General features: G+C 39.8%; 3 protein-coding genes and 1 long non-coding RNA gene across 8 annotated transcripts; all 4 read left to right on the top strand.

Moving 5' to 3' along the window:
* The first annotated feature begins 16,840 nt into the window (after positions 1-16,840).
* Positions 16,841-141,995, top strand: LOC139690865 (uncharacterized). 5 transcript variants are annotated; one of them, XM_071588481.1, is made up of 13 exons: positions 16,841-17,226; positions 34,768-34,907; positions 121,754-121,909; positions 122,778-122,979; positions 123,912-124,164; positions 126,110-126,205; positions 128,208-128,439; positions 129,358-131,394; positions 133,620-133,829; positions 134,582-134,723; positions 135,234-135,465; positions 138,160-139,001; positions 140,686-141,995. In XM_071588481.1, exons 3-13 carry the CDS (start codon positions 121,840-121,842, stop codon positions 140,864-140,866), a joined length of 4,497 nt encoding a protein of 1,498 aa, XP_071444582.1. In that variant the 5' UTR covers positions 16,841-17,226; positions 34,768-34,907; positions 121,754-121,839; the 3' UTR covers positions 140,867-141,995. The 5 variants fall into 5 exon arrangements, with proteins under 5 accessions (XP_071444582.1, XP_071444581.1, XP_071444579.1 ...); XM_071588480.1 differs by lacking the exon at positions 34,768-34,907; XM_071588478.1 differs by lacking the exons at positions 16,841-17,226; positions 34,768-34,907 and adding an exon at positions 72,083-72,484 and having other exon boundaries at positions 134,618-134,723.
* Positions 141,996-145,234: 3,239 nt separating this feature from the next.
* Pmm2 (phosphomannomutase) lies at positions 145,235-154,027 on the top strand. The gene is made up of 6 exons (XM_071588163.1): positions 145,235-145,322; positions 145,420-145,630; positions 145,833-145,950; positions 146,031-146,107; positions 147,436-147,703; positions 150,493-154,027. The coding sequence occupies exons 1-6, from the start codon at positions 145,312-145,314 to the stop codon at positions 150,711-150,713; spliced, it is 906 nt and encodes a 301-aa protein (XP_071444264.1). The 5' UTR covers positions 145,235-145,311; the 3' UTR covers positions 150,714-154,027.
* Positions 154,028-166,252: 12,225 nt separating this feature from the next.
* On the top strand, positions 166,253-208,177 carry LOC139690674 (sodium-independent sulfate anion transporter-like). The gene is made up of 12 exons (XM_071588171.1): positions 166,253-166,406; positions 192,614-192,897; positions 195,992-196,187; positions 198,988-199,208; positions 199,539-199,743; positions 201,207-201,371; positions 201,971-202,132; positions 204,402-204,542; positions 205,483-205,628; positions 206,476-206,649; positions 207,345-207,498; positions 207,972-208,177. Coding segments are annotated over exons 1-12 (1,989 nt in total). The 5' UTR covers positions 166,253-166,405; the 3' UTR covers positions 208,112-208,177.
* Positions 208,178-210,817: 2,640 nt separating this feature from the next.
* Positions 210,818-213,250, top strand: LOC139690926 (uncharacterized). Its single transcript, XR_011701536.1, has 3 exons — positions 210,818-210,888; positions 211,364-211,728; positions 212,939-213,250. It is a non-coding gene; the product is annotated as an uncharacterized lncRNA (long non-coding RNA).
* The last annotated feature ends 11,252 nt before the right edge of the window (positions 213,251-224,502 follow it).

Genomic DNA, 224,502 nt, shown 5'->3' with positions numbered 1-224,502 from the left:
AAACTACCCAAGTCTTAAAGCATTTTTCAACAAGAAATTACTACCGTTATTTTACCTCCACATTTGAAAGAAGTTGACTTACTCACGCTGGTCCGAGATAAACGAAACACCTTGGGAACGGGACAATATTTGGTTGGGGGCAAAGCAGATTGGTTTTATCAGGAACCAGTTGTATTGTGTTGTCAGCGGTCCAATCATGTTTCCGTTTCGCACGTAAATATTTTTTTTATGTCCTTGTACAGATGTAATTCCGCAGTGGCGGTATTTTTGGACTATTGAATAGTGGAAGCGAAGGTTATAGGGGGATAAGAGTGGACGGGGAACGGGAGAGGACGAAACCAAAACACACACACATCCCCATTCCCTCCCCCTCCCTCTCTCTCTTTCTCTATTCACAAAGATTTATCGAGCTTCTAAAATTCGCCAGTTCGCCTCTTATTGCAGAAACTTTTGGGCCGAAGTCTGGGAGTCTCCTGCGTCAAAAGTCAACTTGTATTCGTCGAAGGAGTAGACGATCGTTAATGCGGATCTTGTACTTAATATTTCTTCTTCCGAATTCCAGTCGCTCGATTACTGCTGCGGATATGAAAAATCTAGCAAAGGCGTCGGTCATTTTATGTCACGCAGAGAGTAAACAGTTTTTTTTAATTAAAGAATTTCACCGTTGATCCATTAATAATAATTCGCAATGTCCATATAAATCGATACAACCAACACAGCCCGATTTTTGTCATAGTGATGTCATATTTTGACGCATTTATTTACAAATTGGGCTATTTTAATTTTTTTTCGACCAAAGTTGACAGTTACGCCAGGATGCACATAGATATGCTCTTGTGTTTAATGTTATTTGATCCCCGCAAGTGGGTATTCATAAAACCTGCGGATTTTCATTTTCTTGATCGGTTATTTAAATCGAATCTCCGTTCGTGCCTGCCGATAAATTGGTGTCTTCTTTAACGGTTTTTCTTCTACTGAGTGAACATAAATGGGTGAGAGGAAAAGAACGTAACAATCTCTACTACGACGTCAGGACGTGTACCTACCGCATTCATGTCAATAACTGCAGTGAATAAATACGGTGTCGTGTTTTCCCAGACGGTCTCCGAGGGTGACATTACCATAATCATTAACATGCTTGGGTTTCTTGCCCTTCCCCCCCTTTCGCCGTCACGTCCTGTCCCCCCAAGTCACGTTCGACATGCCAAAAGACCCTCCCCGGAAGTCCTTGGCAAAAGAACTCGTGGGTAGGCTTACCCACTCATAAGCGTAACCTTTCTTTATTTTCTCAATAGAGATCATATTAAAATTCACGTGCTCATGTTGGATATATCCGGCATTGTATTAATATTGGTTGCCTACCGATTAAGGTAGGTTTTGGATGGGCACACGGACTATCCACCGCTACATTTCTCAGCCTCACCGCACGCTACACTTCGTGACACCCTACACTGCAATCAACTCTTTAATTCTGCATATTTCCTAGTAGTAGTATTTGGGGGAGGCGACCGACAGCTGAGGTCATTTGCGCCATAGTGGATAGACAGGAAAGGATGAAGGGTGGAGAGAAACTCGGCGTCGGCATTAGCCTACTCTCAACGAAAGGCGCCAAGGGGTCCGCAGCTTTAAGCCCCATCCGACGGACGGCGTACTCACTCAAAGTGCCCTCCACAAAATACCTCAAGTAGGGATCGAGATGCCTCTAAAAAATATTCAATACCGCCGGGATTTGAACCCGAACCCTCAGTGGGACGCCAGTACGATAGCCACCGCACCAATCCCAATCCCCCTTACTTCCTTCCCTTCTTAATTCCGTCAAATACGCGCATGTCCTATTCTTTCCTCTAACTCGCTTACCTAACGTTCTCCCCCCTATCATAGGCATCAACATTCCATCGCCGGTCAAAATGTCCCGGATTTACTTTTCCTGCCTCTTTTATATCCGCTGATATTGCATTTAAATAAAGTCAAAATTATGTTTTTAAATTTAAATGCCTTTGGGAGTTTGACTATTAATCCCCTGAAAGTATTCTCCTCTCTCGTCTGCAAAAAATTAATTTAAAAAATCTCGACTCTGTCAGTACGGAAGTGAGCCAAGTTGACTCACTGTTCCAGTGGAAGAAGTTGCGCGTAATACATTTTTTGTCGGCCGGATATTGACAATGGGCGATAGTTACCTTTTAAGTCTACCTATTAGGTTTCTCAAAGAGTCGAGCCATCAAAAATCAAAGCAATCCGCGCCCCCCGTCCAGAATTCGGATTCCCTCAACGTTTGCGTTTGTTGGACGTGGTGCGAAGCAACTTCTTGGTGTACCTCCTGGGGTCCCATCCTGCCTATACGAGTATAATATTTTTGGAAGGCGGCCAGAGAGATCAGATCAGCTGCGTATCCGCATTTCCGTTTGGGAGTGAATCTTATGAGATAATATGGCACCGTGTCTTCTGCTACCACCATTTCCCGTGATTTGCGTGACTTCTGGTAATTCCTTTCAGGCAGTTACAGACTTTCAATTACCTAGGATCCGTGCTTCTTTTTTTTATTGCTCTCAAGACCCCTCTCGTCCCTTGTTGGCCCTTGGGATCCCGGCAACCCCCTCTCGGCTCGCCATGAAACGCCCAAGACGTCGAAACCATCAAGAGTTGTGACGGCACCCATTCACTAGGCAGGACCTGAATCCGCGACCTTTGGGTGAGCAAGGGAGAGCACCCTTACCAACCTAACTAATCCGGGTGGCGTTGAGAGCCGATGAATCGTGGTAAATAATGCTAGCTACGTAATGATTACATGAATAATCATCACTTACCTACGCTGCATACGTTGGAAATCCCATTACCTCTATTTGAAAAGTCGCTGTTATGTTTTCGTTCACCGTATCTTGTATCGTATTGACCGGAATAATTTCTCAGATGAGTTCCCCACCGACGAGGCGGTCATAAAGAAAAACTCTTGAAAGAAATCATTCACAGTCGCGCTGTTCCCCCGCAACTTGGGACAGTCAATGACATGGTCATAATTCTCCGCAGTGTTTAAGTCTCTTCCGCTTAAAATAATGACACGATGAATGAGCGCCTGGAGACTCGAAGACAATTGAAGCTCTCTCGACTGTTTAGTCATGGATGTCACATCCGCAAATGGAAGATTTTGATGGGGTTATAGCTTGCAGCATGCCAATGGTACGTTCGGGTTGTTAAATTTGTATTTTTTTTATGGTTTATTATGTTACACCGTGGAACAGATTTTTGCGTTAGTCACAGCACGCATTGGGCCATTACGAATCCATTTCAAACAGAATTTACCAACTGAGGGCAGATTAAAACATTTGTCGTAAATATAGAATATTCTTATGATTCATGTATGCCAGTGGTCGGTAATTTATGAGCCTCCAATTATTTAGTAGACAATACCGTATAAAAAAAAAGAAATTTAGCGCTGTTATCTTGTAGCGCTTATATATATAAGTACATATTAGTATACATATATAACCATATGTTTATATATCCGGTATATACATGTATATATATGCATATATACATATATGTATATTTATTATACATATATAACCATATGTTTAGAAATATGGTTTATATATATGTAAAATCATAAACACGGTAATCAACCAACCAACCACCCAATTGGTAGGTGATGATAGAGATGACCCAGTACTAAGCCCTAAATCACATACTACTGCTAATACAGTACTAACCCGAAAAATCACATAGCTTGGGTGGAGCTGCAGGTGCCCAGAGTACCTTGCCCGGGAATCGAACCCGGGACCCTCCGGTCAGTAGTCCAACGCTCTACCCACTGGACTATCCACCCACATATATATATTTATATATATGTATTTATATTTTTAAATAATATATATATAAATGGGTCGCGGTAGTCCATCACCTACTAAACCGACCTTCGGGTTGATTACTGTGTTTATGGTTTATATATATATATATATATATATATATATATATATATATATACGCTGGTATATATATATATATGTACACTCCCTCTACTTAACTTGCCCAACATTGTCCCCACTATCACAGTCTTCAGCATTCCCATTGTCACCCAGACACCTCTCCTGAAATCACTCTTCCTGTCCATTATCGAATTTTCGCAAACGACCTTCCCTCTTCCCCCACCATGCCTAACACATCTTCGTTTGTTTTCTTCTCCTTCAATTTTGTTTCCTCTATTCTTCTCCACGCCGAAACCATCTCAAAAGCTTTCGATTTACGCCTTTTACTCTTTCCCAAAGAGCAATACGGCGTGGCGATGAGAAAACTCCTGATTTAAAATTGGCTTTAAGCACTTGCATTGAAATTGGTCGAAACTCGCCAACCAAACAGCCGGCCGCAGTAATCAACCCCGCTTGATGGTTTGATAGGTAAGGGTAGAGCTCACCCAACACCAAGCCCAACGGCATGTAAAATTCACACATTATTAGGGTAATAATATCAGGCCAGTTCCTCTCTTTTTTGCCGCCTGTGGTCTCAGGAAGATCTGGTCCCCAAAAAATCACACATCTTTGGTGGGTGCTGGGTGTGTTCAAAGGCGTCACCCGGAATCAAACCTAGGCCCTCTGATTAGTAGCCCAGTGCACCATCCACTGGACTACATCTATATGACTCCGCATGCCGCCGCAAGGGCGTGTGATGAGGAGAGTTACGTCACCACCCGTAAAAGGGAACAAATTTCCGTGCAAAATCAACATATTTATGCAAACCTATACCCATATTAGCGTATACATTCATGCAAAGATCTTTTTAACTGACTTGCACTTAAGTGCATATACTTTCAACTAGCACACACATGCACCTTAGAATGTAGCAAAACTTTATCCAATACGTAACGTAACAAGAAAAGTTTAAAAGTAAGACTAGGAGTACTGAGTTCTCCCCCCCCTGTAGAAACTCGCATCCAGTTTAAAATCAAGGATAACCGAATTTTGCCTTCAGTTAACACAAATAATTTCCTGATTTAAAATATTCGAATTTGAGCCAGCCTGGGCGATAGAGTTAACCAACAAAGTCCACATTTTCACGCGCTCCTAAGGGTCTGGATGTCGTCACGCGAAACTTCCAAGAGAAAAAAGAGTAGAAAGTACTATAATGCGGCATCATTCGAACCGTCAGAAAGCTCGTTGATTTCAAATTATCTTTCGAATAACCCATTAGATTTCGAGTTCAAATCCTCAACTTATGGTCCATGGTGTCGGCCTCCTTCGGTGAAGATATAGTTCACCTCTCCTCGTTACTGTGGGAAGACGATATTAATGAAAGGAAAAAATATATAGGCTCCGATGGGAATTCTTACGGCATGGGAATCATCATGGATGAAAAGCTTGGGTCGGTGTACCGACATCGATCGACCTGATATGCCCATTTCTTCTTCCCTATGCTTGGCGCGAGAGATAGTAGTCCTTCTCTTCATTGTGATACATGGGAATACTCAACCCATAGCCAAGCACGGTGTTTAACTTCCGCCGTCGCTTGGATCTTTCTTTCTTATTTTTTCTGCTCTGTCGATGGACGCGGACGAACAAAAGGATAGGTGGGATGTGCGTCTCGTCGACAGCGGCGGTCTTCTGAAGCACCGAACGTGGGATATGACAATGAGAGTCCTTCGGGCGGCCGGTTGGCATCGTAACCGAAAAGCCATGCGCGCGCGCGAGTCCGAAGGTCGGTGGTGGTACGTAGTGGATTGCGCTCTAATTACCCCGCTAATAGGCCGCCTCTAGCGGGCTCACTCCCACGCCCTTTCACTTAGTCCACGGCCCTTCATTTCCCCCAACTCCTCGCCGCACATTTTTGCCGTTGAGCGCATTAAAATCGTCCCATGACCTCGTCTCGAATTCTCTCTCCTACGCAGACGGATCCTCTGTGAGAACAATCGTGCAATGCATGCTCGGTGTCGTTAAAAATATAATCTAGACTTAAGTACGTTTCCAATATGTATTCTGTCATTCCCGAATTAATCTTTCAGTCATGTACGAAGGTAAGCTGAAAAGGTAATGCACACATGCTTGTAGACCACAAACAAAAACAAATAGCAAGATCGGGAAAAAAGTACATTAAAGTACAATTCTTAAGTTTCAAAATCATATATTTATTTTTCACCAAAGTCACCGTAAAGGTTAAAACCTTTCTCCCAATGTTTAACAAGTTTTGTCATTCCGTAACTGGAGAACTCTTTCGACTTTTCTCGAATCCAGGACTTGATAGCTGCTGCCTTCACCTCATCGTCCGAGGTGTAATGATTGCCCTTGAGGTGTCTCTTGAGTTGTGGAAAAAAATCGGGGGAATAGGGAGGGTGTGGAATCGGTTCCGATTTCAGGTATCGCAGAGCCTTTCCAGGTGCACACGAGGTGTGTGGACGAGCGTTGTCACGTTGCAAGATTTTTTGCGCCAGGCTGCCCTTAACACGACAAACTTCTTCCTTGGATATTCCAATATGGTTTGCGATACGCTTTTGAGTGATTCGCCGGTCATTTTGAATCAAATATTCGACGATTTTGTGATGTTTATCGTCTGTGGCAGTGATCGGACGTCCACTGTGTGTTTCATCAACAATTATGGCTCTCCCAGGCTCGCAACCACGAAATTTTACTACCCATCGATTTACAGAAGTCCTATCAAAAGCATCGTCACCATAAACAGATTTTAAACGACGATGAATCTCAGTAGGAGTATCTTTTTCAGCAATTAAAAGTGCTATAACAGCACGCTGTTTGACTCGCGTTGACATAGCACTAGAACACGTCTCCAAACTTCCGCTTCTCGAAATACACTGGATGAATGAAACGACCTCAAACCTGCGGATGCATGTTAATGGAGAATGTTACTTCCACATGCCACCAGGAGTACTTCTGAAGGTCGTTTTGTGTGTTGTCTACAAGCATGCGTGCATTAGTTTTCAGCCTATCTTCGTCAATCCGCGATAAAATAATCCAAGAAAATAGCTGCTTCGCACACAGCAATTAATATTAGGGGAAATAAGAAATGGAACTTATATTTGTGATCTTTACTTTGGATTTATCAAGTAACGCTTTATTCTTTGTGACGTGGTAATCCTGGGTGGTAGAGCGTTTGACTATTGACCGGAAGGTTTCGGGTTCGATTCTTGGAAATTCTATGGGCACCCTCAGCTTTACCCAAGCAGTGTGGTTATTCGGGTCCTAGATCTTCCTGGGAAAACATATGCTGTAAAACCTAAGGAATTGGCGTCCCATTACCCTGTTCAATGTGTGAGGCTCTGACTTTAGGGGTTAGCCAGCTAATGCCGCATCGCCCAGCCTGATTCCAATGTGAATCTATTAAATTTAAAAAAATATCTGTGTTAGCTAAAGGTAAAATTCGGGTTGATTGCTGAGGTTTTGCTCAATCTTAATTGATTTCAAACGCTTCCCCTCATTCGCTTCTCAGCACGGAAACATTCTGCGTTAAGACAAACTATTTTTAAAAAACTAACTTATTTTCATAGCTTTCAGAAGTCAGAAGGAAAGTATTAGGTTAACGAACAAATGGGACCATTTAAAACAAAACTGCTGGAGATGCCGCGACAGTTACTTCAACAGAGTCACCCACTAATCTGAATTGAAATGCAGGAGTTCAGCCGCGTAAAAATCATTCGCCTTGACCGGGATTCGAACCCGGATCTCCTTGATTTCCATTCGATTAGTTAACCAATTGAACTACAGAGGCGTCCTTCCCGGTCAAGGCGAATGATATCTACGCTGCGAAATTCCTGCATGTTATACCCAATGGGCTATTGATTCAAGTGTTGCAATGAGGAAAAGCGTACGATGTTGTGTTTATTTCCATGGAACAGATGAATGAACTAAGATGAGGCGAGGCAGTAAATGCTCGAATGAATGAGAGGGTGAATCGATGATGGAGGGGGAAGGATGGAGGATAATTTAGGAGAGATGAAGTGTAACTGTTGTCGGTTCAAGACTGAAAACGCGGTGAAACCCCGAGAAGCATGAATCTAATCCACTCCGCGAAAACCTCCGGGAGAACATGAAGATCAGGGTAATGAAATTAGGTATTAGATGGTGATCATAGGGGTCGAAAGAAGGTAAAAGAGAACTTGATAGGGCAGTTAAGCGCTAACGGTTAATTGTAAATGGAAATATGTAATTGAAGGGTGGGTGGCGTAAAGAAGAAAGGGGGCGGAAGGAATATTCGCGTAGTTTTGAGGATTGAAGTCGACATAGTTAGAAACTTGGAGTCGAGTCGATTAAGTGCACCGGTACGTAGAATGATCAAACTTGTACACGAAATCAGTGTTACACCGACATCTTACCCTGCAAGCTGCCACGAGGGCGTGTGGCAGGGGTTGCCAAGTCACCGGAAATTAGCATACATAATGTTCGATGTGTCGTATATTAATGTATAATGTCTATTATTGTGGTCTCGAAATATGCGAATGAAAAAATTGTTACTTAGCAGTGATCGGTTATGCGGTGCATTTCCCTTAAATATTCTGCAGCCCCTCTGATCTCGCCTGCCAATCTAATACGGTGCTAGGATTATTCCTTCCATTCATTTTGTGTCAGCGATAAACACATCAACAGTAAAATGAAAGTGACATTGCGCGAATTGAAATGGGTATTCATTAAACATTGCGAAAAGTCTAAGAATCTTACGAAAAATACTTTGTTAATTTTTTCTCCTGAGTCACAACTCTTAGAATTTCAACCTTCCTTTAAGTAACCCAAGTGGAAGAGGAACTTGATGGTCTCGGCTTTGTACATGTCAGTGCTGTTACCTGCATATCCATGTAATTGAAACACTTCCGGAATTTTCTCTTTGCAAAAACTCAGTAGAAACCCTTACTGTAATGTATTCGAATCGTTCCGAATGTTTAGGCGCAAACCAGTAGATGACTCCACTGAAGTAATTATTTTCCGTAATCCTTACTTTGGAATTACCTCCCTCGCAAAAAAGCCCGTTCACCTTTACCAAAAAAAATGACTCGCGAAATGAAGTACGCTTTGCATTCTTCAATTGAATGTTTTTCAAGTACAGCTAGTTGCAACGCATATTTTATCCCCCTGAGGTACATCACATCGCATGAGGTGCCTCTATCCACGAGATTACGACGCCCGTGCGTAAAAAACCAGTCGCTCCAAATTAAATTTTAGTGAACAACCTCATGGTATTCCTCAATTAGCGAACACGAACTGCCACGCAGTCAGCCTGCAATCATTGAAGAAGAAAAGGGCTCCTTTGGGATGGAAACTTGTTTGTTCAACAATCGATTTCAATCGCATATCTGTTCGTCTCTTAACTACGTACTGACGGATTCAAAACGACGGCATCGTGGAATTTTGAATGTGTGCTACTCCGATCACGTTTTTCCTTGAGGGAAATATTAGTATGCAGATTTTGAAAGATCCATGCTGATAAATGCATGGTGAAAATTCATTTGCGTAAATTTCAAGTGCATGGCTTTTAGCAAGAGAAAAGCATGAAGGAGAGATATAAAATAATGGCGAAATGTCAGTTTTCGGTGACCGTACGTGAAAAATTGTCGTTTCCACGCTGACGATAATTTCATTGTAAACAAAAGGAAGTTGTTAAAATACCGTCAGTGTTTGAATTATGAGTGAATAAAATATTTATTCAAGAGTTTACGGATGCATCCGTAAATCCGTATGAAAGCCCTCGGATTACCCAATTAATTTTGTCCCGAAATTTCACGTATTCGTTATAAAACATGTGAAAACACGGGAGTTGAAAATTAATGATAACATTCAAAATATCTTATTCCGGAGTTATTTTTGGATCTCCCGCATTATGTCAAAAGCGGCATACTTCCGGTAACGCTAGGAGGATAGGAGCATGCGATTAAGGAGAATGGAATGCTGATGAATGACTAGAGTCCTTAGAACTTTCATGCTATGACAAACAAGATCAAAGTAAAATGCTTTCAAAGCCTAAGGTTGTATAATATTGAATATGATAGTAGTAAATGATTGGTTAATTGCTCTTTGAATGAAATGAAAATACGGTTATTACTACTGATAAAATGTCCCCTCTGAACTCAAATAATTATGCAAAAATAGTTTGCCAATCTTAGGTCCGAAAGATATAAAATACGGATACTAAATCAAAACCAATATCTGTAAATTGATAATTTTCCTCAGAGGCCAGGTAGTTGATTAATTAATTTTTTCAATGTTATGGTTTTTTAACTTTAATTAATTGGCAATATATTTCAGACGTTAGTGGGGTTGGGCTGAAAAGATTTATGGAAAGTTGATGCTCTATGGGCAGGGTAATATACAGGACTGTAGACTGTACTGACTTCTAGTTTGAATGCTTCCACAGGAAGAAGATGGATGTGAACTAAATAAATTGAGCAAATATGTATGTTCTTTGTGGGAGAATAGCAAAGAGAGACAATTGTTGACTAAGTTCTTCTAATTTTATATTTTCAACCGCTGCAATTTATCCCAATGAGATGGAGGTTAAATGGAAGAAGGGACCTTATGGTCTCAATTTCGCCCTAATAAAGACGTTTATCCATCTATCTTTATCCATCCCTGTATATCTATCTATGTAAATCTATCTATCTATCTATATATATATATATATATATATATATATATATATATATATATATATATATATATATAGTATATAGATTATGCGGAAACACTCACACGAGCAGTATAATATTGGGACGGCACAATATAACACAAATAAAATAGTAACACTTAAAAGGACATTCACACGGTAAATTGTTTAAGCTATCGGCCGTCTCCGAGGCTTTCTTCAAGTAAGACTCCTAAGAGTGAGTGTCCTTATAAGTGTTACTATTTTATTTGTGTTCTATTGTGCCGTCCCAATATATATATATATATATATATATATATATATATATATATATATATATATATGTATGTCTATCTATCTATCTGTATCTATCTATCTATCGGGTCGGAGACCGTGGGGGGATCGAGATGGTGCGATGGCTATCGAACTGGCTTCCCACTCAGAGGGTGCGGGTTCAAATCCCGGCGGTGTTGAAATTTTTCAGTGGTGTCTCGATCTCTAATTGAGGTGCTTTGTGGAGAGCACTTTGAGTACGCCGTCCGTCGGATGGGACGTTAAGCTGCGGATCCCTTGGCGCCTTTCGTTAAGAGAAGGCTAATGCCGACGCTGGGTTTCTCTCCACCCCTTCATACTTTCTTGTCCATCCCCTATTGCGCAAATGACCTCAGCTGTCGGTCGCCTCCCATAAATACTACTACGGAGACCGTAAATAAAATTTCAATGGAGATCAGAAGTACTACGGTTACAGTAGGGTAGAGATTTTCTTTGTGTATTCCCATGTTCGTCTACGTCCTTCGTTTATTTTTAGCGTTGCCTAAGTCGTCTAAGCCTAAGTTCGTCGTGGTGTAAGATCTGGATTTTTCCCTCATTAAAAAAATGATATTTCTTTCGCTTCCTACCCTCTGTGAACCTTCAAGGAATCCATCGTCGTCAACGCTTCGTACTGAATGAGAATTATGGGGACGCATACCATTTTAAATCACGCCAATGAGAAAAGCGTAGAGAAAGTAACTCGCCTCATATATTTCAGTCTCTCACCTTAGCTTTCCCCGCCTCCTCTTGGTCTTCAAGAGAGAGAAAGAAAGGGGGAACTGGCGTTACTTTCGGAAAATTCTTGGCACAACGTTTTGCACGGCGTCCCATTCCGGCCGAGACGACAAAGGTTTATTTGTTGATCGCCCTCTCCCTTTTCCCACGCGGAGGGGCATCGTATCGCTCGAAATTTAATTCCAACTTTAAAATACGGCATAAATATGTTAGTGCCAATTTTTTTTGTTAAATTTGCCCCCCCCCCCTCCTTTCCCCCATTCCACGAGTGTTGAAACCAAAAGGCGGTCCCTCACGTTTGTAATCACGTAGTCGCGTCGTTTAGGCAACGAGCAAGTGAACGCTCTGCTTCAAGGTTACATGTAAATTTCGAAGGGACGCGGAGCAGCTTACTGAATTCGCTTTTGGTCCGAGGAGGCGAGCTCGTGGGCCAAACGAGTCTCGCTCAGTTGTGATGGAGGATCGAAAGCGTGATTGATTGGGACTAATTAGGTGTACGGATATCATCAGTACGTCATCGGTTGAATATCGTGGATTGAGTCCTTATTACGCGAGGGCTTGGGTAAATACGGTGTAGGCCCGTTGACAGTTGTGTATCATGTCTCATAATGGAGATAGCTCTAGAATATGTTCTCAGGTGACCTTCAAATAAATCCTTTTGATCAAAAATACTGTTCTTACGAGAGATGTGCTTTTGAAAAAAATAATAATATTTTTTACTCAAAAACTTGGAGCATTTGCATAGGCATTAGAGGCGTTATACATATTTCGTCAACATTTGCAAGGAAATTTTTAGCCTCTCCAAACAGGATCCGTTATTTACATAACGGTGTAAGGTATGCATATTTTCCATTTGATTGCAACTCACGCGAGAATGAAGTTATTATCTATAATCGAATGAACCCTAAAAATTCGATTTATGTGACGAGCTGCTAAGTGTTATGCTTTATTTTCAATAGCAATTTTCGCACGCGACTAATACCTATGATTATCGGGCCTACAAGCCAACAGAGCAATTGAAATCGCTTAGTCAACGTTAGCTAATGAAAAATGAAGGTTATGAATTAATCCATAGATTAACACCAATGCGAAATTCATCCAAAAAATTACATCATTTCCAAGATTCACTGTAAGATTCCGAGTGTAATGTTATCAGGAGAGAATATTTTTCTAGTAATTAATGTAATGTCATCGTTTTAAGTGTGTAGACAGTTTATTGTTTCACAAACTTGACGTAGAAGTCTGATGGAATGTTCATCGAGGTTTTAATGTATTATATTTGACGCGGTGAGGCCTACTTGTTTACAATTGATTATTCCCTGTTGGAATACGCGAAGCTTATGGGCTTTGTGAGCCGTTAAATTCATTCGGATGAGAGGCAAGGCGGAATTTCCATCCGTGGATCCTGGGGGATTACGTAAGGGTAAAATGGGTCACATAATCGTCAAACTGCTGGTAAAATATTAAATCACTAGCGGTTTTTCTTCCCGTTTCGCGTCATGGGACCGTTAATTTAATATATGGTGACACTTCCCTTTCATATAAACGTTCTACGCTTTAAGTGGGAAAATAATTCTATCGGAAGAGGTGTTGGAATAGGTTTTTAACATTTGAAGTTCATAGGCTGCTAACCTACGGCTAGTGGTCTTGCACTGACGCGGTGATTGCCTGTCGCCAACACAGGGAGCATCAACACGATTCATTTGGCTGTTTTCTGGTGTTTTTCTGTTAGAAGTAAAATAAAATAAAGTAAAAAAGTTATATTCCTCGAATCCCTTGCTCATCATTAATAGCTTCTTAGTCACCACGTAGTTGCGCGTAGTTTTTTTGTATTTTTTTGAGAGCTCTCTCTTCAAGATATATAGTATCTTCTCTCCCAAGTGTTTTGCTGCCACTAGTTCGAGCTCCGTTAATCTCAAAGGAAAACAGATGCTCACCCAACGACGATGACTTGTTTTCATTTTATTTTCGATTTCTTGAAAATTTAAGCAACCAATTTTCGCCTTAGACATATGCAGAACATTCATAATGCCGTCCCCTTATTCTTTGCGTGAAACACTTGCAAGGCGTTATTTAAACATTACGAGCTCTCTCGCGTAAAAGGTACGCGACTAAAATGCCAAAATTTAAATTGCATATTTGCACACAACATTACTTTGTCATACATTTACTCTTAGAGCATAAACTTATATACAGCGAGATACATTGAAGTCTCTAAATTAGATTCAATTTTGACGATATTTTCAGATTTATATTTATAGAGAAAATTATTTTTCTTTAACTATTGAACTGTTCGTTTTTTATTCATCCCCGTGATAGTGACTCGATTGTGATTCCTTCCTGCTCTTCCTTGAGAAAGGTGGCTTAACCACCGAAAATTCGAAAACGTATGAGTTTATTTTCTTTTTTGTGTTTTTGTTCTCTTGTGCTAACTTCATATATATATATATATATATATATATATATATATATATATATATATATATATATATATACATATATATATGTACATATATATATGTACATATATATATATACATATATATTTTATCATGTATATTATATATATATTATTATTAGGTAATCTACGTTAAGGTAGGTTTTTGGATGGACACAGCTTCTAAATAAATAATTTGTGACTCCTAGCAAAACACAAAATCCAGCATCCTACTCTATATCAGGTACCTCTTCATCTCTGATTACTTTCTTCCTCCCTTCATCCCGTCCAACATCCCTATCCTGTTCCTTCCCTTTCCTCGTTTGCCTAACATTCTCCCCTCTATTAGTCTTCAACATCCCACTGCCGGTCAATACCCCCTTCATCCACTTTTCCTGCCTCCATAGGATTGCTCCCAACAAACCCCTCTCTTCGTCCACCATACCAAGTACTTCCTCATTTGTTTTCTTCTCTGTCCATTTCACCTTCTCCATTCTTCTCCACACCCACATTTCAAAAGCCACCAGTCTACGTCTATCCTCCTGCTCCAATGATCACGTTTCCGCGCCGTACACAGCTACGGTTCCATATCAAAGTTTTTACGAGTCTTTTCTTAATATCCTTACTCAACGTCCCTGTCATCAACTCCCTCCTCCTTGTGAAGGCCTCTTTACCTAGCGCAATATATATATATATATATATATATATATATATATATATATATATATATATATATATATATATATATATATATATATATATATATATATGTATGTATCCTCGCCTTTGTGGATTTGTTTACTGTTTCTCCCTATTGTTCCCATGACGACAATAACAACTGTAAATTAAATTATAGATAAACAAGATGGTGTGTTTTCAGTAACGGCATATTCTATCCACACACGTACATTACAAGCTCATTTTTTGGTAGATTATAACTTAAGTAACAAAATAACGTTGAGACATTACGGAAAGAACCTATCGTGTTTACTTCAGGAAAATATCTCGGCTGCACTACGAATCTTATCTTCCCCCTTAATATATCCAGATTTTCAAATTCGAGCCGACTTGTTTTAATTGAAAATTCCCCGTAAAATCGTTGGATATGTTGTGAATAAACTCAAAAATGTCGCTCTGACAGCTAAGAGGGATGGGGGCTTGAGAATTCTCTTCCAGAGAGGGTGCAATTACCATCATGGTGTTCGACGCACAATTCCGGGGGAAAAAATAATTTCGTCGCACCGTCCGCATCCTTGTTACTGTTGTCAGGACTCGAGGTCGAAAACATTTATCAACAACCCCTCTTCCCCGCGGCTGCCATGAGGAAGGTCTTCCGGGCACCGAGGGCAGTGGGCGCGTTTATGAGCTCTCGCTTCGCACTCCACGTGCGTGCACGGTGCCAACCAACCGGTAAGCGATGATTTGCACTACTTTCTCCATTGTGCTCTATGCTTGTGGATGTGGTAGCCGAGACCCGGGACACACTCAGCTACATGTGCGCTGAAATTTTCATTTCGTCTATTCAATTTTTTTAAATATCAGAGAAAAAAAGACGACAGTTCACGTTCGAGTCCCCGCCAATTAGCAAAACCGTGTGTACGTGAAATTCACGCTCAGGAGAGGGGTTTTTAGGGGAAGGGGGTGGAAGATGGTAGTGGAGGAAGGGTCAACTCGGTGGGATCCGACGTGAAAACATTAATTTCAAACGCGACACTTAATTTTTTAATTACCGCATAAAGATTCGAAATTCCTCTTCATTACCGTTGTTCTCAAAAGCGGTCGCTTAGGATAAGGATGTTGAGGTCACTCGTTTCATTGTTTTTGCATCACGGAAAATAAAATACTTTGTTTATCCACGTATGTGTTATTATGCACGTCCAAGGTTTCGACTTACAAAGTCATCGTCAGGTAATTCGAAACATAGGTCGTGCATAGTAAAATATATGTGGAAGAACAAAGTATTTTCTTTTCCAATATGAATCGCTTCCACAAAGTGACGCCTCAAACCATTCTGTTTTTGCATCGATTATAAAAACTAGGTTTAAAAGAAAAAAACATATCGCAACCGTCTGCCTGACGGTTTGTTTGGGTCCCTACCGAATCCAAAGACCCCCCTCCTCCCCGGGTCATGAATCGGGTCCCCCCCCCCTTTTGTGCTGTGAAGTTATATTTTTTTCCCGATCGTAACTTAAAATACCACTACAGTCTTACTACAAGACCACATCGCCTACACAATTTCCTAAGCAGCTGCAAAAACCCACCAATCTAATAGGAACGAGGATGTATTCTCTCACATCCCACACCTCTCGCGTCTCAAATATTAAACAATTTAAATGCACGCCTCAGTTTTAATTAGACATCGAGGTGAGGCGAGTTGCAGAGAGGCACGAAATTTCCGAACGTCCATTTATGGCAATGGCCGAAATTTTTAATGGCACTCAATTACAAAGAGTTCGGCGCGTATAAATTTTTCGGGGGAACGAGGGGGCGGACTGCCGGGTACGAGGACACCCACGTAGACCTCCTCTCTCTCCCTCCTCCCCTTTTCAACCCTCCCGCCTCCGCATTTCACCCCACCCTCCGTCGCGTCCCTCCCTCCCTCCTCCTCCCTTCCTTTCCCCTCCTCTTTACCGTTTTGCATTGTGTGCCCGATTTAAGGCGCCTGCGCGCTCCCCTTCTCCTCCCTCCCCGCCCCTCGCACGCCCCCCTCCGCCACGCCCTCCCCGCTACGCCCCCCCCCTCCTCTCAGACACGCCGTCTTCCGTGCAGTCCCTTCCGACGACCCCCGCCGTTGCCCGTGCCTCTACCGCCGCGAAAGTATACAGTGTGCATCGCGCCGAAGCCGACGGACGTCCTCCTCTCGTGCACCAGAAGAGCAAGCACCCCTCCGCGCCGCCCCTCCCCCCTCGTCTCCGTCACTCCCCCGTTCGCCGCCGCGCGGAACCCGTGTGGTGACTCGTGCCTCGGTGCCATTTACGCTTAGCGTTTATCTTCTTCACTCCCCTTGTCCGTGTCCACCCTTGCCGTCTCCCCGCGAAGTCACACCAGACACCCACCTCTCCCCCCCCCCCCCGGGCTGCTCTTCTCTCCTTCCCTGCTCCCCTCTGGAGAGAGAGACATTCTCGGACACCCGAGACAGGACGAGTGATTTGGATTTGCGTCGGAAAGGAGAAGAGGTAAGTGTTTGTGTGTGTGTGTTTGAGAGGGAGTGAGTGCTAGTGAGACGGGTTGTCGATGATATCCGTGCAGGGAATTGGGTTCGCTTGTTGTCGTGGGTGGGCGGACGCTTTGGGGGACGGGGGGGGGGGGGTGAGGAGGAAGCCTTTTTGCTGCGTTGCGTCGACGGCCTCCCTCCGGGTTCATCATCCAGGTGATGTTACCATCCCCCTGGCCCTCCCGTCTATCCCCCACCCCCTCTCTATACACATCCAAAACGTGAAGCTTCGGAGTAATCCGTCCGCACCGCTTTCGGTTTTTCACCCAAGCCTAGTCCCAGGCATACACACCACCTCCCCGCCCTTTCGAAGGCGTAGCATATATTTTTTTTTCTCTCACGCGAAGTTTTATTTCTTTTTTAAGTGAATCCTCTTTCTCTCACGACTCACCCCTTTGGAGAGGAGGAATCACGTAACACGGCACGCAATGATAGCCTCGATTGTTTCTCTTTCCTTCCTCCCTCCCCGGAGGGAAAATCGATTACTTTCTCCCCTCGGCGGTCGTCGCCTCTCGTATCCTCCATATCCCACGAAAGTGTCGGAGGGTTGAGGGAGAGAGAGAGTGGGTAGGAGGGGGTTAAACCTCCCCCGCAGGGGTCCCCACAACCCCCTTCCGACTCGACGTGTCCTCACGATGCTCTTCTCCCCCAGTTCTCACCCCTCGCGCGCGCCACCCAGGGTGGAGGGGTCCCCCGCACTTTCAGCCTACCTGTCCGACCCCGCCCCCTCTCCATCCTGCCCCTCCCCCCCTTCTCTCGCTCTCTCTCTCTCGCCCCTCCTCTCCTTCCTCCGATTCACTCCAGTCGATACCCAGCGTCGATCCCCTCCCCTCTCTCACCCTCACTCCCTCCCTCTCCCCCCCCAACCTACCTCCCACTCCCCTCTCCCCCCTTTTCCCGCGGAGAAGGATCCCCTCTCTTCCTTCCTCCTCCTCGACCTCTCCTTCCCACAATCCACTGCCGTATGGGTCAAAAACGTGACGTCACTTTCTCACGCATGCTCACATTTCCTTGCAATTTTAACCCTGTCCGTTTTATTGATTGGGGATTTCTTTTTTCACTCTTTTGTTTCTTTTTTTCTGTTCTGTTTTGGTCCTCGGTTGTGTTTTAAAGGTCTTCTTCCCTCTCTCCGCCATTCCGTACCCCGTTGTTCTTTTTCATCATCTTTTCCTTCCCAGAAGCCGAGATGGTTCTCGCGAATCCCATTGTGCGTGAATACCATCTCCACATGATCTTCCTTCTGGTTGCCGTCGCCTCCTCAATCCCCCCTTCCCACCTCCTCCTCCTCCTCATCCCTATCCCTCCCCCTCCTCCCGTTCCCACTCATCCCTGCCCTCAGTGGATCGTTAGGATGCTCCCATCGCTCAGAGGGATGCCGTCCGCGAGACCATTTCCTGCACCCCTCTCTCAACTCCCAACCTTCCCCCTCTTTCGCGCGATCCACGCGACCCATTGCTGCCGTTTCCATATATTTCACCAACACCCCCCAGTTCATCAACCATCGTCCCCAGCGGGTGAGGATGATGCGGGTCGAATTTAAGTGGGGACCTGATGAACTCGATAAAGGTGCCTAATCGAGTGCCCGGGCCCCTCGCCTCCCCTTCACAGCGAACCCACCCTCTTTCCTCTCCTGCTTCTTCTCCATTCACAAGACCACCATACCCTCCCCTCTCTTGATGATCTCTTGGGTTATCGCACCACCACTCGTGCCCGCATGCATGCTTCCAATCCCACCCACCCCCTCCGCATCCCTCCCTCCCTCCTTCCCCACTTTGTCCCGGCGTCTCCGGAGTCGATCGCTCCCAACCGAGGCTCTATCCGGCGGAAAATTATTATCGAAGGTCTCCCACCACCCCCCGTTCGGATGTGTGACGCGAGACCGGTCGGCGACGATGCTCCCGTGACTGGACGCCGAGCGGCACGATCTCCCCCCTCTTCCCCTCACCCTCCCCCGGCACATTTTTCCTCCCCCCCCTCTTTTTTCTCGTTCGAAAGCGTGTCGCCGGTTTTTTAACGATTTTCTTAAAGTTGCTCTCCCCCACCCGTACATTTGGCATCGCGCGCTGCCCATCTCGGACGCGAAGGGGTTTTAGTGGTCGTGGGTCTGTCGAGACGTATTGATGCTCATCCTTATCCTTTTATACAAGCGTGGACTCTTTTAAAGGAAAGATGTCGAACGAAGATGCCGTCGAGGATAGTTTCGTATTATTTTCGTTGGTTCGCGAACCTAGGGCTCTTGGGAGTCACGGTCTCGACTTGACCACCACGAGGACACGGTTAAAATTTATCCCCTTGTGTGCTCCTACGTTTCCCAAAAAAAAGTCGTCCAGTACCTATCTACGTATCATGGGCGTCGGGTACCTATCCTGAGAGGATATATGATAGCGGTAGACAAGCATTCCGCAGGATGAGAAGTAGTGCCAGGTGTTGACGGTAGTTATTCGTTTAGCCGTTGCATTTCGTTCATTCAAGAGCCGACGCTTTTGACTTTTCCATCCACGGTGATGAAAATTTTGTGGTTGTTATAACGAGTTGGCATTTCACATCGGCGTCGGATATCACGCACGGATCGTTTGTTATGGGATCTGAACCAAGGGAGTCTCGATTTTTATGGACATAATTCGTCGACGTGAGGTCTACCGGTGTTCAGTCCTCCACCATATCAAAATCCCCCCCCTATCTCTCTCTCTCTCAATAAGGCTGGATTAAAGTGATGAATCGCCACCCTCTCGATTTTGCTAACACCCGACAGATTAATATCTCAGGGTCAGGCTATGTCCACAGTGCCAACAACGCCCCATGGTATCATGACGTGTCGTGGGGGACATGCTCCGTGTGCTAGGATTAATCATGACCCTGAGCAATCCTGTCAGATTATTGGGGGCAGTGGGGTCGTTGCTGGAATTCTGGACCTTGATTCAATCAGGCGCATTGGAGGAAGTGTAATGGAAACATCTAGTGGTTTCAACAGTGAAATTCGTACGGAATGTGTAGCGAATACGAGAAATATGATGTTTCCTGTTTTGATTCATTCGCACGATTATAAAGTTTCAACTCTTCAACATATGAATTGCCAATATTTTTCAAAATGTATGTTGGAGATCTGAAGATAAGTAAATTCAATCGTCTGATTTCAACTGAGGAAGCGAAAATAAGTGTACGAGATACATTCGGTCAGCCATCTTTTCGCCGAGATTGTAGCAGTGTGTGTTTAGGTTACATCATCGCCTAGTAACGCCGAAATGAGTCGGTTTTTGTGGCATGCTTGGGAGTTTCAAGTCTTTAAGATTTTTGATATTGGTCAATTAAGACTGAGGATGTTTGGCGCGGGTGAAAAACTGAACAGGTAATATTTACGTCACAGTGAAAAAAAAAGATGAGTGAGGTGTCAACAAACGACTCTAGTTGGGCCGATTACGTTTTTAACGCTGAAACACATTAATATTGCTAAAGGTGTGCACATTCTATAAAACTACATTATATTACTGGCTCGTTTGAATCATCCGTGTTTTATTGCGTTCGAAATTACGACGAACATGTTTTTAACTGCTTTTTTTTAATCGCAAGAAACTTAAATAAACGTCTTGGGCATCCTGATAAAATAACCCGAATATGATAATGCGTTAACGATATTGAAATAAGATTCAAGAGAGTCCATAAAATACATCGAGGGCCTTGCAAGTTTTATTTGCGAGTTTGATAATGTGATGGGCAATATTTTATGAGTCTTGACGCAGTCGAAAAATGATTTATATCCGGTTTCGCCGTGTTTGAGCGCTCTAAGGATAATGGGAACAGTTTAAAATATGTCATCCAAATGATATGATATGCTTCTCATTCTACTTAAGGGCTTCGACACCATGATCACTCAGCACTTATTCAAAGCATATGGCAGGAAATATTTCCGCGTAATTTGATTATCGTTGTTTGTCGTAGGTCCCTGCGTAAAACCAGAAAAACCAGTATTCATAAAAAAAGTTGATTCGCTCCCAATATGGATATCTCGATTTATGTAGTCTTACGACAAGATTAAGAAAATTGAGATTACTGAACTGTGAACATTTAAGAACTGGGGTTGTTTGTGTCTTCGGTGAATTTATGCTATGACATAGACCATTTCATTCGGTAAAATATGGAGATGGTGCGTGGAAAGTCTCTAGCAAAGAGGCTTAGATGTTGGATTTTTGTGGACAAGGGTTGGAAATATTTTTACCTACTTTTCTACCGTCATCAGTTGTTTTTTACGCTATTCTTTAATTTATTTACTCTCATTGGTGGATATTTCGACGAGCCGGTATGGACTAATCGATAGCTTGCCTACACGCAGGCTTAAAGGTCTCGGGGTTAAGCCGAGGGGCTTCATGAAAGGACATTCACCCATGCCGTACTTAAAAGCAAATTATTATTCTATTTTGTGGTACAACTTCGGCCGAAAAAACATTTGTAGAGCATGGAACTGCATGTGTAATTCTCATTACGTCCATCACGATGGTTTTCGTGAGTAATTTTGTCTCAAAATGGTAGTAATTTTATCGTGGTTGACTGCAATGACGAAGTTAGATCGCTTCATGAAGTCCAAAATGGAATTTGATGTATTTTTCGTATTTAGGGTAAATAATTAATTGGAATACTCGTATTTATGGTTCGGTTCTAATACCGGTAGATAAATACAACGCTATGGATGCATTAATTAATGGCATTTTTTTTAGGAAATGCCTTCACCATTTCTTAACATTGACTTAAGGGTATTGTATCACTCTTAAATTGTGTTTAAAGTAAGATTTATTACGCTTAAAAATGTAAACCTTGTAGTTCCCTGTGTATGTTTAAGTAATCGCTATTGTTTGAGTCGTATTTCTACAGCTAAATCAACACAATACACCGATCGCCACCTCAAAGGCTTTTGTGACACCAGCCATACATGCACTAATATTAGTTCATATTTGAATATATAATAGCTCATATACGAAAAAATTCGTGCATAGATACACATGCATGCCTATATACGTCGTGTAGTAATTAATCAATCATTTCATTTGCTCCTTTAGTAATCATACTTATTACGGTGCTATGGTTCGATTTTGTTTATGAATGTGTATATGTGCATCTTGCGAGGGAAGAACGAGCACTTAAATCTGTATTTGACGGTATATATATATATATACATATGCATATACTGTCTAACAATATGGCCCTAGCATAACAATATGGCGCCATGATTAATCCCTCTATGTCTCAAGAAGTATCAAGTGCTCCAAGTCTTGACTGCTCTGTTCAAGAACCAAAGAAGTTCCCAACCTAATTCCTCCAACAAACCCGCCATATAAAGCCATTTAACTTTCTTATTATACCTGTTGTAGTTACTTTGAGTGCAGTAAAGCATAAGAATTAAGCTTCATATTTTTCATTCCCGTGGACTGCACTATGCACTTCGAATTTCATCTGGGGTAAGCATTACTTTGGAGATATCCTGAGAGATAAAAGAGAAGGATCATGAATGCAGTCTTCTAAATCAGAGACGTTCTTCGGTTTCATAGTAATATGAGGATTGATGAAGCCTTGAGACATAACGGTGCTCTATTGGAGAGCGCATGTTGTCTCAAAGCCATTCCTTGGAATCGACGCCGCTACGCGGTGGCCACGCAACATTCGATTGCATCTAACGACCGCGGTCATCAGACAAGGCGATAGCGATTAGGGTCGAGAAAATACATATATTTTGAGCTATTTCGTGCGAAGGACTGGACAGTTAACTCACGCACCCAATATGGCCCCGCGCTAAAAGACACGCTCTCTCAAGGTCGAGATATCGATTTTACTCCACTCCCAATTGCGCGCGTATGTGTATGCATCTGTACTGTTGCAGATGAGCAAATATATATTCAAAATGCATGTTCGAACTAATATTTGTGCGCGTATGACTGGAGCGCTAACACTCCATTGTTATAGCATACCGGATAAACAAGATGGCGTCGTTCAGGAACGGAATTCTCTATGCACACACCGCATGTTTCAATCCTCTGAGGAATATATTTTGGCTCTAAACTTTCTGAGTAGTGTTAATGATAATGCTTAGCTTACTTTCCGTGATGGTATTAGAACTGTTTCTCCATTAATAAAACATCCAACGATTTGTTTACAGTTTCTCCCGGATGTATCCGTGGAAACAATAGCAATTGTTGTAGCACTCCAGATAAACAAGATAGTGTGTTTCAGAAACGGCATTTTCTCTACTCTCCTATTCATATCCAATCTTTTCATTTAAATTCCCATTTTCAGTCATTACTATCTCCATGCCATTTCACTCAAGAATAGTTTGACGCCCCGTATGCTCTGTGTTGTGTTGTTTATGCTCGGTAATCGTTTCTCTCGGGTAAAAGGACACAAAAGAATCTTCAAAGTGAGTACGTAACTGCTGAATTCGTTCTGAGATTATTTTCGTTGAAGTTTTAATACATAAGAAGAATCGTTTGCGTTGAATTACAATGCATTGCATTTTTTTAAATCTGCGTTCCATATCCAGTGATCCAGTGTTTCATTTTCGCTCTCCCGTCGACTTTCAGTTTCCTTTCTGTGCTTCCATTTTTCCCGGAGGCTTACTCATATCCTGCCGCACGCCTCTTGGAAGTGAGGACGCTGTTAATGAAATGTAATTGAGTTTTGTTTTTTTGTCAAGTCCTCCGATTTGATGAAATGATCGTGACGAGCCGGGCGAAAGAAACTCAACGGGAATGCTACCACGATTAAAAAATGCAATGCGAAACATACCATTCACGCCGTTTTATTTGGGTGTAGGCTCAGGCAAAAAAAGCCTCATTTTAATACATTTCATTATTTCAAAAGTATATATATACACTATATATATATATATATATATATATATATATATATATATATATATATATATATATATATATATATATATATATATATATATACACACACACACACACTCATTCACATGGAAATAGATGCAAGGAATAGGGATAGGAACATATATAAAGGACGAACTCAGTAGAGGTGGGGAAGGCGGAATCACAAGTGTAAAAATATTTCCTTGACCGGTATATATTATATATATATATATATATATATATATATATATATATTATAAATATAGAAAACTATAAACAGTTATGAACCCGAAGGTCGGTCTGATATGTAATGATAGAGTTCACCCTGTACTAAGCCCAACGGCGTGTGAAATTCGCACATCAGGGTGGCGGGGCTAGATCTTTTGCCTCCTTCGGTTTCCCATTAAGTACTGGTAACCAAAAATCTACAAGCTCAGGCAAAGCTGAGGATTCCCGGAGGTTGTCCGAGAATAGATCGCGGACCCTTTGTTCAATAAGTCTAACGGTCTACCCCTGGACTACCACTTCTGTGATATACTCGTGTGTATGTATATACATATATATATATATATATATATATATATATATATATATATATATATATATATATATATATTTATGTATATATTTATATGTATATATATACAAATATTTCTACCCCTCTGTGGCATAGATTGTTTAATATTGAAGTATTAATATAATTTGTGTAATATTAGTCGTGGCCACGGTAATCCCCACAATATATATTCGTTCGTACGATTTATCTGCGTGCATTGTCCATTATCAGAACGTATATCGTAAACTGTCTTCAATTTTTTCCTTCCATGGCTCTCTCGTAAGTCAGATCCGTGACGAAATTAGCACCGGAAAAGCGTGTGGTTGGCAGAAGCCTGTGAATACTTCCTGAAAAAAAGTATTTTTGGACAATGCATCGATCCCTCTGTTATGTGAGTGGAATGCGTGCGTAACATATTGATTGCTATGATAAGTCGAATTTCAAGTGAATAGATATGAAATCATAAATAACTACTCGAAACGGATGTAAGGTTGGTTATTATTAAATTTGATATGATTGTATAATTCTTTCGTCAGGTATCCAAGTATTTGGATTGTAAACAATATTTTTGTACTTTTTTATGATGTCATCACTTGTGCCGAGTGGGAGCAAGAATTATTGTATAGGGGAACCGGGACCTATTGCTATGAATTGCCCTTTTATTTATGTGGTGACAAGTGAATATGCGGTGTTGCATGTGAATGAACATGAACTGTTACGTGTGTATCTTATGCAAATCATGCAGTTACTATCCGTTACAAAAGTTATAATTCTAGAACTCGGGTGAAATGCCAATATTTTGGACAACTGTACTGTTTTTTCGTTATAAATTGTATTATTCCTGTGCTTCTTATTTTATTGGTGTCCACCTTATTACTGAGGCAAAAGTATTAATGTAATTCCAATTACATGTTAGGTTTAAAATGGATCTTTAACGTGAGCCGACCGTGGTTTCAATGTATTTTGATTGTCTTATGCCAAAACTGTTGTCAGTTTGCATAGAGACGGTGAAAAAACAATGATACGTTTCATTGAGTTACATTATGATCTTAATCAAACATTTTCAAAAAGTCACTCATGAGACATTTTCGTTTTAGAACCATACATTTATTCAACGATAAAGTTTTCGATACGAACGTTCTGAGCGATTTATTTTTATCTTTTTAGCGTTTCAATTGATGAATTTAGATGTAAAAGTTAACTCCGTCAAGTTGAATGTGATGCACTGTATACTTCCAGACTTAACTAAGTGTTGTGTTGAAAGCCGGGTGGTGTGAATTGAAAAAAAGCACGGTGTAAATCGCAAGTGTTAATTATCATTTCTCGCCAATATGAATCTAATGTATTTTTTATTGGGTAATTTAAAATACAAATCCGTATAAATTAATATAGTTTAGCCAAAAAAATTGTCCATTTCTCAAAGAAAAAATCAAATGTTATAGAAACTGAAGAAAGTAGCATTTTTCTGGATAAGTTTATGGAGTTTCGTTGAAATTTTCGTGTTCTCTCTCCTTTTTCACCGCTTTCGTTGTCAACCTGAAGTTAGTCTTATGAGGATCTCGTTCCCTTCGAATCGACGAATTAAGAAGCTTTCGACTTGTCAAGTTTTAGGTTGAGTTTCACGTAATAAAGTAAAGGCGTTGCGTCAAAACTTGAACAGGAAAATAAATTAACGAGTTAAATTAAGCGTAACTTGGAAAATTATATTTTCGACTTCGCGTATCAACGATTACTGCTCCATCACGCAAGTCTCTATAAAATCATATTAGGAATTTTATTCTTACGCCCGTCTCTCTCTCTCACTCTTGAGTTTCGGCGTTATATCATCCATAATGTCTTAATGTCGGAATTACGTTTGTTAATATTGTTTTGGGACATGATTGTTGCTAATGTTTACAGCATTTTGTTTAAAAACCCGTCTCCCCCTGAGGTATAGTGTTATTCTATCGAAAATGCCGGAATTATGTACGTTATATATTGTTATTGGACATGGTTGTTATTAATATTTGTAGAAGTCAGTTGCATTAATGAATTTTTCAAACAATTTCGGCCTTGATAAGTGCGGAAGACTCATTACGCCAACAATAATACCTTGATAAGTGCGGAAGACTCATTACGCCAACAATAATACGTTATTTGTGTCGCTCATTACCAGTAGCTCGCCATTTTGTCCACTCAACGAAAACCGTTCTCCGGTAGAACGATCTTTTTCTCGCCGAAATATCTCCGTGCACGTTACCACATCGTGAATGGTAGTTGCGGGGGGTGTCTTTGAACGACCCAGTCGCTGTCTCTCTCTCTCTCGACGCGAGGGAACCCCGCGCCGAGGGACAGACCACGGGGGTCCGTCCGCAGCTCTCACGCGGCCCCAATCAATGAAGCCCGGGGCCATGCACGGTCGGCGACGAGCATTGGCCGATAGATGGCGTGGGGTGAGGAAACAGGAGATTTCGGATATCGGAATGCTATAACGTCGAATCCCTTACGGTACCCAGTAACCCCACCCCCACCCCCCGCCTACCCAACCCTAAAGGAGGGTAATTCAGTTGGCCTGCTCATCGGGGATGTTGGCGCGAGGTGGCCTTACCCAACCCGCGATAAAATCTGAAGACTGAAGAGAAAACGATCAGGCTTTCGACGTCCTACGGCACTTTCCGGGGTATCCGGTTACCTTGTTTTGCTTTATTTTCGCCCGCTCAATTCCCACTCATTCCCGGGTGCGTCGCTTTTAGTGCATTCAAAATCCCGATGATGTTTTTTAGCCCCATACCAACACCGAATCGATGGAGAGAATACATGGGCCATCTCAGCTTCATCCAAAATCCTTTGTAATTTTAATGTATTACTCTTGTGCCTCGGGTTTATCTTGGTACGTCCACCAATTTCATGAGCGTGTTCTTGCGAGCGGTCCGGAGCCAATATCTTTGACGCAACTTGGTGAAATGTAACATTTAATCAGTTTTTGGATTATCTGATGTTCTACATTGATAACACGCGATGCAGTTGACTTGATAATAATACACAATGCAACGAGTCGAGTATTTGAAAACTGTTCAGAGACTGACTTAACCCATGAATATATAATTATCTTACCTTCGTTTGCTGTTTAGCTACAGAGCTCCCAATGGTGAATTTTCCTAGATTTAATCATTACTAACCTTTAAGGTCCAAATACATTAACTCGCGAAATTTAAATTGAAATAGATGTTATTTCTCGGCGTCGTATTGCAACCATATTACGGGATCACTGAATTGAGTTAATTTGAAAAAGCAGCACTTGACACGCATGGTTTTTAACCAATTTTCACCATTTTACGTCAGCAGTTTGGTGGCAGAGCCTTAGCAAGTATGTCTGGAGATGATAAATGTCCTTGGCACTGAGAGGGTCGTATTTCCGTCACTGTCCATGCGAAACTAATTCGAACCTTTACTTTTCTCCTTCCAAAAATTAACGATCAATTGATACAGGTAGTGATCCTTAAACGCCTACGTACCGCAGAGCTAATCGCTTTAATGCGTCGTAAATAACTGACCACAGTCACTGCAGGAGTTCGAGAAGGTAACATGCGTCCATGTGTGTACTATTAAGTTTGTTTACACGTATTGTTTGTTCCCACTTCCGTGGATACGGGTATTCCATTCTTGCACCTATATAAATACACAATATAAATTACAAGAGAAATACATTCGGCAGAGATAAAAAATGTCGTTTGCCATCATATTTCCTGTCTGTTGCTAGTTAAGTTTTAATGTTTATAATTATTTAATCAATGTTTAAATGTGCATATGCTGGTAGACAGTGCAAGGTGGACCACAAATCCGGAAAATCAAAGTAAAACTTGCTGCTATGAAAAAATAACATGAAACATCTCAACACCAGCCTTAATCACAAAAAGATAAACTTTTAGATTTATATTGAGAAAAAATTATCAATAATAAAATAATTTAAACTAAAGTGTTGCATAAAAAAACATTATCAAAGCAATTAAAAATAGGTAATACAGTTACAGGGAACATTGAAACATGAATCTCTATCACAAAAAAATCCGCTCACATTAACAACACATTCTCAATCACTGAATGAATTAAAACCAAGCTGCTTTTTACAAAGAAAATGAAAACAAATACGTGCAAAGTGTTATTAAACTAAGCCCAACATCGCACCATACAAAAGCACGTACCGTATAGCGTCACAAACTTATCCAACTTCGTAGGCCGACCACTTTGCTTGCTGTTCAGTTACACTTACCGTACGATCACTGTAAATTTTATCACGCAGTCCTTTGTCCATTGACTAACCTATTCTTTAAACTCCCAGCATACGAACGAAAAGGCTCAAACAACCCTCCAGTTAGCAGGTTCCATCAAAAATACTTCTATTTAAAAATAAAAACATTTTAATTTTTTTTTCTATATTTTCCCAGGTTTCGTCACTTTTATCTATTCTGTGCATCGCACCTAACCCACTCCTTTTTTTCTTCTATTTATCAAGCTCTCCAATATCAGAATAACCAACATATCCGGTACGCGATCAATTTTTTTATGCCCACCGAGTACATATCTGACGGTCTTTCTTTACACTGTTGCCAACCTTTCAATGTGTTCTGCCCCCTCATACGAGTATTCCAGGATAGGACAAACCAGGGCCTGATATAAGCTTTTTTTTGTCTTTCCTACACCACTTCCTTTTTTTAAATTTCTGCTATTACCCAATGAAGTAGTACTTTGAATGCCTTCCTCGTCACACTGTCCTCTTGAACTCCCCTCCCAAGTTGCCTCGGAAGGTAAACGCCTGGATATTTGCAATAGCCGCTGTTAATCTGAGACATTCGTATCTGATATTGAAATAGTTTTTCCTTCCCATTGAACATCCTCACACTCACAAAGGAAGGACAGGTCGGGCACGCTAATAAAAAGTTTTCACTTCACATAATTTTGATGTGGATCGTGAAACTTTTCCCTCTTGGTGTAGTTGCTGACTTTATAGCCCATGGATTTGATTCATGACATCACCCCATTACGGCACTCCCGTCGACGATACTCTCTCTTTTCCTGGAGGAGAAATAATTTCCCTATGAAAACCCTTGCACAACAAGGAAAGAAATTATCGAGAATGTTTGAATTCCACGCGTCGAAGGGCTTGGTTTACGCTCTGTCCCACACACTATCGAACCGACTTAGGGTTGATTGGTGTGATTTCGGTCGGTTGGCCTTTCGATGAGTTTCCACTTCGTCCTCCGTCCCACCGCTCTTCCCTGTCCCAGCAACCAACACACCCCAGACCTGGGGCGTGGATGGGGTTGCACATGGTCCCGGGAGCTCATCCCTGCATCCTTGAGAGCCAAAATCCTGTGCCGAAATTAGCATCCAAGGGAACTGAAGCACCAGATGCATATTTCTTGGAGAAATTTTTGCGTTAAGTTTAGCCTCTCTTCAATCATAAGATGTTTGAGAGCGTCTTAGACGGCGAGTCTCAAAAATTGAACGCAGATGTATGAAAATGTTTTGATTTTTCCATGAGGATTCACGTTTATACACTGCTCTGATATGTGGGGAAAATTTGTGTGGTTTTTAATTACGGTTTTTTTTATTGTGTTCAATCCCTCGAAAACCTCTGGCCTGGAATGAATATAAAACCCAAAGCCGTACTCTTAATTTAAGAGCACGGCTTTGGGTTTTATATTCATTCCATTCATTCGGCCGTAGTACGTTCTTTATCTATTTATTTTAACCTCTGGCCTGCCTACACTTGCATGCCTCACGCCGTCCGCTGCCAACAGTGGGTACCACATTGTCTAACGGCGACCTCAAGTGTGGTGGGCATGAGTTTGCATGTGCATCAATTGATGGAACTTCTCCAATCTTACTTTCATGTCCTCCATCACCTTCCTCGGTTTTGGGGAGGTCTTTCATAAAAATGGTTTTGGTTTATTTTTATTCCCTCCGTTTTCTTTTACCAAAGAACTATTTTATTGGATGAAATTACTCACTTGTTTTGAACTAAGTTTTCTGCCAGAATTCATATAAATTTGCACGTTTTTGAGGTATTTTTTTGGGAATGTCTTTACTTTTCCCTTCCTCTACCTTATTCTCCCTTGTCCCTAACCCATCCCCACCTGGTGCTCGCACCCCCTGCCACACACCTCTTTGGTGGTTCGCGGGATATTTGCGTAGAAGTGTAGAAAAGCTGTGGAAATAATAGTGAACACGCAAGCACACGTAAGTGAACGCGATCGTGTATTTCTGTGATAAGTTTAGGTTACCCGTGGATTGTGTCCTTAATACTACAATAATTTGCATTAATATTTTACTTCGGTTTCTAAAGAAATTACACCGAAATGCAACGATGAAATGTCATCGATCATCTTTATCTGCATCTTCGTAGTTACTCCGCCGATTGGAGGTCAAATCTCATGGTCTGGCCAACTATTACACATCCTTGTGAAATGCTTAAGCCATTCCTTTCAATGCAAATTCCTTTAACCCTGAATTATTTCTTTCTTCGGCTCTTCTCGCATTATATCTTCTTCCGAAATGTGTCCAATCTCCCAATTTCTTCTAGGCTCACCAAAAATTCTCACATCTTCTGTAACAGTACTTCTGCTTATCGGAAAACTTTAAATCGATATCTCCTGCATTCGTGTTTTTCCGTCTGGGTCGGAATTTCATTCAGCACTGCGTTTGCGATATGATTCTTAAGAGAGATTAAATCTCTCCAAATATAAAATTATCGAGGGATTTTTGAGTTGCAACAATTACAAATTTCTCTATATGCACCTTCCTTCTTTAAGTGGAGTAAATAATAATATGAATAAAATTCACAATGGTTTTGGCTTTTTCCCATAACCACATAAATATTCCTCGGCATGGGTTGACTTTGTTTAACGATTTCCAGATTTAAATGAATTCTGTCATGTTTCAGATAATGCTGTAGACTATTTCACTGCGTTCCCTCGCCGTTCATCCCGCGTTCTCGCTTCTACCACAGCCTTCGATATTCCGCTCCACGTCGATAGCCTCCTTTCAACTGTTATTTTTAGAATATCCGCAAAAGTTTCCTCCGTTCACCCACTCCACCCTAACACTTCCTCTTTAGTCTTCCTTTCTCCATTAGTCTGTTTTCTCCATTTTGTTCAATATCACATTTCAGAGGCCTCCAATGAATGTGAATCTTCTTTCATTGACGGCCAGGGTTCGGAAACATGAGAGACTGTAACAAAGTCTTACTAATCCTTCCTTTTAAATTTTTCACGTATAATCTCTGCCATAAAATTCCTCCTCCTTGTAAAAACTACTTTTAGCAAAACAATTCTTTTACTAATTTTCTTGGTGTCATGATCGTTTTCATCCTTAATATATCCCAAATGCAACGGATCCCATCTGTTCGTGCTAAATGCATGCCCCATCTCTCTTTTTTTGACCTCATTACTTTCGCTATGTGATTCATTTTCTTTCAGTATGCGATATCCTAGTGAGATTGGTCCGTGTGTCTATCCAAAATATATCCTCTTCCAATCTGACAATCTCTTCGTTCCCTCATAGCTCATTGCGCCTACATTTTCCTTTACTTGCCTCTCAGAGTTCATCCTTAGCCTTCATCTGTTACAATTACAATTACCTAAGTTTTAATCTTGCTTTCTAGAGTCTTTTATCTTCTAAACAAGTATGTACGTGTATCTTATCTTTTACGGATTAACTTGTTTCTTATATATATATATATATATATATATATATATATATATATATATATATATATATATATATATTCATTCACGTAAATATAGATATAAGGAAAACTGATGGGAACGCATAAAAAGACAAACACGGGTGAGGTGGGAAAGGCTGAATAGGGCAGATCACAAATATTGTGTCACTACTTGTGGGTTTGGGAAGAGTTTCAATCACCGAAACAGAGAAGCAGTCATCGAAAGATTAGTCGTGGGAAGCAGTGTGGGTAGGGATGGGATAATTAAGAAAGATACATTTTTAGATTAAGGAAAATGTTAGGTATCATAGAGGTGACAACACGCGAGATGGTTCATATCTGGGTGCTCTAGTCATTTAAACTTCCCGGACTGAACTCAGCCCACTGAATCCATCCAATACTACATATCCTCTCCCACCCCCTTGTCCGTTTGCTTTTCGTCCCTTACCCCTCATCTCATCCCCTCACATATATCCTCTCCGCTCATCCACCGAGAACGACATTCTGATGGTGACGGCCGTGCCGTCGAAACCTCTATACACACACATACACATACACACACACATATATATATGTATGTGTGTATAATATATATATATATATATATATATATATATATATATATATATATATGTATATATATATGCTTTCGTAGACGTAACACGGAAGTGCCGAATAGTACAATACACAGTAACACAATATAGAAACAAAAAAAGGAAGAACACTCACACGTTATTTCTTGATATTTCGACGGAAAAAATCCGTCTTCATCTTGAGATGAAACAGACAGAAACAATCCGTCTTCATCTTGAGATGAAGACGGATTGTTTCTGTCGAAATATCAAGAAATAACGTGTGAGTGTTCTTCCTTTTTTGTGTTTCTATATTGTGTTATATATATATATATATAAATATATATATATATAAATAATATATTATATATATATTATATATATTATATATATTATATATATTATATATATTATATATATTATATATATTATATATATTATATATATTATATATATACATATATATATATATATATATATATATATATATATATATATATATATATGTATGTATGATTTCGTCGAAGTAACACGGAAGTGTTGAATAACAAACTTTGACAGCAACAAACAATATAAGAACACATAAAAAGATCACTCGCATGTTATTTCCTGATCATTTCGACGGAATTCAACTCCGTTTTCATCGGAATAAATAGAAGTAATGATGATCAAGAAATAACGTGTGGGTGATCTTTTTATGTGTTCTTATATTGTTTGTTGCTGTCAAAGTTTGTTATATATATATATATATATATATATAAATTAGTTCAGACCAATTAAATTATTTCCATTCCCCTCGCCCGATTGACGACGGTCCAGACTCAAAAGCGAAACACAGACCTATTGAAACACGTTTAAGGACTTCTTCCACGAATATGTTTCCATGATCGTATCATAACCCCACATTGCCGCACGCCCTCATGGTGTAGAAGCAGGCATATAAATCGCTACTTAATGAGTCAATGTGAAAAAATGTTTGTCAAGGAATTAAGATGTACTAGCTGTATTAAAAACCATGTTTATAATTAGTACCATAGGCTTAGTAGAAGTTCTGGCCCTGTATAATCTTGAAATGTTGGCCTCAAGCGTTGGGATACGTATTAGAACCCTACACCTTCAATTCAGTTTCGGTCAAATGAACAGAATCAACGACATTAGTGTTCGAAATCATGCATTAAACGACATGTGTATTATTACCATCGTCGGGTCGATATCATAATTCAAGCAGCAATTAACTGTACCGGAATCGCTAATTTAGAATCGAAACGAAATCAATAGAATTAATTTAAAAAAAAAGAATAGGATTTATCAGTGTTTTCCTTTAGGCCACTTTCCATGAAGCGATTTCTTTTCCACTGAACAACATCAATGCCTGTTCCCATGACACCCCTCACTGCTCGTCTTAAATGGTACCGACTCTTTTCCTGAATGTAAGACGTCAAAATCAATGCGGTAATTTCACGAGGCTTGTTCTCGTGAACCAGTTGCTCCCCTCCTGCTGATATATTTTTCTTAAAAAAAAGAAAGAAGAGGGAGTCACCTTAATGAATGCAGGCAATTAAAGGCAAGAGGAGGTTTTTTAAAGCTGTATATTCAGCATCTGACCCCATATAATTCATTCTTTTGGTGAACATCACCTTTAACTGTATTGAGAGAGAAATATCTTCCATCGGTTGAGAGTCGCGTGCGTGATTATTTTTGCCTGCGCTATTTTACAATTCCCTTTTTTTTATTGATATCGTTCGCTTTACGTGTAAATTAATGATTGCTACGGGTGATTGAACCTTAGGAATTAAAATGAATTGTAACTATCTAGGTACATTTTAGCTGTCCCATAGATCTTCACCCGACAGCATAAGGCATGGAGAGTTGGAGTACATCTACATAGTACCTTGCAGGCTACCACTAGGATCTGTGGCAGCGGGTGATTCTACACAAGGCATGCAGCATCAAAATGTAAGTTTTGCTTAAATGTTAGCTACCAAAAAAAATGAAAAAATATTGCCAAATAAAATGAGGTGGCGCTAACCACATCTACATGCTATGCCTTATCTGATTGCAAAATACCTCTCAACGCATGCGAGTGAAAATAACATTATAAAATGGTTTGAAATTAATGAAAAAAATTATGATGAAGACTTCAGTAGGTAAACTTGTAGAATTGTCAGCAAAAACGAAAATTGTCATTTGCAAAGCCTTATTTACAATTTTGAAAGAAGAATTGCATGCGAACATTTAGAGGGTGACCCAAAATGATTTGGTCTCAATTCAGGGAAATAAAGGAAAAAAATCCAACTGCACTTTCTTCATTGGCAGAAAATGGCGGCATTGTTTCAGACAGCGTGAACAAGACCAATATCCGAAACAATTCATTTCCTAACTTATTCATCAAAATTATTAGTATAGTACAAAACAAAGTCCCCCACACCCACTTGTAGATCTCTTGAGCGAAATTACATCTACATAATAACCCATAAGCCACAGCAAAGGCGTGTGGCGGGGGGTGTTATGCCACCAGGCATACATGCACAGTCATTACGTCTACACAGATGTCGTTCGAAAATGTAATCGGACAAAGTGATTCACCACGTAAGAAGCTACTTTCATGCAAAAATATTCAATAACAGATAAATTAAAAAATTAAAGGAAAACTCCAATTGCCGTAATAAGTTAGCATCACTCGTCCCGCAATGAAAACTAAATTTGTTGTGATGATCAGAGAATGCATCCGAGATATAAAAACAGACAAAGCCCCAGGTACGGAAGAAATTCCCGTTTGAATACTTAGGAAAGTTCCTGAAGACATCTCACCTGATTTGAAAACAGTTTTTTACAAGTCGATAGAAGGAGGTTCAATATCTTTAGATTGGAAGTTGTATGCAATTGCGTAGCAGTTAGCATTTCAGGACTAGGACTAGTAAGCCTTTGGGCAATCACCGGACATAAATTTGCATTATTTGATATACTATGCAGCGCTTTGATAATTGAGGAGTTAATGTAAAATTATACTGGTTTCGTAGTACTTCCTAGTTCAACTTGGAGACCCCAAAAATGGGAAAATGTTTAATGATACAGGGTTATCGTAATTAGAATTTGGATTTTGTGTTTAGTATTGGGGCTGGAAGAGCTCTGATTGGGCTTTAGATTGATCATAGATAAAATTATAGGGCAACATTTTGAACCCACATTATCGAACTAAGCCAACAAAAACCATGATTCTCTAAGCGTTGAAAGTTTCAATTTTTATAAATTATTTCTCGATTTATAGCCTCAAAGTTGTATTTCAGTGCTCAAGTGAAATTTAAATGCTAGCGTACCCTCAAAAATGCAATGATGTCGAATTTTTAAATTATTCTTATCAATGCTAATGTTAATGCTAGTTTCATTTGAATATATGTCTAAGAAATTGACGTCTTAATCTTTATCATTAATTATATTGATTTCTCTCTTCACCTATCACAACTGGATGCACCTCTGACGATGATGATTGCAACGCCCATTTACCTAAATCGTTTAAAAAATTTGGCAAATAAATTTTGTTAAATTAAAATGTTCTTCTTTGCCTCAATAACGTGGCAGAGCGCTTTGTATTTTTCGAACAAATTTATTTGGGTTCCTCCGCGATTCCTTTCGCCACCCTCGGACATCTTCGACGATACGCGTCATATTTCGTCCAGACAAATGCCTGAAAAATCCAAAAATTCTTTTTTTAGATGGATAAAAAAAGCTTCCACGAAGTCTTGGACCTGATTGTGTTGCTCTTGAATAGATTTCCAATCTTTTGATATAAAAAATTTACCGAAATTCTCCATTATTATTATTATTTAGCTTGTTTTAAATGATTAAATATTATTTTGTAAACCCAGGACTAATTCGTAACGATGCAGTTTTATCTCGACTAAGGCTGAGCCCGATTACCAAATACTATAAATTTATGGGCATCTCCTACTTAAAATTTAAGGAATCACTTGGCTTGTCTCGGAGGAATCAAAACATCCTGGTGTAAACAGCTTCCTAGAACGTTCCTCTCATCAATTCGTGGTCGGATCTGCTTTGGATTAGATATTTCGTTTCGGAAAAAAATACACGCTCTAATTTCCCCTGGATTACTGTCCTCGCCCACTTAAAAACATGGGAATGGGATTGTGTACAGTGCCGCTGCCGGTCGTTAATGTGTCGTGAACCGAATATAATTCTAAGCTTACAGTTGCAGCATCGCAGGGATTTTAAAGCCCTGTTTTTTTGTTCGCGTTTTCGAGAGACGCGGTCGCATTCAGGGGCCTTCGCTTCCAGATGGGTTCCTTTGGATCACATGTCGTCTATATCCTTGGGTGTGCGCGCCGGGACGGCTTGGGAAATTGTGTCAGGCGTTTCGACCTGTTTTTGTTTGTCATTGGTACCTCCGGAGCGGTTTCCTTTTTGCTCCCCGCTGGCCTGCGTGCTAAGCCGCTCCTGCCATGCCATCAGGTGTCCCGAGAGAAGAGCCATCAAAGTTTACGCCGCGCACAAGACCGAACTGTCGGGCTGGAACCCCATGACCTTTGGGTTTATTTAGCGGGGGCATTACCAAACAAGAAAGAGCCGGACGGTATCGTCGATGGTTACTTATAGACAGCACACCTTCCCTTTAATATCGTTTGGCAAGACGTTTTTTCTTCATTTACTCATATCGATCCTGAAATCGGGATGTTCAATTTTTGATGCGAACTTGATTCGTGATAAATGAACTCCAACTCTCCTTTCTGCTGTTTTCGCATGCGCCACCGCTTTTGTTTTGTGTTTTCGTTCGACGCCAGTGTTGATTGAAAAATAATGTCAATTCGACGCAACAATCGTTATTCTAATGCTACTCCCCTGTTCTTGCGTGATTAGTAGTTGAATTCAAGAGTCAAATAGAAAGTATCACTCTCGTTTTTGCTTTCAGTGTCCAATAATCGAAATTAACATATTTATCGAATGCGATTACATTCTTTTTTTTAAATGCTGCAGTTTAAAAACATCGTGGGGTCAGTACTGAAATAAGAATGGTGTAAATCGGCCTTCACTTAAGACTGAATGTCGCGTTATCATCTACATTCTGGGATTAGTTTAACCTTGTGCGGCGTGACTGGAACGTCTCTGTTCAGGGAACGCGTCGCATCTGGAGATAGGGTGGGCCTTCAGTTCCTTTTGGTGTCAAGGGACTGGTGCGTAAAAAATCTATGTCAGACGATTGGAGATGTTTGGTAGGCTCTCTGTCTTTCTAATTGTGAAACGGGTGAAGTGCTGAACATTGAAAAAGTTTAAAAATAATGGTAGCAAATTTGATTCCATTTTTCATTTCAAAATAATTGAAAATGTCTTTGGATAGAGAGAGAGAGAGCTCGTGTTATAAATTGCGGAAGTCAGTCGAGGACAAATATTTTGCTTGTAATTCTCGAGACATCGAGGGTGAAGGTAGAAATATTAGTAGAAGCATAATAAACTCAACTCAAGCTATAGCTGTCTACTATACAACAAAATTTCTCTAAACGTTTTGGAAGTAGTTTCAGTGAGTCAAACTACTGCGTGTCATTTTAGGAGATTGCATGATGTTAATTATTTATACTTCTAGGCCCCAGTGATATTTTTGTATCGTTATATTGGGCTTTTATCATCATAATGATCATTTTTGTCATTAGAATGCCACTGAATTAATGCTTAAATTCATCATTAACTCTTATTTAAAACCATCCAAGAAATCATCAGAATAGTAGATCCAGCACAGTTGCAATATTGTTCTCAAATGAATCTGGGGTATAAATTACTGTATTTTTTATTTAAACCCATATTCTGATAATTATTATAGAATATTACATATCGCATTATATTTCCCCCCCGGATTATTTTTTGCTTTTACAAATTGATATACTTTAATGGTGTGATGGTTGCCAAGTGACCTTAGCCGTCGACGATCTCATAAAATCTAGCGCACAGGGGGTGATTACTAACTCCGAAAATGTAGAGTTAAGAGGCATATTCTCGAAGTTATCCTTTTTATGTAATTACGTAGGAATGGGGATCATCAATAATTGGGGAAGAACAGAGATGAATCTTCGGTCGTTGAGGATCCCTCCGGTCTCTTTTGACGTACCCGATAGCTCGAAAGAAATCGCCCTTTGGAATTGTATTTTGCTTTTTCCGAAATTGCCATAGTATTTGTACCTGTTTTCCTGCTTGAAACTACGCATATAATCTTTATCTTGACCACTTATCCGTTCGGACTCAGATCTCCAGTGGAGTTCCCCATAGATCTGTTCTTGGACTCCTGCAGTTCCTCTGTGCACAAATGACACCTTTAACTATAAATAAATGGTTTGTACAGATTGCACAGATTTGTAAAGATTTGCAAATTGACATGCACTCCCCAGATCGATAAAATCTCTGATTGCATCGCAGAACTGAACAAGGACGTAGGAGAAATAAACAGATGGACTGAAGATAACGCTCTTGCTCTTAACTCAACACGAAAACCATACTCATAGGAAACACAAGACTTTTCAACGAAATGGAAAGAGAGCATCCACTTCAAGTTAAATGGGTGATAACTACGTACTTGATTGTGGTTCATTTTGCAATTAATGCAAAACCATTACTAGAAATCTCTCTTGGAACCTTCATGTCAATAATAGCACGATAATCAAAATCAAGGCACGTGTACCTCGATCAGCAAAAACTGCAAAGCATGTCCCCCTTTCTTCATTCGAAAATTGTTGATCCCCTCACTGATATTTCCTGAATTTGATTATTTGAGTATTGCCTTCAACGATATTGATATCTCTTTTTAAAACTAGGCCTACAATTACAGATTGCAATGAGTGCTTAATTCTTGTGTGAGGTTTATTTGTGACTTCAGGAGGGATGCCCTTATATATCTGCATTGGTATAGATTAGACTGGATAAAATTTGAACTAGAAGAGAGTACCTATTAGGTTCTTTTGTTTTTCCTCTAATTCGCGAGCGTTTTCTGAACTGCCTCTTTGAAATTTTTAAGACTAGGTCAATTATCACAAGTAAGGCTTTTCACACGGACCCGCCGCCTTTACATTATCCAATGCTACGGATTAATATGTATGTATGTATGTATATATATATATATATATATATATATATATATAGATATATATATATATATATATATATCGATGATATAGAAACACTCACACGAGCAGTATAATATTTGGACGGCACAATAGAACAAATAAAATAGATAACACTTTAAAGGACACTCACATCGTAAATTGTTTGAGCTTTCGGCCTTCTCCGAGGCCTTCTTCAAGTAAGACTGAAAATTTCGGAGTGAAGTTAGCGGCCTGTGGGGGGGGGGAGGTGCAGGGATTGTTGAAAGGGCAATGAAAGATGGCGGTTAAAGGTGATAATTTAAAAGATCGGAAAGGTAGTATATATGCAGATTCTCGAGTGTTCACTTCTATATTGGTGGCTGAATCGAGTAGGGATTCTAGGATGTTCAAGGCAAAACACTGGTCGAATAAAAGGTCGTGGGAATTTGCGTGTGAAGGGATAGGAAGAGAAGAGAGTGAGGCAGAATTGCAGGAGTACCGGTGATTATTCATTCGAATGGATAAGGGGGTAATGCATTCGCCTATGTAAAATGAAGTGTCTATTAAGTGTCATCTATTTTGTGTTCTATTGTGCCGTCCAAATATATATGTGTGTGTATATATAAACATATTATATATATAACTTGGACTGCAATGCGTTGCAATATGTTGTAGTATCTGCTCAACATGAATCTTTGTTTGACTGATGAGCTGAAACACTTTACGTTTGTGATTGCTCCATTGGTGAAGGAACCAAGAGCTGAAATGCGTATCATTAAATTTTCTTCCGCCGGCAGTGGCGCCCTATGACAATTTGCCGCCGCGGCTGGGATCGCTGGGGCGACGGCCCGATCCCTCGACTCGACCCGACCACGACCCTCCCGGGCCTCTTTGTCTCTATTTTCGAGGGGAAGGAAGGAAAAAGGCGCACGTCCATCTGTCAACGAAGAGGGTGCGGGTTGAGTCACGCTGATGGGGTGGTTCCGCGGCGTCGCTACCCTCCCCACTCCGAACAGAATTTTAGATACTGCTGCACGGCCGCGTCCCACCGGTAGTTCCCGACATTCTTCCGCCGCGCTAATTTAGAACAGTGACGGCGGAGCTGCGGCACGCGTGCCGCGGAGAAAGATGTGTTTTGGCACTCCGCTCGACGTCAGAGGATAGGCAGTTTTAATCTCCCAAGTGTACGGGTGAACTTGACGGGGAAGGAACCCAAAACTTGATGAAAATTTGAGACTCGCCTTAGTTTTAAAATCGTTTGCTCGGAGGGTGAATGCGGTTTTTCAACGGTTTTGGAGCTTTATGTTTTCATTTCAGAAAGAAGGCCTGATATCTCTATCCTGATAGAGTTTGTGGTATTTTTGGCTAGCTAGGTTGTCCTGTGTAAATGTAGTAGGGCTAAGCAATTTGTCCATTATTCTGTCATTAGTCATTGAATCGGAATGCAGCCATTCATTGTTCCCGAACGTGTAATCCTTTACGTCTATGTAGCTCTTCTTTCGTATGTTATTCATTATATGGTCAACTTATTTGTCCCTAATTGTCTTCCTCGTATCTTAATTGGCATTCCTCGTGGGGACCTGGTACTCTTAATGCGACCTTAAATCCATTGTCTCAGGGTATGCCCAACCCATATCATTATTCTATTAAGTAGTAAGTTCTGCGTAAGGACTTGTCCATTTCCGTTCTCCTTTATTTTATTTGTTCATTGAAATGAAATTTGATAATCAGCCAGGTGGAAAGCTACAGTTAAACTGATCAATATTTGAAACTTGCAGCTGCAAAAAAAATTAAATTTACAATTACAAAAAATACGGTAAAATCAATCAATGATTGAAAGCGAGCCAGACTTTCTGCTTCCTCCTGTTTCGTTTTATCTATCCATTTAGTCCTCAGCATTAAGCACCATATTTCGAAATTCCTTTCTGTAATTTTTTCTCATAGCGCTTGAAACGTTTGAACAAAAATTTATTGACCAATCTACATCTACATGGTACCCCGCAAGCCACCGCAAGGGCGCGTGGCGGGGCGTGCTATGTCACCCCCCCCGTAATTAATAATTAAACCGCATGCAAAACCCATAAATTTATGCCAATTTACACACGCAGAATCGTATATATTCATGCAATAACCTTTACAACTCACACTCATGCAGATACATATACTCTCTACTAACACACACATATGCACCTTTGGTCTACACCACGTTTAATCTTGTCCTGACTGGTAAAGTTAATGTCTTTAATATTTCTATTGTGACAAATGAATGCAACAAAGCGTCAAAGTATGTTGAAAGTGCATCGGATGTGTTAAAAGAGTTCAAATGCGCTTCGGATCCAATCCCTTCTGCTCGCTGCAATGAAAACAAACATTAGTTCGATGCATAACAATTATTAATGCCAAATGTTATTGAAATCGATATAAATGCGACGCATCACAAATCCACCATTTGTGTGATCTAGGTATCGGAGGAAATTCTTCGTCTGGGCCATCCATGGCTACATTGATGACATCTCAAAGATTATAAAGTATAATGTGTGAGAGCATATTTCAGAGACATTGTGCTATTTGAGGAAGCAACAGAAAGCCGATGGTATTTTTCTGCATTTGGCACAAGCAGTTATTTTGGAGGTGGGCATCGTTTTAGAGAGCTTAGAAAAAGGAAATGGAAACCCGACGTATCGCTTTAGTCTACTCATAAAAGGAAGGAGTACAGGAGACCGTCTAATCCAGTACGAGGGAGCGAGTACATGTTTCTCCGCTGGTGATTAGAGTAACATCATCATAAACATCACCATCGAGTAAGTCTAAAATAAATCATAAACAAATCATAACAGATACCAAAGCAAAAATAATAAATTTACAAAACTAAATGTATCCAAAGACGTAAGAGGGGTAAGCATATACAGGAACCTTCAGTATGTTAAGTGGAAGTACTATAAATTCTCAATATCGCCCCAATAAAAGTCGAGAAATAAATAAATATGTGCACAATTTGCACTGTATTCTATCTTTGCAATAAACACGTCACATTCCTTAAATGAGCCATGAGATTGAAAAATTTTAAAATTAGAAATTGGTTACTGGAAGGCTGAATCATACCTTTGAATATGCAAAATTCTTCATTCCTCAATCATTTTTGCCGAGAAATGGCCGTCTCCAGCAAAGTTCCTTGGAACTTGGTCGTCGAACTTCGAACTGAGCTGGAAAATTGAAGTTCACCATCTTTGGTCAAAACTGATGTGAAAATATAGTGAAAAGTTCAATTGTTTATTTTGAGAAATTGTTTTCGTCCAGAATGTTCACGTTGTGTCTCCATGAGAACACCTCTAAAGTCATTGCAGAGTTTTTTTTTACCATTTTAGATTACCTCCATTTGAGATTTCATCTTTGGACTTGAACTAAAATGTGGTTAGATGTCTCAGTTTTCTTATTCTGTTCGCATTTTTGCGTATCTCTATCAACGAATAGAATATATTTCATTCAAAAGTGACTTTTTTTTAGATTTTGTCGATTTTTTTATTATACCTGGTAACCATGACCTCGCCCTTGTTTTATTTTGATTATATACGTACTACTGCACTCGTTCCTCTTTACAAATTTGATTCAGTGAACTGTGGAACAGGCTTAGTTGACCGTGAATGATTCACAGGTATGTTTATTATCTAAATATGTTGTTTTAAAAACATTAAATGCTTCGTGTTATTTTCTCGTCACGTTTGACGGACCACATATTAGTAGAAAAATAGGTGTACGTATTTGCTCTGAGTCAAATCATATATTTCAATTAAAAGATTACATTGTAATTGATGCGATGTGCCTAGTGTGTAAAAGCCGAAAAAATTACAAGAAAGAAACACCTTAAGTCTATGTGGATAACTTAAGAAAATTTTGAGGCACACATTTTCTGAATTCTTTAATAAAAAAACGTATTATTGTTAAATTTATGCCATTTCTTTCGAAAGAGTTGAATCTCACAAGATGTATAAAAATTTTAAGACTCCAGTCATAATGCTATCGACATTTTCTAGAAAAAAAGACAAGTTATGTCATGAATTCGTCAATAAAAACTTATAAATAAGCAAATAATGCCTAAATTAATTTTTATCAAGAGTATTTATACCCGTACTATCAAAAGAGTTGAATTACTCGAAGGGTTATGCATAAAATAGTGCGTGTTCACATTCATTAATGCCATCATCATTGAGGAGTAAAAACGAAAAATTAGGGTAATTTTCATGATGAAAGGTCTACATAACTTGTCCAAATAGTTATTAATATGAATACTCGTACTGATTCGTGTCAAACGAACGCAAGGGCGCAGTTTTTAAGCCCAATACGAGAATTGAATATCGCAGCCGCAATGCAGTGGCAACAAACGACGTCCTCTTATTCTAGGCCGAGAAAAATCCTTGTAACCAACCCAATTTATGGGAGTAGAGGGTAAAATAGTCATGTTTTCGTACATTAAAAATAAATCGAACAAAATGAGACGTGTGTACCGACTGGAAGAGCGTCTGGTGCCCAAGGTTAAGCACTTCGGATAAATCCATTTAAACAAGAGTGCAGTACACTTAAGAGTTTCAGGCGTGACTTTTTTTAGAAGTGATCCTTGTTCAAAGAATTGAAGGACACGGTACTTTATCACACTATTTATTAAAATGAATAGTGTGAAAAAGTACCGTCTCTGTCATTTCTTTGAAGACTCCAGCAGTCAACATTTGAAAAACTATCTAGATAGAAGAAGTTCTTCGGGTAACATATTTTTTTCACTGCTTTCATATAAAGTTATGTTTTTGTAACCATATATTGACTTGAATTTTAACATAATAATGTAATATTAACTGATAAACTATCGCTGCTATTACAAGAAGTGTAATGACCAAGTTACCAATGGTATTAGCATAAGGCACTCGGATATTTGGGACTAATTTTGGGGATGACACCGAGGTCAAGTTTTTTTGTCGGCCTACAGTTGATAATAGTGTGACCTTTACTTAATTTACTTAATGAAATTCAGTATAAAATGATTTAATTCTACTCTAATGATGAAATTTGAGCTGAATGGTCACCCGGCGTGGATTGTATATGCAGGTAACTTGCAGAAATTAAAAAAAAAATGGCCATGGTAAATGCAGACATTTAAAAAAAATTGGGAACATTTTTTAGAAAACAGATTAAATGTCGTTAACAGTTTATCGTTACGAAATATATAGAAATGCAATGAAATAATTGACTTTGTAATTCGATAATAAACGTTGAACGTCATCATCACCTGATGATGACGTTCAACGTCGAAACCTGGGTCGTGTTTTTAAAATAAAGTGTGTGGAATTACAAAGTCAATTATTTCATTGCATTTCAATATGTAATGCAAATTCCATAAAGTTACGCCTGAGACAACAAATTTTACGAATTATACATTTGTTTCTTTTTACCGTCTAATGAGTTTAGGGAGAATTTAATTCTTTAGTTATTTAGAATTTAGGAAATGTAATTCTGGGGAATTACATCCGTCCATGTGGAGTAATATTAAAACACTCGGATTATTGTGTTGAATAGCCCCTTCCAAAATATTCCGACGCGATTAAGCTTCGTTTCTTTCGAAATGTGAAAGAAAGCACCGACGGGGATATGGAGCGGCTGATTTATTGCAAAATGTCCACGTCGTTTTTACACCCATAACGGTAATGTTTCGGCCGCTCAATACCTCTAGAGCGCAGCATCTCTCGATCGATGCGTCGTTTACATCGAATGGCCAGACTCGGCTTCGGTGGTGGTACCGAAACTTAGAATTAACGAGAAAATTCCATTACGAGAGAACTCCACATCCATCCTATCCATCCTCGAGCGTGTGTGTTCATTGGGAGCGTGGAACGAGCGAGGCCGACTATCGAGGTCGACTTCCTTTCCCTCCCCCCCCTCTCTCTCTCCCGTTCTTCCTTCATCTTTCTTCCTCGTCCCGAGAGCGACTCTTTAACATCGCGTCCCGGAGAGAAATCCTTCCCATGCGCGGATCCCGCTGGCCATCATCCCGCAAAGCCCTCTCTCTCTCTCTCTCCCCGTCTGAAATTCTGGGTCCACTGTCTTCCCGATTCGCCTTGTCTTTTCCATTGTCCTCCGTGCCCTTTTATCGAACGAAATGCAGTACCATTCCCGTTCCCTCTCCCAGGCCGCGATCCCTCTCCCATTCATTTTTTTCTTTGTCTCCAGGCGTTTCTCATTAACTTCCCGTCATCTCCCCGGCTAGATCCATGCTTATTTTCCTCGCTTGGTATTCCCTTATGTCGGACTCATCGTTTTCATTCCTGCTCGGCAAACTTCTAACAATGTATTTGCATGCATATTATATATATATATATATATGTATATATATACATATGTATATACATATATATATATGTATATATATACATATATATATATATATTTATATATATATATATAAAACGGCACAATAGAACACAAAATAAAACAGGTAACACCCAACACATAAAAGAACACTCACATTGTTTGAGCTTTCGGCCTACTCCGAGGCCTTCTTCAAGTAAGTATATACGTATATGTATATACGAGGGTGGTCTAGACCACCCATGTACACACACATTATATATATATACATATATAAGTGTATATATATATATACATATATAAGTGTGTATATATATACATATATAAGTGTATAAATATATATATACATTATAAGTGTATATATATACATATATAAGTGTGTATATATATATATATATATATATATATATATTGATTTCGTCGAAGAAACACTAAAGTGTTGAATAACAAACTTTGACAGGAACAAACAACATAAGAACACATAAAAAGATCACTCGCACATTATTTCTAAATAACGTGTGAGTGATCTTTGTATGTGTTCTTATATTGTTTGTTGGAGTCAAAGTTTGTTATATATATAATAATATGAGAGATGAAGAGGGACCTGATGTAGAGTAGGATGTTGTGTTTTGCTAGGGGTCCCAAATTATTTAATTAGTAATTATGCCCATCCAAAAACCTACCTTGACCGGTAGACTACCTAATAATAATAATAATATATATATGTATATATATATGATATATTTATATAATATATATATATACATATGTAATATATGTATATATACATATATTATGTACATATATATATGTATATTATATATATATATATATATTGCGGGCACTTAACTTCCTTTTTCTAAACGCAAAGCGCATTAAAAAGAGGAAGTTATGTTATATACACATACATATATATGTACACACATATTCACTAATCTATATATGTGTCTCGTTTATGCATACCCACACACATTCAAATTACGAAGAGCGGCATCTGGGCGAATTACTTAAATTTTTCCTCTCTCAAAAATTAATTTGTGACAGCCTTATCCCTGGGGCTTCGAAAAAACACATTGGGAGCAAACAGCATACTTTAAATACATCACGCGAAAGGATGAAGGGCAAACAAACCCTGTTGATGGCTTCCTCACATTTTGCTGTCATGGCTTCCATGTATTACGTCAAAAGTTTCTCCTCGTGTTACATCACTTTGTGTACTGAGTAATAGTTAGTCGCAGAAGTTGCTTTTCACGCTTTAAATCCAGATGCACATCACTAATTTTATTTATTCATGTACCCTGCAAGCCACCGCTAGGGCGTGTGTCAGGGGTCGAATACACAACAGACTAATTTTGATACGATCATGACCCTACCGCGGTCGGACAGTGTTATTATGGTCCCCTCTCGTTCGTGGAAAAAATGGCATCCTAAATCTCTCTGTTCAACATTTAATCTCTCTAATTTTATTGACATGATCTCTCCTAGCATAGTACGATGGGGGTAATAATACTTTTTCAACATCACTGCTCAAGAGTCCTCCTTCCAATTTATGCAAGAGCTTAATTCTGTAATTTAACCTTCGCTCCGTGAGTTATTCCCAGCCTAGCTGCTCTAATATTTTGGATACGCTACTATGTTTATCATAACAGTGTTTTACAAATCTAGCTCCTCTACGCTGCCTGCGATCCAATTCGGCAATTAATCCAACTTCGTGAAGATCCCATATACTTGCAGCATATTCTGAATGAGGCCTAGCCAGCAAAAGATAAACGTATCTTACTAGTGACTACGGAGTCAATGCCGTTAACGTAAAGTAGGAATAAAAGAGGTCCGATGACACTTCCTTGGGGAAAACCTGAAGTAACTTCTACTGTCCATTCTTCTTACTATCCATTTAACTTAAGGATAAAGATGAGCATTTTATCGCTTTATATTCATTCACAAGATTATGTTATCAATTAATAGAAACCAAGTGCATTCATGTACATATACCGACTGCATTCAAATCTTTATGGATATATTTTCTACTCAATGGCGTAAATCGAAAATGGAATAGTCCAATTATAAATGCCTCAAATTCAGCATGCATGTTTCTGTTTTCCCTCAGTGAGACGTTTAAGGACCTCAAAATGCCTTTCATGCATAAATGATATCAATTCACGAACAAAAATCAGCAAGACTCTTCACCGATGATATTATTATCAACAGAGAAATATAAAGTCGTTACGATCGCGATAATTTGCTCAAGAATCGCGGTCTTGGATTAAATTCTAAAAAAATGAGGCAACACACTTTAAAAATAGAACAACCGACGATGAAGCTAGCACACGAAAAGTCGGAAGTGTTCAAATGAACTTCGCTGAACGTGTACTATTACTCCCCTCCATCACATCGGGCCCAACACTAAAAAATCGCATGATATATTTTGTACCTTATATGAGCTAAAATTTGAGAAATCCGTATTAGTATAATTGGTAATCTACGGGTAAAGTTGTATTTAGGGGAGGCGACCGACAGCTGAGGTAATTTGCGCCATTAGGGATGGACAGGAAAGGATGAAGGGTGGAGAGAAACCCGGCATCGGCATTAGCCTACTCTTTACGAAAGGCGCCAAGGGGTTCGCAGCTTAACGTCCCATCCGACGGACGGCGTACTTACTCAAAGTGCCCTCCACAAAGCACCTCACTTAGGGATCGAGATACCTCTGAAGAATATTCAACACCACCGAGATTTGAACCCGGGCCCCCTGGGTGGGAAGCCAGTACACGGGTTAAGGTGGATTTTAAACGGAAACAGGCTACACAACGGTACATTGGTAATTCCCTTGCCTACCCTAACAAAACATAACCTTACATCCAGTGCTACAAGAAGCCCCTTTTCAATTCTGATTACTTCTCACAAACTTAACCAGTTGGGAAATATAGCGATGAAAAATAGAGGAGGCATAGCGTTACTCTTTAGTCAGGCCTCACAATGAATATGCTGCGAGAATTAGGGAACTCTCCCGGGAAAGCTTTGATTCGAGAAATGGATAAAATACTAAAACACGGTAGTGAAAAACTTCTTCGAGAAGACATAATGGCGGCCGCCTCAGGATTATTTTTAAAATTCTAAAATTGGAGAGCTTGAGAGTCCAAGACGTAACGCTAGATTCAAACAATTAATTACTGAGGCATCTTCGTGTTATTTCACTCGAAGAAGGAAACGGTGGTATTGATCGAGGCAAGAGAACAAGTCGCACACTGCATCGACAAATCAGACAATAGCGACGAAGTTAGAACGATATGCTTGTCTGATCGATACATTCAAGGATTCGTCTCTCGCCCGCACAAATCTCCACAGCAACGCCCAGGCAAGTTGGAAACACGAGCCTGTGATGAAAACATTACCTTTTTTTTACGGATTTTATTTCTTGCTCCATTTTCATGCCTGGCTTCCGAACACCATGCGTCTCACGCCCTTGCAGAGGCTTAGAGCTGATTTCTTAGATGTTAGTGAAAAGAAATTCACCGATGGCTTCTCACCTGAAGGCTCAATAGACCGTCGAAGTATCAGCGTAGAAGTATTCTTTACGGTATTACACGCCACAGCCGCCGTAGACGAAGTTGGCTCTCGTAACTGCACTAATCAATGTGTCACCTTAGTTCATGTATTAATGACGAGTGGTGATAAATAATATAACATCCAATTCATTCGTAGTTCTGTAAAAGGATATATTATTTGAATATCCAGCTTTGACATTGGTTTTAATTTTTTAAATGTGCTCCAATACTCATTTTGGACTAGTTCTGAGGCGCATATTTTTTTGAACTATGCGACTTTCGGCTGTTTTTTCTAGCTAATCAATTAATAGCATTTTAAACAAAAGCGGGTAGTTTCTTTTACGTTAACACTTTTACCGCTATTACGTATCTAATTGTTTACTTCTGATCAGCTTTTCGTGAGAATGAAGAATTTCTTCACCATTCACCCGCAGATCTTCTGGTGGTGGTAGTCCTCCACTACCTTATAAGAACATGTGTAAAAACCTTCAATTAATGATGTCAATTTTGATTAAAACTTATATTGGAAGACCCTGTTTTCTCATCCCCATTTTATAGAAAGTACTTACGGCTGCAAGTACAGAAAATACATCGAAATGATTACTACATCACAATACAATTGCCTTAAGTTGGCCTTATTCCAGCTAGGAACGGTTGTAGATGAAATTTCAATTCGGAATTTAAAAGCTGTTTTGGGAAACTGCTTCCAGGAATATTAATTTTAAAATAATGTATCACCTGACTCTAGCCTCGCGCCCGAATGCGACTTTTTAGATTCATCATTCACCAACATTTACTCTTATTATATACTAGCATTTATCGAGGGCAGTCTTATTTTATTTCATGATTTTTCTCGACCCAAAAGAATTTTTAACACGTATGTGCGAAGGAAAGTATTTCCTGTGACGTATTGTGGAGTACGGACTTCCATTGCGTTGATGAATAATATATAATAATCAACTTTTTTTTATCTGACTAGATAAGCCATGAATAACAGTGGGAGAATATTTTACCGCGTATATCACATTCAAAGAACTGCGGGAGATGCCGCGACAGTAACTTTTAACGGAGTCATCCGCTAATACATATAGTATGCATTTAAATGCAGGCATTTCAAAGCATGAAAATCATTCGCCTTTACTGGAATTTGAACCCGGATCAAGCACTCGGCCGGACATCGAGGGATATGGGCTCGAATCCCAGTCAAGGCGAATGCTTTTTAAACTTTTAAATTTCTGTATTCTAATGCGTATATCACGTTGGCTATAAATTGAGAGTCACTTCTATTTCTTCATTTACTCCTTCAATGACTGATTGCACGTTGTTGGCCATTCGCAGTTTTTCCTTTAAGCCACGCTGAATTTTGTCGTGATGGACGAGTGAATAGAGTATTCCGTCGCTTAATAAATTAGCGTCCAGGAGTCCATAATCCTAGATGAATACCTATTGATGACCCTATCTGAAGTATAAAGCGCCATGATTTTCTGGTTGTCAGGACTTCTCGGTCCTGATATTAGGTCCACCAGTCAGAATCGATAAATGTATACACCATTAGGCTTAATTTAAGGCGATCCCTATTTCAAATGTGTCGAAAACATTCTTCGGGAGGATTAATTAATGTGTTTGGTTGGTCACCCTTTCCCCCTCTCCTGAGGTCCCGTCCAGTCATCGGATTTCCCGTGAGGGAGAGCCACCGGGTGGGTTTTGCTTCGCCCACTCCTGAGGCGAGTCTCGAACCCAACGCTCTAGCTGTTCTAGGCCCGGATGTACCAGATGAAAAGCTTATGGCGACCTCCATGCAAGTTTTACAGCCCTCTCTTATCTTTAGGAAGAGAATTTGAGGGGACGAGGGACTTTATTTCCTCCAAAATCATGATTTATTCAAAACATTTATTTACCTTCTGAATTTAATCACGCCCTTCGGATTCAGATGGATGAGTGGCTATTATTTTGGGTAACACAAGGCCATAAATGCAAAACGACAAGTTTAGTGATACTCTATGGGCATGTACAGGGTCAGTACAATAAATATCGTGACGGGTTCCCTGTAGCCTCAACGGAGCGGTCCGATCGGTCGGCTCGGTAGAGCGGTCCCCCACCACTCAGGCGCACTTTAGTTCAGTCGCCTCCGGGCATGCGTTGAGACAGAAGGCAGATTTTTGTGACGTGTGATTGTTTGTGGTGTCGTCGCGCCAGCATGGAGCGCACCCTCGAGCATCGCTACGCTGTTAAGTTTTGCGTTAAACTCGAGAAATCCGCGTCGGAGACGCTTGAACTCATTAAACAGGCTTATGGAGATGATGCCTTAAGCCGCCCAAGAGTGTTTGAGTGACACAAAATGTTTAAGGAAGGCCAGGAGCTCGTCGCAGAAGAGCACCGCGTCGGAGGCCCGACGACCGTTCGAACCGATGCTCAGGTGGCCAAAGTGAAAAAGGTTTTGGGCTCTTACAGGCGTTTAACCATCGCCCTTATCAGTGAGGAGACCGGTCTTTCAGTCGGAACCGTCCAAACCATTGTAACAGAGGATCTTGCGATGAGGAAAGTGTGCGCGAAGCTAGTGTCGAAGTTCTTCAGCGAGGAAGAAAAACTGTCGCGCGTGGAAATTTCGCAAGCAATTTTGGACTGCGCCCAGGATGATGAAGATTTTCTCGACAACGTTATTACCTCAAAGGATAGCTCAAAAGGAGCTCAAAGGATATCTGTTCGACTCCATCGAGGCGGTTCAAGTGGCGACGACAAAGGCTCTCAACAGTATTCCGGAAATGGACTTCCAGCGGGTTTTGACGAGTGGCAGACGCGGCGAACTAAGTGTATCGATGCAGGAGGAATGTATTTTGAAGATTATTAAGTAATTGTAATGATAACTGCGATAAATTTTTATTTTTAGAACCAGTCCCGATATTTATTGTACGGACCCTGTATTTGTAAGGATTTTGTTCAGATAGCACCACGTAATAAAAATAATTCAAAGTTGGAACTTCAAGTAGCTTTTTCATATGTAATCTCTATCGGTGTTCATAACAATGTGTGGACAGTTTCTGATGTCATGTGCGATATTTAGAATAGGATGGTAATTTCATAGAAAATGATAGATAGAGAGGACAACCCTAATTTGGCTGAGGAGTCGTATTTACGAGCATCATTTTTTAAGTTAGGTCCGTTTGACCATAAAAAATATAATCGTTAGGAAAAAAGTTTGTATTGACATTTTGTGTCCTACAAATCGACTTCACTTTTCTTCATAATCGCCGTTCACTTCTAAACACTTTTCGTAGTGCTACACTAGTTTCTTCAATCCCTTAGTAAAGAAGTTCACCGCGTGGGAATTGGACCAGTTTACAGCGGTGGTCTCGAGTTCCTCATCGTCTTCGCAATATTTCCCACCAAAATGCTGTTACTAGAGCAAGAAAATGAAATATATGCGAGATGCAAGGTCTGGACTGGGCATAGCGTGTGAGCAAAACGCTCGTTCACTCAACATACGTTGCTCTTTGTGTCGGTAGTTAAGCATTTTAAGGTACTCACAAAGGTTGCGAAATCAGATTTTATTCGTGACATTAAAATAGTGGTGTACAATAAAAACATTTTTGGTAAAGGTGCGTCCAACGAGAGAAAATTTATCAGCCAGGGCGTTAGTCATTTGACGATCAGATCGCAGTTCTTGGTCCACTTGTTGATCGATTTCATTGGTTTGGATACTGAGCCTGCCACTCCGCTCTTCATAATACACTGTGCAGCCATTTTTGAAGTGTTGAGTCCATTGTGTGACCTCTCCTTCACTAATTCCTGTGAGTCTATAAACTAGGCACAACTCCAGATGAATTTGGGTAGGTGATGATCCTTTTGCAAACAAAAAACGAATCACAGCACGCACTTGGCAAACTAGCGGGAGCAGCGATTTTTGTGGACATTGTTATCTCTGCATTCACCGACAGACAAACGACTCTTAAATCAAAGCAATAACTTCGGCGACTTCGGAAACACTCAATAGATGGCGCTGCATATGTACTTCGTTTTTCTGACCCGCTAATATTAGAATACAAGAAAACGGCCCATACTTTTCGAATATGCCTCGTAAAAGGAATCAAGGAACACAACTTCTACTTAGTATTAGTCTTCAGGAAAGACATCTATTTATCTTTCCGTCGGAGAAAGAGTCAGAAAGGACAAATGCTAACCCTGTTCTTTCAGTCACCCTTGAATTTACGGGATATTTAACTTTCTGTCGGTATTTTCCAGCCCTACTTAAGTATACTTCCAGCGTGCAATTGCGATACTGAGTGCGTATGCCCCGTCTGAACGAAGGGAAAATGTCGTTTACAGAGAATTGTGTCTTAAACAAGTTTAAAGTAGTTAAGATAGCGCATCAAAATATTCGTTGAAGAATGATGCTATTTATGGAGCGTAGGCTTTTATCGCACACACGTGAAAGTTGTCTATGGGATAGCGAGACTAAATATTTGGACAGCTCGGAGATGGGTATATGGAGAAGATTGGACATAATTAGATTGACTGGTAGGGTTTGGGAGTATATGTAGATAGTCTGGGGGAAGATTGAGAAAGCCTTGAGATTGGGAGCGGGCGTAAACCAAATTGGATTGGGCACAGAAGGAATTCTGTGATGGACGTGATCAAAGGGAATCCGTTTAAGAGGGAATTGAGGGCATATCGAGATGGAGGGAAGCGGTTTAGAGGAAGAAGATGAACCCGGATATAACTATAGATAAATTGAGTGCGGATAAAGAGCACAGTACACTGAGGGAATGGGATAGCGCCAGAAATGTAAATATACGTAACAATTCATCTAACCATAAGTCTCAGGACCTGTCATGGAACGTGAAACTAATATTAATAAAAATAATATAATGAATTAAAATTTCAAATATTAAACGTGTGCAGATGTCGGGTAGCCTTAGCGTTATAGATTAAGTTTCAAATGGTGTGAGAAAGGAAGAGAATTCATAGTTCACGGTTGAGTTGGAAAATTTTCGGGCATTTTATTTCACTCAAACGAAAAATTAATACTTAGCTTTACTTAGTGGAAAGTGAAATTAATTTTCCGTCTGAGATAAATGAAGAAGAATTAGATAGGATTAATTTCCTTTTGTCACAATCGATTTGAAAGATTTACGTAAATGCAATGTTTACTGACGGGGAGAATTAAACGAAGTCAGTCTTATGGGGATGACAGGAAATTTACAATGTTGTTTACCCCCTGCCACACACCGTAGCAGTGGCTTGCAGGGTACTAAAAATACTTAAAAATGTGACTCTTTTTCGACGTAATTAGAGGTAGCTTTGACGTTGCGCAGCGTTGACTTTTTCGTCCCTCTATATAACTACGATTGACAGGCAAATGCAAATAATTTGCTAAGGTTTCTAGAAAAGAGAGCAATACCGTTGAGACTGGTGCATAGGTGGACATTTAAATACAATTTTTCAATTAAAATATCAAGAGTTGACCGATATACGAGAGAGGTTGAGTTAAAAAAAAAGTAATATTTTCGAGTTGGGTTAAACTTCCTCAAGTTTTCATTCCGAAATTCCCTGCTATTACCGCCATTAAATAATAACACCACAATTTTGACTTTTCTTACTCCAAAAACCACTGCCGCTACTGCTTCCTGCTTGATTCAGTACTAAAACAAAAAGCAAACAATTTTAGCAGCAACATTTGGACAGTAATCGCGATACTGGCGGTGACTTTCGGAATCTCTCTGTCGATGAGAAAGGTCGTTACTGTCGATACATCTTGATAATCAAACTAAATAAATAGCGATTGATTACCACTTCATCACCACCGTAACAACTTTTGAATTATTTTTATGTTCGTCATTATTACCCGAGGATGCAAGTAACTAAATTTCACTTGTTACTACGGTATTAGCTTAGCATCACTTAAAAATAATGGAAAAAACAAGTGTAAACTTATTAACATCTACGCAATACCCCGCAAGTTGGCGGAAGGGCATGTAGCGAGGGGGGGGGTTAATTTCTAATCCCTATTCCTCGCGCCAATCCGATAATTCGTCTAAATTGCTAGAGAGTAGCACGTAATTTACAGGGATCCTTGTTTCCCTGTAGTTGTACCCGAGATATGTAAAATCAAACTGATACTTTATGTAGCGATTCGGGGGAGGACCTATATACGAGTATCTATGGTAATTGTGTACCAGGTATTCGCTAAAACATTAATCTAGATAAATATATACTCATAAATTTTAAAAATTAAGATTATTAGGAACGTAAATGTCATCAATTTTTCTAATATGAGATGAAATGTTGAAATTTGCTTCTGGTTAATTTTTCCACGTTAAATCAATGCGCGGTTAATGCATTTCTAGTCTTGAGACACATCTGACATTGATATTTGGTACGAAAATATAACCCAGGCCCTCCATATTTAAAGCCAGTGGGTGTAATCGACCCTAAATTTTGTCGAGGTCGTTTCCACACGACTATTTCAACTGTTAAGCTTTCAAATATACTCGTGCATTCCTACTTAGTCTCTACTAAGTCCGCCTCCGTTTTCAAGGCGAGGGTTGACTCACTCTTTGGGATCCTCGGTCGGTTGGCTTGTGTAAAGTCAATGTATTCTCTTCGTTCCTGATAAGGTTTTGAATTTATCAGTCAGGCTGCCAGGGCTCCGAGTCCAAAGGGCATCCCTCATTCTCGACCTCCCGTCCCTCGCCTTCCTTCGTCCCGCCATTCAACCGTCATTTCCGTTGACCAAGGCTCGTCCACCGAAAATGCCATGTCATCCATTACACTGACTCGCTTGGCGAGCGCAAAAATTTTGTCTATTCGGCTCCTCCTTCGATTTATGTTATTCTTTCATTCCTGCTCCAGCCAGTTTGCTATGCCGTCATATTGCAATGCTATCATATTTTTCCCCGGTCATCCTAATTTCAGCATTGTTTTACTGTAGGTTTGCTTACCTCTTTGGAAACATTCGGTTTATACGCTCGATGAGTTCCGATGCGGTCTTGAGGTTTCATTTCTGAGTGGGTCTGGGGTTTTCCGAGCTCTCCATAATCACGGGGCGAACTGCATGCGATACGTCCGCATTTCCGCGAATACTCTCCATAAAATGTTTCCGAATTTCGTGATTAAGTAATGGATTCTCGTGAAAGTTTCGCCGCGTGAGAGTGACGTGGAGGGTGAGGTGAAACGAGATGGGTCTTGCACGGAGAGGTGCGGGTCATTTGTTTTTTGGATCTAGAAGGGTCCTTCGACGTCCCACTTTTACCTTGTTTCTTCGTTTTGCAAGGGACCACTGTCCTTTGACCTTTGAGAATTAGAGTTCGCTCCCCGAATTGCTGGATCTCGAAAATTCTAGCTGTGAATTACAATCAAATACATTAAATTGCATCGAAAGAAATTATTGGCTTTGTAATTCCTCACACTTTATTTAAAAATACATTTTTTTTAAAAATTAAGTGCGTGGAATTACATAGTCAATAGTTTCATTTCAATATGTTATGCAAATTCAATAAATTTATGCCAGAGACAACAAATTTTATTAAATTGCAGCCTTGAGGATGAGGAATGCCATTATAACTAACGTCTCTCGATGGATACATTCTTTAATTACATTCAGTAACGTACCTGGAGCAACGAACTTGAATATATGTGTGGAATTTCTGTACTCTACAGGAAACAAAACATCATGTTTATTCGGAAGTTCTATGATTTACTGAATCAAACCCACGACACTCAATGAATGATAGCCGTCAAAAGTATTGAGTTTCTAAATTAACCAATAGGAAGTTAAGTAAACAAAAATGTTTACCAAAATGCTGTCAAAGAAACGATACGTCAGTTAACAATTGAGATGCCAAAATAAACAAGAAAACAACAAATGTTTACCAAAACACTGTCAAAGAAACAAATGGCGTCCGCTTTCTGAACGAGACCCAAATGGGGCAATGTGACGCAAGCAGTGCGCCGGAGAATAAAAAATAAAAGCCTGCGGTGAAAGAAAGTCCACGAGTACCCCACGAATGTCTTCGGTGAAATGTTGAGAGAAAGGCGATGGAATTCCCCTCGGCCCCGTTCCCTCAACAACTCAAGATTATCGAGTCAATGTTCGTCATTTTATTTATTTTTGAAAAATGTTTGTCCTTATCCCTGGGTTTGGGCGGTCGGTATGCTTTAATCGTGCTCGCGTGAATCGCTGTGCACGGGGCGTCGTGGCGCCAGGCGCCGCCCTCCTCCCCGGATGATTCATGCACTCATCGGACACGTCGCCGAATTTTTCATAAGCAGGGAGTCTGAAATAGCGTTTTACCGGTGGAAACTCCTTTTTGAGAACCATAAACGAAAAGCTCAGGAAAACATAACACAGCCAGCAGAATAACTATATGAATGGATTAAGAAAACTTTAGCACATCCCTTACATTATACTTTAAGGTTATCTTCTGAAAAGGCTTCGTCGTACTTCAAAAATTGCTGAGACTTGTTTCGTTTTCACTCGTCTCCTTGGTTACTTCGTCAATAAGTGTGATGCGTCCCGTGTTTCACGAAAGCGTCGACAGCTACCGCTGTTTTTATCCGTTATTTCGGCGTCAAAACAATTAGTTTGATACATTGCACCATTCTAGTGACATCGTCATTCTTTTTGTGCACGGTAATTTCAGTTTACCTCAATGAATAAATCATTGGAGTGTCTCACTGTTTCCGCCGTACTCGGCTCTCATGATTTAGATGGCTGCAAAGCTGAACCTTTCGGCTTATATAAATTATTAATTTCGCTCTATATTAATTTACTCCAGTTGCCAATTGCAGCAAACGGTCTCTAATATTTATCCCTTATTTTTAAGTAATGCATGGCGAAATATATTTTATATAATATAGAAATTCCGGCTACAATAGAGGATCAATGTAAACTCCAGTTACTTTGATTTCTGTAGCGTTCCACGAAGATAAATTATTGCTGTTGTCCATTAAGAAAATATTTGCAACGGTTTTACATGTTCTATCGGCCGAAAAAGAGACCTCCTGAATCCATAACGTTTTGCCACTCTTGTGGAATGTTTCGATGTGTATTCACAGAACCCCCTCTATTGATCGTCACACGAAACAGTGGTTACCTTTAAATGTAGTCTCGTTCGTTTTAATTTGTTACGATGCGTGCAGAGCTGAGCAGGATGGGTGGAGGACACCCAAAGTTCTGTTCTTCCTAAGTTAGGCACTTTCAGAAGTTTTAATTTTCGGTCTTTAATTCGTTTGAATGACTCAATCCACGTGCGCCGATCAGCCCACCATTTATTCGGGCGATGTCCTGTAGTTGTTGTTAATGTACCATGAGCAAAACATTGTTTTAAGCGACGGTAACACCCATTTGCTGTGACGCTGTTTTTATCGATTGTCATCCTAAAACAAAATGGTGTGACACGACCACGTCAGTGGTTCATCAAAATATTTTAGGTTTTATTCTTTCTGCGGAATATTTTCAATGCATCTTCACCGGGGAGGAACGTCAAAGTCAGCAAGACTGCTCATTTTACTCTTGAATTCAGTTTAAACTATGAAAAATAATAATTCTTTTCTCTCCTTATTGATTTTTTCAAATCAAACTCATTATTTTTCGGGTATATACAATTTTCTATATTGCTTCCTGAAAAAATATTGCCCAGTTTCTCGGTAAGCTGATGGTATATTGCGAATATCAATTAATGTTTAATACCAAATAACAAAAAAGCTGGGCAGAGAATGTCGCAGTTGTTTCATTTGTAATGATTGAACGGTGACTGAAATATCACCGATTTCTGCCTACCATGAAAATACCCATGTTCTCCATGCTCTGGCCTAACTCGTATTTATTAATCCTTCAATTCCTTTAATGCTTGCTGTTTCACGTTGGTTTTAGATGCGGAATAGGCCAGTCTCCAGGATCTTATTTATTTTTATTATCAAGCATAATTCCGTCAATATCACTTAAAAGGTTTCTGACCATGTTTTCATTTGAATTTATATCTCAAAGCGAATGATACACGTGACGACTAAAAGTCAAGGTAGAGGAACGCACATAGGTACGCTTTCATTCAAGAGGGCGACGCTACGGTCGTTCCACTAAATGGGAAGAAGGAATTCAATTGTTCTAACGAGCGCCGCGACCGCGCGAACCGGGTTGATAATGGTTTTTGACTTTCGCCGCGTCGCATTTGTCGGCGTGCATGAAAAGCCGGCCTATTGCATGATAAATGGCCATTAATTTCTCCGCGCGGCGGCTACTTCTTTTTCAACAGACCGCACGCATGGGTATCCAGATCGTTCCTATACGGAGAAACTTCTCGATAATTCAATATATTTTATTTGAATACGAGTAAATGATAGCATTGCGGTTATTTCAGCGAAGAGTTTCCACATAGTTCTTTGGGTCTCATCAAAATGGACGGTTCCTCCGTCTTTTTCTCGGGCATAATAATGTGCGTGTATCAATATTACACCTACATGGTACCTTGCAAGCCACCGCTTAGTTGTGTGGTAGGGGATGATTAAACACTTGGCATGCGGTATCAAAAAGTAGGTTTTTCTTGATTGACAGAATATATTACATGTGTAATATTTTATATATGTGTGTATATATATATATATATATATATATATATATAATATATTTGTTGAAATTTGTAATGTTTATGTATATATGTGTATTATATGTATGTATATATATATATATATATATGTTTTTATTTGTAATATTTATGTTTATATTTTTTTTATATACACATACATATATATTTGTTTATATATGTAATATTTATGTATATATATTGTATATCATGATTACTACAAGTACATGCACTGCGGTATCTAAGTGAGCTATACGAGAGGAACTATAGTAGGTAACAAGTAGGACAATAACTAAAGCTAGATGAGATAAAGACAACAACATACTAGGCCACTTAGAATGAAATAAGAAAAATATTTTCCTCCCTAGGTCGGTCGGATACAGTTATTCTGATCCCTTATTGTTCGTGGGAAAAATGACATCTTAAACATGTCAATTCAGCACTTAATCTCACCAATTCTATTGACATGTTCTCTCCTAACGTATATGCACCTACCTACCATCCTATCGATGCCAATGTGTTCTGTGATCATGGGCACACTTTACTGACTGTCTGAATTCAGTACTTCACGGACACGTCCGGAAAAAACTGTTACACATACTTTTTTATACAAACCTTGTTTTACGTTGGGGCTAATAGTACGTTTTCAACATAATCGCTCAAGAGACCTTCCATATTAATATCCTTGATCGAATCCCTGGGTGCAAATGCGATTACAACGTGTGAGAGATTTGAAGCATAAGTGGAATTCGACCAAATTATGTGTTGATGAAATAGACGGATATTGTTTTTGCTAAATTCCTATCCAACAAGCGCTCCTTGCTCAGGACAGTTTTATAGTGATGCATCGGAGGAATGCATGGCTTCTGTGCGAAAATTCATCATTCCGCTTGCCCTCACAAGCACAGCCTTAAGAACCTTGACGAGAGCATACGTTTCATTTCCATTTATGAAGAAAGATCGTTCCCAATGTAAATCTGAGTCTTGATGGCGTACTGAAGCACCGTAGAGTAATAAATAGACGCTTAAAAGTCTCTTTTTTTAAGATATTTTATTTTATGGAGGCTATGGAATTTCTCCTGCGCGTAAAACACGTAGGTGAAGTGTGTGTATTTGAGTTGGTTTGGGTGTAAATACATTGTTTAAATGTGACATAAATATAAAGGAGCATGATAAAATGGACGTACGACCTGTTTCGGAACCCATATAATTCCGCCAACGTCCTTCTTCCCTTTACGCTCACACTTTGGGGCTGCTTGATGGTAGTCTGCCTTCTGACATACGATTGAAATGTTCGCACCATCTTCTTTCGCATTATTTGATCTTGCAGTTTAAGGATTCGGTTTTTTTAAAGTCTTTCATGATATCTTCTGCAATTCCCTCTTCTATCCAAGGCGGAGCATGCTTGATCACATCTCAGTAATGCAATTTCTCCAGGTTGTAATTTTTTTTCCTCCATCATACCGAGGGACCATGGTTGCGCTTCCGTGTACTAGTGATCTTGTAAAAGTTCTCGTTTTTTATCAAATCTCAATGCGGGTGTCTCCTCTAGTTTCGTTTCTAATTGTTCTATAGATTTACCCATAAACGTTCCTGAACCTTGACAGTTTAATACTCCAGCCAGTATGTTTCATATTCGTATTCAACATACTTATTACCATCATCCCAGGCAATTTAAATTTTTAACTTATTCTTGGATAATGCTGTCAACTCTTTTTTTGTTCATGTAGGGTGTTTTACTTTAAATTCCACGGTTTCGTGTTTAGTGGCAGACATTTTCAAATCAATGTTTTTGTGTATTATTTGAAATGCAAACATCGCGTTTTGTAACTGGCCTTACGCTTTCTATATATGTACTTTATCATTTGTATTTTACTATGATAAGATGCATATTTCTCTGGAGTGATATTCCTGGACCAGGTTCTGCTTTCCGCCAACGAGGTATATCTTTTGCTTTTTTACAGCGGCGGATCTAAAGGGGGGATCATATTTCCCATCTCCCCTCTAATTAGGGAATGTTTTTGCCCTTAATAAAATTAAAACCGAGCATTGCTTAATCGTAGATGGAAAAGACTGCTTTTGAATGCCATGTGTTTCCTAGGCGTAAAATTATCTGCTGAAGTGTACCTTGCTGTCTCTAAATATGTGAGAGTAGTGTCAAAATGAACATGATTCTCAGCGTAATTTGCAAAAATCAAGGTAATTTTCGTTCATCGATGAAAGGGGCTCCCTCTTTGGTGTGTTTTTGATACGATACTACCTAAGCATGTGTTCAAAATGAAATTTTTTCAATAAATAAGCCATGTAGGGCATATAAAGAAAAGCTAAAAGGATGAATAAGGGAATAAATATATTATATGTATATATGAAGGGGGATCGAGCAGATCACAAGTGCAAAATTCTTTCCTTGACCGGGATTCGAACCACAGATCTTTCGACTTGCCTGGCCGATGCCCTCTTTTATAATGTTCCCATTCCTTTTCTTTATATCTATATCCATGTGAAAGGATATTTTTTTTCGCCATATGGGGGGTGTTTCGTGTTTGAATGCATATATATAAGGAAATAGATATAAGGAAAATGGATACATATATATAAAAATGAATGGAAAATGGATGGATATATATAAAGTACGAGCACAGGAGTGGTGGGGAAGGGGGAATCAGGCAAATCACTGGCGTAAAAATATTTCCTTGGCCAGGATATATTCCGTGACTGGCCGTATGGTGGGATTTCGTGTTTGAATATATATATATATATATATATATATATATATATATATATATATATATATATATATATATATATATATATATATATATATATAATGGGCTGACACAATGTAACACAAATAGAATAGAATAGCAACATTTAAAAGGACACTCACACGGTAAATTGTTCGAGCTTTCGGCCCTCTCAGAGGCCTTCTTCAAGAGAGACTCAAGAAGTCTCAAGGTGTCTCTCTTGAAGAAGGCCTCTGAGAGGGCCGAAAGCTCGAACAATTAACCGTGTGAGTGTCCTTTTAAATTTTGCTATTCTATTCTATTTGTGTTATATTGTGTCAGCCCATTATTGTGCCGCTCGTGTGAGTTTTTCCGTACAATCGTTATAAATAAATAAATAAATATATACATATATATATATATATATATATATATATATATATATATATATATATATATATATATATATATATATATATATACACATATATGTGTATATATATATATATACTACGGACCTGATGATGAAGTAATACAGCGAAACCCGGTCGTAAAAGGAATCGTAAAAGTCGTGTATATATGTATATATATATATATATATATATATATATATATATATATATATATATATATATATATATACTACGGACCTGGTGATGAAGTAATACAGCGAAACCCGGTCGTAAAAAAAAACTTTTATCAAATGGAAAAGTGCTACGATGTTATTCATTATATTATATCATGCTTAGCATGGAAAGGTTGTGATTTGACGCCGGAGAAAATGGCGCCTTTCAGGTGCTCCTCAGCAGAGCAAAAGGAAATTTTTTTAATGAGCGTAGGGTACGGAACACTTCGCCCCCAACCACATGGGGGCCGCTCCCTACAAGGGGTGCACATGTCCTCTAGGGATGCATGAAACCAAACGAAGGGGTGCGAGAGTGATTCGAAAAATGAATATTTGAAAGAAAAATGGAAGAATTCAAAAGATCTTTAATGGCATCCTTTAAAACCCCTTTCGCTCTTGTGTTTTCGTGTTTGCACATGCATGCTATAGAGTGAGTCTTCACCACCCGGGACAAATGGGAAGAGGGTGCGTGTTGTTGACTTGTAGACGGGAAGACGAAATGAAAAGTATTGGGGTGGTATCTCTGCTTTGCGGCGCAGGAGACCTTCTCATTTAGACCAATTATTCGTTAAACTGAAAGTTAACTTTTAACCTCTGATTAAGTTTAAAACTAATTTTTATAACTGCTAGTTTAGTTCAAAAGTTAAATTCAGTTTAAATTGAGTTGGAGCTTTTTAAAGTTTTCTTATTATTGGCTGGAGGAATTTACTTAGGTTCAAGTTTAAAGGAGATCGGGGTGGTACGGTGGCTAACGTACTGGCTTCCCACCCATAAGGTCCGGGTTCAAATCCCGGCGGTGTTGAATATTTTTTAGAGGTATCCCGATCCCTACTTGAGGTGCTTTTTGGAGAGCGCTTTGAGTGAGTACGACGTCCGTCGGATGGGACGTTAAACGGTGGAACCCTTGGTGCCCTTCGACGAGGGTAGGCTAATGCCGTTCCCGGGTTTCTCATCAACGTTCCTTTTCTATCCATCCCGAATGGCCCAAATGACCTTAGCTGTAGGTCACCTCCCCTAAAAACTAATACTTAAAGTTCAAAACCGACTGTTAACCAGTTTAATAGTTGACAGTCGGTGTTGCTACGATTACCATGTTTACATTCACTATCGAGGAATCTTATTTGTTTATCGGATTTATTGGTAAACTCCAAGCTAAGTTAATTTTCACGTTTACTAACGATTGGATTCAACGAGACATTTTAGCAACGGGCCGTAACCGTAGTGGACAGATGAAGCTGTGATCCAATCATTATTTCCTAGTTTATTCACTGACGGTATCACATGCGTGTTCATCTGACCCTTAACATTTTACCTTGTTCCTATTTTTTTCGGTCAGCCCTTTGGTTCGCAGATTACTAATTAAAAGAACGTTTTGGTCGCTTTCGTTTCAGCTGTTTGTTTGTTTTGCAAGTCACGCATTTCTATGTCATGTAATTATCTACGAATTATGTAAGTTTGATGCAATTGTAGACTAAAATTAACGCGGTTATATTTAAAACGAATCCGATTAATGAGTCACGACGCCCGTAGTGTGGTATCTTAGCCTCCTGCCCATAATAGTTTGCTAAGCTGCAGGTTAGCTGTTCGAATGATATTCATCTGAAAAATTCCTTCCCGTACCATCGGTCCACTTCATGCACTCATACACAATGCCCATCAAGCCGCCACAAGGGCATGTTGACGCGAGTGTCAGGACACCAGCCGTTACAAATATTGTGCAAGAGTTTTGTATAGGAAATATAAGTGATAATATGTTATTTGTGTCAATCACGGTTGTGAACAAGGAAAACAAATCCTTGTAACCAACTGCTCCTTGGGTTAGCTCTCATAGTTTTTAAGAAACTCACGGCCTCAGTCTTGACGTTCGTTACGAAGTGAAATTTCTTCTTCTAGGAATTAGGTAATCGGTATTAGCTCAATAAATCCCACTCAAAGATCTTAATTGTCACATTCTTAGTTTCACAATGCACACCTGTTGCCGTCTTCAGGTTATAAGCTCAGATTTTAATGTGAACATAAAGTTGCAGATAGACAATTGGGAAACGCTTCGCGTTCAATGAAGTTCATATATGTTTGACTCTTCGCGGTCTTTAGTGCTGGTTTTTCTTGAGTTGAGCGGTTTTTTCTGGATTTTATTTTTGTACTCGAATCAGGACTTTCGAATTATGCATCTCAAGCAACCTGGGCATAAACAATGTGAGATCTGACCAACTAGTTCTAGTAATTTCCTCACAGTGTTCAACATCCCACATTCAATCAAAATGCTCTGCATTCATCTTTCCTGATTCCTTTGGAAAATTGGACACAGGGTATTCCGATTGGCAATAGGATGTTGAAGATTGTTAGATAATTGTGTGTATATATATATGTATTAATATGTATATATATATGTATTAATATGTATATATATATGTATTAATATGTATATATATGTATGTATATATATATATATATATATATATATATATATATATATATATATAACATATATATACAGGGTTCGTCCGGAAAATAAGTGTACTGAGCTCAGGAAAAAAAATGTATTACACTTTTACATATCTTAAGCTAATATTCCTCAAAATAGGACCCTTGTGAGTCGATACACTTGTTCCAGCGGCGTTCCCATTCCTGGAACGCTCCCGCGAAGGCATCATCGGGAACCTCTCGAAGACTCGTCGTCGACCTCTTCTCTGCCCTCCACGAACATCTTGTGCCACCAAAAGATCATGTTTCTGGACATGGCTGACTCCCCGTAAGCCTGGTTAATCATACCGACAGTTTCGGTGGACGATTTCCCAAGCTTTACCGCAAATTTGATGGAATAACGCTGCTCCAAAAACTTCGGCATCGCGTTCCGTGACGTGGGTCGAAGCGTGGAGGTTCGCGTTAACAGAGCTCCTCACTACACCACAGCTCAGAGCCGACTGCCTTTTTCATCGTCGCTTGCCAACATACCCCCCTCCAATCGCAGCCCGTCAGAGCGGTGCTGGGCGCGCCTGGAGCGGCGCGCCCAGCCCAGGAGTCAGTACACTTATTTTCCGGACGAACCCTGTATCATGTATCAGGGGTATGCCCTGTTGAAGTTGGCTGGGACCACCGAAATATTGAAGTGAGTGGGTTTCATTTTGTTTAATCTTTTAGTTTTTTCTTTGCCTATAATGTAATGCGTCTGCATCAAGCAGCATTTCGATAGTCAAATTTCCCCCTCTTACTTTTCAATTCTCCATTACCCCTTTTTTAATGGTGGAGGTGTGTTGTATAAATGGTTGTGGTTCATTTTTATTCCCTTTTTCGTGTAGCAAGTAACTAATTTATTAGGTGAATTGTTTTGAATTGAGTCTTCCTCCAGCATAAATACTAATGTGCACGTTATTTGATAGATTAGATATTACACTAGATTAGATATTACACTAGGTTAGATATTACACTAGATTAGGTATTACACTAGATTAGATATTACACCAGATTAGATATTACACTAGATTAGATATTACACCAGATTAGATTTTACACTAGATTAGATATTACACCAGATTAGATATTTCACCATATTTGATATTACACCAGATTAGATTTTACACTAGATTAGATATTACACCAGATTAAATATTACACCTGATTAGATTTTACACTTGATTAGATATTACACTAAATTAGAGATTATGGCTCGTTATTAGGTAGAATGAATTTCGGAAAGCGTTGAGCGAATTCAAAAGGAAAGGGTTTGCGGAAATTTTGAAAGAGAATCCGGAAGCATTTTGGTCATACGTCAGTTAAGTTCAGGGAAATAAAATTACCATTAATTCACTCAAAAATGATAATGGCGAAAGAGTAACCAGGAGTTTGGAAAAGGCTAACTTATTAAATTCCTTCCTTCAAAGCGTCTTCACCAATATCTCACCGAATACCTCCGATAGCTTATGAAATCAACCGATGTCCTAAATTGCAATCCCATGTGATGGAAGAGAACGTGTGCGGGAAAGTACAAAGCCTAATAAATCCCCCGGGCCCGATCAAATACCCGCTCGTATATTTAAGGATATAGCTTCGGAAATTGTGCCGTATCTTGAAATAATATTTAAGAAGTCGCTGGTGGATCTCAAGGTTCCCAGAGAATGGAAAACGGCTAACGTAACATCAATATTTAACAACGAAAACATGGAGGAACCGAGCAATAACAGGCCTATTTCCCTCACCTCCATTTCGTGCAATGTTATGGAACATATAGTTGCTAGTTCGATCGTGAGACACCTCGATAATCAGGAATAATTAATGAATAATCAGCTTGGTTTTTCCGAAAAGGTAGATCCAACGAGACACAAAACTCGCGGTTTTTGTTCATGATATTCGTACTTCGGGAGTGAGCAATGTTCCAGTGGACGCGATTTTTCTAGATTTTAGGAAAGCCTTCGACAAACTACTTCATGCGATAGTAAACTACTCACAAAGCTAGAAGCATATCGCATCGATAAAAATATCCGGGGTTGGGTTAAAGACTTTTTGAATAGTCGGGTACAAAGAGTTGATTACTTGTGATAGTTACTTACTATTTATAGTTAGTTATAGTTACTTACTTGTGATAAATGGAGTTAGCTCAAATACAGTAGAAGTTACTTCAGGTTTTCCCCAAGGAAGTGTCATCGGACCTCTTTTATTCCTACTTTACGTTAACGACATTGACTACGTAGTCACTAGTAAGATACGTTTATCTTTTGCTGGTTAGGCCTCATTCAGAATATGCTGCAAGTATATGGGATCTTCACGAAGTTGGATTAATTGCCGAATTGGATCGCAGGCAGCGCAAAGGAGCTGGATTTTTAAAGCGTTGTGATGATAAACTTAGTAGCGTATTCAAAATAACAGAGCAGCTAGGCTGGGAATCACTCACGGAGCGAAGATTAAATTAGAGATTTGAAGCTTTTATATATATTGGAAGGTCTCTTTAGAAGTGATGTTGAAAAGGTATTATTGCGCCCCTCGCACTATGCTAGGAGAGATCATGTCGTGCCCAGTGCTTTGCATTTGTTTTCCTTTTCGTCCATTTTACCATTTCAATCCTTCCACACCCACACGTCTCCAGTCTTCGTCTATCATCTTGTACCAAGTTTCCGAGCCGTATAAAAACACGCTCCATACCAAGGTTTCGTCGTCAAGTATACTAAAGAGATCTCGTTTTGATGGTCTCTTTGCGAATCATATTGTGTCGCAAGGAATTACTCGTGAGTAGAAATCGATTGGTCCTGAACGTTTATTACCCCTGGGTAGTATCTGACTTGCAAGTTGATGTATTCTATTATGCTGCTTGATACTCTTAGTGTCATATATCTTTAGGAAATACAGTATGAGCACATTGAAATCACAAACTCATGGTCAGTGGAGTTTTGTTCGAGGTGCCCTCTACCGTCAACAAGTTGCTGTTGCAATGGAGTTGCTGAAGACTGTTGGCCGAGTACAATTTATCACGCTCTGATTTGGTCGCATAATAAGTGAAATCTAATCCAAATGGACGATTCAGAGGTTCCTGGATTAATTTATTATGTTCGTTGTTGACTTTACCATAAATATGTTTCTGAAACATAAAGGGATTCCACGGTACATTTTAATCAGTTTTTTTCTAGCCGCAAGCACTTCCCCTTAATTATGATTGATAGCAACACCCCACGGGCTTAGGTTAGGTATTTTCATGGACCCTAGCGCGATACACTGCTAAAATCCTAATCCCCAACCAATGTGACGCAAGAGACCGTAAACCCCGTATTGCGTACCATAATTCATTCTGTAGCCTTGCATTCATTCAACCTTGCTTAATTCCATCCGAGTGCCTATCCTCTTTCTCCCTCTACCTCATCTTCCTAGCATTCTCCCCTCTATTACCGTCTTCAGTCCTCCATTGCCTCTCAGTATTTCCTGCATCTATTTGTCCTGCGACCCTTTTTTCATTCTCTCCCAATAGCCGTCTCGCTTCTCCTGGCTTATATTGAGTGGCAATCGTTTGTTTTCCTTTCCGTCAATTTTATATTTCCATCCTTCGCCGTACTCACAGCTCAAAGGCCTCCAATATACGCTTATCCTCAACGACCGAATTACCGTGTAAGATAAAATCGTTTAAACACCATAATAAATTTTTCGCCAGTGTTTTCTCTCTCTCTCCCCCCTATATATATATATATATATATATATATATATATATATATATATATATATATATATATATGTATATACTAGTATAGTATATTCACTTAAGGTGCCTGTTATCAACTCCCACCTCGTTGTAAACGCTACCTTACGCAATTTTTCTTTTTAATGTCACCGCCACTATGCCGATCTTACTGAGGAAAGTAAAAGGAACCTCGCGTTTCGACAAAGGAGCTCTAGCAAGTCTGGTGGGATCATCGCATGAGAAGAGGGAGGAAGGGAATGTCATTATTTCATCGATATATATGATTTTGCGTCAGAGAAGAACTGGTTTTTAGGGGATGGCGAGTGTCCCCCACGCCCCGGCTCAGTGCACACGCTTGACGAAAGCAAGCTTAATAGTATGCATATGTTTTCACGCGTCCAATTTTGTTTTGCGTCTCGGTGGTGGCGTGCGTCTCCCTGTTTTCATGGCTGGCTGTGACAGCATCAGGTGCAGTGTTGGTCCAGTTGGGCGTGAAGGGAGCCATGTCCTTCCCCCTAGACGTCTTCCATGGTATTATGATATTACTCTTCTCCGGTCCCAACATATAATTTCAATTCTCCAAGCATCCAGAAAGCGTATAAACTTGATTTGGACAAAAATTATTATTTTTCGATTCTCACTGACTCGAAGGTAATTACTTTTTCCGCTCCCTCGCTCAGCATTGTGGTCAAGTCCTCTCCCCACTGTCGGCCCTCGCCACTTGATTCGTCCTTTACCTGAAACAAACAAAACCCTAGGTTTCCAGTACGTTACTACGTGTTTTGATGAGAGATTATTAAAATGGTGGGATTAGAGCGTCCATTCTCCCTCGTCGTCGAAGCCATTGCAAGGGTCCAGAAGATTTGGGCAACTCCTGCAGATTTGTGACCTTTATTCCGCGAACGATGCTGTTCGTTGACCCCGCATTAGGAGGAAACTAAAGAATAGAATGCCAATATTTATGACTAAGTAATTGAAAGTTGCTCCTAGTTAGAGAATTTATTTCCGACCAGGTCTCTTTGCAATATATCTTCTTCAGGACATACAAAGCATACGTGCACTGAAGATGTTTTAGTACGACCAAATGATTGAATTTTTCCATTAGTTAGATCATTTATTTCCGATCAGGTCCCTATGTCTTCCAACTTCTTCAGGGTCTACAAAAACGAAGCTGAAGATGATTTAGTCCATCAAAGCCTGATCCGGAATAAATTCTGTGATTCGATTTGTGGTCATGTTCCATTTCCCCCCCCAATACCCCTGAAACTACGCAAGAATCGGACGAATGAAAACTATTATTACTATGTACTATATTGTTGGTGGTGCTAAACAACCTTAGCAATTGACGAACCCCTTGAAACCCTACGCTACCATTACTACTAGGGTGCATGAGGACTACTCCAGATGTGCGGTCGATCATCGGCGTCCTCGCGATTCGCTCTCCGGGATCGCCAGCGGGATCTCCGGCGTCGAAGACATCAATTCCCCCCTTAAGTCTTCCCGTCGGGACTATGGTCTTCCGTGGTGTGTCAAGCACGTGTCCCTTGCGGGCGGGTCCCAATCCGTAGCGGCAACGTCGGATGGGGGAGCGCGGCTCCCAGTCGGGATTTTCGGGATTGACTGGGAGAGGGGACCATCTGCTTGCTCTTCCTTCGTCTTCCCGCCACCACCACTCCTGGGCGCGCTCTCCTCAGCTACTCCCCGTCCCCTCCCCCACTCAATCCGCGCCCTCGCCAGTCACACTGACTCAACGCACACGCCGCCACTTCCATCTCCCACCCCCCCATAACTCCACCCGTCCTCCCCACTGCCAACTCTAACACAATCCCCCCCCCTTTCCCCGCACTTCCCCGAAACCTCCACCACATCCCGTCCGTCGCCCGCCGCTTCCAACATCCATCCCCTTGCTTCTATTTACATCTCTGCCTCCTCTCTTCCCTCCTCCTCATCCTCGTTCCCCCTTCCCCCCCCCGCATCCTCTTTCCTCGGTTCCTCCCTCCTCCCCCATATCCCCCCGCCAGCCGAAGGGGTTCGTCGGGAGACCAACTCCCTCCTCCCGCAGTTTGGACCCTTCGTTCCGAGGGACGTCACGTGTCCTGCAATAGTCATCGCGGTCTACGCGACGCACGGATAGGAAGTGACTTTTTTTTATTTCCCGTCGCTAGCGGTGAACTCAGTTTCGTTCTGCGAGCCAGCCCATTAGGGGACTCGCGGGTATATTGGTGGATAATCAGCGTTCGCGCGGGATAACCCGCGCAAAAAAACTCTCGTTACTTTCTGGTGAACGTCTTCGGTAGAGTGAGTTGGGCGACCGTCACCGTGTCCAGCGAGGTCTTATTCCGGCGGGGCGCAGAGGCGGCATCGGTGCGCCCCGCCGCCATGTTGGTCTTCGCCCTTTGTCTCCTTATGAAGATCCTAGAGGTGTCAACGGCTTCGTCGGCTGAGGTCGATGCGGCGGATAATGGGAACGAAGAAGGTGAGGAGGGTGGATTTTGTCCGAAGGCGTCGGCTTAGGGGACATAAAAGAGGGATGATTCGGTTGTGGACGATGGCAGGGGGAGGGCAGAGTCAAGAGGGGGAAGATGGCCGGAAGCGCTATTGAATCATGGGATTGAAACGCCCCACCCTCGCCGCCCTCGAAAGAAAGACAACCCAAACTCAATGCAAACGTGTAATTTTTGGGAGGAAATGGTGGGCCGATTTGAGTTTAATGACTGCTTTGTTTTCGGTTTCATCGGCATGTTGGGAAAGGTGTGCCGATTGTTGAGGAGCGTCGCCTGTTGATTCTTCTGAGGGGAACCCGCGCGCCACACGACTAGTGGCGGACGCGCCGGGAGACGCGCTTATTGGGACTCTTTCGCTGGCAGCCATTATTGCCGCCATTAATTTCTTAGGTTTAATTGGAACAATATTGTCGTCCTTCGAATGAATTGGTTGCATGTTAAATCATATCGGAAGTGGTTATTTGTGCCAATACAAACAAATCGCCACTGGCTGCCTCGATTTCTTTGAACCCAAGATCATTGTTTGTGGACTAGTTTATTTTACCATGGATGCGAAGTGCAAGATGGCACCCCAAATAACATGGCTGCTGTTTGTGCTGAAGTATCAGTTTATTTTACTGAAGTTTATTTACCTTTTTCCGCACTTATCCATATTGGCCATGTATTGAGGAGTTGATGATGGAATCACAATAGCAGTCAGATTGAGGCGCATTGTCTGTTATGCATAGCATTACATTTATCGTTACAAATTTTAAAAGAAAAAAATATATTTTTTCAGGGATCGCTGTGATTCAAAATGGTTTTCCGTTGGGATTTGGCAATAAAACAGCAAAAGATAAAATGTTAGGGTTTCCTGATGAAAACTTAGCATCGATATGGTCCTTAATTGTCTTCTAGTTTACAAATGGGAAAAAAAATCAGCCAATATTTTTATTAAGAAATTTTAAGAGTTAAGTAGTAGTAAGAGTAGAATTAAGAATTTCTTGGTGTTTGAGGTAGACATTTTTCCTCCTTTCTATAGCACGCCAATCATCCGAAAACTTACCGTATACCGTTTGCTTAAGAGTACATTTCACGCTAAATTCTTCCTCCTGGAAAGAAAATGTGTTAAGCGCTCGATCTAAATGAAACTTTGGTAAGAAATAAGTTGTAAAGAAGTAAATTATCGTACAAAAGTTGGTTTTTAGTAATTTTTCTCCATGTTAAGTTTTGAGACTTTTTTAATTTCTCAAAATCAAAACTCTACCTCATTTCCATTGGCAATTTATGAATTACACGATGTTAAATAAAATACTTTTAACTTTTTAACTTAAACTACTTCATGATGAAAATAATTACATCTAGCCCTCAGGTGATGAGCTTAATTGTACAATCTTAGAATTCAAACACAAACCCATGGTAATTGATCGAATTGGTTGTATTTCATTATCAAATCTCTGAACATTTGCCTAAATTATTGATATAATTGTATTGAATAGGAAAGTATATGTCGTATAAAGCATAATATAAACATATGGATAGACATTTTAGCAAAAAAATATGTGACCCAGTGTATCAGAAATTATAACGAAAGCAATAACCTTATTGAAAAAAATCTAAATTGTTCGCCTTTTCATTTTAAATTTGGAATGAGTATTTCGTAACCATCATTTTCACCGTGAGAAATGAGACACGTCATTTTTACGGTCATGGTCAGGACAGATTTGTGTCAGTTATCAACTCACGCTGACCTCTTCCTGGATTGGGGATGTTTCTTGGGACAGTCCATGCGTCGCAGACTCACCAGAACAACTACCGTTCTGAAAGTTTATTTATTTATTTATGTGAAGTAACGATGAAATTTTCCTCCTTTCCTATCCAACTTCAAAGAGTAAATAAATAGATTACAATAGCCTTTAGGATGGCGTTGTACGAAATTCTTTTATGCTTTCCTTCGCGCCATACAATGGCCACCATTGAGCGCCATTTTCTTGACAACCGATACTTTTTTTTCGCACAGTCGATTTCATTTCTATGAATTTGACCTCAAAATACTCTTTCAAGAACCAAGGCATAGGTACGTTGCTCCTTAGAACAGTGGAAGGATTTTCAGGAATTTATTTTCCATTTCGTTTCGTCCATATGGTGCAGGTCATCATTGTCGCTGTTTACAGTAAGAGACCAAGCGGAAGTTTGGTTTTCAACTGGGAACCTATGCAAAAATCTTACCCTTCCGTCTACTCTCGTGAAATATAGTATTTCTCATTGGACAGGAGAGTTATCTACATGTTATATTGTGTGTTTTATTTCTCTGTTTTCTGGCATTTTATCGTTACCTACTTCCAGCTTTAATCTTGATTAAATTTTCTACGCGTTCTATGCTATTATTTGTTGGTCATCATGAACAGGCGACTGATTACAACTGTCGTAATTGTCCAGCGTGGTCTTTGCTTAAAGAAATTGTTTTTACTTAAGAATCACAATGTCGATCTCATCAAAGCGCGTTGTTTGAACAAATCTCCTTCGCATCTCCGCAATCTTCCCGTTCTCACCTTTGCTCAACTTAATTTTAGGCTTCTACTACTAACTATTACGTACTCTTCAATTGTTTACTTTATGTTTCTGCCATTTTATACTGTCTGATACTTGAATTCTTCTTCCTCTCAATATAAGATTCTTGAATTAGATAAAAGTTCAAAACTACACGAGAATCCGCCCTCCTACAAAGCACCGTGCATTATTATTGTCCGTTGCAACTCGTGACCAAATGGTCCAAGCTACGCCGACGCGATTCATCCTGCATTCGCCTTCTGGCAACGATTGTGGTGCACGAACATCATGCATCAAAACCTGGCAATCCCTTCCCTCATCTGTCCCAAAACCACTGCGGCGTTGCGAAAACTTCTGATTTAACGGAATAACTTCCAGTTATGACTTTTGTTAAATAGAAAGTCGTCGTATTTCTTTGAAACCAACGAACACGCAACGTCATGTTGTCACACATTCATTTCAAACGCTTTTCTTTAAGTGAGACTTAGTGTATAATAGGATTGGTTTTCCTTGCTTGGACAATGACGTCAGCCACCGTCTGGTGGTTCAATTCACCGCATAGCTCGCCCCCATTGGCGAAGGCAACGCGGGGCACCACTGCTTAATTCCGTCAATTGATACCAGCTATTAGCAGCCGGGTCAACTGTGTAATCAATTTAACGCGACGTGAATTCATTGTGACGGCGTCCACATTTCTCTTGTCTTCCACCAGTTCACAAAGGAGTTCAATTTCACGAACTGGTGAATTAATGGGCATTATTTCATTTTTGCGACCATATTTATTTATTCAAATGAAGGATGTCGTGGAATAATGTAAATATGCCTGCTCCTATCATCTGAGAATAAAATACAGTTTTTATGCAATGTCGATTAAGTCGCACTGTGTACATTACTTGGGAGAAATTAAAATTTAAAGAAGAAACGATGACATAATTGATCGAAGATCGTAAACATTCATTCTTACTCTGCGTCTCTCACGCCAATTATTAATTGGGTAATATTTAAGAAGGTTAGTTTTGAAAAAGGACAGAAATAATTTATCGATTTGATGGCAATGCCTATTCTTAACCCAGTTTCCAGGATTAGGTTTCTTGAGAGCTTGTTCTCTGCACGGACGAAAATTTGGAAAAACCCCAGTAGTCTAATTTTCTTTTGAATTTCTAATCGCGTCATAGGTATCGGGGACGACTCAAGAGCTCCTAAAAAGGGATATTAAAGATCCTGTTTTCACTTTTTTAGAAAAAGCTTAAGTCTTGCGTGGTAAAAAATTGATTCGTTATCACGAGCTTGCATTCCTAACTTGCCCCCCCCCACTCCCACACAGACACACACACACACACACATATATGAATATATATATATATATATATATATATATATATATATATATATATATATATATATACCCACATACAAACACGAAATCCCGCCAAACGGCGAATAAATACTCATTTATATAGAAACAGATATAAGGAAAAGGGGGTTTCTATATACGAGTACTCGTAAATGAGTATATATACACATATATGTGTATGTATATGTATATATTAATAAAATATAAACACAGTAATCAACCCGAAGGTCGGTTTGGTAGGTGTTGTTAGAGTTAACCCAGTACTAAGCCCGACGGCGTGTGACATTCACACTTTAACAGGGTAATGAGGGGAGCCATTGCCTTTCCCTGTGTCGGTTATGGTTTCCCAGGAAGATCTGGTACCCGAAAAATCAAAAAGCTTGGTTGAAGCTAAGAGTGCTCAGTGAGGTGTGCCCGGGAATCGAATCCGAGTCCTCTGGTCCGTAGTCCAACGCTCTACCACGTCTCCTAGCTAATTATTAAGGGGCATTAAAATGAATCCTTTATTTTTTTTAATATTTTTTCTTCAATCAACTAGAGTATGTGTTATTTCAGTAAGTCCAAGTTAAGAGGTTAAGTCAGGATCGGAGAAATTGTTGATCTACCCCCAAGACACCCCTGTTTCAAATCATTTCAGTTATTGTATAAGTTGTAAATGCAATATACATTTATTAAGCGGAGAGTTTTGTAGATGATTTACCCGTATGATTTTTATAAAAATGTGCTGATTTTAAAATTTAGTTATTGATTACAATAAATACCTTAATTTACGCTCTCTTCGTAGGATAATACATATCCTGTATAATATATTCATGACCGAAATTGCCTCATTAAATATAGTTTATAGTGTAATAACCTAATTGGTCGGATTTCAGACATCTTCCGAGTTAAAAATCATAGTTCAGTGTATGTATAACGCTTATGCATAAATTGTAATCGTTTAACAGGGCGCAGTTGAGGCTTTCATTAAGGTTTGAAGGTTTATTTTAGTTTAAATTGCTCAATTTCCATTATTATACAAAAAGTCAGCGTGTAAGTAGAGATTTTTGTATTTCTTCATGTTCTACTCATTGACTCGTTTGCTTGTCGATCTAATCCAAATGAAAAATTGTAAAAGAAGATTATCTTTCGATCAAATCTGTCAACTTTTATCGTATGGGAGAAATCAGTGCAAACGAGACATTTTCCTGCAATGACTCATGCAATAGGGTCGCACACTTTCGCACTAAACTTACCTACCATCGATGTCAATTGAGATAAGAGGACTTTGATGACTCAGCTGACCCGGTACCGGTATCCCATGTGGTCTGTAGTTATTTTTAAGCCAGAGCCTTCTATACAATTCTCTGTTATTTATACACTCATAATCTGACAAAAGCGATCTTGACGTATTCTATTGATTATTACTAGTCGCGTGGAGAGAGGAAACGACGGAAAAAGAGCAAGGAAAACTGGAAGCATTCCTATATTATTACTCCTTTCAATGAACGAAGGAAATCTAAAAATATACTAATGGATCCGAAATAAAATTATCAAGCCATGAAATGGCCGTCAAATTAAGGGATCACTGCATTAAAGAGAGAGTGAGAAGCTTGATTATGCCGTTTCTCAACCATAAGAATCATTTTCTATTAGGAAGAGTTTCAATGCTTTAATATATCCGTGAAGAATAAAACGCAAAGGGGAAGGTATCAAGTCATACCTTTTCCTTTTCTGGTATATATGTGTACCTATATGTGTATTATATGCATAAAATATATACCAGATTATACATAGTATTATATATATATATAAAATATATATGTATAAATCTGTATGTATATATTTTTATTTATATAAATATGCATATATACATGTATATAAAATCATATATATATATATATATATATATATATATATATATATATTTTTTTTTTTTTTTTTTAAGGTAATCTACCGGTTAAGGTAGGTTTTTGATTGGACTCAACTACCAAACAAACATTTTATTACTCCTAAAAAAAAACACAAAATCCATCGTCCTACTCTATATCAGGTCCCTCTTCATCTCTGAGTACTTTCTTCCTCCCTTCATCCCATCCAACATCCCTATCCTGTTCCTTCCCTTTATTCTTTTGCCCAACATTCTACCCTCTATCACAGTCTTCAACATCCCACTGCCGGTCAACACCCCCTTCATCCACTTTTCCTGCCTCCATAGGATTGCTCCCAGCAAACCCCTCTCTTCGCCCACCATACCAAGTACTTCCTCGTTTGTTTTCTTCTCTGTCCATGTCACCTTCTCCATTCTTCTCCACACCCACATTTCAAAAGCCTTCAATCTACGTCTATCCTCCTGCTTCAATGACCACGTTTCCGCACCGTACATAGCTACGCTCCATATCAAAGTTTTTACGAGTCTTTTCTTAACATCCTTACTCAAAGTCCCTGTCATCAACTCCCTCCTCCTTGTGAGAGCCTCTTTGCCTAGCGCAATTCTTCTCCTTACGTCCCTACTACTTTGACCGTGTTGGTCCAAAACACTACCGAGATACGTAAACTGTTCTACCTGCTCTATTTTTTGCCCACCTATTTTAATGTCAAGCTTGGCCTTTTTCTTTCTAGAAAATTGCATAACCTTTGTTTTATTAATATATATATATATATATATATATATATATATATATATATAGTTAATTTGAGTGTAAGTCTCATGGATGTGAATAATAATGTACACCAAGATATCACTAGCGAGCAAATCAACAGAAACACGCACAAAAGAAGCTCACACGCATTACGAATTTTCGGTGGCGATATCACCTTTCTCAAGGTAGAGTAGTAAGTATTCTTCTCTTTGTACTTGTTTCTGTTGATTTGCTCGCTATTGATATCCTTGTGTATATTATATATATATATATATATATATATATATATATATATATATATATATATATATATATATATATATATATATATATATATATATATATATATATATATGTATGCATATATATACTACCTTGATCAAAAAGTTCCCGGAATAACCACCGTGTGGCGCTCCCATCGTTCCGATTTGAGTTCTGTTTTTTTTTTGTTAAATTGGTACATCTGTTGTTGATATTCCCTTTAAATCTTAGTGTCATAACTTGACATTTGCAAAAGTTACGTAGCCAAGAGTACATCTATCTCTGTGTGTGTTGGCGATTTTTTACAATTTCAGAAATGGATTTAAATTTGCAACAACGAACTTGTATTAAATTTTGCGTAAAAAACGGATTTAGTGGCGCACGGACGTTGGAAATGTTGGAAAAGTGTTTCGGCAACGATTCTCTAAAAAAAACGGTCGTTTACCAGTGGCACGAGCGGTTCAGAAGTGGTCGTGAGTCAATCGAAGATGATGAACGCAGTGGCAGACCATCGACATCGAAAGTCGGTGAAAAAATTGATAAAGTAAAAGAAATGTTGGTCCATAACCGCAAATTAACCATCAGAGAAATAGCGGAGGACTTGAACATTGCCTATGGATCCGCCCAAGACATTGTGGTTAATGATTTGGGTTTCCGTCGTGTAGCAGCAACGTTGGTGCCAAAAGACCTCAATTTCATGCAAAAAAGAGACCGTGTTGACGTCGCAAAAGACATGATTTGCGAGGCTGAATCCGATCCCACATTCATCAAAAGGATCATTACTGGAGACGAGACGTGGGTTTATGAGTACGACACGCAATCCAGACATCAGGCAAGTGAATGGCGTTCACCAAATGAGCCGAGACCAAAAAAACCACGTCGTTTTCAGTCAAAAAAGAAGGCAATGCTGACGGTTTTCATGGATTACAACGGTGTAGTGCATCATGGCCAGAAGGCCAGACAGTAAACAAAGAGTATTATTTGGGCGTTATGAGACGTTTGCGTGAAGCAATTCGCCGAAAGAGACCAGAAATGTGGGCAGAAAACTCGTGGATTTTGCACCATGATAACGCACCGTCGCACAGTGCTATCATTATTCGTAATTTTTTGACGAAAAATGCAACAAATACCATCCAACAGCCACCGAATTCACCTGATTTGGCTCCCTGTGACTTCTTTCTGTTCAATCGAGTTAAAAAACCATTACGGGGAACGCGTTTTAGCAGCCGAGAGGAAGTAATGGAAAAATCGCAGGAAGCACTGATGGACATACCGAAAACCGACCGTAACTTTTGCAAATGTCAAGTTATGACACTAAGATTTAAAGGGAATATCAACAACAGATGTACCAATTTAACAAAAAAAAACAGAACTCAAATCGGAACGATGGGAGCGCCACACGGTGGTTATTCCGGGAACTTTTTGATCAAGGTAGTATGTGTATATATATATACGAGGGTCATCCGGAAAGTAGTACCCGTTCGTGCCGCATGAAGTGCTGACGACGCGAGTAGCCGCTGGACGAGGTCAGATAGCTTCAGTGGCTTGTCTGCCTTCTCTGAGCCAAGTTGCGTGACGCTAGCATTGCCTGTGTTGTTTCTGTGATTGTTTACAATGTTTAAAAAAATTGAGAACGCCGCCAGTTGTGAAGTGAGGGCAGTGATTAAATTCCTCAATGCAAGAAACGTTCGCCCATGTGATATTCATCGCCAATTAAAGGAGGTGTATGGAGACAATGTAATGGACGAGTCGTCTGTTCGGCGGTGGTGTCGCAACTTCAACATGGGGAGGGGGAACACACACGACGATGAGCGTTCGGGGAGACCGTCTGTCATTACAGACCAACTGGTGAGCTCAGTTGACGAATTCGTGAGGAACGATCGGCGCGTCACAATTGATGACATCTGTGAGCATTTTCCCAATGTTTCTCGAACAATTGTTCATGAAATTGTTAAACACCATCTGCATTATGCAAAAATTTGTGCAAGATGGGTCCCTCGCGTATCTCAATGAGCTGGCGGCGAAGGACTATGCAGCAGGAATACAGAAACTTGTCACACGTTATGACAAATGCCTTAATTTGCTTGGAGATTATGTTGAGAAGTAGTTTAAAGCAAGAAATAATGAGCTCTACGGCCTCTCAATAAAGAAGAAAGGGGAAGAAAACTCCAATGGCCGTAAGGATTAGTTGCCAATCTCTCGTCAGACCAATTGTTGTGTTGGTGTGACGGGAGTTTAGTAGTTTAAAGTATCCTCTTTCAAATAAAATTTTTTATGTTTGTTAATATTTACTTTTCTTTTTTTATTTCACGAACGGGTACTACTTTCCGGATGACCCTCGTATATGTATATATATGTATATATATGTATATATATATATATATATATATATATATATATATATATATATATATATATATATATATATATATATATATATATATATACAAACACGAAATCCCGCCAAACGGCGAACAAATACTCATTTATATAGAAACGCAATAAGGAAAAGGGATAGGAACACACATAAAAGACGAACACAGGAGAGGTGGGGAAGGTGGAATCCAGCAGATCACGAATGCAAAAATATTTCCTACACTGGGATTTGAACACCGGATCTTTCCACTTGCCGGGCGGAGGCTCTTTTATGTGTGTTCCTATCCCTTTTCCTTATATGTGTTTCTGTATAAATATATATATATATATATGTGTGTGTATATATATAAATATAATATATATATATATATATATATATATATATTATATTTATATATATATACACACACATACGTACTTAATTATGAACCTTAGAATTAGGGCGTTGAAATCTTCATACAATAATCACGGAAGCCTAACGTTTAAAGGAATCCCTCTTTACACGATAAGATTTTGTATCCGTGCTACGAGTATGGTATAGATAAACACTCCTTCGCCCCCTTTGTTTCTGTACTCTTTTTCTGTCGTCCCCATAGCCTTTTTATTTTTGCCCCGACTACGCGCTCCGTAGGTAGTGAGTCTTCTCGGAAGTGTTTGTACACAATCCGGGAATTTCTTCCTTTTAAAATCTCCCCCACTGGCAAGACCAGAAATAGGTTGCCAGTTAAAGCCGAAGCCTCGCGAGGTGTGTGGCGGAGAGAGAGAGAGAGAGGGGGGGGGGGGTGAAGGGTTCGAGTGGAACACCCCCCGGGAGTTACGCATTCCACGGCGCCGCGGGTCCTCACTCAACCGGAGGACCAGAATCCCGTCGAAGACGCCACAGATCGGATGGTGACTTAACGGAGCATTCCTTTCCCCTGAGTTCAAGCAGCCGCTCGTCCGTTTCAAAGACGGGAAACACCGAGTAAGGAAAGGGAGAGGGGGTTGGGGGTTAGGAAAAAAAGAGAAAATGAAAGCATTTCACATATCACTCCCGAGCAGACGAGGGCTTAAAGGTACTTCACCGGGTTGTGGATAATTTTAAGACCTTTTTTTTCTCGACGTGAGTTTGGAGCTGTAAAAAAAAGATTGAATATAACGGTAGAGCCATGGAGGGCGGAGAAAACAGCTTTAGGACGACGTCGGAGGATGCTTATCCCGTGATTTGTAGCCGGTCCTCGGACTTCGGACGGTAAATTGAAGTAAGTAAACAACTTGGATCATGTCAGACGTTTGTTTGTCTTTTTGAGGTGGGTGTGAAACTATCTGCCGGACACGTAAAAACATCTCTGTCACACTGGAACCTTGTCTCGCGTATGAGATGTCTCATAGACACACACGTATGAACATATTCGAGTGTGGGGATTGGATATTTTTGATATAATCGGCCGACGGAATCGACTCGCGCCCAATACGATCGCGGAATACAAGTTGTTCGGCGGGAATTTTTTTACCGTAAAACTTTGACCTTATTTATTCTTTTTCCATTCTTCCAAAACTGAGTCCAATTCACCAGGTATGTTGTTAGGTAAACGGAGTAATGAGGAGGAAGATGGCCTTTCTCTCCGGCACGCGGAGAGTTTGAATTTGTCAACAACTAAGAATTCCCCGTAGAATTTCTTCATGAGTAGAGAATTAAAATGACATTATAAAAAAATTTTTATATCATATTCATTATTTAGTTTACGAATTAAAGAAGTGGAGGAACAAAATGACGTGAGAACTAATCTCATCTACATCAGCATAACACCTCGCAAGCCGTCGCAAGGACGTGTGGCAGGGGGGTGGTAGGTCACGAGCCATTCTACATATATTCCCTCTATTTCCTCATGCACCTGGCACCCCGCGATCCACCAAAAACCGCTTGGAAGGGGGGTGATCGAACAACACCAATCATGCAACATGCCTACATATGTTACAATTTGCACGTGTTTTGATGTTTTAGTACATTTTCTTGCCCTTGTCCCCTCCTCTCCCCTTCCCCTCCTCCCATTCTCCAATATCCCTTACTCACCCCACCTGGTGCATGCACCCGCTATCACACATAGTTTTGGTGGATCGCGCGGTATTTGTGTAGATTTAGATGAAGTTTGCCTCAAAGCACCATTTATTTTATATTTTTATATCCAATAATTTACGTCATCCTACGATTCTGAGACTTCCTCGGGGTTGAAATCAATTTGAAGTCCATCGAAGGAAACATTTTTGTCATATACAACACGAGTTTCCATAGTGCGCATCGTCTTAAGACGGCGGTGATATTATATTAATACTCGCATGATAAGAAACTATGAAATTAGCACTCATTGAATGTTCTCTACGGAGTGTGATAAGGGCATACCTCAGCAATAGTTTTGATAATCGGAGACAAACTGCACCGTCTTTGAAGGCATTTAGTTGGTGTCCTTTTAATTAGCTCATTTTTTATTCTTACTTAAAACTCTTCACTGGTTGAGAAATACATTCGGCATTAGCGCCACCGATAACCATAAAATAAATGCTCGGGTACCTCCTTCAACCTTTTAGAAGGCGCGCAAGAACCGGTAGGTAACTTACCTACTGAGAAATGAGAGCAATGCATATCAAAAGGCTTCGAAATTCATATTGTCAAGGAAACACTCTTCTTATCAGCGAGAAGAAGTAAATACAGGGTACATTTCAAAAGTAATTCAATAGTTATTTTTAAGTAATTTATTGAACAGATTTGCACAAACTCTTAAAATTCTTCAAAGTACTGTCCTTGGGCCTCTACACATTTTTTCCAGCAACTCTGCCATGACCGGTACGCGCCCTGGAAGGCGTCTTCGGGGAGCTCTTGCAAGATCTTCGTCACGGCTAATTGGATATCTTGTATGGACGAAAAACTGGTTCCTTTCAGGGCTGCCTTAATCCAAGGGAAAAAAGAGGTCTGCTGGGACGACGTCAGGACTATAGAGAAGGGAGGTGGGGTAGCGTCGGCAACTGGTGTTTGGCCAGGAACTCGCGGACTTGGAGCGCGTTGTCGTGATGGAGTTGCCAGGTCGTGGAGATGTCTTCTCTCGTCCTGATGACCCTTTTTCTGAGTATATCCTGCACATCCACGTAGTAGGCAGCGTTAAATAGCTGTCCTTGAGGAACAAACTCCTTATGGACCACTCCTTTACTGTCAAAAAAGACAATGAGAATAGTTTTTTCTTTTGATTTGATCATTCTTGGCTTTTTGGGCATGGGGGACTGCTCGGTGAGCCACTCTTTGGAGCTTTGGGGTTTTGTTTTTGGGTCGTATTGAAAAAACCAGGTTTCATCAGCAGTAATTACGTTGTCCAAATATTCAGGTTCATTTTCTATAAGTTGCAAAAGTTTACTTGAAATTTCCGCTCGGTTGGTCTTTCGTGACACGGTCGGCGCGAAGAGGTTTACAATTACTGACGTCCTGCCGCTTCCACAGCTTGGAGAGCACTGAGACTATTTTTGCGGCAAAGCTTAGCACCCCCCTCCCACCTACTCCAAGTAGTTTGGTCTTTCGTGACACGGTCGGCGCGAAGAGGTTTACAATTACTGACGTCCTGCCGCTTCCACAGCTTGGAGAGCACTGAGACTATTTTTGCGGCAAAGCTTAGCACCCCCCTCCCACCTACTCTAAGTAGTTTGATCCTACTCCGACCAATAGGAGCGGCGCGGAAAATTTAATTGTATTACTATTGGAAAGTACTCTGTATGAGTAATATAACTGAAATCACCGGGGTATAATTTAGTGTTTAAAAACATGATCCGAAGAGAAGCATTCGCTCATTGCCAATCAACCCCATTTTTTTTATCGTCGAGAATCGGAATAACGCCTGATTCCATAATCAAATTTCCTTGTTCTTTTTCGATTCTTCGGCCGTCCTGAAGTAGTTGGGATAATGAAAATACTATGGCAGTAGAGATTATGGCAATGACATTAGAAAGATCAAGAGTAGAACCGACGGATTTAAGCTGCCATTTTTCCCACCAATGTTAAAAGATCGAAATAACTGTATGTGACCAAGCTATGGGGGGAAAATTATTTTTCTTTTTTCACTTAAAGTAGCCTATTATGTATTGACCAGAAGGCGGGTGGTGTCCTAAAACCACTCGTCACACGCCCTTTCCACGGCTTGTGGGGTATTGAGTAGATGTAAATACCGTAATGCATGTACCTGTAGCCATCATTATCTCCATTATTTGAATTATTTTACTTGAATTAAATCATTTTTATTTAATGTTACCAACGATTGAATGAGACTTAATATCTGATATCTGGTATGCCCAGTGTTTAATCACCCCCTGCCACAAACCCTGACGTTGACTTGCAGGGTACCATGAAGATGTAGAAGTTCGTCCCATTACCGGAAGGAGGAGATCTCTGGCTAGTTTTGCCATTCTTGTTCTATTTATTCTTCGTCTAATGCGGCTGTTCTTTTTTTATTTTGGCGGTTGGTGATCCTATCTACATTTACATCTGCATAATTTACATCTACATAATACCTCACAAGCCGCCACGGAAGCGTATGGCCGGGGGGAGGGGGGGGTGGTGTTGGATCACCACCCGTAAAACAGAATAAAATCACATGCAAAACCAAAGAATTCATGCCAATCTACACCCACAGAGGCGTATATATTCATGGAAAAAACCTTTTAAACTTACACGCATGCAAATATATTTATCAGCTAATATACTGAAATATGCTACTAAATATATCCTATATCTATGCAGTCTTATCTATGCTATATCTCTATATCCATCCTCAGTTCCTCATTTCCTACCTCGTCTTTTTTAATAATTTTTGTTGCAATGTTTCGTCGCAATGTATATTTTCATTTCCGTCGTACACAGAAGGTTACTAATTATCGCCGCGTTCGGTCTGGTCTAACTTTTGCGCACAGAGAAATGACGCAGTTTAAAATTTAATATGAAGAATTTGCCATTTCCAACATTTCGCTTTTTTCTAGTGCAATATTATTTTTATTTGCTAACCCAACGTTGTGTGGTATCCTCCTTAGGTTTCCCCGTGCAATCCCTTTGCGTTTCTGAAACCACACCGTCGCTGCTCCCACGGGGACTAGGGGAAATAGAACACCTCCCCAAGCCGTGATAGAGCCAAAATGCAGAACCCCACCTCAACGCAATGCTGCCTGCCAGATTAGCCCATTGGGCACCCATTCGTCTGTTGACGCGGACGATGCGCGTTCGAATTCCGCCCGGGACGGAGGGGTGTGTAACGCCCCAGATGGAATCGCGCCAATGGAGGAGGTACTCTAAGCGCCAAACACTCGGAAATCTACCAACCAGAAGGTTCCCGGGGGGAGGGAGCTCCGATAGGAAATCAAAATCCTTTGATTGTTTTCAAACGAATGGAACGTCATTTTCTTCAGAAAATTGGTCAAGTCAAGCGTCGTGAAAGAGTAGATATAACTTAGTTTTTAAAATCATCCGACGTTGAGTCGTACGTTTTTTATGATGCATATGTACGAGCTATAAGATTTTTACCTGGAATTTCAAACGTCCCTTAGAGTTTTGCAATCGCGACTCGGTGCGTGCGCTAGAGTTAAGCACGTGACTCACGAGGGGATGATTAGGTGGTTAAGAGTATTATTTTGCGGTGAGGTCACGTCGATGTGATTGCACTGTCTTGCCTTTCCTTCTCTCCTTAGCCCCCCGGGGGGGGGGGGGGCTGGTTTGCTTAGCGAACGGACTTTGCCTTGGGCATCGATTTGAAGTGTTTCCCGGAATCGTTCTGTTTTGAGCGCCGAAACGTTCCATCCACAGTACGTACGTAGGTAGTTATCTCACCATGAATGAGGTATTCTGAACTTCACTCATTATTTAGGGGGCCGATTTTCTTCCCGTAATAAGTTTGACCAGTATTCCCATGTCACCACAAAGCACTAAAAAAAGGGACTTTAAACAATTACCGCGGCGGCTGTAAATGAAATAACGGTTTCCGTTCTCAATAAGTTCAAAAAATATTTCACGATAAATTAGAAAAAATATCATTTGAATCCATATTCAGCCCTCCCTCCCCCACGACGGACCAAATGGAAAAGAATTCTAATTTTTGTGTAAACTTTCCAGTAAAATGACCAAAGTATTTCCTTGAGAACAGCATAAAACCAGCCTTCTTAAATAAAGGAACCTTGGGTAATCTCACATCCAGCAGCGGGGAGAAAATTCCAATCGTGGGAAAGAGTCGAGTGTAAATACTGCGCAATGATTGTCGTGCATCTACATCTACTAGATACCCCGCAAGGGCGTGTGGTGGGGGTGTCAGGGCACCACCCGTAATTTTGAAAAAAAAACGCTTGCAAAAGCCACAAATTTATACAATCAACAAACAAAACATGGTATGCATTCATGCAAAAACTCTTACACCCCACACACATGCAAACACTCAAACTACCAACTAACATACACATTCCCCTACAAATATACCTGATGTATTTGCAATGTTTAATTTTGTGATTTACGTTGGACAAACACTCACTAGATTACCACCACACAAAATTACTTTATTCCTGAAATCATACGTTTAAAAAAGAAGGGATTACAATTAGATACCTTGGAAAATTTGGGAATTTCCAGGAATGTTCGACGTTACGGGTGTATTAGTTAATGACTTGACGTATTATTCCCGCTCCGCCCTCTTACGCCACCCGCTTTCCACGGACCCTATCCTACCTGACGTCATGCCCTGAACCGCCTCCTCTCCTTCCCACTATCTGCATAGGATATAAAGCAACGCATGTCTTCTGCATTTCACCCTATGATGTCTTTGCAAGCGTTTGTCACGCACAGTGCTTGAGACACAACTACAGAAAACGATTCCTGTCATGGGAATGCACTGGTAACCTCTTATCGGACTGTAGGGGAATGCACTTGGTACTATCGCCATTTACAGTAAAATCATTAAACAAAAGTGATGTATTTTTGGTTAGATATAGTCTCGAATACTGTATAGCATTATTTATTTCTAAATTTGTCTGAAAAACATTTATGCGAAATAGAATCTCAATTTATCTCCTTTCGGAGCAGTTTTATTGCTCATTCAGAATGTTCTGCATCCACATTTCCTGCCTCTTTTGGATTTCTCCCAATATTTCTTCCCCTTCCCTCCTCCAATATGCCTAGAACTATCTGCGATGTTTTTCTCTCTGTAAATTTCCCAACTGTTCCATCATTCCATACCCACGTCTCAATTTTATTGTCACTTCAGATGAACTTTTTGTAAGGTTGATAAATTTCATGTACGCGTATGTCTGTGATCACTCTTAAACTGTAAGATTGTTGACAGGGTCTTCTGAACGTGCTTTGTGGGCTACAAACTCCGAGCACTCCCGACGCGATTGTGCTGCACCATTTCGAGCACCTAAGAGATTCAGGATTATCCAGATTGCGCCGGAAGCCCACGATGAATATCCGGCTCTTTCACGCCTTCCCTAGGGGATAAAGTGGCAGAGCCATCGCAGGTTCACATTTTCACGCAGAAGCTGTAAATTAATGAGATGCTCCACTTTTCTACATCTCATCTACATCTACATAATACCCCGCAAGGGCGTGTGGCGGGGGGTCTTAGGTCACCACTCGTAAAAAGGAACAATACCACATGCAAAGGCAACTTGACAAACTACACCCACAGCAGCGCACACACTCATGCAAAAAACCCTTCATCCAATACTCATGCAAACACATGTACCTTAAACCAACTGCACCCCAGGATGCAACACGGAAGCCATCCAACAACGCGTAAGCCAAGACACAACAAGCAAGAATGCGAAACTCCACCACGACATGAACATGCAACACAAAACACTCTTTCCCCCGAGGAGACAGTGAAAGACAGGGAATGCGACCCAATGTTGCAGGTAAGGGGCAGACCCCCCCTTGGAGAGGGACGAGGGATTGAAGGGGGGAGGGCTTAAAAACAGATGAACAGAACACTAATGAGGTCATTCGGAAAGGATTGGTTATGATTCTTTTCTCGAAGAGATGAACACAAAAGCGTGTTCCATTTAAAGGAAATCAATTGCAGACGCCATATTGCTTCCTACTAAAGTGAGTCGTTACAGCAATCAAATATTGTTTCGGGTGAGAATTTGTGGAACACAATTATGGTTGGAGAGTAACACTGACTTTGAGTTCCATTACATAACTCTTTTATTTTCTGTGGGACGCAAATTCGGCGTGGTTTTCAAATCAATAATTGTGTTGACCTAATTTCTTACACTCTCCACTCCTACTCCTATCAGATTCTATGTGGTATCTAAGTGGGAGACGTCATATTTGATAACTCTCAACTAGCATTGCAGAAAGAATATTAAAAATCAACTATCCACGAATTTACAACAGATTTGGGAAGGGTGGGGGCCAAACGTTTTTCCCTAAAATATGGTTTTTACCAACTTTACATCTAAATCTACACAATACCCCGCAACCCGCCGCAAGGGCGTGTGGCTTGGGGTGTTAGGTCACCCCCCGTTAACTTAAATAAAGCCACATGCAAAACCAAATCAAGTTACCTCTACACAAATATTATTTTTTTTCATGCACTCGACAAACCTTAATCACACGAAAGGAAGTACTTACATGCAACAATGTTTAATGACAGGGTACGTGCATTCTAATCATTTAAGGGTGGTGTCCTAACACCTCCCCCTCCCCGCCACATGCCCTTGCGGCGGCTTGCGGGGAATTGAGTAGATGTAGATAATTATGTTGTAGAACTGTTGAAACGATGGGTCTATAAAATAAAAATAATAACATGGGTAAACAAATACATGCAGGATATCGACAAATATATACACTACCAATTCTAATTATCTCCTACGCTCTTGCTGTCATATCTATTTTGATCTATAAATGGTTCGAGGAAAAAACGACGTTATAAATCTATCCGTTCTACAAAAAATATACCTGATTTTTCGTAGGTGATATGATCTACCATAGAAAGTGGGGGGGCTGTAATATGCCCTTAACATCCTCAGATCAGTAACCTGCCTCATATTTACGCAGTAAATTTAACCTGTATTTAAGCTTACGGTCAACTAGTGGCTCCCATCTTAATCCTCCCAACAGTGTCGTGACAATACTACCTCGTTCCTAACAACATTTCACAAACCTAGCTGCTCTTCATGCAACGGAGAGCGCCTGAATTTGTGGAACTTAATTATGTCAGTCGTGATGAGTTGTCGGATTATCAAGACTGAAGGCTAAATTCAAAAATTAAATTAAAACATTTCCTTCCGAGTCATAATTACCGAGTTTCTGGAAGTTCTCGTGCAAAATAGATATTTTATTTTTTGGGGATCTAATATTTAAACTTATATTCCGAGTGAAAACCTACGTAGATACTTTCACCAACGAAGACGCCATTTTGAATTCGGTTATCGCTTTTGATTCAGGACCAGCGCATTCTGACGCAAAAACTCCGCTTTTTATCCACTCGACACCGCCAACATCCATGTTCTCTGGGTCTCACACAGATGTATCCAGAGACGATTCCTCGGTTTCCAATCAGGGATTACCGACGCGTAGCAGTTGGGTTCTATTCCCCAGCCGTCAATCCTCATTTAAGATAACTTTTGGGATCCCTTAACGTTTCCGCATCGCCGCTTCGGGCGATGGGGAGACTTACCTAAATGCGATAGGACCACCCCGCGATGATTACTTCTCCGTCCCGTAATTACCCCGTCGTCACTGAAGCCCTCCCCCGCCGCCGCCACATTCTTCCAGTTAGACCCGTCCTTGCGCAACGGTCCTTTATTTTAAGTCCATGGGAGATTACTCCACTTGCACAGTGACGTCGGGACGAGCTTAACTCCTCGGTCAGGGTCGCGTGATGCTCGATTCCGAACATCGAGGTATCGAATGTACACTTCGGAGGAATTATGCGGCAGTTCGATTTTTCCACTAATTCTCTCGCGTTGACGATATCGATTATACCTGATCGATGCATTTTATTCGTATCGATTCGGCGTATATTGTATCGAGTTGGGGAATGAATCACGTTTAGTTCATATCGGAATCGGAACGTTTATTCTCATCGCATCCCTTGGATTTTTCCCAGCATGCATGTGCATTGTATTGTATTTATTCCGTAGCCATCTTTTCATTAGGTCTCCCATCAACATTAGTAATAAAGACCTCTATCTGTCTATATATATATATATGGTTATGGTTTCCCAGGAACCCTGGTACCCGAAAAATCACATAGCTTGGGTGCAGCTGCAGGTGCCTAGAGTGCCTGGCCCGGGGATCGAACCCGGGACCCTCTGGTCAGTAGTCCAACACTCTACCCCCTGGACTACCGCGACCCACATAATTTTTTTTTTAAGGTAATCTACCGGTTAAGGTAGGTTTTTCGATGGACACAACTACCAAACAAATATTTTGTGACTACTAACAAAACACAACCCTAAATTCTACTCTACACCAGGTCCCTCTTCATCTCTGAGTACTTTCTTCCGCCCTTCATCCCGTCCAACATCCCTATCCTGTTCCTTCCCTTTCCTCTTTTGCCCAACATTCTACCCTCTATCACAGTCTTCAACATCCCACTGCCGGTCAACACCCCCTTCATCCACTTTTCCTGCCTCCATAGGATTGCTCCCAACAAACCCCTCTCTTCGCCCACCATACCAAGTACTTCCTCATTTGTTTTCTTCTCTGTCCATTTCACCTTCTCCATTCTTCTCCACACCCACATTTCAAAAGCCTCCAGTCTACGTCTATCCTCCTGCTTCAATGACCACGTTTCCGCGCCGTACATAGCTACGCTCCATATCAAAGTTTTTACGAGTCTTTTCTTAACATCCTTACTCAAAGTCCCTGTCATCAACTCCCTCCTCCTCGTGAAAGCCTCTTTGCCTAGCGCAATTCTTCTCCTTACGTCCCTACTACTTTGACCGTGTTGGTCCAAAACACTACCGAGATACGTAAACTGTTCTACCTGCTCTAGTTTTTGCCCTCCTACTTTAATGTTAAGCTTGCCCTTTTTCTTTCTAGAAAATCGCATAACCTTTGTTTTATTAATGTTGATTCTCATCCCATACCTGTCGCACTGAATTTCCAATTCACTCAGCAATGCTTGCAGCCCCTTGGCTGACTGACAAACTAGAGCTTGGTCATCAGCAAACCTAACTGATTTTACGAATTCCCCGCCCACTTTCATTCCTACCTCTAGTTCTTCCCATGCCTCTTTGATCATTTCCTCTGCATACAGGTTGAACAGCAACGGTGATAATGGGCAACCCTGCCTTACACCCCTTCCTAACACTGCCCATCCTGACTCCCCGTTTCCCACCCGCACCTGAGCAGTCTGAGACATGTACAGGTTGCGGATTAGCCTCCTTTCCCTCCAATCTATTCCTATTTTCTGCAGAATACTCATTAGTTTTTCCCAATTCACTCTATCAAACGCTTTTTCGAAATCTACGAGACAGGCAAATACCTCCTGGTTGTGTTCTATATTCCTCTCGATTAATAATCTCATTACTGCAATGGCATCACGCGTACCTCTCCCCTTCCTAAACCCAAACTGATCATCCCCTGAGTAATCATTTGCCCTACTCTCTATCCTTTTGTTTATGATCCTGAGAACAACTTTAGCTGCGTGGGATATCAAACTAATTGTCCTATAGTCCTCACATGACGTGGCCTTTACCTTTTTCGGAATCGGAACTAAAACTGCTCTCACAAAGTCTTCCGGCCAGATTCCCTCCTCATAAATGCTACGGATCAGCCCATATAGCCTCTTCCTCCCACATTTTCCTAAGCATTTTAAAAGTTCCACGGGAATGTTATCTACCCCCACGGCCTTATTTAGTTTCATCTCCCTTAATGCCCTTTCTATCTCATTGTCTAGTATGCCTGGACCTAAGCTGTCTTCCTCTACGTCATTTTCTTTTTCAATGTCTAACTGTGTTGGTCTGAGTTCTTTACTATACAGTTCTTCTATATACTCCTTCCATCTCTCTTGGATCTTTCCTGCGTCAACTATTACCTTACCCGCCTTATCTCTAACTATTAGCATAGCTTTTCCTTTCTTATTTCCCGATAACGATTTAACTTTGCTGTACAGCGCACCGATTTCACCCTTCCTCTGGAGACTTTCCATATCCTCGCACTGCGTCTTCCACCATGCGTCTTTTGCCTTATTTGTTGCCCGCCTCAATTTATTGTTCAATTCTTTGTACTTCATTTTGCCTAATTCTGTATTTATATTCTTCCATTTTCGCCGCTCATCCATCTTTGTAATCATCCACATAATTATAACTTATAATAAAAATATATATATATTTTTATATATATATCTTATATCTATCTATATATCTATCTATCTTTTCGGCCACGCCAATAATGGTCACTCGAAGTGTTTCCGAAATCCAATTCGTTGTTTCGGTCGGCGTATGCTGTATTTTTAACCCCCCCCCCAACAACACCGCTTTGCACATTTCAATTCGCCTCGACAGTCTATATCCATTGTTCTTTCCTATTGACATAACTCTTCGATGTGGCGTGCGACTTTCGGTAATTTTCTAGATTCAGTGCGGAGATTCTCACGCGGCAATAGGGAGCAAAGTGTTTTAATGGCTTATTCAATTGGTTACATCTTTTTCCAAATTGAAGAAGGGAGCCTCAAAAAAAAAATACTTCGCAATTTCACATCGGCATCATACTAGTTATATGGAACGGTTTTCGCCTCCTTGCAGCATCATCAGGAGAGAATTCGATTGGTTGCATGCACTATGAGAATGAATTCACTTCTCGAAGGAGGTTGCGGAAGGTGAAGGGAGGGAGGAGCGGGGGTGGTTTGGCAGGAAGGTGGTGCAGGTACTTTCGGGGGGGGGGGGCAACCCGAAATTACCGTAGCATAACGGTAATAAGAAATTTTAATGGAGCAACCAAACTTCATTATTTGGGAGTTTTTTTCCATTCTCACGTACTTCAATACGTCTTCATGCCTACATAGTTTATATTCCTCTTATTAAATTATCGCTTCTTCTTTGGGTTCAAAGGGACACCTCGGAGCCACCTAACCTGTTCTCTAAATATTCGTAACGTATAGTGAGAGTGGGGTTTATCAACTGCCCTCCTTTTGCCCTATTCCTTAACCTAAATATGTATTTTACCAATTTGACATTCATCTTGATACAAGGCGCTGGAGGCGTTTTTAAATCCGCTGGGTAAAATAATAAACCTTGTATGTTTAGAGTTAAGTTAAGAAAAAATTGCATTGCAATTCCGAAACCAAATGTTTAAGCTTTTAAAAATGCATCAAAGTGTATGTTGCACCCAAATATTTCATCTAGATAACCAAGAGTAAAAAAAGAGGCCAAAATTCTTCGAAGGACAAGAGCATGCCTCTTCTAACGCAGTGATAATGAAGCATTTTTTAAATTATTTCGATAGTTATTCAAACCATGCTTGTCCATGTCTACATCTATCACTTTATCATTCCTTGAGTGTTTTTGTACTATGTATTGTCTTTCCTCAAAGTTTCGTTTCCTCTCTCTCTCTCTCTCTCTATATATATATATATATATATATATATATATACACGAGGGTCATCCGGAAAGTAGTACCCGTTCGTGCCGCATGAAGTGCTGACGACGCGAGTAGCCGCTGGACGAGGTCAGATAGCTTCAGTGGCTTGTCTGCCTTCTCTGAGCCAAGTTGCGTGACGCTAGCATTGCCTGTGTTGTTTCTGTGATTGTTTACAATGTTTAAAAAAATTGAGAACGCCGCCAGTTGTGAAGTGAGGGCAGTGATTAAATTCCTCAATGCAAGAAACGTTCGCCCATGTGATATTCATCGCCAATTAAAGGAGGTGTATGGAGACAATGTAATGGACGAGTCGTCTGTTCGGCGGTGGTGTCGCAACTTCAACATGGGGAGGGGGAACACACACGACGATGAGCGTTCGGAGAGACCGTCTGTCATTACAGACCAACTGGTGAGCTCAGTTGACGAATTCGTGAGGAACGATCGGCGCGTCACAATTGATGACATCTGTGAGCATTTTCCCAATGTTTCTCGAACAATTGTTCATGAAATTGTTAAACACCATCTGCATTATGCAAAAATTTGTGCAAGATGGGTCCCTCGCGTATCTCAATGAGCTGGCGGCGAAGGACTATGCAGCAGGAATACAGAAACTTGTCACACGTTATGACAAATGTCTTAATTTGCTTGGAGATTATGTTGAGAAGTAGTTTAAAGTATCCTCTTTCAAATAAAATTTTTTATGTTTGTTAATATTTACTTTTGTGTCTTTATTTCACGAACGGGTACTACTTTCCGGATGACCCTCGTATATATATATATATATATATATATATATATATATATATATATAAATATCTTCGAAATGGAACGCTCTTCGGCGACGCACGAATATATAAAAACACGGATGTAGATTTGTAGAATATAGAGACACATAGAAAGGACACTCACAATATGTTATTTGACGTTTCGACAGCACGGCTGTCGTCTTCAGATATATATATATATATATATATATATATATATATATATATATATATATGTGTGTATACATTTTATATCTTCTCTTCCTTAAGAATGGTGGCTTGGACCACCGAAAATTCGAAACCGAGTGAGTTTCTTTTCTTTTTTTGCATGTGTTTCTGTGTTTTTGTCTTTGTCAACTATTGCTAACTTCAAAAACAATATAAATATATATATATAGTATATATATATGTATACATAAAATATTAGTCAGCTTCTTAGTTTATTTATTAACGCGACCATTTGGATCTCACGAATATTGGGAATATGTCCAAGTTTTCGGTCAACCAGTACGTAGTGTTACTACGTAATCTTGTATACTTTTCATGCTTTTATAACATTCAATATTTTTTTTACCAATTAAAAGGATAGATTACCATTGGGGTAATTAGGTCTTGCCGAGATCGTCCGTGAAACTTTGACTACAGAGGAATAATTTCCCCCTTTCGTGATATTATGCACAGTGTACCATTGGAACAACGCCATTGGTTTTCTCGTCGTAAAATGATTCTATTCATCTGAAGTTTTGAACACCAACCGCAGCTTTTATTCGTTTCATTAGGCTCTCAAAATTGCATGTCTCCTGAAATCGAGCCCCAATCCAAACGTCCTAGTTGATGAATCTTGAATTTCTTATTGATTTCTCAATCCCTAAGGCATTGTTGTGACCCCTATATGGAAACTCTTCGACTGAAGTTAGATCATTTCATTCAATCGACCGCGTACATACTTGTGTGGGTGAAATGAATCTTTTATCGTTCAAAGTTTCTATCATAAATTCTTTGGGCTGCGAAATGTTAACTCTCTTGAGGAAATTTTTGCGTTTTAATCGTTTCTATTTGGGTTGTCCATAAAAAAAATTAATCGTGCGCCGTGAGAAGTGAAATATTTTATTGAAGGCACGTCAATGACTAAATAATATCAATTTTCCGTTAGTCAACAAATTTATTTCCGACCAGGTTACCATGACGCCATGTGCGACCAGGTTCCGTTATCTCCTGCACCAGGGAATGATGCAGTAATATCGAGACAGTATCGAAAATGAATTCGTTAAATAATGGAAAGTAGTAATTTTTTGGTCCCTCATACGTTCCTATTCCATCAAATAACGTCCGAAACTCAAGAAATTTCTTTGAATGTGATGGTTTGAGGCTCTAACTTGTGAAAATTCATCATCTCTGAATAAATAAACCTTGGTATTTTTTTCTGTACGAAGAAAAACCAAGTTTTATTCATACAGTGATCGCGAATTTCTTTATTCCAATTATTTTGAAAAAAAATGACCTTTCACAAACTTTGGGCTGACAATTTTTTTTTATTCCTTCCAAAAACTTGGTAATAATCAGCAGAACCATTTAATTTTCTTCAGGCGGCAATGATGATAATTTACTGAGCAATAAAAAAACCTTGACAGTTTTCTTGCTACTCATGCTATGATTTATATTATTTATCGGTGCACCGAGATATAATATAATGTTTGACCTAGGTTTGTTTATTTTATGCCGTATTTCTCAATTTTCTTATTGAGAAGTACGGCATAAAATTATATATCAGACAATGTACAGCACAGAAGTACTGGAATGAAAGAAAAGATAGATTTGATGTACATGACATATTAGCTGAAATCGATTTAATCACTTCAGAACAGTTCAGATACTTGGGTGCTACACTGGCATCAAACTTTACATTGGGTGCACAAATTAGGAGAATATGCGGGTTGGTTATCCTCGAAGAAGCTGACTTTCATTCTCCCGCCTGTTATGGGGAAATTGTAATCAAAAGTGTCACTACGCTTGAGTAAAGCTACATTTAGAATTCGCGACAAGTAGTTTGGAGGTCTAGGGAGGAAACTTATAATTAAAGAAATAGGTAAGTTTCGGAGAACATTCGCTAGGTTTGCTTAAATTGCTACGAGAAGGAAGTAAGCGTGACGGGTTTGCTGGAGGATTTAAGTTAGAAGCCTCTTGATTCTCGAAGAAAGAAGGGAAAACTTTAAGACTTTTAGAAAGGTAAGAAGGCACCTAAGTTTTCTTCTTGCGACACAGGGGTAATCATTACGGCACCAAATTATATAGGTAGACTCGACCACCGGGATGCAATAAGAGAGAGTACACCATTACAAACAGATTCACGATACGGAATCATGAAAAAATCAAACCCAGAGCGTAAATATATCTACCTAAAGGCTACATCTATTTAATACCCCGCAGGCCGCCTCAAGGGCGTGTGGCGGGGGGTGTTAGGGCACCACCCCTAATTAAGAAAAAAAAACGCATGCAAAAACCACAAATGTGTACAGTCCACAAATAAAATGTGGTATAAATTCATGCAAAAACCCCACACACATGCAAACACACAAACTACCAATTAACATACGCATGCACCTAAAAATATACCTGATGTCTTTGGGTTCTGTTTAATGTTTCCGACGTTTAATTTTGTCCCGACTTTTACATTTAATATTTCTCAAGTGACTTCGATTTCTTACTAAAATTGTACTAAAAAGTGAGTTGCAATAAAAGGCTAAAATTAAATGAAACAGACAAAACCAGACTAATTATCTTATGATGTATATAGGAATATATGTGTGTATGTTCTCATGTGTTTTATTTTATGTAAATGCATGTATGAGTTAATATTTCAGCTCACACAGCTATGGGTGCACTAACACACGTCCTTTCGGCGACTTGTATTGTGTAGATTTAGATGATTATGGAAATCAAATCCTGTGCTAAAGGGCATAGATTGGGCAAAGTGATTTTTTCGTTGATCAAGTGAAGGCTAGTAACCTAATCCAGTGCAACTTATTGTTCTGCTCACATTTAAAATATTTTATTTTATTCAAAATGCAGCACTCTTTTGGGAAACATTTTGGAAAATCATTGAATTACCCCAGCGTTGCGATGAACAATCATCGGAGCGAATTCTTGTTGATATCTCCTGTTCCACGTTATTCATTGCAACAACATTAGTGGTCAGGGGAAATGTGTCTACGAAGGAACCCACGTTTCCTTTGAGAACCCAGATTTCCTTATGGGTTGCGGTTTCGCTGGTAGTGTTGCTAGAAAAATGTTATCGAAGCATAGAATTTCGCCGACACATCCTCCCTCTCTTTCGACATTTCCCACGGCTTAAATCCACCAATTCGTGACGGTAGCGAATCGTCGTTTAGCAAAATAATACCATTCTCGTGTTATCATCCCAATTGTGAACACTGTGATTGTAGAGGGGAGAACGTTGGGCAATAGATGAAGGGGGAGTTGGATTGGATAGGCATGTTGGATAGGAATGTTGGACGGAATGAAGGAAGTAAGGAGGTATGAGGAATTGAAGAAGTGCTAATTGCATTGTGAGGTTGTGTTTTTCTATGAGAGGGAAAGAAATTAATCGATTTTCAGTCTGTGTCCATCGAAAACATACCTTAAAAAGTAGAATACCAAATATTAATAATTATTATTATTATTTGCTACCTAGGTCCTGCTTGGTGAAGCCTACATGTAAACAGGCCAATGAATGTAATGAGATAAGAAACGTGTGTGTAATTATTTAACCAGTTTGACGTACTACTTTGTTTAAGACAACTGCAAAAGCAAGGACTGCAGTTAATAGGTATGATTTTTTTTCTGTCCCCGTATTAAAAATTAAAATTTAACGTTTGGCAAGCGAGGACGGGGCAGGAATATGATAGGAATGTTGGGCGAAATCAAGGTATCAAGGAAGTATGCGGATTTGAAGAATGGTTTACTGTAGTTTCGGATGTCAGGTAAGCATGCAAAATTGAAGATGGGTTTATTATAGTTGTGGGGTGTCATGATTTATCCTGTAGGTTGAGGTGTAGAAGTAAGCGTGGCAATGTTCTACCCGTCTACCCAAAATCAACCTTAGCCGATAGACCGCCTTTAATTTCGGTAACGATAGCTTAACGTTCTGACGTTTAGGGGAAGAAAGTGGTATTATCATCCACGACATTTTCACCTCTAGCCTCCCTCGGAGTGGTGCTAAAGAGTCGTCAAAAACCTTCCTTCCCTTCTTCCTCCGGACTCGAGCCAACTCGGAATCTTCCTCACCCGCCATCCCCCTTCGCCCCCGGAACACCCCCCCATCTCGCTCCCCTTTGGCCTCTTCCCTCTCGCCGCCCCCCCCCCCCTCGACACCACCGCCGGCGAGATAATTTCGGAGTTCGAACTCGGCAGGAGAGCCCGCAGTGGCTCCCCCCAGCGTTCGACGATATATTTGGAGCACCCCCACCAACCTCCACCCCCCCCCCCTCTCCCTCCCCTCCCCCCTCTCAACCCACCCTCCCTGCCGCCTCTCCCGGCCCCTCCCACGCTCTGGCTTACGTCACCAACTGGAGACCTCCTCCCACCCTTCGCTTCTGTCTCTCTCTCTCTCTTCCCCCCTTCATCTCCCTTCTCTCCGTCCCCCCCCCGGCTAGTCAGCCCTCCTCCGCCGCCATCTCACTCCCTCCCCCTCTCTCTTCCCGCCCGCAGGCTTGCAACTCTGGCAGGAGGAAATCATTGAAGACCCAACCGCTCTCACTCGCCCTCCCTTATTCACCCGACAAAGAGAGAAGTAATGAACGCTATACCACCAGCGTCACACTATACCCTCCTCGACGACAGCCGGAGGGATTTGTTATTGGCGCAAGGATGATGCAACGAGAGTACCCATTCCCCTCCCCCTTAATGTTTATCCCTTCTCAAAGAAAAAAAAGAACAATAACGAAATTCTCTGGCTCAATGAAGAAACAATGCTCGTGCTTATACTATATTAGTTGGGGGGATTAATTCTATTTTTTTTTTGCCTGTGTGTTCTGCGCGACCGCGCGTCTCTTTCGCAATGCGATGGATGGTTTTCGCCTGGTGGTCGCCGTTGCTCGCGTCCATGAAGGTTCGATCGGCTTTGAGTATTGTTCTCCCTGAGACGGTCGAAGCTCTTTTGTCACGTCGGCTAGCTGAATCGCACGCCTTGTCGTCAAGAACTGGGCGATCTCGTTTGGCCTGAAAGACGCTTGGTCCTCGCCCTTGGGTTATTTATCTTCCTAATTTGGTATACATTGCGCGTGGACCAATCCCGGGTGCGTTGCCCAATCCTTTTCAAAAATTATAGACAGCGTGAAGTGTTTTTATTTTTTCCGCGGCTCCAGGGGCCGTTCTGCCCTGGAACAGTGAGTGTCTCCATGCAGTAAGCGCGGGGACCGATGTATATCCCGGGATTACACTATGCAGCCAAAACAAATATCAGAAAGTAGAGTAGATGATCTACCTCTGCATAGTACCCCGCAAGCCACCGCAAGGGCGTGTGGTGGGGGGTGTTAGGTCACCACCCGTGATTAAGAATTAAACCTTATGCAAAACCCACAAATTCATGCCAATCTACACACATAAAATCGTGTATATTCATGTAAAATCCTTAATAACTCACACACATGCAGATACATATACTAACACCTAACACACACATTCAACTACGAATAAACCTCATCTCTACGCAACGTTTAATCTTGTCCTGACTGCTAAGGTTAATGTCTTTAATATTTCTATGGTGACAAATGAATGCAGCAAAGCGTCAAAGCATGCTGAAAGTACATCGAAGTTTTAAAAGAGTTCAAATGCGCTTCGGATCCAATCCCTTCTGCTCGCTGCAACGAAACGCAAACATTGGTTCTATGCATAACAATTATAAATGCCAAATGTTATTAAAATCGATATCAGTGCGACACATCGCAAATCCAACATTTGTGTGATCTAGGTATGTCTTAAATATTTCGAAAGTGACTTTGGTCTCTTACTATTATGATTCCTGATTGTTCCGGGAAATAATGAGTATTTGTATCTATATGTACTGGAATCTATCTCCCCTATCTTATCTTTGTGGTCTGAACTATTTAAGTAGTGTGGGGCCATAATAGTTCCTTAAGTGTCATTGTTGAACTCGTTCGTTTATCTCATGGCTCCCAGCCTAATTCCCCTAAAATGTCACACAATGATTATGGAAGAAAACCCACAATAATCAACCCGAAGGTCGTTTTTGCTTGGTTTGGGTGGAGCTCCCGCAAATGTGACTCGTTTAAATTTACACATAGCAAGGAAATGAAGAGGGGTCAATTCCTTTCCTTGTTCCGGTTATGGTTTCCCAGGAAGATCTGGTACCCGAAAAATCACATAGCTTGAGTGGAGCTGAGGGTGCCCAGAGAGGCTCGCCCGGGAATCGAACCCGGGCCATCCTGTCAGTAAATCCAACGCTATACCCCTGGACTACCACGTCCCTCGAAGATGAAAATATTATAATTTAACGACGCAAAATTTGTACCATTAATATCTTTTGAACCGCCATACTTTTTAGTAAACGAAGGAGTCACAAAGGTATTTTGCGTGATGCAGTTCAGAGCCGAGTCGTTTTTAACTGTGTCCTGCGATCACATTTGCCGGAGAAGGACATGGGAAATAACTTTTTTTGTGAATATTCTCGTTCGGTACTCAGGCGATGGTTTCCACGTTCCATTCCTGTGTTGAACATTTTTTAAAGTTGAATTGAAATTAAATTTTGGCTCGAAATACAGAGTGATGGAGTTACTGAGGCATATGCATTATCAGAATAAATGAACAAGATATTTATATACTGCATTCTGACCTGAGTGTATAATAATGACGAAATTCGTATCTTATGAAACATCATTCATCCGACATGCTTCTTAAAAGGCACATTCACTCTTTTAGTGTACACCAAGTTTTCAGGCAATTCACAATACCCTAGTGGGTAGTTGCAATGCATGTCGTGTAAGTAAACTGCTGTTAGTACGGTTCTTAACCGTTTATCCGGCTTCCCCATGGGAGCATGCCGCACGATTCTCCAAGGTAACCATGCTGAGGTTTTCTACGAGATTTATTTCCGAACAATCTCTCTTTCAACCTAGTTTGGTTTTTATCTTCTTGCGTCGTTTGCTGTTTAAATTTCTCATTGCGTCCCTTCGCCATCATGGAGGATGCACGTTGGGAGCGTGCGAGACAGATATCTCTCCGTTATATTCGTCGAACGATGAGGCTGCACTTCAGCCAGAGGGACGTCCTCGGCATAGCAATTTATTTGATGGCAAAATTTTACGTGAAACTTAAAAAAGGGCAACTCGTATTCCATATATTTACAGGAAGAGTGAGAATCACTTCGATTTTGGATGAAAAATGGTAGAAGAAAGTTCGTCAAATTTTATTTTTCGACAAGGAAAGGAAATTAGTTGTAAACTTATTCATGCATAAAATATAAATATTTTGCAAATAATTTTTACGAATTTTACGGATTGGCTCATTCATTTGTCGTTCATAAGCGAGAATAACGACATGATGTAAACGGTTTATCAAGGAATGGCAACATCAACGTAAGATCTTTTTTTTCTTGGGTGCTTAAATTGACTCCTTTCTTAAGTTTTTTTACTATTATCTGCATTCAAGAATGAAATTAATTATTATTGCATATTTTTTCAAAATCCACCATCTGCGTAAAAGGAGCCAGCTTGTTTTTCACATTAACTCGACCCCGTTGAACTTACGACAATTGAGAGGAAGTCAAAGTTCTCGGCAATATTATGAAACTGGCACGCATTTCGTGTAAACTCGTAATTTTTTTCTCAAGTCAAAAAAATTCAAACATTTTTCGAAAATATTTTGAGCTCTTCCTCAGAAATCTTGAGTTCTACTATTTCAAATCCATCTCGTGGAAACATTTCTCTTTTTGATCTCTCTCGTCCCACTCGTAGATCCGTGTTGCGACATAAGATATTTCGTTCCCTTCGCATTGTCGCGATTACGGGAAAAACAGGTTGACAGGTTACACCGCTTGCATGTCTCATTTACATAAGCGTGAATCCAAGAGTTAACATAAGGTTGACAGTTGAGCCGACGTGAATGTTAAGTTTACGTCGTTTTTTTTCTGTCAACCAATAAAAACCAGAAAAATGAAAATTTTCGTATTGACTTTTTCTCTCATCTCTTTCCACTTGAAAGACTGCGAGATCAAATGTGAGAAGGCAGTCTTCGTCACTCATAATAGCCTTGGGTAAAATGGCGCAAGGAAATATTTATCGGACTGATATACGAGGGCGGTTCAATAAGTACCCGTATTTGACGACAAAGGGCTTTCCTGAGGGAAGTTTATGTTATCATCGTGTGCTGCCATCTATCAAACGACGGTGAAACAAATTCAGACTGATTTAAAGGTTAGTTTGGATTTGGCAGCCATTCGAATAAGACGTGTTTCGTGATTTTCGCTAAGATGGAAAAAGAGCAATCACGTTCGGTCATTCGCTTTTTGTTTTTGGATGGGAAGAAATGCGAAGAGATAAAAGCAAAGTAAGTCGTAAGTAAGTCTCAGTCAAAAAATTCTGAGAGATTTGATTGAGAGAGAAAGAGAGCGATTAATTATCCTGGGGAAAACAGGCCAGCACTCCAGTTCCATCCCCGAAAACAAAGAAAAATAATTTCATTAATTATTATTGCCTCCTGTATGTATTCGTAACCTCTTCGTGTCATAATTAAACCATGGGTAATGTAAATGGATCGCGCACGTTGGTAATCAACCCAAAAGGTTGATTTTGAAGGCGAGCGTTACTCACCCACGGACCCTGTGAAGTTCATAAATTCGGAATAGATGGGTGTCTAGTTTCCTTCCCCCTGCTACCCGCGATTAGTCACAAAGTTCTGGTATCCAGATTAAACGCACCATTTGGATTTTTAGCAGCAGTCATGTGAGGGGAGAAGACCGGCACCATGAGGTCATATGTGCCAAAAGAAGGGGGTAGGTGTGTCATTTGGTAGAAGTAGTATTTTCAGGGAATTGGTGGAAGGGTGGGATAGACTTAAGGCCTCGGCATCTTAAAGAAAGGCGCTCAGGAGTCACACAATTTAATATGCCATCCGATGGACAGCGTAATTCACTTGAAGTACCCTCCACATATATACTCGTATAGCACCCGGAAAAGGGATCGGATCCCGCCGCTGCCGGCATTCGAACCGGGCCCTCGGTACATAAAGTCAGTACACTAGTCACTGCACCATTCCGATCCCCTTGGAATTTATAGCCGAAGGTTCCAGGCACATCACCCGATACCCTAGCCCAGCCGGCCGAAGTCTCTACAAAAGCTATGCGATGAAATATTTGCAGATAAGATTCGGAATAAATGACTCGTATTGCAATAGGAAAGCCCTCTTGTTCGCTATGGCTTGGGTGCTCGTTGAGCCAAATTCCTGCCATAAGCTCTGTCATTCAACGTTGATCTCAGTGTCAAGGAGAACCGGATAACAGTTAATCGATCGCTCGATACTAATTGATTTGATTTTTTGAGTGACATACAACGAGGCGTTGTATTTCAGTGGGTAAAACCTTGGGCTACTAACCGGAGAATCTGGGTTCGATTCTGGGTGATGAAAAACTGCGATTTTTTTCGGGCACTAGCTCTGCAGCGCCAGCTTAACACGATGAATGAACTCAGCATTGCATGAGGTCGCCGAAAATGTTTTTGGGTGTGAATGAATATATATATAAATATATATATATATATATATATATATATATATATATATATATATATATATATATATATATACACACACATGCATACACCTGAAGAAGGCCGAAAGCTTAAACTTTCTGAAATATGAGTGTCCTTTCACTAGTTCTCTGTTCATATTTTTGTGTTATGAGGTAGTTCTTAATAAACTTGATTTTATTATGATGATATTAAGATATTACAAAGTTTTTGGGTATTTTTCTCACGTCCATGTACGCTGTTTCACGACATATTCAATTTAATTTCAGTGATTCAATAAAACTTTCGCAGAAGTAAGTAGACTTTATGCCAAATTATATAAATTAGGTTTCTACGCGAATAAATTATTAAAGCTATTTTTCAATGAAAAATATATCAATTAACATATTGCCTAAATTTTCATTCACGTACGAACGTCAATAGCCTTGGGGCCGCGCTGTTCCTGGAAAACCATCTAAGGCGGTACATGGAGAGAAACAGGTAATTCGTTAATTTCGCACACCGTTGGACTTTGTATTAAGTGAGCTCTACCCTCACCCATCAAAGCGACCTTCGGGTTGATCACTCTTAGGTTAAATTAATCGTTATCACTTAGACGTGCAAAAAATCACAGCAACATCAGCCCGGAGGTTGGCTTCATGTGAAATGTTTGGGTATCTCCCGTATGTAACCCGTGTGCGGTTAATTCACGTGTTCAGGTTAGGGAGGGAAGTTCCTTTCTCTGTACCGTCTATTGTTTCCCTGGTAAACCTGTTACCCTGGTAAAATAGCACGGCCTCGGTGAAGCTGAGGGCATCCCAGAATTTCAACCGAATTTTGACGTGGGACTTTCGATTAGTAGGTGGTTGATTAGTAGTTGGTAGGCTCTACACAATAGGCTACCAAAAATAATGATACGCAGTATTCTACGAGTAATAGGTTATTTTAGGATTGTGAAGAGTCTTAGCTCTGCATGTCACTGTATTCATAAACCCTAACATACTCGACAGAAGATATCCTAATCCCGTGCTTAATATAACAATAACTAATCCTTTAGCTCTGCATAGTTTCTACCTCCCTTAATCCCATCCAAAATGCACGTTCTTTTGCTCTCTTTACCTCTTCTTCCCAGCATATTATCCTTCAGCGTCTAGGTTTATATCTATGCAATAAACCAAAAGCCGCCGTAAAGGCGCGTGGACAAAGGATCATTGTCTTCAACATCCCGTTGCCTTTCAGTATCTCCAATGCAAAAACTTTAATCCGAGGATAATGAGAAATTCCGATGTACGATAAAGCAGTTCTGATTTATAAATTGTGATGGAAGTCGTCTGTTCATAGCCAGGAAATCCTTCCTTGAGAATATAAGTCGAGTTAAGAACCATTTCCAGCAAACGCCCGCCATCACGTTGGACGTCAATTCTCGAAATTTCTGACGTCGTTTTGCGATGCGAGGTTTTATTAACATATCCGCCACCCCCCCCCCCCCCACCAACTCCACCCCCCCCCTCCGCCCAATACCTTCCCCTTTCACTATTTTTCAAAGTGGCCGACACCTCCGTTAAGATCTTCCCCAATCAGTCCCAAAAGTTGCAAAACCTCGCGATGTTGCGGATGTGGGAAGATTGCAGCTCGGCGTTCCCGTTGTGCAACCTTCGGGCGCAACTCTATGCCGCCCGCGGCGGTCACCAAACCGCCTCAACGCCCCCCGAGAGACACCCACCCACCCTCTCCCGCTCCACTCCTTGCCGATACGTGACTTGCTAATGTCAGGTATCATGTGATATGCGGGGGAGGTAGAAATATTTCGGCTCTTTGACAGCGGTGTCGTTAAATTTGGGGACTGCCTCAGCTAAACGCCTCCTCATGGACGTGGAGAGTCAGCCTCGGCCTCTTACACTCAATCGTGTGACGCCAGCTCTCGCCGAAGATGAAAGAGTTTGACACCGACCTTAAGACATTGGGCGGTTGGCTTCCACGCAATGGAATTGTCACCTTTAATTAGAAAATTGCGTGTCGAAATACTATATTCGTGAGACGAACACTATTGGTGAAAATGAGTGTATTTAAGCTTAGTAAGGTCATATTTATATTATTAGTGTCATTTGATTCCCCATTTGGGCATATTCTACTGAACGACATATTAAAAAAGTACTTCCAGTGCCTATTCAATGCAGGAATCGTTGTGAAATTTGCTCACAAAGGTTCAAATTCCTTCAATTCAACGGTGTTCCAAGATTAAAAGAGGGCCGCAAAAAAATGAATCGATCGCGTGAAGTTAATCATTATCATGTATTATTAATATTGGTAGTCTAACGTTTAAGGTAGGTTTTGGATGAATAAATACTGCTGATCGCTACGTTTCATAGCCTCGTTTAATAAGACACCCCACATAGCATCAAACTGTACTTCAATTCCGCATACTTGTTACCTCGTTTCATTCCGTCCAACAAGCCTATTCTTTTCCTCCCCCTGCCTCGCTTGCCTAAAGTTCTCCCCTCTACTACATTCTTCAACGTCCAATCGACAAACAAAATGCTCTGCATCCATCTTTCCTGCCTTCTTTGTGTCTCCCCCCAACAATTCTACCTCCTGTCTCTTTCCAACCATGCCTGAAACTTCCTCGTTTGTTTTTCTTTCTCCCCATTTCACATTTTCCATCCTTCATCTACATTTACATAATACCTCGCAAGCCGCCGCTGGGGAGTGTGGTGGGGGGTGTTATGTCACCACCCGTAAAATAAAACCACACGCAAAACCAACAAATTAATTCAAATCTACACCCACAGAGGCGTATATACTCATGCGAAAACCTTTTTAACTTACACGCATGCAAATACATATACGCTGAACCAACATACACATGCACCTATGGATGTAGTAAAAATCTATCCAATAACGTGCAAATCAGAATGGAAAAGTAAGAAGGATAAATTCTATTATCACATGGACATCTAACTCATGGTCTCCGCCCCCAAAAACAGAGGCAGTTAATGTAACGAGCAATACATCTGTAATTAATAATAACACTAAACTGTCCTAGTATTGAAGACAAAAGAGCCGAGGTCGAACATACATTCCGAGGGTTTAGATGCGGACATCGTTTTGGAAACGGAGAGCTGACTTACGGTGGATGTTAACGATGTTGAAGTTTTCCCTTTAGGTTACAGAAGATACGGTTCAGACGAGACAGGGGTAACGGAAGAGGATAAATCATTGCCATTAAAAAACTCTTGAAAAGCTAAATGCGCTAAATTTTATGGCAAGATTGAGAGCGTTTTGTGCACAATAAATAGAAATAACGGGAAAAAATAAATACATGCTTATTTTACAGACCACCCGATTCTACTTCAGACGCGATAAAGGCTTAATAATAACTAAATATCGCATTTTATCCGCAAGAACACGAAAAGCGATATTATAGTTGAGGGTTATTACAATCTTTTTTCAATAAACTGGTTTAATACCGCCGCGAGAAACCGCTATTTATGCGAACCTACCCCTTATATGCTCACCGCCAACACAATGAGCCAAATAATAAGAGCACCATCTTGGGGCAACAACATTCTAGACCTTTGCTTCATAAACCATCCCGAAACGGTCATACATTTCGTATATATAACGGAAGGAATAAGTGAGCACTTAGCATCTGTAGTCAAATTATCTGTTTCGTTGAACAAAATCGTAAAATCCAGACGAAAGGTATACCTATTCGAGAAGGGTAACTTAAAGGGTTTTTCCGCGTGTCTTAGAAAAAGCCTACAATTATACATTACGAAAACGCACAACGCTGAGACTGAGACTGCATGGAAAAATTTCTTGGAATTAATTAGGTAAGGTATACATATATTCATACCAGAAAGAAAAGCAATAGTAACGAACCACAGTGGTACAACAGTGAGGTAAGAAGGGTTTACATTAACGTAACCTCCTTCTCTCCTCACCAGATAACATCCTTCTCCTCAATCACGTTTCTTAAGTCTCCAATCCACGCGTATTGTCTTGCTTCGGCGATCATCGTTTCCGCGCCGTACAAAACCACTCTTTATGTCAAAGGTTTCACTTATCTTTTCCTAACATCCTTACTCTACCTTAGTCATCAATTGTCTCCTACTTGTGAAAGCTTCTTGCCTTAACGCAATTCTTCTTCTTATATCTCTACTACTTCTACCATCTTGGAACAGAACACTTCCGCGAAAAGTGAATTATTCCGCTTGCTATAGTGCATGAACTTCTTTTGCGAAGTTGGACACAGTCTTCCCATTTCTTGCAAACCTCACCCATCAAACCTTTGTTTTTTTTTACAGAGTTCTTTATGCCATATCTATTTCACACTGATTTTATAATCAGTGATGATTGTAAACCTTTGGCTGATTGACTAATTGAAGCTTGATCATCCGCAAACCCAACCTAAACCTAACTCATATATGCCTTGTATTCATAAAGAATTTTCGCATAATTTAAAATCAAATCACATCTTTCTAAATCCCCCAGTCGCAAGAAAAGTATTGGTATGCGTTCGAACTTGAAGGCACCGCGTAATGTAGGTAAAAATAATTGTTGGACAGCATTAATCGGGATAAATTTTCAATAAAAATCTTTATATGAATGACGTTTACCATCTGGTCGTTGCGGGAATGCGATTAGAAGCGAAATTCCAACATTTTCTGCCATAATGACTTTGTTAAATTTTTGGTAACCCAACCATGTTTTTCACTCTTTCCCTAAGGGTCCAACAATATATGTTTATTAAAGAGTATGACATCGGGCATGCCTAAAATGGAGGTATTTACTTAATTGTTGTCAGTTAGATTAAGAAGAATCATAAAAATATTTTTTGCTCCTGCTGATTCCGGAGAACTGTGTACCGTTCCCGTTTTGGCCTCTATCTTATACTCCCTCATACCTCTCCGTTTTTTTATCATTTCGCCTTGATGGCCATTGAAGAATGCATGTCGGTCAAATGCATAGCAATGAATTCAGTAGCATCAATACAAAAATATAAATATCAGACCAGAAATGCTATTCAATCTCATATATCAAAGGAATATAGCCTCTAAAGAATTATTATGGAATAAAATAATTTTGTTCTGCGATTTTTCGAAATAGTCTCCATTATCATACTCAAGAGGAAGCCTTTCCTCTAGCTCCAGTCAACTGTGCTATCAAAAAGGCTCCTATATGCATGAATGCAAATAAAGCACTTTTTTTACCCGACACTGCGATAGTTAAAATATTTTGCAGCATAATGCATTGCCCACTCTAAGGCTAGAGGAATTGAACGACCGCATAAGCGCTTAGTAGGTAATGTTTGCCTTCTCAAGAAGTTAGTATTTGAAGCCGAACGTAGTACTCCTTAAAAACCTCGTAATCCTTATTGGATTAACTATTGATTAGGAATAATGTTACTAGCGGTGAGAAAAGTGCGTAGAGCGACTGAAGCACCATCACCGACACGACTATACCTATGCTATATATTTGTATGTATATATGTATATATATATATATATATATATATATGTATGTATATATATATATGTATGTATATGTATGTATGTGTATGTATGTATATGTATGTTTGTATATATATGTATATATCTATGTGTGTATATATATATATATGTATATATCTATGTGTGTATATATATATATATATATATATATATATATATATATATATATATATATATATATATATAGCTCATTGGTTATGCAAAAATGGCACAATTATCGGAATAAGATATGAGCTGAAAGCCAGGAATTTACCCCATGTAATAAATTCGTCATAGAATTTAAGATGCTCAGAATTAGGGGCAACATATGTGATTGCACTTAAACATTTCTCTTTGAACGCCTGCATATATAGTATACAGGTATACACTACACATTTCGTAAATGGAGAACTTCACTACAACTTCCGTTCCAGGCAGAGATCTTCATCATTTAATCCCATTACCAAAAGTAAATATCGCGCACACCTTTTTCATGTGGAATTCATAATCATCATTAAAATGTACTCACTATTCAGACTATGCCAATCTGAAGTTCTATGGAGTGGAGAGAAGATTTAACGGTAAATTCGAAATCGTAAACTTCTGGGTCTAAAAACCTTGATGTATTTATCTCACCTCAATAATAAGAGCATTGCATAAGTAAGCATAAGCATAATTGTCCGAATGGTCATTCTTGGGGTAGTCTGAATAGCCGACTGTCAAATCTTCGAATGATTGTCACTTTTAATTTGAGCCGTTTTGTTCATAATTGTTTGTAGTCGTAGTATTTAGGGGAGGCGACCGACAGCTGAGGTCATTTGCGCCATAGGGATGAAGCGACAGGAAAGGATGAAGGGTGGAGAGAAACCCGGCGTCGGCATTAGCCTACTCTTAACGAAAGGCGCCAAGGGTTCCGCAGCTTAACGTCCCATCCGACGGACGTCGTACTCGCTCGCGAAAGTGCCCTCCTCAAAGTACCTCAAGTAGGGATGGAGATACCTCTGAAAAATATTCAACACCACTGGGATTTGAACCCGGGCCCTCTGGGTGGGAAGCCAGTACGATAGCAACCGCACTAATAATTGTTTTTTAAAAAACCAATAACTATTACAATACCCCTTTCGTATACATCCTAAACTATTATCAGGGAAATATAGACAGCTTTTTTGTCTATTTAGGACGACTGTTTCGCGCAATAGTGTTTTTTTTAATGGCATCTCCACGTTTTAACGTTTTTAACATCGTAAATGTAAGATTTCGCGTAGTCCCTCTATTTACTGTTGCAAATTATTAGTCCATAGAAAACGGTTGGAAAATTCACCGCATTGAATATAAAGCCGCCTAAAATCCGTTTTTATTGTAACAGATTGTAAAGGAGCGATCGGTGCTATTACATTGTTCGTTTGCTTCCTTCGGAGGAATTCGAAATTTTACAACTCCAATGCATTGCGTACGCGTTTTGAACTGCCTGTGCAGTGGAGGTATTCTGTCAGTCACGGGCAGAGTTAACACGATCTACTTGGCGCGCGATCATTTTCACCAATATCTTCTAGGTATTTGTAATCGCTAATCTTTTTGGAAGCCTTCGCAATCACGCGTCCGTTCTTGATAATAATAAACGCAAACACTAACGAAATCGCCGATTTTCTCTGACGCACGAATTTGGCATTCAATAAAGTCACGTATGAAACCAATTGTGCAATTTCAGTTGACGAATCTTTTTTTCGACGTGGTTCGATCTCCTGAGGATTACGATTGATTCGCTTCGTAATCGATGATATCTAAACCTCTCGACTACGCTGAAATTCAGCTCTAATGCAGACTTTTTTATGTCTATAGATTTCGACAACGACCCGTTGGTTTGGTGCACCTCTTTGAGACGAAGTTTCGCGTACATTTCGCGTTTGCGCTACACTCCTGCTTCTGCATATCCTTGAACGAGAGTGCATTGTTAATTTTGTAATCGAAAAAAGAAAGAGTCCTCTCCCTTATATGTTGCTGATACGATAAGTGGAACAAATCATCGAAATATTGTCCCTCGCTAGGTTAAGGTTACGGACTTCAATTTTCGAAACTCTGCGGCCGCAAACCCGGGCGTCCTTCGGATCCCTCCGGTGAGACTGTCGTCGAGTCCCGTCGGTTGGGAAACTGCCACTCGGTAACTATGTACGCTCATAAGTCCAAGCGACTCGAGTATCTCGGGGGAGGGAGAAAAAGGGGGTGAGAAATGAACTCGCCCTGAGCCGCTTCAAGTTGGACGCCAAAGTAAACGTTTCGGCGTTACCTTTCAAATCTGACGTCTCTTTCTTCCCTCTCTCGTTTTCCTCTCTCTCTCTTCATTTTGGTTTGGTAACCTGGTCTCCTTATCCCCTCCTCCCTCGCTCCTAGCCATTAGCTTTTGGCGGAGGACCCGAATATTAGTCATTTCGTCGACCGTAGTAAGAATCAACGAGAACACGACGAAAATGGGAATATCATTATTAATTCGTCCACGTAAAATTGATAGTCGTCGCCCAAAAAAATCGTTTTCCACAATGCTGTCGTGGGAATAGCGAAATAATTCATCCATTCACTTGTATCCCAAGTCGAATCCGCGACTTTTATCATGTCTTTCATTCTGTAAATAATACAAATACCCAAGGCTATTGTGAGCCACTCAGTAATCAACAGTCTCCATATACGCGTGCTTAATAAAATATCAATGCGCCGGTACATGTGGATGGAATGAATAATTCTGGCCGACCTAAATGTCGGAAATGAATTTTTCTCGCGACGGTTACATGCCTCTATTCGCTCTGATGTCCTATAAAAAAAATTTAGTGCATCTTACTCCCAAAACAGTTAAGCCGATAAAATGGTCGACTTCATATATTTCATCCTTTCAATTCACTCTCCCCGAATCCGTCACTCCCAAGCCTCTCTCACCAATTCCCCTTTTATAGGCAACAACCTCTTTTTCCTTCCCTCCCCCCCCTCTTTCTTTCCTCCTCCCATTCCCTCCCCTTCAACTCACCTTCCTTTCGCTTGCGATTATCCAATTATGTGGTGAATCGTCTGGGGTCGTGCTAAAGCGACAGCTTTCACGATTCACTTCCACGAAGAAAACGTTTTGGAGTTGCTGCAATATAAACACTATCGAAACGGAGTGCGAAGAAGTGCTGTCGAAAATGTTAAGGGTTGCTATTCCGCTGGTACACTCTTACTTTAATAAATGAGCTCATGTGTGCTGTGTAAAATATATCTCGGTTAGTCATTGGACATGCGAAACCTTACCTCAGAAACCTGAAGCCGTAATCTAGCCTGAGTCGTATCTCTGAAGAGCATTGGCGGTAATTTTTATTGACAAGTTATGTCATATCCTTTGCTCTCTTTTTCCTGCTGCAGCATAGACTTATCGGAATCCGCTCCCTGAAAATTGCGAAGTGATCCCCAGAAAATGTAGTATTCGTCATAAAATATTAATTCTCCCTTAATCACCCCAAACTGGGAATTCTATCGTGTTTAGGTAGATGAAGTGCCAAAATTTTCGAGTTCACGATTGGAACAGAGAGGGAAGTTCTTTGTGGGTAAACACCCTCTGAAGTGGGATATTTGTGATGACGTCATCCTCCCACTGGCTTAACATACATGAAAAACCATACCAGGTGTGAGAAAATATTATGGCAATGTCAAAAGTAAAAAATCTTTATAGTTTGCCATACAACTGTTTGAAAATACTTTCTAATATTATTCCTGCTGAGTTTTTATTAGCTTGACCTCTGGGGAATTTGATCGTACGAAAATAATTGCAAATTTCCCATTTAATTGAGTAAGGACTAGTTCGTTTCAGAAAGTAAAGTAAGTCTGTCTATACTAATTTATAAATGACCTTTATATTTATATCCTGTTCTAAACATTTTCCCCATTATATAAAACACACCAGTCATCTGAATTCAATGCAAAAGAAACTCGATGCATTCAAGTCGGTTCGGAAATAGCTGTTGTACAAACGCAGTTCAGTGACATAACAAAACTTTGAAAAGAATTATATTTACTCAACGTCCTATGGTTATCATCTCCTGAAAATTTTCCGACTCCGATTTTTACGGTGCGTTTTACGAGCAGGTGAACAGAGATGGCTATTTTTTCTCTCTCCCGAAGGCACGAAAAGCAGTACTTTTTACTTCGGGTATTTCATAGATTCGAATGAATGTTTTCCTCGTGTACACATAACTCCCCTGATCATGTAACTTTTCACACGGCTCGAAATAAATTCCTGAAACACCCGAAAATCTCGCCCTGTCTCTCTCTCTCTCCCCCTCCGTAAGCGATCTTCTTGGTGTGCAAGCACAGCAGTCGCTAGGTTTATTGATTTCCGTCGCGCAAGTTATAATTTTGGGCATGCAGCGTCTTTGGAAGGTAGGTAGGTAGACCGGTGTGTGTGTGTGTGCGTATGGCAATGTGGAGCGATCGCTTGTCCTCCACGCTCATTTCTTCCAACTCTTTATGGTTTGGGTCGCATGCCAGCCACGACTGAAAACCCATTTTCCATTTTCGCACCACTCCCGCTCGAGCAGTGGAAGAAGTGTTCTGCATGCCTTTTTTGTAGGTTAAGGCGACGGCTTCTTACAACATTCAGCGCAAATCGAGATCATGCATTGACTCTTAGGTTAAGAGTGCGTATAATTCACCAGTAGCGTGCCGATGTGTCGCTGATGTTAACAAGTGAAAAACGTTACTTTTTTTCCGAAGTGTTTTGCCGTATCGTGAGCCATAAATGGTATCGATGCGAATGTGCGGCGCCTCAATAACAACTCCCGCTTCATTTCCTTCCCCTCTTCCTTTGTCAACAATGGATGGGGGCCATTTTGTAAAATTACGGTGGCGTATCTCGACGGTTGGGTATTTTTTTTCAATAAGCAGTTTAATATCAGTGAACGGCTGCCTCTTACAAAGGTTAAGGTCGATAATTTATTGGCACGGAGTCAAAGAGAGCTCGTTTGACCTTATTAGTATTTGTTAGTGCATCGGATTCATTCACTGCACTTTGCATTTTTTTTACGAAATCTCGCTGCATTGCTACAAGTTTACACCAAAAGGACCTGATTGGTTTTCGGAAGCACGTCTCCGACGTCAATTCTTATTCAGTCAAATAGTAGGAGAGGACCGGTGGAAAGGCTCATGGCCTCCTGGTTAATTCATCAAGCTTGCTTCTTTAGTCCGTAGATTGGGTGGGGAATGAGGTTAGTGGTGGAATATTCGATTCGGAAAAGTCTTCCGTCCCTGGACTAAGCATACTGCACGCGCTCCCTAAACCGTGTCTTCCTTGGGGACCATCTAGTTCACTTTGTGGTTGCGTCAGCTCTCTATAATGGTGGATGAAATTAGTAGAAAATTTCCTACGAGGTTTCCCCTCCACTCCATTCGCTCTCACTGCATGCACCACTCCTCCTGGTAGACGTTTCTGAATGCTACCCAGAATCACTGACACTTGCGCCGTGACATATTGTGTTCTTGAGTAATTTTCAATTTTTTATGTTATTTCGTTATGCACTATGTTCTATATATGCAAAAAAAGAGTTAACTCTGGCGCTGCCACTAGTGTTGCTTGAAATGTAACAACTACGAATGACCACATCATTATCTCCTAAGATGAGGAATCCCTTTGTTTGGACGATCTCTGGCATTATTGCCTGATCATTTTACTACATAAAATAATTTCCATAAAATGAATGAAGCAGAAAATGGCATTGTATGGAGATTGCCGATTTCGTATATTTTATGCGTGTTCGCTTGTGGAAACATTCTTAGTGACGCAGATCCATATTGACGCAATTGTCAATCATCCAGCCAATAGAGAGCAAATTAGTTTACGGACGAGATTTGTAGAATGTATGTCATTAATTTAGTTTGCACCTCATCAAATCGTCAATCCTTGAAAATACCATGTTCAGTGTTTTATTTGCAGTCAACTCTCATTCTATTAAAATTATCAAAAAAATCACAAATTCGTTGAAGGCAGTGCGAGTGAATTCTGGAGATACTGAGAAGCAATGGGATGCTGAAGAAGGTAATAGAGGGGATAATGTTGAATAAGACAGGCGGATAGAGGATGAGGAAAGGTAATTTGGATGGCATTACATCTACATGATACCCCTTAAGCCGCCACAAGAGCATGTGGTGTTAGATCAACAGCCATACATGCACAATCATTACATATTCGTCTACACAGATATTCGAACAAAGTTAGTCACCATGCAAGAAGCCGCTTTCACGCAAAAATATTCAGTAACAGGACAATATGATAAAAATGGGTATATTGCTTGATAAAGACAAAATGTGTACACTGTCACTACTAATTATCTCCTTCGCACATGCGATCATATCTATTTACATTTCTATTCGTGCGAGAAGAAAGCGACATTTAAATATGATAGTTTAAGGCTTCACTTGGTGGAATACCTTCATGATGAGGGTAGAAAAGGAAACTGTGTACTTCCACATAAAGCTTCAATACTTCACACTTCAATACTTTCGATGCCGTGCATTATCGAAACCATGGTCGTGTGAAGTATTAAATCTTTATGTAAAAATGCAAAGTTTCTCTTTCTACCCTTATCACGACATTTAAAACCAATCCGTTATACTATCTATCTCCCTGATTTGACGTACGTGATCTGATCTATCACAGTAAGTCGGGGCATGTAATGTGTCTTTAACACCCTCGAATAAGTGACCTGCCTCAAATTTACGCTGTAAATTTAACCTGTATTTAAACCTGCGGTCAACTAGTGGCTCCCGCCCTAATTCTTCCAATAGTGTAGTGGTACTGCTGTGCTGTTCTTAAGAACTTTTCACAAACCTAGCTGCTCTACGTTGCATTCCATCTAGTTCTAAAACTAAGCCAACATCGTGAGGATCCCATTCACTCACAGCATACCCTGGTTGAAGGGAAGGCGAATTTTAAGGGAGGTGGGAAAGAATGCAGGACTAAAGAATGAGTTATTATGGTTTGGTATGAGGTTTTTGGACATTTTGAGCCATATAAGTTAGGCCTTAGGAGAGTTTCAATGTGTATCTCCAGTGTCCAAGAAAAACCTATCCTAACACGATAGATAACGTGGATATCATCGTAAGCGCCTTGTAAAAAACTTTTGCCAACGTTTAATAGCTAAAGAGGTATACATTGTTGTATGGAGACGTACGTTTCAGACCAATTATATCCTACCTTTTTGACAGTATCATTAGTGTGCATTCACTGCCGTCCAACCATGGGGGCCCACACTGCCCCCGGTTTTTCTTTAGCATTCGTTCGCGCCCACTTAAATTAGCAAGTTTTAGGATTTTATTCGTCTGGAAAAAATTTGCTTCCTACGGACACTTTTGCATTAAAAAAACTGCCATACGCCAATAGTGCATCAACCAACAACAAGAGGAAAAGTTTATCTCACTCTGCAATTATAGTACATATACCTGTAGTTATCATGTCTTCAAAATCCTTGGATAAATGTGGCCTGCCTCGAATTAAGGCAAATAGTTTACATTATTTTGATCATAAATTGTCACTGAAAATTTATAAAAACTTAATTTTGATGCTGCATGTTTGGCGTTGAATCACCCCCTGCCAAACACCGTAGTTACAGTTTTCATGTCACCATACAGATGAGGCAAGAGACGAAGGACGGAGAGGGGTCCTTTAAATCAGGCGCGAGTATAAGGCAACAGACTCTTTCGTTCCTCTTTTTCTTATGGCCTTACTCAAGTAGCTCCCACGAAACCTCATCCCTTCCTCACGTAATGCTCTTCCCACCCGCGTCCTGCAAGCAAAATAGTCGACCTCGAAGTTCCACCCCTCGCAGACGACTCAAAACGCCGCCTGATGCGCATCGCAGGCAGTCACTTGTTAGTGTTCGGTGCTCCGGGAGAAGATACATAGGCTAGCACAGAGCAGGGCGTGGCTCGAGGAACCCCCGTGTTTCTCTTTAGTGAAAGCCGGTGGTTTGCATCGGCGTGTGAGGGTTGTGAGTGGCATTGGCGCCTACCATTGGCGTCGGGTCCGTGTAGGGACCCCCCCAAATGGTCGCTCCGTTGCGAGGGGCGCGGCACCCGGGGCCGTGGTACAAGAATCGATGCCTTGGGTCGATAAAGAGGTCTCTGCTACTGCCTGTGTGGTGAATTTCTTTCCTCCCTAAGTTCTTTCCCTTCGAAATATCGAGATAACGCTGTGGAAAAACGGCGCCTTTTGTGGATCGATAGAGTGACGCAGCAGGGAGAAGGGGGACAGGATGAGTGAGTCAGCTGCTGTCGACTGAGGGGATGTGTTGATTTCGGTATGTGATGCATTTCGGGTGCATATTGTTATTTAGATAATAAATGTGCCTACGAGAGGGTGTTAATTGCTACTTTTTTCTTGGTGTCGTCATAAATGCTGCATCGTTGTCTAGTAGCAGTTGTTTTGTTTATAAAATCGAGCGGCAAGAAATGTTTCTGGTACAAGCAATAAAGCAGTGGTATTAAAATTGAATCCTGGTTGTTCAACGGTGAATGGTGGACAGATATCCCGCCGGATAAATTGTGCACATAAAAATCCATAATTACGATTTGACGTTTAATAACATAAGTTTGGCTTCAAGAAGGACCGTATATTAAATACTCGTATTTTAAAGCCTTTAGTGTGTTGTAATAAGAAGAAATTCGCAAAAGACCTTCTGTATGAATTGTTAAGGAGGACGGTTTATTTTATGAGAATTTTAAGAGCAGAATAAAATCATCGTTTAACAAAGATCATCTCTGCCTTTAATGTCAGTGCTCATTGATTACCCAATAATGTCCATTACTGCTTTGATTGCCCTATTGGTGTCACGATTTAAAGCTAGATAGACTATTCTACTCTGGGCTCATCGATCAATCGTCATGACAGTATTCGCAAATCTGTCGTAGTGATTCGATACGGTACAGAATATATGCTACATTCATATTTTCACTTTGGCATTCTTTTCCTTTAGTGAGAGTGTTTACTCATCGAAATGAATATATTTTGTTTGTTCAAGATGTGAAGGAATCTTCGTATTTGGTGCCCGAATGCGTACTTTTGCAAAGAAAGTACAATGTCGTGCACTTCATGTGTATTATTAACCTTCAATTGTATCCATGTGTGGCGTAAATCAATGACTGTTTGTCTTTAGAATTTCGTTAGTGACGAAAATCAATTTTTATTCTTTTGAAGTGAAAATATATGTCGCTGGCCGTGGAAGGTCAGACAATATGTTAGTATTATCATTGATTTTCTGAAAGATTGCCTATTATTTAATAATAAAAAATCGAATTTAATGTCACATCTAGGCCCACAATCATGTGAACACTGTTGCCTGTCATCTCCATGGCCATGTTATGTCTACATTTTTTCATCCATTCATAATTATCCGATAGATACCCTCCATGTACAACCATTTAGATCACCTTAGAAGACTGTTGTTTATAAAATTATGCCTTTATTTTTCAAAAATATAGCCTTCAGATTTTAAATACACCTAAGTAACATATCAGATGCAATGGCTAATGCGAAAGAATAACAGTAATGGTAGAACAGTGATTGATGTGCTTAGTGCCATTTTCAGAAGTTTTTCATTGGTAAATCAGGCCACTCAAAATGACTTAAATGACAGAAATTCGATCTTTCAGGCCCTTAAACAGTGGTTTAAGAAGTTGTAAGTGAATGTGAACAATAGATTGATTACTACCTTATTCCACTGAATTTACTCCTCACTAATAGTATTATATATTAAAAACAGTAAGATTTACATCAATTTTCAGGAAACAATTTGATATTCTCCTTCTGTTGTGCTATTCATTACTATTTTATTCATTATACTCTTTACTTAACGTCAAAAAGAGAAAAAAATTATTGTTCAGCTTAATCAGGGGGTAAATCATGTAGTCACAAAATAATGAATTAGAATATTGTGTCGTTTTCTTTCTGGCTGTATGTTTCTGTTATTTGTTGTTCAAACTGGCCTGGCATGGATTAGGCAATAAATTAGTTAGGCTGGATTGTGAAAATAAAGCTGGCATTTAAATATCCCACTGAATTAAAAACTAGTGTGTAATAGACATGGAGGAACGCCATTTGGAATGAACATATGTTTTTAAGTGGATTCAATGGAGCAGTTTAAAATTTGGTCTGTTTAAAACCTGACCATTGTCAAACTACTGGTTTGCTGGGACATTATTCTGTGTCCTAATGTGATAGTATCTGTAAATACTCCCTCAGATGGTTCCCCGTCGTACCTATTTAGGTAATTTTCTTGTTGGGAGTACCTAAAGGTATTTTAAGTTTGAATCTCAATATGGCTGTTTTATATCCGTAGAATGCATGAGTTGACTTTTCTGTACAACATAAACTCAGCTGTCGGTATAAATAATAAGAGCACAACATTCTGCTACCACTGCAAATGTGTTTGGTCGTGGAATGATCTTCAATTGTGTATCAGTGTAAGTGAATAATTCACTCTCACTTAATGCGCAATATCTTTTACCTTCTGACCAGGCGGTGGTGCTTCAGGAAAGCCTGGATCCAATGGGCGACATGGAAAGAGGCAAAGGCGCAGAGGCAGGACACCACCACCCCCCATCATGAGGTTAATCTCTTCAGCTGCGCAAGAGGGCGCTTGCAACGCTCAGACAGCACGTCAAATGCCCCAAGGTGAGGAAAACAAAAAGTTCCTAAATTATCCCAATGAATGACCTACATTTATAGGTATTGCTGTACCTTTCAGGAAGCATTTTTTATTTTTCTGTAAAATATTTGCTGGTTTTTTTTAGCAACCTTTCACTCAACTTGAAAAAATTCCAGTTTGCATCAGATGGGTGATGTTTGTGGTTAGGCAGCGATCTCTTTCCATTGCGAAATCATTCTAATTAAAGAATTTAAAATCATATCTTTAATGGTCATGTTTGTGTGCATTCTCAGCTGCTGGCTTAAGTTATACTTTTTTTTTAAACGGACAGAAGGACATTACAAATGCTGAAAATGAATTTCCTGTTCACACAAATTTTATTTGCTTTTAAAGGCTGCATTTTTTTCTGGAATTTGTGAGAAATTCTCAACAAATTTAACGGTTAACAAGTGCAGGGATGCAAGTTGTCTTATGAATGCGTTCTCTTCATGAATCCACTGAATAGATTTTATGTTTTATTATATTTTTCCATTATTAATTGGTGATACATGAGTTATAGATAAAGATTGATGTAAACAAATGCCTGGTTACCCATGTGTTCAATGTCTATTAATTTACATGCAGTGTTATATTAATCTTCGAGCAATTGCAGGCACGCATCAATTGCACTTGCTATTTACTTTTATATTGCTTATTATAAAAATTGGGTTTCAGTGGAAAAAAGTCTTGCGTTGCTGTTTAGTTGCGAGTATATGGATGTTATGATTGGGACTCCAATTATCTTTGCATGTTTTCTATAGCTAAAAAGTCTTGACACAAGTATTTTTGTATAATTTATAGGTATGTTTTTTCTCTAGGATTGTTTATAATTTCCCTTTTCTTCTTGATCATCAGGGCCTCTGACTGCCATGACCACTGAGGTAATGGCAAATCGTACAGAATCCAGTGAATGTGACTGGAATCGAAATGTGGATCCTGAAAAGTTACGTCGGCGTGGTGGTGGAAGGATTATTACAGAACTGAGCAACACAATGAATAAACAGGATCTCATTACTTCACATGAAAGTGTGGATGGCAGATGGCTGACAGAGTGCGGGTGAGTTCATTTAATTTAAGAAGGGATCAATGAGTTTTTTTAGCATGACGAAAGGATTCTATGATGTAATCCTTAGAAAGTTATGATGGAGGCATAAAGTGCATAGAGATTAAAAAACCACTATGGTGGATTTAATTAGCAAATTTGCTGTAATGACTTGGAAATGTAGACTTAAAGAGGTCAGATTTACCAGTCTTTGCTCTTCAAAGAAAAGTCACTACTTTAAAATCCTAAGTGCATTCAGCAATGGTGGAAGGTTTGACACATGATGACACATATAAGGTTCACAGGAATTTGAAGTACTATTCAGCTGAGAATGGTTTGGAAAAAACTTGTTGGTATAATTTGGTATTTTCTTTTGAGTGTAAGTAAAGAATAATTTTTTTCATTGATTAATAGTAAAAAAGAGGCCCCTGACAGGATAATACACTTTTATAAATATCAAAAAAATTTACAATTGAAATTGAGTTTGGTAAAATCAGTAAAATATTGCATAAGGAAAATCAGCCAAGTGATGCATGAACAAATCACAGTCATAATTTCACATAGGATACTTTGGATGAATATTTCATGTGATTTTAAGGTGGAAAAAATTAATATTAATGCCTGTGAAATGTGGGGGGTACTTACTCAAATCATTGAACTCATGAAATAATATCACTCGTTCATTATTTTAAGGGTGGAATATCTTTGAAAGAAACCATCACGAAAAAGGATTTTCAAACCATTAGAACGTGTTTTCTCTCTGTCATAGCTTGTTCGACTATAGTACCTGATGATCATGTCATCAAAAGAGAATAAAATGCAATCAGTTTAGGTTGCAATATTTTAAGAATGGTGTGAAGTATTTTCGTTTAATATTTAGCAGGCTCTGTTTCTAAGTAGTGGCATTTTCTTTTGTCTCTCTCTTTCTCCCTTGGGAACGTGCTTAGCTCCTGTGGCATTGGAACAAGTTGCAGTTGTTGTCGCACAACTTCAAGACACCAGGGTATGGCGTCAACTCTCTCGCTTGGTGGGCCTGTAGCACTGCCTGGCTGTCTTTCTGCATCCCCATTGCTCAGCTATGATGACATGGCGAGACATCTCGATGCAAATCTTGCACAGATTGACATGGAAGATTTTCGCACAGAGGATATTCACTCCCTTTTAGCCCTGCCAACAATGTGTTGCGCAGATGTGCAACAGGTAATTCATTTGTTCTAAATACTTACTCTCATTGGTTGCTTACATTGCCTCAATGACCCCTTAGCCATGCTCTTTGATAACCTGTGATTCATAATGGTCCCACAAGGGCTTTGCAATGGGCCATCTTGAGTATTCAATCTTTAGAATGAAATAATGGCACATTTAATATCTAGTTTCCAAATTTGGGAGCACCACAAATACTAGAGAAGGTTCTGGACATTTCATGTAGGCAATGTTTCACTTTCATGCGCACTTAATTTTTTATGTTTATATGCAGGAAGTTAAGTGCATATATTAATTGACTGCATCTGTTTCTTTTTCACTGTTCGTTTTAAACTTTGAACCGGAAAGGAATCCTAAAGGTATATTCAAACTTAGCTGGGTATGGCACATCTGTAATTTTTATCTCAGCCAGTGCACATTGGTCCCCAATAGAGCTGGAGATAGGGTTTGTGGAGTGAGAAGAGGAATGGGTCACCTTAGACAGTGCTGATTTCTCATCCCATCTTAATTTCCCTCCCTTTTCAGCTAACTTTGTTTATTCTTTATTTGGTCAAAAGTTAGTTCTCAGATGATGTAGATATTATCAGAAATGGTAACCAGGGAGTGTGTGTAAAGGAATTGTATAATAAAATTAATGGTTTCTGGCGTAACTTTATGGAACCGATTCATTATAAATAAATGAAAGGACTAACTTTGTAGTTCCACACGAAAAGTGTGGAACTACAAAGTTAGTCCTTTCATTTATTTATAATGTATAGTAAAAGAAAAGCTCTCTAAATCTTAATATCCATGCCATCTTTGGTCTTTCGTCGTGGTCTCTGCCAGTACCCTTTGAAATGAATTTAAATCTCTGGTATATAGTTGCAATGAGGTCACTCAACTCTCTATTAGGAGCTGAAGATATTTGTTGTATTCCCACATCCAAACTGGGAGTTAGTGTAATGAATAACTGATCGTAGCACTTTTCCACTTGATAAAATTTTTATTTTACAACTGGGTTTTGATGTGTTACATCATTATCAGTTAACCAAATGAAGTTGTGTGCTGTCTTATATACATTTAAGATTCCAGAAGGAGGGGAGAGGATGTGGTAGGAAATGCAGGGGGGAGGGAGAGAAAGGGGAGGGGGGAAAGACAGGGGAGATGTTTGCAAAGGATAGCGGAAAAACAGAGTTAAAAACTATGTTTTTCTTCTTTCCTTTGAAATCTTCCCTTTGTATCCTTCCGTAAACTTAAATGTATATAAGATGGCTGACAACTGCATTTGGTTTGACCTGATGATGATGTAATACATCGAAACCTGGTTGTAAAATAAAAATTTTATCAAGTGGAAAAGTGCTACAATCAGTTATTCATTATGTTCGACTTCCACCACATCACACCGGAAGCTACTCAATTTGTGAATTAGTATCTTGAGTGTTGTCATGGTTAGTGATGAAGATTTTCAGGAAAGGGTTTCCTTTTCCCACTGGGATCTCTTCTTGAATCCAAAATTGGGTGAAAGACGTAAAATTAAACATTCATCAGATTTAAAAGCTCACCGGAAATGTGGAAAGTGGTAGAGAAGCAAAGTTACTGGGATCATCTTAAGATTTGATAAGTGCAGGAGGCCATTGTCAATGTCTGGAGTAAGACTGCACAAGTTTGCATTGTTACATAAGAGGTATTTCAGGATTGACCTGATATACAAAGCTAAATTTTCCAATATGTTGCATCTGGAAGGATATAATTTTGAGATAAAAACATAGGCTCTTTTTTTCATCATAATGAATTGCACCCTCGTAAGGTTTAAAAATCAATTTTATTCGGTCAGATCTTGGATTTATGTTTGATTGGGCAGTAATTCATGTCTGCATATGTTAATGCAGTATTGTCATTTTATCTTCATCTACAAAGATTTACTAAATATGTGTTTTCTCTCTCTATCTTTCCTGCCATGCAGACAAATCGTCAAGGTGAAATGTTTGCTAGTGTTTCTGGATCCTTGATGGCCAAATTTGATTTAGAGTCTTCAATAAGCCCTCGAAGCAGCTCACAGGTGAGTTTGTTTAGAATTAATTGGATTTAGACATGTGAATTTCATTTATGGTGACATATTTCAAGAGTGAGAACTATTTTGAGTAAGCCCTATTTTCAAGTCCTTGGGGCTAGAAGATTATCGGAGAATTCTAGCCTCTAAACTATTTTTGCAAATCCAATCATCATAGTAAATGATTAAATTTCAGTTTTAAGAGCCGCTTTTGAAAAAATAAATGCCTGCGTATAGGTCTTTTGCGAGGACTAGGTTGGAAGCTTAATTGTCCCTTAGTGCTCAATTGAATTTTTAAATATTCGTTCATATTAATGTGAACTTGAAATTTCTTATGCCTGAAGATGTGAGGACCTTTTATTCATTATCTCCGTAATTCTACTATCAACCCTTCACATTCTACCTCAGAGTTTTTAATGTTAAGGCTGTAAGCATTATTGTGGTCAGATTAATTCCAGGTCATTTTGCAGGGAAAAATATTCCTGTGTTGAGATATATATAAATGGATTTAATTAGGATGTATGTATGAAAACGAGATAGCCGAGACCGTAAACTTAATTGCGGGTCACTGTTTCTTAAACACACCCAAGTGACCTAGTGTGTGTGTTCCCTATCCTTCCCCTTACTTGTAACTTTGTTTTATTCCTCCACCTCCTTTACAACCTAGTGCCAATCAAGTTTACGATCTCAGTTATCTCGTTTTCATTGCTTCACCACCGTAGGTAACGTTCATTTTATATTTACAGGATAAATGTAATCTGCACAGTTAGCAGCGGTAGGGGATAGTTTTTTAGAATATTTTTTCTGTTGAACGTATGTTCTTTTGAAAATTATTGGGAGCATCTTTCATTCCAAATTTATCAGTGACGTCTGTATTTTTATTTCCAAAAGCAACTGTTTCAGGATTCACCCTGTCTGATTGCATTGACCAAACCTGGGGTTCTGATAGTCCATTGGGAGAAATGCTGGTTTTTCACTTTCTTATTATTAGTTACCATGCCTATTCGGTCAGGATTCTGCGTCCAGCATGGACTGACAAATAGCATCCTAAGAAATATAAAAATATAATGATTGGCTCCAGGTGCAAATGAATAAATGTTGCTTATATTTTATTGTTTGCTCTGATCAACAGATATTAAAAGGTGTGAAAATCAAAGAAAAGAAAATAAAAACATGCAATCAACCAGAGTCATCACAAACACTCTTTCATGCACGTTCAATGAGATATATATTTGGGTGGTCCTTTGATTTCTTTAGACTTTGTATTTGTCCTCGGGTCTTGGCTTGTCTTATAATACCATTTCTCCCACCCTCACTACCACTCCTTGGTGCCCCTATTATTATATGATTTCATTTCGCTACTTTTCTCTCTTTTGGCCTCTCGGTTCCAACTTGAACAGCTTCTCTCTCTAGTTCTTTTATACGCCTCCCATGCGTGTTCTCATTGGGGAATTCCCATCAAGCAATGTGACACTCAAAAGAGGTTAGGCTTGATGTTATGCCTGCAACTGAGTGGTACCTATAATAAGACAATTTAGCAGAACCTATAAAATAATGAAAGGATTGAATTGTTACTGTATGCAGAAAATACACGGGTAATTGCATGAAAACTGACAATTTGAGCCAAAGAGAGGAAAGAATTGTGCATAAAAATATTCCTCCTGAAGGATTTTATAGGTTTAGCAAGAATTATGTGACTCAGTAATGGCAAAGGATGATGAAGGTTTGATAAGAGTCGCTTATTATGAGTTACCATGACTATTTGGTCAGGATTCTGCTTCAAGCATGGACTGGCAAATAGCATTGTAAGAAATGCAAAAATAGTGATTAGTTAATGTCTGCACCGTTTTGGCAAATACCTCATGAAAAGGTTACTTGTGTACATATTTCCACTGGTGGTAACAAAATAATTGGCCACCTCTATAATCCTACTGAAATATTGAATAGAATAAAATATTGAATAGATTATAAAAATTGTGCTCAACATTATTTTCATTGTATGTCTGTACAGGGTGAGGAGTCTGGGTCTACAGACATGTCTATATGCAAGTCTGAGCCGCTGTTCTCGCCAGTGAAGGAGAGTCCCATACCGGCAGTTGCTGCCAACTTCAGCGTGGACTCTTTGGACTGTGATCTGCTTGCTGAACAGGACATAATGCTCACATGCAACAAAAATAACTACACAATTGCTTTTGAGGGTAGCGTCACCCTTTGCTCGGAAGATTCGGACTACAGGGAGACTGGTAAGCACATAGATAATAATATACCTGCTATGATAATTCTCATATTTTATGCTGATTCTCACCAAGGATACACAGTCAAAGTTGTCTAAACGTAGGAATTTTTTTTTGATAGTTAGCCCTATCCAGGGTCATTTTTCAGACTGAATGAAGGAAAAATGTAAAGATTACTTGGAAAAATATTTAATTGGATTTTCATCCTTGATCCACAGTGATAAAATATGAAATAATGAGCAGGGTGTATGGCAGTGAACCTGAGTACAATGATCAGCATTTTTTAATCAATGCCGAAAATAGCCCTTAATTTCGCTTCAACCAAAAAAAAAAAAACTGCAGGGAATGTAATGCCAGTAATCATAATACCAACTGGTGCTATACATATTCACTCAAATATAGGAGAAATAAGTATCCTATCTCTACCGTATTACCTGCCTATCCCTAATTGCACAGGTTACCTTAGCTGTTGGTCGCCTCCTATCTAATAACTGCTTCTAATGTATTGCAATCACAGAGTTAGTTAGTTTAATCTGTACAATACGAACCACCACTAGGGTGTGTGGCAGGGGGTGATTATACGCCAGAATACCCTTGACCCAAAACACTTTTTCCTCCTAGCACATCCATACAAATGTTGATTGATGTTTGTTAGTCCATTCAGTGACTGAAGTGAGTATGATATCATACCCCAGTGCATAATGATTTCCTCGTACTGAGTATTAATTCACAGATAAGCAGTGAATATAGGCTCAGTCAAGAGTCTGCATATAGTCTCGAGCAGTAACAGTAATGAATCTGGGTGAATGGTTTCTTTTTCTGTACTTATTCAATTGCACTAAGGTTCACCCAAATGTAGAGTAGCCTCCTTTTTTTAATATCAGCATTCTCATGGTAATGAAATCCCCATTCAACATTTTCTATTAGGTGATAGTGAAAGCACATCCGACAACTGCTCTGCTCGCCTCTCCGCCCTCGAAGATTCTTGCCTCGTCCATTCAGACTCCGTGTACACCACGTGGTCCAAGCTTAGGCGCTGCTCCCCTCGCCCACCGAGGTGCAGATGCCTCCTCCAGAGGGCCACAAGGCGGCCGGCCTCCACCGCAGCCTCCCTCCTGGACAACAACAATGGCGACAACAGCTGCACCAGCAGCAGCAACCAGAGCAGCAGTCACAACGGCAACGGGAACGCCACCTCCTCCGCCTCTTCGGCTTCCTCCTACTCCCGCTCCACGTCCGCTGCCGCCCCGCCCCTCGCCCCGGCCACCAAGAGCCGCAGTCTCCCCGACCTCCTCCCGCCGCCTCTCGCTGCTCGCACCGCCGCCCCCGGAGCCATGACCGCCTCCGCCCTACCTGGGCGGTGCGTCAGGCTCTACGACGTGGGCGTTGGGGACCGCCTCGGGGGTCTGGTGGGTCTGTTCGTTCGGGGGAAGGGAGGCTCCCGGGTGTGGGACTCCGCACACTTCGAGGATAGCCTCGTAGTCCGGGGGCAGCAGATACCGGAGGAGCCCGCGGCGTCGGCCGAAAGCCCCCCGCCGGACGTGGTCGCCAGGGGCAGCGTCGAGACTTCCTTCTCAAAGCTTGGGGGCGGTGGCGGCAGCAACACTCACTCCCGGGCTGGAGACGACGGGAAGTGTCGTGGAACGCAGACAAAGACGACGGCGGAGGGCGAGTTGGTAGACACGTCCTCATCTTCTTCCTCCACGGCGGCCTCGACGCCCAGCGAGCAGAGGCAGACCCGCCCGCCGCGGCCGCGCTCCTCCGTGTCCATCGTGACCACCCGCTCGGCGTCGACGCAGATGCCGGTGTACGTGGCGGACGTGGGTCTCCAGACGTCCGGTCGCTCGGACTCAGTCCCTTGTGCCTTTCATGCGCGCCTCGACCGGGGGGCGTCAGCGGACGACGGTTCCCCGACCGTCCGCGTCTGCTACCCCAACTACTCCCTGCCGGACCTCAGCTTCCTCGAGGACCGCAGGCAGAAGGGATTCGATCTCAATGTGGTGTTGGCGCCGCAGAAGTTCCGGACGGTGCCTACGTCATCGTCGGGGGCGTCGGGTGACGGGGGTCGCCGCAACCGCACACGCCCCCTGTCGTGCAACGACGCCGAGGCCCTCCGAAACCGCTCTTTCCGGCACATACGCGACTGGGAGTCACTCGCAGTACTGTTGCCTACGGAGTATCGGCGGGTGCTGTCCGAGGGGATACCCGAGGGTGAGCGGTCGCGCGGGAGGGCGCGCACCAGCGAGTGCTGCGAGTGCTCGGGGTCGTCGGTTTTGGGAGGCGTCAACAACACGTCGGCGACGATCGTCTCCTCCACCCAGCAGCAGTCCTCCTCGCCATCATCCTCGTCCGGCTTCCGTGGTTCCTCGACGCTCCTGTCCGAGTCGCCCCGGGCGCAAGTGGCGGTGGGCAATCCGTGTGTGGCCGCATTGGTCGCGGATCGCCACGCCCCCGCTCCGCCCCGGCGGTCCATCTCGCTGCCGGCGGCCGAGGAGGGTGGCGTGGTGGGCGGGGGCGTGGAGGCACCCCCGAGGCCACCCCTGCCCAGAGGGATACTCCGTAGGGGGCAGGGGGGAAGTCTTGGGGAGCTGCGCGCGGGCGGGGGCGTGGAAGACTGGCTGTCGGCGGAGAAGCGGCGGCAGTGGGGCGATGAGGAAGAAGATGAGGAGGAGGAGGTGGAGGACGAGGGCGTGGACACGGGGATGGAGAGCAGCGGCGAGAGGGCGACGGAGATGCGCCCACCGACGCCGCCGGTGCCGCGTGGTGGCGCCACGGAAGGTGCGAGGCGCTCGAGGCCCTGGTCCCTACCCCCGAGTGGTGTCGGCGGGCGACAGTGGTGCGACGAGGGGAGGGGGAAGCGGAAGTCTGTGAGCTTTGCGGAGGATGTCTGGGTGCAAAAGGGCAACCCGGAGGAGGGGAGGGCTCACCAAAGATCACTGCTTGTGGACCTGTCAGGAAAGAGAGGTCAGTTTGCAAGTCGAATCCTTTCATGTATTTCACGCTTATTTTTCCAAATTACGTACTTGCCAAATTCACCATATATTTTGCTTTTTTCATCCATATTGTACATGCACAAAGCATGTACAATATGGATGAAAAAAGCAAAACTCTGCATGTGATTCTTTTAAAGTGCCAAGAACATCAGATTAAACAGCTATTGCTATCGTTTTAATGAATGCACAAAAATGTTATTCTAATATTTTAAATATTTGCAGATGCATCTAATAATTTGGTTCGTGTTATAACTCAACTTTCTGTTCCTCTAATGAATCAACAGAGTTAACTAAATCAGGGACAATTCCTTTTCCTCGGGATGTTGAGCGTATAGTTATTCTTCATTAGCTATGGAATCTGATGATTGTCATGGCATTTACTATATTTTAGTATTGATTTGGAGCAGTCTTCAAACTGTCAAATAATAGTCAGTAACTAAAAATCTTCATTTTTTCCAATAATGATTTGTTCCTACACCTATGGTACACTGTTCTGTGCACTGTACAAAGTTCTTCACTCTTGCATTTCCTTATGTGAAGGTCTCTTGCTAATTTATACATCTCAGGATGAGTCCAATTAGTATCAGTATTACTTGTCCGTCTCACATAGGATTGTCTTCACCCATTCCTCCAGGTACCTCTTCCTATTTTACCTGTTACTTCCCCATCCAGTTTACTTATTCAATCCTGAAAAATTGTACGTATCGTAAAGCTTTGGTTGAAGAAATCATTAATTACATTGAAATTTTACTATCCCACTTTTCCTAAGTGATCTCTTGAGTACAATAACTGACAGGTGAATTAATTAATCTCGGACAGCTGTGTTCTGATTTTATTAGTAAGTGAACGTACTAGTTTCATATGATTTATCACTATTAGATAGAAGTATCATTCAAAAATAATATTAAATGTAGGATCATGATTAGATGATATTCCTGGCAAAAAAGTTTTAAACTGTACATTATATTACCCATGGATATGAGGACATTGTAAAGAGGAATGAGTGAATGAAATATCTGCACTATTAGCTCAGAATTCCTTGTTATTGAGGAGCAATTACTTATTCTTCCGGTCAACCATTTCATGGGTAATGTTGGATTGCTGTGGAATAGAAGCATTAATATGTCTTTAATTATTTTTATATCTTAAGTCCATATTTTATGAAATTCATTAGGTTTAAAGTTTTTTATTTCATCCAAAATAAGTATCATGTCAAATTACATTGGAAAAATAGCGAAGAAAAACAAATAATATCAGTAAAAACTTCACCACATAAAAAATAAATTTCAGTTGACACATAAAATGAATTAGGGAGACAAAAGGAGTGGTAAAGGAGAAAGAGGTCTAAATAAAATTGGGAGGGAGAAAGTCTACAGCAGGAATGAACGGCATGAAGAGCTTAGAATAGGTCAATGGCAGGGACTGGTTTCATTATTGCATTATAGCTTATGGAAGTCTAAAGGTTAATGAGCACTTTGTAATTAAGAGACAAGGGGTGACTCAATGGAAGAGGTCATTCAGCCACATCGTATGCGAAAGCATTCTAAGAGGGTAAAGGGAAAGAAGCTCAAATGACCTATACTTAACACTGACAATTTTTATGAAAAACTTTAATTGACAGTGGCAAATGATAAGAGAGAAAGCTGTCTACCAAAAAGATGTCAAAAGGTCTCAAAGTTTGTAAGGGTGAAAAAGTTGCTTTGTTTGAGTGGTCATAACCATGTTTAATCACAAAGGGAAATGCCTTGTAAGTTGGGAAGATTTGTTTTTAAGATATGGAACAGCAACAGTAACCGAAGCAAGCTGTAAACAAAATTGCTGTTTACGATTTCCCTCAGATATTCAATTGGGTTTTTGGTGAAAATTGTGCATGAGTTTATAGCGGTTTTCAGATCTTCCGAAATAGTCAAATGTTTTAAAAATTCACTCCTTTTGACATCTGGAAAAATTAGACTTATCTCTCAAATAGATAGAAATTTTACTGAAATCTGAATTTTTATTTTATTGAAATCTGTATTGCAATATTCCATTTTTTTTTAATTTGTGGTGTTTTCAATTATGGATCATCAACCTTATTTAGAAAAACATGTCACCAATCCCAACTACAAGTGGGATTGATGTCATCTTGTTGGATCAGCTTTTACTCTTCCATGGTTATTGATTTTCTTTCTTTTTTTTTTAAATCCAATTTTCCAGCCCTTGCGCAAGCAGTTGTCGGTGCAGTAGAACAGTTGTGTAAAAACGTCGGGACAGGCCCACGTGCTGCAACAGCAATGGCTGACTTGGCAACCAAGACACTCTGCCCTGCCCTACACGACCTGTTGGCAGATGGTCTCAAAGCCTCCATAGACACAGTGTTTGGCCCAGTGACCAACTCACCATGGCGCATTGCAGAGGCCTCAGGAGGTAAGCCAGAAACATGCGCAGGAACGTGCAGAGAGTTGACTGGCTGCTCATGCTGCTTGCATATTGATCATATTATTGGAAGATCATTGACTGCCAAATGGGATTTGATTGTAAAACAGTGTTCCAAGGAAATTGGCCATGATGACATCCCAGACTTCAAAATCAAAAAGGCCATTTAAGAACAGAGAACTTCTCATTTCTTTCTTTAATATGTAAGGGTGTCAACAATACCTACAGATTCTTCGATTTTCCTGTTAAGATATATTTTTTTACTTAAAGAATCTTTCTTGTCTTTGTAATTTAAATTTATATTAGTGCTTTTTATAATGAAAAAGTTTTAAGCTTGGCTCATTTGATGTTAATAGTCAAAGCTGAGCTAGATAAATAGCGAGAGGTAATGCATCAGGAGAAATTTTTTGGTATTCTTTTCTTACTAATTTGTTTTTCTGAATCAATGGATGCTGTAGTTATATTTTGAGTTTGATTTTTGATTTGATTATTTAATGAATAATAATGTTAATGAAGTAAAAATTAAAGAAAAAGCAGCCTTTGTAAGATGTTTGTGAAATAACAATGAATAATTTGAGTATCATTCGTAAAAAATGGGCTTTTTTTATTTCATCATTATTTTGTTTAATTTTTTTTGTAAGTTTTGTCAATTAAATTAAAAATCTCATCGTGAATGTTATTTTTTTGCTTACTAACGTGTCAATATTAATCTCAACTTTGATTTTCCTCTTCTTTTAATGCAGTTATGTTGTGTCATTTTCCATATCCTAAACACCAAGGATCCCAGCACAAGGATTATATGGATCTTGTGATGCGTCTGAATGGTGAGGAAAAACTCAAGGATGGCAAGATGAAGTTTAATGCCTTTATAATTGGGCTGCTCAAGTAAGTATACCATTTTGTGACACTCTATTATTCTGTTGAGATGTGGTTTGAAACAATCTGCATGTTGACAAACATTATTTTTTTATATTTGTACATTGTATATATTTAATTTTAATGCGTATTGCTCTGTGGATTATATAATTTTCTTATCTTAAAACTCATGCATACTACTCAAAAATATGAAAATGATGTTCTGTGTTGAGACTGGTCATGAATCAATTTTTAATTGAATGTAAATTAATGGTCACCACGTCAGTATACGTGGACAAAAATGGAATATGCTATTTTGAACTACAGGATCGGGTGGAACAGTGACTAGCTTCATTTGCACCTGTTGTTATTTATCATTCATTCATATTTATTCCACTGGTTCATGCGTACATTATTCTGCCTCTGCTGCACTTAACATCATGATATGATTTATGTCTCTGTGCACCAATTTTTAATGAAATGAACAAAATTTTTTTGCAAAAACTGCAGCAATTTTTCTAATGCACAATTTCTTTTCAGCACCCACGCTTTGGAGTCATGGTTTCTTCAACTTTGCAAGCAAGATGAAGTTATTTCAAAGCATTACTGTCCAGATGGTTTCATGGCCCTGGCAGCTACAGCAACACGTGGTCTTACGGGTCATATTGGTGTTGCCCTTGGCTCACTTTCATCGTTAAATCTCCGATTACCATTGCTCTACGTTTGTGGGAAGCAAAGAAGAAATGACACCGACTCACAGCCACTAGTCCCTGTAAGTTTTACATCATTTTCATTGAAAAGAATGAAATATGCCATCATCTGGTAATACAAGTATATATATATATATATATATATATATATATACACACACATACATATATATATATATATATATACATACATATATATATATATATACACACACATACATACATATATATATATATATATATATACACACATACATATATATATATACACATACATATATATATGTTGTGGTCCTTACATAATGACAGTTATTGTTACTATTAATAGGTAATCTACCGGTTAAGGTGGGTTTGGATGGACACATCTTTGATACGGTACAGCAACAGTCCCCCTATCTCTCCTGACAAATACAACCCAATATCCTATTATACCATCCCTCTTCCTCTCCATATACTTCCTCCTATCATTCCGTCCAACATCTCCATCCTGTTTCTACCCTTCCTCATTTGCCGAACATCCTCCACTCTATCACAGTCTTCAACATCCCACTGCCAGTCAGTATGCTTTGCATCCATTTTTCCTGTCTCCTTTGGAATTCTCCCAGCGATACCCTCTCCTCTCCCACCATACCTAACACTCCCCATCATTTGTTTTCTTTCTGTCCTCTTAATCTTCTCCATCCTTTTCCACACCTACCTTTCATAAACCTCAAATCCACCCCTATCATGCTGCTGCAATGACCATGTTTTCCATGCTGTACATAACTGCGCCCCATATCAAAGTTTTAACTAACCTTTTCTAAACATCCTTGCTCAATATTTTCTGTCATCAATTTTCTCCTCCTGGTGAAAGCTTCTTTGCCTAATGCGATTCTTCTCCTAATGTCCCTTCTACTTGGAACATTCCATTCCAACACATTTCCAAGATAGTTGAGCAGCTCTAAGTGCTCTAGTTTTTGTCCTCCTATTTTAATGTTTAGCCCAACCTTTATCTTCCTGGAAAACTGCGAAACCTTTGTTGTATTTACATTTATTTTACCAATCCACTCGACTTGCAGCCCCTTGGCTTACTGAAAAACTAGAGCTCGGTCATCAGAAAACCTAGCTGATTTTATGAATAGTCCACAGACCTTCATTCCTATCAGCAGATCTTCCCATGCCTCTTTAATCATTTACTCCTCATATACATTGAACAGCACCGGTGATAATGGACAACCCTTTCTTACACATCTTCCTAACACTACCCATCTGGACTCTCCATTCCCCACTCACACCTGAGCAGTCTGAGACATGTACAGGTTGCAGATTAGTCTCCTGTCCCTCCAATCTATCCCTATTTTCTGCAATATACTCATTAGTTTTCACAATTCACTCTATCAATGCCTGTTCAAAATTTAAAAAATAGGCAAGTGCATTCTGGTTTTATTATTCTATGTCCCTCATCATGATAGTAGGCTAGTAAATTTAGTCAATGAAATTTCCATAGAAATTATTGGAAAAAACCCTTGTCCAAAATTTGTGTATTCTCATTTCAGGTTGTTTAACATCCTGGTCTTTGAAAAGTAGACAAATTTATTTCTCTACACATGATACAAGTAGATGGGGAATATACATTTGAATTCAGTTATAGAGTTGGGAAAATCATTTAAAATGGTAACTTTGTCACAGAACTAATCTGCAAATACCTTTCAAAGCTTAATTTCAAATTTAATGCCAAGTAACATTTTTGCCTATTGGGTCTTAATTCATTATCTTTCTCATATTTGGCTCAGTTTTGCCTTGCTAATGGATTTTGGTTTAAATCATTTGTTCCCATGGCAATACTGCCCATTGAATTTCAAAGTATGCTAGTGAAAGTTTCCTTTTTTTTCTATTTCCATACTTGTTGTTGATGGTGAAAATTTTCATTTCGCGTATCTCATTTTATGATGACCAAAAGGTCTTTATCCATGCCGACAGCTCTTCCAGGTTAGGCCAACGGTAGTTTTTGAGAGCAGGTGCTTCTGGTGTTAAATTGTGCCCTGGTCTTCTGAAATTCATTAATGTGTTCTGAATATCATGCCTGGACCATTTTCTCATATCTCCCAGGGCTCAAGGACATCTCAGAATAGCAGTTTTACCAGGGTGTATTTAAAATATGAAAATAATGGACCTTGTGTCATCTGTGAGTTCAGACCTTGAATTTTTCTAAATGTTGAGGATGAAGTTCTCTCATATGAGTCAATTCCAAAATTTTAGAGGAATATAGGTGTCCAAAGTGCATAGTCAATAAACAGAATTTTGACAGTTAATTCCTTAATGTCTCATCTCACAGTATTAGGATCATGAAATTTATCAAGTATGGGAACTTGGTGGAAACATTTATATCACTGAATTTGTGCAGAACTGTTTCTGTAAATGATTAATATCGATTTTCACTTGCTATTTTGTTGAAATCAAGTAGGAAGTCCAGTTGAGATAAATCCTTTTTGTCAGCCGACTATGCTGTCTTATCAGATCAATTCGAGAATTCCATCATGTAATTCAAGACCATAAGTCAAAACAGAGCAAAATACAAGCAGTGCACCTTTCTCCTTCATTTACATCTTATCCTGTGTTTTAATGGCCAATATTGTAACACCACCTACTGCATGCCTTCCCAGAAGATCATGGGGTATTATGTGGATGGATTGATGCTTATGAGTTCTCATTGGCATCCTCCCTGGTTCAAGTGGAGGTCCTCCTAACCTTTTGACATTTTATCTTCCTCTCTACAGCACCCATCCCCGCAACAACGCCCTCCAGTCATCTCGGGCTGGGCGGCACCATCCCTGTCACAGCAAGGCCTGGGTGGATACGCACAATTGGGTGGGGTAGACTCATCACAGAGGGGCATTCGGGATGAAGAGGACCACGGGGACGAGGACCAGGTGGAGGAGGATGAGGAGGAAGAAGAGGAGGAGGAGGAGGGCCCACTTCGGCTGGGTAGGGGGCTGCCATACAGGGGGACCGCCCCTGCCACACACAGTCGCTCCCTGCCCCGCCCCCACGCCCCCCCTAGGCCGCCCCCACGCCCCGCAGAGCACTCCCCACGCGCTGGTCCTGCTGCACCAATGAAAGCCCCAAGGGGTGCGAGCAGGAGCGCAGAGAGCATCAACGGGAACGGCAGCCAGGCCTCCCCCAGGGCAGATGGTGCCAAGTTCCGCCGGCTCCAAATGCAGTGGGAGATGCTAGCGGGGCGAGAGGAGGCAGAGGAGGAGAGTGGGGGGGCAGGTGGCGGGGGGAGGTCAAGGATTCCTAGGCCAGTGACCTCCCCTGTCCGTCCGACGCCCCCACCCCTGGCCCCCGCCGCCACCCCACCCTCTGCCCTGAGGTACCGCCGTCGTTCACAGACGGCTCCTCAGTCGGTTTTGTCCTCAAAGGGGCAGGATGGCAATTTGTCTGGGATGGATAATGGCGTGGGACGAACGCCCGTCTCCTCTGCTCCCAACAAGTCCACTGGTGTGGTGAAGAGGGTGGCTCCAAGGTCTGGCTGTCGTGTGCCACGTCCGGCATCTGTATCATCGGGTTATGGACTGCAGCGCAGCAAGAAAGATGGTCAGCAAGAAGGAGAGAGGCGGTGAGTGGGTCTTTTCAAACGTTTTGCATCATGGAAGTTGACCTACTTTTGTACAAGGCCATCCAGCCATTTAATGTCGAAAATTGTGATCGCGCATGAAATTACATTTAGCTTTTTTTGAGTAATTTACTGTCGTACTGAACCCTGATTTTTTTTCACTGCTGGTGCTTTGTCTTAAATTTATCAATTTGTCAAAAAAAACTCTGGGGTTATTCAGCTTTTTTTCTGAAATGCAACTATCTACATACTTCCATACTCCATGCTTCCATGCTCAATCTATTTGTAATTTATTTATACATAGTACAGGCAGATTTATCTTTGGATAATGCATTCAAGAAGCTATTTTCTGTTCAAAAAGTATGTATTGAATATGGGGTTGATTTTTTTTCAAATTTAAAACTGCCCGTAATGAGTTTTATCTAAGAATTTTCATTTAATAGTTTAGGAATCACCTTCTGAAAATTATTTATAATCAAGGATAATTTTCCATTTTTTCACAAAAATTATTTCTTATTGCTGACTCAAGATTTTGGGACTTCAACATGAAATATACTTTGATGACCAAACTGTAGGCGTTTAAGCATCTCTGTGTTTGAGATATATCTTTGGAAAATTTTTTGGCTTCTCTAATTTGTTTGCCAATTCACGATTACTGCTTTAAAGGTCTGTAAACATTTATGAGTGCTACTGTTCAGCAATTTATTTTAGTGGGAAATGTTTCCAACATAATGTCAAAAAATAGATGGGAAACCTTCAATGTGCTCAATCTGTGATTATTTATTGGATTGGTTTTTTAAATAATTAATTGGATTCCATTTTAAGTTGAAATTTAACGACCATTTCACCAATCTTTACTGTATTGGGTTTTCAAGTAGATTCCTCAGAGGATAAAATGATGATGTGAGGGGTATTTTGATGTTGTAGTTCATTTGAAAGACTGTGATAGAGTGGAGGGTGTTAGGCTAGCCAGGTAGGGTAACAGTGAGGATGTTAGATGGAATGAAGGGAAATAGAATGTATGCGAAATTGAAGAACAGTTCATTTTGGCATGGGATGTCAGGTTTTATCTTGTTGACTAAGGCTATAAAATGTAGGAGTGTACAATATGGGTCCATACACAACCCTAACTTAAAGCAGCGGACTACCAAATAATAATAAGATTAGTTCATATACGTTGGAATGCTTCAAACTATTCCATCGTTGGATAAAACTATGCCTTTTATTATGAATCTCTGGAACTTTTATGATATCTAAGATTCAGAAAAGATTCACTCTAGTCTGGTGCCCATTTCTTGAAGTAATCATTCAATTTAGTAGTCCTTTGAAAATATCTCCTATAATTAATGTAAAATTTTGCCATCCAAACTATGTAAGGATGTATGTACAATGCAATATTCAGTGCAAGTGACATGTGCCACATCATTTTGCTACCATTCACATTGTTTTATTGTCTCTCTTCAAGTATGGAAATTACGAAGACTTGTAACTTGAATTGTTGTTTTGATGAACAGACACCTGGTCTGATTCATTTTCAAATCATCCCTCTCATGTGTGTGGTAGGACTTCAAATGTTCCATTTGCAGTGCGTGTGTGTGTGTGAAGGGGGTTAAGCTTGGGGTGGTTTAGCTTTTGTTTGAATTGTGATGTTGTTCTCAAGGGAGTGTCCAACTTGACTCCATTCCAGGATTGTTCGTGCACTGTGCAGTCGTGATGCATCAGCAGGTGGACACCTGGCATTCCTAGAGGGCGACGAGCTCTCAGTGGCGCTTGATGTGGACTCCAGATGGTTGCTGTGCACCCGTGGCGACAGGAGGGGTCTTGTACCGAAGGCAGCCGTGACTCCTGCCGCCGCCAGGGTGGCATGAGGGAGCAGGGTGGGGAAGGGATCTCTGAATGTCTTGTGTGCACATGTATGAGGGAATCAAGTAGGGGAAGGAAGGGGGGGGTGGAAATGTAGAGCTCTTGGATTTGGCACACGGTACGATGTGGCCCATCCAAGAGGAAGACTTGCCCCCGAGAGAGAGAGAGAGAGTGTGTAAAGGGAGCCAAAGTGTGTCTGTGTGTGTGAGTCTGCGAGTATGCTTGTGTGTGCATGTGGGAGTGTTTGATGGGCTGCAAATTTTCTTTTATGCCCTCCCTTTTTAACGTAGCTCCCCTCAACGCCTCTTCTCCTCCTTTTCTTTTTTCCATGTGCCAGTTTAACCTGTCCCGTCTCGTCATATATTTAACCTTCATTAGTACCACTCTCAATTCTCTCTTGACCTCTCCGTGTCTAATGACCTATTATCGTTTCTCGACCTTCTTGTGTCGTGGTTATTATGTCCTCTTTGAGACCTCTTTCTGTATGCAGTGCCAATCCTTCTGGAGCCTTGTGCAAATGCCTGTTTGTCCCACAATATATACTTTTCTCCCCGTTTCCTAACTCACTTAAAGATCTCTCTCGTCAGTTCAAATCTCATCATTCCAATCAATGTTTTTGTGTTGAATTTTTGCATCTTGTCCGTCACTTCTCTCCCATCCCCAACCGAGTGAGGTTCTTTTCTCTAACCTTAACTCTCAGTGGCGTCATTTATCTGGTTTTCACCATCTTCATCGAGTTGGTTGTTTTACTGTAAGAGAGGCATGTATTTCTGATGATTTCATTACCACACCTTTGAAATCACTTGCTTAAACAGTAAACGATGACGAGTTGCTGGATTTCATGTCCAGAGTGGAGCATTTAAATACACGGTGCCTCATACAATTGTGGTTTTAAGCTCACAGAAACAATCGGTACAAGTTGATTTTGAATTACAGTTGTACAAAAAATGCTGTGACTCTTTAAGCATAAGTTATGCTCATGTTTTTATTCCCTTCACTTTTATACTCCCGAGTATTTATCTCCTCCTTTCGGCATGATGCTTAATTTTGCATTGCATCATGCTGATTAACGAATAAATATTACATTTAATCAATGTATATTTCTGCATTTCCTGATCTACCTATGTACAACACACAGACGAAATATGCTTGAAATCTCCTATTTTTCAAATCTTGGAATTATAGGAATGGAGAATGCAGTATTTTGCCATGAGAAGCAGTAGGGAAACATAATTGCATATGAACCCAGGGGAATGATGCCACTGTTTTGTTGCTTAAGAAGTATTCAGCTTTATAACTTCTTATACCTTGTTGGCACATCTGTTCTTACTCGCTTATTTATTGTTTCCGTCATGATCCCTCTGCGTACGTTACTTCCCCCTAAACCCCCCCCCCCTCGCAATGCTCTTAACCCTTTTTTATCGCTTAAACTCATGGGTAGTAGCTGGCATTTGACCAGTGTGAAATACTATTTAGTTAAATATCATGAGAAGAGATAGCATTATTTATTTTGAACCCTCCCTCATCTGCTTGTACTGCCCATGAATGATAACTAGTCAGCCACACGAAATGAAATGATAATAAAACTGTACATTTTTTATGTTAGCATGTAAGTATGACTGGAGCTACTATGTGAAATCCCCATGAAATGGAACCTCATCCTGAGTTGAAAGTTGGATTCATGCGTTTCCTTATGTCCCTTCTGTCCTGCTGCTCTTTACTGTGCCAAAACCTTCCCAATGATGTAGCGTGGGCATAGATGAGATTGGTGGCAGAAGTCATGCATTAATTGAAACCATACATATTTATATATGTAAGTATTTTGTCCCAAAGAATTAAAAAAAAAAAATTTTCCATGTTTATTTGGAGAAAATTTAAGATGTGAAAGAATTCATCAAGGAATTTAATTTATTATGAATGAAAAAAGAGAGATGAGCATTTTTTCTCCGACTGAACCATTTATAAAATACTCATAGGCTATGAATTAAATTTGCCTTATATTCTATATAATGTAGAGTACAACATATACGATAAGTAAATTTTCCCTATTGTAAATAACCGATATTAATAATGCAAAGTAAGGCTACAGAAGTGGAGGGATGTATGCATGTTGATGGCCCAACAATAGGAAACATTTCTAAAATATCATTACTCGGATGATTATTGCAATGAACAATATGCTTAAGCCCATTTGTTGGCTCTGCCTTAAAGAGTAATTCCAATAATCATGAGTCATTTAAAAAAAAAGCACACTTTGTAATAATTACTATATGACATCATTTCCTAAACCCAGTTCCAGTTATGAATGTGGTGTATATAATTTTGTATTAATTTCACTATGTATATACATAATTAGTTGTGGTACAGCCGCAACATGAAAAAAAGGTGTGTTGTGTCGCTGTAGTGCATGTATTTTTTTCATTATGCTTCATTCATCTGTGGAAGAGTCCGTGATCTCCTCATATGTTGGCATTTGTATTGTTGCAAGGTAAAATACTAAAAGAAGTCGGGCATCAATAACTATGGCTTTCCTAATATATGTGTAAATACCGCTGGAGGAAATATGTGATATGTATTGTGTACTCATGTAAACATTTAATATAAATAGATTGATTGAATTCAGATGCCTGGATGTTTTTCAATATCATATCCCTATTACCACCTTCCCAAGGTTGGGTCTTTGAAGTAATATAAAAATTCAATGGATGGGGAGTAAAAATTTAGTTGGCTCCTTCTGCTTGAACTGAGGCATAGCCGGCCATTAATTGCAAAAAGTTCATTTCACTCATTTATTAGCAAAAAGGAGGATATAAATTGAATATTATCAAGAAGTACCAGATTCCTGCAAATTCTCAATATATGGCAGTTCAGAGGGATGTTCTCATCAATTTGTTTTTTCCTCTTAATAAAAAGTAGAATTAAAATGGCCCATTCCATGACAATATATTTTCAGGACTTATGCTATTGGTATATACTTACTGGCTTCCATCCCCTGATCTTCCCTTAAAATTGTTTTCACAGTTGAGGATCTTTCTTTCCATCATTTGCTTGTGATCTAGCCTCAGGAGTCCTTACACTTATGTTTTGAAATGGATTTCTTAAAATTTGGACAGCTATAAATCAATCTTAATTTGATTAATCACATGCAATTTGTAAGCTTAGCAAATTATTATGCAAAAGAAGAGATTTATAAGGAAAAGAAGAAATAATATCTAAAGTAAATAACTACCAAAGGTTGAGTATGAAGATGTTGGGGTAATTAAGACAAGCCTTAAGATTGATTCCAGGGAACAAGAAGAAATGTTGTAGGTACACAGTATTATAAATGAAAAAAATGTGGTAATGCCTTTGAAAGGAAATTGAGGAATATGAAAACTTATTTAGATTTCCTTGATTCAAACTTCTTTAGTAAAAATAGTTCTTATCATGAATCAAAGCTAGAGTGAAAAGAATGGCTTTCAAGATACGGGGTGAATAAGTTTTATTAATTGACTTTGTGAGCAATATATATTTTTATACTTTTATATTCATATCATCCTTTTGTGTAATATTGAGTTGATGAGGCAGTAGTACCAGATCTTACTTCAGTAGTACATTTATCGTGAACATAATAAAATTTGTTGCCTCCGGCGTAACTATATGGAATTTGCATAGCATATAGAAATCGCATCATCAACTTTGTAATTCCACACACTTTATTTGAAAAAACGACCCATTTTTCGACGTTGAACGTCATCACCCATTCTCAAGATGTAATTCCACGCACTTTATTTAAAAACACGACTCAGGTGCCTATGTTGAACGTCATTATCAGGTCTGATGACGTTCAACATCAAAACATGGGTCATTTTTAAATAAAGTGTGTGGAATTACAAAGTCAATAATTCTATTTCAATAGGAATATAACAAATTTACCACATTTTTTCCTATAAAGGAATATCATGAGAAATTTGATAGTTTTGGGCATATTAGTAATATATTTATTTAGTTTGAATTAATTTAAAGCCCAATATATTCCCCAATGAGGAATATTCTATGCCTTCTTGATCTCTCTTTATGATGAAGTAATGTCTTTTCATGGAAAGCTTCAACAGCAAGGTCTGAAAATCCTTAACACATCGAATTTGTTCTCCTATTCTTATTCAATTCTGAAATTATCCTCTGTAGAATTGTCAAACACTGCTGAACGATAAGAATTATACGTGATTTACCATATATTAACACGTGATTACCTAGATATATATATATTAAAGTTATACCAGAGGCTAGAACATCAGCGTGTTAAAGAAGTTTTTGCGAGTAAATTAAAAATGTGTCGCTGATATTTTATTTTGAAGTGTCAGCGGGAAAACAACTGCAATCCGTACAGCGAGAGGAAGTCTTAAAATCAAGTTGTACGTAGATATTGCTGTCATCTGCTGTAACTTATCTGGTCTGATAAAATTTGCTGATGCAGACTGAGTATGTGTCTTCAACTGCTTATTCATTTATTTTTTTTAATTCCTATGTGGATGTTATCTTAACCGCATCGTCCTGGCTGATTTTGAATTTGCCTTAGGTTGAGGAACTTGCTGCCAATTCTGCTGAATATACTAGCTTTTAAATCCTCTACCACCACTAAATTGGGTGGTAATTTAATCGGAGGAAAGGTGCCTTTGTTTAAAAAGTTCACGTGTAGTTCTCAGCAGAGGGAAACAAAAGCAAATATGAACCGGCAAAATACACTGTGTTTGTTTGATGTTGATGGAACTTTAACGCATCCACAAAGGGTAAGTCTCTGTTAAACATAGCATACCATTCAAGTGAATGCTTAATGTTTTTAAATCGCATTGACGTGTTGTACTTGATCAAATTTATTTTTGTATCTTCTCTTTAGAAATGATTATTAAGATATTTAAACAATGCTTATGAAAGTGTGACATGTCATCAAAATCTGTCTATAGTTTATCACGGGTTTATTTTTTCCTCTAGATTGTTGAAAAAGAAATGGAGGACTTTATTTACAATTCAGTGAAGCCACGAGTATCAATCGGAATCGTTGGTGGATCAGATATAAAAAAAATTGCTTTTCAAATGGGAGGAAGTCAAGGTTGAAGATAATTTCTCATAAATATTATTCGAATAGCTTGATATCCTCAAATTAAACATATGTATGGTTTTTATTGTCAGTGATCAACAGTTTTGACTACGTTTTTGCTGAAAATGGTTTGGTTGCTTACAAAAATGGCGTGGAATTGAAAACTCAGGTAAGTGTTAATAAATTGTGACAGAAAGTATTGAATGTTTCATATCTCTTATCTGAAACCGTTAATCAGCATCTACTATTCACTCGCAATTTATGCTAATGGAAATATAGTGGATTGTCTGGGCATAGAGGCTAAGACCCTCTGGTAAGTATGTGCACTAACTAGTCTATTACACACACTCATCCAAAAATGTAGCCTCGTCGTTGTCAATAATTACCTTATTTTTCAAAAAGAAACTGAATTATGCCAAGATGCATTCACGTAAAATTTATTGAGTTTTTTTGTGATGTGCATATAGAAGAATGCCATTGAGGAAAAATTATCCGTTTTGAGTTAGGTAAGTAAATATTTCCAATGCAAGCAGATTTAAGGATGCTTGATAAATTTATCGCGAGATTGATGCTAAGTATGGGTTGCTGGGTTTATGGTCAGGGGGTTTTCCCCATTGAGGCCTAGTATTCTTAGAGTTTACCCTGCAATTGATATTGTGTTTGTATTACTGGAATTCCTGGGTGAAGATTGATGCTTTCTTTACCTCTGTTGGTTTATTATCCACGCTGTAATTTTTTAGTTCTGTAGATCTCAGGAGAATTGTCGGATAATTCTGATGAAACATTTCATTTCATTCAGTGTCAGTGTATCTAATGTCTCCTAAATGGTGTATGCCAAAAGTATACTTTTGTGAGAGAGAGTTGAGGCTAAGACTGTGGTGCTGTTCCGCGGTTTCTTTGTGATGCACTGTCTATATTGAGTTACTTTCCTATTATTTTGCACTATGTATTGGCAGTGATTTGAATTGATTGGTTCAAATTGGCATGTCAAATAGTTCAAACATTCAAATTCTGCCGTTGTTATTGATTTTAAATATTATCTGGTCATTGTTTTCCTTGATCAGATGTGTGGAATATGCAGGTTACTGCTGTTGCATTAAAGAAATATTAATACTCTAGCCAAAAACTACTCTGTCAGTCATCAGAACATTATTCTCCCTTGGTGTTAAGAATATCTAACATTCACATTTCTATCCTCACATTTGAGGATATCTTTCAGGGAAAAGTAATCCATATTCCTTAGTCTCTTTTGCATACTTGGCAAATTATTCTTTTTTTATGCACTAAAAACTGCTTTGAATGTGATTCCTTTTCCCCATTTTTGGACATCATTTGGCATCATTTATTGTGCCCTGCTGTCTAAAACGAGTTTCACACGATTCTCATCACAATGAAAGAAATGCTGTTGATCAATGGCTCATTTTAATGGTGATCTGATTAGTCCAACTGTTAAGACATGAATTTGCAGTTTTAATAGGATGTTCGGTTTTGTTCCAGACTATTCAAGATCACATTGGAGAGCAAAAATTGCAGCAGTTCATCAATTTCAGCTTAGGGTACATGTCTAAGCTTACCCTTCCCTTTAAGCGTGGCACATTCATTGAATTCAGAAAAGGCTTAGTAAATGTCAGCCCCGTTGGACGGTCCTGTTCGATGGAGGAGAGGAAACTGTTTAATGAGTATGACAAGAAGCATAATATTCGAAAGGATTTTGTGGAAGCCCTAAGGAAAGAGTTTCCTGATCTTGGGCTTGTGTACAGTATAGGTAAGAGATTTATTTTACTGATTTTATTGTGTAAAAATTTTTTTACCTTCATTGAAAAACTTTCATAAATCTTCAGCTTATCGCATCTTTACATCTGGACATGAAATATTTCAAGATTAATTTGAATTAAGCAGTGTGATTAACTGAAAAGTTAATTTTTGTAATGCATCATCTTACATAGAATCACATGCAATATCACACGTAGAACGTGAGAGGTGTTACAAATGATGAAACTATTAATTGACCCCTCTTAATTGTGTTCTAAAAAGTTTTTTCTTAGTGTATAAATGACCTTGATTCATTGTGAGTAAAATTTTTTTTTGTATAAATAATTTTACTCTTTATGAGTCAACTTGAAAATACTTCCCATTCACCCTATGCCCATATCAATTATGTGTATATATTCGTTATATATCTCTTCAAAATAGAATGCTCTTTTGTGATGCAAAAATATATATAATGTTTTTGGTATGATAGTCATATCTGTCAAGAGTACCTAAAAAGCCCTATGAATGGTAGTCGTGTGTTGGTTTTAATTGTGTATCAATTATTGTGTTACTATTGGGTAAAATGTGGTAATAATGTGGTAATTTGAGAACATATCACATCATTTTTTAAACTCAAGTGTCTTGTTAGGCATGAAGGCATTGTGGTGTTGTTATATTAACATTGTATTGATTGCCAAGTCATATGACTCTTGCTATCAAATTGCTTGATTCTCAGCATATGAATTGAGTCAGTGCTACCACTTAAAATACAAGTTGATTTTCAACCTGTCAGATTTCAATGGACCTCAACTGGTACATTTTTCTTGTCAAACCTTATTTTGGTGTGGTGCAAAAATATAAATAATAAGTTAATAATGTATGTTTTTAATGGCAATTTTCACAAATGCGAAATAATTTTTGTCCTAAACTAAAAAAAGAAAGTCGTTCAAGATTGTATGATATCTCATTTTCACCTGAAATTGTTGCCCAATTGGATATTGGCTGTAGGTTTTATGGGAAAAATATTTCTTTCGTTCTATGAAGTTTAATTTTACAAATTTTAGCATTTTCAAGTTCATTGACATTAATTTGGCTGTTTTTCTGTGTGCAATACCTGGGATCTTTAAGTATTTACACTACATAAAGATTTTGCATTTTTTTTGTGCACCAAAGGACTGGAATTTTTTAGTTTAGGTTCCTTAACATTGCTTCCTCTATATTTAAATTCAGGTGCCGGAACTTTTTCCTTTTTTGTTACTTGAAATTCTTTTGTGAATGGCATTATTGCAATAAGGAAAACATAAATTTATTTTCAAGGTTAACAACTTGTTGCACATTTTAAATGACAGAGGAAAGCCTTCGTCCTTTCACACGATAACATGCCCAGTAATTGGTATCTACCCAAACCTATAACGTGTCCTTCGCGGATCAAAAGATAATTTTTTTTTTGTGTAAAAATATGGAGAAGAGTTTGTTTTGTAGTGTTTGAAATTGAGTCATTGCTAAGATGAATTAAATTTTTTTCCCTTAGCAGCGACAAAACCTCACCAGAGCAGTTTTAATCAGTATCCCTTATCCCATGTTAAAAGTTTTTTAATTCAGCCAAAGTACGAGGGCGGTTCAATAAGTACCCGTGTTTGACAACAAAGGGTGCTCCTGAGGGAAGTTTATGTTATCATCGTGTGCTGCTATCTATCAAACGACGGTAAAACAAATTTCAGACTTATTTAAAGGTTAGTTTGGATTTGGCAGCCATTCGAGTAAGACGTGTTTCGTGATTTTTGCTAAGATGGAAAAAGAGCAGTATCGTTCGGTAATTTGCTTTTTGTTTTTGGATGGGAAGAAATGTGAGGAGATGAAAGCAAAGTATGATGCTGTTTATGGGGACACTTCGCCATCTATGACCACAGTTAGATATTGGTTCAACGAATTTAAACGTGGGCGAACATCGTTTTTGATGAGGAGAGACCAGGACGTCCAGCAGACGTGGTTACCGAGGAAATAATTCAAAAAGCCCACGCCATGATTCTCGCTGATCGACGAACGAAAGTGTGCAAAGTAGTAGAGGCCGTGGGTGTGTCGACCGGAATGGCAATTAATATTTTACATGATAAGTTGGCGATGAAAAAATTGTCGGCCCGATGGGTGTCGCGATTGCTCACGGTGGACAACAGGCTGATCCGGAGTTGTCGCCGCCAAACTGCATGAACTACGTTATGAATTGCTGCCGCACCCCCCGTATTCACCTGATCTGGCTCCCTGCCACTTTTTCTTATTCCCTAACATGAAGAAATGGCTCGCGGGAAAAAATGTAGCTCAAACAAGGAAGTTATCGCCAAGACAGAGGCGTATTTCGACAAATCCTATTTTTTCGGGGTGTTAAAAAAAATGGTCGGAACGTTGGGAGAAGTCTATCTTTTTAAAAGGGGACTATGTTGAAAAATAAAAAAAATATTTTTGAAAAAATGGTTTCTTCATTTCTAACACGGGTACTTATTGAACCGCCCTCATATAGAATATCATCAGATGCATAGTGTTCACCGTTTAAAGCAATCATGAGTGGAATAATTACTGACATAAATCTGATGCCCTTTACTCTGTGGAATACAAATTTGCTCAGTAAAACTCTTGTTCAAAATATTTATGAGTGACAATCAAATACTATATATCAAGTGGTTTGCCACTAATCAAAGCTTTGAAGCATTGAACTTTGGTTGTCAGAACTGATTTAAGTTGATCAATAGGAGTGAATTGTATGGTCACTCTTGTTTCTAACAAAATGGATGACAATTTTTTTTCCAGGTGGAGAAATCAGTTTCGATGTTTTTCCACAAGGGTGGGATAAAACTTACTGCCTTCGGCACGTGGAAGACCAAAATTTCGAGACGATTCATTTCTTTGGCGACAAAACAGAAGCTGGAGGGAATGATCATGAAATATTCTCTAATGAGAAAACCATTGGCCACAGGGTCATCTCACCAAATGACACAATGTCACAGCTAAAGGAAGTGCTTCATCTTTGATGGAGCAGTTAGTTAGTCTTCCTATTTGCCATCTTCAATGGCTGTGATTGTGCGGCAGGCCTTGAATTATTACTGCATCTCTATGTTAACGCATGACATAGTTGTTCAATTTAAATATTTTGTGCTGTTATTTTACTTTCAATAATTTTTTAGATCATGTTAAGAATGTTGATGTGGAATGCATTTTTTTCGCTAAAAATTTTACATTTGATGTGAATGTACGTGTAATCAAGAAAATATTTTATAAATATTATGACTGTCAGTAATTAAGTCTGAAAATTACCATTTTGAGTAGACCTTAATTTTTAAGGCAGGTGCAATCACCTGCTAATCCAAAGATTGGAGACTTGAATCAGGGTTCAAATCATGGTCGGCGATGGCATTTTGTTGGCCTGTGTTTCGTGTTCAAGAGGGAACAGTTATAGTGCAATGTAGCTATTTAAACTAGAAAGTGAATTTAATGTTATTATTTATAGCCCCTGTGATTTTATTTTGAAAATATATTTATTATTATATAGTTATTATTGTGATGAAAATGATGAGAAAAACCTGTTGTACGTTTTATCTAGAGGGGCTATTATTTAATCATTACACATCAATAGAGGGAAGTAAGGAACACCTTTCTTATTCTTTCTCCTATCCTCATTTCATCCATTTCAATAAGCTTGACAAGTGTTTGCTTGATTAAGAAAAGCATCTAATTCCAGTCTCAGTCATGATTGGAATGCTGTCAGGTTTTAAATGAATTTCTACTTTCAGCTGTGAATGAAAGAGACCCTAAACAGTTTAAGTTTGATGAAGCCAATGGGGAGAAGTTGTACTCAGGGAGCATTACCTACCTTTTTCCAAGACAATAAATTGTTGATGTTCCAAATGAGATCGAGAGTGAGAAGTGGTCAAAGCCTTCTTAAGATGCAGCATGTGAAGTATTGCCATCTGCATTGTACTTGACTTTATATTCGGGCAAAGGTATTCCTACGCATATTGAGGGAACAGTGTCTGCCATTTGATGACAACTACTTGCATTGTATCCACAGTCTTTAAGTTCAATCAGATATAGCATCACGCATTTGCACCATTATTTACACAGCTACATGTTTGATGTGATAATTGGGATTGGAGAAGTGATTGCTGTTTCAAAAGTTTCTTGGAAATTTACCCCCTTTTCCTCAGCTCTCTTCTCCGTAACAATAGATATAATAGAGTATAATTAAGAGATGACCCTTTGTGTGTGTTTTTGTAGTCATTTTATGTCTCTGAAGTCAAGTTTATGCATTTTTTATCAGTTGTTAATTAAGAGATGACCCTTTGTGTGTGTTTTTGTAGTCATTTTATGTCTCTGAAGTCAAGTTTATGCATTTTTTATCAGTTATTAAATTAAACCTCAGTATATACTAATCCGTAATAGTAGTTGAAGCTGGTAAAAAGGCTGTACATTATTTCAAATAGCCTTAATCAAGATGTTTCTTGTTTGTTTGTGGTACATACAAGGTGTGTTCAAAAAGTAAGGTGACTTAATATTTTAATGAAAAAATATGTATTTATTGTTCAATATTCAAGTTGTCCCCTTCAAAGTAATCCCCCCCCCCCCCAGATATAATACACTTGTGCCAACGCTTTTTCCAATCCTGGAAGTAATTCTGATAAGCACTTTTTGGTACAGCCATGAGATGGTTCTTCTGGTCAAAATTAAGCAGTTTTGGAATGAATTTCACTGAAAAACGTCTCATGCCCAAAATATCCAAAAAAAATTGCATGGCATGAGCCAACTGATATGCCAAAATCCTAATTTACTTCTCTGATAGTGATTTGATGATTTTTCAACACAATTTTCTTCACCGCTTCAACATTTTCATTTGTTGTTGATGTGCTGGGGCGTCCAGAGGGAGGCTCATCATTGGCATCTTCTCAGCCATCTCGGAAGAGCTTGTACCATTTATAAACATTTTTTTACTCAGAGCTGACTCACCGTATACCACTGTCAATATTTAAAGTGTTTTGGAGCACTTAATTCCATTTTTTATCAAAAATTTTATGGAAATTCTTTAACCCTTTTTTTTGATAGCAGAAAATTGCTGAGCACATGAAAACATGTCTAAAATGTGTATCTGTCAATAACAAACTAAATATGCTCTATTAATGAAGCTGTAAACAACTGTTCGGAACATGTACACCAAAACAAAAAATCGAATGTATGCTGCCTGCGAAATTTGAAAAGTCACCTTACTTTTTGAACACACTTTGTATTTTTCAAACATGCATAAGTGGAATAGTTTTCCAGTGCAATTCACTGTTATTCACTGTTTATAAAAAATCTTTCTCTTATTCTAATTGGCTATTTTTCATGGTTCATTAGGTGGCTAATCATGTGTTAGAGAAAGAGCAAATGGAAAAAGAGAATGCATACTTTTATGTTCTTCAGATGACAAAATACTGATGAAGTTCTCCCCTTCTGGGTGAATTTTTTCAAACTTGCTTATTTGTTCTCATATACTTATTTTTATTGTCCATAGAATGGCTGCTATAAACTAATCATGTAAACAGATTTTAGTAATGCAAGGAATTCAAATTCATTGTTCAACATTTTTAATTGAATTATCCGCAAGCACTCTAAATATGGTTTTGCTAGTATAGGAGGCGGATCAGGGTAGTGCATTGGCTAATGTACTGGCTTCTCACCCAGATAGGCTCCGGTTCGAATCCTGGAGGTGGTTGATATTTTTCAGAGGTATCTCGATCCCTACTTGAGGTGCTTTGTGGAGGGCACTTTGAGTGAGTACGCCGTCCGTCGGATGGGACGTTAAGCTGCGGACCCCTTGGCACCTTTCATTAAGAGTAGGCTAATACCAATGCTGGGTTTCTCTCCACCCTTCATCCTATCCTGTCCAAACCTAATGGTGCAAATGACCTCAGCTGTTGGTCACCTTCCCTAAAACTACCACTGCTATTATAGAATAATTTTTAACATATCAAATACTTGAATTTCACGCGTAAAAAAATATCATTTTGTAAGGAATACTTTTTTTTTGTATAGGTATGCCTAACAATATGCTTGGCATGCATTTAAGCATAGAATTCAGGGCCTAAACCAAGTATACTGTGATATGTGGAATTTCATACTATAACTAATTTGAGTTCATTATGCATTTTGCTATTATTAATTGTCACACTAAGTAAAACATAATTGGTGCATTGCATATATAATGCTAATTAATTCAACTTTTAAACTGATATGTTCCAAATACTTAATTTTAACTTGTAATGTTTATCCATAAATACATATTTCCTACAATAAAGTTGCTAGAAGATTTTAATATGTCATTACTTTATGCATAACCTTAATTGTCTTGAAATCCATGGATTCAAAGTTACGCTATTAGATTTTGGGAAGTGCATGTGTCATGCCAATTTTATCAAGAAAATGTTTGAAAAGTAATGGGAAAAAAATGGTCTGCATCTTTTTTCGTAATGGAAAAGTGTTATAATAATAAGAGCTCAATTTCCTGATCCGAGAAATAATGTTTAGTGCCTCTGGGTCACAATACACAGTTAAGCAAACCGCAATTTTGGCCTCTTTGTGTTATTTTGACTAAAAGTACTTACATAATTGCATGTGATGCCACAATTGTACAATATTTTATTATCATTGGCATTGTTAAACTGTGGAATTGTCAAAACTTCCAGGTAATAAATTGACTTCAGTCATTTAAAACAACATGCCGGACTGATGACAATAGGGTGAAGCCAGGCATACCACAAATAAATGCATTATACTCCTAGGTTGACAATGGCTCTGTTGACAATACTATGCAGAAAAGTGGTCGTTTGATGTGATCAAGGCCAATTTAGTCAACTGGGAGAGTTGTGTTATCTGGATTCAACTTTGATTGGTTGCTGTCCCCCGGTTGTCATGGGAGCACACCAACCATCATGATATATGCATGTCTATGATTTCACCATGGGTGACGACAATATTTGCTTTTTAAGTTAACAGTTGAAACTGGTTTTATATATATATATATATATATATATATATATATATATATATATATATATATATATATATATAAAAATATCTTCGAAATGGAACGCTCTTCGGCGATGCACAAATATATAAAAACACAGATGTAGATTTTTAGAATATAGAGAGACAAAGAAAGGACACTCAAAATTTGTTATTTGACAGCTCGGCTGTTGTCTCGGAGACGACAGTCGAGCTGTCAAAACATCAAATAACAAATTGTGAGTGTCCTTTCTTTGTATCTCTATATTCTAAAAATCTACATCTGTGTTTATATATATATATATATATATATATATATATATAAATATATATATATATATAATATATATATATATATATGTGGGTCGCAGTAGTCCAGGGGGTAGAGCAGTGCACTAATGACTGGAGAGTCCAAGGTTCAATTCCCGGGCAAGGTGCTCTGGGCACTTGCAGCTCGACACAAGCTAAAGTGATTTTTCAGGTACCAGGTCTTCCTGGGAAACCATAACTAGCACAGGGAAAGGAACTGGCCCCCCTACCCTGATGTGTGAATTTCACATGCCGTATAGGGCTTAGTACTGGGTGAACTCTGCCATCACCTACCTAACCGACCTTCGGGTTGATTACTGTGTTTATGGTTTATATATATATGTGTGTGTGTGATATGTATATATATATGTGTGTGTGTGTGTATATACATATATATATATATATATATATATATATATATATATATACTCATATATACAGAAACAGATATAAGGAAAAGGGATAGGAACACATATAAAGGACGAACACAGTAGAGGTGGGGAAGGCGGAATCGAACGGATCACAAGAGTAAAAATATTTCCTCAACCGGGACTCGAACACCGGATCTTTCCACTTGCCGGGCGGATGCTCTTAACCACTTGAGCTATCGAGGATAGTCAATTTACCCTGAGATCCGTGGGTCTAATATGTCGCCAAGCGCCCCGATTCTTTCAGCCAAGAGATGGCGTCAGGAGTCAGTTTCACCCACCAAAGGAGAAATAGACAATACACAAGGAAAGGAAAGGACAGTGGGTTAGAATTCATACAACATCATACAGGAAAGGAACAGTGCGTTTCGTGGCACGCATAGCCAGAAGGAAGAGATGAGCCACATAGGCCAAATACACATTCAAACACGAAATCCCGCCAAACGGCGAATAAATACTCATATATACAGAAACAGATATAAGGAAAAGGGATAGGAACACATATAAAGGACGAACACAGTAGAGGTGGGGAAGGCGGAATCGAACGGATCACAAGAGTAAAAATATTTCCTCAACCGGGACTCGAACACCGGATCTTTCCACTTGCCGGGCGGATGCTCTTAACCACTTGAGCTATCGAGGATAGTCAATTTACCCTGAGATCCGTGGGTCTAATATGTCGCCAAGCGCCCCGATTCTTTCAGCCAAGAGATGGCGTCAGGAGTCAGTTTCACCCACCAAAGGAGAAATAGACAATACACAAGGAAAGGAAAGGACAGTGGGTTAGAATTCATACAACATCATACAGGAAAGGAACAGTGCGTTTCGTGGCACGCATAGCCAGAAGGAAGAGATGAGCCACATAGATCCGTTCGATTCCGCCTTCCCCACCTCTACTGTGTTCGTCCTTTATATGTGTTCCTATCCCTTTTCCTTATATCTGTTTCTGTATATATGAGTATTTATTCGCCGTTTGGCGGGATTTCGTGTTTGAATGTGTATTTGGCCTATGTGGCTCATCTCTTCCTTCTGGCTATGCGTGCCACGAAACGCACTGTTCCTTTCCTGTATGATGTTGTATGAATTCTAACCCACTGTCCTTTCCTTTCCTTGTGTATTGTCTATTTCTCCTTTGGTGGGTGAAACTGACTCCTGACGCCATCTCTTGGCTGAAAGAATCGGGGCGCTTGGCGACATATTAGACCCACGGATCTCAGGGTAAATTGACTATCCTCGATAGCTCAAGTGGTTAAGAGCATCCGCCCGGCAAGTGGAAAGATCCGGTGTTCGAGTCCCGGTTGAGGAAATATTTTTACTCTTGTGATCCGTTCGATTCCGCCTTCCCCACCTCTACTGTGTTCGTCCTTTATATGTGTTCCTATCCCTTTTCCTTATATCTGTTTCTGTATATATGAGTATTTATTCGCCGTTTGGCGGGATTTCGTGTTTGAATGTGTATATATATATATATATATATATATATATATATATATATATATATATATATATACACACAGATACATAAGTTTTTATAAAAGGAAGTAATGTTGCCGCACCGTGTGTGTGTGCATCTAAAATGTATGCAATCTCTATATAATGAGGTCACTAATAGAGAGGAACGGGGTGCAATCAGGATGTATTTGATTTTCATAGATTTTGAAGCAGCCTTCAATAGAGTGAATCAGGTAGAAATTGATGAATATAATGCAGGAAATAGGAGTAGATTACAGGTTTTAGACTGCTCAGTTTTAAGTGGTGGATGGAGTTTCGAGATGGGCAGTGTTAGGAAGAGGGGTTGGACAAGGGTGCCCATCATCACCAATGATTTTACCACTAATAGAGAGGAACGGGGTGCAATCAGGATGTATTTGTTTTTCATAGATTTTGAAGCAGCCTTCAATAGAGTGAATCAGGTAGAAATTGATGAATATAATGCAGGAAATAGGAGTAGATTACAGGTTTTAGACTGCTCAGTTTTAAGTGGTGGATGGAGTTTCGAGATGGGCAGTGTTAGGAAGAGGGGTTGGACAAGGGTGCCCATCATCACCAATGATTTTTCAATACATGGCGAAGGAAATGATCTTAGATGCATGGGAAAACCGGACATAGAATAGAAGTCAATGAAGAATTATATAATCTGGTATGTAGATGATTTAGCTTTAGGTTGCCAGTCAGCTTAGGGTTTGCAAGGGTGCTTCATAACAACAATGTGATATGTATGAGATGAGGAACGATGTAAAGATTACAAGTATTTTGAGGTTTTAGAAATAGAGGAAGGCTAAGATAAGCATTAAAATGTGAGTGAGGGCAAAATTTATATAAGGTGGAGTGGTTTATCTATCTTGGCTGTATTTTGGAGCAAGATGATGAGAGTAGTAGGGACATAAAAGAAGAATTGTGTAAGGCAAAGAAACCTCCACGGTGAAGAGGGAATTAATTGATGATGATGTTGAGTAACAATGGTAAGAGAAAGTCCGTGAAAACTCGTTAGAGCATGGTTTTGTGTGGCACAGAAACATGATCATTGAAACAAGAAAATAGGCATATATTGATGTCCTTTAAAGGGTGGGAGTGGAGAAGAACAAAGAAAAAGAAACGAGAACAAATGAGAAACTGCCAAGCATGATCAGGGAGAAGTGGCAGTTGTTGGGAGAAATCTGAAGGGGGCAGGGGAAGTGGATGTAAAGTTTGTTAATGGGCTAGGACTCCCTTGTTTCAAAAAATTACTGAAGAGCGCGCAGGTGAATCAGCGGAGTAGGAGTAATGGCGTTAGATGGGGGAAAACACGCCATTTTTATTAGTAACCAAGCAGTGGTCTGGTAAGCATCGAGATTTTGTTGTAGAAACGTTCGTTAAAAGCAATGATAGCGTGGTGGCGACGCAGAGGGCTTTTCGTTTGGTTTGACTCGTCATGACAGAGTTCCTGATGCTAAAACCAATAGGAAATAGATTACTGATGTACGGGCGGCAGGATATGAACTTCCTAGAAAATTTGAACCGTCTCCATTGCGCTCTGCGCGGAAACATGCTGCTGCTCTTGAAATATCGCCCAGAATGGTAAAACTTCCGTGGGGAACACCTGAAGTAACTTCTACTGCTTTTGAGCCAACTCCATGTATGAGTTCTCTTTGTACCCGACTACTCAAGAAGTCTTTAATTCAACCAGCCTATTTTTATCAATGCCATAAGCTTCTAGCTTGTGAGTAGTTTACTACGAGGTCATTTTTTGAAAGTTTTCTTAAAATCTAGAAAAACCGCGTCCACTGGAACGTGGCTCTCTCCCAAAATAAGGATATCGTGAACGAAAAGAGCAAATTGCGTCTCGCAGGATCTACCCCTTTTGGAATCAGTGTTGATTTTTCATTATTAACTCCTGATTATCGAGGTGTCTCACGATTGAACTAGTCGCTATGTGTTATATGAACTTGTATGAAATGGATGTTAGGGAAATAGTTTTGTAATTGCTCGGTTCTTCCTTGCCTCCGATTTTTAAGGTTGATGTTGCATTAGCCGTTTTTCATTCACTGGGAACCTGATAATCTACTAGCCATTTCTTAAATCTGATTTCTAGATACGGTGCAATTTTCGGCGCTAGTTCCTTATATGTACGAGCGGGTATTTCATCGGGCCAGGAGGATTTATTAGGCTTAAAATTTTTCAGCAAAATTTCTATTCCATTTTAATGTATTTCAATTGTGGGCATCGTTTGGCCTGAACAAATTGATAAGCTATCGTAGACATTCGATGAGACAATGGTGAAGACGCTTTGCAAGAAGGAATTTAATAAGTTAGCCTTTTCCAAACTACTGGGTGCTCCTTCGCCTCTATCGTTTTGGAGTGATTTATTGTAGACTTATTTCCCTGGACCTCTCTGACGTACGACCACAATGCTTTCGGATTCTCTTTCAAAATTTCTGCTAATATTTTCTGTTTGAATTCGCTTAACGCTTTCCGAAATTCCTTCTTGACATTCACCCTAGATTCCTAGTAATCAAAAATGATCTCATTACTTTTGTCCCTAGAGATGTCATCCCTAATATTTTTCACCTTGGCGTGACATTGCCTTTGACGTCGCATGGTTTTCTAACATCCGCGTTGTACCATCTACGAGGGTCATCCGGAAAGTAGTACCCGTTCGTGCCGCATGAAGTGCTGACGACGCGAGTAGCCGCTGGACGAGGTCAGATAGCTTCAGTGGCTTGTCTGCCTTCTCTGAGCCAAGTTGCGTGACGCTAGCATTGCCTGTGTTGTTTCTGTGATTGTTTACAATGTTTAAAAAAATTGAGAACGCCGCCAGTTGTGAAGTGAGGGCAGTGATTAAATTCCTCAATGCAAGAAACGTTCGCCCATGTGATATTCATCGCCAATTAAAGGAGGTGTATGGAGACAATGTAATGGACGAGTCGTCTGTTCGGCGGTGGTGTCGCAACTTCAACATGGGGAGGGGGAACACACACGACGATGAGCGTTCGGGGAGACCGTCTGTCATTACAGACCAACTGGTGAGCTCAGTTGACGAATTCGTGAGGAACGATCGGCGCGTCACAATTGATGACATCTGTGAGCATTTTCCCAATGTTTCTCGAACAATTGTTCATGAAATTGTTAAACACCATCTGCATTATGCAAAAATTTGTGCAAGATGGGTCCCTCGCGTATCTCAATGAGCTGGCGGCGAAGGACTATGCAGCAGGAATACAGAAACTTGTCACACGTTATGACAAATGCCTTAATTTGCTTGGAGATTATGTTGAGAAGTAGTTTAAAGTATCCTCTTTCAAATAAAATTTTTTATGTTTGTTAATATTTACTTTTGTGTCTTTATTTCACGAACGGGTACTACTTTCCGGATGACCCTCGTAGATTCCGTGTTTTCTTTTATAAATGTAATGGGTATGAACTTGTTAAATGCTGAACGCATTATATCAAGGAAGTGCTTCCACACATCCTCAATACTTCGGTGAGTACAACATTTTTTTAAATTTGTAGATTGACTCCGTAGCACGAATTTCAGTCCACAATAGGCCATTTAAACAAGTACATTTTTCTTTCAGGCTTATGAATTTTATCCTCAATTCATTACGATATCGGCATTCAATTTTTTTCATAATCGCTTTTAAATTGTGTGGTTTGTGCTGAGTGAGGCCAAGGACCTAAGGAGGAGCTCAATGGTACCAGTAATAGCGAGGGAAACCGTGAAACATTCCTACGTATGTACATCGCCATTAAAAGGTATGATGATTTTTCATGACTCTACCAATTCACCAGTCCCCCTTTTCCCTTTTGAATGGGAAATAAAATGGCTTTGTTGTATCTATCCCTTGAGGCTCGATAGAACCAAAATATCTATGTTTGCATCACAAATTGTGGAAGTGGCTTTATCCTCCATGCTCACATTTTCCTTATTCGGGGTGAAATTTTCCGACGATAATTAATGAAAATTGCTCTGCTACTGCGTCTAAGGAAGAGGATTGGAGTCCACTTCCGTGCTTTATGTGCTAACAGCAATAGAACATGTGCTAACCCCTAAGTGCTCCCCCCGTCAACGCTACTTCCCTCTCGTGTCGTCAACAAGTTCCCTTGTTGTCCTCGTATTTGAAGGCCCGACCCGCCCTATATCGTTGGCGACCTCCAGGAGCTGTGGATTTTCGAATGCCAGTAGGTCTTCTAACGACTTTTTTGACAGACGCTTTTGATTAAGTATAAGGTAACGTCAATTGACTTTTTTCCCATATTCCCAATATAAATTAACGAGTTTTCTAAATTAATTTTTTGAAATACTAATCTTATTTTCATGGGTACAAAAAGGTTCAACTTTGAGGGGATCTGAGTGTTGGAATCAATGCTTACAGGAATACCGCTTCTAGGGGTCCGTTTCTCAAAGCTGCAAGTCCAGTCCTAATTATATGCGCATATGGAGTCCGTTAATGTGAGTGAATGATGAATCACTAACTTACATGATAAACGTTGCGAATTTGGAGGTTGAATATTGCATTTAAGACCATTCCGAGGACTTGTAAGTCAACTTTCATATTTCTGGCTCAAATGTTGAAATATTTTAGACAATAAAGTAAAGTTTTATTGATGTCCTGGGTATTTAATTCGAATAACGTGTAGCCAAATGTCTTTACTTGTAGAGAGGATCATACCTGAGTGACTTCGAAACCCGAAAATCGGAATTTGCAAGAGCTGGAAAAAAGGAATTCACTCTTGGGAGTATTACGAAGAAGCAATAGGCAAAAAGAATCTCGTGTTTGCTGCTATCAAAGGTCGGTAAGCTTTTTATTTTGCTGTCGGATATTGTTTCTCTACGTACAAGGCATGACAGAATCGCCATGTTGTATACTTGTACATGATGTGTCTATTTTGAAATGTATTAATAGATCATTTTCATTGTGGTAATTGGAAGAATAAATCGAAACTATTTCTAAAGATTAATAAACAACTGTTTCATGGGAAAAGGAGGTAGCCTCTGCGTCTGCGGTTTCTGATAAATGTTGGGATGTGGACATCCCCTGAAATCTTATTCTTACGCTAGTCTGGTGGGTAATACGCCCGCCTATCCTCTATATCCTGACAGTCGTTGACGTGTGCGAGTCGCATCTTTGGCACGGGTGTGCCACCTCTGGTGGTTCAGCATTTAGTAAACCTAATGGCCAACTTGTGAGGTCTTACATTGTATTCCACATCCCATTTAGTTCGTTTGGGTGAATTAGAGCTTCCTTACTCATGGATAATTTAAGTGTTTATCCTAAATTGATTGCTCGTAAAATTTTATTGTTTTGTGATGTCATTTCATGCACTGTTTATCGTTTATTTTAGTTAAACACCAAATTTTACGGTTGAAACTCTAAAGGTGATTTACATTAAGACACTCAGTTTGCTCTAATTAGGTTGGGAAGAGTAAATTAGTTTGATTCGTTGTTTTCAGCGTGAAAATTCTCATATGTTGCGGTGGCTATCGTACTGACTTCCCACCCAGGGGGCCCGGGTTCAAATCGCGGCGGTGTTGAATATTTTTCAGAGGTATCTCGATCCCTACTTGAGGTGCTTTGTGAAGGGCACTTTGAGTGAGTACGCCATCCGTCGGATGGGACGTTAAGCTGCGGACCCCTTGGTGCCTTTCGTAAAGAGTAGGCTAATGCCGACGCCGGGTTTCTCTCTACCCTTTCTACATTCTTATTCAACCCTAATGTCGCAAATGACCTCAGCTGTCGGTCGCCTCCCCTAAATACTACTACTACCCCTGCTTTTTCCATGAGGAATTACGAAGACGGATGTGAGACTAAGGTTACCTAATCAAGTGCCCAACCTAATGTATTTATTCTGGATGACCTGGTTGGCGCAAGTAAAATAATGATTAACTAATAAATATTAATTGTATCCACTTACCGATCGAAATGTAATCTTTAGGTTAATTTTCCTTACATATATCTTATGTGTCGTGTTTCCCTTTTAGTGTCTTATGTGATGTAGAGTTCCAGTGCTCTTAGAACAAAGTCTTAGATCTGCAGACTGAAATGTTACGAACGCCAATTAATGCATAACTTACATTTGGCCGTCCTGTTATGTTGCTATAGCGAATTCATACGGCAACCACGCTATTTATTTACATTTTTTGTGGTATACAAGCATGTGTGCATTAGGTTTCAGCCTACCCTCTTATATTGGAGGGATAGCAGACGTATCTGCATTCTTTATATGTCGCACACTTCTTTGGTACGATTGGCGGATGGAGAGTCCGGATGGGTGGTGTTAGGAGGAAGGGTAGCACGGATGTACAGAATCAACTGTGCTTTTCAATGTACATATGGAGAAAATGGTTGAAGAGGCATGGGAAAAACTGGAAATGGGAATGAAAGCTGGGGGGAACAACATAAATTGTCCGGCGTAGATGTAAATACACAGGTTGCGATTCAGTTGATAAATTATATTGCAGGAGATGCAGGAAGAAAGAAAGTGGAATAGAAAAGAACTACGAATAGTTAGTTGTGACGGGAAGGAAGGATGGTAAAAATGGGACATACTGTAGTCTAGAGTTATTCATGAAAAACAAGTACGGTTTCCGAGAGGTTAAATTCTGCGAGACAAAATTTGCGCATTTGGCTCGGTGGAGAGCAAGTGGACGCGGTTTTTCTAGATTTTATAAAAAGCCGTCATCCAAGTACCTCATAGTTAACTACTTGGAAAGCTAGAAGCCTATGGCATAGATAAAAATACCCTGATTAAGGACTTTTTGAATGGTCGGGTACGAAGAGTAGTTATGGATGGTGTTAGCTCTAATGCAATGGAAATCACTTCATGTGTTCCCCAAGGAAGTGCTATCGGACCTCTTTTATTCCTACTTTACGTTAACGACATTAACTCCGTGGTTAATAGTAAGATATGGTTATTTGCCGACGATGCAGTGATTTACAGAGATATCCGTAATCCTAAGAGTCAAGTAGCTTTAGCAGATGACCTTGATGCTATAACAACGTTGGTTCGACTCCTGGAAGTTGGAATTAAACTTTAAAAAGTGCGCAGCGGTGAACTTTTGGAATACCAGTAGTTGACCCCTGACCGCCTACTGCACCAGGAGTACCGAAGTAAGAACCGTAGACTCGATTAAATACTTTTAGGCGTTAACTTCACCCATGACCTCACCTGGGTGAAAAATATACGGTGAACACGTGGACTAGCTAACATAAAATTAGGCTTTATAAGAAGAGTATTGGGGAAATGCGTTGAAAAGGTTAGAGAGAAATGTTATCTTTCGCTGGTTAGGCCTCATTTACAATATGCTGCTAATATAAGGGATCCTCATGAAGTTGGATTAATGGTGGAAATGGATCGCGTGCAGCGTTCAAGGCAAAAGATTTGTGAAACGCTGTTATGATAAACTGAGTAACGCATCAAAATTATTGGAGGAGATAGGTTGGGAATCACTCACGGAGCGAAGGTAAAATTACAGATGAAATTTCTTCCATAAATTGGAAGGATGGAATTTTAGCGATGGCGTTGAAAATGTATAAGTACCCTCATCGTACTACGGTTAGAGAGATCCTATAAATAAAATTAAAGAGATCAAGTGTAGAATAGATAGATTTAAGATTTCATTTTTCCCACGAAGGATAAGAGATCAGGATAACGTTATCCTACCACGCTTCGGGGTTCGGATTATATTTTTCGTCAAAAGTAGTCTGTTGTGCAATCAACCCCTTGCCACCCTTGCGGTACCTTGGAGTGTACCATGTATGAATGAAGGTGTAAGATGGATTGACGGGTCGCTTAAAAATGACGGACGGACCATTGATAATATATTACCCGTTTTTTTCGTGGTTGGACCTTCCTGATTCTGTCTTGTCGAAAATTCAACTCGTATAGTCGCTTGTTGTTGGTTAAATTTCTCTGACTGGTGCCCCAACCCCCCCTACCACACGCCCTTTCCGCGGACTGCGGAGTATCTTGTGGACGTAGATGTATTCGCAATGAACTCAGTTATATGCAGTATTCTTCCACCATCCTCAAACTGAAACCAGTTGGTTTTTATAAAGTTGAGAATAGAGCTCACCTCGTATTAAGCCCTACAGTGCGTGTTTAATTTACACATTAGAGTCAAGAAGAAAAATTCCTTCCTCTTTATTTCCTTAGTATTCACAGAAAGATCTGGGCCCGAAAACTCAACAATGAGGGTGTCCCAAGGTATCACCCGAGTTCAAACCCGTGCCTTCCGATCTGTAGTCTAGCACCCTGCCCGTTAAGTTTCCACGCCAGTTTTTTTACAAACCACTGTAATAAATCTGAAGGTTGATTTCATACAGTCGAGCTCATCTCGTATTGAACTCTATTGGTGGGTGAAACTCACGAATCAATGGTAGCACCGTCTTCCTTTCCCTGCTCCGCCAAAGATATCTGGTGATCGAAACTTAACCAACGACTTGGACGAAGCTAAGACGCGTCACTTGGATTCTAATCCGGGAATACCTGTCTGTAGTCCAGCGGTCTACGTACTGGGGCTAAGAAGGGGCCACCATCTTCCTCTTTGCATGGATATTTTTTTGCTACAAAATATATCTAATTTAGTTCAGATTGAACTCCCACCGCTTGAAGCTAGATTTCAATTCTGCAGCATATGAATCCTCTTCTCCTCCATCTAGGGAATATAAGATTAGAGAGATAGACTGCAAGACTGACAGATTTAAATGGTCATTTTTTCCAAGAACAATAAGAGACCAGAATGCTTGTAATCGAAATCCCTCACTAGTCGGCTCGACATAATAAGTATTAAACTACAAGGTAGCGACTGCGCATGGTTATACTATCGTATTTATATATTTTTTTGCAGGTTCCCCCCACCTGTCTCCATCCATTTGAAAAACCTAACCCCCTCATCCCTTACCCTTTCCTCCTGCTGCTGTATCCCCTGCCACACACCTTTTTGGTGGCTCGCAGGGTATTGATGTAGATGCAGATCTCTGCTCCAGCCCACCTCATTTTGCTATCGTTCCTCTACGGAAAGGCTTGAAATCACCGCTCGTTCTCCATTCATTCCTTCCGCCGTTCTCCTCTCGCATTTCCGTGCATGCGTACCTACCTCGACTGTAAGGGACCTTCACCCCCCCCCCTTTCCCATTCATTCCAGCCCTCGCCATATCTCTCTCTCACCTCCCACCCCTCCTCCTCTTGTTCCACCCCCCCAACTCCCTTTCCTACCTCTGCGGGAACCACCACGTGCGTCCTCTCTCATCTTTCCGCTCCCGAGTGCTGTGACGGCAAGCACACCTCAGGCTACTCCTTAGCAGAGAGGGACAGCGGCATCTCACGGAGGTCTCATTCTCCCCGCAAGAGCCCACCCGCGCGGCGAGAGGGCTCGGAAAAGCTCCCGCCTTCGCCGAAGAGAACCCAGTATCGTCCAGCGGTGGAGGAATCGAAGCCACTTTGTCGTTCGGGAACTGGAACAGGCATCGTAGAGTGAGTAAGCCCCTCGCCATTTGTTTAGCGGGAACTCTTTATGGTATTCCGAGTCCGATGGTCGACTTTTACTGGTGAATTGAATCCTTCAGTCATATCCACATGCGTATAGTGGTCTAAACAGTTTATCGGGTCCTGTTGACCGTAAAATCCTCCTCTAGTCGAAGGTGGAAAAATATTTTCGAACACTTCAGACGTGCGTGTCAGTCGGTGATGGTTCAATGGCATCATTCTGGGACGCTGTGCACAAATGATGTCCGAGAATGGTAATTGGGGTTTGGTGTAACATATCGAGGGAAGATTTGTCAATTCGTGGCACACTATTGGAGGAAGGTACCTGAGTAAAGTAAACCATGGGTACTCTTTGCATTTTCTTAGCTTACCTTGACATTGAGGATGCGATTTCGTACAAGGATGCCCTTTCGAAGCATTAGAGGTTGGGTGTGACGGCAAAGTTTTGTTTGGAGAATATTCTGCATCTGTTTCACATGTTTTCCGAATCACTCCGGGGTTGCATAGTGGACGCCATTAAGACCGCTGACATTGCTGTTTTCAACCATCACACCGAAGCAGAATTCCCTGCGGATTTATTTAATTGTTGTATGGAGGGAAATGAGAGAAGAGCGACGTTATTCTAGAGAGGGGGTTTCATTGTGGCGTGACAATGGAGAATTGAGGGGCGTTCGAAATTGATTAAAACTGCGTGATGTCATAAATTGACTACTCAATAAGGGCGCATGCGTTGTCGTTTATATGGTACCCGCAGTACACACCACACTGGCAGGACTATGTGCTACTCAAGGTACTATACCAAGGTGATTATTTTATCAATAATTATTATATAAAGTTTCCATTCACCCACGGAGTGTAAGGCAAATATCTCTTTGGATTTAGCCACCTAACCGCTAACGCTTGTGTGTCAAACCTTTTGGGTTCCCTGGTCCACATTGCCGGAAGAATTGAAATGCAAATACTAACGATTACTGATGAGCAAAGCTAAGTACCTGGATAATATTCGGAATATGCGCTGTTAAATGAATAAAATCGTAAACGTTGCATTTATTTTTTTAAGATGTTGATAAATTTGACCATAATATCCACTTGAGGAAACGGTAGAAGAAAATATACATATCTAAATAACAAAATTTAATCATTTTTCACGGACATTTATTATTAAGGGAATAAAGAGCAGCATGAAAAGTAGTCGGGCATTATGTGAAAAATGTGGGACTAATTATGATCTTGATTTTTTTATCACGTATGAACCCTGCAGCCATTTTTACCTCTGCCGTGCCGTGGTCAAGACGGGCTCGGTGGAATGGTTTGCGTTCGGTTAAGCTCACGCTGCCCAGCCGGATAGCAGTGGCACGCGGAAGCGATCGCTTAAGTCATTTCAAATATTGTCAGGTCTACAAAAAAAAAGCGATATTTGTTTTGTTGAACGTAGGCATCACGTGGCCCAATGAGTTGAGAGACTACTGATCCCAGAGTTTCGGTTTCGAATCAGGGTGATGACTGGGGACCTTCCCCGCCTAAATTTCCGTATGAAGGCAAATCCGGTCGCATGAATAAAAATCAACGGAGAAGTCACGGATTCACGCCGAAAATCTCCCAAATTTACACCAAGTTAGTATAATTTTTCTAGATACTTATCAAAATTTTCTCAGTGAAAAACAGAGATAGGGTGATAGAAACTGTTTCCCTCCTCTCTGGCCCCAATAAGGGAATTCCAACATGTTTCAAGACTTTTAGTGTGACCTAATATCTCACCACTACAATCATTGAAATCCGTTGAGGTCGAAGACTTCGTTTGAATGTTTTATTGCAAATTTTACTCATCAGATACTAATGGCGAGAACATGAGAGCAAAGAAGAACCAGAAATGAATTGGACACGCCATGAGGTACAACGGATTAGATAGAAGCATAATAGAAGGGAAAGATAAAGGGAAGATCCCGCGCGAGGAAGACCAAAATACCAGTACATAAAGCCAATTAAAATGGACGTAAAGCAGAAAAACAATCGTGGGAATCTACACTGGATAGAGAAGAATGGAGGGCTGCAGTAAAACCAATCTTAAAATTGAAACACTGATGATAATGATGAAGAACATTGTGCATTCCCAGGAAGTGCATGGATTTGATAACTGACGCTTCAAACTAAAGAGATAATGCCGATTCTTCATTTTCCACAACATAATACCCCAAAATCTGCCGCAAGGGCACAGGGCGGCAATTGCTAGGACACCAACCTTATAAATATTAACTTAAAAGAGTCGTTCGTCAGGGTAAGGGGTCGAGCCGTCCTTCAGGTAAGCAGGCTACATATACAAATTAATCTCTCTGTGGGGGGGGGGACCCTCCCGCTATCTACGGCGTTGGGTCACATTCCCTACCTGTGTCCTTGGGGAAGGAGATCATTGTATGTTGGATGTCCATGTGGTAGTGGAATTTCGCTTCTTACTTGTCAAATTCTAGCTTGCGCGTTATTGGATAAATTTCATACTGCATCCTCAGGTGCAATTATTTGTTAGATGATAGTATATGTATTTGCATGCGAGGAGGATGAAAGTATTTTTGCATGAATGTATACGCCGCCACTGCGAATAACGTTTTGCATGTATGCGTTGATTTTGCATGTAGTTTTGTTCCTTTTTACGGGTGGTGACCTGACACCCCCCGCCACACCCCTGGCGGTGGCTTGCGGGGTATTATGTAGATGTACATCAAATATTACATCCCGATTCCATGAGCCGTCTAGCACGGCAGTCAACTATCTCTGCTCGCGCATTCACCACGTGATCCGCAGCACAGTATTCCCGCGACATGGATTGACTTTGGTCATCGTCAAGCCTCAAATGAATCCACGTTCTCTTAGGTTTAAGTGCCTGGACTCCTTAAACCCTTTCTTCTGGAATGTAAGCTTATCTGCCATTCTGTAAAATCTTTTTGAAAATTGAGAAATATGTACAAATCATCGTAAATGGCCCTGTTCAAGGCGAAACAATTGAAATAGAGATCATTCATTTGTTTATGGCTTGAGTGTACCAGGTCTATCCAATAAATACGCTAACTGGTGAAACCTGGCGGCCATATTGCGCACTTAAGCCCCGCAAACCAGCGGCGATAGTTGCCTAAGTCCCAATGAGCCGTCTGTGCTTGGCGGATCGTCGAGCTGTGCGTATGGTACAAGTTATGTTAGTTTCTGTTGTCCTTGTTTTTACTGTTTGTCGAAAATGGAAATTGACGAAATCTCGGAGCAACGAATCAACATCAAGTTTTTGATGAAGTGCGGTAAAAGTTATCAAGAAATTATTGAAATGTTGACAGCTCTTTACGGTGATAATGCTCTGAAGAAAACATCTATTTTCAAGTGGATTAAATCAAACAAAAAATCAAGAAAAAGCCGTCATACTCAGTCTCGTCAAAATCAGTCATACTCCTGGTTTTCTTTGATGCCGAAGGTGTTGTTCATCATGAATTTCTTCCTGAAGGATAAACAGTAAATGCTGAGTTCCACCTTACAGTTCTCAAGCGTTTGAGAGATCGCGTGCGACCAAATTTGATTCAAGGCGATGGATGGATCCTTCACCATGACAATTCTCCTGCGCATTCAGCATTGATTGTTCGCTAGTTTCTAACCCAAAATTCAATCAACATCCTTGATCATCCTCCTTATTTGCCAGATCTCGCCCCCTGCGACTTTTTCCCATTCCCAAAATGCAAAAATGTGATGAGGGGACAACACTGGGAAGATATGGGCCCAATAAAGGAAGAAACGACGAGACAACTAAAACGCCTAACTGCCGAGGACTTCCAAGGGTGCTTTAAATGGTGGAAAATAAGATGGACAAAGTGCAAAGCAACGAATGGAGAGTACTTTGAAGGGGACAAAATCGATGCAGACTAAACTTTGCAAAATAAAGTTTTTTGGCCTCATTTCGCGGACAGACCTCATATACTTATTAGTTCAGTAGCACAATGAAGCTCAGTGAAGACTCAATGCTGACAGTGGCTGATTTCGCAGTGTATTCTGCCGCAAGCCTTTGGTATCATCTGACGTTGGTGCGATTTTAAATTATAAATGATTGGGGCAAGGACAGTGATAAGATCGGTAACTTAAGGAATGAAAGGAGAGAAGGTGAACTTCATATCTAGAAAAAACTCTGAAGGTTTTAAGTAATAGAAAAAAATCAGATTAACTGCCCAAATGAAAGTATTTTGACTTTTAAAGATGGCGACTTCAGATTAATTAATAAATAATCAGGAAAGTCAGGGAAATCGACAGTTCTCAGTTCTTGATCTGTGTGTGAATACACGAGTGCTGCTAAATTTAAGCGTGTACACACTAATTTTGAAAAGATTTGCGTAGTATTTGCTTAAGTTGAGATTTTTGGCGGTCGGTGGCTAATTCCAGTGTATTCTCTCCTTTGTGCTGTCGTCCGAGAAGAGGAAGCAATTAGCCTTTTTTATGCAACAGCACAAAATAATTGTTTGTGGGCGTCTTCAGAATGCACGTTCCTTGAATTCAGTAAACAAATATTCGGGCGAAAAAGTAAGGATCGTTGCTATTCCGCATTAGTTTCATTTCCATTCTGAACTAACCGGGAACATTTGAGACCAGGCAAAGAAAACATTGATAAGTGAAGTAAGCAAAGTGAAAGAAAATCGCCTCATCGTTAAAAAAAAAAATTGCTAAGATCAAACAGAACGGGTCACACTGGAAAGTTACGAATCGTTTGAGTTTACTGCTGCTGGCACCGAAGGAGAAATGATTTTATCCCAAAATTGAATCGATCGGTGAAATCAAAACGGGAGTGTATGGGAAATGTACTATAGAATCTGCCGGTACAAAAGGGACCACAAAATAACCCCATCGCCTTCGTATAATTCATCACCTATCGAACCAGTACATTACTGAAAAATGTAGTATTTCAATAAAATACTACTCTTTGCCTGGTACTTTATTTAATGAATGGTTTCCTAATACCCTTATCACCATCAGCCAAGCTTCAAAATCAGACCTGTGGATGATTACATATAGCCATACATCAACATCTACAGGTACTTAATACCCCGCAAGCCACCGTAAGGGCGGGGGGTGTTAGAGCGCCACCCGTAATTAAGAAAAAAACCGTGTGCAAAAGCCACAAATTTACATACAGTCCACAAACAAAACATGGCATACATTAATGCAAAAACCCTTACATCCCACATACATGCTAACACACAAATTACCAACTAACATACACATGCACCTAATAATATACCTGATATCATTGCAATGTTTAATTTTGTTCCGACTTGTAAATTAAATGTTTTTAATGTTTCTAAAGTGACCTCGGTTTCTTGATATTATAATTTCTGATTGTTCGGGGAAAGCATGAGTATTTCTACCTATCCTCCATTATTTTATCTTTGTGGTCTTATCTACCTAAATAGTGTGGATCCATAATAATTCCTTCAGTGTCATCGTTAAACTCGTTTGCTCTGAACCTTTCTAAAAGTCAAAGTCTCGCTTGTTCTCTTCGTAGCTCAAGTGGCTCCCAGCCTAAATCCCCTAAGAAACCGGCCACACTGATGTACCATGCTGTATGCTGAAGACCTTTTATCTCCAATTAGTGAAAGGCATAATTGTGCGAATTACAATTTGATAAAACTCCAATTATTGAGCTGTTGATGGAATAATTATAACACGTATCAAGAAATGTTCAAATTCAGGGACGAGGGGGAAACTACGAAAGGAAAGAAGTCGGGATAAATGGTTCCTTCTTGTCGCGAATTCCACGAAGTTAACCCGTGGCGCACAGCATGTTCGTTTTAAAGGTTAGAGGAGGGGCAGAGAGAGATACGTGGGAAGGGAGACAAGCGAAGGACTGTATTTTCGTTAATGAACCTTGAGTGTCCGCGCTTTTCATTCATTAAGGTATTCCCACTTAAAGTTAAAGAGAGACGTTTCAGGCGTGATATGGTGGAATATCATAATTAATTAAAAAATTTAAAATTGGCAATATTAGTAGTATTATATCGTAGCCTATGAGTAGGGACAAGGGATCATATATCCCATGAATGTCAGGGGAAGGAGATGGAGAGGAGGGGGGAGGGTGAAGATAAAAATTGGACTTCATTGATGAGGTCCAAGTCCTTGCGACGTATGATTTCTGGTTGTTCCATGGCATCTAGCTTATTTCATTTATCCAGGTTGTGTCGTTTCCCTACTCAGGGACCGCGCCCCCCCTTCGTCGGCAATTTAAAAGTGTGAGATATTCCTCCTCCACCCTTCCGCTAACCCTCGCTTGGGCTTGCCCCTTGGAACCACAATAGATAAGTGATTCCAACCCTTAATCACCAGTTTACCCTTGTGCGCTCCTTTGCCCATTGATACCATGCCGATGGCGAGTCAACGACCGCGGGGGATAACCCCCGACATCTCCCGTTTTCTCCACGGCCCTTGGAGTTTGGCGCCGCTCCGTGGGGCACCCCCCAACGGGAAATCCACCTCCATCCAGCCACCTCGTTCTCTCCGGACTTGTTCTGTTTGTCTTCCCCACCCCCTTACCCTTCCCCCACTCACATACGTAGTCACCAATGCTGCCTTCCAATTTCCCCCCCACTCTTCTCCCTTCTTTCCCCCACCTTCCCCTTACTTGCTTTTCAGCATATACAAATTCGTCCGGCATATACGGTTCGTCCGGAAAATAAGTGTACTGATTTTTTCCCGCCGCTCCAGGCGCACCCAGCACCGCTCTGACGGGCTGCGATTGGAGGGGGGTATGTTGGCAAGCGACGCTGAAAAAGGCAGTCGGCTCTGAGCTGTGGTGTAGTGAGGAGCTCTGTTAACGCGAACCTCCACGCTCGACCCACGTCACGGAACGCGATGCCGAAGTTTTTGGAGCAGCGTTATTCCATCAAATTTGCGGTAAAGCTTGGGAAATCGTCTACCGAAACTGTCGGTATGATTAACCAGGCTTACGGGGAGTCAGCCATGTCCAGAAACATGATATTTCGGTGGCACAAGATGTTCGTGGAGGGCAGAGAAGAGGTCGACGACGAGTCTTCGAGAGGTTCCCGATGATGCCTTCGCGGGAGCGTTCCAGGAATGGGAACGCCGCTGGAACAAGTGTATCGACTCACAAGGGTCCTATTTTGAGGAATATTAGCTTAAGATATGTAAAAGTGTAATACATTTTTTTCCTGAGCTCAGTACACTTATTTTCCGGACGAACCCTGTATACTGGACTCCCGAGTGATGACTGTTACCTGACGATGATGTAGTTACATTGAAACTGGTCGCATTAATAAATTTTATTTTTTGGAAAATATTGCCAATTTTAAATTTTTTAATTACCCACTTAAGGTATTCCCACTTGTACGTGTATTTAAAGGTCGAATTTGGACGATCTGTAACGAATACTTTACTTCTACACACAACTGTAAATAAATCCATAATATATGGACTCAACAAAACAATGAACAATTTCAGTCTCAAAAACATTCGCCTAGACTGGTATAGAGGTTCCCGGTCAAGGCGAATAATTTTTATGATTTCAAATTGTTGCAATGAAATACATCCCATAAGCCTTATTCGCGCTCACGCTCGTCCTCTTGCCGATCAAGACTAGGTCTCACGTCCATAAAGCACTACACTCCATGTTTTAAAGCCTTAACTGATCTTCTTTTTTCACCTCTTCACTCATTTCACCAGTCATCAATTTTCTGCTTCCTGCCATTACCTCTTTTGCCTTCGAAATTCTTCTTCTCCAAATGTGCCAATCTCTAAACCCATTTTCCTCTAAAATACTACCCAAACACATGAACTTCTCCTTCTGCCCTAGTTTTATTCCTTCCTCCTACTTCAAAATGATTAACTTAGCATTCCAAATTCTCGAGACCCTTATTGCTTTTGTTTTCTTGTGGTTATTACTCATCCCATACCTCTCGCATCGTTCCTGTAAAGGACTCAATAATTATTGCTACAACTGTGGCTGTCTGCCTCGCTGTTGTTTGATCATCTGCAAACCCGACTCTATCATCACACCGACTGTTTTATTCCCCCAGCTCAAGCTCTTCCCATGCCAACCTTAGCATTGCCTCAGGGTGTATGTTGAAAAGTGCTGACGATAACAGGCAAGCTTGCCCTATTTCCGCCGATCACTGTCCATATCATAGTATAATAGTACCATTCGAAAGTATGAAGTTGTTTTACTTGAGTCGTTCAATAATTACTTAGAAAATCCAAGAGATGGCGATCGTAGTATCGGAAAAGGTTTGCTTTTAGTAACCCTAGTCTCTCTCTAAAATGATGTTAAATTTTAAAATAAACCCATCACATGGTTTAATTTTCTTAGTCGATTGAAGCAGCAAACTTTTGTTTATTTGGAAAAATGAAAAAATGAGTTTCGTGCGGTTATTAAACACTTCTATTTCAAAGGCTTAGAACTGAAAGAGATCAAAGCCGAGTTGGGTGAAGTTCATGACACATCCTTCTCCCGTATTTGCGACTGTTTACGATTGGGTAATTGAATTTATACGTTTCCCTACATCCAAAAATAATGAGCATCGTTCGGGACGACCGGTGGAAGTGACTTCCTCTGAAATGGTTGACAAAATCCACGATATGATTTTGAGTGATCGACGAATCAAATTTCGCGTGAGAGTTGAGGCCACAGGCACGTCACAAAGTACAATACTTTCGATTAAACGCGAAATAATGGTTGTGAAAAAAAAATCTCTGCATATATTTCATTCAATTATAATGTGTGAATAATATGTAAAAGATCCCAGATTAAGAATTTTCCTGGAAATGTGTAAAAAACCAGCAGCTGGACGAAAAGCCCAGAAGTTAATATTATTATTGCTGGAACAAAAAGAAACTCGAAAATTATATCGTTGCGGACATGCCTACCTAAGTTTTGATGGTAATGTAGAATTTCGTTTCGGCTATTTCTTAGCGGTCAGCAAGCTCTCAACGCATCACAGATCTCAGTGTAAATTACGTTTCCTGGATAGCTCAAGTGGTTAAGAGCCTCCGCCCGACAAGTGGAAAGATCCGGAGTTTAAGTCCCGGTCTAGGAAATATTTTTACACTCGTGATTTTCCTGATTTCGGGTTCCCCACTTCTCCTGTGTTTGTCCTTTATGTGTATTCCTATCCCTTTTCCTTATATCTGTGTCAATGTAAATGAGTGTATATACATATATGCATATACACACACACACACACACACATATATATATATATATATATATATATATATATATATATATATATCGTTTACAAGTTTCAAATAGTTTTTCTAAAATAGATAACTCTCAACGTTGACACTCTCATGGAAAAACTGATATTTCCTGTGCATCAACGCATCACCTCCTATGTTGGTTCATAGGTACCAGAAAAATTAAGGTCCGGAGGAATCCTTTTTCATTCTTAAATCAATAAGTATACGTACAAAGCAATCGCGGAATTCAACATGAATGACAGGCGTAATGTCTCTGGTAACTCAGCGGCGTAATAAGGAAGGCATACCTGTATAATTGGTTTGGAAAAGCAAGGATCTGAGAGTCGTGAGACAATTTTTAATTTAGTTTATAAATAAATTTGATTAAATCCTGGATATCAATATGGAAAGGTTTTTTCGACTGTTTGAATGTTATGTTTTCCCTCATTGAAATTTTCGATTGATTTGAGAGAAAATTCTCGGAGAAAATACATACTTTGGAGTTTTGAATCATTGCCAAGGAACGAGAAGTGGTTATTTCAAGGCGATCCGCTAGTGATTGCGAGAGGAAATGCATCCGGGATTGATTATAAAATAAGTCATGGTGCTGTTTTCTTCCCATCCTTGGATTTTGCGCCTCGTAAATAAATTCATAATTATCATTCGCATTGCTTTCCAGCACGGACGATATTTAAAATATGAAACCGAATTTATTTAAAAACAAAACATAGGAATGATTGGAGAAAGAATTACTAATATTTCAACCGTCTTTTTTAATATGACAGAATCACATTCTTTGCTGGTTTCTCTGTCTAGCTTTTTTAATTAAAATGCGATTTATAGGCATTATTAATTTTTTAAATCATCGATGCTATTTTTCTGTTTACGGAGAAATCAAAACAAAACTCCATTGCCAAGGGCAACCCAACTTTTGCGTGTAAATATTCCCTGAGGTATTCTTTTCTCTTCGAAGTGCGACAGTGAAAATTGTTTTGTTTACTTTTGGATTTCAGTGAACTCAATTAGAAGAAACACTTGTAGACATCATCTTGATATATTTATCAGAAATTTAAAACGATTTCATACTTACACAAGACGTGTGTACTGTTATAAAGATATTTTCTTGTGCGTTTAACTTTACACGCCGCTGATCCTCACAAACTCGGCGCTAATATTTCTCTATCATAAAATCTCTTCAATTTCAGCCGAGATCAAATATCGTTTGTCCGATTGGTGATCATATTTTTTTTTTATCATATCGCAGATTAATTAAACTTGTCTTGCTTCTCTGCTCTTTAACGTAAAATGTTATTTAAACGGAGTGAAACTCTTAATTCCAATGGCCTCAGCCTTCATTTCTACGCTTCCTTTCAACCCACTTCATTTGATGAAATTTTCATTAAAATTTTTCCCGATTCATCAACATTCGCCTGATATTAATTCTGATATGGGTAATGTTATTTTAATCGTATGTCGAGTGTATGGTAGTGTTTAATTTTTTAGTTTAAACATTCCGTTCAAATGTGGTTATTTTTTTAAATTCGCCCTTATGCGATTCGTTCGAATGCATTATTCATGACATTCTTAACATGATTCTGTATTACCTCTTCGTCGGAAGGTCCCCTAGTCACGTAAGAAATAACCAGTTTTTTCTACGGTCTCGGTACGGTTTTTGCCGGTTTCACACCATTTCTTGAGCGAGTTTCTCAATCGTGCTAGGCCCAAGCAGGTGAAAATGAGGTAAATATGTGCATCACGTCAATAGCTGAAACTGCTTTTATTTAATATGAAAGTAAAATTTTCCCAGCCCGAACGGACAACGGCCATTAAATGGGTTGTCAAAAAATAAATCCGATCACAGCGAAATGTGAAATGGGGACCGTTAAAAAATTATTTTAAAAAACTCTAAAAAGTAAATGGAATTTGTTCTGTTCTTCCGGAAATTTCACGGGAGGTCAAACCATGATACATGAACACTAATCATGTTGAAAATGATAATTGATATCAGCTGAAGTTCTATTGATGTAATATTCGAAATATTTAGCCTTATTCAAATGGAGGGAGCTCGTTTCAGAATACACTAATCCAAATAGGGATCTCAACTGATGGAAGCATTACTCCTATTTTCGGTGTGGCCTTCTTCTCCCTTTACCTGACCCAACGGTTCCCTATTTTAATCACCATGCGTTACTTCCCATTCACTTTCGAAGAGATTCCGTTCGATTCTGATTTTCTTCGGCAGTCTATGGCATTCCGACTTGCTCCAAAGTCTCCAAATATACCCTCGACCAGCCTTTAATGTGGAAGTTGCTGCCGTTGGAATATTCCCACCGCTTGCTTAGTTTAACTTTTTTTCAAATCGTGACCTCATTGGACACCTTTCAAGTGAGTTTAAAAGTTGAGTGTGAGCGGTCGACTTACGATTCATGGATGTCAGCAAGAACCAAGCGTCTTAATGGAGACATTTTCCATTGGGAGGACAGGAAAGGATTGAACTCAGGGCCGTAGTTCGTAGTGGGGTTTGTCAGTTGACACAGGCCAGATAAGCTCAGCTATTCGGGGCGCTAATATGTCCTTAGAGTAAATTTGAAAATATAGTTCAATTCAAGTCTCCGCCTACAATCCTTAGGTGCCTATTATTATTATTTGGTAGTCTACCGTTTATGGTAAGTTTCGGATGAACACAAGGCTGTTGATCGCCATATTTCTTAGCCTCGCCTGACAAGACGCATCCAGACACTCCACTCTAAGATAAACTAGTCCTCAATTCCGAATACTTTTCATCTCCTTTCATTCCTTCCAGCATGCTTATTCTTTTCCTCCCTCTTCCTCGCTCTCCCTACATTCTCCCTTCTATCACAGTCTTCAACACTGCTACCCCAATCGAAATGCATCAACCTTCCATGCCTCTCTTCGACTTCTCCCAAAAACTCTCTATCCTCCACCAAAATGTCTAATGCTTCTTCGTTTATTTTCCTTTCCGCCCGTTTTATTTTACAAATTTCCAAAAACACATTGACATTTTGTTTTTTAATATTTTCCGCTTCCATTAATTTTTAATTTATGTATTTAAACCTTAAAAGGCCAAGGTTCACTTCGTGGAAGTTTTGCATATCCATCAAATGAAAGAGAACGCACTTTTCCACAGAATTTATTTGGTTTGGTACAACGCGTTTCAGGTGCAGTATGTAATAAATCAGGTGCATGATGATGCGGTATCACAGTGAATAGAGTCGAGCATCGAACCTAATAAATTCTGTGGAAAAGTACGTTCTCTCTTTCATTTGATGGGTGTATGTATTTATTTTTTCTAATTTACCCCTGAATCCTATTACAAGTTACATGTGAATGTAACCCTGCCGTGTAAAATGTAAGTGAAGATATCGTGGCAGTTTTCAGGATTCAGCATGTGCACAAACAAAAAATGATATTTTTCCCTTAAAATAAGATCCTTTTCCTTCTTTATGGAGACGGTTAAATTGAGGCTAATTTCCTCGAACGTCCTCCCGTTCGGCATCAAAAGTATATCACGACGACGCTTATTCAAATTGATGAAAACAATGATTTTTTGGGCTCAATGGTGTCCCGTCTTCATGTGACTATTACTTAGTCCTTCCTTCCTCCTTCAATGATAATCAGGGAGAGTGAGGCGTGGGTCAGCTTGCAACCTAATGTTTTCATTCAATCGCAGACAGTTTTCCTCCCTTTCTTGTTTAAAGATTGAAAGTTACGCTTACTTCAAATCTTTAAACCAATCCTGGAATTTCTATACACATTGAATAATCATGAAAACTCACGAAGCACCTCGCATATTAATATTTTATCAAATTTTCTCGCTTAATGATTACGAATAATTGCGCCGTAGTTACGCATTAATTTTCAAATCGAAGATTTCTCTCTTTTGTTCAATTCTGATTACTTCGCTGGATTTTATTTTCCTTTTTTGTCTTATTTTCATATTTCGTCCCTAAGAATTTGACCCTTTCGCTGCTTCAAGTGGCCTTTTCTACACATTTGTCTTTCCGAAACGCACCTTACGAATACAATCATTTCTTTTCCTTATCAGTCCATAGGGCTTTCCCTTCTCCTTTCATATTCCAATGAACCTCTTATTCATACTACTCATACGCAATGATTCCCGTTTATTTGCACCTGCCTAACTATGTTATTGAAACATCCAGTGATCGTCTTCATGTGCTTGTAATTTTGAACGGGATGGGTGGACATTTAGGGGGAATGAACCCTGGCATATGACGCATTATTTCATCGAAAAAAGAAAATGATGCTATAGATTACAAAATATTCAATATTCACACTTCACTTCACACAATCCAAGAAGTTCATCAGTTTTTGAGTGGCTAAGTCTCCTTGTCGAAGAACATGTGCCGATGATGATTTACTTCCGTTGAAACTCTCAAAAAAGATCAACAAAAATCTTACTTTCAAGGTTTCAAAGGACTTTAGGATATATGACGGCCAAAAAACGTTTGCAATAGCAATAGAGAAGCAAAAGACTCACGTTTCACTTACACACACGTACTTACTGATACCGAAATGAGATGTATTTTGTGTGCGGGGCGGAAAAAACGTTTTTAGCGTATAAAATGACTGTTGCGGGAAAATGAAGTTTTTCTAGAAAATATTTTTCGGCAAAAGGAAATGCTCAATGGAGCTTCAAGGGTAAAGCTTTAACCTGAAGAAAGATTTGACTGTTCACATCCGGAAACTTGTGCGTAGAAAATAAAGTGTTTATGCCATAAGTATTTGCTGATTCTAAACTTCGCCTCTGTCCTCCATTAACACCCAACGCTGCTTTCACTCGGAAGTTCTCATTGTATAGATTCATGTCAAATTATTTTGATACTTTTTGTTTTTGTAACGTTACCACTCACTGTGCTATCGCTAACTGAACCCGAAAGTAAGGTGAATGATTCTACTCACGTGCCTCATAGAAGTAGCCCATTTTCCTCCTTCCACATTCTCTTCTATTAGACGCACTTAAAACGTGACTTGATTTTCGACAGGGAGAGAATCAACTTAGCTGCTGGTGCCCGAGCTCAATAATGCAACATTTAAATTCTACCTAACAACCAATTTTGTTTATATGCTTCATTAATATTGTTGAGTATCGTTTGGATTAGGAATGTGGAAGCTATTTCACACAAAGGATCGTGTGTGTTCATACATTAGGACGTGTGCCAGGCATAACGAGAGGAATGAACTTTTAAGTACTTCTACAAGCCGCTAAGGAGCCCATGAAATTATTTTTCCCCGAGGGAATATTTCTTTGTATCTCGGGGAAGTAGATCCCGAGGACCGCATGGGAGTAAATTGGTCCAGGAAGAGTGTCCCAAGAAGTTTTCTCCCGCCAAAGTTTCATAATCACACCAATTATTGGGGTGGTTATGTTTTAGAGTGAGTCATTTGTGATTTCTTCATTCAAAAATGTGCCTTGTGAATAGGCTGGTGTAATCTTTTTGGTGTTCACCGTGATATCAACGTATTCATTTACTGCATGATCTTGCCCGAATTTTTCTCTTCCCAGTTTCGTTAACTTTTACAGCTGAATATTTTGACTCATACGATTAAGTGCTGCTTCCTCACTGCGTACAAAAACCATTCATTGGCCGCATGAGTTGTGTTTAATAAGCTAGGAGAAAGATAAAGAAGTAGTAGCTTATGTTATTAGCGAAAAGAAATATAGTCATGCATGTGATCAGAATTGTTGTTTTTTCAGATCAAATTGTGCTCTCTAAAATTATCTAAGAACGAGGTCTGTTCAAAAAGTAACTCGATTTTTGTGTTTTTTCAAAAATTATTTATTTATTCGTGAATATCTATTTTGTTCCCTTCAAAGTAATCCCCATTAGATATTATACACTTGTACCAACGTTTTTTCCATTCCTTTTTTGGTCTAAATTGAGCAATTTTGGTACGAATTTCGCGGCGACCCGTGTCATGCCCAAATCATTGTTAAAAATCCAATGGCGCGAGCCAATCGATATGTTTAGGTCCTCAGCAACTTCTCAACGGTGATTCGACGATTGGTCAATACTATTTTCTTCACTTCATCAATGTTTTCGTCTGTTGTTGACATGCTCGGGCGTCCGATACACTCTTCGTCGTTCACACCTTCTCGGCCCTCTGAGAACATTTTGTATCATACCGATAACGTTACTTCGGTCCAAGGTAGCTTCTCCATATGCCACAGTTAACATTCGGAATACGTCCGCGCACTTAATTTCGTATTTTCCTGCAAAATTTGATACAGATTCTATGATCCATTTTTTGGAACAGGCGAAAATCGAAGACAAGCCAAAACACGTCCAAGCAAAACAGCTGTCAGCAATTAACCGAACATTCAAAATGGCCGAACGTTTCGGCATAAGTGAGAGACATAAGCACCAGCATAACGGCACCAAAAAATTGAAAATCAAATAAACGTAACCCGCGGAAATTCAAAATTCGCGATACTTTTTGAACAGACCTCGTACGCATGAACAAAATCTAGTTGATTTAGTTATTTCTTGGTTTCTACTTTAATTACGAAAATGTATTTTTTTCAATCAAAAGGCATTTTTTAGTATTGTACAGTACACAGGAAAATGGGCAATACGTAAATTATCGACTCGTATAAAAGCTTTCTTTATGAAAATTTTGAACGACGATTTTTGAATATTGCTAAACATATTGGTTTATTTTATTCAATCATCAATAGTCACATGAGGTTCAAGCAGGTAATATACTTCAAAATTGAAGGGCATTCTAATTCTTTGGTTCGCCAGGAAAACGTATAAGTTGCAACATAATTAGTGTTTTAGTTTTAGGCATTCCCTAAACTTAACGGCGACGTTGATTTAGGGAGGCGTTATCAGGAATGCCATTCGTTATGGCAGAGTCCCGTAAAATTAAAATAGCCTCGCCGATGGTCCTTCCCGCACCTTCAAGGGCGCTCGCTGATGACGCTTACAGCCGATGCAATATGATTGACGTCGCGCACCGCAACACGCTGCATATGAGGCGTGAGGTGAGGAGGATTAGGAATATTTGCACATCTCGGAGTTGAATGCGCCAAAATAGCGTGCGCCTTTCCCTACTGCATCGACGACCCATCTCGCGCAAAACATTGGGACATCGTGGATTGGGAAAGATGCCAGGAGGGCGACCTTACAGTCGCTCTTCCGGCTTCCAGGCGCCCCTCTTCCCCCCCCCCTGGAGGTCGCCGACAATGGCGCCGTCGCCTGTGCGCGAATCGCCTTAATTTTTATCAGCCCCGCAACCCTCCCGTATGGATGTGGTGGAGGTCGTGGGGGTAGAGAGGAAGAGGACCAGAACGCGAAGATTTGCGATTGCAGCAATGCAAATTGGGCCAATTGCGCGAATCTGGGTTATTCCGTGACGTATTTAGGGGGTAGGGGAGAAAAATTGACTTTACATCACTGACGTTTTGATTGCACTCAAAGTTGGTGACCTAAAGAAGGTATGTTGCGGTGGGTTTTGCTGCTTCTTTCGGTGAAGTAAGAGTTCTCAGCTGAACTTGTGTATGTATGGCGAGGTGGGAGCGATAGTGTCAGATTAGCGTCAGCATTTCGAGCAATACATATTTACAATCTTAGTTGCTCCATTTGCGTGCCTATGTGAAAATCCGCGCTAATTAACCGACAGTCATCACTCCCAAGAATTTTATTTGTTTAAAATATTGTATTGCTTAATTTTTTCTCTGATTGTTAACCTGGATATTTTTGCAAATACGAATAAAACTGAAATAGGTTTGTTGCACTATTTTTGCTAAAATATGTAAATAAAAATTATTATTTCAGTAAAAAACCGGTTGGGCCCAATTTTTCAAAGCACCTCACATCTTCACATATAAAATTACCTCTTCGCCGAATTATAGGATTAAACCTCCTCTTTAGTTTTGCGCATGAATTCTCCAATAAGTGATTGTCTTTAAGGAGGCTGTTATGTCTTAAATTATGTTTAATGAGTCTGTTACGATGCAGCCTTGATTTAAGTAACCCAAAATATATATCTCACATGTCTCATTTTTCTGTTTTTATCTCTCTGTTTTGTTGGTTTATCTTCGGTTGTTATTGAGGTTTCCGTGGGAACAATTACTGTTGATTGCGTTGTTTTGAATAACAAAGGATTGAGGGATCTAGGCGAGAGTGAACTAGAGAGATTTGCGTGTTTAGAATTAAAAAAGAAATAGTATTGTGAAAGAGGCAGGTCTGTTTATCTTATTACACATGCAACGTAATAGGACTCTTACCAGTAGGAAGTGATATACGAGTGTAACTGCCGTAATTAGTGTGCCTACGTCAGCTGCTACTCTTACGCAGCTATCATCTGACTTATTCATCGGTATCTCTCGTGGTCCATTGCATCTTCATCATTCTTCTATTACACCGCATTTCCTTTGTTTCCTATCTTCTCTTTCTTACTTCTGTTAAGGCTCATACCTATTTACCTGTGATATGTAATCCTCCCAGTTATGTGTTTCAAATGAAATGCTTCCTTATTTTCAGGCTTGTGTTAATAGCCTTCGAGCTTAGACATTAGTTTTGGAGGAATTTCACCTTTACTCGGACTGTTATACTCCCTGCATCTCCTTTCTTCAATCCCCAGGTATCTTTTACTTCTAGTAGGATCAAAATCATTACTCGTGTCCCAGATTTTGCTACCCTGGTCTCCTGCCGAGGTTGTTTTCCTATCTCCTTTCGCAAGCCATCATAATTCTCGCTTGCGATAAATTCATACCCGCTGTTCTAATTTTGCCGAAGGTATTACGGTTAGCAAAAAGTTCATATTAATTTTGAGTACCTTTCTACGGGTGATGTGTGTGTTATCCTCTGACAGTGAGGGGGTTTAAATATTTGAAAGCGCTGCTATTGATCAGTCGAAGATGTAGTGTTTTCTTGGGGCAGTTTCCCTGTCGCCATTGAATCCCTTTCATCCCGTCCCTATTTATGTATTCTTCAGGGGCTTCCTCTGGTCGCGATCCCTCCGGGGAGTGAATCGTGAAATACGAGACATGTTTATAAAGTAAGGGCCGTTTGGTCACAGGAAAAAATATACTCATATGAAATAAATTTTATTGGCACTTTTAGTTAGCTACAAACCTACTTCACTTCTCTACATAATCGCCGTTCACTTGTAAGCATTTTTCGTACCGCTGCACCAGCTTCTTTAACCCCTCTGCATAGAAGCTCGCCGCCTGAGAGTTGAACCAATTAACAACGCCGTTCTCTAGTTCCTCTACGATTTCGAAACGTTGTCCACCGAGCCACTGTTTCAAGTGCAAGAAGAGGAAGTAGTCGCTAGGAGCAAGGTCAGGACTGTACGGTGGGGGTTCGGGGCCCCAGAACTCTCGTCCACTGGACACTCTTTGCTCTTTGTGGTGTTCGGTGAGCATTTTCGGTACGCACCTTGCACGCAATTTGTGGTATCCGAGGTTTTCCGTGGCAATATTGTAGACAGTAGTGCGTCCAAGTTGAGGAAATTATTCAGCCAGGCCATTAATCGTCAATCGACGATCACATCGCAGTTTTTGTTCCACTCGCGAAACAATTTCATCAGTCAGAATACTGGGCCTGCCACTTCGCTCTTCGTCATGGAAATTTGTTCATCCATTTTTAAAATCACGGCACCATTTTCTAACCTTTCCTTCACTCATTACTGTAGGTCCATAAACTAGGCATAGCTCCCGATGAATTTCAGCAGCCGACGATCCTTTTGCATACAAGAATCGTATGACAGAACGCACTTCACAGCTGGCGGGATGAACGATTATCGCGGACATTGTTGTTTGCATGCACGGACAAGCAAATGACTTCTGAAACAAAACAAATACTAGCTTCTCAATGAACCAGTAGATGGCGCTGCAAGAGTAAAACTGCGTTCTGAAGCGCAAATATTTAAATATAAGCAAACGTCCCTTACCTTATGAATATGCCTCGTATATAATTTTTAGTGCAGTTTACCGGTCAAGTTAGCTTCCTGATGGACCCAAGAGCTAAGCGGTGCCAACTAACCCCTGCCTAACACGACACTATATACCTGACCATCCTATAGTACGATTGGCCAACGCAGTAATCAACCCGAAGCTTGGTTTGATAGGTGAAGGCAGAGTTCATCGAGTACGTACTAAGTCCAGAGGCGAGTGAAACTCACGCATTAGCAGGGTAAAAAGGGGGTCCAAATCCTTTCCCTGGGCCTCCCGTGGTTTTCCAGGAAGCTTTAGTAGCCGAAAAAATCCAGCTTGATTGAAGCTGAGGGTTCCCTGGGAATCGAACCCGGGCTATCAGGTCAGTAGTCCAGCGCTCTACCCACTGTACTTCCACGTCCCTCTCCACAATTTACTGATACACTATTAAGTCTTGTGCTAACTTTCATGGAGTCCAATACTTTATAATAATTCACGAATTGTATATATTCTAGAGTTGCTTGTCATTGAGGTGATCTGAAGAAATCATATTCTTAGGTGATCTGGTTTGTCATCAAACAGTCAATTTTCCTTTTTCTTCTTCACGGCCACCTTTCCTCAATTAATCGCTTCACTTCATAGTCTGAAGTGGAAAGCCCTCCTCAAGTTTGCCAGCATCTTGATTCTTCCACACTCCTCTCCTTCAGCCACGTCCTAGATAACGTTCTTTAAACTTAACAGCCTCGTCTCTACGCAGGACATATTCAGGTCGCGTGTCTCTTCCTCATTGTCCCCAAGAGCATTTGCTTATCCAAAATTTTATTCCCACACTTCCAAATGTCTTACCATATCTTTCCGACTGATCTTCATCATTCGCCTCCTCAACAATGTGAAACGAGGTTCTATCGTTTTTCCCAGTTTTCGTAGAAGCCTCTACATCGCATAGAGAACGGAGTTCATATACTGACGGGATAGACGGAATTTCTCCGGCCTTATTCCAGCTTGGAAATCAGGCTGGCAATAAACAGGATGTACATGATGTGGTCTTGACAAACTGCTTATGTTATGACAGAGGTGCCTTGTATTCACAAATTACATAAACATATTTTTATTTAATTTATAGCCTTCATATTCTCATCTACACCTCCCCAAGGACTGCAACCCTGACGTGTAGAAGTGTTTGTGCGTTCAGATAACCCCTAGAGCTGTGCTGCTTGAGCGATATAATAGTTCCTGGAAGGGTCACCCATGCCAGATAAATCGAAGAGTAGAAGCTAGACGAAAGGTTGTCCTCACAGAGTTTGTTCCTCAGTGAGGTGTCTGGAAAACCGTCTGACCTCAGTGGGGCCGAAATTGAATGATAGTGTGTAGTTAAAAACACTACTAAGGAGGGCAATGGGGAATCACCTCAATTTTTCCACAAACAAATGATGGACAGAGATCAGAGTATGAGTCCTGGCAACAAAGGATTCTGTCCGCTGGGCCGTGTGTCGTCCCCGGCAGCGGGAGATGCAAGGCTTACCCGGTCCTATTCTCAAGAAATCCGTGCAAATCAAAATCGAGAGCATTAGTACAGAAGAGGACCGGACCAGTTAGAATGGGAACTTGGAATTTTAGAACGATGCTGAGGACAGGAATTTTGGAAAATATAGAGCGAGAGATGGAGAGATTAAGTATAGATATTTTAGGGCTCTGCGAGGTAAGATGGAATATCAATGAAGTCATAGTAATGGGGTAATATACTCGCACAGTGGAGGTGAAGAGAGCCAGCGACAATGGGTAAGACAGGGGTGTCCATTATCACCTGCGGAGAAATTCTACTTTAAAAAAACAAAAGGAAAGCACCTGAGAAATTCAAATGCATGTTTTCTGTTCTAAATGTATATCTCATATAATATTAAAACACATAAAAAGAACACTCACACGTTATTTTTTAATAATTTCGACTGAATTTTAACTCCGTCTTCCTAGACGGAGCTAAATTCCTCTCCTGCAGACAAAATGCGCATTATTTTGGGCCCTTTTTTCTTCTCTTATCTAAGTCATATCTCTCCCCCATATACTAGTATACTAAAGCCTTCAATTCACCGTAACTTTTCCTTTCTTTCCTTCCTTTTCTTCCTTTCTTCCCTAACCACTGCCAACATTTACATTACACCTTACTTTTTCTTCTGGCCTGCTGATTTCCTCCATCATAATCCACCTCCATATACTCTTCCTCATATATTCTAGCTATCTTCTCGGAACTCCTTCACTTTCCAGAATCTCTTCAGGACCATAATAAACTCTGATATTTTTTTTAAATCTTAAAGTTGATCAATTCTTTCTCTTTTACCGTCTGGTAATTCTTATTCCTTATGTAGTTCGTCCGCTATGCCTTGTATTTGTCCGAAGGATCAAATTCCACCTTCTCATACCGTTCACCAGGCCAAAGCCATTCTCAAACCAGTTTGCTGCGAGGCGTCCATAATGTTTGCAGCTATTCTTTTTGGTGCAAGTTAGTGAAAAAAACTCATTTTCATCGAGGAGTCGAAGACGGCGACGCAAATCTAGAGCAAATAACTATGTTTAAAACGTAGAAAATAATCTTTGAAAAATATAATGGGTATGATATCGATCGATCAGAGAAGATATTTCGATCGATTGAGTTATTTTCTTTAATTCTCTGCCCAAGTCTTCAACCCGATTACTTGTTCGCAGTTTCTTCTCGTCCTAATTCATAATAATATCTTATGTAGTCTATGTGTTCGTAAATTTAGAAAAATATTTTCCATTCCTATTTTTTTCTTCTGCAGCCCCTATTATTAATTTCTTAAGGTGTTCTTTCCTTTCCCGGAAGGTTTTATTGCTTTGTCTTGAATCTTTATTATCAAGTGATTTTCAAAATATATTTTCCTTTATACAGGGTCGCACCCAAAAGTGGTAGGACTGATTTTCTCTGGCGCGAACGGAGCGGTGGAGGGGGGTCACCTTGGCAGGGTAAGGTGGAGGGGGCTCTTAGCAACAGACCGTCACCAACCTCAGTCGCCTGCGGGCTGTCGTTGAGTGAGGACACCGTTTTCAGTGATGCAAGTTTTTTGTCCGCGTCGAAAAACAAAATGAATCTGAATTTAGAGCAACGTTATTCCGTGAAGTTTTGTTCAAAACTCAGGAAGACGGCAACCGAGACCATCAATATGATCAAGCAGGCTTATGGGGACACTGCCTTAAGCCGTTCCACAGTATTTGAGTGGCACAAGTTGTTTAAAGAGGGTAGGGAGCTCGTTGAAGACGACCTTCGCTCCGGACGGTCGTCGACGGCAAGAACCGACACGAATGTGGACAGAGTGAGGACACTGCTGAACACAGACCGACGCTTAACCAGTGAAGAAATTGCAGACCAGTTGAGTATGTCTGCATCCATAGTCCAACGCATTATTTCACAGGATTTGGCCATGCGCAAGGTGTGCGCCAAGATGGTGCCGAAAAATCTGCCATGGCGCGCTCGTCGTCAGAAAGCTCCTGGCCAAATACGGCGTTGCCACGTTGCCGCACCCACCCTATTCTCCCGATCTGGCACCACCGGACTTCTTCTTCTTCCCCCTGATGAAAAGACAGCTCAAGGGACGACGTTTTGACTCGATAAAGGCCGTTCAAGAGGCTTCGACGAGGGTCATCAACGGCATCCCCAAAGAAAATTTCCAGCAGGCGTACGGGGAATGGGAGCAACGTTATACTAAGTGTGTAGCAGCTCAAGGAGCATACTTTGAAGATTATTAAGTCGATGTAAGTATATCGTCAATAAAATTCTTGTAAAAAAATCAGTCCTACCACTTTTGGGTGCGACCCTGTATTTCAATTACGAGTTTTTAAAACTTCACTTTGAAATCCGTCTCTTTTTCTCGCGATTCTCATGAATCTTATCAACAGTTAAGTCATCCCTAAATTATGATTCGAAACTGAATGCTATCTCCTGGAGTTGAGCGAGTTGATAACGCGACTTTGTGAATTGATAAGGAGAATGTATCCCCCTAAACTTTCCAGAGAGATATACCAATTAGGCTGTGTTGGGTATAATAGTGGAAGGCTCTAGTTAAGGGCAATAAGTCATTATGCAAAGAAATAAAATCGTAATTTTCCACATTTATTTCGTTTAGCCATGGGGGTTTTATCTTATTTTGTTCATTTTATTTATGTTATTCATGTTTTTCAGGTAATTATTTATGACCATAAATAGATACTCATTGATCATATCATGTTCCGGTTAAATTCACCACCATTCTCCCCTTTTCATCTTTTCAATTTCAACTCATGCTGACTGTCCTCAACTCCACCACAATTAATTTTGCGAATATATTTCTATAAATGACCGCTGTCTTTTCACCTTCCTTCATATATGAGGTAATCGTAAATGTAATTTACCTATCTTCCTTTCTACTCTTCACATTTTTAACTCTGCTGTCCACGTCCTTCATTTTGATTCTTTAATATTTGTTGTCATTTCCACTCCTGCCGACACCAGTGTGCAAGGATTTCGTAGTAGTAGTGTTTAGGGGAGGCGACCGACAGCTGAGGTCATTTGCGCCATAGGGGATGGACAGGAAAGGATAAAGGGTGGAGAGAAACCCGGCGTCGGCATTAGCCTACTCTTTACGAAAGGTGCTAAGGGGTCTGCAGCTTAACGTCCCATCCGACTGACGGCGTACTCACTCAAAGTGCCCTCCACAAAGCACCTCGAGTAGGGATCGAGATACCTCTGACAAATATTCAACACCGCCGGGATTTGAACCTGGACCCTCAGGGTGGGAAGCCAGTACGATAGCCACCGCACCATCTCGATCCCCAAGGATTAGGTGTGGTGTCGAAAACGTAGATATACAATCACAAAATAGTGATTCAAAAATACTTTTTTTTATTTCTACTCCGTCTGCAGGGTTTAAAAAAATTACGAGATTTGCCCGAAAAGTATCCACTTGCGTTTTTAAAATAATTTTTTTAAATTGTGAGGGTGTCGTGCACTACGAATTTGCTTAAAAGAGGTCAGACGATCAACAAAGAACATTACGTTGAAGTTCTGAAAATATTGCGTGATGCCGTGAGAAGAAAACGACCGCGTCTTTGGTCAAGCGGTGACTGGCTTCTTCACCAAGATAATTCAACAGCGCATTCATCGAACCTTGTGCATTATTTTTGGGCGAAACACAATATTGTACAGCTTCACCAGACACCGTACAGCCCCGACATAGCTCCCTGCGACTTTTGGATGTTCCCAAAGTTGAAAATGGTGCTCAAAGGAAAGCGATTCGACGACATCGAGACGATACAGAATAATGCGACGCGCGAGCTGAAGGCCATTCCAAAATCTGCGCTCGAGGACTGCTTTAAGATGTGGAAGCACCGCTGGGAGCGTGCGGTTCAATCAAATGGGGACTTCTTCGAAGGATGCCACGGCCCGGATGACGAAGAATAGCGCCAATGCGGAGATATGAACGCAGGTCGGATAGTTTTCGGACGCACCTGGTAATTATTTTAACATGTTTTACGTCTAACCATTCGTGGATTTTTAAATACCGGATGAAAATAATTTATTAGGGATCACTGACCTTGTGAATTTTCACGGATAAATAATCCTCCCTTCCTATTCCTCTGACCCTACTCATGCCGTAATTAAATATGTATAAATAAGAATGGATCAGTTCGAAGAAGCTTTCTATTCCCCAGTAATTTCTTCATTGCTTCGCTTGGCTTCGAATTGTCGTTGTCTTTCAAGTTGTTTCTTGAAATTACTTCTTAGTCATCTCCAAAGATTTTACGTTGTGACCCTTTAAGATATTACATGAACTTAAGAAATCATAATCAACTCGTATGCATAACCTGTACGTATATTTAGTTTCTCAGCTCTTTTTACCAGCCTCACATGAGTTTTTTTTCTTCCTCGCTTTGAAGGGCTGCTTCATTAGTCACTAGACCTGTTTGATCTTAATAATTCCCCCGTAGCTTCGCATTCATCATAACCTTATAATCACTGCTCGTGATAACGCTCAAGCCTTCGGAAGGAAAACTTTTTATTTTCTCGCAATTGACCCACTTCTCGGTTACTTATCTGTGTTTTTCTTTTAACACAAGCTTCTTTCGATGAAATCCTTTCTCCAGTGGCGCCGTCCCCCCTTCTCTATGCGATCCTCCTATGATTATTCCATTTTTGTTTGATTTTCCGTTTTCTTTTGCCCTTTGCTACTTCGGCTACATTTATAGGATAGGAATTTGGATTCCGTTTTTTTAGAATAATAACATATTAACAATACTATTAGCGTTGGCACAGTGCGCGGTGTGTAGACATGTCAGTGGCATAGCCGAAGATCGGCTGACATGAAGACTAATGGGAATTGAACAACCTCAATCAGCGTCCTTAAGAGTGCCTCAATGGAAGCAGGATTTTTGCCGACGCTTTCATATTTCCCGTATTATTTCTTTTGAATGAGGTTCATTTTGGTTTTATATGCTCCTTCTTATGGTGGAAGTGATATTCCAGTTGGTAGAGAGCTACAGTCTGGAGAGCCTGGGTTCGATTCTTGGAGACACCTAAGGGCTCCTACAGCATCACCAGAACTGGTACCCCAAAGATCACCGCGTGCCAGATCTTTCTGAGTTAACCACGGGGTGGTATAGGAAAAGGAACTGACCCCATTATTACCCTGTTACGTGATTTTCACTATACGCCATTGGGATAGGTGAGCTCTACGTATATCCACCTTCAGAGTGATAACTGTGATTAGATGCACCTTTTTAATAATATATCCAACGAAGTTTCCCCGTCGATGCTGATATCGATTTAATTATTATCAGCTGATGCCGTGATATTCTCCAAACTATCATGGCAATCCGTAGAAAATTCCGCCATTTCTGTGGAATCCAGGGGAAATATCGAGTGCCTCCTATAGAATTCCAAATAAAGACCTAGAAATTTCCAGACGTGGAATGGGAGAAACCTTGCTTCTTCGACAGATTTCCGACGTTTTCATTGTCATTGTATCTTTTCAAATAATTCGTTATGTATATTCATCCTTTCCTACCGTTCGACTCCCAGTGACTGCGATGGAGGATGAGGACCACAAGACGCCCGACACTCCCCTGAAGAGGAGGCGCAGGAGCCGAGCGAACTCCATTCGAGAGGCCCTCCCCTCTGGGCCCCTGTCTTCCATCGCCAGGAGGGCCGGCGCCCAGGTCCTCAGCTTCATATTCATTCTCCAGTGGCTCCCTAAGTACACCAAGGATGACGTCGTCTGCGACGTCATCGCAGGAATCACGCTTGGCCTCACGATGCTGCCCCAGAGCATAGCCTACGCGCTCCTGGCTGGCCTCAGCCCACAAGTATTTATATGTTTTTATTTGTTTTTATTTATATGTATTTATATGTTTTTATTTGATTTTATTTATATGTATTTATATGTTTTTATTTTTTTTATTTGTTTTTATGTATATGCATTTATATGTCTAATTTTTATGGGAAAATATTTACCTGTTTCAAATTTCAATACAAATTAGTAATAGTAATAAGGAGTACTAGGTAGTTATAATTACTTACAAAAACATTACGAAATAAATCTATAAAATACAAAAATAGCAGTGTAACTTCTATTGAAGAAAAGTATTATTATAGGTAATCCACCGGTTAAGGTACGTTTTGGATAGACAAAAAACTACCAAATAATTCTCCTGTCTCTCCCAGCAACACACCCCTTAACATCCTACCCGACAACAAACCCCTCTTGATATCCGTACACTTCCTTCGCCCTTCATTCCATCCAACATCCCTTTCCTATTTCTGTCTCTTTCTCACGTTCCTAACATTCTCCCCTCTATAATAGTCTTCAACATCCCACTGCCAGTCAAAACGCTCTGCATCCATTTTTCCTTTCTCCGTATGATTTCTCCCAACAATCGTCTCTTCTCACCCACCATACCTAGCACTTCCTCGTTTGTTTTCCTTTCTGTCCATTTCACATTCTCCATCCTCCACACCCACATTTCAAAAGCCTCCAGTCTATCGTCCTGCTTCAATGACCACGTTTCCGCGCCGTGCATAACTGCGCTCCATATCAAAGTTTTGACATGGAGCGTCCAGAAGTTATATGGCTATGATTTAAATACTGATAATGATGAAGCCACCACCACTCTGAAGGATGGTCATCACATAGTTTTTAATAAAAGACAAGGTGGATCTGTAATGGTCATAATTTTTTTTAATGTCGACAAAATATGTAATTTGACTAACTCAGCCCGTTGACGACGAAATGCGACAACAAACGAATTGCAGATCGAGAAAAATATGACTTTGTTGAATAAATTTTTTTGTTATTGAGTAAACATACTTTCGACGGACTGCCAACTCTGACGAGAGGAGAAACACGCTGCGCGAATTTGAAAATCCTAGGTTTCTGGCGAGACGCTCTCCGTGTGCCGGAAAAAAATATTCCATTCGTGTGAAGTTGATGCCGCGGCAAGGTCAAAAGACGTGAGCGGAAAGTTCCTCGTTGTTCCCCCGTCTTTCCTGCTGGTCCTAAGCCTCAGTCAACATCTCATATTTGGGAAGATCTCTTCCTTATCTATAAGTCAAAAGCATTTTCGTGCCACCCCCGACCCTTTTATTTGAAGGTATTTCATTGACATCGTTTTATTTCGTGGAATTGGGAAGCAATGTCCTAGCATTTCCCATGAATGTATCCGCGTTGTGCTTTCTTCATAAGAATTTTCATAAGTCTCAAGGCGTTTTTGAAGTTTAAGGTCTTCTAATTCCGCTTTTCTCTGCAATAATTTCTACGCTATGATATTTTGAATGCGAGTCGAACTTGCGAGAATATTGTTTGGTTTGTTTTTCTCCTTAGAATGGGTATTCCAGATGGATGTAGTTATCACGCCAGCCTTCAAAACCCCTAATTTAATTGCTTCGCTGCTTCCGTTGCGTCATAAAATCGTCACGACAGTGCTTTCCGGTGAAACTCGTCATGGAATATAATCAATTCTAGAAATAATAATCAAGTTTTTTCTCCTTTACTGTATTGTTCCCTCACGTTTTATGATTTTCATTGCAGTCAAGCTTATCGTGATTTTAATGTTATGATCAGATTCCATGATTGATAGGTGATTTATCCTTACCGCTTTTCATATAAATTTTATCAAATTATTTAGTAAGGAAAATTTGAAAAATTGTTACATTTATATTGAAATATTACCTAGATAAATTCGCATTCCTTTTGTGTTATTTTTACGAGGGTAAGTCAATAAATTAGTCGCAAACGCCGGCGAAACAAACGCATGAGCCGTGGGGAACACTTCACGGGGATCGCTTAGAACATCCAGAGTCCCGACTTGAAGCCCCCAGTGACTGCCATCTGTTCGGGCCCACCATTTGGAGGGACGACGTTTTGAAAGTGATGATAATGCCGTTTTCAGCCGTAGAGGTTACTCTTGGGGTTGGCTGCGACTGCAAACAAAAGACGTCTCTGCTGCAGGGATGCTAAAGAGATGGGATGGTTGTCTCTGAATGTACAGGGTGAATATGCATGAGAAACGTGACATCATTTACGGGAAGTTACTTTGATTATTATTTCCTCTACCCAGTTTGCGAGTTATTTATGGACTACCCCTCGTATTTTAACGGGATCAATTAAAGTCTTTCCTCCATGAGAAAAGTCAAAATAATTAAATGGAATGCGGTTAATGGAAAACTTATTTTTTTTCACAATATTGACTTTTCTGTATCGTTTTCTGCTTTCAATGACCGATTTTATTGTGCTTCATGTCTGTTTTTTTTAATTATTGAGGTGATAAATACGTGCGCAGACACGTCGTCGTTGCCCTTAGCAACGTTAGGGTGCTCAGCCGTTGGATTAGTACACAAGAGAAACCGCGCACCTAACTGGTGACATTTTCCTTTGCGGGGTAGGTGCTTGGAGTTTGCGCATGAAGAACTTCCCAACGTAATGTAAGACACACTGTCTCAGGCGTTTCTCGGTGGAAATCTTTCATGCTTGGCATAAATGAGCGTAGACTAACTTAGCAGATTCCACTAGACTTTTTATTTTGCATGGCCATGGTTTCGTTACGAGGCAACAACATCATCAGGTGTCATCAACATCCTGTAAACAACCAATAAGCACTGGAGGTAGGGTTGGAGAAGGGAAAGGGGGGGTTGTGTGTGTGTGTGTGTGTGTGTTTTTTCAGGGTCAGTTGGGCTTAGAGGGGGTGTGAAAATTTAATTTCGGTGCACAGATCTAAATTTTTCTCCCACTGAAATTTTTATGATCCCCATCCACTCGAGTGCGTCCATCTTAAAACTCTTCAGGAACACTGCTGCAAGAAACATGTGAAAGTGAAGCAATTTCTCCAAAATGTTTGTGTTTCTTGTGTCCCTGACATCATACATTTTGCAATTGCATAAACATTCGTTTTTTTTTCTTTTCAGTATGGGCTGTATTCCTCCTTCATTGGAACACTCATTTACATAGTTTTGGGAACAGTGAAAGAGGTTTCCATTGGGCCCACGTCTTTGATGGCCCTTCTAACCTTTGAATACACCCGAGATCTTCCGACTGATTTTGTTATTCTCTTAACATTTCTGACTGGATGTGTGGAGTTACTGTTTGGCATCCTTCATCTGGGTAAGCTCATTGCAAATTGAGGAATCATCACCATAAATGAACGTTTGCCATAGAAGTATGTTCTTGCTTCTTTTTCTGAAAAATAGCTTGCTCTGAATGCAGCGTTGTTGCAGAGTTTATTTCCCATAATTCCACATTCTTTGAATATTTGAATTATCCCACACAACGCTCAAAACTGCATTCCAAAGTTCACCTGCTTCATGCTTCAGAAGGAGGGAGTGTACATGCCAAAGGTATCTCAATGTTCATGTCCTTAATGTCCTTTAGGGCTCTCACCTCAAGCCTAAAGAGTTCCAGTCTATAATTGGTACAGAATTAGAACTTTTCCAGCCATTATATCCAATATGTGCTTGTATACTGCTTTCATTTGAGCATACTCCCAGATTATGTTTATTAAATGAATTAATTATATAAATTAAGTAATCAATATTAAATGATTAATAAAATTAGCAGAGCTTAAGGTGAAGTATGATCTGTCAGACAATTGATTTTTTTAAATGCAAGGGAAATTTGTCATGTGAACAATACCTTTTGATCTTAAATTGTGAATTGTTCATGAGGTTATGTGATTAGAGAGAGAATGTTGACAAGGATAGCAATGGAAGGAATGGAATCGGACTTTTGGATGACATTAAGGACAGTAGATAGCTATTTTTTTTAAGGTAATCTACCGGTTAAGGTAGGTTTTTGAATGGACACAACTACCAAACAAACATTTTATTACTCCCAACAAAATCCAATATCCTACTCTATATCAGGTCCCTCTTCATCTCTGAGTACTTTAGATAGCTATGCTAAATGAAATGACAAAGGAAATAATGTAAGGTAGATTGACCCAAGACTGGGAGGAAGGGCATCAACTATCGTTGATAAATCTAACTATATTAGATTAACCTCTTATAATGACAATGAGTGAGAGTATTGATCAATATCAACATTGTTATTATTAGCAGAAATGGTTAAAATCAAACACTGTGTTCAAATGGTAGCATTTTAAACATTAAAAAAAGGTAATATGTTTAACAATAATAATACATTATTTTTGTTATTAGATAATCTACCAGGTAAGGTAGGATTTAGATGGACACCACTACAAAAATAAATATTTTGTTTTTTCCAGACAAAAACAATCCAGCAACCAACTCTACAGCAAGTCCCTCTTCATCTCTGTGTTCTTCCTTCCTCCTTTCATCTTGTTCAACATCCCTACCCTGTTCCTGCCCTATCCTCATTTAAAGTAGATAACTTCAGGCGTCACTTTGTGGAAACAATACATATTTGCCAAAGGAACACTTGGTTTTTCCACATAAAATTTAATCACGACCTAGGTTTCGATGCTTAGCGTCATGACGCTGAGCATCGAAACTATCCTCAAACGTCCTCATTTGCCTAACTATCTGTCAAACTATCCTCATTTGCCTAACATTCTCACCTATATTACAGTCTTCAACATCCCACCGGTAATCAATATGCACTTTTCATCCATTTATACATATGGTATAACATTTAAGTTATGCCATGAATTGAAACATACTTAAGCCCATTGAAAATATACCCCATATTCATGATAAATATTGAGTATTAGTTATAAAGAGAAAAAAAATTAATTATTGAAGTGTGGCATCCAAAGTTTCTCCTAAACAGAAAGCAATAAAATTATATGTTTATGTAATGTGAAAAATGAAATACGAGGGTCATCCGGAAAGTAGTACCCGTTCGTGAAATAAAAAGACAAAAGTAAATATTCACAAACATAAAAAATTTTATTTGAAAGAGGATACTTTAAACTACTTCTCAACATAATCTCCAAGCAAATTAAGGCATTTGTCATAACGTGTGACAAGTTTCTGTATTCCTGCTGCATAGTCCTTTGCCGCCAGCTCATTGAGATACAGGGTCACTCCTTCTTTAAGTTCTTCATCGCTGTCAAATCTTTTTCCTGCCAAAAAGTCTTTAAGCTTTGTAAAGAGATGAAAATCTGAAGGGGCCAAGTCCGGGCTATACGGTGGATGGTCGAAAGTTTCCCATTTGAATTGCTGCAAAAGTTTTTGTGTTATCCCAGCTGCATGAGGCCTGGCATTGTCATGAACGAGAATGACACCAGTAGACAATAGACCTCGCCGCCGATTTTGTATTGCCCGCCGTAATTTCTTTAATGTTTCACAATACGCATTGGCATTAATAGTGTCTCCACGGGCCATAAAATCAATAAGCAATACACCTCGTCGATCCCAGAAAATGGTTGCCATGAGTTTCCTGGTGGACAGAACTCCCCGAAGGTCTCCCCGAACGCTCATCGTCGTGTGTGTTCCCCCTCCCCATGTTGAAGTTGCGACACCACCGCCGAACAGACGACTCGTCCATTACATTGTCTCCATACACCTCCTTTAATTGGCGATGAATATCACATGGGCGAACGTTTCTTGCATTGAGGAATTTAATCACTGCCCTCACTTCACAACTGGCGGCGTTCTCAATTTTTTTAAACATTGTAAACAATCACAGAAACAACACAGGCAATGCTAGCGTCACGCAACTTGGCTCAGAGAAGGCAGACAAGCCACTGAAGCTATCTGACCTCGTCCAGCGGCTACTCGCGTCGTCAGCACTTCATGCGGCACGAACGGGTACTACTTTCCGGATGACCCTCGTAATTCTGGGATCAGCTAGGAAAAGACATTAACATTTATAGATATCTTTCCTATGATATTGTAAATATCATGTTTCTATTATTTTTGTCGCCATATGAATCCAGTATTCTGAAAAATATTTTTTTCATTAAAAATATTTCAACCTTAAGGTTTTCTGGTGGACTTCATATCAGAACCTGTTGTATCGGGATTCACAGCTGCTACATCAATTGTCATAGCAGAGGCTCAGATGAAAGGTCTCCTTGGAATTAAATACAAATCTATTGGGTTTGTTGACAACGTTTGGAAACTCTTAACTCAAATTAAGGATACCAGACCTGGGGATGCCATATTAGGAATATCTTCAATGATTTTTCTACTTTCTTTCAGGGTAAGTATTTTTTAATTATCCCGATTCATACGTCATCCCAGATCCATGCAAAAATATCAAGATAAGAACAATTAGAGAATTTTTTATCATTTTTTAAGTGATATAACATTGAATGTATTATTAATTGGCTTTGTGATACTTCCTTTGTTATTTTTTGCATTCAAAATTTTGTGTTTCTAATTGATTTTTGCCGTATTAGCTTTGACTAAAATTCCCTTTCTAAAATTTGACTTTTATGATATCAGTGATGGGATGCTTTCTAAATTAAATACATTAGCATTATTATCATTGGTCTCCTGTGACCTAACCTGAGTGCTCTTTCTTCAGTAGAAGCTGAAAGATATTCCAGTGAGTAGCTGCAAGTTCCTCTGTGGCAAAGGAAAAAACCCAAGCCAGACAGAATCCAAAATCAGAGTGATAAAGAAGATATTGTGGTTCTTAACTATCGGTCGCAACGCATTGATTGTCTTGATTGGAGGATCTTTAGCTTTTGTTTTTGAAAGAAATTGGGGCGTAGCACCTTTTGCATTGTCAGGTGAGTGACATTGTCTTACAAGTGAGGGTAGTAGGCTATATTTTTGGAGTGCTATGTTTCAGAAAGAGATATTTTGCACTCAATTCATGACTTGATAAGGCACATTACTATTATTATTAAAGTTCAATGCAACAATTTCAGAGAGTAAAATTCATTTGCCTTGACTGCATTGAAATGCACATTAGCAGATGACTCTGTTAAAAAGTCTCTGTTGCAACATCTCCCACAGTTTCTTTGGAATTATTATTAAAGGAAATTCTTACAAGTTGACAGTTTGTCAGGTGGTAACATATAGTCAATGTACATTCATGCATGAAATTACTCGCACACATTATTATATGCAATTATCATATGAATTTTTTGCATCTTTTCATGCATATATTTGCATTGTTTGGGAAGGGCTTGAATATTTCTGCTAGTAGACTGTTACAGTCAATGATTTATTTGTTGAGAAATAATCATTTTTTTTAAATAGTTCTTTCTTTGTGCTTGGTATTTCACCTTGTCCTTATGGTCATTTCTTCCTCTATAAAGTTGGGTTAGGGGATCGGGATAGGTCCGGTGGCTAACCTACTGGCTTCCCACCCTGAGTGCGTGGGTTCAAATCCCGGCGGTGTTGAATATTTTTCAGAGGTATCGCGATCCCTACTTGAGGTGTTTTGTGGAGGGCACTTTGAGTGAGTACGCCGTCCATCGGATGGGACGTTAAGCTTAGGACCCCTTGGTGCCTTTCGTAAAGAGTAGGCTAATGCTGACGCCGGGTTTCTCTTCACCCTTCATCCTTTCCTGTCCATCCCCTATGGCGCAAATGGCCTCAGATGTCGGTTGCCTCCCCTAAAATACTACTACTACATAAAGTTAGGGTTTCCCACGTCTTTCCTTTATTCTCCTCAAGCTTTTCCTTCCTTAAGTGTGTGTGAAACAATCCCCATAAAGTTTCCTTCTTTTTCTCCTAATTTGTAAAGATTCCCAGTCCAGTATTTTTAACATTGCTGTCACATTCTCCATCTTTGTTTGCTCTCCCATAATCCGTAGCCATAGCAGCCTTTAATAAGCCCTTTTTATCATGAGTCCCATACTTGTGATGAGTACTATAAAATTGGCCTAACCTTGTAAACCTTTTTCTTAGCTGTTCTTTGAGGTTTCTCATCACCCAATGCAAACGTTTTGAAAACTTTCGCAGTCATAAACTCCATTTTCTATCCCTGCCTTAAATTATTGGTTAAATAAATATCAACAATGTTTTTCCTCTGCGAAAATTTGAAATGTTTGTGTTCCCTCAGTGTTACTTCAAGATGTAGCTAATCTAAGCAATTGCATAGAATAATTAGTTTATGACAGTTTTTTTTTCGCAAGCCTGGTTAGAGTGAAAAATATAATTTTTTCTCAATGTTATTAGATGCATGAAGTGAGTATTTGAATATTTTCTCTATTTAATTTGTGTGTTTATTTTGAATGTCCAGGTCAAATTGACCCAGGATTCCCACCAGTTCAGCCACCGCCCTTTTCAACAACATATGGTAATGTTACATATAACTTTGGGAGTATGGCTTCAGAATTGGGAACAGGAATACTGATAGTTCCTGTAGTTTCTGTGCTTGCCAATATTGCTATTGCTAAAGCCTATTGTGAGTATTTACGTTGAAATTACTTTTTTCATAATAGAGAGATGATGAATTTTTTCCTTGTGCCAATATGGAAAGAATTTGATGTTATCTATTGAAGCATGTTTGGTTGAGATGATTCTTTATGTTTTAACTCAAAATGTGATAGAAAAAGTATCCTTTGAGATTTCAGTCAAAGTTTATAGTTTTTTTGAAGAAATTTATATTGCTGCATTGAAACCTGCCCTTAAGAATTAATGTCATTAAGCATTCCACTTGCATCATAGTTTTCCAACCCTTTATATTATTTATTTTAACCTGACCTGTAAAATTAATACCCAAGCATATCCCTTCGTAATATCAAGACAATTAAGTATTACTTTAGTTCATTGTAAAGAAATTACCATATTCAATGGTGTATAAGATGCATTTTTTCCAAAATTATGATTTAAAAAATTGTCCATCTTTTATGTAAACATTCAAACAGCATGGGTTAACGTTTAATGCCAAATTTTATTGATATAATTGATTAATGTTATTTTTACCCAAGATGGTCAGTACTATTCATTTTTTTATCAATGAAATTGTAGTTTTTGAACTCCCTCTTCTTCCACCACGAACAGCCACAGGAGGTAAAATGTATGCCACCCAAGAGATGCTGACTTTGGGGCTGTGCAACATTGCAGGGTCATTCTTCAGCTCAATGCCCACGTGCGGTGCCTTCACGAGGAGTGCCGTCAGCAGTGCCAGTGGAGTGCGCACGCCTTTGGCTGGGTTATACACAGGTCAGGTCACAATCTTTTAGCTCCACAAACACTAGATCAACAAACTGGTAGTTAAGAGGTAAAAAGGATTTTTCACACCGCAGAATGCAGATTCCACCAGCAAGCTGGATTGTAAAAATAGATACCGATCATGAGAAAAATGGAATTTTCCTTTTGTGTTTATTTCTTTATCTATTTAAGAATTACATTGCAATTAGGTAATTGTCCAGGTGGCAACGGTCAAGTCTGATCAATGATCACTCTTACAACAAACATACAAACAAACTTCCACATCACATATAAACAATATTTTAATAAGTACAACAGTATCAATGAAGTTCATCACCCATAATTTCTTATTGGCCTTAAATTCGTCTTTCACTATTAGATTCACTTCTTCCATTTCAGACTCCACCATCACCTTTCTTGACACAAACATCTCACTTCACAATAACAACTTCACCACTTCAGTACATATCAAAGCCACTAATCATCAGCAATACCTACACCACACAAGCTGGCATCCTTAACACACCAAACGCTTGATTCCCAACTCTCTCTCTCTCCGCGGACACCGAATTTGCAACACCACAGCCACTCTCAACAAATACCTCCACAATGTGGAGGTATTTGTTGCTTGCACTCCACAAACGCGGTTACCCAGAAAAGCTCCTACAAAATAAATTCCACCACTCCACCTGACCACACACACCACATAAAAACAAGCCCACATCAGACGCAGGACCTATTTTCCCGGATCACGCAGACTGAAAACCTTTCTTGAAGAACTGTTTCCAATTTTACATGACAATGATGCGACCTCATCCTTACTACCCCAATGCCCATCTCTCCCATACAGATGACCCGCCAACCTCAAAAACATTCTGAGATCCACCAACTCTTTGGTGCCCCCCCCTGACAAATTTCCTCATATTTCCCCTACTTGCAACCGCCCCCGATCTAAAACAAGTCTGCTTATCAGATCCGCTCCCCTCTTTCCACATCCCCTAATTGCCCACTCACCTCGTTCCCATGCTAATTGCTTCTCAAAAAACATTATTTATCTTTTGTCATGCAAACAATGCACTTCATTTTACATAGGTGAATGCATTACCCCCTTATTCATTCAAATGAACAATCACCGGTACTGCTGCAATTCTGCCTCACTCTCTTCTCTTCCTATCCCTTCACACGCAAATTCCTACAACCTTTCATTCGACCAGTGTTTTGCTCTTACCATCCTAGAATCCCTACCCGATTCAGCCACCAACAAAGAGGTGAAAACTCGAGAATCCGCGTATATACTAGATTTCCGATATTTTAAAATTCCCACCCTTAACCGCCATCTTTAATTCTCCTCCCAGGATTCCCTGCGCCTCCCCCTCCCCCCCAGACCCCTAACCCCTCTCCAACAAATTTTCAGTCTTACTTGAAGAAGGCCTCGGAGAAGGCCGAAAGCTTAAACAATTTACGATGTGAGTGTCCTTTTAAGTGTTACTATTTTATTTGTGTTCTATTTTGCCGTCCAAATATCATACTGCTCGTGTTAGTGTTCCAATATCATCGATATATATTAAAAAAAAAAAAAAAATATATATATAATTATTTCTGTATATATATGTATAATTATTATATATATATATATATATATATATATATATATATATATATATAATTATTATATATATATAATTATTATATATATATATATATATATATATATATATATATATATATATATATATATATATATACATTATTATATTTCTACATATATTATTTCTATTACAATGAATTATTGAATAAATGAATTATTCTTATTTCTATTATATATATTACATTTAGACTGACTGAAGAGCGTGCTTTCGAATCCCGGGCAAAGCTATCTGAATACCCTCAACTCCACCCAAGGAGTGTGATTTTTCGCACACCAAATCCAACTGAGAAACCATAATGAACCATAAAACCATAGGGAAAGGCACCGAGCCCCCTACCCACATGTGTGTAATTCACACGGCGTTGGGCTCAGTACTGGGTGAACTCCATAATCACCTACCAAACTGACCATCAGGTTAATGGCTGTGTTTATATATATTTCTATATATACTGCAGTAGAACAATCTGAGAAAGATTGTAGACTGTAGTTTTACTGTGGTTATTTACTGCTTATTCGATTCTGAGGCGGGTGAAGGAACCAGCCAGTATTTCGGGGTGCCCCCTTGTATACGATGTAATATATGTGTAGATACGAAATATATAAAGATGTATCTCCGTTTTCTCTTTTTTACAGGAATCCTGATCATGCTTGCACTCGGATTTCTCACTCCTTATTTCTATTACATTCCTCGAGCAACCCTCTCCGCTGTTCTCATTTGCGCCGTGATGTTCATGGCTGATTTTGGTATATACAGGAAACTCTGGCGCGTGAGCAGTAAGTTTTATTTTATTGCTAATCGAAGACTTATATGTTTCTTCTTTCCTGGTCATGTGAGTGGAGTTTAAGAGAACATTAGTAATCATCAGAAATCATTCCCGCCTTTTTCGAGATGGAAACAAAGCAATCTGTCGCAAAGTAAGTGACAAATTTCCACCTGGAAGACACTCAATCAGCTACTTAAAAATGTTATTCTGATCTCAATTCGGGTCATCATTGTCCCGTAGTGAAATTAAACTAAAGGTAAAAGACATGTTGGATGGAACCTGTGGAAAAGGGAAAATATTGGCCATACTTTAGGTTGCCGCAGTGAAAACAGTTGTAACAAATTCAAAATTTTATTTATTTTTTAAATTATTTTTTAATAATATTTATTATATTTAAATTACGTTTTGGAGACCAAATAATTATGATTTTCTCTCGAATAGGTTCAACTAAATCTTTAAAAATCAGCATGCGAATATCCCAAACACTCCCGCTTTTATAGAAATCAAATGAAGGGAACAACCGTTTAAAGTGGGAAGTTGCAGCGCATTATGTAATCATCACGAATCAACGGTTTTGCACTATGAAATGAAGTAATCCATTGTTTGCCCCGATTGTTTCAAGAAAGCATGTTTACCTAATGATGCATAATGGAAACTGAATCTTGTGCAAGGAGTTTTGAAAGTTGCATTTTCTACCTAAATCCTAAACTTTTCAATTTCAAATCTAATAATATCTTCTCCTGTTGTTTTGCGTCATTTGTTTATTGTCCGGCACCTTGGATTTCAATCGAGGCATACAATAAAAGACTGTTAGTAATTATAAACCATTTAAAAATCATTTTTGTATTGTTCAAAACATGTACTTTGGCTTTAAGATTAATGGAGAAAATTATAAAATGGTTTGATGGCGTTATATTAATACTGTATATTATTATCATATTCATTTACAGAACGTGACTTTTTCGCTGCCATTACAACGTTCGTTGTTTGCCTCCTGCTCGGAATTGAAATAGGACTGTTGCTCGGAGTGGCAATCAACTGCTCCTACTTGCTGTACTTGTGGGCGCGCCCAGGACTAAATATGGAGCACAAAAAGGTGACCATCCCAAATACCATGTATGGAAGTCGTTATAGTATTCTATTCCAATATATCTCCTCTATGGCGTGTCCGAGGGGATTACCTGCCCGTCCCCCTAGACTTCCAGGCAATCCCAGGGGCCCTGAGGTCTCCAAATGTACTTTTTCCTCCGACAATTATCAACACCTCGGGGCCCCAGGGGCCTTGCCATTGGATACCTTGTCTTGCCTTGCCTCTCCTAATGCCTTGTCCTTGCATTGGGGCATTGTCCATTACCAGAGACGTTGCTCTGCTCGCCTTCTTCCTAAACACCACACCGAAAAAATACTTTCTTTGAGCCAAACAACCTGAATAGAAGTTTAGAAAATTATGGGATTATTTGGAATGAGAAAATTTAAAAGGTTCACGATGACTTGCGGGCGACAAATTAAGAAACATTTAAAGTTAATTTTCAATTTAATTTATCGAAAAACTGTTTGCGACTGCTTCCAGGAGAACTATGAAATAAAATCCAGTCGTGATGTTTCACTCTCTATTAAGTAGAGATTAGTGCAAAAAGATGTGGGTAAACTTTAATGTCCTTAAATTATTCAGCAGTTGATTTAATCCTCCATACATTAGGGTTGTCATAAACTCGCGAGCCAAAAGGAGCTGAAATCAGCTAACCCTACTTCTAAAAGCGACTCTGTAGAACCATTAAAAAAAAAATTAAATGAAAAATGCGTGTACATGGAAAAACTATAAATGTTTTATATTTGCATCTTCTGAAATAGTTGTTACCTTTTTAGAGCCAGCAGCGAACCAATGTTTCTGTTTTTTTTCCTTTTAAATCCTACTGAACACTTTTCTCTCGCACGTGCATTAGGTGCCTTGTGGTCGTGAGTACCTAATGATTACTCCTGATACTGGCTCTTACTTCCCAGCTATTGAATACATCCGCTCCGAAGTGAGCAGGATAGGAGTCAGCGAAGGCAGAGGTGTACAGCCATTGGTAATCAACTGTGAGCATTTCAAAGGCATGGATTATTCAGCGGCTATGGTAAGTTTCACTTTACTTCTACGGGGCTAAAAGAAAAACAACCATTATTCATGTCGTCTGCGGTAAACAATAGTACACAATAATTTGACGACAAAATAATAATATTCTTACGGAATAAACACATTAATCAGAAATATTACAACCATATAACGATGCTATAATTCAATATTAATAAACACTTTCGTTGAATAACAATTAACCTCTATAATCCGATTGCAAACCTCACAGAAATGCTTCGAGAATGTCATTCTTGTTTTTTAACCTCGGCCATCTCTCTGCCAAATACGTCGGGAGCAAATCATCGCAGGTTTATCATCAGAATATGTTCTGTTCCGACTAATGCTTATGCTTTTTAAATGGCATGGATAGTTTATATTGTTGTCTGTTTCTATAAACAATGTAACAATGCAGACGAATATTACTCCAAACAGCGCCGCGTTACAATCATATAAGAAAAAAGAATTTTATGTGGAGTGCTTACGAACACTGGGAAATTATACCTAGTATATAGCTAGTTTATATGCAAATGGAGTTCAAACCGATTGCTTTTCACCTTCTCTCCATTTCTTTCCTTAATGTTTTTTAACGGCCGATATTGAAAATAAGGAAATGGCGTGTTGACTATCGACAATCATTTGCTAGCGATCAATCCTGTTGAGATGGTGCAAGTTCTGTGCAATCCAACTTATTTTCAGGGTTTTACGGCAGTTTTGAAAGAGTTTAGGAGCAGGCAGCAGCTACTGGTTCTGATGAATCTGAAGGATGGGGCTTTATCCTTGCTTCAGAAATGTGGTGCGGTTGACGTCATTCACTGTAGTTGTGAAGAGGAGCTGGATATTGTGCTAATTGGTAAGTGCCTTTCAGTTTCCCGGAATTTGATTTAATTGTTTATCCGGAATTGTTTATCCACTTACTGTTTACTGTATGTGATAATTGAAATGAAGTACATCGGAACGATGTTAATTTGTTCCTAGTGCCATGGAAATGATCTTTGCAATTTAAGCTGTAAGCGGAAGATTTGAAGTCAGATTTTTAAAAAGTAAAGTAAGAATTTCAATCCGGCTACACTATCTCATTCGATGCTATTGTTATCATTATTTCATTAAATTACGCAATTTACGATGTAATTGGTCTTTGCACGGTAGATAATGGAAAATTTTTGCAATTTTTAAAAGAAATAGCATTAAATATGTAATGATGCCGAAAATATGCCATTAAATCATTTTAACCCATGAACACAACTGCGACTTGCCCTTAAAAGGCATTATTTTGATGAGTTAAAATGTTACTCTTCTTGAATTGAATTTGAAAATTCCTCATAGGTGAAACCTTGGAGTGTGAGGACATTTTATTGCTGAAGGGAGCGAAAAATCCACACAATAGCGAAGTTCAATCATCTCTCTTGGAGAGGCACATGGTGCTGGAGCTTGGCGGAGGACCTGACCATAAGTCAATGCAGTAAACTAGAAATTTAACATCATTTGCTCATATAATAGCCACTGCTTGAGTGACTGTATAAATATAAGAATAATTGGCATTTTTGTTGAAATCTATCTTTCTATTTGTACATATCTATATTTTTACATTAAATAAAAGAACTTTTTGACTGTGTCCGACGTTTGAAATGCAACTAACCCAATCATGCTACGTTTTCATGCTTAAGCGTGGGTCCTTTTTAAAGTTTTAATCAAATCAAGTTGGATGAGATGGGAGCCACATTGTTGGCACTCGTCATTATTTATGGTTTAGGTGACTCATTGACTCTAACCGTCACAATCCAACTTCCGTAAGTCTCTGTCGAATTGTTCCGCTAATTTCTTTTGTTGCATTCACAAATACGAGCTATGCCGCTCATAATTTGAGCAAAGGGTTCCAATCTCTTCTATATTTGCCATTTGAATAAATAATTATAGAGGAGTCAATCAGGGCTAATATTAACCGATTCAACCTCCTCCACTTCATGACTTGCAGCAACTGCAGAGAAGGGTTAGGCACCAATCCATTGTGTTCCCTTCTCCATAAGGAGTTTTCGAAGTGATAACACACTCCCACTCACCGAGAATCTTTTGCAATCGCACGCGGCATTCATTGCGAGGGCCTATGCAGACAGTGGTACCCCCCTGTGTACCCACCCCTACTCAGGGCGACCCCCGGACTCAAAGCACACGCCAGCTCGCGTGTAAATCCGCGACTAGAATTGGATCAGAGCGGTGAATGGTATGCCGGCTTCGCACATCGAGAGGACCCGAGTTCAAATCCCGGTGAGGAACGATCGGTCGGTGTTAGTATTATCTTTAACTGTGTCCTCGTTGACAATTTGATAAGGAGTGTAGTTTTGTACAGTGCGGCAAGCGAGGAAGTGGGGAAGAAGGAGAAGGATAGGCATGTTGGACGAATTCAAAAGAGGTAGAGTGGATGCAGAATTGGAAAATATTTTGTTGCTGTGTAGGGTGTCAGATGGTGTCTTGTTAGGCAAGGCTAAGAAACATAGCGATGTTCGATCTATGTCTATCGATAACAACCCTTAAATTTCAGGCTACTAATCATCATCATCATCACCATTGAATGTAGCGTTCTCCTGTTTTGTAAATTGGGGCTTCCGGAATTACACATTCGTTTGGCGACTAAAGGTTTGCGATTGCCATGAGCTCCTGTGAATTTGGAATGTAAGATGCTGACCCTTAGCAGTTCGTTTATCTTCTGTATCTACTCGTGGCATATGTGGATGCCGCGAGTAGAAGCTAGAAGCAAAGAAAATAGATAAAAATATCCTGGGTTGGATTAAAGACTTTGAATGGTCGAGTTCAAAGAGTAGTGATAGATGGAGTTAGCTCAATTGCAGTCACTTCAGGTGTTCCGCCTCGAAGTATTGTCGGACCTATTTTATTTCTTCTTTACGAAATTGATTCCGTAGTCACTAGTGAGATACGTTTATTGGATATCTCATCTCAAAGACAATGTGTCGAGTCACTTAAATTATCAATTCGCTTTTCCATTGCTCTTCTTTTCCTCTCGCCACTATCCGACCCCACTCTATCCTCTGCGCAGTAATTCCAAAACCCCTTCTTTCGCCCCTCTCCCGGCCAACTTCAACCCCTCTCTCTCCCCCCCCCCATTTCTCCCGGCGATTTTCAACCCCCCCCTCCGTCTACCCCACCCTGCGCCAAACCAATCTCCGTGGCTTACTCGTTCACTCTCCTCTTTGCCGCTGACCCTGACGGACGTCTGGTATCGCGGCTGGATATGCGAGCGGCCGGTCATGCTAAAAGGAACTGCTTTAGACGCTGTAATGCCGAGATGGGGTGAACGGACATTGCCTAAGCAATTGTGTCTGCAAGAGTTTCGGGTGAGTGTTTCAAATTACTCTTCGAGTATCTGTTGATTGCCGATTGAAAACTTAATTCGAATCGATTACCGACGTCTTTGACAGTGACCCGACGCTGGTATCTGTTGAACTGTATCCCGATTAGAGTCAAATCGGTCATCTCAAACTTCACATCAGGTTATTACGAATTCTTCCATTTCATTCATGATTTCGATAAGATTCCTAGTATTAGGATTAAATTACTGTTTCGAAATCGATGTAAAACTAAGAAGTCAAATGATCTCACCCGGCGTGTCGACCACTTTCCAATGGGAGTATTTTTTCATGACTAGTTGAAAGGCTCCGCGCACGAATCGCGATTAAAGAATTACATTGTGTCATATCTGTTAAAAATGTGTGGATTTGAAAGGAAATGAGAAACTTAAAAAAGTTTTTGTCGAGATAATAAGTTTTGACCGGAATGAAATGAGTTCGATTTCATCGTCGCCGTTTTTGGGTAAGTTTTAAACCCTTTAACACTTTCGGCAAGTATAAATTTTCTACTCCTTGTCAGCTGTTTCCTTCCAAATCGCTACGGTCGGTTTAGCCTAGCGGGGCTACTACGCTACTCGCATCTCGACAAATAAAAAGATCTCATGAATGGTAGACTTATCATCCAGTTTCCCCATTTTCGAAATTTCATTTCTAGCCGAGATTCCACATTTGTTGGTACCATATGGCGTTGTTAGTGTTCTTTCTTTTAAGCCAATCGGCCGGTTGACACTGATGTCGGGCTAACCTCCTCCCAAGGCCTTTTTTTATCAACCCAGCTGCAGCAAACCGAGAGGCCTGAGGCGGTTCAGTCGACATGACCAAGATATACGGCAGTATCATATTTCCATTCACGCCTTGGGAAGACATGTGGTGATCCTGTGGTTGGTATTTCTTAAACTTTAGTTAATCTATTATAATGGATGCTTGTATTAAAGCGGAAAGCACAAGGCCAAGGACTACATTGATTCCTAATATAAGACATTTTATCAAATGTTTAGGATCCCCTTCAAAATAAGATTTTTACCAAAATCATTCGAGCTAATGTCAAAGCTAAAATTTAAATCTGTCGATAAATTATGGAGTTAATAATTTGTCTGAAAAGTAAAACTTTGTGCTTTCGTTTGGTAGGCTTTGGTGTGTCATCCTTCTATTTATTTTAAAAATTCACGTTCATATTCTACTCGAAATTAATTGCAGATAATTTCACTAAAATGCTTCGTCGTATGAATTTTTATTAGTATCATTAGTGTGTTCTGGTTTTGGCTATTTGAATGTTAAGGGTGCAAATAACTTGTTTGGTACGATATTTTTGTGTTGAATACAAACTTTGAACATTAAAACTTATCAAATTATTAGAACTGAATACCCTGCTGCTGGCACAGATGGCAACAACCCTGAAAGGATGGAGATATAATGATTGCTGTCGTAACACGAGCCGGGAGTTCATATGAGAGGACGAGGGAGGATGCTGCCATCAATTAAGTCAATTCCTGGAATTTCGGAGACCCACGTGGAACAACCTCGTCCCGGAGATTTCACTGAGGGAAGGAACTGTTTCTTCTGGGCGCACGGTGTGTCCTATCTTCGTAATGGGAAGGTGGCTAGGCGGACGCTGTCTCGACATCAGCTGATAGGCGGTGGTCTGGTTTAGGTGACACCTTGACCTTTTTCTGCTCTTCTTTGCAGGGGCCAGTCGCATTCAGACATGGATTAAATTCCAGGTAACATAACCTAACGTCTTGAAAATTTCTAATAGTTAAAGAAAGGAATTATTCAAGCTAGCCATGGTCAAATTTACCGCCATAATGTAATATACATGTACAGTTTAAGTCTAGAGATCGAAGGTAACTCTAAGTGTATTTTGTGCTCTTTAGTACTGCGGTGATAATTACTAGAACACACCTTGAGATAGGTCTACTTAATCAATTTCTTATAGTGATAGTTGAATTTTATAAAGGTTTTTGTAAACTATGTGGCCTGAACCCTCATTAGGCCCTGGAGATTAATTTACAAAATATTACCAAAGTTAGCAATTCAAATCAATCGAAATCATTCTTTGTTCGGTTTCTAATTTTCATATCTATAGCATCACATTTTCTAATACTTTCAGAAATGACTGTAACCCTTCGTATCACTAAAGCTTGATCGGCTGAAAAGTTCATTTGACAAGTTCCGCACTGATTTAAACTATTATCTTCAGACCTTGCCATGCCTCGTACAATTTCATCCTCGTATGCGCTAAAAAGCACGTGATAATTGAGAGGCAACCCTTACCCATTAAATATCACTGAACGCACCTCTCCATCCGAAACCTGTTCTTCCTAAGGCTCTCTGGGTGATTTCATTATTTCTACATAGCTTATTGCATATACGCCTTCTCAATATCCGCAAAAAGATGCTCTGATTATAAAAAAGTGATATTATACGAAAATGTTTTCTTTTGACTAAAAAAATATAATTTACTAAGTACAGGGCAATTGTTTTTTATAAAGCCACGCAGAAAGTAATTTTTTAATTGCCATAGACGTGATTCTTCATAGACGTGTGATGTATGCAAATAAAACTTAATTTTGTTATTTTAACCCATATACGCATCGCTACACAGCAAAATTTAGTTCTTAAGATTAAATAATTTTTTTTAGCATTTATTTCCTTAAAAAATGAAAATCGACATGACTTTTATTGGTTATTTTTTTGAAGAAGGAAATTCCCAAGATGTGAAATTATCATGAAAAATGGAATTTTAAATGTTTGTGCTGAACGCCGAATCTAAGATTTCAAGTAAAACCATGCCAAATTTTTCTGCTGGACTCTTATAATTGTTCAGCCACTAATATTGATTTAAAATCTTTCCAGCGAGTACCTAGAATCAACTAAAGTTATCCTAAGATCGTTACATTCTAATGAATTTCTTATTCTTAATTTTTACAGGTTGTCAAAGATGGCAGTGTTCTTGGATGAGGTCGGACCGAAAACTGAGATGGAGAGAGAGGAACTGCCCAAAAAGTGGGACATTAAATATTGTTTCAGTGTGAATAAGGAAGGCAAAGATGTCCCTCTGGTTGGAGCCGCTACGCCGAGATTGGTAGAACGAACAGCATGGCAGAGAGAGCTAATGGTGCTGCTTTGGACAGAATTTTGACATTCAACGGAGCGGCACTCTCTCCTAATACTTAAAAAAAAGAATAAATCATGTCCGTTGAAAAAAATGGCTTCGTCCAGTCTAAAAAAAATCCTTTTGTATGTTGTAAAAATGAATAAATTTCCAAAAAAAATTCTTGTTTTAAATTTGGTTTCCCAGTTCCGTTGTTTTCTGTTAATCCAATGAAAAAGCTGTATAAAATCAGTTATTTGTTTATACCTGTGCTTAAAGGGTTTAAAGCCCCAAGAAAAGTTAATTTCCTTGTTTTGATAGCAAGGTATTGAAACTTTTCAAAGATGATATCTTAAAGAAATGTAATACACAATTTCACGTGAGTTATCTAAATATTCACAATCTCAATTTTATTTAAAATCGGCTATATTCTGCGTAGAAGTTGGGTGGGTGAAAGGCAGAATGCACAGATTTTACGAAGTAATAACTTCGGTGAGTCAATCGAATGTTGTGAGTACTGCGGCGACGCGGATTTTAAATAAAAAATGAAAATTATTCATGTTGGTATACCTAGCATTATGGACCAGAAGCCTGGCATAAAAATCAAGCCTATCAGTAAAAAAATCCTAATTCACCTAGTACATACACAAACTCCTCAAGTTGGTATCCCTTCCCGTCGTAAAATAAAACATTGGCCTTTAAAACCGAAGTCTCGTTAAAATATATAAATGACTAATGTTGGTATTCCCAACAGTTAATACCAACATTTAGTAATTCCCAGGGTACCAAGTCACCCTAGGTGACTTGAACATGCCTAAATTTCCACTAAGAAGTCCCCACCTCATTTCCGGTAACGCCGAGCAAATGTCCCCCACTAGTCTACCAAACAACAAGAGCCGAGCTCAAAACTCGGGTGAAGAAAAATACACAAGTCTGATGTTATCTCGACCAGGACTTCCGTGCGAGTTTCTCGCTGGATTCATCTCAAAAACCCATTGCGCGAAAATATTCTAAGTCCAGAGCGCTTCAAGAGATATCAAGGCATATACCCTACGAACACCCGAGCCAGAGCCTTGCCGACAGCCCTCGCGCTCGGCGAGGTAAAAATTTCCAAAAAATGGCAAAGTCCCGACTAATGCCAAATATATTCAAGTTCCGAGCCATTATTTCCAAGTAACAGGGTAGCCCAGGGGATAAGAGGTGGATTGGAAAGTAGGGCATTATACTGGTCTTGATTCGAGGCTTTTTTTTGGGACAACAATTTTTTTTTTTGCAAAATATTTTTTGGACCCCCGGTATCAGAAAACCTTCACTACAAATTTCTTCAGCAGCTTCAGGACATCGCGAAAGACCGAGAAAACACTAAATTAGTGGTATAGTTCCAGGAAAGAGCAGCTGGCTGGCCAGCAGGGGGGCCGGGCCGGCGGAAAAAATGCTAGGTCATTATCGGATAATTGCTTCCAGAAATTAATTCTCCTGGCCTCTCGTACTGTCCTGAAACCACTGTACTAATTTCTAATTAATGTTTTGCGAAAATTTCCTGGGAAAAAAAAATCGCAAAGTATAGTTAGTTAACAGGTCAACAGATGGCGTAAGCCTTCACTGAACGGCAAATCACGACCAAAACAAAACTTTCACCACTAGATGTCATTAAAAGTGTGAAATCCAATGACCTGTAAAAACGAGACAATTTAAACAAACGAACGTTGAAATTAAAACAATCGAGTTATGGAACCTCGAGCGTCCATAAATTGAATAATGCCAAAATATTACAAAAAAATACTATCGACACCCTCACGCGAGGCGAACACATATTTTGACATGTTCATTTCTTTCTCACTAGTTGTGAAATCATGTAAACGTTCACGTAATCAATCATAAATTTTATTGTATCACGACTTCCAATACACATGAACCGCTGTTTATTGTTTAAGTATTACTACGTTTAATTATATATACTATCATGTAAACTTAATATAAAATTCACCACAGGCATTGGCATCACTTCAAGTATCAATTTCTATGTATGTATGTATTTCTATGTCCAGAAGTCTTACATCCCACTTCGTCATTCCGATGGATCACTGCAAAAGAAATTCTTAACTTAAATGTCAAACCATAGAACAGCTGGCACCGACATGAAAGCTGTCTAAAATGTCTGAGAAATCCAGATCATTAACCTGTACCCAATTTATTGAGTAATTTAGTATAAATATGCACAATAGAATGTAACCCTTTATATCATCTACATACAAAACCTACAAAATAGATTAAATACTGTCAAACTTTGAAAACATTTCTGAATGGGTCATCCCCACATTCCAATAAGAAAAGATACCGAAGACACCTAATGCAACATTCCTCTTATATGAATTTGTTTTCAAACAAGCATCTAGAGCTTTTCTTTCAAAAATCATGTGATTGGAAAGGCACACTACCGAAGAGTGGCTCCATTAGCCAAGTGTTTCCTAAAAACTTTTAAGGTCATTCTCTCACCACCTAGGATAGAATTTGCTTGGCAATAATTGATTTGAATAAACTTGCAGAAATTCGATAGTTAAATTGCAATGTCAACAACTAATAGGCAGTTTTGGAATAAAAAAGTTCTTAATTCACAGGTTTAGGCTTAACATACTTGGGATCATGAACTTCAAAAATTTTATGAAGATGTCAAAATGTGTAATTCTATCAAACACAGAGTTAAATTTGTAATGAAAAAACTTGATCCATGAATCTCTTAAAAGGTGTGATGACTGAGGTACTATTCTACAAATTTCACCTTGAACTATGATGGATTTAAACGCATCACTTTTAGTGAAATAAGCTACATATCAACATTTCTCTTTTGTCCACAAACAAGGTGAATACTCGCCGTGAACAAAACAATTAAGGACAATCAATGAGTTAGATAAGATATCACTGACAAAGAATAATCCCTACTAAACCCCAGTCCTCTCCTTAAAATGAAAATATAATTCCATTCAAATAAAATACATATATACTTTGCCCTAAGAGTAATGATAGTTACCTTCTTAATGTTTGTTGTGGCCTTCCAAGGGCTATGCCTAAGAGCTAATAAAAAAAGAGAATAAAACAACTGTATTGCAACAAACTCTTTATTCGAAAATCACATAATAAATTAGGAAAAGGATTTTGAAATAAAGGGATAAAGTTACCACCAAAGGAGATAGAATTACATTCAGGATATAATAATGGATGCCAGAAACTAACTTCCAATACACCCAGTATTTTTAATAACTCTGAGGGTATGAATATTTCAACAGGGACTACGTTAATTCGAGATTTTTTAAATTTTTTATCCGATAGTTATTAGGCAACCTAATGTTTTCAATTCAGGCCTACCACAGACAATAAAGAACATTTTTTTCATTTCCCTTGACTGCAGCTACATTCCCAAGGTTATGGAAGAGAAGGTTAAGAGAGACGAGAGGTTTCAGATAGAAGAATAAAGAGGTCTGAGGAGAGGGTAAAAAGATGGGGGTTGTGGGATATGAATGGAGATAATATGCAACCCTTGGGTGATTGAAAAGATTCAAACGGCCAAAGCCATTATACTACACTCCAATACGTGTATACTATACGTGTAAATATAGATACCGTAAAAAAGATTTTTCTCCCAAAATTTATCTCTTAAACACCTCACATTCCACAATCTTCCAGAAATTCACGAGCTGTACATATTCCTGATCCCCTTATTTTTTCTCCCTGGCAACTCACCAACAACACATCTCCGCATTGGCTACAATCTTCAAGCCCATACTTGCCCCAAAAATCATACACCATAGAGACTTACCAACTTCTGGAGAAGACTTGTCTTATCTGCCCTCCCCATTAATGGGGAGGTTGATAATGGGGAGCTTATGAAATTTGGCTAAGAAAAGGGTAATGGAAAAGGTATATTTCCAGGACAATGATCAAACAAGGTGACATCATTCAAGTAATTGGGCAGTCTTATAGTCACATGATGGATGTTATTAGAAGCAGAGTAACTAACAGTAACTAAACTCTAAACAGTGTGTAAGGACTGATTACACACTCAAAATATCCCAGGTAGCCCAAGGAAAAGATATTTCAAGTGTTTCATTTGGAGTGTGGTTCTTCATGAATCCAAAACTGTGGACTATCAGGAAGAATGCAAATAGTTAAGGTTGAATGGGCAAATTGGGTGAGGAATGAACAATTGATACAAAGAAGAGGAGAGGAAAGAAAATCATAGTAAGGACAACTACATAGGTAGGCCAAATCCAGAGGCATGACTGTATAATGAATAGAATGATGAGGGGAAACATTTAGGGGAAGAGAGGGAGAGGAAAATCATGCGGGACATGGAAAGGAGTAAAATTAATATACCACCAAAATAAGTAGGATGTGCATATCAGAGATTAGCAGAGAATGCATACAGCTAATACCTTTCTTTCATTGGTTTCCAGTAGAAAGATGATGAAGAAAAGCCACCGAAGATATTTGAAGAACAAAAAAATAAAAATAAAGAGCTGTAATCTTTACCAATCAAGCGCCAGACAATCATGTGCCCATAATACCAGGTGAATATGTCAACCCTACAGGCATAAAACTGGGAAAATTACAAACCAAGGGAATTCACTGCACATGCAGGATATTTGTGCACCTAAATGTAGTTACAAAGGCTTGTTCTATTCTTATTTGGATCGAAGCTAATGCCAACATTTTATAAAGTAAGGGAGAATTCATGGCAGTAAACATATGGAATGTATTCAGTGATTGGTGTACTAATTTCAAATGAATAAAACCATTAATCTTAAGAAAAATTCAAGGGAGAATACTCTACTTTCACTACTAATTTCATTGAACTCTGAAACCAATGTTTACTCTATTCACTCCATTTGAGTGTGATGCAATGGATTTTAAAAATTACACGTGATTTTCCTCCAATGATAAAAACATTTAGAAGAATATTGTCTCCAAGCTTTCCTAGGGTTTAGAATTCCAGGTGAATGTGGACTGAAAATGTCATTATTAAAGAAAAAAAATTAGCCCCTATCAAATTATGAGTGAACAGAATATGCATATTTGCATTAAGATTACTGGGATTGACATTTAATACACCCCATTTAAACTCAGATACACCCATTTACCTTCCAAATAATGTAATCGTAAACATGATCAATGCAAGGAAAGATCAAACAGAAAGCAATTAAAACTCACAATAATAAATTAATTTTGAATAAGCAATTTGTAAATTGAATGATAATAATTACCCTGTTTAAGTAGCATTCTACTCTCTAATAAGGACATTACCATTGAAGACATTTCACTTCAACGATCATGGTATTATTATTCATCCACAAACAAACCAAATCACCAAATGAGTAGATATTTCACATGAGCAGCCAAAACGTTTACATTTTGTGAATGAAAACGACTGCTAGGAAGGCGTAAACCAGTGTAGGCTGTTAAAAATGTCGAACAAATGTTCTATAGCGACGCATTTCATTAGTTTCCACTTGGAATATTCATCTTACACCATACACACCTCCTGAAAAGTAAGTACAATTGGGTATTACAAACTAGACTAGATTCAACAAAGTCGAAAAGAACGTCAGATAAGCCATAAGATATTGAATATAAAATACAAATATATCGAGAAATAATAATTACTTGATTTAATCTAAACATCTTCATATGTACTATCATAACCTAGTAACCAGCGATAGCATACGCTATTTTTGATATTCATGGATTTGCAACTACATCGAAACATTTACATTGTACCGTATCCCTCATCGCACACATTTTATTGGGCATTAAATAAGAATAAAAGAAATGGCGATCATGACTAAAATTTCGATGAGATATTATTTCGACAACGCATACACGTGCACGGTTGAGGAATCAGAAACTAAAGGAATCAGTGTGTTTGACAAAGATTCCTAGTTTAAACCCTCCAAAACACCACAGGAATTCGTTATGACACTATCATTGGAGAGCACGAGGTGCCTCGCTGAAATTTTATTTCTCTTTTCAACGACACATTCGTAGAACGAAATGACAGTTAACTCATTAGTAACGTTAGTACCAAGGCATTACCAGGCAAGTAATGATACTGTACCGCGGTATTAGAACCAGGGGGACATTTTTAAATACACACCGAATCAGAAGATGACATGGAATTACAGCTTGTTTTTCATCTACGTTTCCCGAGTGCCAAAGAAATATGCCACATCAACTCAATTTTAACCACAAATATCAAATTACTAACCTTATGCCATGCTTTCCATCCCGCAACGAGAGACACCGCTCATCAGGGAGCTTTTCACAGGAATGAATGGTGAGCCGACGATGATTGGCTGATGAACTAGTGGAAAGGGGAGCCTAGCTGTGGGGTGAGAGATACCCAGGCAAGTCCCTGAGAGAAGGCAATTGCCCAAAGATGAAGAAGTTAGATAGGGGACGAGGAGGAAGGATTTTACGAACTAAAGGCGGAACATTACTCCCCTCAAGTAAATGGAAATGAGCGGGCGTCGACCTCACTGACCACAATTCGTTTTCCTTGGCTATTTCTCGTCGCCCATCGCCGTAAAGAGATAGCAAATGATATGTTTGTTTTGAAATGCACTTCCTCTGTTTTTGCCCCGCCCTTATTCTATGAATAGTCTTCTAGGCAAGATGGGTGTGTGTAAGGAAAAATGCTAATGTGAGGTGAGTCCAAATCTGTAGATCTCAAGAGAGCTGAAATAGGGATCCGGGATTTTGAACTATAATTCATAACTAGTTGATAACGGGTTCGGAAAATTTTTCAATTGAGGAAAAAATTTCTGGCATCCATACGACGGCGCGGACGTAATTGAAGAAAAAAACTGTTCAAAGAGCTTAAGTATGAATGTGATGTTATGGATATCAATTCTGCCCAAGAACTAATTTTATGTTCCGTTGCCAGCTTTCCTGTCAAAGAACGATCGGCCCTTATTCAATTCTCGGTAATTAATACTCATCCTGTCCTCTAGGAGGCATATCAACTCAACTGCTGGATAAGTACTGTCTTACCACATTAACCTCTATCGAAGTAGTTACCCAATAATTACCGTAATTAGCTGACACATGATAACCAAAATTAGATTTACAAAGATTTTCTAGTTCCCAGGTGGATAAATATTAGACATTTAAAGTTATCATTATCAAGTTGGTAGACTTAATTGTTTTTTCCGGCAGAGGCTATGTTAAGCGGAAAACTACAATTTTATCAAATATTATTGAAAATATACTCCGTGCCCGTAATGAGATTCAAATAAACCTCACGATCACCAGCCAATGACACCATTAAATCAAATCAATCGACCTACGTTACTTATTTAACATTCGTGTTTCAGTGGTGGCACTCTTAACTTTGGCCTATTATTAATTTGCTCTCCGCACCCTGGATATATAATACAAAGGAACTTTTCTTTTAAAGGCAGACATACCTATGCAGCAATTACCTCGTTGCATGATAATTCTAAATTTGAAAACAAATATATTTGGACTCTGAAATAATGTGGAAACAAATAGAAAACGTATAGCAGAAACTTATACTTGCCAATAATATCAATTCAAAAGTTCATTTAAAAGACAGTCTTGCGTAGATACTGCATGTATTATGTGCGGACATTTGGTGGAAGGTGGATCAAAGTTGTGAAAGTGTAATTTGTCGATCTGAATTACAAGGAAATGTAATGAAATAATTGACTTTGTAATTCCACAGACTTTTCCACTTTCCTTTTCACTTTGTAATTCCACACACACAAAAAAAGTGTTTGGAATTACAAAGTCAATTATTTCATTACATTTCAATATGTTATGCAAATTCCACAAAGTTACGCCTGAGACAACAAATTGAATTACAAGCTTATTATTATTACTCAAATGGACGGTCCGGTATATTTAGACTTTTGGTTTAATGTCCGTTTGCGACGACAAGCAGAGTAGAAAGGCCACCGTAGTGAAATAGAACAACAGGTAATAAATTTCATTCCACTTTGATCGGTGTGAAAAAATTAAAGGATGGGAAGGACTGTTTGAATTAATTTAGAAGAAAGGTCTTAGGAAGTTAGACAGGGACGGGAAGAAGGCAGGCACCAAAAGCAGGACATCACTCCCATCAGGAAACGGAGAGGCGTCCCTGACCACGATCCGTTTTTCTCGGGCAATGATCCTCTTCACCCACTAGGAAACGGCGAATGAGGATTTTCTTTGAAATGAATTCCCTCTCTCTCTCTTTGCTTCCCCTTTCTCCATTTTCCACGTATACTCTCCAAGGCTGGAAGGGAGGGTATCGTTATGAAGACAAGGAAGGGAAATTTGCCCGTTTCGGTGGACGTTTCATTACAGTTATTCGAAACTTGCGCCCAGGATATGTCGATTAAGTTAGATTTTCAGATGATAAAGGTTAGCTATCAAGACGATGGTGTTTGTTGAGAGAATTATGAGTGAGGTATGGAGCGAAGATAAAAAGATGCGTAATTTCGGACGCAAGTGGGTGTTTCCGACGAATTCGAGACGCGGTCGCGATTGCATTTGTTTGTTCTGTAATTATTACTTACTCATCCTTATGTCTCCTGTCATTCGCGTTTATTCTCTGGTCTAATCTGATTTACCCAACTTATGTTTTCTGGTAAATTGCGTAGGAAAGATAGTCGTAAAATTTTCCTAATACATACACCAGTAAAAAAACAATAACTCTGACCACAGTAGTTTGAATACATTTTAATTACTTACATTGTCATTTTGCTCCACAAAACTTGAACATGTCCTGAAAATTGGAGAAATTCGATATGGCGACTTAAAACTGTAATATCAAAGTATTAAGGCTTGATTCATAAATTCCTTCTTTCATCTCTGTCGGGATTTAAAGTGTAATTTAGCGATTTTAAATGGCTTTGTTATAGTAGGTGAACTATTTTCAAATGAATTAGTTGTGCTATTTACAAAAAAAATGCAGACCAACGTCCTCTATAAATTAATTTTAATTTTTTTAGATGCTGAAATTGAAATTTTGCATCTAAATTTGCAATTAATGCATGCGATTTTCTTTGTAAAGTTCAGCGTCTTCCCAAAGTGTAATCATCATCTTTGTGGAAGGCCAACACAGTTTAAATATTTGACGCGAAATGACACATTCATTTAAATTCTTTGTAGTTCAGATATAGATTTAATACCAGTGCAAACACGAGGATGCATTAATTATTTAACCACATTTCAGACAACACTTGGCCCCGAGTAGTCACATCGCACATCGATCGAGGGTATATAAAGCGATTGGGTTAATTAAATGAAAGGTCAGTGCATAGTTATCAAATAAGCATTTAAATACAAAATAAAAAAATCACTAACACATATGTTTACACAGATAAATAATTACATAAATAATTTACAAACACCACTTCAGTCACGCACTTGTATGATGACATAGTTAAATTAATTGCATCATTATTTAAAAAAAGAGAAGTTCTTCAGTAAAACAATCGGTCTAGTTAACTTACAAGCAACATCACGTTCTCCTTGTTCATGCTAAAGTGACGCTCAAACTCTTTTTAACTCGAAAGACTAGTACTGTATGACATTCCCCTGTAGTTAAAAAAAAATAAATTTTAGATATCCTTGGATATTTTGTTAAAATTGTCCAGTAATATTCTTTGGGTAATAATACATTTTTCAAAATTAACTTGTTACAAAAATACGTCCGCGTTAAAAATTCTTTCCCGTCGAAGACGAATTACTTGTGGCAGGTTATTCTTTTGTCTCTAATGTGTTATCACATTTTGATATCATTTAAGATATGTCAAAAATGCAGTTCTTTCTTCAAAACCAACCTTAATAACTTAAATGCCTCCTAGGTTCAGTACAGTGATGGCTGGAACTTAAGGAATTCCATTTGAAAGGAATTTAATGAAAACATTATTGAGTTTTTTCGACTCTTACCGCAGGCATACCCCCTGCGGTAAACGTGACAAAGTACTCAAAACTCTTTTTCATTGGAATTTCTGTTGCTAGTAGTGCTAAGTATATACTGTTGTAGAAATAAATAATCGGTCACAACTAGTTGGTTTCATATACTTGACGATGCAATGTTATTTTTTCCTTTTTGAATTCACTCCTAGAAAATTCCTTAAACCATGAACTCTAACGTACATACGTATATTTTAGGTAAGCAAATCATTTCTGAAAAAAACGATGACTACCTCCTTCCAAGTTTTATTTTCCATCAAATTTAAAATTTTCTAAAAATTCGAAAAAATAATTAAAGCGATTAGGGTAATTATATGAAGCGAATAAATGGAAGTGATAATGAAAACAGGCGCTATCTCCTATGGAATCAGCATGATAAAATGTACACTCTGAAAACAAGTTCAGAAGTCCCAAACGGGTCGCCACCGATGCACCAGGGGTCATAAACGAAAACCCTTTCCCGGTGTCATCACACGCCCTCCCCTTCACCTTTTATTTGAGTTCTCTTTCTTCCTGTTTTACTTCAGTGCCGCATTTCCCTCTTCACACATTTACACAAACCTCGAGGGGACTTCGAAACCTTCGAACTCCACCAAAATGAATCTCTTGCTCCTTCTGAACCCAGAAGCTCACCGGGCCCGGCCGGGGCTCTTCCCGCCGCTGGCTGAGGGACCGAAGAAGAACGCCTCTAAGGGAAGGACCGGGTCTTCCGTGGCCATGGTCACGAGACGCGACGAGTACGGCACTGCCGGGTAAGAGGACACGGCGCTAAAGGTGACCAGTCCCGCGCCGTTGTCCCCGCTCTTCCCCGTTCCCTTGCCTCCTGCGCCGGTCTGCCCTGTAGTCGCCCACACCGTCAGGTCGCTGACCCTCTGCTCCGGCGATATCTCATCCTCTTTATCTTCGCTTCCACTCTCCGTGAGGACGCTGAGGGACACGGGCGCGCCAACATTGACCAGCTGTCCCGGGTGGATGAAACTGTCCTGCAGTTCGACACCGTCTTCCTCCTCCTCCTCCTCTTCTTCCTCCATCGCGGAAGCCGACGCCGCGATCATCTCGCCCTCGTGGAACGCCACCTCGTTCTCCATGACCCGCGGTGCTTCCGGCTCCTCGGTGGTCGTGGCGGTAGGAGGAGGCGGCGGGGTCGTGGCCATGGTGGTGGTTGTCGTCGGTACCTCGGTCGTTGAAGTCACCGGTGCTGCCGTCGCCGCCGTGGTCGTTTCCTGGAAGGAATCTGTGGTCGTCATGGGAGCGGTCGTACTCTCGACCACCGCCGCCTCCGTCGTGGTCGTCTGGCCCGGTCGAACCCTCAAGGGAAGGGGTCTCCTCATTCCGTACGTCGTCAGGATCCCCCTACGGCGACTCGTCGGATTCTCTGTCGTTGTCGTGACGTCGTCGTCAGCAGAGCCCGCCGTGGTCG

This window comes from Hetaerina americana, unplaced genomic scaffold (genome assembly GCF_022747635.1).
Source record: "Hetaerina americana unplaced genomic scaffold, ioHetAmer1.1.p SCAF_3, whole genome shotgun sequence".
Lineage (NCBI taxonomy): Eukaryota > Metazoa > Arthropoda > Insecta > Odonata > Calopterygidae > Hetaerina > Hetaerina americana.
The sequence above is the reverse complement of the archived record's forward strand: the minus strand, read 5'-3'. Positions and strand labels throughout refer to the sequence as shown.

What these genes read in the sequence shown, in the direction of transcription:
- LOC139690865 (XM_071588477.1), top strand. Translation starts at nt 72,388, where the DNA reads ATGTTGGTCTTCGCCCTTTGTCTCCTTATGAAGATCCTAGAGGTGTCA. An exon ending in GTTGCGCAGATGTGCAACAG is followed by an intron (nt 124,165 to 126,109) that starts GTAATTCATTTG and finishes CCTGCCATGCAG; the next exon opens with ACAAATCGTCAAGGTGAAAT. An exon ending in GCCCTCGAAGCAGCTCACAG is followed by an intron (nt 126,206 to 128,207) that starts GTGAGTTTGTTT and finishes ATGTCTGTACAG; the next exon opens with GGTGAGGAGTCTGGGTCTAC.
- Pmm2 (XM_071588163.1), top strand. An exon ending in GCGTGGAATTGAAAACTCAG is followed by an intron (nt 146,108 to 147,435) that starts GTAAGTGTTAAT and finishes GTTTTGTTCCAG; the next exon opens with ACTATTCAAGATCACATTGG. An exon ending in TGGGCTTGTGTACAGTATAG is followed by an intron (nt 147,704 to 150,492) that starts GTAAGAGATTTA and finishes TTTTTTTTCCAG; the next exon opens with GTGGAGAAATCAGTTTCGAT.
- LOC139690674 (XM_071588171.1), top strand. An exon ending in TTTGGCTGGGTTATACACAG is followed by an intron (nt 202,133 to 204,401) that starts GTCAGGTCACAA and finishes TCTTTTTTACAG; the next exon opens with GAATCCTGATCATGCTTGCA. An exon ending in TAAATATGGAGCACAAAAAG is followed by an intron (nt 205,629 to 206,475) that starts GTGACCATCCCA and finishes CACGTGCATTAG; the next exon opens with GTGCCTTGTGGTCGTGAGTA.